The sequence below is a fragment of the Hypomesus transpacificus genome, chromosome 18, assembly GCF_021917145.1.
Source record: "Hypomesus transpacificus isolate Combined female chromosome 18, fHypTra1, whole genome shotgun sequence".
Classification (NCBI taxonomy): Eukaryota; Metazoa; Chordata; class Actinopteri; order Osmeriformes; family Osmeridae; genus Hypomesus; species Hypomesus transpacificus.
The window spans coordinates 13983816-14272173 of NC_061077.1; the positions used below are offsets into that span (position 1 = coordinate 13983816).

The 288358-nt window shown below is 42.1% G+C and overlaps 5 protein-coding genes and 1 long non-coding RNA gene across 18 annotated transcripts; 3 read left to right on the forward strand and 3 right to left on the reverse strand.

Moving 5' to 3' along the window:
• Nucleotides 1-4778: 4778 nt before the first annotated feature.
• LOC124480713 lies at nt 4779-6354 on the forward strand. The gene is made up of 2 exons (XR_006957571.1): nt 4779-5133; nt 6266-6354. It is a non-coding gene; the product is annotated as an uncharacterized LOC124480713 (long non-coding RNA).
• Nucleotides 6355-40957: 34603 nt separating this feature from the next.
• On the forward strand, nt 40958-208599 carry LOC124480674 (leucine-rich repeat-containing G-protein coupled receptor 6). Of its 5 annotated transcripts, none has more exons than XM_047040210.1 (18): nt 40958-41508; nt 113402-113473; nt 143525-143596; nt 155417-155488; nt 163001-163216; nt 163675-163746; nt 198323-198391; nt 198736-198807; nt 198946-199017; nt 199455-199523; nt 200301-200372; nt 200937-201002; nt 201164-201235; nt 201374-201445; nt 203376-203501; nt 204774-204928; nt 205899-205979; nt 206306-208599. In XM_047040210.1, exons 1-18 carry the CDS (start codon nt 41282-41284, stop codon nt 207526-207528), a joined length of 2880 nt encoding a protein of 959 aa, XP_046896166.1. In that variant the 5' UTR covers nt 40958-41281; the 3' UTR covers nt 207529-208599. The 5 variants fall into 5 exon arrangements, with proteins under 5 accessions (XP_046896166.1, XP_046896169.1, XP_046896167.1 ...); XM_047040213.1 differs by lacking the exon at nt 40958-41508 and adding an exon at nt 113014-113103; XM_047040211.1 differs by lacking the exon at nt 40958-41508 and adding an exon at nt 113059-113148.
• A 1586-nt stretch (nt 208600-210185) lies between these two features.
• Nucleotides 210186-223053, reverse strand: ube2t (ubiquitin-conjugating enzyme E2T (putative)). 6 transcript variants are annotated; one of them, XM_047040268.1, is made up of 9 exons: nt 220563-220649; nt 218406-218662; nt 216273-216783; nt 215779-215893; nt 215612-215681; nt 215386-215491; nt 214995-215093; nt 214826-214909; nt 210186-210524 (listed from the first exon to the last, which is right to left on the reverse strand). In XM_047040268.1, the coding sequence occupies exons 4-9, from the start codon at nt 215885-215887 to the stop codon at nt 210399-210401; spliced, it is 594 nt and encodes a 197-aa protein (XP_046896224.1). In that variant the 5' UTR covers nt 215888-215893; nt 216273-216783; nt 218406-218662; nt 220563-220649; the 3' UTR covers nt 210186-210398. The 6 variants fall into 6 exon arrangements, with proteins under 6 accessions (XP_046896224.1, XP_046896220.1, XP_046896221.1 ...); XM_047040264.1 differs by having other exon boundaries at nt 215779-215921; XM_047040265.1 differs by lacking the exon at nt 220563-220649 and adding an exon at nt 222983-223022 and having other exon boundaries at nt 215779-216783.
• Nucleotides 220719-227667, forward strand: etv7 (ETS variant transcription factor 7). Of its 2 annotated transcripts, none has more exons than XM_047040235.1 (9): nt 220719-220832; nt 221129-221282; nt 221466-221630; nt 222163-222354; nt 222914-223027; nt 223149-223283; nt 223423-223565; nt 223644-223744; nt 226785-227667. In XM_047040235.1, the coding sequence occupies exons 1-9, from the start codon at nt 220800-220802 to the stop codon at nt 226981-226983; spliced, it is 1236 nt and encodes a 411-aa protein (XP_046896191.1). In that variant the 5' UTR covers nt 220719-220799; the 3' UTR covers nt 226984-227667. The 2 variants fall into 2 exon arrangements, with proteins under 2 accessions (XP_046896191.1, XP_046896192.1); XM_047040236.1 differs by having other exon boundaries at nt 223185-223283.
• A 4954-nt stretch (nt 227668-232621) lies between these two features.
• znf335 (zinc finger protein 335) lies at nt 232622-270205 on the reverse strand. 3 transcript variants are annotated; one of them, XM_047040207.1, is made up of 28 exons: nt 268772-270205; nt 267209-267406; nt 266574-266847; nt 266320-266397; nt 265096-266175; nt 264623-264790; nt 261283-261450; nt 260768-261038; nt 260367-260541; nt 257500-257612; nt 257174-257192; nt 256942-257079; nt 256591-256667; nt 256343-256503; nt 255613-255833; nt 255076-255172; nt 254866-254954; nt 253848-254110; nt 251503-251635; nt 250322-250525; nt 249438-249580; nt 248781-248920; nt 248595-248695; nt 235221-235307; nt 235013-235096; nt 234802-234861; nt 233855-233960; nt 232622-233360 (listed from the first exon to the last, which is right to left on the reverse strand). In XM_047040207.1, the coding sequence occupies exons 2-28, from the start codon at nt 267404-267406 to the stop codon at nt 233245-233247; spliced, it is 4764 nt and encodes a 1587-aa protein (XP_046896163.1). In that variant the 5' UTR covers nt 268772-270205; the 3' UTR covers nt 232622-233244. The 3 variants fall into 3 exon arrangements, with proteins under 3 accessions (XP_046896163.1, XP_046896164.1, XP_046896162.1); XM_047040208.1 differs by having other exon boundaries at nt 256942-257058; nt 260367-260544; XM_047040206.1 differs by having other exon boundaries at nt 260367-260544.
• Nucleotides 270206-274964: 4759 nt separating this feature from the next.
• mmp9 (matrix metallopeptidase 9) lies at nt 274965-279937 on the reverse strand. The gene is made up of 13 exons (XM_047040217.1): nt 279636-279937; nt 279207-279445; nt 278766-278914; nt 278370-278498; nt 277920-278093; nt 277522-277695; nt 277251-277424; nt 276766-276921; nt 276446-276638; nt 276223-276353; nt 275970-276120; nt 275771-275868; nt 274965-275656 (listed from the first exon to the last, which is right to left on the reverse strand). The coding sequence occupies exons 1-13, from the start codon at nt 279768-279770 to the stop codon at nt 275532-275534; spliced, it is 2028 nt and encodes a 675-aa protein (XP_046896173.1). The 5' UTR covers nt 279771-279937; the 3' UTR covers nt 274965-275531.
• Between the last annotated feature and the right edge of the window lie 8421 nt (nt 279938-288358).

Here is a 288358-nt window from a genome sequence, read left to right on the forward strand (position 1 = left end):
TTGCAACAACTACCGAAGTTAGAAAAACTACAACACCACACCGGATCTAGCTAGACCGGAAACAAAACAACAGGCACGCCACACACTTGTTTGGCTTGCGATCCGGCTAAAGCGTAGTAGCAGAGCCCGTTTACGGATATGAGACATTCTCTGGTAGTAGGTTAACTTTACGTTTTGAGTGGATGGCGAGCGCGAGACGCCGAAATGGATGCCAATAAGATTCTGAATGGAAAGTTTACTTTTAAAAAGTTGCCAAATGGTTCCATTGACAAGACCAAAGTGATCTGTGTGTTTTGTCGTTGTAAAATGAGCTATCATTGCAGCACGTCCAGTCTGAAATACCACTTGATGGCCAAGCACACAGATGATGCAAATTCTCCGCCCCCTCGTCAAAGCCAGGCGATTGCAATGTTGTTTTCATTAACAAAAAATATTTGCACGAAGCAATCCGAACCACTTTTCCATGTTGATAAGAGCATTAAAATTTGAAAAAAAGAATGGGACAAAAAGAAATCAAGGGACATTTAGAATAGATAGAAATAGAAATGTGCGATTAATTGTGATTAATCGCGAGTTAACTATGACATTAATGCGATTAATCGCGATTAAATATTTTAATCGTTTGACAGCACTAATCTTAACATATGATTATTATCTGGCGGGACTTTTAATTTGCAATGACAAGTAACCAACCATTTATTTATAGGTGGATTTCAGTCTTAAACCTGAGCGGCAGTAATGTGCCAGAATTATGTCTTGCCTACCAAAAACTCAGAAAAAGTTTTAGATTTTAAGCGGGGGGTCATCGTTGAATAACAGCTGCCAATAAATCAAAATAAGAAGAAGACCTGTCGGTAAACCACATTTCAAGAAGTCTCTGGAGATTCCGGGCTACATTTGTTACGCCGGGTCTTATTTAGCTAATAGCTACTGAAAGGTGTGTGTAGACTTGATTTGCTCCTGAAAAGTGTGAGTAGACTTGATTCACACACTATGTTAAAACAGTTTTTGCTGTAGTAAGCTACAACGTTTTCCCCGTGTTTCCATGATGGTTCAGGCAGGAGGACTCAGTATATTATTTAGCCTACTGATTTACTTTACTTCACAGGGTACAATACATGATTGTAATACCGTATTTCTTCAAATAAACGCCGCAGCGTTTATTAATAAAAAAAAAAATTGGTGCAGTGTTTATTCGAGGGTGGCGTTAATTTGAGGGCAGTGTTTAATTAGTAAGAGAGATTTTGTGAATTGTAACTGCAGTGCAACCATAGACAATGTCGTTGCTGGCATTGTGACAAATGAATCATGCCGCTAAAACACAGGTTTCATTTACTACCGCTGACCTCCTTGTCTATTCTTTGTTTGTCTATGAGTGCAGCAACTCCATTTCTTGTCTATTAGGTGTGCGTTGGTAGAACAACTGTCTCGAGTATTCTACATTGTGTAGAAATCTGAAGCAGCTTGCTGAAACATTTATACACGTTAGCTTTCAAACAGAAAGCTGTGCAGAAAGTTATGTGCATGTGTAATAAATACTGGGGTTGAATTTAACCAATTAAATAACCAGACATCCCAACCTGCAGAGACTCATTTCAGGGAGGTGGCTTCCCCCCCCTCCCGGGACGCAAACCGGACGCATGATGTACCCCCTCAACCAGCACGTACACCCAATGCCCCCCCCCCCCCCACCCCCCTATCAGAACGCACAATATGCACCCGTCTCTACCGGAAATTACCATTCTCTCGCTTGCTCTAAATACTAAATCCCCGATTTCCGGGAGATCATATAGCATTTGCGGGCATCAGGGAGCCGCTATTGAAATGCGGGAGACTTGGGATGTCTGAATAACCGTTTTGTTTGGTCAAGGAACGTGTCAATCAAGGGCAATAGCAAAATTGCACTGTTGTAATTGGTTTTCGGTTTATTTTGGTAGGGCGGAAGTTACGCCCTGGTCGACTAGCATTGTACAGTTTTCCTTTTTTTTGTCTTGTCGTGGACATTTTTGAGAGAATCAATCGTTTAAGCTGAAGTCGGGTGAAGTACAGAGTTAATGTTTATTTGACATAGATGTAAACATAATAACGTTACCAACATAACATCATCAGCACACAAACATGAGACAATAACACAAAGACGATTCCATACTGCTCCATCTAGCATTCTAGAATGGAACCGGGAGAATCCAGCCCACCAGCACTACTCAGCTGATGGCCCTGAACCCCCCAGAACATTCTTCAACAGACCATTTTATAGATACGACAGTTCTCAAAAGTCATTGGTCCATCCTACAGACATGAAGCTATACCAAACCTCTTCTGTCATTGGTTAAATCCTTAGAACAATACAGTTGAATCCACATGGTCTTCAGACCAACTGTCTCTTCCCCCCAGGTGACAAGAACTCTTTCAGTTCACCCAGACTTCACATCTCCTAGACTTCATGACTCCTAGTTAGGTGTTATAAAACTACAGGTGCCATCTCTACCAAATGAGTTGAATCAACATTCATTGTATCAAGCTTCTTAACCAACTGTAAACTTCTCCTAAAACACATTCATTGACACTTTAGCTACCTTAAAAGGTCCTGTTGGTTGAGACACAATACATGTTCTAAGAAAATCTGAGCCCATAGGATAGTTAAAGAACCTTTCAATTTTTGAGAAAACTTTGAATACTACATAAATTCCTTCCACAGATTGAGTGATGTTATGTAAAACACAGATATCTCTGCCTATAGCAAAAACATTATCGCCTGTGGAAACTTTCACTGTCCATTCTTTAGTATGTAGCTCTCTGTGCTGTGCTTCAGCTTGAAGGCCATCAGGAACAGGTCCAACATAATGTTGCCTTCTTAGACCCTCACGACAACCAATGCTGCAGATCTTTTGAACCTCTGATAACCTTCGTTCTACCTGAGCAAGAGGAAATTCAGGCTTTCTAACACACCTCTTCAGTTTATGAAGGTAATTTTCAAATGGAAAAGCAGAGATAGTGTCCAAACAACCATGCACATCTGCATCTGCAGACAGGTGGACCAAGGAATGGACATTATACACTAAGGCATCTCTGCCGTACAGCTCCCCAAAATGACTAACAAATGTGGAGAGCAGTGTGTTTGCATATGTACTATACATATGGACTAGCTGTGGACTGACAAGGATGGAAATACCTGTAGATAACAACATAAAGTTGTTATATAAATTACTGTCTAAATATGGTTCCAGAACAACAGGGCCTGTATACAAGAGAAATTGTCTGAACTCTGTAGCTTTCCAACTATCTAATTCTCGAAGGGATTGTGGTTTCCTTGCAAACTCTGCTGGTATATACCTACGCATCTGAGTTAGACTTTCTGAAATCCTGTCAACAAGACTAGAGGACAAACGAAACATCAGAGGGCCCCTCAGCCAAATGTTTAGCAATCGTCGCATTACACCTAAACATGCAAGGTGCATGTAATCAAGTGGAAACCGAGTTACCATACCAACATCTAAATTAGAAAATCCATGAGGTCCTTCATGGTGATGATCCTCATCAGCTCTCTCTGAAAATGATGAGTCAGTCCGTAACATGTATTTATTTAAAGGGTAAGTCATTCGTCTGTTAATGTAAACACCTGGCTGGGAACATTTATCACATCCGTGATATCCATTGTGAGCCTTTGTGTTTTTTACAAATGCCCTAGCAGGTGTATCACACACAACAGAAACCAGTTCAAGGAACACTTTTTTCCCACTGAAATCAAAACCTCTCTGTAGCTGTTGTAACTCACATGTGAAGTCTCGCAAAAATTCTTCAGCTGGATAAGGTTTTTTACTGCCACAAAAAATGTCTATGACAACAGGTTCCTTCATTGGAACACTTAACAGAAGTCCTAAAATAGGCCAAAACTGAATATTTGTGCTTTTAAACAGTGGTAACCCATCAATATTAATCTGCAGCTTGAATTTAAAGCCATCAGCAACATTGCGTATATGTTGAGATAAGGTGTTACGAAGCGCTGCCAAGATACCTGTATAATGATACAACCCACCACATTTTTCTTGTATTTTGTAATTAATTTCTGTTTTGAGGACAGTCCTAGCATCTTTTGGCAGTTCTGGGTGGTACACCCTCAACAGGGTAAGGAGGGCTGTGAGCGCGACCAAAGAAATACTGAACTGTACAGCCCAATTGGCTAAGCTGTCCAAAAGGCTCACAGGCTCTTCATCAGTGTCATCATCAGACTCTGAAACCATTTCTTCTCCCCCCCATTCTATGTCTGTGTGATGGTCATCTGAATTGTCATCCTCCACTTGAGGAGTAACGCTAGAGTCACAATCATGGTTGCCATCGCTGTCATTGGTGTTGTCACATGGGTCTGCCCTGTTTTCTACCGCCTGTTCTGTTAAATGAGAGTCGTCTGCAATGTCATGGAGTCGATTTTCTAATGCAAAGCGTGCCCTCCGCCTGACTCCGGAGTCTGTTAATGGAGGTTGCCTCCTTTTCATCTTCTCTCTAAAATAGATTCTGACAGAAATACATGTTTTAGGGTCCATCTGGGGTTTAACCCCAGCCCTCTACTGATCTTTATTTATTTATTTTCCACTGTATATGTGTGTGTATCAGACATTTATCTGAATAACAACAAAGTTAATACAAAAAAAACAAGTTAACACTTTTTACTCCTTATACCCATAAATATTGTAACACATTGTATGTTTGTGTGTTTGACTCACCTTCCTGTTGTGCTGAAGACGTGATGTGTGACTCCTTTCTGTTACAGTATTCCAGATAAACCTCAAACTGAAAGAACATTTTTTACATGATTAAGATTATTATTGTTTTAACAAATGAATACGATCAGATATTATTTCTCAGATCAGAATCAACTAATTAAATGCCGTTTCAAATTATATGGTGAAATAATAAAATACAATGGAAAGTGCATGATTTTTGATTGGCCGATTGACTCTGAAAACTAGCTATTCACAAGCGACAACTTGCTTCTGAATGGTCATTTCAAGTAATTGACAGTTGCCGTTGCCAATGCTCATCCATATCCTGTCTGGCTAAAGATCCTACTGTAGGACTGTAGAGCTACAAATGAGCAACGGACAGCGACGTTGAAGAGAACTGTTCAACATCGAGGTAAGCGTGATAATATAATAATATAAATAACATGTGCAACAAGTCATATTTAATTAAAATGATGGAACACAGTGTATTTGTTACGTTTGTGTCGTAGCTCGCTAACTATGGCATATCTGGCTAATGTTCCGTTAGTAGGACCGAGCTACAGTAGACAAAGCTAGAGCTAACAGTACATTAGTAGCTCGAGCTAGCACTATAGCTACTGGTTTATTTTATAGCAGTTCTTCCAGTCGTGGTTTTACAATAGCTTTTAAAATTGTAGAATGGACAAACCAATCGGTAATTACTATGTATATATACATATAACAAGTTGGTAGCTACAGGTCTATCCATAAAGAGGCATGCCCGGCCAGTAGAAATAGCGTTAGCTTAGCTCTAACAATTTAACAGAGCACACCACTGGATCGTATTCGATGTAGCTATATTGCTAGCGCCATCTAGCTACAGCAGCTAGTATACGCACTGTATAATGAGATGTACACTTACATTAAGTCATTTTTAGTTACAATAATATTATAAACTTCTATCTACTTACTCAACGTTACTTTTCAAAAGCTGGTACTGTATCGTTAGACCACCTAGTTTGCTGGTGTCCTCTAACTGCCACAAATAACGGCTTGTGTCCGAATGTTTAGCCACAAATTCACGAGACAGCCGTCTCGTGCGATCAGCTTGCCCCTTGTTGATTATAACTGGACAAAAACATTTACAGTACTTGTTTGTACCGGTTTAACGTTGTTTTTATATACAGTTTGGGATGTAAAGTAATATACGAGGTCTATCGGTATACTGCAAAAGTAAATGCTTAACTGATAGTTGCCATGCACTTCTAAAAGTCTAACAGGAAATGTCAAATTATGTCAAAAATACCTTTAAGTCATGAGTTAGCTCGGCTATTTAACCAACTAAAGACCTCCTTAATTACCAGAGTAGGCCTGTTGGATTACTCCTCCTCTTCTAATGTTATGTTCTGATTGCCAGTGGGTTGTTGTTTATGGTGACTCTTATTTAGCATGTAATGGGCAAATATTTAACATGGTTCTGTAGCAAGATGAGTTTAATTTTCTTGGCTGTTTCTGTAAGAGCATCTGCTAAATGACTAAATGTACTTACTACTTTTATTTTCCAGTGAGCAGAGCGTTGAAGATTCTTCCTGGTGATCTGCTGCCCATCATCAACAGTGTTGGGGACTTCTGTGTGCTTCTTCTCACTTCCTGCTATAACAACCATTCTCCATTCCACAAATATAGCTGTTGTTTCTACTCATTTGTCAATTGTGTACAGCAATCAAGTGCCAAGAGGGTGTGGGTTTTCATTCAAACAACCACTATACCAGCTGATTTTACAATTGAATTGCTGCTCTTTATTAAACGGGAGCCACAAAGTGAAATCAGATGGTGTAGTCGTGCTTGGTTACGTAAATGTTTTTCAAAGTTATGTAAATGTTTTTTTAGCACGGTAGGCAATTTGGTGACAACCTGGCTGGTGTGTCACTGACTATCCAATGTTATCAATCCATATAGCCTCCCTATTATAATTGCACATCCTCATTACAATTTCCAGAGGGCTTCTCTCATAAGCTCCGCTAAGGATATCCCTCCTGGAATATGCACATTCATGTTTGTTAGTTCAGACTGTCAATAAATCTGCCATCTTACAAGTTTAATGCAGTTGACTGGCTTGATATTGCACAGGTTTTGCATCCCTTATGTAAGAGCCATTTTCATTGGTTTATATTTCGCATCAATTTGCACACACCGCAACACTCATGGGAATGTAAAAATGTTTGTTGATGGAGCTTGATGGACACATGTACTTGCATGTTCAATGGAAGAACATTGTGATCAATAAAGGGCCATCAAAACACGGACAACAAGGAGTCTGTAATTTCAACTGCCAGCTACGGAGCGGCGTAAGGTAGAAGAAAGCGCGTCAGGTAGTTATAGGCATAGACAGTTTTAAGTCTGTATAGCAGCCCCTAAGTGGCCTTAAGTTGTAGTCTTGGCCATTATACATAAACTGACTTTTTAATCACACATTGTGGTGCTCATTTGTGTGTTATTGTTTGTTTAACCACCTACATGTGGCTGCACCGAGTTTGCCAACCGTGGTTTCTGATGTTGTATTATGGGGTAGAATGGTGTATAATTGGCCTTGTGTATATCAGGGTGAAGGCAATGAATGCAGGTAGGCCTATGAGTGTGACCATTGACATTGTCTTACAATACAAAGTGTAGCACACAATGAGGGTTAAGGAAAATGTTCCGATGACACAGGTTATTACTGGATAAGAGTCGGCTAAATGACAATGTTATTAACGTAGGTAGACTATTAAATATGCAAGCTGTCTTTTAAACACTCGATGTCCAATACTTTTCATGTCTGGGAATGTGTGAAAGGTGTTTGAAACTCGATTAAAGGGGCAATTGACTGCAAAACCGATTTTACCTCGTCATTGTTGAAAAACGACAGTTCGGAGGGTAAACTGAACATACCGTGAATATCAAAGTCCATTGACACCTCTTTCCTATTCAAATCTCAAAAAGAAAAAATTTGGCTGTAAAACGCTAGCTTTTCAACAAAGCCATCGGTCCTACGTAGGACCGGTGATCGCCCTCTTATTGGCTCTGGTCTGTATCTTTGTCACGCCCCAGAATTTACATCCAGACCAGCCCGAGGTAGCGTCTATCTCCGATACTAGTTTAGCTGCGCGCTGCTCTGTGTAGGCTACTTATAAGGAATTACAAAGAAGAACGTTTTGAATTATAACAAGGATAATAAAAATGGACCACGGTCGTAAATGCTGTGTTCCAGGCTGTACAGGGAAGGCTAACACTCACAGTCTTCCCAAGGAGCCAAACATTCAACAGGCATAGCTGCTGTTGTCCATGAGAAGATCCCGGCGAAGTTCGACACTCAATCATTTATTTGCTCTGAACATTTCACCCAAGACAGTTTTGACAACCTTGGACAATTTCAAGCAGGACATGTTAGGAAGCTGAACCTGGAAAGAGGTGCTGTTCCAACCGTATGCTCATTGCAACCGCAAGCTATAAGGACAGTATGATGTTGTGCTAACAGTTATTAGCAATGCTAACGTTTCCTGTATAGCATACCAGGTAGAATGCTAAATACGTTTCTACACACATCAAATGACTCTAGCTAGACTAGCTGTAGTCGGCATTAGAAGGGAAGCTTCCGAAAAATAGCCAGAAAACGAACTGCAGTCTGTCTTATTGCTAACGCCTGTCTAGGTAATCTATTTGAAAGAACTGGAGAAAGGCAGGTTCTAGATACAGGATACGTTAGCATTGCTACTAACTGTTACTAGTAACACCTAGACTGTAGGCATGTAAACAAGTTTGGCTTGCTAGTTAACGCAAGAGCATAGAATGTGTGATAATTTAGCCTAGTTTTTGGCAATGGGGCTAACGTTGATTCATGTTCCTGACTGTGTTTCATTCAAATAAATAACCTGTGTAATGAAAATCTACAATTCACGATGCACGTTTGTCCAGATCTTTGTCATGTTATTTTACAGCAAGATATCTAGAGCTAGCTTAGCTAGCTAACTGAAGCTGAGTAGAATCACGATATGGTTTGGTTGCTAAGCTGTAGCCTAACGTTCCACCCACCTAAGTCAATCCAGTTTGCTTCAACAACAGAAGTGGAAACAAGTAATGTTATCATTTCAAATGATATATAGTCAATCTTTTGAAAACAGTGTTGTGTAGACACAATAGATTTATTTGCACGTTTTTATTTCAAGTCTCCAACTTCGGTGTTTCAGCGAGTGCTGCTGTTGGCCGTGTTGCGTTTTTGCTCCCAGCTTCACTCCTTGATAACCAACCAATCAGCGCGCAGCTCATCTAAATATTAATGAGCATACCATAAAAGGAGAAAAGCTAGTGTTTTTTCCCGGGAACATTTAAGAGGGTCTGTCAGAGGGCATGGAACAGCACCCGGGCCATTTTCAACCCAACCAATGTTACATACCCTATTCGGAGACCTTAAGGAACAGTGTGAAATACCCCAAAAAAACAGTCAATTGCCCCTTTAAGACGTCGTCAATGACGAAAATAGACTGAGCAAATTTGAGTGTAAAATTAATGATAGAGAAATGTCCGAATCCATTCCAAAAACGGGCCAGTTCCGTAAAATGATACTTAGAATGTAGCATTTGTATCAGATCTGGAACGGATCCGCAAAACGGATGCGACTGTTACGCGGATCTGCCGGAACTCAGCCAGATCCGGCGCAGAATCAGCTGCTATAGTATCTGGGCGTTCACAAGAGAAGCTGGACGGTTAGCTCTCGTGGTGCGTCAACTTGGGAAACCAGTACAAGCTAGCTAAACGTAGCTTCGATGCCTGGTGTATAAGCTAGCTAAACCGAGCTTCTATGTTTGTGTAAGGCCAGCCTCTATCGGAAGCGGTTAACAGTCCTTACCTCAGTTGAAGTTACGAGCACCATTCAGTGGGTACCGTGTTCCTGCCTAGCCATAGTCCCGCTGTATTTGTGACTGTGGCTGGTGATATCGTCAGTTTAGGCTAGAACAGAACTTGAAGATCTCCTACACACTGAGGACAACGCTGGACCCGTGTGCCCTAGAACAGGCGTTACACTTGAATTTGGCATATGGGTTCTGCTAGCCGCGGCTCCCTGTCGCACCCAACGGAGACACCGTCTTCTGAGACACTATTCTTCAAAAGAATGTACTTGCGTTCTCAGCGTTCTTCGGATTGATAAACAGCCATGATGTTATTGACAACTATGCTAATGATAGCTGTGTAATTTGACAAAATAACTGGCATGATTGCTTAGTGACTCCCAGCCAGTCTGACCCACACATGGGGAAAAATACAATAGTGTTTTATCAAGCGTTTAGCAAGAAGTGCTAGCCAGTCAGAGGATCATGAGATCCATGTCATGCTAGCCATTAATTTAGCTGGATTACAAACTATTGCGTCTCCATTGGATTGAACGGAATAACACTATCTAGCTAAGTGAAAAGCCGGAGCAAGTTTACAAATTAGCTGTTTATTTTTTTAAATAGGCAAATATTCAGAAACTATACTGACCATTTTTACCTTTTTATTCAGATGCTGATTACAGGTACCGTTTACCTAAAATAAGAAAAGTAAAACACAGGCTGTTTATCAACCCACGTTTTTTTCCATTCTTGTGTCCTTGGGAAATTGTTTGAAGTCATCTTTCATTTCCCAAGTACGGTTCCAATCCAAAAAACACAAGTCAACGAGGCTGTTTATCAATCCGAAGAACGCTAAGAATGTACTTGCGTTCTTGAGAAGAACATTCTTGCCAACGGTTTTGCAGCGAGGACGGAGAACGATTTGAGATGCTTGTGTTCTTGTAATGATTTATGGGAAATCAGATGCATTTTCGCTGACCAAGTCACCATCCATGCATCCTCGGTAAAAGGGGCGGATCAAGAACATTTCTGGGTATTTTTGGCGTTCTTGGTGACTTGTGTTCTTTGGATTGGCAGGGCCGGATTAAGACAATGGACTTTAGGGGCTGCAGCCCCGGGCCTCGCCACCAGGGGGGCCTCAGGTTGCCCGATGTCGAGTGAGTCAACGGCACCGCGCATAACATTAGAAAAATTCTGAGTGAAAACAAAAATAATGTGCGAAAATGTCCGGTCAAGGAAAGCAGAGAGTGTGGCTAAAATCCGCGATGGGACTAAACTCGAATAGCTTCGCCAACTTTTTATAGTACAAAATCGTTGTCAATCAAAAGGAGATGCAGTCTTTCAACACACCCTCCAATCGTCAAGCAGAAGCCCAGCGTCCAGGCCAACCCACTCCTCCATTCACTCCCAAAGACGCTGAGCGTCCAGAGAAGAATAAAATGGAAGGGAAAAAGATGCCAGGAGGAACTAAAAAAAGCCAGGTAAAAAAAGAAAGATCTGTCACTTCATAAATCTAGGTTCCTGCAAGGATGGGAACGATATGTTTTCTCAAAGCCCTGAATCTTTCAGGTAAACATTTGGGTTGTAATTTCCGGAAAATATAGCTAAGAATATGACTCTAACGTAATGTTCATATTAGGCTAGGCTACATAAAGCTAAAAAAAAAAATTTGCACTGAAATGTATGTAAAAATTTCCGCTCGCGCGCCGTGCGCGCTCGCATTAATGTGAAGTTCCAATTTAACCTCACATCAAAACCTTGACTAGGTAGACTATTAGGTTCGGGTTAAGCACCAAATGTAAATCCGTTTTTTAATATTTTAGGGGAAGCTGAGCTTCCATTAGCCTGACGTTGTCATACTCATAATTCTAGTCAGAATATGAGTCTGAACACTCTCCGTTGGGCTTTGACTACAGGGCGTGTTTCAAACGAGCCTGGAGAACAAATGCCTCTTCACTCAATTGGATAGATCTACAACCAATCAGAGCAACAGAGTATGTGACGTATGTTAAGCACCGCATAGTTGTTGTCAACAGAACTAAACTACAAGCAGACTTGAAGTATGCTTGAAGAATGAATACAAACGATTTTTGCCGGTGTTGTAAAATTAATTTAAGGGAAGGGGGAGTATTTGTTCACACGGTCAACCTTTTTGAGCGAAACAATAAAGGGCAATGCATATACGAACAAGTTCTCCATTTAGGATTACAACTCCACAAAAGAAAAGGAGAAACCACAATGGCCACTGGGTTTTCATTGTGTCCCATCTTCTTCGCGACCATCGGGGCCAGCTGATAAATTAAACTTTTACCGAATCCCTTAGGAAGGACGGCAAAAACATATTTTCCATCGACAAATGCCTTGATTGCGTCTCTCTGTTCCTCTTTCAAAATTAATGCGCTGTCGATGTCTTCTAAAACAGACTCGATGGCAGAATCATAACATCACAGATCTCCAGCGGTAGCCATGTTTGTTCAAAACGAATTCAACTAAGCGCTCTTTTGTGACGTGGGTGATTACGTTACTGTTGATCATCTGTCCATCACCGTATAAAGCCCGCCCTGGCAATTTCATTGGTTCGCCCAGATTCTGGTTTTCTGTAGTTGGTCCCCAATACGAGACCCTCCAGACCCAACTTCCCGACCAAATTTTTTTGGGGCGGGGAGAAGTTGGGCTGGCAGCCAGGCTAAGCTTCCATTGCAATCTTAAAGAAATCGCCACTGCACCCAACACTTTTTCCGCTTTTGAGTTCCATTTTCACTTTATCTCAGCCTACTACCTTGAACGGACCACCTAGCTACATAAACACATTCCCGAATTCAACGGCGGCATCATTATTTTGATCAGCGTAGTAGTAACCGGCGTAGTGCAAGCGTAGGGTTTGGGTTCGGTGGGAAAAAATGTAAGGTTTGGCCTAAACCGAATCCCGTCCAAAAGCCCAATATTCAACCGAATCCTGGATTCGGTGCATCCCTACTCAATAGAGCATGCATACTGCACCAACTTCTTTCTTTTCTTTCAACTTGTTCTCTACTTTGAAGAGCTCATTGATGAGTTTGCATTGAGAAAGAGCAGAAAACTGAGCTTTTAGTATCACTGATGTGATGATGGTGAGTCACATGTTTAAACTGATCATATTTATAGAGTGGCTCTGTGGACCTTAAAGCTGATGTGTCAGTGCGCGTGGGTTGGTGTGCGTGTCATGATGTGCGTTGGGGCGATATAGGGGCCTCATCCTGGTAATTAGCCCCAGGCCTCAAAATGTCTTAATCCGGCCCTGTGGATTGGAACCGTACTTGGGCAATGAAAGATGACGTCAAATGAGTTTGCAAGAACGGAAAAAAATTTGGATTGATAAATGTCCCAAGAATGCCAAAAATACCCAGGGCTGATTTTGCCAAAAGCATCGTAAGCCTAAATTGGTTGTCGAGTTCATCGTATGATGGATCTTAGCTGTACGGGCCGTTTCCCGAAACCATCGTAGCTAAAGCACTTGAAAATCCTCGTAGATTAACGAGAGCTCTAGACCAGTCGTAGATCGGTAAATTCATCGTAGCACGAGACTCAGTGGAGACACACGTAGGCAAACCATGAAAACTACATTAGACTAATGCTAAAAGTTACTTCAGATGGAAAATAAGATTATTTTGGTCCTCTTTTTACACCAGTTATGCTGGAACTGGGATATTTGTTTGTGAACCATACAAGTTTAAGTGCCGAAAAAATATCAGAATCCGGTTTATTCTGAAGTAAATTTAGGTTACACAAACTAATTTGATTTGGTGGGTTTGGCGCATGCAATGAAGGTATTTTAAAAACAATGTCAGTCTTATTCAAAATACTATAAAATTGAAATATGCCTGTTGTAATGTGCAATAGTAACTAGAAATATATTAACGTAACGCTTTTACAAGTACAATAACACAACAACAATTGAACATTGAAGATGTTTATTTGAATTATAGGGCTGGTAGCACAACAAGCCTGGTGGATGAAGAGGCTGGTGGCAGAGCCAAGCCTGATGTTAGGAGATGGTGGCGCCAAGGAAATGGAAAGACTCCACAGGGTTGACTGGGAAGTCACACAGGGTGAAGGGGCCAGGAGGGAGTGAAAACTACTACTAATACAAAAATCCTGCACCGCAGACTTGTCCCCTCTGGTTGTGGGGATTTGGATGTGGTCTGGGATGTGGCAAAGTAATGCAGTTGTGACAGCCTGCACAGATCTTGACACTGGGGCCTTGGAGAGCCCATGTCCATCTCCAATAACCTCCAGAAAACTGCCAGTGGCATAGAACCTTAACACTTCCAGTAGTTGGGTTGCAGGGGTCAGTGCAAAGGGCCTCCTTGTTAGCCTCTGGTCTGCTTGTATGTGGTTCAGGAGCATCATGATGTCATGATGTCATCTGACATATCTTACACTCATAATGACTATAATTGATCAACCATCAATTAAAGTAAAGTAGAGTTGATCAGAAACAATGATTCCATGTTGAAGACATGGGGTATTCATTACTTATGTGTTTGTCATTTGTGCCCAATATGTGAGAATTATGAGATTGCAAACATGGTATTGGAAAGCTGTTGGCCTATGCAAGATTGTAGAAATAGTCATCACTAGAAAATAAGACAGTAAATATGTTGGATCTATTTAAGCTGCTAGCTGGGACATGCCATGTGTGATACCATTTATATGCATGGTTTTCAACCTTGTAGTTCAATCAAGTAGTAAATATAGGACTCATATATATATATATATATATGAGTCCTATATTTACTTATATATATATATATATGAGTGTCTGTGTAGCCTCTCGTGGCATCACAATATATATATATATATATACGAGAGGCTACACAGCCCTCAGCGGGACGGCTCAAAATAGTGCGAGGACACCGGGGTTGAACGAAAACAAGGGGTTTATTACTGATCCTCAGAATTAACAAAAACTTTCAACTCTTGCATATGATGACAGAAAAACGTATACCGCTTCTTCCTTCTGCAGGAATCCTTCTCCTCACCCCACACCGCTTAACTGTGGCTCTCCCTCTTTAACCGAACCCTTTCGGTCATTAGGGTCTGATCAGTCCCAGGTGTGCGGGAATGCCCCGCTTTGAGGGAGGGATGGAGCTCTCGACTCCCCCAGCAGAGGGAGCTATAGCTGCTCAGGGCTGCAGCCACCTCCGGGGAATGTAGCACCCCTCCAGGACCCAGCCTCTCGTGACGTCACAATATATATATATATATATATTTGCCTATGGAAAGTGGAGTACCAAGAAGAGTTAAAAACCAAGGCACAAGTAATTTGAGAAATAGTTGTTTTATGGGAGTTTGTTCTCCCTGCTCGTGCTCCTCACATGGATCTATAAGGTGAAAAAACATGTAAGGATTGGACAGGCAACACTGAATATATGATACAATACACACCTACCAATACACACCTATAAACCGGTATCATTGTTACCCTTCTTTTCAAAAACAATTGAACGTGCTGTATCTAACCAACTGTCAAACTTTCTCTCTCAGAACAACCTGCTTGACCCCAACCAATCGGGCTTCAAGACTGGCCACTCCACAGAGACTTCTCTCCTTTCAGTCACCACTGCCCTCCAGTCTGCCAGAGCGGCCTCCAGGTCATCCGTCATCATTCTGCTGGACCTTTCTGCCGCGTTTAATACGGTTAACCACCAGATCCTGCTCTCCAGACTTTCTGCGATGGGCATCAGTGGCACTGCACTCCCATGGATCTCATCCTACCTGTCGGGAAGATTCTACCAGTTCTCCTGGGGAGGCAAATTGTCAGGCCCTCGCCAGCTCTCCACTGGTGTCCCACAGGGCTCCGTCCTTGGACCCCTCCTCTTCTCTCTGTAAACCACCTCACTTGGACCAATCATCACCTCCCATGGATTCTCCTACCACTGCTACGCTGATGACACTCAGCTGTACCTGTTGTTCCCCCCGACCGATCTGGGGATCTCAGCTAGGATTGAGGCCTGCCTCACAGACATCTCCGCCTGGATGACCGAGCACCACCTCCAGCTGAACCTCGCCAAAACAGAACTTCTCATCATCCCGGCCAAACCCTCCATCTCCCACGATCTGTCAATCCCCCTGGGATCTGCGACGGTGACCCCTTCATCCTCTGCCAGGAACCTTGGGGTTACCATGGATGACGAGCCCTCCCTCACGGCCCACATTGCTGCGGTCTCCCGGTCATGTAGATTCACCATCTACAACATCCGGAAGATCAGGAGATACCTGTCTGAGCACTCCACCCAGCTGCTAGTCCAAGCACTGGTCCTCTCCAAGTTGGACTACTGCTACTCGCTGCTCGCCGGTCTCCCAGCATGTGCAACCCGCCCTCTTTAGAGGATTCAGAATGCAGCGGCCCGTCTGGTCTACAATCTACCCAGACGCTCCCATGTTACCCCGCTCCTCATCTCTCTCTACTGGCTATCCATCAACGCCCGTATCAGATTCAAGACCCTGGTACTGACCTTCCGAGCAGTGAACGGGACTGCACCCGACAATATCAAGTCTTTCCTGCAGCCTTACACCCCCACCCGTCACCTACGGTCTTCTTCAGACAACCGCCTGGTGGTCCCACCGCTCAAGACTGCCCGGTCCCAACACAAGCTCTTCTCCTGCCTGGCCCCCCAATGGTGGAACCAGCTCCCAACCTCCATCAGGGACACTGACTGTCTCCCCACCCTTCAAGAAAAGGCTTAAGACGCACTTGTTCCGGGAGTAAAACGGCACTTAGGAACGCTTGATTGGACCTGATGTTTCCTCCAGGATCACAATGACTCTTATTGAGAGACTTGAGAGCTCTTGTAGGTTAGTTATAACAAAGTTAACTCTTGAACTCTTGTACTCGCTGTGAAATATTTTACTGTTGATTGTTCTTCTACAGGTACAGTCTTGCACTTTTTGGGGTTCATGTTGTTTATTTTTTACTTGTATAACTGCATGCTCTTATGGGTCTTCCCTTCGGCACTTGTTTAGTTGTTCACAATGTATGCTTCATGTTTTGGCTGCTTGCAATGTTTGGGACTACCTCTTTGTTATGATCAGTGACCTATGCTCTTTTGTAAAGCTCTCTCTTGGAAGTCGCTTTGGATAAAAGCGTCTGCTAAAATGCATAAATGTAACTCATCCTTTACGTAATTCAAATAAACTTTGTATGCTTAGGCTATAAGGTAACCTAAATTTGACCTTTTTGATTGGGCAGAAGAATAGGCACAGAAATGGAGGGCCTTGTGAACTTAATTTCTTCAAACAAGAGCTTCCTCACCTCAATTTGGAGACAAGCCCACTTAATTTCCAAGACCTCTTATTGGTATTTAGCATCTTGTGTCGCTGTTGCAGGGTCATAACACCGGTGCAAAACTCGGATGCAGCATAGTTTGCACGTTCACCTTATTGTCTTCGCCTTCATGTAGCATCATAAAATGTCATTGAAAAGTACTCAAATAAGTCGCCTACAATAAATGTAAAGTTTTCTGTAGCGACAGAAAATATTTTTGTGTACCGTAATTTGTCAAATATTTTGGTTAACGTTTTAATTTTAAAGTCTTAAAGTTGCGTCAGAAGAATCATATTTCAGTACAATGGACAGCGTCTTGTTAAGTGCAACTTAAGAAACACGTACGATGGTTCTCCTTACGAGCATTTAGTTATTTTGATCGTAAAGAACCCTCGTAACAGCTGCGATCCATCGTTATTGGGAAACGCAGCCCAGAAGTGTTCTGGATGTGCCCATACCCCCACCGCAGCCCAGAAGTGTTCTTGATGTGCCCAGACCCCCACCCCTCGGCTTGAGGCATCGACCCCGGTGAATGTTGGTGGTATTGTATTTCCGTTTAGGTACCAGGGGCGGACTGGCCATCGGGGATACCGGGAGAATCCCAGGTGGGCCGACGGGGTTGGGATGGTCCAAAATACCGGCCCACTTCCATTACCAACCGGCCCGCTGACATTGCCAGCATCTCATATTATTTCGCATGTCGCAGCTTGAATACGTATAAATTGCTCTAAGACCTTTTGTAGCCTAGAATCAATGACTGACCTGAGTGGGCCGGTCTGACAGTGTAACTCCCGGGCCACTTTTTCCCCCCAGTCCGTCCCTGTTAGGTACCCGACTCATCCGGTCAATTTTATTCTATTAACTCCAGTCAACATATCCAAAACTATTTCCCACAATAATTTTTGTTCTATTCTCGAACTTGGCTCATATTTCTATCTTTTTCATAGCAAAAATTAGGTTTGAAACCAATCCGAAATGTAAGCACCCCATTTATTTGCTTACGTCAAGAAAAGTTGCCTGGAAATGTGCTTGTGGATACGAATAGGGCACAAGCACATAAGGAAACATTAGCCGATAGCTGATTTACCTGGGCTGAATGAGCACAAAGAGAAAGGGCTTGATAATCTACAGTTGCCTGCCCTGCTGTAGCCAGTTTGACAAATGGTTGCACACATACACAACGGTTGTTTATACAGTTTATTTCCGTTATTTGAAAGCAGATTCTGTAATGAATGTTCATGGCATGACAAACGAAATTATCGCCTAATATAGGCCTAATTAGTGATATTGGGGCATGTCAAGGTGTCATTATTGACATGTTCTTCTGGAGCAAAGACGAAAATGAATAAATCATGTCTGATAACCACAATATTGTTATGGTTATGCAACATTGTCAGTTAACACCACAATGATGACATTAACCTTAAGCGAAAGGGGTCCCATTATCGTCCACCTAGCTCTCGATGCTCGTTAGAAATGTTACCAAAATGTTGTTATATTACAAATTAAAAACGTTATGTCACAGCATTGTACTTTTAATATATATACACACCTATATTATAACATTCCGGTTTTGAAATCCAATCAGGATATGCTTAGAAATGTTAATTTCCTGATTTTAGCAGTTAGCCAGGGGGTCCCACTATCGTCCACCCAACCACTTTCAATGGAGAAATGTCAGTTTGACGCTGCAGAAGGTAGATGCTACACATACGGATTGAGAGAGTATTTACATACTCAAATCTCAAAAAGCTGTATTTTGGTGTGCTGCAATATAAGATGTGTACATATCGATGAGTTACTTTCTTTTGTTGCTGCTGCTGCATATCTTCTTTGAGAAATTAACGGAAGAAACGGTTTTGGACGATAATGGGGCCCCGAATGTTGGAGAGTTAGAGTGGACGATAATGGGGCCGCTCACTCTAGATGAGTGAGTTCTAAATATTACGACGCTTCCACCAGAGTGAGTTATTTTTTCAAAGCGAAAGCTAGCTAGCTTTAGTTAGCTTCCGTTACCTAGCAACCTAGCATAATATTGGTTGCAATGCTACTACCTGGTAGTGTTACTTGTTAGCCTCCTAATTGTAAATTTTGAAGCCATACTATAGCGTTTGTCATATAGTTTTTATCTATCGGAAAATAGTCGGTTGGAATGATCAGAATCACACATGTGTGACGGTACTCTGTGGGGCCCGCTTTCAAACGATCACATATATGTGACGCTACTAATTAACGGGTTAACAATAACAGTAAGCTAGTACACTCACCATCATTATAATGGTAACATATACATATATATACTATATATATATATAAGCCTATTTAACATAGCTTTCTTTGGCAAGCTAGAACAAGAAAGGAGCCAGCAAGGCGACTCACTGTTCTGAGCATGACCGAACAAGCCGTAACTGGAAAGATGGCGCTGTCAGTTTTGCGCTCTTGCTTGCCTCACTACGCCACTGAGCACTTTCCATAGAACTGAATAGGGACGCCATCTTTAAAGAGCAGAATTTCTGTGTCTACTGTATATAAGTCTATGGATCCGCCCCATTTAATTATGATGCATAGGTTGGTGTCTTGGCCAGCGAGAACGCACCTGATTTACCAGAAGTAATTGCAAGATAATAGCCAAGAACACACGCATCTCAAATCGTTCTCCGTCCTCTCGGTGTTGTAAGACTGGGCCTCATTCACCAAATGTTCTTACAAACAAATTTGTTCTCAAACCCCACTTACGCAGTTTTCATGAAGATTCTGGCATTCACTAATGTATTCTTATTTGGGATTTGTTCTTAGGTAAGAACAGAATTTACACACACCCAAGAGCACTCCTACGCACAATTGAGAGCTGACATGTTTGCGCAATATAAGTAGTTATACCTTTCTCGTCCGTTCTAATTTAAAATTGAATATTTCTCTCCTTTATAATTTTCCAACTAATGATTTTCATCATTTTACAAAAATGTTTGGTTTGTTTCAATAAATACACACATATATTTCTGCTCATTTGTAGAGCACTTGGAATTTCCATTGTGTGCTAGGCCTATATAAATACAGTATTTTACAATCGCTATGACAGTTTTTTCAATACCTTTAACAAGTTTCCTAAACTCTTATAACTGTGAGCACAACATCTGTCTGTGTAGGCTTTACAATTAACACATTTCTTGTTGCTTTGACACAAAATGCATAGAGTAAATACACATTTTAAATGCTTGAACTTCTTTTACAGCTCAACCAAGACCAAAACAATCGATTTTTACTGCCCAATTCTTTTTTTTCTTTTTTTTTTCAGAATTAGAATGGGATTTATTCGCCATGAAAGTTTGCACAGACAAGGAATTTGCTTTGGCAGGAAGGTGCATACAGTAAACATATAGGAATTTTAAATTTGAATATGTGGTCTAACTATACTAAGGATACATAAACTAGCAATACTAAGTGGAATACAATTAAAATAAAATATACAATAAGTAAAATATAAGTTGCCAATTTACAATATAAAATACAATATAAAATACAAATATTACAGGAATTGAGTGTAGTGCAAAATGTAAATAGTTTTTAAAGACATTCAGTCAGTGTGAGCTTTGGCCTTGTTGAGGAGGCCAACAGCGGAAGGGAAGAAACTGTTTGTATGGCGTGAGGTTTTGGTCCTGATGGACCGCAGCCTTCTGCCAGAGGGGAGTGACTGAAACAGGGAATGTCCAGGGTGGGAGGAGTCAGCCAAAATCTTCTTCGCCCGTCTCAGGGTCCTCGAGGTGTGCAGGTCCTCGAGGGAAGGCAGATTGCAGCCAATCACCTTCTCTGCAGTGCGGATGATACGCTGCAGCCTGCTCTTGTCCTTGGCAGTGGCAGCAGCGTACCAGGTGGTGATGGAGGAGGTGAGGATGGACTCAATGATGGCTGTGTAGAAGTGCACCATCATTGTCTTTGGCAGGTTGAATTTCTTCAGCTGCCGCAGGAAGTACATCCTCTGTTGTGCTTTCTTGGTGAGGGAGCTAATGTTCAGTTCCCACTTGAGGTCCTGGGAGAGGATAGTGCCCAGGAAGCGGAAGGACTCCACAGTGTTGACTGGGGAGTCACACAGGGTGATGGGGGTGAGTGGGGCTGTGTTCTTCCTGAAGTCCACAACCATTTCCACTATCTTGAGAGCATTGAGCTCTAGGTTGTTCTGGCTGCACCAGGTCACCAGGTTGTCTGCTTCCCACCTATAATCAGACTCGTCTCCACCAGAGATGAGCCCAATGAGGGTGGTGTCGTCTGCAAACTTCAGGAGTTTCACGGACGGATGACTGGAGGTGCAGCTGTTGTTGTACAAGGAGAAGAGTAGAGGAGAAAGGATGCAGCCCTGGGGAGATCCAGTGCTGATGGACCGGGAATCAGAGACTTGTGTTCCCAGCTTACGCACTGCTTCCTGTCAGACAGGAAGTCTGTGATCCACCTGCAAGTGGAATCAGGCACGTTCAGCTGGGAGAGCTTGTCCTGAAGCAGAGCGGGGATGATGGTATTAAAGGCAGAGCTGAAGTCCACATACAGGATCCTGGCGTAGGATGCTGGGGAGTCCAGGTGCTGTAGGGTGAAGTGGAGGGCCATATTAACTGCATCGTCCACAGACCTGTTGGCTCTGTAGGCAAACTCCAGTAGAGGGTCTGTGATGGCTTTAAGGTGTGCCAGCACCAGGCGCTCAAAATACTTCATTACCACTGTAGTGAGGTCAGCAAGACCACACAGAGCCAACATCTTGCCACACCTGAAGAGTGATTCAATCACATCAGACAAACCTAATCAGCCTTTGTGACACCCTCAGTATGCTGATTACCCACCAAATGTTGATGCAAAGGAACCATAGAAATGGGGGGGGGGGGACCTCCCCAATCTCAGCCCTCCTGCTAGCTTGCAAGCTTCAAAGGGCCTGCTTGAGACAACACGTCTCCAGAAACCATTTGCATCCGTTTTGGCGGCAGTTGAACAAAGAACATACCTTAATCAGAACTTTTGAGGAAAGTTCTTCAGACTTCACCTTTACCACGAGAGTACAAGGTGGAGAATTATGAGAGGGATATTTGTGTCATGTTTGTTACTTTGTTTTAATGCTGTGTTCACTGAAATCTTGATTCTAGTAACTAATCCTTCTTCCTGAAAGATAACCACGTCATTCTTGGTATCTACACAAAGCTCTCATAATAAAACAACCATTCAACTATATTTTGTAACTGTACCAAGATGTCCAGAACAATATTTGAATGATCTTTTGAACCAGTCAGAGACCAGATCACACCTTTGGTAGGTGTGAAGGAAGGAGGGGAGAGTTGACAACCCAGCTTCCCCCAATCAACGTCTGACCCAGACAGGTCCTCCCTCGAACTCTGAACTGTATAAATATCTGAGATGACCATTAATCTCGGACTCCAGCGAAACCAACCATGGCATGAACGCCATCGGGATTGGCGTTCCAAAGGACGTCCCCAAGCTTCTCCTGAGATTCAACTTTATAGTGATCGCGACACTATCTGGACGTTTCAACAGAATAACCCAAAACGCAATTATCATTGCGACTTGACTGAGATCACGCAGATTCAGCCACACGACCTTGCAGCGCAGCCGTGCTTTCACTTCCGATTCTTCAAATGGACCTTTGGCGCAAACCGCCCTCAACCTCATTGATCAACCCCTGATCAAACGTAACTATGGCTAACGCTCTTTCCTCCCAGACATGGCATTGGCGTGAGCTCTGTTTATGATTTGTAAGGATGTAATCACTGACTTACCATTTCTGTCTTTCTTTAAGTTAGTCCATTTCATTCTGTTCATTGAAACCAATAACTCATATCAAACCCATAATCTAACTTGTTCATAAGATCTGTTTACCTTACTTGAATAAATTCATTGTAAAGATATTTTGACGTGCGTGTTCACTGATGCTACATTTGGCTCTACACTTAGAACGAATTCATTCCTAAGGATGAGACTGATTATTACATGTTAAATATAGGATTCCCTAATGTCCTAAACCAATATTAGGGTGGTGCCCCGAACTTTATGATAAATTAAGTATTTCTATTTTAACACGACGAGACCCCGCGACACCACAGAGGTCAGGGCGACGGGTCTTTAGTCATTATGTCCAGTTGGCCTTGGATTTTTGGGCACAGGGATGATGGTGGAGGACTTGAGACAGGCTGGCACATGGCATGTCTCCAGGGAGGTGTTGAAGATGTAGGTAAACACCGGAGACAGCTGGTCAGCGCAGTTCTTGAGGGTGGCTGGAGAGACAGAGTCCGGCCCAGCTGCTTTGCGGGGGTTCTGTCTCTTGAACAGTTTGTTCACTTCTCTCTCCTGAATGGAGAGGGTCGTCACTGTAGAGGGGGGGAGGGGGGAGGCCTCACGGGTGGAAAGGAGTTGTACAGGACTGTCCAATTGTCTTTCAAAACGACAGTAGAACTCGTTCAGGTCGTTGGCCAGACGAGAGTCGTTAGTGGAGTGGGGGGCTCTGGGCTTGAAGTTGGTGATCTGCCTGAGCCCACTTTAGACAGAAGCAGAGTCGTTAGCAGAGAACTGGCGCTTCAGCCTCTCTGAGTACAGTCGTTTAGCCTCTCTCACCGCCTTGCTAAACCTGTTCTTCGACTCCTTGAAACTGTCCCTGTCCCCACTCCTAAACGCGGCCTCTTTGTCCAGCCTCAGCCTTCTGAGTTTAGCTGTAAACCAGGGTTTGTCGTTGTTGTAGCTCACCCTGGTGCGTGTTGGCATACAGCAGTCCTCACAGAAGCTGATGTATGATGTCACAGCCTCTGTGAGCTTATCCAGACTATTGGAGGCAGTCATGAACATATCCCAGTCAGTAGAGTCCAAGCACGACCGCAGTTCCTCCATAGCCTCACTGGTCCACTGTTTCGATGTCCTCACAGCAGGCTTGCAGCGCTTAAGCTTCTGCCTGTATGCAGGAATCAGGTGAACCATGGCGTGGTCTAAGTGACCCAGTGCTGCTCGGGAAACCGCATGGTATGCTTTACTGATTGTAGAGTAGCAGTGATCCAAAGTGTTCCCTTCTCTGGTAGGCATTTGATGAGTTGTCTGTATTTGGGGAGTTCTTGAGTGAGATTGCCTTTGTTAAAGTCGCCTAGCACAATAACCAAGGAATCCGGATTTTCATGCTCCACGCACAACTTACCAATGCTTTCACACTGTCAGCAAAACAGAAAACATCATGTTTAAAACCTAAATTATTGGCTAACGTCAAAGTGAACAGGTGTTTATATTGTGAATTGAAACAGAAATATATCCCCTGTATTTTATTCCATTGCTACTGAGAAACAGCTGAAGTTATACAAATATTGTACATCACATCTGATTTCCAACTAGGAAACACTCAGGTGTTGAGGTTCTTTCAATTGCATGACCATATGGTATAGACAGTAAAGACGACCTCTTTGGGCTGATCTGGTGTGGAAAAAGAACAATATAGAGCAACACAAGAAAGTGAGAATACAGTAATGCCTGCACAAGGGAGAGGAAGACAAGTAGCAGGACAAGGGAGAGGAGTGGGACAAGGGACAGGGAAACAAGTACGAGGACAAGGGAGAGGAAGATAAGTACCAGGACAAGGGAGAGGAGTGGGACAAGGGCAAGGGAGAGGAATACAAGTACCAGGACAAGGGAAAGGAAGACAAGTACCAGGCCAAGGGAGAGGAGTGGGACAAGGGAGAGTTAGAATGTGTGGTGGCGCTCAGAGAAGGACCAGAGCTAGGGTAATACAGTAAATGGAAGCTATATTGCATATTTCTTGTCCTGTTGCAAATGAAGCCTTTACTGCAGCAATTATGTTGTGTCTTCTTCTTTTTCAATACAGTATGCATTGGTTTTATTTACTGCTTTGTATCCACAACTGACGCTATTAAATATGATGTGTCGTTTGTTGCTAACTTCTTGCAGCTGTACCTCCACTTCAGAATTATTATTAAGTTTTTCTGTCTTTTGTCCAGGCCTTTACCGTCTTTACCACGTTGTTTTGAAATTTCTCTGAGTGTGCACATGGCCCTGCCATATCATGCCCTTTTATGGGAATTAATGGGGTGTTTACCTATGCTAAATAGGAGCAACGGGGCACGAGCTTTCAACTAAATATTGGGATTCATCATTCTAAGAACACACCTGCGAACAATTCTGCTGTTTAAGAACACTTCATGAATCACACATAGATTTTTCTTAGGAACTTTCTTAAGAACAAATTTAAGAAATAACTTAGGAAGATATTGGTGAATGAGGCCCATTGCTTTTAGCATTCTTCGGATTGATAAACAGCCACAGTGTGAAGTTTTGTGAAGTTTTTCCATCTCTCCTAGCATCTCGCAATGACTTGTGGGATATTAGATGCGTTCTCGCTGGCCAAGTCACCCGATGCTTCCTCGATAAAAGGGGTGGATCAAGAACACATTCGTGTATTTTAGGCGTTCTTGCATTTGTGTTCTTTGGATTGTAACAGTTTTGGGGCAATAATAGATGACGTCAAACAAGTTTGTAAGGACACAAGAACTTTACTTTTTTTTTCTATAAACTTTCTTTATAAGCCTTTTCTAAAGGCTTCCAACGCACCAGTAACACATTTTGACTAATTAGTAAGGGTAGAAAGCGAAAGAAGGGATTGATGTGCCTCAACCTGAAAAAAAGAGGAAGGAGAAGGAAGTAGAGGACTGAAGAAGGTAGGCAGCATTTCGGCCTCCCTTTCACTTTATTTGTTTTGTGTCCCTAGTGTTTTGTTTTGTTTGTCCCTAGTGTTTTGTTTGTCCCCCCCCCCCCAATTATTGTGTCGCAGAGCTGTTTGTAGGGTAGAGTTGCTGTGTCTAGGGTAGAGTCTTTAGATGATTGCAGTGCCCCCTTCTATTCACTAGTGTTGCTTTCCTAGTTATTTCTCTCCACTAGGAGATCACTGCAGTTGTAATGCCCGTCTTGACCACTAGTAATACAGTGTCTTTGTAGTGCCATTTGTTGTAGTGTTTTTCTGTGGGGGTACTGCCTTCTACACTAGACTCCGGGCCTCAGTACTGTGGGGTGATTGGTGAGGACTGCCCTACAGGGAAGACTGAAGATACATGTACATTTTATTACTAAACTATATTTTTGTATATTGACCTCTCTGTGTCTTCTGTGTTGCCTTATGCTAGGATCCAAACCCTGCATGGGGGGGAGAAAGGTTCACTGTAACTGTGACATTAGCTTGGTGTAAGCCAGACTTTATTGTACACCTAGGTATCTAGATGCAATGTGGTGATGCAAATAACGCAAATAGGTGGCTGGTGGGTGCCACTGAAACGGTTAACATTTTTTGTGACACTACACATACTTTGGTTCTGAACAATACACCTCCCTCATTTCAACTTCATAAAGTTCTACCGGTTCTCTAGATATTTGAGCCATATACTCAAAGACAAATGCACAGAGATTCCTGGATTTTCAGTTAGAAAATCTTAACAGTTGCATATTGTATAGCATGGTGTATCCATTGCTAATACAATTTGAAGCTTTTTTTCTTGCATTGGAAAAGGGTAATAAGAAGAAAAACTGACGTGCAATGCACCTACAAATGAATGCACAATTATTTTTTGGAGTTGCACTTGCACAAGTTCGGGAGAAGAATATCGCACCTCCAATCAAGTCATCCGCATTAACCCATTAACGGAAGTATGCAATCGCACCTCAAACTCCCCTTTCTCCAATTAGAAATTTCCACATGTCCTCCTCTATTCCTCCGTCTTTGCGCTCGGATATTTGTCACCCTCCCGCCCCCCCCTTTCCTCTGCTTCTTCCATCTCTGCTTGTGCTGTTGCTTGGCCGTGACCCTCAAGGACTCTCCCACCACTACCCAAGTTCATGCCTGGACGCTAGGTTCTGTTCTGCAAGCAGCCTCCTCCATATCAGCCTCGGCTCTGCTACCAGCTCCATCATTCTAATAAACATCCTAAACGTTCAATTGATGGTGTGTTATCGCACCCGTGAACACATGAAATTTGTTAGAAAGCATTGTACACTAAAGTTTTGCCATTATGCAATGTTACATTTTTTTTCAGTCGCTAACAAGCATTTGTCCAAACAGTTGTCACATTTTCAAAACTCTAAACAATTAGCACAGCATCAGTCTTTTTTGGCCATACAATTCACATATTTCATGTCTTTTTCACACAATATGCAGTCAGTGAACACATTTCCACAACGCTTGTATTTTCTTAATAGACGAGCTATACCTCCCAACAAAATAATGGATTGTTAATACACAACATCCCACAATGGCAAAAACAATTATCCAAACCTTAGATACAGTATAAAAACATCTGCTTCTGTAATGATATTACGTTTTTTTTACAGTCGCTAGGACACATTTCTCAAATTTTGGTCACTTTTTCAAAACTCTTCACACAGTAAGCACAACAGAAGTATATGTGGGCTAAACTGTAGATCATTTATCATTGTTTTGGTACAAAATGCATTCAATGACTACATCTTTCAAATTACATTTATTCTTTTCTCACTTCGACACAACAACTGCCAAAACTCTATGTACCGACAGGCCAATTTGCAATTGCTTACATACTGTTTTCAAAACTGTTAAACTTCTGTTCAAAACAATAACATAATACAAAACTGAATAAGATAGAAATGTGCTACATATCTACAGTCATATTGTAATGAAATATATTTCGAATCAAAATGCTAATTAAATGCTATAAAATGATCCCTACGGAAGGGTTGTGCTAGGTGAGGAAAGCGATGCAGAGAGAAGAAATCAGCCAACATTTGTATGGGACAATGTAGCATTTCACCACTCCCGTGTAGTCACCGAGTGGTTTGCAGCCCATCCCAGAATGGTGTCACTTTTCTTCCCACCTTACTCTCCATTCCTCAACCCCATAGAATCATTATTTTCCTCATGGAGGTGGAAGGTTTACTGTATGACCACCATCCACATGATCAAATGTCCCTCCTGGACGCAATGAATGCTGGATGCCTGGACATTGTCAGGGATGGATCAGGCATCCAGAAGATTCTTTCCTAGGTGTATTGCCCTAGATTACATAAGATGTGATGTGGATGAGAACCTAAGGCAAAAGCAGAAGATTACAGTAGCATTCCTATTGTATCTGTATCAGTGGATGGTGTGTATACAAATTCTTGTATTCTGGATTTAGTGAAAAAAAAGAAAGATATACAACATATTGAAGCATACTGCATCATGTCTGATTCATTCCAGCAACATGTATTGCAGTGAATTCTAAACAGTAGAGAGGTGTCCTCATTTTACATGAGAAAACATTGTATTTTAGGTCATTGTTTTGTGGGTGACAAAGAATGTTTGTTGGCTGTCAACCGTTGCTAGTGTTATGCAAGAATGAGTTGATTTGAGACATGTATGAAGTGATTTGGTTGTTTTAATGCATTTTGAATGTGAAATTAACTGCTGTGCAAGGTGAAAGTTGGTTAGGAGAACCAAAAACAGAAACAGAAAAATACAAACACTGTCATGGTTGGACGAGGAAGAGCAAGGGGCCCAGGGAGATTCGAGCAGGCCCAGTGAGAGATGGAGGGAGAGGTGCAGAAGCAGTGAGAGATGCAGAATGGGGTGCAGGTGCAGTGAGAGGAGCAGTGAGAGAGGCAGTGAGAGGAGCAATGAGAGGAGCAGGGCTGAGGAGAAGAACAGGCCCAAGGAGAGGGCAAGGTAGAGGTGTAAGAATGCGTGGTGGTGGCATTCCAAGGGCTGCAAGAACAGTAGTCAGTGATGAACTTCGTGCCACTATCATTGACCATGTAATCAACCACGGTCTTTCACTAAGAGAGGCTGGTGAAAGAGTGCAACCCAAGTTGAGGCGGTCAACGGTTTCCTCCATTGTACGCATCTTTCAACAAACCAATATTTTGTTCACTGTAAGCATTACTGTAAAACGTTTTCTGTTCTATTACTGTATACTGTGTTTCTACTGTACTTCCTTTAGTAAACAGTAAGAAGAAAACAAACAGATTAGCTTTTTACTGAAATGTGTTTGAATGTGAACATTATTGTACATGTGGACATACAGTTCCCAACCAAGAAATGTGTAAAAGGTGGATTGCATGTTTTGCATGCAAATACATGAAACATAAGTCTATGCAGTTTTTATAATGTCAACAATAGCCAGTATTTTGAAACCTGGTGTACTTTGATTGACTGCATGTACCTTGTGAAGTGAATTATTTGACAGAATAATTTCATTTTGAGTCAGATTTCCAGTGTTTTGGTAAAATCAGTGTATGCAGAGAAACATGTGTTCTGTCTTGAATTAGAGAGTCAGTATATATTTAACAAAACACGTTTTTGAGAAGAAAATTATCAATTTGGCACATTGTGTTTTGTAAGTGTCAGTCTGTGTTAAGAGTTTAGAACAAGTATCCGAAGTATGGGTAAGCGCTTCTTAGCGATTGAAAAAAACTATCTATTTTCCTGACAATAGCTGTTGTGAATTGGATTAAATATACTGATCATTTGCATAATTTATTTTGCGTGTGGGTGCTTGTGCGTGTCCCTTACATTATACTGTATATGAGTCAGAAGAAATGGGTAACGGTCTAACTGATGATCAGGAAACTTGCTTTGTTTGAAGACAAAGGTTCAGGACTAGTAGGACACACACCTACAGGTCATGTCCAGGTGTTGTTGCTTTACAGTTAGTGCCCAGCCCCTTGGATTATAAGGGCCTTCTTTGTATGCAAATCATCGGTCCACATGCAGGTGGATGGGGAATTCCCTTATCATGTAAACACAAAAGACACATTATAACCCCCCTTCAATTAATTCCAACAACTGGTCTGTATGTGTCTGTGTCAACTGAAACACTCACCTACGTTGTGAGCACGTCTTGACAAGTGATTGGATTGCAGGCAGCGTTTGAATGGATGGGGAAAAATTGTCGAAGTTCACTACCGGGCCTACAAACAACCAACATCAAACAAAGTCACATTTATTGAGTGGACCAAGGCTGCCCCAACCAAGCTTTGACTTTGCGATTATTGTGTCGTCCAAGGTGTGTGTATATGTGTGTGTGAAACTGCACCTGCAGTAGCAGGTGTGTGAGTGTAGTGTAGTTCCCAGTGTGGGTGTGTGTGGTAGTGTGTTACTGCAGCTGTGTGAGTGTGGTGTTGTGCATATTGTGGGTGGGTGTGGTAGTGTGTTACTGCAGGTGTGTGAGTGGTGTAGTGCACAGTGTGGGTGTGTGTGGTAGTGGGTTACAGCAGGTGTGTGAGTTTGGTGTAGTGCATAGTGTGGGTGTGTATGACACTCTGCTAGGTTGACGGGTAGGTGTGATAGGGGGAGTGGGCTAGATGAGTCAGGGTTCCAGAGTAGTGACACCCAGGGTGAAATGAAGAGAGTTCTGTGGCCACTGGAGTTGAGCCAAAAAACGGTATGCTTTATGCAAAGTCTGAGGGCAGGGGGACATACAAATTGGCAATACTCCCATGGACAGAAACACACAAAACAAGTAACGATATATCTATATATATATCTCTAGCTAACTATTTGTTTTTCTGTCAGACAAACACATAGTTAGATAGAGAGAGAGATATAGAGGGAGGGAATGTGACAGAGAGGAGAGAGAGAAGTACCCTCCACTTCTCTATCAATCAACCTGCACAAGAAAACCCAGTGCTGGTTTGCAGGGCTTGGTTTGAGTGAGTTCTGACGGTTACATCAAAACAAGCGTCACATTGAGTCTGGTGCTGCCTTAACCAAGCATTGACTTAGACTTAATCAGACATATTAGAATAGGCTTTTATTGAATTAGGGTTAGGGTTAGAAATTGAACTGTTAGGTGTTGCTATTATGCACAGGCATAACACCAAATATACAGCAAAATATACATGTATGTTATAAAAAGGAAACAAAAATACACTTCAAATAGAAAGTTGTTAGCAGTAGTCCTTGAAATGCCTAGCAAGTGAAAAACATAACCATGGTGTGCGACATTCCTTGAAAGTGTTTGTGCGAGTAAGTCTGTCAGTCTGTAAATTTGTGTGTGGGCACCGGAGTCCTGAACATGGACTATAGGTACTGTTTATTAATAAACACACACACCTGGAGCATCTATACATGGCTCTTCCCAGGATAATGTGGGAATGATGAAGATAAGAGATGGAGATAAGAGATGGGATTGGGAGTCAGAGAGGACAGTATTCCCACGGGACCCAGACCCTGGGATCAATAAACATAGCTCATAAAACACACAGACACAAGCACACATATACACTGGTGTTTGTCAGGTCAGGGAATAAAGCTGACCATAAGATTGAGCACAAATCATATTATTTTACTGGTTGAGAAAGATAAGAAACTTTATCAGAAACAGAGGGGAAGAAGGGAGAGATAATGAGGAGAGAGTGAAAAAGAGACAAAGGGCACTGCTTTTGAGATTTACGAGTCGTCAAATATTGCTCTGTGTATCTTTATGGGTGGTTGATTTCTTTCAGAATATTTGAGAAAACAAAACAACACGTGAATTATTTTCACCATCGAAGGCATCCTGTCAAAGCTTCCCCTACAAAGTTGAGGTAGAACAATAATTACTGAATACTGATTGAAGTCTGGAATCTATTTGTATGCCTGTGTGTGTGTGTGTGTGTGAGAGAACTAGTGGGTGGGTCACACCTTTGTATTACAGCTGTTTAGCATCAGGTAAGAGAAGACAATGGTCTCTCTCTTTTCAATCGACGCCCACCACTGAAACATGCACAGCTATTGATACCCACTGTCTATTGTGTTCTACTGTATGCAATGTATTTAAAAATATGATCAACATGCCCTGGGTAGACAGTGGTCCAACACAATTTGCAAATACTGCAATTCCATCAGAACAGAAAGCCTGGGAAATTATGCAAAACTCAAATTATTTTGGATACTTAAAGACCAAGAAGCACTGTTCAAGTGAGGAAGGATGTTCTGTTTACCAATGAGAAAATGCCAAAAATGTTAACATTTGTTTTTATTCCAAATAGCTCTTTGTGTATCAGAGAAGGGTTTTTTTGTAGTGCTTTTTGCACCTTAAGCAGTGGTGTCCATCATGGTCTTGAGTGTATGTTCACAGTAGGGTTTTCACTGTGCTTTTGTCCATCATAGCCATGATGATCTATGTGTGTGTGTGTGTTCAAGGACAGGATTTTTACTGTGCTTTTTACACCTTTGGCAGGGTTGTCCATCGCAGTTGTGTGTGTATTCATTGTTCTACCGTCCAGTGTGTCAGTGGTTGGGAAGTTGCTCTTATTCTATTTCCTCTTTCCATTCCAATGCAAGGCAATGTGTCTGTGAGAAGGGAACAAACTTCTTTATAATAAACTTTCTTGGTGGCCAGAAACATGACCGCATGGTCATTCACAGATTCCCATAGACAGACCTGTAATGGTTACGGGACGTAATTTCACTGGTGGTGACAAAATCCCGTAATTTGGGTGTGCACGTGTGTGTATGTCTTCGTGAGATATGAAATAAATACGGTGGCCCACCTGCGCACAACACAACAACATTAGCAAAGCAAACAAAAGTTGAAAACACAACAACATTAACACATAACACAACAACATTAACAAAAACTAAACATTTATAAAAACGCTGCATATCAAAAAACAATCAATTACTTACAACACCACAACATTAAGTGACAACACAACAGCATTGGTTCACACCACCAACATCAGCCGAGAACACAACAGCATTAGCCGAGAACACAGCAGCATTAGCTGAGAACACTGCAGCATTAGCCGAGAACACTGCAGCATTAGCCGAGAACACAGCAGCATTAGCCGAGAACACCGCGGCATTGGCCCAAAACACAACAACATTTGCAGCTGCTCTCGTCTCGGTTCTCGTCTCGTGTTCTCGGCTGATGTTGGTGGTGTGAACCAATGCTGTTGTTTTGTCACTTAATGTTGTGGTGTTGTAAGTAGTTGATTGTTTTTTTAAATGCAGTGTTTTCACAAATGTTTTGTTTTTGTTAATGTCGGTGTGTTGTGTGTTTTCAACTTGTGTTTGCTTCGCTAATTTTGTTGTGTTGTGCCCGGGTGGGCCACCGTAAATAAAAGTACCTTACTTGTAAGTCAGGCTGGACACCGATTTGGGCGATTAGTCCTGGATTGCAGATGGCATTAGGGAGTCAGATGGCTGAGCGGTGAGGGAGTCAGATGGCTGAGCGGTGAGGGAGTCAGATGGCTGAGCGGTGAGGGAGTCAGATGGCTGAGCGTTGAGGGAGTCAGATGGCTGAGCGGTGAGGGAGTCAGATGGCTGAGCGGTGAGGGAGTCAGATGGCTGAGCGGTGAGGGAGTCAGATGGCTGAGCGGTGAGGGAGTCGGGCTAGAAATCAGAAGGTTGCCGGATCGATTCCCTGCTGTATCAGATGACGTTGCGTCCTTGGGCAAGGCACTTCACCCTACTTACCTCGGGGTGAATGTTCCTGTACTTACTGTAAGTCGCTCTGGATAAGAGCGTCTGCTAAATGTAAATTAGCTGTAATCCCAAATGGGTTTGATGGGTTTCATTCAGGTTTCTATGGATGCCAACTTCTTCCACAGGAAACCTAACCATGTATATGTGTACCTCACTTTGTGCATGGATGTGTTCTCATGCTGAAACTGAAAAATATATACAATAAAATATCAATCATGAACTACATTATATTTTGTGTAGTTTAAATTGACATCACATATGATATAGTGTAATATTAAATTACATCATATCATACCAGGTCAGATTTTTTTACATTATACCTTAGCCTGTGATGGTAAATAACTTAGAAGAATGGGTAAACTACTATTGGTGAACAATCAATGTGCACTCGCTTCCTTTTTTGACTGGAATGTTATACTGCCACCATGTTGTCAGACAGGAACTGCTGGGTTTCATTCATTGGCCATGACCCAGGCATTATATTACATGTTCACAAGGTGGTGCTGTTAGACAGGGTTAAACTATTAAGAATCCCACCATAGCCATGTGTATGATCATGTATGAGGATTGCAGCAAGTAATATAGTTATAAGTCTCAAATGTTGGCAGTTGTTTTCTGTCCAAATCTAATTAAATCTCACTACACCAAAGGTTTTTTTTTTTTTTCTCAGAATCCACAGGAACTGGAACCACACCAGAACCCATTCAGGTCCACTTTCAGGACTCTCAGCATTGTGTGTATTGCTCCAGTTTAGTCAAGAACGGTAGGTGAGCAGGGTCCAATCAACTTTGTTCACTTCATTCCAAAGGTAGCTAATTGCTGTGCCAGTACGGCGTTATAAAAAATAGAATCAAGCTCTTCTCCTTCTCTTTTTTTTGTGGTTGGATGCAGATGGGGACCTGTCTCTGCATTAGTCAACATATTTCATCATATTAAGGCTCGTATATCTCATAAATAATCAGGAAAAATAAGCCGTGCTCACACAAATGTAGGCACACATGCTGGCATGCAACTTCTTTATAATAAACGTTTGTGTACATATTTTTACAAATACGTACACAAAAAAACACAACACACACAAAGGAATCTATTTGGGACGTGCACAGGAATTTTGAAGGGCAGTTGCTCTGGAATTCTGAAGGGCAGTTGCTCTGGCCTGAAAACAGGGCACCCCCCCCCCCAACAAGGAAGTTAACGTTTGTCAATCGAGACATCCCAGACCCTCTGTACAAATGAAATGTAAGAGGGTCTGGTTAGGACCAGGCTACCCCCCCCCCCTCCAAAAAAAGAGAGAATTGCCTGCCTACTAATGATAATGATTCATGTCATGCATTACTTCCATCATTTATTCTTCTCGTTAAAACAAAATATTATAAACTAACCATCAGCAGACATGTAGCTTAGTTTTCCTACCAAAAAGTTAGCATGTGATAACGGACTGGTTGTCTGTTAGGCAAGCTAGCCGTCTGATTATTTAGGCTAAACGTGGCAAACTGAGCCTGGATTTATGAAGATTTTAATTGATTTCATAAAACTTGATGATGATCGTTCATTTGTTATACATTTCTACAACTTAAAACTCACCTTTTCTGACCACGTCAAAGCAGTTTTTTATCGACACATAATAAAACAACCATGACCGTCTCTTAAGTGCAAGAAAATGCAGGCTCAGGTGGCGGTCGCTTGCATTTACCTCAGAGTAAACAGAGTAGGGGGCATACCCCCTCCCCCTTGTGACTTCCACTCTCGTAGCCCATAGGCTTATCGATTGGAAGTGAATAACGCTACTTTATGAAATGTTTCGGGTGGCGATTTTTAAAATCTACGTCTACATGAAATTCTGTAGCAGTTTAAATTCACTATCATTTATTTATTTTCCTCGGAGGGGCACTTTGACTCGAGGAGGGCAAAAGGGCAGTTGCCCGGGCAACCTTAGCCATAGCCTTTGCACGTCCCTGGTTAACAGATTTGACAGCAGCCAAATGAGAGGTGTAAACAACACACAACACCTTGGGCTCACAATACTGTAGCCAAGAAGAGTTGTTGAAGAGTAAGTTTAGTCATTCCAACACCACAACATGAAGCAGTTGTGGTGAAACGTACAGTCAGTACGTTTCCATGATGGTATCAATTTGAATCTAGCTTTATTACGATAGTGCTAATTTGTGGGGCAACTGCTATTATCCTAATATACATGGCAGTGAATAAACCGAATCATTGGCCGAAAGCATGTCATATCCCAGTACGATACGTGGTGCTGTTGTCATTACAACTAGTGGTGATACAGCCCTTTCCGCTTGACCTCTTCACCACTACCAACAACAACAACATTTCGTGTTGAGACGGCGAATGGAGAGCAAGGTGAAGCTACGTCCCTCTACATTTCGTGCATGATGACCATAGGAGTACTGCGATTGCAAACGGCGCTATTGGTGCTATTGGCTCGCGTTGTTTGTTTGTTTCTGCCGGGCCGGCTCCCGGCAGCGACAACTTATCGTCTTCTTCGACTTCCAGGTCACGACCTGGGAGGGAGGGCGGCGGGATCTCAAGAATGCGCAAAGACGCAGAGTCCAGTTCATAGTCCAATTCACCGTTTACAAGCATGCGATGTCCGAATTATTAACCGACTCGGATTGAGTAATATCGGGGTGTCGATCGGATCGTTGTCGGACCGCAATTATTTGAACAAAGGTGTTTACAAGAAATGGATAATTCTATTTCAGTCCAAATAAGCCAGTAATTCGAATCCATGTAAACACAGTGAGTGAATGTTAACGTGAAAACAAATATGCTAAGTCATGTGCCAGCTGAACAACAGTGCTAATAAAGTGCTGATTCACGAGACTGCACAGGAAGACCACAAACTTTGAACTCCCCTTTGTTCTTTGACTTAATCCCCTTTCCCTCACTCCCTCTCTTTCATCCACTCATCCCCTTTACTCTTAGATGGAGAGAGGAAAGAAGGAGTTTAGAGGTAAGTAAGACAGGACATAGAGAGAGAGGTTTTCAGGTGGCTTCATATGAAAAGCACAAACACACACCTATGCTACCCTGTGCTGTCGCCCACTCCATTTCACCAACTTCCTCTGGGTATACCTGAGTGGACCTTATATGTGCACGTTCATGCACATATAAAAAAAAACATTTACTGTCCCTCTCTTTAGGGTTTATATAGGGTATGTATGTGTGCGTGTGGTGTCCTTCCCATCCATGTAGAGCCCATGTGAATACTCTCAGGTAAAGTGGGTGGTGTCAGGTAGCTGCTTGCCTTTGTGTCGTCAAGGCTGCCGTTACTTGGATAGTGTTTACAGCCCAGTAGAAGGCGAGAGGGGGTCGGGTGGGGGGACCAATCCTTTGATCCCGATTGTTTGATCCTGCTTGTTTGTGTAAAAAGGTGTGCATGTGTGTGTGCCAGATAGTCAGTAAATGTTTGTATTTTTATGTGTACTGTATTTGTATATGTGTCTGTTTGTGTGTGTGTGAGAGACAGAGAGAGAGAGAGTGCAGGCACTTCATCCAATACAGCTGACAGGAGTCGAGAAATCCAAACCCTGGAGCAGGTGCTACACCACAGCCAAGGAGAAAATGTGTGTGTGTTAGTGAGTTATAAATCATGCTTGTCTGGACCTCTCGACCAAAGATATTCCCATGCCTGGTAACTTCTCTGCACATTGCATCAATGTGCTGTGCTCTTCTACTTGACTCAATCTCACATCCCTCTCTTTCAATTGCTCTTGTCCCTGTTTGTTGTAAGGTGTTTGTGTGTGTGTTTGTGCAGACAGAGAGGAGACCAGGCATGCCAGTTCTTCACAGTAAGTGTGTTTAAGGGCTTCCCTAGGGCCGGCCAATTAAAGAGCATTTAAACATGATGACAGAGCACCGTGTCAGGGAGGGGTAAGGACTTGCAGGTGTATACAGTATGTATGTGTGTGCTAGTGTGTGTGAAAAACATAAGTGAGTGATAGTGCGACATTGTGCAGGTCTGAGGTTGTGTGAGCGTGTCATTGTGTGTGTGCGCAAATGAGGGAGACAGAGAGGAAATACTAATGCAAGGATTGTGTTCACACACTAGCACAACACTGTCACACACGGAACAGACAAACCATGGCTTACAACAGACAGAGGAGCAGAGAAAGACATTCCAGGGAGAGAGAGAGATGAATCAAGAGGGAATAGAGAGAGGGAGAAAGTTAAAGAGGGATGGTCACTGAAAGAGTTTTTGTGGAAAAATATAAAGGCCTCTCAGAAAAGAAAACATACGGGCCAGGGAATGTTAATTAATTAATGAGAAACAATTCAGCCTGCAAGGCCTGTACAGAAAACGGTGAAGAGTGAGACAGAGAGAGATAGATTTTGATGTAGAGTGCTAGTTAGATTGGCATTGTTGCAAGGATCTTCCAGGGCCAGCGTTGGTACCTCTCCAGATATTGAACTAAAAAACACACACATCTACCGCAGTAATGACCATGCATTGTATCAATTGTCTTAAGAAGTAGATACAGTTTGTTTTATAGATAGATATTTGTTTGTCTTTGTTTCTCTGGGTGTGCTAAAATGTCATTTAAGTAAGGAATAATGCCCGACGAGGTATCCAATATTAACTAATTACTAACCGAGAGTGAGGTCATGCCGGATAATATCAAACTGAGGCTTGAACGTATTGACCGAGCGATAGCGAGGTTGGCAAGGCAAAGCCAAGGTTAGTAAGTTGTTTATTATATGGCATTTTTAGCTCTTTTCATTTGGTAAATGAAAGTAAATGCTAGGCTAATTGTAGCTAGCTCTCAAGTCTTCTCACGGTGTGTTTCAGGTGATGCCTAGCAACCAATTACTTTTGATAGAAAGCGGACAACACGGTTCTGCTAAAATGGCTTTAATTCCAACACAAATAACGTGTTGTCCGCAATTTCTTTGTCGCTGTTGATATCTTCGGTATCGTCTGGATAGTAAAACTCAGCTGACTCCTCGATATCGCTCATTTTGAAGATGTCAGAGGAGGGCAATAATAATCTGTATCAGACCGCAGACCGGCGATGAGGTCAATACGCGGCTGGCATGACTACCCATTAGCCAATCAGAGCGCTCGTACTGTGGTTGCCATATAATAGACCAATTATTTGTTTGTAAACATTTGGGATGCGCGCGCTGAGTGGTGGCAGAAAACCGGGAAAGGATAGCATTTAAAATGGCAAAAGGACCATACGGATCATACAAATATCTTTTTAAAGTTAGATTAAAAAGGCCAAAAAGGTCGAGGAGGACAGCCTTTAAGAGAGAAAGCTATTCCCCATTGATCTGTCGCATCAGAATTTTGATTTGGATCACGAAAGTCTTGAAATTTGAGTAAGAATGTTGCCTGGTAGACCGCATAGTCGGGCGGCAGCAATGTCATGTCACAAAGTTCATAATTTTACAGTTTTGCAGTCAATTCTACATCTAAAATGTCGAGCAGGGCAGCTTTGCTGGGAATTGGGAATTCTGCTTTTAGCCAGCTGGTCCGATTATTTTTGCGATTTGTTTAAAACTGGCAATCTGAGTGAGACTGCGACCCGTTTTGATGTTAGCATCAGTCAGACTGGGGTCGTTCACTGGCAGTGTGCGCAATGTTGTATTTCACTCCATTCTACACCAGAAACGTCTGGGAGGACTGCCTATTGTAGATACGAGCCTGCTGAAGATAGCCAGCATCTCGGATTTCTTTAACCGAGCCTGTTTCATTAGTCATTTGCCTGAGAAAGCGACATCCGTTAGCCAGGCTAGTTTTTCCCGATCACTTGGTCAGGCTATTTAAAGGTATCGGGGTCAAGTGACTTGGCCATAGACAAGTGAAACGTGAATGTACTTGTCCAGAGGACAAGTGCCTCAAAAAGTTAATGTCAAGCCCTGCAATCCAGTGACCAGAGATATATGATGACCTGATCGACACTCCAAGTGTAATAGACCCGGGAGAAATTCGTCTTTTGAAACCGACATACGCATTTGAGCCTGCTTGACAGTCGTGTGACGTAGGGTGGTAATTGGTCTATAACGGTGCGTTCACACTGCAGTGACGCGATGCGAGCGACAACGTGTTTTCCATTTTTTATGCAGCCAGGCGAATCGCTTGCGTGGTGCAATGTGGGTAGCGACGCTGTCCCCAAATAAAGTCATGATTTTTAAGAAGAAAATAATCTGCCATGTGTAGAGTTGCGGCTACTGTTGTGTTGGCCGCAGCCTGTCTGAAGTAGATTGAGTAGTCTAGCGAGGTGAATAGCGAATGGGATATGAGATGAGCGGTTACATGATAATGACATAATACATTCAGAAAACTAAAATTGTTCAAAGAGGTTAAAATAAATATTGAAGCCATTCATTTTTGTAAATACAAGTTAGCTAGTTAAAGTCTTTCAAAATTGTAAATGGAGGCTTTGACTCTGTCCCTGTTGTTATGGTTACTTATGTCAGACACTTTGTGTAGCCAGCGCAATCATTTAGAACGATGAAAAGACAGTTTTGCTGCAATGACGTAGTAGCTGTCCGTTATCACCCGATAATGGATACCCCTGCAGCCAATCAGAATTGAGTATTCACCCAGACCATGGTATAATTTAAATTAATTAAGGGTAGACTTAATGGTAAATAGAACACGATGGAGTGAGGATGAGGGAGAGGGAACAAGAGTGAGATAAGAGAGAATCCACTTTAGTTTTTCATTATCTTCAACTGTAACTTAGATCTGACAATGTATTTTTGCCTGTCAGAAGCAGCTGACGCTCCTCAACTTATCTGCACCTCTCTCTCAGGACAGCAGTGTTTGTGTTTATAATGTGACATAGGTGATAACTGTGGTCTGGTCACTCAGTTTGCGTGTGTGTGGTCATGCTCTCTAGAAACTTGAGTAAACTGAAAACTGGCTTTTGGTTTTGGTGGAGCAGAAGGTGTTATAGTGTCACTGCAACTTTTCCCTCTACACACACAAGCACACACACATCCACAGAGACATACACATTTGTGCACACGCACACACACTCTTCACAAACAAACACACACTCAATCACACTCACGTACCCACTGCTCTAATGTCCTTCTCAGGTTCCCCCCTGTTCTGTCACTACTTTGTCACACACTTGTCTGTCCCTTCACACCCTCTTTTCCCCCTCTCAAGCAATTTTCATTTTCTTTCTTGTTTTCCTATTGCTCTATTTCTCAACTCTCCATGCAAGTTCATTCATAAAGTCCAAGCCCTGGAGAGTCTGGCTCACCCCACTTGACTGTGACTTCTTTCCTCCTTTCTTCCCTCTGTATCTCTCTCTCTATCCTGAAAGACAGGGAGTTGACATTTGGGCTGGGAGAGAACAAGAGAGAGAGAGACAAAGGAAGGAAAGAGAAAAAAACTGACTGGGCAAGATAAAGAGAGGAGAGACAGAAAGAGAGATGCAGAGCAAAACATAAAGATGGAAAGAGAGAGAGACTTTTGTATACCCCTCCCACTATCTGGGATGCTCTAGCCCATCCCTAAATGGGGGACCAATGAAAACCACCCGTTCTGGGCTCATGCACTCCCTCTACCATAGGTAAAGAGGGAGAGAGGGAGGAAGGAAGTTTGTGTATGTGTGTTCGTGTGTGTGTGTGTGAAAAACTGAGAGAGAGAAAGAGAGAGAGCCGGAGACAAGAGAAGGAGGCACACTGGGTGGAAAGGGAGAGGAAAGAGAGAAAACAGCGAGGAGGAATTTACAACAAGCTAACCCGTGGCAAGTCATTAGTAACTGGACTGGGGGAGAAAGAGAGAGAGAGAGTTTAGAAATATAGGTATGAGGCTTGAGAGAGTGTGAACAACTGACAGGTACAGATAAAAGTGAAATAGACTGAGACAGACAGAGCGGGTGAGGAAGAAAAGTGGAAAAGAGGGAGACTAGGACCAGAAGCTGGTGTCTTTTTAAACACAGATAGACAGACAGACAGACAGACAGATACCATGTTGCCCATCTTCCTCATCCTTTACACCACTGGGGGTGTGTGGGGGTCCAGCCGAATGATGGGGGGTTACAGCCGGGGGAAGGAGCGGCCCTCAACCAGAGCAGGGGTGGGACTGTGCCCCTCTGCATGCCAGTGCGAGGAGGATGACATCTTTGTACTGGTGGACTGCTCTGAGATGGGACTATCTGCTGTTCCCTCCACCCTGAGCCCACTGACCACCTACCTGTAAGTATACACTTCTACTGCAGTCACAACACATCTTTAAACTCTCGCGCTCACTTGTAGTTCAGTTTAAATTAATTACATCTTTATTTGTCCTTCAAGGACCATTATAAACAGAACAGTGCAAATGCGCACACTGTCTAATTGTTAGGTTTGACACAGAAAATTATGTACTTAATGAGCTCTGGTGAGTGTGTCAGTGTGTGTGTGTGTGTGTGTGTGTGTGTGTGTGTGTGTGTTTTTCTGTGTATGTGAATTACCTGTACATTCATCTATGTGCATGTGCATGCCAGAGCTTCAGAGTTCAAAACACTGTCGATTCCACTGATACACAGCATGGCTGAGTATTAACCCACTATTGCCAAATGTAGATATCATATCAGTGACATCAATATCACATCAATGTCATGTAAATATATCATTTGAAACATGACATAAAGATAACCAAAAATGTTCACTGCTTCATCTGAACTTCAGCACATGCAGAACAAACACTGGATTTTGTTTACCCATGACAATCAAAACAGCCAGCTCTGTCCAATTTCAGTGCAGAGATGGAGAGCCAGACATGCTAAGCAGTACAGTTAACTGGCCTGGGTTAACATTGTGGCTTCAGGACAAGCTGCTGTGTGGAGTTTGGCCACTAGGGGTGCACCAAGCACAACATCAGGCCAATTGTAGCGAAGGCGTGAAATAGACCGGGAATCTGTACAGTAGCTTGCGTGCAGGATATTCAAACATATAAAGTATGTTTGTTGTTGTTGTTGATTTCATGGATTCTGATATCAAGAGTTATTCCCTCTTATCAAACAGACACAGATCTTTGTCTCAGTATCACACCTACCCCTTCTTTTGTGGAATGCTTGTTGTGACATTTACCCTCCAAAGCATGTACACACAGTAAATACCATAGCAATACACCTCTCTCTCTTTCTCTCTTTCTCTTATACATACACAGACACAAACACACACACTGTGATCGCTGTCCCACGGATACCTCTTTTGCTGTAACTGGACCCTGAGAGGGCCAAAACGGAAACTTCTGGTTTCAAATCAAACCTGAAACACATTTGAAAGTCGATGAAACACTGTCCCCTCATTCCTGCTTAGTCCCTTCTCCAGGAGCTGGGAGGGTGAGAAGACACTGTGAAATTCACACTGTGTGGGAACACTGACAGTGTTCACACATTCAGAGACAAACACAGATACACAGTGGTGAGTGGTGACAGCTCAGTGTACAGCCGTGGCTAAAAGTATTGGGAACGACATACATTTTGTGTTAAAATGACTGCTAACATAATTTCAGTAAGTCATATCATCAGCACAGGGGAAAGTGTGAACTAGTTCTAGCCAGGTGAAAACACTATCATTCTGATTGGATTTTAGGAGCAGATTGACTGCTGTAAAAGAGGGGACTATTTGCATTTATTGAACAATTTCGCCCCCAAAAAGCTTACAAAAATATGAAATGCGCCTTATTGTATTCCAGTATTCTATAGAAACATGAGAAAACATTTTCCTCCATACTTAACCAGCAAACTAAGCAAAACACAAGCTTTGTCATTGCCAAAACCTATGGCCACGATGGTATGTGTGTTGCACCAGGAATACACCTTGTGTATCTTTTAGGTTCCAGATTAAACCATTAAACGATTAGCAGGTGAATGTGGTGACAATGCCTGACTTAGATATCTCCACTGACAGCAACATTCTCTTAAAAACACACTCCCATGCATTCAAATACACACAAATACGCACACACACACACAAACAGGAGTAATTGTTCACTTCCTCATTTCCAACAGTGAAGCCAAGTGAGTGAAGCCTGATTTAGAAACATCCCTCTGTTAAGTAAACAAACAGTAGGACCAACCGCTTACACACACACACATTCACACAACACACACACACAGGGTAAATCAGGATGAAGTATAGATTGTCTGATAGAGCCCTCCCTGAATGCTACAGTGACAAACTTTATGGGGCACACACACTCACAAGCACACACACACATTGGCACGCGCAGACACACATGCACATAAAGAGCAGGGTTTCACCCCAGTATAAACCATTAAATAGAATCAGAATCAGAAGGGATTTTATTCGCCATGAATGTTTGCACAAACAAGGAATTTACTTTGGCAGGGAAGTGCATACATTAAACATGTAAGAATATTGAAACTTAAATATGTGGATTAATTATACAAAAGGAGCAAAGTCTAGCTAATACCAAGGGGGGGGGTCTAGCTAATAGTAAGGGGAATAGAAAATAAAATATAAAATATAGGTAGCCATAATTTGCAATCTAACCAAAAAATGTTGATGTTACTGTCACTGGGAGAAATGATTACAAATAAATAAACAGACTGAAAAAGGACCCAGAATTTCAATATTCAGTTGTCTAGAAAGTGACACACTCATAGATACTCGAGGATCATAGATAAACTCAGAGCTTACTGACTGTCCAACTCCAACACATTGGCACACTGACTGGCCAAATCAGCTGCTGATTCTCATTCCAATTCTGATTGTAAGTTTGTCTCTCTTTCTGAACCTCTAAATAAAGAATTTCAGGGTCCTTATTTTGTCATTTCTGCTACTGACAATATGAATGAAGGTTTACTTTCAGAGCTTTAGATTTTTTTTTATACAGAATGCACACCTTGACACCATAGAATTCCACTCAGGATCCACTTGACAGGAGGCGCTCAGAGCGACTCCTCACAAAATACTCTGCTGAGATTTATGACAATAATCGTTTCCGTAGGCAACACATGAAATGAGCTGGCCCACAAAAGGCTTTGAAAAGACCTTCGCTTTGATATCAGATAAGAGAGAAAAGATGGAGCCCAAGGGTATGTGTGTGTATGTGTGTATTGATGTGTGTGTGCTTAAACAGAGAACACAGCCTGTAGCTCTTGTCGTATCCTGTTTAATTCCTACCTGTGCAAGACAGCTCCCCTCTTAAAAAAACCAAGATGCATTACATTAGCCTTGCAGCTGGCTTTTCTGCCCTATGGATGGTTTCTAACATTATAAGCATCTCTTGCTCTAGCTAGTCTAACATAATCGAGTTCTTCTTTTGAATTTTTAAAATAATTATATTGTGGCTTTTTTTCATGACTACAAAGTGTGTGGGCAATCTGTATAGTATTTTGGGGGGAAATGAGGGACGAGTGATGGGAACCCTTCCTTATTTATGTTAGAAAGGACTTGACGGGAGGATAGAAAACGGGCCTCTTTGTGAAGAGGTGTGGAGAGCTGTCAGTCAGCAAAATCCTCTGTGTGCGTCTATGTCTGTTACAGCACACAATCCTCTGTGTGCTGTATGTTACTGGGCTGAATTATTTTAAGTATATGGGTATGTATGTTATATGTCTAGGCTTACTCTGTGTGTGTGTGCCTGCAGTGATTAGTTGTGTGTGGTAGTGGTTAGCGTGGCTTTAACCTCACGGTAAATTGGCCAGGGGGAGGAAACCACAGGTAGCGTATTACCAGATAGAGGAAAGCCAAAGGGGGGGGGGTAGGCATCCAGACCACCCAGATTGTAGAGGGAGATATGGTATAGGCAGCTTGGTCTACCCTCTAGTGCCATTGCAAACAGAGAGAGGGGGAAAGCGACAGAAGTGAGGACAAATGAATACAAAGACGGCTTTTATGAAAAAACATGCAAAATCAAATTCACACACACAAACACAGCATCTGGACATCAGACCTCTGTGTAAAGTGATTTGCCTGCGTGGTCATTTACCCATTATGTTGGTGGAACGATTCCTATCATGGGTAACCTAGATCCCACTGTAAACATCTGACATGTGAGAAAGGACCGTGGGGGGGGGGGGAAGAAAGGAAAAGTAGAGAGAGAGGAAGAGAGAGAGAAAGGAAGAGTAAGGGAGGGAGGGAAGAAAGGAGGAAAGACATGGCCAGAAAAAAAGAGAACAAGGCAAGAAAGTGGAGATAGAGAGGCTGTCTGAACCGTATGGATTTTTGTGTCCTGTTGTGAGTCTGTGTTTGTGTGTCTGTGTGTGAGAGAGAGTGAGTGTTCTCAAATGGGGGGGGGGGGGGGGGGTCTAACATCAGCCATCAGTCCCAAATATCAACGTCCTGGCTCCAAACAGCTATAGCAGCCCCTCTCCTCTTCCCCACTCCTTCTCTCCCCCCGCCCTCTGTCCATTCCTCTTTAAGACACCCACCTTCTTCTCAGCGTTTCCCAATCACCCCGTTGACAACCAAAGCCACTCTGACAGCAATGGCCACCTAGTCTCCTCCAGCTGGAGCTCCTACAGCGTAAATAACGCACACTGAAATTATTAAATGAGCACACCGTTCAGCTCAGGAACATAGAGGTTGTCAATGGCAGGGAGGGAGATTGGGGAGGATGGCAGGTTTTCTGGCTCGGAGCCAGATAATTGTCCATGGAGATCAGAGCTAAGAGAGAGAAACACACCTGTAATTACAGAGAGACAAAGTAGGAAAGAGAGAAATTCGCTGTCATTTATCCATGTAATGTGTTCAATCTCAATATCCACGCCATTAAAACCAAGTGAATTGAATTGAGCTGAGATGAGAAAGCTAAACCCTTTAAATACCCTGACAGCAGATTTCTTCATCTTCTAAACTCTAGTATAAGAGATTGATCCTGGAGACCATGAAGGAACCATCTAATTTCTGTGCCCCCAAATGTATGCATCCAAATCTGGTCTAATCTGTGGACATCTAAAGCACTGTGACATTGCAAACAGGGCTATACAAATACATTGGACTTGATTTTGATCCTAAATCTGACAACATGGACCCAAGCTGACCTGTTTTTCCCCACTCCCCCACTGCACTTTGGCAACACACACACACACAGGCACAAAAAAGCTTCAAACATTCCAACCCCCAATAGTAAGATATTTCTGAGGGGCGGGGGTGTGTACTCCGATGGTTTGCGGTTTCCTGAAACCGACCTGGGAGTCTTTTTAAACGACACTCAGGGACAGCTGCTAGGTAAGGGTGGATGAGCGACAATAGTGACAATGGCTAGTCCCACCGGAGAGGAGGAGAGGGAGACCGAGAGAGACAGAGAGAGAGTGGGAAAGAGAAGGGTAGAGTGAGAGAGATGGAGAGAAAGGAAGCTGGAAGGGAGAGAGATCTGGAAGGGGGGTAGGGAGAGAGAGGATGAAAGAAAGGCAAAGTAGACACAAAGACTATAGTGTGCTACTGCATATCCTGTCCCTTAGAAAAGAGAAATCACAACCCGCAATCTGTGTGGGAGGGTTTATGAGTATTTGTGTTACTGTGTGTGTGTATATGTACAGTATATGAAGGTTTTTAGATTAGTGTCTATGAGTGTCTCTCATATATCTGTTATAAGTGTATTAGTGTGTATTAATATAATTATAATTAGAGTGTGTATTTAAGTCTTTAAACACCATTTTGACCGTAAATGTCTGTGCTTGTTTATGTAGATGTGAGCCAGCAGCACATAATACTCCAAGGATAAACGTATGCTCGAAGCAATGAAGAGAGTATTGAGGCAGTTTTAAAGCAGATGTGTGTCTGGGGAATACAATGTGTATGACACATGATGACATGGGTGTGTATGGAATGTGCAGGGTGTGACGTGTGTGTGTGTGATGAGCCGAGTGGGTTGGTGCCACTGGGTAAGAGAATGCCGTGTGGCTCACATGACCCGGATTCCGCTTCTGCCCTGTCCCATCCCTGGGAATCCATGGGAATGTGTGTGGGTATGTGTGTGTACACACCAGTTCACTCTCCATCCCTCTACAAAGATTGCTTTGTCCGGTCATGGCGTAAGTGTCCCTCCCTGCCCCAGAGTGTGTGTGTGTACATGTGTGCATATCTGTATTTTAAAGTTTTCCATTATTGATTTAACAACTAGAAGTGAATATAAGATTTTTAATTGCTCTAGTAGTAAGCTATTGCTAACTTACCCTAACTGGGTGTGAAATCCATCTCTTTCTCTATGTGTGCATGTGTATGTGTGTGTTTCTTTGATCCTGCGCCAGGCTTGGTGAGTAAATCGGTTAATATGGGGTTGGCAGTGTGTAGGTGATGACGAGTCTGAGCTAATGATACTTAATGCCTTCTCCAATTGATGCGCACACACACACACACACACACACACACACACACATACACACACACACACACACACACACACACACACACACACACACATACATACACACAGCAGCACATCCCTACAGGTACACTGAGTCTCCACTATGCACACAGACACAGACACACAGGTAATAATACCGGTACTTAATGCCCTACCCAATCCTCCTCCCTACCATCAAAGACTCTGTCTGAGCCCAGTACAGCTTTTCTAGCAGGGATTAGACCCACTGAATAGTCTGCTGGAACAAAGCAGTGATCACACACAAACTTGCGCAGACACACTCAAAGTTACCATCACTACCAAGCTACCAGCTACCGTTTTCTTTTAAATCAAGAGAGAGATAGACAGAGCAGAAAGGTTTAAACAAACTACAGGTAGCATCTTTTAAACCCAAAGGTCGAACAGCACACACACTTATAAGCATCTATGATCACTATAAGGCTCTGAAGGAGAAAGTTGATTCTACAGGTGGTTATTGGATCAGCAGGCTGTGCCACTGTAGAGAGTTTGGAGTTGAAATCTCCCAACCTGAGATCCCTTTTATATCTGGAATGAAGGAGCTACAGCAAATCTGGGAGACTTTAACTAGCTTTTACTATCATGGCAGCTGGCCAACTTCTAATCCTTCTTATTCAGGTCGACCAGTTTCATATGTGTTTCGTGTTACTGGATATGGTTCCCTTGAGGCACTGATCTCGAGTAAGTTGTGGGATATTGATGAAGAAAATTACGTCACCCTGCTGAAAATGATGGAGATGGGTTACATTTATGGAACTATCTAATTGAAAAGTGAATGTCTCAATTATTCCTTATATTATACTCTAAGTTGTATTATGGGAAATGTGATGCTAAGCTCTGACTGAGTAAAAACAATAGAGGTGTGAAACGTTGGTTTTAGCAAAGGAAGATAGGGGATTACCACTCTAAGGAATGCAGAGGCCTAGCCGTAAATTAGAACGTACACATAGGGCCAAGCTGCAGGAAAACTCCTCCAAACCAAGTCTGAAACTGTCACCCAGGTCAGGCCTAGGTCTGTGTCAAGGGGTTTTCTATGTTTGTAAAGCACAAGCATCCCATACCAACTAGAAGAAAGTCTAAGATATGTGTGCACCCAACACGAGCCTGGACATGGTCAGATTTATGTAAGGACAGAGATGCCAACGTGACACAACTTCTGTAATCAGAAACCCTAGTATAGGGGCTAATTGGGTGACGAAGCGTAGAAATGGTCATCAACAGAAAGGTACCAATAATGTGAGGATGCATAATGTATCTGTGACCAACAGTGTTGTACCAATAGCAAAAAATGACACAAATAATAGGCAGAAAATACAGTATGTAAGAGGACGTTTTGAGAGAACTTGCCAGTCTGCTCTTGGGAGCTTACTCACTTGGATACCTTTTTTACCCTGTGTTGGAATAAACCTTTGCATCAATACTCTGAGTTTCAGTGCATCTGTTGGGACTTAACCTGATTTTTGACTGGTTTGGACTTAAAATAATTTTCAACGTTGGGACTTAGCCTGATTTTTGACGGGTCAACACTTAGAATAATTTTCAACCTTTGGACTTAGTTTATTTTTGACTTGTACGGACTTAGGATTTTCCTCACTTCGACACTCTGATTTATTTTCACTATACACGGGAACTGGAATAATTATTTACGACAATATCTACGGTCATGGCTAGGGTGGTGTGTAAGGGTTGGGTAAACTGCTTCTGGGTCTGTTTGACAGAGTACCCTCCCAGAAAGAAGAAATCAAGTTTGACAGGTGTCTGTGGAGTTCCCTCCTCATTATTTGCATCAATTTCTGCTATTTCTGCTGCTTTCCATTTCTAGCTGACCTACAGAGGGGGAAATGAGTATAATATTAAATCTGTCTATATATTTGACCAGGAAACAATACAATTCCTATCTTGACTACAGTCGACTCAGGGCAGTTGTAGAAACTTAAAGTAGGTGTGTTACTGTAATTTATAAATATTTGAGAATCATTGTATTTTACAATTGTATAATGGAGAAAGGCCAACAAGTGTGCAGGCACAACTTTAAATGTGAAGCTGCAGTAAATATATGTCTGAGCATGGAATTGGGCATGTTGGGCCCAGAAAAACACAAAAAACGAGTTTTTATTTCCAGCTTTTATTTAAATTTGTGCCATTTAATGTTACATGTACTCTAAAAGGAAAGCAAAGAACAAACAACCAACTGGTCATGGAAATTACTTTGTATTCTGAAATTGTTCCCATCAAAGTTGCCACCTTTTGCAGATATACCTGCAAAACACACTTCTGGCATTCTTGACATAATGGAAATCTGATATTGTTTGGAAAGTTCATCCTTCTGCACAGTTAGTCCCAAACCGTTTCAATGGAGTTTGAGTCATAAGACTGTGCTGACCTTTTCATGATACTGGCTGTTTTTTATCCTTCTGAGGTAGTTCTGTTTAACACTTTTTATTGGTGTTTTAGGGGTAAGCAATACAATTGTGAGTCAGATGGCTAAGCGGTTAGGAAATCGGACTAGTAATCTGAAGGTTGCCAGATCGATTCCCGGCCGTGGAAAATTACGTTGTGTCCCTGGGGCGAGGCACTTCACCCTACTTGCCTCGGGGGGAATGTCCCTGTACTTACTGTAAGTCGCTCTGGATAAGAGTGTTGGCTAAATGTAATGTAAAATTTTAATTATACAATTTATACATCACAAATCTAGTGGTTATATCCCTATCCACAATAAGACCCACCCACCCCCAGCCAGCCTACCCCATGCAGCAGTAGTAAATACAGTAAGAGAGAATTTAGAATATATATATATATATATATCAAGTTTCAAGTTTATTATAATTTACTCATAAACAGCATTAATCAGTAATGAAATTCTTTGTGCTCAATGTCCGTTCAATTTAGAGAATAAATAAATTAAATACTTGAGAATGGAGAAAAAGGGTAGGAAAAATTGAAAAATAAAAATAAAAATTGGAGTGCAAAAAGATATTTCAAGGACAGTTCAGCATCCTGATGGCATGTGGGTAAAAACTATTCCTGTATCTGCTGGTACGGGACCTTATGCTCTTGTATCGCCTTCCAGAAGGCAGGAGGGAGAAAAGACTGTGGCAGGGATGACTGGGGTCAGAAATGATTCGCTTGGCCTTCCTCCTGCAGCGCTGGCTGTAAAGGTCCTGAATGGATGGCAATGCAGTCCTTGTAATACGCTGTGCCGATTTTACCACTCTTTGTAGTGTCTTCCTGTCCTGGGCAGTGCTGTTGCCAAACCATGTTGTAATTCCACCAGTCAGTATGCTCTCAATGGTGCAGCGGTAAAAATTGGTCAGTACAGTGCAGTCCATGCCAAATTTCCGCAGTCGCCGCAGAAAAAAGAGCCTCTGTTTCGCTGTCCTTGTAACCACACCGATATGGTGTGTCCAGCTCAGATCCTCGCTGATATTGATTCCAAGAAATCTGAAACTTTTGACTCTCTCCACAGCCGTGCCCCCGATGTGAATGGGTGCATGTTCTCCCTGCAGTCCACTATCAACTCCTTGGTTTTTGCTACATTAAGCAGCAGGCTGTTATCCTGACACCAAGATGTCATTGTTGCCACCTCTGCTCTGTAGGCAGACTCATCACCATTCTTGATGCAGCCGATAATGGTGGTGTCATCAGCAAACTTAGTGATGGTGTTGGAGCTGTTAGTGGTTGCACAATCATAGGTGAACGGGGAGTACAACAGTGGACTTAACACACAACCCTGTGGGGCACCAGTGCTGAGTGTTAGACTGGTTGAGGTGATGTTACCTAGCCGTACTGCCTGTGGCCTGTCTGTCAGGAAGTTCAATATCCAGCTGCACATGGAGGGACTGATGTTCAGGTCCTGTAGTTTCATGATGAGCCTGGATGGTACTATGGTGTTGAAGGCGGAGCTGAAGTCGATGAAGAGCATCCGCACGTACGTGTTGTTCTGATCCAGGTGAGAGAGAGCAGTGTTCAAGGCCAAAGCTACAGCATCCTCTGTAGACCTGTTCGGCCTATATGCAAACTGGAGTGGGTCTAATGCAGGTGACAGGCAGGATGTAATGCGGTCTTTGACTAACCTCTCAAAGCATTTCATCACAACAGAGGTGAGTGCGACAGGGCGGTAATCATTGAGACAGCTCACTGATGGTTTCTTAGGGACTGGGATGATGGTGGCCCTCTTGAAGCTATTGGGGACGACAGACTGGGACAGGGAGAGGTTAAAGATGTCACTGAACACCTCTGCCAGTTCAGGAGCACAAGCCTTGAGAACACGGCCAGGGATGTTGTCAGGTCCTGGAGCTTTATGCACATTCACTCTCCTGAAAGACTTGCACACATCAGTCACAGATACCTGGAGAGGGCAGCTGTCTTGCTCCAGCAGTACCTCTGACCTGGTGTGGGACTCAAATCGAGCATAAAAGGTGTTCAGCTCTTCTGCAAGAGAAACAGAGACCTCTGCTTGATGGCTGTTTCCTTTATAATCAGTGATAGTCTTCAACCCACTCCACATGTCTCTGGTGTTGGATCCTGTGTAATAAGACTCCACTTTCTCCCTGTACTGTCTCTTTGCCAGCTTGATGGTTTTTCTGAGTTCACATCGGGCTATTTTGTACTCACATGGGTCTCCAGAATGATAGGCTGCTGTACGGGCTTTGAGTGCTGAAGACACTTCTCCATTCACCCATGGCTTCTGGTTTGGAAAAGTTCTGACGTTCATTCGCTGTACAACGTCATACACATATATATATATATGTACATAAATATATCTGTACATAAATATATAAATATACATAAATATATATAGAAAATATTATTAAATAGTATTACAATACAAGTACATACAACAATGCTGAAAAACAAATCAGAAAAGTAACAAAAAAGGGAGAGGGGAGGGGATCTTTCTCTTGTAGTGGCCTTTGTATGCTCTCATAGTACGACAAAAAAAAGGTCCAGGTTCTCTCAAGGCTCTGTATGGAACCTTTCAGAGTATATCTGATTTTCTCCAGTTTCAAGAAAAGACATGGTGTCTTTCTTGAAAGACAAGCAGAGAGGTGAAAGCTATGACAACATGGGCCCTGCCCTTAAGAAAACGAGTTTCGTCAGTAAAGCCAAAAATGGCACATAATGGGTTTGGAGGGATGACCACACCAAACGTTGTAGAGTAAGCATGAAAGATGTCTGCCCAAAATGTTCTGAGGAGAGGGTAGGACCAGACAGAGGTGTCAAAAGTATTCACATTCATTACTCAAGTAGAAGTATAGATACTAGGGTTTAAAAATACTTTTGTAGAAGTTGAAGTATCAACTCAAGATTTTTACTCAAGTAAAAGTATAAAAGTACTCAAAACTACTTAAAGTATACAAGTAAAAGTAGTACTGTAAAAATGCCATTAAGGATAAAAGCTTAAAGGTCGAATTATACTTCTCCGACTCCGTTCCGGACAGACGCACGCACGGAATAGGACGGATTGGTTGAATTTATACTACTCCGACCGCCCTGCGTGCTAAAGGCAATTCGCCGCCAGAACAGTAGATGGCGCTGCACTGCGATGTTAGCTAGGTTATCGAAAAGTCAGAGCAAATTTACAAATGAGCCGTTTCATCAATAAAATAAGCACATTTTCAGCAACTACACTGCCCATTTGTCGTTACATTTAAATTCAGATGCTGATTTACATTTACACTGTTTAGCTGAAATATGAATTGAAAAAACGTACAACAATGGCGGTCAAATTATTCTGTTCTCTTGTTGGTCATGGCAACCCCGCCCCGCCCCTGACACAAGCGGTTCTTAATACGGACCAATCACAGTCAAGGGGTATCCGTAAAATGACGGACGGATAGGAAAATCAGGAGGTGCACGTAGAGCTCTCCAAGGGGTTCGGAATGGGCACAGAGAGGGAGTTCCTTGACGGAGAGGGCGTTCCCTGTGTGCGTGTCCGTAAAAAACGCAGAAGTATAAATTGGCCGCGCCACAGGGACCTATAATGTACGACCCCACCTCCGCAAAAGACAATTTTTCTAAAGGCCATAATGTATGGAAGCAAATCGTGACCAAAATTCAAGAAATGCATTTTCATTTTAAGAATGTGGCTGCATTATTTGACTCATAAATGAAATTAGTAATCAATCATCCTATTTGCATTTTAATTTTCATCTTTAAGACTGCTCATTCTTTCACTTAATTAAAATGAAAACGAAAAAGTAATTTGAAATTTAATTTTCAAAATATGCCGCAGCAAATAGATACCAAAATTCAATTTGAAATGTAAAATTTGAAAATGAAAATGCATTTCCAGAAATGCATTTTCATTTTAAGAACATGGCTGCAAAATCGTGACCACAATTCAAATTCAAATGCATTTCTGGAAATGCATTTTCATTTTCAGAACGTGGCTGCAAAATCGTGACCACAATTCAAATTCAAATGCATTTCTGGAAATGCATTTTCATTTTCAGAACGTGGCTGCAAAATCGTGACCACAATTCAAATTCATTTCCAGAAATGCATTTTCATTTTAAGAATGTGGCTGCATTATTTGACTCATAAATAAAATTAGTAATCAATCATCCTATTTGCATTTGCATTTTCTTCCTCAAGACTGCACATGTTATCAATAGGGTCCAATTGCAGTGCTCCCTCCTCAGGCCCCTCTAAACCGGAACTCTCTCCTCAGGCCCCTTTTTTCATGTGTATCCGAGGTATTAGCGCCACCGCTGGTCGGAGGATACTGTAGGCTATTTATATTAATAGGCTAACTTACATTGAACTTCGGTTTTAGCATAAGTCAATACTGTTTAACATAGCGGAAATTAGCATTGCGGCTAGCGTTACGTATTGCTAACATTACGAACATGATCACTGTTCTGCCCCTGGCAAGCATAGAAAATAGGTTTGGCAGTTTAGCGCCATCTAGTGGTCATATTATCACATTATTTCATTTGCAGCAGCTACAGCTGGCTCGTGTTGTTGTTTATTGTTTCCAGGGCAACAAGAGCCGGCTCTGAAATAATTCATTTTTTAACGTAGATAATACAAACAACACTACTCTCTTAATCTGAAATCAATATCTATCCTTGTATTTATGTTAAATGTTGCTTCATCAATGACCACCTCAATCAAGATGTGTAATAATAGTACTACACGCATATTCCATATTCCAATAACGTAGCTAGGATTACGGTACAGTGTTCATGGGAAACTTAGTGCTAGGCTACTGCAGGGGGATAAATTAACAATAACCATGCCGAGAAAATAGCCTTATGTATCGTTCATGAAATGCCTTATGTATCACCGGCCAAACTGGCTAGCGAGTTTTTATTATGAAAATGAAATTTAGCCCGCATTTGGCAGGTCGGCGGGTGTTAATTTAGAACCTTGTACGTAACGCTAGCCGCAATGCTAGCTAATTTCCGCTAAACACTATTGACTTATGCTAAAACCGAAGTTCAATGTAAGTTAGCCTATTAATATATATAGCCTACACAGTATCCTCCGACCAGCGGTGGCGCTAATACCTCGGATACACATGAAAAAAGGGACCTGAGGAGAGAGTTCCGGCTTCAGGGGCCTGAGGAGAGAGTTCCGGTTTAGAGGGGCCTGAGGAGGGAGCACTGCATTTGGACCCTTCTCCATGTTATGCCATAATCAAAAAGAAAACAGAGTGGATATTGCATTTTCATTTTCATGTTCTGCCCGCAAAGAACTTAGCCTGGCTGCCAGCCCAACTTCTCCCCGCCCAAAATAAATTTGTTCGGGAAATTGGGTCTGGAGGGTCTCGTATTGGGGACCAACTACAGAAAACCAGAATCTGGGCGAACCAATGAAATTGCCAGGGCGGGCTTTATACGATGATGGACAGATGATCAACAGTAACGTAATCACCCACGTCACAAAAGAGCGCTTAAGTTGAATTCGTTTTGAACAAACATGGCTACCGCTGGAGATCTGGGATGTTGTGATTCTGCCATCGAGTCTGTTTTAGAAGACATCGACAGCGCATTAATTTTGAAAGAGGAACAGAGAGACGCAATCAAGGCATTTGTCGATGGAAAATATGTTTTTGCCGTCCTTCCTACGGGATTCGGTAAAAGTTTAATTTATCAGCTGGCCCCGATGGAGTTGTAATCCTAAACGGAGAACTTCGTATATGCATTGCCCTTTATTGTTTCGCTCAAAAAGGTTGACCGTGTGAACAAGTACTCTCCCTACCCTTAAATTAATTTTACAACACCGGCAAAACTCGTTTGTATTCATTCTTCAAGCATAGCCTACTTCAAGGCTGCTTGTAGTTTAGTTCTGTTGACAACAACTATGCGGTGCTTAACATACGTCACATACTCTGTTGCTCTGATTGGTTGTAGATCTATCCAATTGAGCGAAGAGGCATTTGTTTTCCAGGCTCGTTTGAAACACGCCCTGTAGTCAAAGCCCAACGGAGAGTTCTCAGACTCATATTCTGACTAGAATTATGAGTATGACAACGTCAGGCTACAAAGAACTGCCCATAATTCGAAAACGAAAATGCATTCTGAGCGGGGGAGCAGAGTGACGTCAGTAGCCGCTCTTCTTCAGCTCCCTGCTGATCGAGCTACCCATCTTTTTCGCTAGGGGGCGGTGTGCACATACGCATTGCATTACATGGCGAATGTGCCGGGAAATTGATTGAATTGGCGGGTCTTTAGAGGACGCATCGCAGATCATGGCGCTCCCTCAAATTGTGCAGACACTGATAGAATTAGCTGAGCTGGTAGAAACTAATAATATATCTGAGTCTGATGCCTGTGACCGAGTAGAACAAGTCACAGAGAGCTTGGCTGCATACTCTGCCGTCACAGACGTACACATTAATGAGGTTGCCATAGTAAACCTCTTCAGTCCTGGAACGGCTGGATGCTGTGGAGCCTCAAATGGGAAGGGGACGACCAACCGTCCACATTCCGTTCGAGTCCATCGAAAACTATTTATTAAATGGTTTAAAAATAAAGGACATAACGGAGCTGTTCGGCGTAAGCCACCAGACCATCCGTCGGAGGATGGAAAGCAACGGATTTATGGAGCTAGAAAGCTGACAAAAGTATCTAAATTTGAATATGAAATATCTGAAATATTTGTGTCGAATTTCATAAAACTTAAATATTTTGCTGTTGAATATATAATATAAGAATTATTTGTATGCCGAATTTAATAAAACAGAATTATTTTGATCCAAAAATACACATTTCTAAAATTCAGATTGCAGGAATTCAGATTCTTGATATTTAGATTCTTGAAATTCAGATTCTTGAAATTCAGATTTCTGAAATTCAGATTTCTGACATTCAAATTCAGATTGCGGAAATTCAGATTTTGTCTGAGGCCAAAGGTGAAACAGCTTGCTTTCACAGGGAAAAGTAGACGATTTCAGAATGACCGAACTTTACCTCAGAACAAAAGCTAAGTTGCTCGTTGGAGGAACAGTATGGAGCAAGTGCTTATGAAACTTGTAATAACTTCTCCTTTGCCAAGATCAGCAGTCACTGTTACCAAGTGAGTCAAAACAGAAAAAGTGCATTCTTTAGATGTATTCAGAACTTCGCCGCGACCACAACGAACATTGATTTATTTTGTGTGATGCCAGATGTTAGCATCGGTGCTGCTCTTCTGGAACGGCTCACCTCCAATTCTTTAAACAAATCCTGACTCAAGCTAAATCATAAAGGAGGCAGCATTTCAGAATCAGAAAGTGTTTTAATCGCCATGAAAGTTTGCACAGACAAGGAATTTATTTTGGCAGGAAGGTATATACATTCAACATATAGGAATCTTAATCTCACTCTTGAATACTGCCCCCATCAGTTCCAGAAGAGGCGCAGCACCGATGCTAACATCTGGCATCGGCGCTTACGGTGCTTCAAAAAAATGGGCATTGTCGGTGTTTTGTTATTTTAGCATCGAAAGGTATCGTAAGTATCGGTTCTCGTGACATCCCTAGTGGCAACGTTATTTTCCGACGTTGCCAGTCCGTAACCGCAACCTCCTAGCAACGTAATTTTCTGACGTTGCCAGTCCGTAACCGCGACGTTGTCGCAACGTTATTTTCCGACTTTGCCAGTCCGTAACCGCGACCTCCTAGCAACGTTGTTTTGTGACGTTGCCAGTCCGTAACTGCGACCTCCTAGCAACGTAACCTATATTTCATATGCAGACCTCATTTGCCCAGAAGGCTACTTGTTTTGGTAAAATAGATAGCCAACGTTAGGAGGAATATGTTTGTGTGATGTGTAGCCTGACTCAAGCTAAATCATAAAGGAGGCAGCATTTCAGAATCAGAAAGTGTTTTAATCGCCATGAAAGTTTGCACAGACAAGGAATTTATTTTGGCAGGAAGGTATATACATTCAACATATAGGAATCTTAAATATGTGTTCTACCTATCCTAAAGGGGAGTCAGATGGCTGTTAAATCAGAAGGTTGCCAAATGATGTGTCCTTGGGCAAGGCACTTCACCTTACTTTCCTCCGGGGAATGTCCCTGTACTTACTGTAAGTTGCTCTGGATAAGAGCGTCTGCTAAAATGACAATGCACAAAGTATGCATGTAACATTTAAAATAAAAACTAAAATGGCCAAAATATATACATATGTGATAAAAAGTGCCACTGCAAAACAAACACTGCAAAGAAAAAACACTGCAAAACAAACACTGCAAAACAAAAGTGCCAAACAAACAAAGTGCAAAAAATGAATTAAAATCTTCTTCTAGTCCCCGCTACAAGTCCTGTCTGTTGGCCCTGACAACCCTGTTCTATTAACATAATCGCAAGTGTGAAAAGGGGCTATACAAGTCATAAAACAAATCTAAAATAATATACATCATCAAAAAAATATTATGTGATTCTAGATGTGTCATAGCCATGTGAAAGATTGGATATGGAAGCTGCAATCATGATTCATTCACCTGGCTTGTTTTGAATGGGCTGCCGGGGTGTTTGAGTGTTTCATCTATGAGCTCCACAGCTTTCTCTCCCAGTCCCGTCTTCCACTTCATCACAGCGTCTGGAATTAGAAGTCATGAACTTATCGTCAGCACCAATGTGAACGTTGAATGTGTGTAAGCCATAGTTTATGGGATCTCCAAACACTTACCACTCTCTTTCGCAACTCCAGCACCCTAAGGCGCTCCTCAAGGTCTTGGAGTTCAGCCTGTGTTTGGGCCACCTGTAGGTCCATCACTGGCACCTCTTCAGTGTGTCTGCCCTGTGGTCGCCTGAACAGGAGAGTGCTAAGGAAGAATTCGAGTGGCACTGTGTAGATCTGAATAGTCAAGGAATATGGTTTCAAATACAATTTATTTAGATAATGCAATTACATATGATTTAAACAAACTACTTTGTGATCAGTCTCAACGAAGGGTGTGCTAGCCACAAATCGTTCGCAAGAGTGATCCCGAACATCCAAAGATCACAACCTCATATACACTTCAGATCAAATGGCATTCTATAAGGTTAATCAATCAATGTAACCAACTCTGTGATTGGCCCACTCGAATTGGTGACAGTTTGAAACAATACATCTCCCTAGCAATTGTTTCACTGTTCTTTGATGGGGCATATCTCCCCAAACCAATAGATAGTAAAGCAGTAGGAGTTGACCAGCCAAATGGTCAACTGTCCTTTGTGTGACCATCTTCAAACAAGAATTTAATTAACATCACCTATGAAGCAGGAAGGGTCAGAGCAGCTTGATCCATTTATCTACCTTCCCCCAGGTCACAAGAACAATACAGCTGAACCCTCATTGTCCTTAGACCAACTGACTCTTCCCCTCAGGTGTAAAAACTCTTTCAGGTCACCCAGACTTCATGTCTCCAAATGGTATCTCTACCAAATGGAGTTAAATCAACAGTCATTGTATAAAGCTTCTTAAATCTATCTTAAAACTTCTCTTAAAGCACATTTATTGTACATATGACTAAAATTTCCTCTACAAGAGCCTCTCGCTGGTTCTCTTCCAATGTCTCCATCTTCCGGAGCATAACCTGTAATGTGTCTGTAATTAAGGACCAGTAAAACAAGTTTACAAGAGTTTGCATGATTGGCATACACTGTGGTTCTTCTAGATTAGCTATAACATTGATGTACATAACAAATGTTACCTTGATTGGTCTTTGCCCAAGATGGTACAGCTGAATGGGGTATACAAAGCATTAGTAAGACAACATTTGTTGTTTTGACAAATATGTTTCCCCCCACGATCAGAACAACTTAAGTATGCCTTACAATTAGGTATGCCTTACAATGAGTTGGCAATGGTTTGAGTATTTTTTTGAGTGTCTTATATTTGCACTTGCCTGGCTACCGGCTGTTTTCCGGGGCCCCCTATGGATTCTCCTCCACCAGACCAGAGTTGACACCTAGGGGTATGGCATCTGGTGATGCAAACGTTTCAAGTCATGCTTTTGCTTCAAAGCATAGCCTTTAGGGTTGCCATGGCTCATACAACTATTGTCACTGTTATAAACGGTCATTCATTACTTTACCATAATTTTCAAGGGACACAGTGCTTGTGATGGTGGTCGGATCACCTGTACAGAAATGAAAGTGGAATGTAGTTTATGTACATGGTATTAGTATATTGATATTGATATTGGAGTAGCATCGCACATATGCGATCGTTCGAAAGCAGGGCCCCACAGCATAGCGTCGCACATGTGTGATTCTTAACATTCCAACCGACTATTTTCCGATGGGCAAAGACTATATGATAAACACTACAGTATGGCTTCAAAATGTACAATTAGTAGGCTAACAAGTAACACTAGCAAGTAGTAGCATTGGTACGAGTATCTTAGGTTGCTAGGTAACGGAAGCTAATTAAAGCTACATAGCTTCCGTTTTGGAAGAATAACTCTCTCTGGTGAAAGTGTCGGAAATATTTAGAACTCACGCATCTAAAGGTTAAAACAAATAAACGTATCCAAAAACAGATGTCATGTACAAATTGGAAGAATTAGTGACATGATACTTTTACAGACGCCATTGCTGTGCATGCCATGACCGACTGTGAACGTGATCAGCCACGCGCTAGCTCCAGTCTTTGAAAATTAAGGGCTAAATAAACTATTTTGGGACAAGGTTTTCCAACAGTTCTGAACGTTTATTTTCACTGATTCTTTTGAGGGTGATTTGTGAGACGCTAAACTTTGATAACATATATGCATTTTCAGTATTTCAACATAACTTTCTGGAGGGTTTAACCTAGCTAGCGAAATCCTAACGTCAACAATGTGAATCTGATATAACGCTAGCACATAAACAACTCAATTTCAAACCTATATGCCCCATCCAATTTCTGAAAATATGTTTATATATTTAAAACTATTTCTGTAAAGAAACTCACCTTTGAAGTAACTTATTTCCAGGTAAAATCCATTGTGTGAAAGACGGTGGGACCCCTGCAAAATCTGTTAAGGAAGCCCAGTTTCAGCTATGCGTTGAAATGGGCATGTGCAAAGTTGTTGCTCAGGGGCCGACTGAGGGGCAGGTTTGCTGAGGAAGAATTGTAATATTCTGTGATGACTTGTCTTTGAAAATTAAACTCTTAAGAGTCGCTTACCTTTTGGTCACGTTTAACAATTTTGTATTACAAAACTATTGGAGCACAAATTTGCATTGTGTGTCATACAGCTTTGGTGTGCTATACAAATAATGTTTGCTTAATCATGTTACTCATCACACATTGATTGCTTTTGCACATGATTATAGTAAATAATGAAAGAATAAATGATATTCCTTTTTTTAAATTAAAGCTATGTGTCTGCATGTGAGAAAATTATTGACCAATGACATGCTGGGGCTGAGCAGCACAAGACCTACATGCATTGTCTACATTTATATATATAAACCACTATATTGCACTCGAGATCCGTTGTCCTGCGACCAAAGAGCGACTTAACGGCAACTCAATGGTACCAAAATTAATGTATCCAGCCGACCAAGGTACAACGTCACGGCAACGTTGTCCACGGGACCAAAAATAACGTATCCAACTGACCAAGGTACAACGTCACGGCAACGTTGTCCATGGGACCCCAAAATAACGTAACCAGCCGACCAAGGGACAACGTCGCGGCGACGTTGCCCATGGGACCAACTGGCAACATTCCCTTTATAACGTTGCTACGACGTTGCCACGACGTCATGTGCTAGCTGGGTAATTGTACAACAATAAGCAATTAATATTGTATATAATTCCATATTAACTTGGAACACTTACAGATGATGCCGTCTTAAGGCTACAAATATATTGGAGATACAGGATTACTGAACTAAAATAATACTCTCACTCGCAGCTGGAAGATGACTTAATGACTTTCTCACTGAAAAGCTACTTTGTCTAAAACAACTTGAGGTTGCATCAACTTAACCTCTAGAGGGCGCATGGACATTTAGCAGGTCCGTGACACTCCCCGTCTGGCATCATGGGGTGCCACAACTAACCTAACCTTCTGGAAACAAGAGGAGGATGACCTCTGAGATAGGTCTCGAGAAGATCTTCACAGTTTGCTGCCGTACTACTCTAACCTCGACTTTCCGGACCGTTCCATCCTTGCTGGGAAGAGTCTTTACAGTGATCCCCATTGGCCATTCAGTCCTTTTTGCTTGGCTGTCCTTCATGAGGACAATGTCACCTTCTTTGAGGTTAGGCCTTTTGGTTTGCCATTTCTGACGACTTTGTAGGGTGCTTAAGTACTCCATACGCCACCTGGCCCAAAATGGGTTGGCTAAGGCCTGAACTCTCTTCCACAAACTCACCAAGTGGAGAAGCAGGAGTGCAGATTTTCTGAGTCAAGAGCATGGAGGGAGTTAAGATTAGGGGTGACTCCGGGTCAGATGAGACAGGAACCAAAGGCCTTGCGTTCACAATGGCGGTGACCTCAGCCATCTGTGAGTGAGATGAGAATGTCCAACCTGGAGGAGCATAGAATCTAAGATGCGGCGAGCTATCCCGAATAATACGTTCCCAAGCACCTCCCATGTGGGAAGAGTGCGGGGGATTGAACATCTATGTACATTTCTGGCTTGAGAGGTAGTTTTCTACACTTGTCTGGCTAGAGTTTGGAAGATCCAGCTTCAACTACTTGCTTGCTCCAACAAAGTTCGTTCCACAGTCTGAGCGCAACTGCTTTGTCTCTGATTGAAAATAATCTCCTTAGCGAATTGATGAAACTGGAAGAGCTCATTGATTCGATGACTTCAATGTGAATGGCTCTGGTACACATACATGTGAATAACACTGTCCATCTTTTGCTGTTGGCCTGGCCGCCTCTCGTGCGACGTGCGGTTACCTCCCAAGGTCCGAAAGACGTCGAGACCCACATAGGAGAAAGGAGGGTCTGCTTGCAGACGTTCGGCAGGTAAATCTGCCATCTGTTGCTGTTCTATTCTTCCTCGAAGTTTCCGACAAGTGACACATTTGTGGATAATGCCACTGATGCACCTTTTTGCTCCAACTATCCACAAACCGATTGATCTGATGGCACCTTCAGTAAGGTGTCGTCCTTGGTGCTTCACCTTTTCATGATGGTGACGGGTAAGTAAGGTTGAAATATGGTGACGGCTTGGGATAATAAGGGGGTTTATTTCGTTCTTCTGAAGCTTGACTGAGTTAAACGTCCTCCTACTCGCAGTAAACCTCTGTTGTCGATGATTGGCCGAAGCTTGAAGAGGGGACTGTTTGTTGGAAGGTCTCAATTCGCCTTGATGCATTTGAACTCTTTTGATTAGACTTTGTGTTGAACACTTCGGATGACTGCATGTTTGGCTTTGGTAAGTTCTTCCTCTGTGAGACCTTTCTTACAGCTGTGCCAGCCAATACAGCTACTGCCTTCCCGTGGGTGAGTGAAACATTGGGCTAGATGGAGAAGAGGAGCTATTGGCTTTGTAAGCGATCTCCAGTAAGAGTAACGCTCAAATCACTTTGACATTGTCTGAGTCTCGGAGACCTGGGTTGTAAGAGTTGTTACCTTGGAATGGATCTCGGCGTCGGACTCGGTCAACAAGGTCATACAGTGCTTCGTCTTTGGAGACTGATGTTTCGGGTTTAAATAGGAAGGGTGGTCCAGACAGCCATGTAGTACGAGCTAAGCCTACTGCTGGTACGGACCGTGAACCGTGGTCTGCTGGGTTGTGCTCTGTAGGAACATATCCCCATCGTTCTGGTTGGGTAGACTGCCTTATGCGCTGCACACGGTTGTTCATATACACGTAGAACCGGCTTGTCTGATTGTGTATGTAGCCTAATACTACTTTGCTGTCCGTGTAGAATCTGATTAAATCTAGTTTCAAGTCCATTTCTTCTACAATGAGTTCTGCAACCTCCACAGCCAACACTGCCGCACATAACTCCAGTCTGGGTTTTATGAGCTCGGGCTGTGGGGCTAGTTTTGCCTTACCAATATAGACCTTTGTTTGTCTATAACTGTTTGTCTGTAACTGTGGTTCATTGTGCTGCTGCCTGTCTTGGCCAGGTCACCTTTGAAACATAGATTTTTCATCTCAATAGGTTTTTTCCTGGTTAAATAAAGGTTAAATAAAAATTACAGAGGATAAAGCCTACCTCACTGAGACCCTCCAGATCTGTAAGCTTCAGATAGCCAACTGCAGCTATTGCTTTGACTGAGGCGTCTGAGAAGACATAGAGTTCTGCGTATCGAGCTTGTGAGGAGGAGAAGGATGTATAGGTGCGTGGAATGTGCAACCTTTTCAGTTCCTGTAGCAAAGCTTGTCCTTCTTCTCCACTCTTCGTGCTTGTCATCTGGGATAGGCGTGTCTCAACCTGTGGCTTGAGAAGAGAGCTCCCTGAGAATCAATCTTCCTTGAATAGTTACTGGGGCTAGGAACCCCATGGGGTCGAACAGACTATCCACTGTTGAAAGCACGCCCCGGCATGTGAAAGGCTTACAGTTTTCAGGAACATGGAACGTGAATGTATCCAACATGATGTTTCAGCTCACTCCCAGGCTGCGCTGAACAGGGAAATCATCCACTGACAGATCAAGATCTTTGATGTCCTTAGCTCGATCATCTGCAGGAAAGGAATCCATTACTTCTATTTTCTTTGAGGCTATCTTGTGGAGTCTAAGATTGGAGAGGGCCAACATTCCTTGTGCACTTTTCCGGAGGTCGATGGCTTCGGACTCCGTGGGGAATGACTTTAGAGCATTGTCCACATAAAAATCTCTCTCTATAAACTGTCTTGCGTCACTGCCAAAGTTTGTTTCTTTGTCTCTTGCTGCCCTCCGCAATCCGAAGATGGCTACGGCCGGAGATGGGCTGTTTCCAAAGACATGGACTCTCATACGGTAGTCGACTACTTAATTGTCGAGGTTGTTGTCGCGAAACCACAAGAAGCGTAGGAAGTGTCTGCTATCTTCTTTCACTACAAAACAGTGAAACATTTGTTGTATGTATGCCGTGATGGCGACCGGTTCCTTTCTGAACCTGAGGAGTACTCCTTATAGGCTGTTGTTGAGGTCTGGCCCAGAAAGCAGTACATCGTTCAGTGAGACACCATCAAACTGTGCACTGGAGTCAAACACTACATGGATCTGTCCAGGCTTCTGGGGATGGTAAACTCCAAACGTGGGAAGATACCAACATTCTTTGCCCTCTTTGAGTGTTGGTGCCAGCTCTGCATGGTTGTTGTCGAGTATCTTTTGCATGAACTCCACAAAGTGTGTCTTCATTTCTGGTTTCTTCTCTAGAATGCGCTGGAGGGTCCTAAACCTGCTGGAGGCATACTCTCTGTGGTTAGGAAGTGTTCTTCTTGGGCTGCGAAATGGTAGTGGGGCGACCCAGCTATTGCTGCTATCCTTGGAGAATTCTTCTTCCATAATCTTCAGGGAGGTCGTGTCCTCGATGGATGGTGCAAGCTGATTGTCGTTCTTGGTTTGGCAGAAGACTGTTTGCCCCAAGTTTTCTTCTTTCTGTTTTGGTGAAGACCTTTGTGTAGGAAGCCATAGGGAAGAGCAGATGTACTTGTTTTTACCACTGATGTTCTCTTTTACTCTTAAATGGTTCTCACATGGGCTCAGATGACTTGGTCCATTCTCCAAGATGCATGTCTTCATAGCACTCGCTGTAGTTGGCTCGTGAGCACTGCCAAGGCAAAAATCACCTACGATGACCCACCCTAGATCCAGCTTTTGAGCATATGCAGAATTGTGGGGTCCGTTAAACTGCTTACGCACTTTGTGGACACGCAGCATGTCCCTCCCTAACAAAAGAAGGATGTCTGAGTCGGGGTCTAAGGGTGGTATTTCATCAGCAATGACCCTCAAGTGACTGTGTTGGTAAGCGGTAAGTTGGCTTCTACCTAAGTATCTGGCTAGGTCAAATGTGGCATTGTTGTTACCTAAAGTGTCATATCTGTATAGTGATCTAACGTCATCTGGAGGACTCCTATGCATTTTAGTGTCCCTTCTGCTGTTGTGAAGAGGAGAGCTGGGGCGCTGTGTGTCTCTCCTGTAGGCTGACCTGTCGTCATGGAGAGGAGAGCTGGGACGTTGTGTGTCTCTTCTGTAGGCTGACCTTTCGTCGTAGAAAGGGGAGCTGGCACGCTGTGTGTGTCTCCTGTAGGCCGACCTGTCGTTGTGTAGAGGAGAGCTGGGACGTTGTGTCTCTCCTGTAGGCCGACCTGTCGTCGTGGAGAGGAGAGCTGGCACGCTGTGTGTCTCTCCTGTAGGCCGACCTGTAATGTCCTCACCAAACGTTGCTCCTAGAGAACGTATGTCTGGCTATACAGCGAGCTAAACACTCCCTCAATCATCCTTCCAAGGAACGAGCATGTTTCGAATTGGCAGGTTTAATAGAGAGAAATTGTAAAACTGTAACATAGAAATACAAAGCCACGGTAAGTTTATTCACCCTTACGTCATAATATAACAGGATTAAACAAGACGACATGTACAACATACATGTAATAGCTGGTGACAGTAAAGTAGCCTAACTAAACCGAATGGAATTAGCATGCTAAATCACTAGCAAAAGTGCTAACCACCTGGCGATCTCTATACAGAGCTAATTGTACAAAAATAAGCAAATAATATTGTATATAATTGCACATTAACTTGGAACACTTACAGATGATGCCGTCTTCAGGCTACAAATATATTGGAGATACAGGATTACAGAATTAAAATAATACTCGCAGCTTGAAGATGACTTAACGACTTTTTCCTCACTGAAAAAGCTACTTTGTCTAAAACAACTTGAAGTAGCATCAACTTAACCTCTAGAGGACGCATGGAAATTTAGCAGGTCTGTGACACACAATCAAATTCACTCTATTCGCATGGCGCAATTTTTCTGGATAGGTAATCTTTGGGTGAGGTTTTTTTTGAACTATGACAAGATGGAATGAAAACAAGCCAAACTGAAATTGGAGTAACGAGGCTATTTTTAAAATGTAAGGACTAGAAAGTACAGATAATTGCGTGAAAATGTAAGGAGTAGAAAGTTGTCTGAAAAATTATTACTTCAGTAAAGTATAGATACCCAAAATGTTCTACTTAAGTAAGGTAACAAAGTATTAGTACTTCGTTACTTGACAACTCTGGGACCAGAACATATGTATGTGATCAGCTGGTTGACTTATACAGCGGGAACAAGAGAGGTCAACATCAGGGTAAATCTTGGCAAGTTTAGCCCTGGTCTAGTGGACTCTCAGGAGGATTTTAAATTGGATTAAGCTATGTCTAGCGCATGGGGACGATGTGAATATTAAATTTAGCGCAGCCTCCCACTGATCCTCTCTCATTACTTCCCTTAGGTCTTCTTCCCAAAGTGTTCTAGTGTCTTGCAGTGACTGGGGGGGAAGATGTTGCCGATTTGATGAGAGGACTGAGATTAAGGCCGAATCCCAATACTCCCCCTTACCCCTTACCCCTTCCCCTTACCCCTTCCCCTTAGTTTTGCGCGTTCCCGTGAGAGCTAGTGGTGTCCCAATACTCTTTTGGAGCAAGGGGAAGGGCTAAGACTAAGGGGTATACACCCCTTAAAACCAAGTAAGTTCGGGAGCTTACTTGAAACCTAGGGCTATGTGAAAACTGCGCGACCGGCAACAATAGCGACCAAATCATCCAGAGAGTCCGATAAATGTTATATTATCGGCTTAATTAATTGCTAAAAAAATTATGACAGTCTTGTTTTGTGTTATATACAGTCATGAACATATATATTTGCAACCATTTTCCTAATTGAAACGTTTCTAAAAATTGCTAGTTTGGTACGGTAATGTTACAGTTCTGAATTGCACAACAGTCCCGCATTTCTTTGACTAGCATGTCTACAGTTCTAAGTAAAGTCCATTAGCAGCGAATTTTGTTTAATATCAGTGCATAACGCTTCTTGCTTTGGAGATATCGATACGTGCTAGATGACGTACCTGTAACCAAGTGGCGTCCCATTTCCTAGGGCTATGTAGCCCTTAACCCTTACCCCTTCCCCTTGGCCCTCGAAAGTAAGTTAAGGGGAAGGGGTAAGGGGGAGTATTGGGATTCGGCCTAAGCCTTTACGGTGTGGAGACGAAAGAGAGAACATTGTCAATTGCGTTATCTGATAGTATATTTTGAAAGGATGCAATGTTTTTCTGCACAAAATGTCTTACCTGGAGATATCAAAAAAAGTGTGATTTTGGCAGTTCAAACGTCTCAGAGAGTTGTGCAAATAATCCAAATTTGCCCTGATGAAACGGCCAAGTGTGGAAGTAATGCCTTTTGTCATCCAGATTTTCAAAGCTAAGTCCAAGGTAGAGGGTCGGGAGTTGTGATTATTGTCAAGTGGGGAGTGAATTGACATTGTAGATTGGTTGAAATGTATTTTAAACTGTGACCAGATTCTAACTGAGTTGAGGACAACTGGGTTGGAGAAAAGTCGAGTTTGTGGGGTTGGAGGGGACGGAGCGCGCAAGACAGAGCACAGATGGACCGGGCCGCTTGTGCACTCAAGATGAATTCAGGCCTTACTGCTGTCAGGTTGATAGTCCTCCATCCAGTACAACATTTTCTGGATATTACAGGCCCAATAATAATACATAGAATTGGGCAAAGTCAAGCCAGCAAGCCCTTAGGGTCTTTAAAGCGATTGCCTTTTAATTCTATCAGATTTACCATTCCAGATGAAGGCTGCTATGCATTGGTCCCAATTTAATTTATTTTTCTTTCTTTTAAACTTTTTCCTAATCATGGTTTAGAAGAGGTAAAGAAATGTTGGTAACACAATCATTTTAACTAGGTTAACCCGACCGACTAGGGAGAGTGGCAGGTTGGACCATCTCACCATATCTTGTTTACACTTTTCAAAGAGCACCCCAAAGTTCTTTATAAATAGCAGTGAAAAAGTGGGCGTGATTCCTACTCCAAGGTATTTAAATCCCTTCTACTTTGAATGGGAAATGTGATGGGGAAATTTGAGAGGCAGCTTGATTGAGAGGGAACATTTCAGTCTTCTGGAGATTAATTTTGTCGCCAGATGTTTTCCCAAACTGATTTAGAGTATTGATAATTGAGGGAACTGCAGTTATAGGGGTTAAATGTATATAATAGCAAGTCATCTGCATAAAGGGATAACTTGTGAGCAAGTCCACTTCGAACTATGCCTGGGAATTCATCAGATTGCTTAAGGGCAATGGCTAACGGCTCTATTGCAATGGCGAAGAGGAGGGGAGACGGCGGGTGCCTCTACCCAGGGAAAAATATTCAGACTGATGACCGTTGGTAACTACTGCGGCTAAGGGTTGGGCATATACAAGTTTTATCCAGGACATAAAAGCCTCAGCAAATCCAAATTGCTTGAGCTCTGAAAACATTTAGTTCCATTCAACTCGATCGAACGCCTTTTTCGGCGTCAAGCGAAATCACCATTTCGGGAACAGGGGCTCAAGGGGAATACACAATGCTTAGGAGTCTTCTCAAGTTTGAGCTAAAGTGTCTATTTAAAATAAAACCAGTTTGATCTGTGGATATTATTTGCGGTAGTAACTTCTCCAGTCTAGCGGTTAGGATTTTAGACAGAATTTTATAATCGCCATTCAGTAAAGGGATAAGGCAGTACTAAAGACCCAGCGCACTGCAGTGGGTCTTTACGTTTTTTAGTGTAAAGTGTAATAGCAGCTTGTCGTTTGGTTGGTGGAAGCTCTTCAGATGACAAGGACTCATTAAACATAGATGGAAGGAGTCGGGATAGTGCAGGTGCAAATGTTTTATAGAAGTCAAAGGTAAAGCCATTTGGCCCAGGTGTTTTATTGCATTTTAAAGATTGAATAGCTTCTAAGATTTCAGTTTTTGAGATCTCTCCCCCAAGTGGTGAATTGTGCTCCAAAGGGATAGAGGGAAATGTAAGTTTATCAAAGAAGCTTTCAACTTTTGGTGAGTTTTCATTCTGTTCAGAGTGTCATGCCCGGCTCACAGGCATGCCAAATAAATAGTCACGCAGGGTTTAACAACAAACAGTATGATTTTATTTAGCAACTAGGGTTATACTACCAGGCCAGACTATAGTGCAATGAGGCAGTCAGTGAGCCAGTACGGTTGCCGGGTATGTACGCAAGCTAGGGCAGTAGGTGGAATGTTGCATCTCAGTAGGTACGGAGCGATGAGCATGGCGCGAGGCGGGCGCTAGGGAGCAAGGTTTCCGCGCCACCTCTTTCTCTCCCTGAATCTTCCATGAAATCCGTGGGCGGCGCTCTTATAGTAGCAGACCCAGGTGTTCCCAATAACGAATGAGCTGGCCACACCTGCGGGACATCTGTAATACAAAGACACCAACAAAGACAAGTAGCTCTCCCAGCAAGCAGAAGAGGCTGGGTCGTCACAAGAGCTATATAGGTCACTGTGGAATTGTTTAAAGACATTGTTAATCCCCGAATGGTTGGTCACAATCTCACCATTTTGACCATGAACCTTAGGTATGAGGCGAGAGGAGGCGGATTGGCGGGCTTGTTGGGCTAACAGTTTGCCAGCCTTATCACCTGATTCATAAATATTATAATGCGACTTGGTGATTCGATAAGTGGCTTTGTCTGTGGTCACAGTGTATCGTATTCTGTCTGCAAGCGCAGCATTTCTTTATAAAGACTTGGAGAGTGGAACAAAGCGTATTTTTTGTCAATATCAGCTAAGGCTTGGGAGATGGTCTCAAGGTTAGCCATTGTTGTTTTTTTTAATTCTGGAGGAATACTCAATTATCTGCCCTCTTAAGAACGCTTTAAGCACCTCCCATATGGTTGAGTGGGACACCTCTGGGGTAGTGTTAATCTCTATAAAGAAATTAATCCGGGAGGAGATGTGATTTACAAACTCTTCATCAGCCAATAGAAGTGGTTTGAGCCTCAAATGGCAGGAGGGTCTGAAGCAATTGGGTAAGCTCCGTTGAAAGGATAGAGCGCCATGGTCGGAGACAGAAATGGTGTGATATTGGCAAGAGTCTGCACTCCCGACCAACCTGTTATCTAACAGGTTAGTCAATACGAAAGTAGTCTATACGGGTGTAAACATGATGTACACTGGAGAAGAAAGAGAAGCCTTTTTTATTGGGATATATAAATCTCCCAATGTCTGAAAAACCAGATTGTGCACAAAAACCATTGATGATCTTGGCTGATTTGATTTGGTTAGAGCCTGAGGTCTAGTTGAGGATCTGTCTAGTGTGGAGTTGAGCACACAGTTAAAATCACCTCCTATTATCAGCTTTTAATTGTTATGGGCAGGTATGGCAGAAAATAGTTTTGTAAAAAAGGTGTGGTCATCAAAATTTGGTGCACAAACATTGACAAGAATTACAGGAAGATAGCAATCACCTCTTCTGCTTGAAATGCGATCTTTGTATATAAGGATTGTGGCCCCTCTGGCTTTGACGTTAAATTGTGAGTGGTAAAGTTGTCCAACCCATTTTCTTTTAAGATAACTGACAGCATCAGTTTTTAAATGAGTTTCCTGTATAAATGCAATATCTGGCTATAGCTGCTGGAGATAGGATACTATTTTCTGTATTTTCACTGGGTAATTTAGTCCTTTTGCATTAAGTGAAACACACTGTATGGAACGGGTGTTAACTCTAGATGTCATTTTGTCTAGCACAGGAAATTAGGTTTGAGATCAATTGACCATTCCCGAAACTCCTCCCTAGAATGGCCCTCGTCCAATCGTACCTTAGCAACCGCTACTAAGAGAAGAAGGTCCGTCAAGCTTTGACTCAGAAGCAACATGGTTAAACGGTGTGCCTACGGGACGTGTTGATCTGACATTAGATATCCCAAAAGTTTAGAGGGAGGTGTGGTATTTTTTCCATTTGCAAAGCCGAAGACTCAAGAGGGAAGGTGCCGGCGGTGGTAAAACAGTGTGGGAGACCCCACTCCCAACTTAATTTAGAGAACATCACCAAACACACTTAGTATATGTCTGCTCCAAGGAAGTTTGCGTTAAGCTGCTAGCGAACAATATCTAAGATGTTAGTTGAGAGAACATCCCCAAACAGTTATGATTCATGTAACCTAGTATTATGACCACTACTAGTGCATAACTAGTCACTCCAACAAATGTGTTAATGTTAAAATCAAAATTGTAATGTTAATGTCTGTAAAATTGCAAGCTGAGTTACCTCAGCCAACGAATGCCAGCAAGTTACCAGGAGCTTAAAATACTGTAGCAATGTTGAACAAAACGTCCCAACAAGCCATTATAAACTTATTTTATTTTAATCTTCGTAGAATTTTGTGAGTGCTCAAGTTCAAGTCTTTAATTTGTCAGGTACACAGAACAACACAAGGTTAGACTGGGCACTGAAATTCTTAAGACAACGCAAGCACCTGGCATAACGTAACACATAAGTACACGGAACATAATTTACATCTATGCTGAGCTTAAATAAGTGAAACTTCCTAAATAGCAATAAATAATCGACTATACTAACCCTAATACTAAAACTTCCTAAATTACAGATAACAATAAATAGTACGCTATACTAACCCTAAATGCACATAAAACCTGTTTCAACCCTATAACCTATTCTAACCTAAGTGGAGTACAGTGCAATAGTCCAGATTTGCAGGTCAGTGACTAGTCAATGACTATACAGGAGCCTGGTGGCGAGGTACAGTGAGGTACAGTAGTGCAATGTTACTGATAGTGCAACCAGTAGCTGAAAGTGACAGAGTATAAGTGACTAGTGTGCAGTAAATCAATGTACATATGAGTGTCCATTCAGAAGCCTGATGGCCCTTGGGTAGAAACTGTTGTCCAGTCTGCGTGTTCGCGACCGGATGCTGCGGTAACGCCTACCAGAAGGCAACGGGGTAGAGAGAGTGAAGGATGGGTGGGAACCGTCTCTTAGAATCCTACCGGCTTTCCTTAGGCAACGTGTGGCGACCTATTCCTGAGTATCCCAACCCTGTGCTTGCTGTTGTAGCGTGGTTTGCACGTTTAAGATTAGCAATACTTAATTTGTAATAAAGTATAGTAGTTCTTGGGGGCACCACCTCTGATTTGTGAAAGGGACAGAGGAAACCTTTATTTAATAATATTGAATAATAGCACTCCTAATAATCAGTCTAATCTTAAGTAGTGAATTCTATGAAAGTAGAGCAGATCATATAACGTGAGAGATGTGCAAGGATTATACACAAGGATTTATTTAAGAGAATGTAATTATAGTGAACACATACCAGTTACGTTATGGGTTAATTGGCTAAAGCAGTACAGTAGGCCTGAATTCGAATGAGAGCGCACCACACAATGGCTGCGTAGAGCGCGTTTGGAGGGGGAGGGGAGAGAGAGTGAGGAAGAGGTAGAGAGGAAGAGGCCTCTATAGTAACAATGGACGATCAATGGCAACTGACCTAACGATGGTTAGGTTAAATCATTTGTAAAATAGGTTAGAGAGTGTCCACCCCCGGTTAATCCTACGAACAAGCGGCGGTGATTGTACGTTTGGGGGTTTTATACTCCAAAGAACAGGGGTTTATCCATGTGAAGGTGACCTCTCTCATTGGTCATTTGCTCCCTACCTGGGTGTCGTCCTGAGATCTGCCCAGGGGGTGAAGTGGCTTTTAGCTTTGAGTTCCGTTATCTCAAATGTCAATGGAATGCTTAAAGGGGCGTTTGATTGCAAAACCAATTTTACCTTGTCATAGTTGAATAGCGACAGTGTGGGGGGTAAAATGAACATACAGTGAATATCAAAGTCCATTGACACCTCTTTCCTATGCAAATCTCAAAATGAAAAAAATTGGCTGTAAAAAACGCTAGCTTTTCAAAAAAGCCACCGGAGTGACGTAGGACGGGGGACCGCCCTTTTGGCTCTGGTCTGTATCTTTGTCACGCCCCAAATTTACATCCAGACCATCCCACTCACTGGTGTTCCTGCCCAGTCCGAGGTAGCGAAGATCTCCGATGCTAGTTTAGCTGCGCGCTGCTCTGTAGGCTGCTTCTAATTAATAACAAGGACCACGGTCGTAAATGCTGTGTTCCAGGCTGTACAGGGAAGGCTAACACTTATAGTCTTCCCAAGGACCCAAACATTCGACAGGCATGGCTGCTGTTTGTCTATGAGAAGATCCCCCTAACCCTAACCCTCGACACGCAATTATACATTTGCTCAGAACATTTCACCCAAGACAGTTTTGTCAACCTTGGACAATTTCAAGCAGGATTTGCTAAGAAGCTCAGTGTTTCCCACACATAGACTAATGTTTGGCGGTGCACCACAGAATCAACACCGGCCGCCACACATTGCGTTTCGTAAAACATTTTTTTTATCGCTATTTAGGTTAAAACACGCAGCGTATTCGTTCAGCTGCATTTTCTTTCCCCTGCTCTCCCTCCGTCTCTCTGTCACTCATGCGTCTTTCTCACATATGCACACAGTCACAACGTCAGCACACGTTAGCAACAATGCATACATATGCCGTTTTAGTAAGACCGACAGCTATATCGGCGAGCCTTCAGCATTAGTGCCGTAGCTAAAAGTCGAGGAAAGTTGAGGCTACTTTTCGCTAGGTACCTTACTCACATTTACATTTAGCCATTTAGCAGACGCTCTTATCCAGAGCGACTTACAGTACTCGAAGTTTCCCCTTCGTTCTTTTGGTGAGAAGTCTCAAGAGCTAGCTGTGAAGGTGTGAATCATTTTGGATTAATATTTAATGTAACAAATTATTAACAAATTAACTGTGTAACGAATTATTAACGAAGGAATTATTACGACCCAAAAAATTGTAAATCTACAATTCACGATGCATGTTTGTCCAGATCTTTGTCAGGTTATTTTTTTGCAAGATATCTAGACCTACAACAGCTACAGTAGCTAACTGAAGCCGAGTAGTAGTTTGGTTGCTACGCTGTAGCCTAACGTTCTACCCACCTAAATCAATCCAGTTTGCTTCGACAACAGAAGTAGAAAACAACTAACGTTATCATTTCAAATGAAATGTATTCAATCTGTTGAAAACAGTGTTGTGTAGACACAATAGATTTATTTGCGCGTTTTTATTTCAAGTCTACACCTTCCGTGTTTCAGTGAGTGCTGCTGTTAGCCATATTGCGTTTTTGCTCTCAGCTTCACTCGTTGAAAACCAAATAATCGGCGCGCAGCTCACCTAAATATTAATGAGCATACCATAAAGGGAGAAAAGCTAGTGTTTTTTCCCGGGAACATTTCAGTTGGCATAGAACAGCACCCGGGCCATTTTCAACCCAACCAATGTTACATACCCTATTCAGAGACCTTAAGGAACAGTGGGAAATACCCCCAAAAAACTGTCAATAGTCCCTTTAAACTTCAGAATATAACAATACAACGTTCATAACTGTTTTTGTAAGTATGATACAATTATTTTGATACCAAGATTGACCGATGATCAAACATCAATTAAACAACGTTCTAGGTAAATTAGAAAAACACACATTATAACACATCGACTACTGTCATTCAATTAGTGTCCATGAGCCATGTAGTCCTTGAGAATGTTTGTAAATCCACACAAGAAAGTTGTTCCTTATAAATCCCTTTGTCTGATACTGTGGGACCGTGTGGCCTCTGCTCCTGACCCCATGTTGGGCCAGGAGCTTTGAAGCTCCTTTTCTGGGAGATAAGGACAAAAGGGGAAAAGACCCTTCCCTTGTCGGGGGTAGGAGAAAGGTGTGATGTTACCATGCTTTGTCTGTTGACTCTCTGCTACATATCCCCCTGCTGGCAACGTCCGATGACTCGACGTCGTTGGGCTCTTGGCACGTAAGAAGAGCAGAGAAAAGACAAACACGACAGTACAATAGCATTTCTACTGGACACATTGGCATGAGTGGACTCTAAACAATGTAGTGATCAATGGGGCTAACTTCGGTCTTATTAATACGTTTCTCTAGGTTAAGGGTCTATGCCTAAAAATAAAAGAAAAGAAAGAAAAAGGAAAGAAGAAAGAAAGGAAAAAAATTGAAATAAAACAATAAAAGTGGGAGTGGGCTTTGACTTCCTGGAGTCATAGTCGTATTTGTCAGGGGCCAGGGTAGTTTGCTCATGAGGCATTGTAACATATTATTGTCATGTTGGGTTTCTGGTACCGATTAATTTATTTTTGGTAAATTGGTGGAGCCATATTTGTCTTGTGACGGTATTTGCCTATTGTTTTGGTTTAAGGGAAGGTTTGTTTTGTGAACTTTGAGGCACTTGGTCAAGGCACCTGTTGTGCACTTGTTTCATCAGCAGTTCGACAAAGTCAGGTTGCTGGTATAAAGCCAGGCCTCTTTGCATGGCTTGTTGTCCGCGAGTAGTGGTGGTTTCTTCCGGCGGTTGTGCCACCTTGTCACAGCTGGGATGCTTATCGGCCATAGTAGGTCTTCCTACTTTCTGCGCTCTCATCCAGTTGGCATCATGTGACTTCTTTTGGACCTGTGATGCTTCTCGTCGCAGGTGGGTTTCTGATGACCGACGGTCATGGCGTTGTGCTGATTCTCTTCGAACCTTGTGTCTCGATGAGTGAGTGGCGTAGCTCTGGGGCGGTCTGGAGTGGCCATCTAATCCATGGGTTGGGTCTCCTTCTGAGAGATGTGGATCAGACGTGGGATGTCCCCCCCCTCCACTATGAAGACTGTGTTCTGGACTTCAGGGTGAGGCAGTGGATAGGGCTTCTTGACGTTGGTCCATATCTGGTTTCGTTTGAAGTCAATGAGGGGTTCCAGTTTGTTGAGTAGATCGTGTCCAATCAGCAGTTTTTCGGTCTCAAGCGGAGAGACATGGATGGGGTGGATTAGGGACATTTCTCCGATGCTTCAAGTAGAGTGTCTCTGACTGGAGCTTTGTTTTGGGTGAAGCCTGTGATGTTGAATTCACTATCTTCACTTCTAATCCATCTTCTGTTTGACCTGGCTATTCCTTTTAGCTGAGCGGCCAAGGTGGGTGCAATCAGGCAGATTTCTGCACCCGTGTCCAGCAATCCTTCGCAGGGCACTTCATCTTCAAGTGTGACGGGGACATAGCTTCGGTGAGCTCTTACATTTAGTCATTTTAGATTTAGTCATTTAGCAGACGCTCTTATCCAGAGCGACTTACAGTACAGGGACATTCCCCCCGAGACAAGTAGGGTGAAGTGCCCAAGGACACAACATCATTTGACACAGCGGGGAATCGATCCGGTAACCTTCTGAGTACTAGCCCGACTCCCTCACCGCTCAGCCATCTGACTCCCCTACTAGCTGACTTCCTACTAGCTCTTCCTTTTCTGGAAAGCTCACCCAGAAATGTGTGTAACTGTGGCGCTTGTTTGTGTGATGTTGTTTCTGGAGGTTGTCTTCTTGTGGGTTTGTGGTGTATTTGGGTCATCTTTCCTTTTTCCCATCCAATGAGGGGCACTTGAGGTGCGTTATTCGTGTTTGGGCCTTCTAGTCATGTTGAGTCTGACGGATCCTTTTTGTTTGCTTCATCCAATTTTCTTAGTATGTCACTAATGTTTTTCTTCATGATTTCCATGTCCTCATCATGTTTATCTTCTTTTTGTTGGTACTGTTGCCGTTTGTTTGTATAGTTTCTTGCCTGATGGGGGTGCTGTTCGTAGCCATAGTTGTTGTGGGGTTGTCTGTTGTAATTGTTTTGATATTGTTTGGGTCTTGTTGAGTGGTCTTGTGCATTAGAGGAGTGTTGCTTGTAGGCAGGTCTGGGTTCGTAGGGTCTCTGGAATTCTCTTCCTTCTAGTTGTAGGTGTGAATCTGATTCCACCGCATAGACATTTGGTTCCTGAGGTCGGTTGTTGGTCGCCCAGGATTTATATGCCATGTCCCTTATCTGCAGAGCCGTCATGGTGTCCTGGTCCGCGAAGGTCATCATGAAGGGTCGTATGGCTTGGGAGAGGTTGTATATAAACATTGACTTGAATATGGGAGTTCTTTTCCTCTGGGTTGGTTTTCTGTTGTAAAGAAAGCTTTCCGGAACCTCTCATAGAATAATTTCGGGTTTTCGTTTGCTTTTTGTCTTGTGTGCATGGCGGCAGTGCAGCCAGAGCTTTTAGTTTCTGAGTGCCAGCCTTGAGAGTACGGCAAGCCATGTCATAGCTGTCGCGTTCTCTTTCTGGTTGCCTGTCAAGCAGGGCTCTGATTGAGCTGGAAGAGGTGTTCCTCAGCAAGTACAGCTTGTCTGCGTCTATAGCTGTCGGCAGGCGTTTCAGATTATAGTTTAGTTGGTCCAGATACATTTCAATGCTCTGAGTGGGATTTTCTGTATCGAACCTTTCAATGTGCCTGCTTACTTTTGAGAGCAGATCTAGGGATACTGCTGGTTTTGATTCTTGCAACAGCCTTGCGTTCTGCTGATGTGTTGAGCGTGAGTGTTCATCATCATCCCATCTGTCTGGGGCTGTGCTTTCAGCTTGGCATCGGGATTGGTTTGGAGAATATATATCCGTATATGGTCTTCTTGCTTCATATTTGGAGTGGAGGGGTGGTTCAGGTGAGTGCCGCTGTCTTGGGTTCTGGTTTCCTGAATGCCGATGTACCTGTCTGTCGTCTCTCCTCCACCTCCAGTCAGTGTTTGGGTCATCTGTGGGCTGGGTTTTGGCGTTCGCTGTGTTTAGCTCATGGATGGTAGATATTAGTTTCCTATTTGTTTCAAACAACTCGTCCTTCATTGTCTCACGGGCCGCTGTGATGTGTGTGAGATCTTGGTTCAGGGGTCGGATTTTTGTATAGAGAGTTGTTTTCTTCTTTTAAGTCTTCGTAGTGTGATACTTTTTCATTCATTTCATTCAATACTTTCGCTGTGTTTGTGAGTAGTGATGCCGAGTCCTTGTTGCTTTTCTGAACCCCCTCCATTACTTCTTTCAGGTTTTCCAGTTCTTCAGCTAGTTCCTCGTTCTCCCACTGCAGTGTCTCCTGCAATTCTATTTCCTTTTATTTTTCCTTGAGGGCATCTTTGAGGGTGATTTATTTTTGTGTTAGCTGTGTCTTAGCCCTTTTTTCGCTTAGAGGGCATCTTTGAGGGTCATTTCCTGTCGTATTAGCTGTGTTTCCTGTTCTGTCAGCTGTGTTGTGGCTTTATCCAGTTCCTCCCGGTGCCCTTGTTCTTACCCTATCATGATGAGAGCGTCCCTGAAGGTTGATACTTGTTGTAGTAGCTGTGCTTTAGCTTTATCCAGTTGTTCAACTAGACCTCTGGTTTCCTGCTCCAGTTGTTCTCGTTGGTACAGTTCTCTTTCTTTGGCTTTGAGGGCATCTTTGAGGGTTGATACCTGTTGCATTAGCTGTGCTCTAGCTGTATCCTGTTCCTGAGCTAGCAGCTGGCTTCCTGTTCCACTTTTCTCGTCGGTCCTGTTCTGTTTCTCTCGCCTTGAGTGCCTCCTTGAGGGTTATCTCCTGTTGTATTAGCTGTGTTTCCTGTTCCATTAGCTGTCATTTAGCTCTCTCCAGTTCTCCAGCCAGGTCGCTTGCTTCTTGTTCCAATTGTTCCCGGCGCTGTCGTTCACTTTCTGTCGCTTTGAAAGCCTCTTCTTGATCTCGAAGAGCTTGTGCCCATTGTGTTTTGACATCCGCAATCGATAACCTGAGTTGTGAAGCATAGCTGGACCGAGGCTGGATATGCATTTGATGGTTTGGGAGTTGCTCAAGGTTTGGCCCACATTTTCTGCGACCACTTCCAGGGTTTTCCTGGCGATCTCTTCAAATGGTAGACCGGTCAGAGTTTCCACATATTTTGGGTTTTCTTTGTCGGATAGGTAAACCATCAGTCTCTCAGCTTCCGTGAGGTGATACAAGTTTAGTTAACTAAGGATTGGTTTGGCCACTAGTGGTTATTAACACAATGCTATTGTGATAAGTTTGTTAGGAACTTTAGTTTTGTAGTGTTTTTTTTTTGTTGTAAAAACGAATTTAAAAAAATCTATAATATTTAAATTCAAATCAGGAATTAATATTCAATGATTAACAATCCCAAACTGAAATTAATATTCAAAATTAAAATTTATATTAAAGTCACAATCTGAGATCAAATCTACTTATAGTGAACCAAATTGCTGCTGCATCTATAATGTAGCTTTAAATTGGGCAAGGGGTTTACATTAATGTCGAATTGAATGTAAAACAGTAAAGCTTCTTTTCGAAAGGCTAGGTTTATCAATTTAAGAATTGTTTAACAATTTATGGCAGTACAGGCTGCGTTGTTTGGCTACTTCCAAACCAAAGTCCTTTTGGACTGATCGCAGATAGAGTGGGCAAACAAAAAATAATACACTTTACCTTTAATTATTATTTAGTGACTGTTTTAAAGTTGGATACTGATGACCGGTAAATAGAATTACAGTTCAGTATGGTCAACAGCGCCGATATTCTGACAACTTCCACTTTAAAGTGCGCGGAATGAAAATCAAATTACTAGTGGTGTCGTTCGTGAACGATTCGTTCATTTTGAACAAATCCTTACAAGGACTCGGGAGTAACGAGTCCTCTCAAGTCCTTTTCACGTGACCTGCATAGGCTCTGTAGCTAGAGGAAACGAACGATTCGTTCATTTCCCGACTCGGCCTTTCTACGAGTCTTTGGATAATTTTTCACGTGACCCACATTGTATTTTTCAGTAGAGGAAACAGTTTCCTTATTCCCTTTCACGTGGCTGCTGTTTTAGTAAGACATGAATGATATTCGCTCAAGTCATCATACTGACTGGTTTTGTTACTTTCACTTTACATTTACACTTTTAGTTGAGTGCAGTGTAATTGTTTGCCGTGATAATTAAATGCTAGTGTGATAATAAATGACCAAATCATACAAACTGTCCCCCGTTAAAATGAACGAATGACTCGAAAAACGATTTGCTTACTGAACGAGATTCAAAGAACCGAATCAGTAAAATGAACCGAACATCCCATCACCACAAATTACAGGTTTTGTTGACGAAGAGTAACTATTTCCGGTTTACCAACAATAAAAGTCCTTAAATAAGCATCTTCTCCTGTCTCAATAATAATTTTACTGTTACTTTACTGATTCTAGAAAGTTTAGTGTTTACGTTAATGTTGAATTACATGCAAAACAAAGTGAATCAATTACCAATTGTTTAACAATATCGAAGTATTTAGCTTAGTAGAGAACTGCTTAGTCTCTTTCAAAATAAAAGTCCTTTAGGACTAACCCGCTAATGTCTGTTTTTTAACTAGACATGGAACAACTTATCAGTTGCTTGGTTAATTTGCTTAACCCAAAATAGTAAACACTACTAAGTTACACCTTTTAGAAGCGTGTATGGTACCAATATAAGTAGTGGTTATGACTTGTTAAAAAGGTTCTTATGCCTTCTCTTGGAAGCGCTGCCTTCAGGTTTACTAAAAGAAATGAGACGTGTCGCCATTTCACTGCGAACCTCTGCTCAATTCTAGCTCAGAACTAGATAACTACCATAAACATTCAGTTGTCACGACAAACCAATTCGATCAGTACACAGCACAGTATTCAAACAGTGTTTAAAACTGTAGCTATCTGGGGAATAGTTAAATACAACGGAACATTATTTTATCCAAAAGGGTGGGAGGGTGGGTTCTGTTTCAGACGGAAAATGTATCTCAGGTTATAAATCGCTCATTTCAATCTGTTTCAAAGCATCACACGGGGCACCAGTATGTAGCGGGGTTTCCTCATGTTAAAATAGAAATACTTAATTTTATCATAACGTTTCGGGGCACCACCCTAATATTGGTTTAGGACATTAGGGAATCCTATATTTAACATGTAATAATCAGTCTCATCTTTAGGAATACATTTGTTCTAAGTGTAGAGCCAATCGTAACATCAGTGAACACGCACGTCAAAATATCTTTACAATGAATGTATTCAAGTAAGGTAAAAAGATCTTATGAACAAGTTAGATTACGGGTTTGATATGAGTTTTTGGTTTCAATGAACAGAATGAAATGGTCAAACTTAAAGAAAGACAGAAATGGTAAGTCAATGATTACATCCTTACAAATCATAAACAGAGCTCATGCCAATGCCATGTCGGGGGGGAAAGAGCGTTAGCCATAGTTACGTTTGATCGATGAGGTTGAAGGCGCTTCGCGCCAAAGTTGAAGAATCTTAAGTCAAAGCGCGGCTGCGCTGCATGTAACTGAGTCTGCGGGATCTCTAATATTGCGTTTAAGGATCTGCTGTTGAAACGACCAGATAGTGACGCGGCCACTATAAAGTTGAATCTCAGGAGAAGCTGGGCGACGTCCTTTGGAACGCCAATCCTGATGGCGTGCATGCCATGGTTGGTTTCGCTGGAGTCCGAGATTGATGGTCATCTCAGATATTTATACAGTTATACAGTTCTACTTATACAGTAGAGTTCGAGGGAGGACCTGTCTGGGGTCAGACGTTGATTGGGGAAAGCTGGGTTGTCAACTCCCCTCTCCTTCCTTCACACCTACCAAAGGTGTGATCTGGTCTCTGCCTGGTTCATAAGATTGTTCAAATATTGTTCTGGACATCTTGGTGCAGTTACAAAATATAGTTGAATGATTGTTTTATTATGAGAGCTTTGTGTAGATACCAAGAATGACATGGTTATCTTTCAGGATGAAGGAGTAGTTACTAGAATCAAGATTTCAGTGAACACAACATTAAAACAAAGTGACAAACATGACACATATCTCTCTTATAATTATCCACCTTGTACTCTCGTGGTAAAGGTGAAGTCTGAAGAACTTTCCTCAAAAGTTCAGATTAATATGTTCCTTGTTCAAATTGCCGCCAAAACGTATAGCAAATGTGCTGGAGACGTGTTGTCTCAAGCGTGCCCTTTGAAGCTTGCAAGCTAGCAGGAGTGCTGAGATTGGGAAGGCCCCCCCCCAATTCTATGGTTCCTTTGCATTGGCGTTTGGTGGGTAATCAGCATACTGAGGGTGTCACAAGGGCTGATTAGGTTTGTCTGATGTGATTGAATCACTCTTCAGGTGTGGCAAGATGTTGGCTCTGTGTGGTTTTGCTGACCCTCACTACATTGTTCAAGTACCTGGGGCCTGTACTACGAATCAAGATCAACATGCTCTAGATTACTTTCAGTTACCCGGCTACGCGAAGCCTAACAATCGCAGTCACGATACTGCGGTACTACGACGGCAGTTATCAACTCTCTAACTCAACCCAGATCTTTCCAATCTAGAGACGTGCGCGTTCACATAATGGGGCGGTGTTTGCATCGTATGTCCAATCGCAAACATGGACAAAACAAGAGCCGCATATTTCACGCAGGAGGAGCAGACAATAATCTTACAAACTTCACTCCTCCTGCGTGAAATGTTGTAATACAAGCATATCAGGAATACAGACATATAATACAGGAAAAATTCAACTAAGTCGCTGCTGCCAAGCTGGCAGAAAATAGCATACGCTGTAAATGCGTAAGCTAGGCCCACATGACTTATTGAAGATGTGACCATAATTACACGGGTGCATTCCACAACGTTAACAATTCCACAACACAACTATTGTTGCTGTACTATTTTGGTTGCAACCCTGCAGTGGCAAACGATTGTGGGAGCAAATGCAAAATAAATATAAAACCATAATTCAAAACGGTAAGTAGCAGTAGACAATACTTGCACATATTTGAAGACCAACAAGTACAAGGCTGAATTGCCTGAATTAGTCACTTTTGTAGGATATTGTATAGCTACATAAGACCTATAGAACAATGAAATTGCCTGCAGCCAACAGGAAGAAAAATTAGGCAACTGGTGGCAGCAGGTTGGAAGCCCAGGCATATGTATGTTTCAAGTAATCTATGTGACCATGTTCATTCAACAATTATTGATGAATATTGTAGGAGTGAAATGTATTACTGTTCTCTGCAGTGACAGGAAATATAGTGGTGTTGCTGCCACCACCCACTGTTGTCCCACTGTGCCATACAGAGGTAACAGTGAAACTAATAGTCATACGCCAGTATGTATGTTCATTTCTGTTCATTTTGGGGGTACACTTTTGAGTTTTATTTACCACTTGCAACACAGATGGTGAGAGTGTGTGAACGTGTGGCTGTGATTGAAGTGTCTGTAATGACTTACTAATGGTGGTGGTTTCAACATAAGACACAAGTCCTTAAAGTGCTCATTTCAAATATGACTCAATTGATTACATTTCTATGGTGTTAAACTCAGCAGGAAGAGGAACTTCTTCCTCCCCCTGAGCCTAGGGCCTCCACTTTAAGGCCCAGACAAAGACACAAGGTATAAGCAATGAACCACAGTAGTCAAATGGACACCTTTAACTTTCTCCAAGTGTGCCTTGCAAAGGGACAATGTTCTTAATTTGTTTCAGGTTGGAGCAGACAATGTGAGGGCCCTGTATAAAATAACCCTGGAGCTTGATTATAAGAGGCTTTTAATTAAAAAAACAAGGCTGGAGACAGAAAAACTGGAATATATGAGAAGAGATAGTACATGACTGAATGAATGACACTAAACTTAGTTACACTGACATATTTTTCCTGTTCCTAGGGGAGGGAGAACACATGAGGATGTATTTGTTAAACTTTTGTCTACGTTTTGATCTTTTTATACCTTTTTGTGGCTTTTTGTTGTGCCTTTTGAATCTTTTGTGGGGGTTTTCACCACTTCTCTCTTTCAATGTCCTATTTATTATTTTTGAAAAATGCCATAAAAGTGAATGAAACATCAAAATTCAATGAAAGTAGTGAAATGATCATTTATGTATCACTTGTGAAGAGCTTTGTACAGATACCCATTGTTCTTTTTGGTTTGAAAGGTTTTGGTTGAAAGAAACCCCAATTTCTGATATGGAAATGATTAGAAAATGGGTCAAAGCAACCCAAGGACAAAAGGGTTAAGGGGAGACACCCCAGTGAATAGGGATAACATATCAACATGAAACCTCCCAAGTTGATAACTAATAGTAGGTCAAATAATGTTTTCATTACTAGTTTCCTGTAAATGTAGGCCTATGTTTAAAAGAGCAAATTATTAAGTGGTAAAATATGATATTCTTTGTATACATTTCCAGAACGGAAATCAGAACATGGAGTGAAAAACCTTGTTTCATTTTGTCAACATATTAGAGTCCAAAGTTTTTACAAAGGGCACTTTGGATAGCCTATCTATTTTTCATCACTCCGCATCACCCACACTATAAAACTACCCATAGCGAAATAACGAAACGCTAGTCTGTGGGACTGAGTGCACAGCTTCAATGCGTCAAATTGGCAACATACGGCTCAAGAAGCTGGCAATATACGTAATTCCCTCTGTTAAGAATCTATATCTTTCAGAAAGATACTCATGAGGGAATGCGAAAGGGTTTTGTTGGTCTCTAAATGTTCTGGCTCTTCTGAGCGCACCTCTCACTATCCGCGCACCAAGCTGCACAGGATCTACTATGAACGGTGACGACATTATCGTCAAGATTGAGTTAATGGGCGGGGTTTTTATACCGGTTGATCTCTGATCTCCAACTTATCCTGCTCCCGACCAGGTTAGCCGTTCAGCATGTGTTACCATGGCGATCTACCCCGGTAACAAGTGATCCACCGTCGTAGTACAGAAAACCCTGGGTTGAATCTGAAGTTACCTCTCTAACGCCAAATCTTGATTCGTAGTACAGGCCCCTGGCCAGACAAGGCTACTTGAGACCTGTATGCTTTGGCTTCGATTTCTGTTTCCCCTTCGTTGCTAATTTTTATATTTTGAATATATCCTTCTACTGCATGTTGCAGTCCCTTCTGTCTGGATCTGGAAGATATCGCAGAGGTATTACTCAAAAAATCCTCACTCACACTGACAGCTATAGACTAATTATTTGTGTGTAAACATTCGGGATGCGCTCGCAATGTGGTTGCAGAAAACCGGGAAAGGATAGTATTTTAAATGGCAAAAATACCACAGATTATACAAACAGTTAGATTTAAAAAGACCAAAAAGGTCGAGGAGAACAGCCTTTAAGAGAGAAAGCGATTACCCATTGATCTGTCGCATCAGAATTTTTATTTGGGTCACGAAAGTCTGGAAATTTGAGTGAGAATGTCGCCCGGTGCAGACCGCATAGTCGAGCGGCAACCATGTCTTCACGTTATGTCACAAAGTTAATAATTTTACAGTTTTACAGACAATTCTACATTTAAAAAGTCGAGCAGGGCAGCTTTCAAGAGATATTGGAATTCTGCTTTTAGCCAGCTGGTCCGATTATTTTCCTGATTTGTTTAAACTGGCAATGTGAGTGAGACTGCGTCCCCGTTACACTGTTTTGACGTTAGCCTCAGTCAGACTCGCTCACTGGCAGTGTGCACAATGTTGTATTTCACTCCATTCTGCAACAGAAATGTCAGGGAGAACTGCCTAATGTAGATATGAGCCTGATGAAGATAGCCAGCTTCTCGGATTTCTTTAACCGAGCCTGTTTCATTCGTCATTTGCCTGAGAAAGCGACCTCCGTTAGCCAGGCTATTTTGCCCGATCACTCGACGACCAACGAGTTGAAGACGGAGACAGGAACTGGGTGGCGACGGGGAGGTGGAGGGTCGCGCACTTGATAGCCTGGAGAAACATTGTTGAAGTTGCCCGAGCGCAGGGAGAGGTCTTGCCTGACTGAACTTGCGCTATGCTTCATTTGTCCAAAGGCCAGAGCCTCAAAAAGTTAATATCAAGCCCTGCAATTCAGTGGCTAGAGATATATGATGACCTGATCGACACTCCAAGTGTAATAGACCGGGGAGAAGTTTGTCTTTTGCAACCGACATGCGCAGTTGAGCCTGCTTGACAGTTGTGTGACGTAGGGTGATAATTGGTCTATAGCGCTTATCCCAAGCCCCCACCCCTCGCCTCTCGGCTTGAGGCAACAGCCCCGGTGGATGTAGGTGGTATTGCATCTTCGATTTTCTTCCCGACTCGTCCGGTCGTTTTTATTCTTTTAACTCCAGTCAACATATCTAAAACTATCTCCCCAATAATTTTTGTTCGATTCTCGAACCTGGCTCATACTACTAGCTTTTTCATAGAATAATTTTTCCAGATTTTTGCTAAATTTGAAACCAAACCGAAATGGGTAAACTAGCAGCCCATTTGTTTGCTTATGTCAAGAAAAGTTACCTGGAAACGTGTTCGCGGATACGAACAGGGGACGAGCACAAAAGGGAACATCAGCAAATCGCTGATTTACCTGAGCTGAATGAGAACAAGGAGAAAGGGCTTGATAATCTACAGTTGCCTGCCTTTATTGTAGCAAGTTTTACAAATGGTTGCACACATACATGAAGGTTGTTTGTAGAGTTTATGTCCGTTACTTTAAAGCAGATTTAACCATTTTCTCAAGAGCAACTGCACGGGTTCAAGTGACGACACAGCTATTTCATGATTGGCCAGACTCACACACGACAACTTTGACTAACGGAACTAATTATTCTGACACCTTCAGTTTTGCCAATGCTCAAATCCGGACCAAACAGTTTAATTGAATAAAAACATTTATGGAAGAAAGGGTTTTACTACGCCTCTTTACTAACGGAAATACTACGTTTAATTATAAATAACGTAAAGGAAGCAAACAGCGCTTAATCGGCCGTGACTGACGTCAACGCAGCAAACCACGAGAAGCTGAAATGTCCGACTTCACAGAGCCGTTTTCAACTCCTCCCCGACTGCAAGCGGCTACTCTCGCCGGTTGTTTCATGCAGCCGCTGTCCACGTCGAACGCACCTAATGTCTAATATAGGGAGAACCATAGTATATATATAAATACTAGATGTCTTACGGCGGAGTCTAGGACGTCCGCACATGGCGGCCATCTTGCTACAGTGAACACGCTCACCCATAACATTGGGTTGGTGCTATGTACTTTTTAAAGAACCATAATTTGCTAAATTTCAAACGATTTTTTAACGGTTTGTTTTGTTATCAACGTCAGAAATGTAGCTATGCCACTACATGCGTATTCATAATTATGTAATAAATAAAAAAATAGAATAGAAGTATGCAGTGGCATAACTACATCTCTGACGATAACAAACCAAACCGTTTAAAAAATCGGTTGAAAATTTATCAAGTTATGGTTATTTAAAAAGTACATGTAGCACCAACTAAATGTTATGGGTGAGCGAGTTCACTAGCAAGATGGCCACCATGTGCGGACATTCGACTCCGTTGGCCGGCAACGCGGACGAGACATCTAGTGTTTATAAATGGCTGTTTATCAATCCGAAGAACGCTAAGAACGCAAGTACAATCTTTTGAAGAACGTTCTTGCAAGTGTCCTTGCGAGAATGGTCTTGCAAGTCCGCAAGGACTTCTGGGAAATCAGAAGCGTTCTCGCTGGCCAAGTCACCATCCGATGCATCCTCAATAAAAGGGGCGGATCAGGAACATTTCCGGGTATTTTTGGCATTCTTGGTGACTTGTGTTCTTTGGAATGAAACCATACTTGGGCAACGAAAGATGACGTCCAACGTGTTCGCAAGAACACAAGAACGGAAAAAAACGTGGATTGATAAACGGCCTATATCTATGGGGAGAACTGCCACTCTCGAGAAACTTCCGGGTTCTGAACTGGTTGCAGTTCCACTCAAGTTCCATATGAGGGAGCTAACGGTTGAGTGCAGAATGAATGGAGGTCTATGGAGCTATACCCCTCAAAATCCACTTTTCTCTGGATATAATTTTTTGTCTAGTAATTTGAATTCTGAATTTGAAAGGGGAGGCCATCCAGATTTTTACCTGAGCGTCAGGGCTGGCCCAAGCCTTTATGGGACCTTAAGCAGAATTTTTTTGGGGGGCCCTCAGCGTCGTCAATTTTTCTTAATTACCGTAATTCTTTGATTAAATTTATTACACATCATTTTTCCATTGTTTTTGATGTGCCGTTTATTCAAGGGCGGCGTTTATTTGAGGGCAACGTTTAATCAAAGAAATACGGTATTCTAGGCTAGCTGCGCTAGCATGCTATAGCGGGTTAGTTCGCCACATGAAATGTTCTTAGATAGTTTGAACAGTACGGTCTTCTAAATCACCCATTAAGCAACGAGCAAATGTCATCGTTAGTTACTAGTCACTAGCTAACTCTATCTCATGTGCTTTTTATTAACGCTGATTTGCAAGGAATGCAAAAACAGCTATATAACGAAAACACCTAGACTACCTAAGCTTCTGTACAGCCTGTAAACTAGTTTAGCTTCCTAATGCAAGAGCACATGCTTCTCCAGTTCTTTCAATAAATAATCTAGACAGGCATTAGCAATAGGCTGTATTCGTTTTCTGGCAATTTTTTCGTAATCTTCCCTTCTAATGCAGCCTAACAGCTGACCTCTAGCTAGCTAGAGTAATTTGCTAAGTAAGGTATGTTGATGTGATATTTGAAAACGTATTCAGCCAACAGTGGATCTGCTGTTTCTGTTAAGTCAGGTTGCCATCTGTGAAAGTCCCTGGATCTAGCCAGAGAACCCCAGACCATCACGCTTCCTCCTCCATATTTGACATTCCTTTCGCCTACCAATGGCGTACAAAGACCTTGGGTAATGAACCAGATATGTAACAACTCGAATAATCTGTCCATAAGAACATCCAGTTTTCAGTAGTCCACATAGCAAATATCAGTGTTCACACCAGGATTGTTTTTGTTCTGTAAGTCCATCTAATGCAAGTGGACTTATTGAAGTTTGCTATGCACTTACATTTCACATTTACATTTATTCATTTAGCGAAAGTTTTTATCCAAAGCGACTTAAAAGAAAGAACTTTACAAAAAGTGCCCCATACATTGTGAAAAGCATGGGTAGAACAAGAAAAGCATAAACAACATGATCCTCGAAAGTGCTAGAGTGTACCTGGAGGAAAGCAAGCAACAGTAATATAATTCACAGGGAGTAAAAGTAGTTAAATCAGTTACAACTAACCAAAAAGTGCAACAAGTCCCTCAATAGGTATCATTGTGTTCCCGGAGGACATCTGAGCACTTGTTGTGTTTTTGAGGCCCAAGCAAGGCTCTTTTTCTTATTTATCCATCTTAGCTATGCTGCTATAGGCTATACGTAGCTACATTTTTTACTGCCACTCAAACCTGCAGCTTGAAGTCTTCTCTTCACAATAAAAACGGCAACTTGTTTGCTCAGACCAGTGTTGAGTTGTGCTTGAAGCTCCAGCGCCTTCAAATCTTCAGCTATTAAAACCGTTCAGCTATCAAAAAACTCAGCAGTTTCAGGCTATGACTGCTATGACTTTTCAGCTTTGTACCTCTTATGCTTGAATTAATATAAATCAATATTCATCAATTTGTTTACATGGTTTTCCAATGGATTATTTTTTCAAATCCTCTCAATCCTCTTAAACATCTTAAACTTTCAAATCCTTCTTCTTCATCAATCCTTCAGCTACAGCCACCATTTAAACTTTAAAATGTTGACAAAACCCTAAACTATAAACAAAAAAATCTGCTTTTTGATATCTATTCCCAAAAAAATTCCATCACTGATTATTAGGTTCCTCCGGTAGGAGGGAACCTATTGTTATTGTTGGTATTCTTATTATTATTATTAGGTTCCTCCGGTAGGAGGGAACCTATTGTTATTGTTGGTATTCTTCTTATTATTATTTTTCTTCTCCTTGCGCCCCAATATCTCAAAAAGTCCCTTGTCATAAATTTTATGAGGGCGCCACAGGCCACGCCCAAAAGTCCAATTATCAAAGTGATTGCATTTCCACCCCATTGCTTTAATTCTTCTGAAACTTGGAATGCATGCCTCATTTTTCATGGGGAACAAAAAAGCCTCAAAGACCCATAAGGTCTGCCATGATGGATTTTCCCGTACAGTGATAATTTTGGAAAACCTTCAAAATTCCTCTTCTCTTGAACCAAAAGTCTAATTGACTTGAAATTTGGTACAGATATGTATCATTGACGTATTGAGAAATGTTACTTAAGGCAATTGAATCAAGTACAAAATGGCAAGGGGTGTATTTATGTAAATGTCCACATTGCCTCAATATGTTTGTGTCACTAAATCAAATGTATTTTTGAAGGATGGTTCAAACCTAATAGGCTTTAAGGTGACATGCCTCTGAAGTACCATGCAAAGTTTTACCTTGATATGTCAAAATATGACTGAATTACAGCTGTTTGAACTTGGACCAAATCTGACAATGCTCGCCATTGGAGAAACAGCTTTTTTGATTATCTTTATTGAACTTTGTGTATTCCATGCCTGGGAATGGCTCAATTGGCTGAGATGTTGTGCTGGTAAGCAAAGGGTTGTAGGTTCAAAACCAATCAGAGTTATAGTTTTTTATTTTTTCATACTGACAAAACGGTTTCTAGTCTTCAGATAAATCCTCCGGTTGTAAAACATAGCAATGCGTGTTTATTTGAGCCCATCACAGCACTCCAATCATCTGTTTAGCGAGACTGTGTAAACCACTGCAAAACAAGTCAGGTTCACCACAGTAGCTAGCTACTTGTAGTCTACGCACGGTAGAGATAACGCTAATGGTTATTTCTAATGAAGTAAATTGATTGTTCAGGTGGATTCCTTGTCTGTTGCACAAATTCATTTCAGTAACCTAAGCCAGGACACATCCCCACTGATGCTAGGCATGGTTTGAAATTCCCTTCCATGACAAGTTATGGCACTCCAAAAAAACTTAAAAAAACTATAAGTAAGTTATTCTTTACAGCAGCAACCCAGTCATCCCGTTGTCCCATTTTCATAGGAAATGTACAAGCAGTTTCAACTTTGGCTGAATCTAACAACGCTTACCACAGGAGAAACAGCTTACTTTTTAATACAGTTACTGAACATGACACTATTCAACACTGAGAATAGCTCATTGGGCTGGGATGGTGACCTGTAAAGTATAAGGTAGTAGGTTGGAATCCAGCCATTATCTTTTGGCCTGTCATCATTTTGATTATCTTTTTAGTTCAATAGGATGACATCATTCTGAAATACCATGCACAATTTCATGCAATTTCACCTTGAAATGTCAACCGTTTCTTAACCTTTGTCCCAAAGCTGACCAAAGCTAATACTCTGCCCTTTCTATTCATACGATCTCAACAGTTGGTGTGTAGCAGAGAGGATAGAGAGACTGACTTGTAACCTTATGCTCATGAGTTCAAATCCCCATTCAGCCTGTTGTTGGCCAAACATGAAGTAGTTTTGCTCTTTTGTTGTCCAACTCTCGATCTTCTAAAGTGTACATGTTTATAATATTTTGCGGAGGAACCTGCATCGCTGCTTGCAGCTATATTGTTTAATATGTTTTTCAAACCGTTTCTGAGATTTACATGGGTGTGTACGTGAAAGCCTAAAGTGGAGGGGAGCTTCAAAATCAGTTTCAAAAAGTATTTCTAGTTTGCCAGCATTGCCACAATTTTCCTTTTCATGCTTAGTTTTTGGATCAATAGATAACTAATTTTGTGCTGGTCGTAGACAGTTGTCTGTGGAATCCAAAAGACTTACACATTTGTTCAGAGCCCCACGAAAGCGAGACAAAGTCCAACTCTCGCCCCATAGAGTCCAATGCAAATCTGGTGACAAATTCATCAGAAAAAGCAAAAACAACCAGATTTAGAAACTGCCGGTAGAGTCGTATTTCTGACCGCACAGACATATAAAGGACATATCTGGTTTCGGCAGAGTCTTGGGTCTCGGAAAATATCCTTATTTTTTGGATTGGACGTATAGTTTTGCGTCTAGGTTAACTTGATTGAGGTGTGGATTCTAGCTAAATTTATTTTATTCTCTGCCCTCAGCGCATTAGCAGCCATAGCTGCACCATCACTGTGGCAACCACACAAACACGCGCCAGTCTCTTACACAGGTGATTGGTATTAGCTGATTAGTGGAGACACAAGACAAGCTATTCAGTCAACTCATTAAAAGACTAATGCTGGGGACACACTATACGATTTGTTTAATCTTATAAGATTTTCAAACTATGAGAGACCACAAACATGAGGATTTAAACGTTTTGCTCCTACAGTGTGTGGTCACTCTTAACACACCTCACACCAAGGGAACATCTGATAAAATAATCTGCGGAACCATCAAGATAATCGGGACATATGTTACCTAGGATTGTCGAAGGGCCGAAATCGGTCCGATTATCCTGTGGTGTGTCCCCAGCATTAGAGCACCACAACACAACTACTACCACTACTGATACTGCTATATCTTATGCCACTACTACAACTACTAATTCTGCAGATGCTGCTAATATAACTACTATGCTAATGGTACTGTTTTGTTCTACTACGCCACTGAGTGCGTTCACTTGACTATGAGAAACCCGATAGCCATTATGGGTTTATGCCAATAATACGATTAGCCTACTCCGTTTACATGTGTAATTAGTTATGCGATTACTCAAACACGTCTACATGATTCTTTTTATTAATCGTTGTATGCTCCACGGACAAAACTTGCACCATCATCCTTCTGCAAAAAAGTGTCGCCATGTCTTCCTGTATGTTGTATGTTTCATTCAATCAACACATTAAATTCTACTAAGAAAGCCGAGTAAACGCACTCAATGATCTGAGTCTGCTACTGATATTACTATCCCAACTAATTTCAGCTGTTAAAACTATAATATTCTTGTTACAACTAGCTAGCCTACTTTTTCTGTTTAACAGTTCAACTTTCAGCTTCTCCCGCATTGTAGGCTATTTAAGCTCTTAGCTTTGTTAGATGATGCAGTTCAGCTTCCACACTGCCTCTTGAAATTCAACTTTTTCTTCGATTGCTTCACAACGTTCAAACTTATGCTCCCGCATTGTATTTAAGCACTTAGCTTTGTTAGATGATGCAGTTCAGCTACCACACTGCCTCTTTAGAGTGAGTCACAATTTATTTTTATTAATTTCAGCTTGCAGCTATTTTCTCCTTTCTGTATTTTCAGCCATTTAAAAAAAATAATTTCAGATTTCAGCATTCCAACGCATTTTCAGCAGGAAATGCCTTTTCTATTTCAACTTATTGTTCAGCATTCTCACAATTGCTTTTCAACTTATCAGTTCTTCCGCCGTGTTTTGGCCTTTAACTAGTCCTGCATACTTTCACCGATTCCTACAATTTTGGTATCAAAACGTTCTTCTTCAGGAGATGTTGGCTATGACTATTGGTATTTCTCACTTTTATACTTTTTCAAGAATTAAGGTTCTTGTGCAAATTATTCTCCCATTGAAAGTAATGGTAAATCCTTTCAAATCATTACAAAGATTCCACCTCTTTCAAACTTGACTACTTCAGCATACTTTCAGCTAGAGACACCATTCAACCTTTCAAATGTTCACAAGACATTCAGCTATTCCCAAATGATTCAGCGTTTTCAAAAATTCAGCCAATTTGGAATTGTTTGGAATTTGTTTCAAATACATGAACAATTTTGGTTAAATTATAGTTTTGCGTCTAGGTTAACGTGTTTGAGGTGTGGATTCCAGCTAAATGTGTTATTCTCTCTGCCCAGCTCGTTAGCAATCACAGCTGCGCCATCACCGTGGCAACCAAACAGACACGCACCATGAAAGCAGAATTGGGTAACGTTTTGGAAACTGCCAAAAGAGTTATATTTCTGACCGCACAGACACATACAGGATATCAGTGGTTTTGGCAGGGTCTTGGCTCTCGGAAAATATCCTTATTTTTTTTATTAGACGTACAGTTTTGCGTCTAGGTTAACTTGTTTGAGGTGTGGATGCTAGGTAAATGTTTGTTATTCTCTTATAATCAAGCTAGCGCGATGGCTCTCTATAACTAAAAACGGTTCGACTTTTTCTTCCACTATCGACCAAATTGGCCAAACAAGGTATGTACATTGAGCTTAAAGTATACATAATCTAGCTAGATCGTTTTTTAGCAAGTTTCACAGAAATCTGCAAAAATCGAGGCTCGACTGTCATAGCTGACTGTCACGAACAGCCAAACCAGGGCTGGGGTAAGTGTTTGCTGCAGCTGGCGTTAATCCTACGAACAAACGTTTCGTAACTGGAAAGTTTTTACTTTTAATTGACGATATTGAACACAGATGTAAAGTAACTTGTCTTTACTCTAAATATCTTCTCAGTTTTCAATTTGAAGCAGTAAATCTAATACAGTAGGAATTCTCCCACGATATCCGCCCGCTCCACTTCGACAAACATGTTTTCTCAGTCAACCATATATTAGACAAGCTAATTTTCGAGCACTTTCAATACAAGATACAGGGCATGTTAGAGTTGATAAATCTATACACAATTGTGTGGGCAATGTAGAACAGCAGACAGATTTGAATTATGATCTTTTGTTTTAAAGTTATGGCCATTCTAGTGACGAGTGCTCACAAGGCTAGCTACAACTGTCATCATAGCTGCCATAGAACGGCGAAAGTAGCTACGTCTATCGTTCGTTACCTACAAACAAATGCTTCCTAACAGTATTTACTTTTTATTGGCGATAATGACAACAGAGGTTAAGGAACTTGTCTTTAATCAAAAGATCGTCTCCGTTTTCAATTTTAAGCAGTATCTACCTTACTGTGGGAAATCTCCCATTGCATCCTCTCTCTAGCTTCTTCGGCTAAAGTCAGATGGACGACGATGACGATGCATGCGTTATTCACGCCTACGGTGTTAATACAGTCTGTACAAATACCACTTTGACACACTTGCAAGAAATGATCCGCTGGTTAGATGTAGCATGATCTTATTTATCACCCACAATAGTTCAGGTTTTTAAGTGTCTAAACAGGACTGGGTGTTCTAGGTTTGCTGACAATGACCAACCGTTGCCACGTTACAAGAAACAAGGAAACCAATCCGATTCGCCAATGCTCTTCGTCACTATATTTAAGAGCTAGAAACACTGTTCAACTGTTTTTACATCTTTCAATTATGAATACTTTTCAGAAAAGGAATGGGTTTTATTCGCCAAGAAACTTACATTTAGTCATTTTAGCAGACGCTCTTATCCAGAGCGACTTACAGTAAGTACAGGGACATAGGGTGAAGTGCCTTGCCCAGGACACAACGTCATTTGGCACGGCGGGGAATCGATCCGGCAACCTTCTGATTACTAGCCCAACTCCCTCACCGCTCAGCCATCTGACTCCCAACTTCAAACAGACGTAGAAGTAGAAGTGCATCATCATTGTCTTTGCCAAGTTGAATTTCTTCAGCTGCAGTAGGAAGTACATCCTCTGTTGTGCTTTCTTGGTGAGGGAGCTGATGTTTAGTTCCCAATCGCGGAAGGACTCAGTGTTGACTGGGGTTGCACAGGGTAAAGGGGGTGACTGTCTTAAGAGCATTGAGCTCTAACATAACGCTTTAACAATTATGAAATTAAATAAGATACCCTTTTCCTTTCACTATTTTTTCTCCTTTGTCAACCGTAAGAAGATATTGCAATGCATAACAATGACAGATATACCTTTAACACTGTCTCAACATTCTGGTTTCAAAGCAACACTTTTTTCACCTAACTGGTATGCAATATACTCTTCATCACTATATTTGCTCATTTTTCTAACTTCAAACTTTTTTCTGTTTCTCAGTCTTTCATTCTTTAATACTTTTAACCCTTTTAATTGTATGAAAATAAAGAAGATGCTCTTTTCATCACTGTTTTTTCAAAATTTTCAACAGTAAGAAAATATTGCAATGCATAACAATGACAGATATACTTTTTACACTGTCTCACCATTTTGGTTTCAAAGTAACACTTTTTTTTCACCGTCATACTGCTGACATACTTTTGTCTGCTATGATATGGATAACTGTTATGCAATATACATCTTAGTTACTATATTTGTCAATTTTTCTAACTCCAAACTTCTTTCTGTTACTCAGTCGTTCATTCTTTAATACTTTTAATGCTTAAACATGTATGAAAGTCAGTAAGATACTGTTTTCATAACTCTTTTTTTCTCCTTTTTCAACAGTAAGAAATTATTGCAATGCCTAACAGTGACAGACATACTTTTAACGCTTTTTCGCCATTTTGTTTTTAAAGCACATACCTCTTTTACTAAACCTTCACCAGTCATCTTTTCAACTGTTCTCAGTAAACACACACATTTTCTTCAGGAAATGTACCTTTCTAGTTCTAGTTATTATCAGGGCTCTCAAGTTTTGAAGACAGGCAAGAGTGACATTCTCCCCCCCCCCCCCCCCCCCCCTGTCAGGGGGTCAAAATTAATTAATTACTTTTTACCTGACATCTTTGAAAGGCAGCAATGATTAATGCATCCATGGCCAGGATATAATAAAACATGACATTATTTTAAAAGTCGGATATCGGACTTATTAACATCCCAAGCGCCGCTGTCAGGCCAAATACTGTCCTACCTGAGGTCACAATGCCATTCTGAAGCAAGGCCGTCGCTATGCCAACCTTAAATTCCTGAGATAGTTACGCGTGCTAGCAGGAAACTGTCATGGTTGCTATACTGGTTACTAGGTAAGAAGTTTAGTATTTAGGCTTATTTAAACCAGTTTATTCTACTCTACGAGTTAAATTTTTCACTCTTTCGATAGCTAGTGCTAGCTAGCTCGTTGTTTACGTCGGAAAAATTACAGATTTAGCATCAATCAGGGTTTTTCTGGGCCAAAATGGGTCTTCAGTGCTTCAAAAAATATATATATATGTATATACGTATTCTTTTTTTCTTATTTTTTCTAATCAATGTATTTATTCCCAGGTGTTTTACATCCCCCCCACACACACACACACATATGTTCGTCCTATTTCCCCTAAAGCAATAAAGTTAGGCTACTTAAAGACACCATACACTCATAAAGTATGTTCTAAATGGCATAAATGCTGCCAATTAATAATTGACATAACAACTTATTGTAAAAGGTCAGTAGCCAAGCCTATTGATTAAGGTAGGCCACTCTGAAGCATGTACACTGCTTGCTTCATTTGATCTTGATAGGCTAAGCATTCTGAAGCAAATATTAACAATAAACCCACTTTTCATTAATTAAAACTACTTCAGCATAATAATGCACCTAAAATACAAACCTGAGCAAGAGCAGCAATCGCCATCGAATCAACAGACGTGCAATTTAGCTAGCAGGGGAAGAATACAAACAACAATAATCACCAGTTAACTTGATTTAAATGTGCAAGAACTATAGACTTATACAACAACAGATTTAAATGAACTTACAACATAAGTTATACGACTTACAGTTCTCAAGGACGCACACACGCAATCTCAACTGCGGTGTGAAGAGCGCAATTCTCCGACATGCACTCTAACAATCACTGCTGGTAGACTCTCAAAAATGTTGTACAGCCTGATTTCTGATACCGTGGCGGCAGAACTTTAGCCATAGAAGAAACACTGCATTATATATTATCATTCTAGGTTAAGAATACCAATGGAGGCTGCGTTGGAAATCGTAAATCAAACTTTTGTCAGCATTTTTAGTTGAAATTTCATTTGCATTTGTACAGGTGTATTCGTGCCCGTCGGGCTGGCCCTCGCAGCGGAACGACAGTTTAGTGGCCACTCTGTCCATTCGCGCACCTCACAGTTGCATATTGATCAGACAAGAAGACACGCTTATCAACTCGATTACTATTGATCAAAACAGAACGTGGGTTTGGCTGTAGCCTACTTGAAACATACTATTGAGAACATATTCGCTGACATGCATTGCACGCGTGATTTCTAAAATGTTGTAGGCCTACAGATAGATTTCTGATATCGTGGTCGCAGAAATTTTGTTCATCACGCATGAATTTTTTTTTTTTTCTTATTTTCTTCATTGCTGACTTTTTTTTTGCCTTGGTCGCTCGGGATTTGTCATTGGCGCTCGGGAAAACAGCTTTGGGGCGCGCCAACATTTTCTCTATACAGGAAAAACCCTGTCAATTTTAACAAACCGGGAAGGCAACACGCATAGTATTCTACCTGCGCGTTGCTGTCTAAGGAATGTCGAACGAGTGAAAACTTTCAATCTTGGAGTAGAATAAACTGGTGTAAACAAGCCTAAATACAAAACTTCATACCTAGTAACTAGTAGAGCAACTGTCAGGCCAAATAGTGTCCTAGGGCCAAATACTGTTCTACTTTAACTTAACAATGCCGTTCCGAAGCAAGGACTCGTTCGTCGCTATGCCAACCTTAAATTCTTGAGATAATTACGCGTGCTAGCAGGAAAATGTCATGGTTGCTCTACTTGTTACTAGGTATGAAGTTTTACATTTAGGCTTGTAGCACGCGTGGCGTCAGGTAGGACAGTATTTGGCCCTAGGACACAATTTGGCCTGACACTGCCACTACCAACTACGCCAACGAATAGCTATATATCCAATGTTGCGGGTGGCTTCTTATTTACCTGAGGAGTGAGTTTCACCGATACACACCGGCTACATCTATGAACTACTTGTTCTGAGCCGGTGTTGTCAGTGAACAGGCTGTAAAACTGTTGGTTAAGAGACTCGTGAAAAACTGATGCTAATTATCTGGGAAACATTTTTCAACAGCTGTCAAGTTGTCATTATTTGTGTGAAACAAGTTGTGAATTTGTTGTAACATTAAAACAGGAGATCATGACTGTGCTCAAAGTGATACTCGAGCTTCAGCGGTTTGCTTTGTAGGTGAACAAAACTTTCGGAAGACGTCGCAGAATCACGAAAAATTACAGGATATGCTTTTTTCCCATTGGTTGTTGCATTAAATCTTAACCAGATACAATGGTGCTATTTTACGATTGGCTATTGTATAGACCCTTTCTTTTTTTTGATTGGCTGATAAGTGGCAGGCTCCACTAAGAACTCCAGGGGAGACGCGCTTGACTGCCGGTTCCACAGTGAGAGTGGGGCGGCCAGAGGAATTTTGGTTGGGTGCTGCGGCATATTAAATGTATTATAAATATATATTTTTCTGCGTGAGAAATATAATGTGTGGCGGGAGGGCGTGACTAAAGACCAAAATGAGTGACTGTCACTCTCAATGCGTGACACTTGAGAGCCCTGTATTATTCTTTTTGCCCCCCTAAAACTTTGTCAATATTTGGACTACATACACAATGCCTGTGTCAAAATGTTTGTCTTGGCCTCGATTGAGTTGCTTGTATTGGAATTTACGTTCCGTTGCACAGTTTAGAAGGTTACAACGTTTTTGTGGCAATAAAGTGCCTTTATTCGACGAAGGGTAATCTGTGCTAGCTACGTCACCACGTCAAAACACGTTAGCAACGACGAATGGATACAACGTGATAGAGACGTTCTAGCGTGCAAATTGGAGCTTGGATTACGAGTGAAAAATCCCACCCCCAAAAAATCCCAACCATTTGGCTTTGTTGAGAAAGCGATTTTGAGTGGAACTGCAATCTCTGATTTTTGATTTAGGTCGTCAAAGTCTTTGTAATTTGAGTGAGTGCGGGTCGCCCGTGAGACCGCCTAGTCTTTTAGGCGGCAGCCATGCTAGAAAGCGTCATAGTAGTATTTTCGTAGCTAATTTTATACTTCAATTTTACACGAAAAAACAGAGAGGGAAATTTTATGACAAAATGACTATTGTAAAGACAGCCAAGTGGTGAGATTTTAATGTAGGTTGCTGTAAAACTTTGATTTGTTTGTTACGTGAGAGCCCCGTCAGCCTCCATTGATGATTGTGGCAGCAACAACAGTGTTGACACAGTCGACCTGCGTCTGATGAGTATTTTCTTAATTCATACCAGGGTCAATTATACATCCAAATGGAGAGCAGTGTTTTAAAGATATGGCGATTGTGAAGACAGCCAGCGGGCCAGCATATTTTTGTTATTTGTGTAAAACTTGGAATTTGAGTGAGACCGCGTCTTGTTTTGACGTTAGCAAAGCAGACTCGGCTCGCCCACTGCCACTGGCAGTGTGTAGTAGTAGGCTACAGTACTGTCTTCAATGCCACAGCTATGGCTAAACTTTATTATGTCTTATTACACGGCTGTTCTTAATGCTGTAGAATGCTCCATTCACTTGAATGGGGCTTCCCTCTCATATTTGACCGTTGCTATGCATATTTGACCGCTGTCAAGGGTGGCCTTTTTGCCTCGGATTCATGTCTTTCGTAGCACTCCGCAATTAGTCCGGTAACTTTTCAACCCCAGCGTACTCTGTTGCTTAGCGACGTCAGCTGATTTGAAGCCTAAAGAATGTTCAAAGTCTATGAAGTTCAACATCTTTGGTGAACTATTTCGAATGGTAACAAATACATCATAAAAAGACACACTGTGTTAAGTAATTTTTGTTGGCAAGTAGCCGTGTAATAAGCGGGATAATGTATAGAACGCCGGTCATTATTGGAAAATAAGCTCCGACAGGGCAAACAGCACCCCGAAGCGAGTGTTGCAAAAACGAAAGCACGCAAACCAAAAACGCAGCAGTACATAAACAGGTTGCAAAAACGAAAGCACGCAAAACAAAAATGCTGCATCCAGTTTTCACAACGGAAGTTTTCCAGGCCTCTAGAGGGAGAACCAAGTGGAACATCTTGATTTTCGGCCCCAGGGAGCGAGAGAGAAAGAGAGAGCATATGAAAAGTTTGGACCAACATCGAAGTAAGTCTTCTGAAAAACTGTCAAAGAGGAGGGGCACATTTAAAAATGAATACTAATCTTTTTATGTCACCTCTTTACTTCAATTTTGGTCCTATTCATAACAAACTTCTCATCTGCCCTCTCTGGTTCTAAAATCACGCTCTTCTACTTAGCGCTCGCACTGGCCTGGAGCACTTCCGTTGTGTTATCTGGATGCAGCGTTTTTCTGTTTGTATTTGTTTTTGGGATTTGGTGTTTTCGTTTTTGCAGCGCGTTTCTATATTTGCAGCGTGTTTATGTATTTGCTTGTGTTGTGTGTATTTGCAGTGCGTTTCTATATTTGCAGTGCGTTTGCTGAATGCTGCGCATTTTTGGTCAAATACATGTTTTCATAATTTGCTTGTGTATTGTCAATTTACTTGTACTTTGTCTATTTGTAGCGTGTTTGCACATGTTGGCCACCGTAAATATCCCTTACAAAAGAAACATTCTCATTCTCATTGCAAACAATCAGTGAAGTGTGACAGCAGCTAGCTTGCCTCGAGCAAACTGCTTTTTAATTAGCCACGTCCCCCTAAATTAATATCTAACTTATTTACGTTTTGGAGGGCTTATTTTCAGTTAGCAGAGGGTACTATTTGAATCGCAATTCCATCTGAAATACTGCCAGAGACAAGTTGTTACAGTAGCTTGATTCAAAGGGGGTTTCTTGTTTCAAAGGATGTTCTTAATGAATTATGCAATATGAGTAGGCTAAATGCTTGAAAATATCACTAGATGGGAAAACGGACCCACCTGCAACCGACGCAAGCAAGCACACCCTACAATTTCCCCAGAATTGGTACCCTCTCTAGTTGCCTTTGTCTCTCTATTGTTATTACTTCAAACAGTACAATACTGTCCAAGTAATGCTTCAAAGGGTGTAGTAAAAACAAATCAACAAGGTAATGGTACTGATAGATTCGATTCGAATTCGATTCTTCCAATTTGATCCAATTCTTACCAACCGTCTCTGGAGGAGGGGACCCCTTTCTGAATTGCTCCTCCCAAGGTTTCTTCAATTTTTTCTCCTGTTGGGAGTTTTTCTGGGAGTTTTTCCTTGTCTTCTTTGAGGGTTTAGGTTGGTTGAGGGGCAGTTCTATGGGCGTATGTAAAGCCCCCTGTGACATGCTTGCGTGTAAAAAGGGCTATACAAATACATTTGATTTGATTTTACTTCCATTACTGCTAAACAGCTACAAGATGTAAACCCATTACTTGAACTACTTAATTTCAAGGAAAACTGGAAAGATCTTGGTGTTTTAAAATGTTTGTCCAGGAGTGTAGATGCTATGCTTATTCAGTTATATACAGTACCAGTCAAAGGCTTGGACACATGGGATGGGAAAATGTGTCCAAACTTTTGACTGGTACTGTACGTGATGTGAACCACGTGATACTTTGCCAACCTGTGTTTTGCTTGTGTGTGTGTGTGTGTGTGCATGTGTATCTGTACGTGTATCTATGTGTGTGTGTGTGTGTGTATATGTGTATATGTGTATGAAATATAAAAAGAACAAATAGTATGTTATAGTGAAATGTACATAACTGTTACTACATGTATGCATGTCACTACGGTACATGTACATTGGTTGTTCATATGTTGTCATTGCTTATATGTTTATGTTATTTACATTTTCGTTGTTTATATGTTTATATTGTTTACATGTTTATAGGTTGTTTACAAGTGTATTTGTTCATATGTTTTACATTATTTTAAATATACAGTACCAGTCAAAAGTGTGGACACACTGGTACTGTATGTCAATTGGTTTTCATTATTTATTCATTAATGTATTATCTCTATGTCAGGATAGCTGTGGATTAATAAAGCGTTATCTTATCAGAAGGTTTGTCCTCATTGAGACATTTTGTCCAAGCCCGACGATGTGGTGTGTCCACATGTGTCAGAGACAGAGGGACATTGTGTGTAGCCCCAAGTGTCTCTTCCTGTTGAAGAGCATAAGTGGTTGACCTTTCATCTTTCCCTCTTCCATCTCATGACAGAGTTTGAGTGTGTGGGAGGACAAGAGGGCGGACATAGATGTACAGCAACCTTGCTGTGTACTGTATGTGTTTGAGCATGTGTGTATGAGAAGTGTTTATAAATTCTTGTTTGTATTTGCATGCCTTCTTTTGCGTGTTGTGTGTACAACTGTGTATGCAAGTGTTTATACATTTAGTCATTTACATTTACATTTAGTCATTTAGTATTTATACATTAGTATGTATTAGTATTTAACATCAGTGTTTATACATTAAGTGTCTGTATGTGTGTCTGTGTGTGTGTGACTCCACATGAATGAGTCCCAGAAGGAGTGAAGATGTTTCCCATGACATTGTTTCAGACTAAACAGGCACCCTTCCCCTACCAGACATCCGCCTGTCATTCTCTCTTCAAACACATTAGGAAACCCACACACAGTCACAAAACACGGGAACACAAAAATCAGGGGCGTCTCTCCTCTTCTCTCTGTACCTACGCTTTTTCCCTTCCTCTCTGTCTCTTTCCTTTCTTTGTAGCCTTGCCCCCTCTGTGACTCTCCCCTGTCCAGGTGAAAGACCTCTCGCTCTCCCTCTCTTTGTGGCAGTGAAAGAAAGGAAGAAAAAATAAGGGAGGGAGAGATAAAGAGAAGAAAGGCCTAGAACCCCTCCCAGGAAGTCTGGGAGTGTGTGACAGAGAAAAAATTGTCAAGAGGGGTATTGTATTCTCCTCAGACATTGTGTATGTGAATTATGTGTGAGTGTGTGTTTGCGTGCATGTGTGCTGTTGTGTTTGGGAGAAGGAGTTAAATACTGAAATAGTCTATTCACAGGCAACCAAACACATTTTCAGACCTCACACACACATGTGCATCCCCAGACACACTCTGACATCTACACACACCACACACACACACTCACTTCTCTGATGCACTGGCTGTAACATTGGCTACCAGAATCGTTGTGTGGAATAATCTTGGCCTTACAAGCGTAACGGGTATGTAACGGACGTGGTCTTGCGAGCTCCGTCAGAGGTATCTGGCCAATGTTCACCCCCATGGGGAGTCAACCCTGCCACCTCTCGACTTCCAAGCGCAACCACTACCAACTACGCCAAAGAAAAGCGAGCTATTCGTTGACGCGGGTGGCCCCTTACATACCTGAGGAGTGAGTTTCACCAGTTCACACCGGTTACACAAGCATAGCTCACTTAAGCTGGAGACTTTACTGCAGCTGGGAGAGGCAGGTCAGGGTGTGGCCCTCCTGATGTTTTGGTCCCCAGGGAAGACCAAGCTTAGCCTCTTCTAAGTTCCATTATGGAAGACGTCATTAGTAATGTTCTATAGGAAAGGACAGCTTCAAAGGGCTCAGAGTTTACCTTGTATTGTTTGCTGTGTATCAGGTAAGTCAGCACCAGGGGCCTCATGTATAAAGGATTGCGCAGCTTTCATACCAGAAGATGGGGTACGGCCAAAATTCGAAAAGTACCTACGCACAGAAATATTCACATGTATAAAACCGGTCGTACGCCAGGTCCTGCGCACCTTTCCTTTATAAATCACAATCAACGTGAGATTGACCGCACGTGAACGAGCCACTGACCCCGCCTTGCCTCCTCCCATAAATTAATATGCAGATGGGCTATAAATGCGCTCCTGAGGTCATTTCGTTGTCTGAATTACCGTACTTCTTCAAATGAACGCCGCCCTCGAAGAAACGCCGCACCAAAAATGAACGTTAAACACTGCAGCGTTTATTTGAAGAAATACGGTGACTGTGAGATCGAGGTTCTGACAACAGAGGTGGAGGCGAGAAAATGTGTCCTGTTTGGCAGAATGGCAGAAATTAAGAAGAAATGGTCCGATATAAAACTTTAAATGAAGAAACGAGTGGTGGCGCATCGTAACAGCATGGCAGCTATAGGGTTAGCGTGACATGCATTTCCTGAGTGATTTTGTCGTTCGTTTGACAGCCTCAAGTTTAACAGAAGTTATTAAGTGGTGGCGGGATAAACAGAAGGCTATATAGCATTTTCCGTTTGGGGTTTTGGCTTTTTGATGTGATCATCCACATTAATGATCAAACTTGTATTTTTATGTTTTTTGAATAGTCAACGTCATAAACGTACAAGTGGAAACTTTATTTTGTATTGTTGGTGAGTCTCTGCACTTTTCAGTTAGAATTCGCCATGTTACAGAGCCAGACAAGACTTTGCGGACGGTCAGCACATTCTCACGTCTGCTCAAAAGTTTCCGTGACTGCCTGCACATTCTCACGTCAAGTAAATCTTTATACATCACAAAGTGTGCGTGAAAACCAGCGTACGCAAGCTTTTTGTGCGTACGCAACGTCAGGGCAGATGCTACGAAATGTGTCCTCTTCTCAGCCATCCTGACAATGTGATGTAATGCGATGTCGCACAAACACACACAGTGATGCTGCCCCCCCTGCTGTTTGTGTGTATATATGTATGTATGTGTGTGTGTGTGTGTTAGGGAGGTACAGTATAAGTGATGTGGTTAGTTGTTTTGTCACACCCTATCACTAGAAGTCAAGTCCATTCAGATTCAACTACAAATGGGATGGGGGCACACTCACACTAGTATACTCTGCAATTGTGCCTTCCTTCATGATTGTGTTGTTCCCCCTCACCATGGAAACAATTTTAGAGTCAAATATCACACAAAAACACAACCTGACCGACGACAATAACTGACCCACACACATACACACACACACACACACACTACCTGACTCACTTTTCGGAGAAGACCCGCGCCTTCATGCATCGTCAAGTGTCTGCACACAAAAACACAAAACAAAAAGTAAAAAACGAAAAAACAAATACTTTGGAATGTGCCTGACTACAATCACATTCTGTTTCTATACTTTATGTATCAACACATTATTATTGACAAGGTACTTGGACAACATAATGCATTATCACACAAAACAAACATTTTATGCACATTGTCTCTGAGGCCAATGAAGTGAAAAGCCTTATGATGCTGTCATCTGTACAATGCTCGAGACACAGAGATAATAGCTGTTGTCATCATAATGGTTCCAGTCCTATGAGGCCAACATAGCAGTGTGGAAGGATAGCTAGCCAGGCAGGGGGATGAAAGCATACCTGTGTTGGAGGAAATCACTGAAATAGCCATGGGCCTAAGGAGGTGGCACCTGATCTCTGTGTGTATGTATTTGTGTGTGTGTGTATGACGGTGTCTGTTCAGGTGGGCTGCCCTGACACGCCCCTCTTCCTTTTCAATTCTTCCCTGCAGCGTCAAGCGCCAAGTTGTTGCCCCATTGCGCACACACACACACGCACATATGCACATACGTAAAAGACATGCAAGCACATGAACATCTTAAATAACTCCCAGAGATTACTGGTGTGTTTGCAAACCACTTAGCAGAGGTTTGGAGAAAGGCCACGGGAGACAGAAAGAAAGACTGAAAGAAAGAAAAGCAGAGAAACGTTACAAAATTAAAACAGAAAGGGGCAGAGCAGACTGTGTTTGTTGAGGGATGAACATGGCTCTTAGGTTTAGCTGTAATAGAGAAAGAGAGAGAGAGAGAGGGGGGGGGAGAGAGAGGAGAGAAAGAGAGAGCGGGCGAAAGAGAGAGAGAGACTGTGTGTGTATGAGTTTTGCGTGCACAGTGAGTGTGTTCTCCCTCGACCAGTGGACAGAACCTTTAGCTCATCAGTCAACATCTGTCTGAGGCAGCAGAGAGATCTGAGGGGACTGGTGTGTGTGTGTGTGTGTGATGATTGACAGGTCTAGTGTCACAGCAAGGACAGTGGGGCTGTTCAGATGAACATAGTGATACTGCGATGGCAGATATATCACGTCTTATCTCTCATGTTTTCTCCCCCAAAAACACGTAGCTAAAGTCTTGCAGTATAAGATGTAGGTTGTATTAAACGTTTTGGGGCCTTTATTTATAGAGATGTTGGAGAGCAAGACAGGAAAACTGTGAGAGAAAGAGGAGAAGACATGCAGGGAATGGCCCCAGTCAGAATAAAACTTGGTTTCTTATATCAAGGCCTCAGTCCTTGTGGTGTGCTGCGTTACCCAGTGAGCCACCCCAGGTTGTGTGAAACTTGAAAAGCATAAAGAATCTTTGTCATTTTGACTTTTGCATTTGTCACACACACAAGGCCATTTTGGAGGGTCTTTATATCAGGAAACAACAAGGAGGAGCTAAAGACTGTGCAGATGAGGGAGCTGAGGATAAGGATCAGGGAAGGAAAAATAGTCTACAGGACGAAGATGGAGGACCAGCTGCAGCAGAACAACATCAGCAGGGTCTGGAAGGGCCTGAAGACAATGTCTGGATACAAGGGGCCCAACCAACAGCCTGTGGGGAACCAGAAGTGGGTGAATGACCGGAACTTATTTTTCAAGAGGTTTGTTAAAAGCCACACCCTTCCCTCCCCATCCAGTCCTCTCTGATGCTGCAACCCCTCAACTCCTCATACACCACACTCCAAGAACCGCGTCCCACCCCCCCTCCAACAACTATCGGCACTCAGCCCCTATCCCCTAACTTGTTCCTCACAACTGACCAGGTGAGGAACGAACTGAGAAGGATCAAGGTGAGAAAGGCCATGGGTCCAGACGGCATCAGCTCAAGGCTCCTCAGGTCCAGCGCAGACCAGCTGTAGTGGAGCACGTCTTCAACTTGAGCTTGAAGTTGGGGAGAGTACCACAGCTGTGGAAAACATCCTGCGTGGTACCAGTCCCAAAGACCCCGCGACCCAAGGACTTCAACAGCTTCAGACCGGTGGTGTTAACATCCCACCTGATGAAGACGCTAGAGAGGCTGGTCTTTGTACATCTCTGGACCCCCTTCAGTTCGCCTACCAATCTGGCATCGGGTTGGATGACGCTGTCATCTACCTGCTACACATACAGTGCCCTCCAAAAGTATTGGAACAGTGAGGCGAATTCCTTTATTTTTGCTGTAGACTGAAAACATTTGGGCTTGACATCAAATAATGAACGTGAGACCAGAGATCAACGTTTCAGCTTTTATTTCCAGGTATTTACATCAGGATCTGATGCACAACTAAGAAAATATCACATTTTGTTTGAATCCACCCATTTGTCATGTGAGCAAAAGTATTGGAACAGATATACTTAAAACATATTTAAGTGAATAAGACTTAATATTTAGTTGCAAATCCTTTGCTTTCAATAACTGCAGCAAGTCTGTGACCCATTGACGTCACCAAACTTTTGCATTCTTCCTTTTTGATGCTTTCCCAGGCTTTCACTGCAGCCTCTTTCAGTTGTTGTTTGTTTTGTGGGGTTCCTCCCTTCAGTCTCCTCTTAAGCAGGTAAAATGCATGCTCTATAGGGTTTAAGTCTGGAGATTGACTTGGCCAGTCTAATACCTTCCATTTCTTGCCCCTGATGAACTCCTTTGTTGTTTTGGCAGTGTGTTTTGGGTCGTTATCTTGCTGCATGATGAAGGCTCTGCCAATCAGTTTGGTTGCATCTTTCCTTAAATTGGCAGACAAAATGTTTCTGTAGACTTCCAAGTTCATTTTGCTGCTGCCATCATGTGTTACATCCTCAATGAAGATTAATGAGCCCGTCCTAGAAGCCATGCAAGCCCAAGCCATGACATTACCTCCACCGTGTTTCACAGATGAGCTTGTGTGTTTGGGATCATGAGCAGTTCCTTTCTTTCTCCAAACTTTAGCCTTTCCATCACTTTGGTAAAAGTTAATCTTTGTCTCATCAGTCCATAAAACTTTGTCCCAGAATTTTTGAGGTTCATCTCTGTACTTTTTGGCAAATTCCAGCCTGGCCTTCCTATTCTTCTTGCTAATGAGTGGTTTGCATCTTCTGGTGTAGCCCTTGTACTTTTGTTCATGAAGTCTTCTGCGAACAGTAGATAGTGATACCTTCACTCCTGCCATCCGGAGGTTGTTGCTGATCTCACTAACAGTTGTTTTAGGGTCTTTCTTTACAGCTCTCACAATGTTTCTGTCATCAACTGCTGATGTTTTCCTTGGTCTACCTGTTCGACGTCTGTTACTTAGTACACCAGTAGTTTTCTTCTTCTTCAGGACATTCCAAATGGTTGTACTGGCTATGGCCAATGTTTCTGCAATGGCTCTGATTGATTTTCCATCTTCTCTAAGACTCACAATTGCTTGTTTTTCACCCAAAGACAGCGCTCCGGTTTTCATGTTGTTTTCACCTCTGAATACAGTCTGCATAGACAAAACCTATCTTACCCAATCTGAACCTGAGTGTAGACATTCAGTGGTATTTATTGATTGAATAATGTATGTAATAGGACACACCTGGGCAACAAAACACACCTGTCAGTCATATGTTCCAATACTTTTGCTCACGTGACAAATGGGTGGGTTCGAACAAAAAGGTGATATTTTCTAATTTGTGCATCAGATCCTGATGTAAATACCTGGAAATAAAAGCTGAAACGTTGATCTCTGGTTTCACATTCATCGTTTGATGTCAAGCCCAAATGTTTTCAGTCTACAGCAAAAATAAAGGAATTGGCCTCACTGTTCCAATACTTTTGGAGGGCACTGTATGCCTTTCTCATCTGGAAAAGGCTGGAAGCACCGTGAGAATCATGTTTTTTTATTTCTCCAGTGCCTTTAACACCATCCAGCCTTTACTTCTGAGGGACAAGCTGGAGCAGACCGGAGTCAACCACCACCTCACTGCATGGATCTTGGACTACCTGACCAGCCTTCCACAGTATGTGCCGGAGTGTGAGTCCGACCTGGTGTGCTGCAGCACGGGGGCCCCACAAGGAACTGTTCTTGCTCTATTTCTGTTCACCATCTACACCTCGGACTTCAGATACAACTCTGCTAACTGCCACCTGCCACCTTTCTCTGATGCTGTCAATTACCAATCCCCCCCTTTACCAACCATCACTGCTCATTGTATTGTAGGTATTTGCGAAACGCTCATGGGCCTGAACCAAATGCCTGCAAACAACACCATTGCTCTACCTTTGGATTTCCATGGCAACGAGTACGTTTAGACCAGAGGTCTTCAACCCTGGTCCTCAGGGCCCACTGTACTTGATGTTTTACATGTTTCATTGCTCTAATACACCTGGTTCAAATGAATGTTATCAGGCATATTCATTTGAATCTGGTATTTTGTAGCAGAGATACATCTATGACATGCAGGACAGTGGGCCCTGAAGACCGGGATTAAAGACCACTGCTTTAGAATATAGCTGTGTGTTCTTCTTAATCTAAATAATTTGAAGTGTAGTCTAGTGCTCTTTGCACACCTGTAACGTAACCATCTGGGGATGTTGACCACTTTAACCAAGTGAGGGAGCTAGGCTCATAGAACAAACACACGTTTTCGTGCAGAGGGAGCTGTCCCATGTGATGTTGTGAGAGCAGGCCAGAGACAAGCACCATATTTGTAGCCTCAGTGGAAAACAATAGAGATCATAGTGCACACACACACTCACACTGCAAGAAACTATTGGACTACTGGACCGATAATGACACACACACACACACATGCACAAGCATACACACACAAGAGCATGTTCATACACACAACAGCACACACACCAACACACAGTCAAACACAGCGTTTAGACACAAACACATAACACACACTCATGCACACACCAGAGATGCCTATAAAAAGAAGATAAACCTCAAACTCTGAATGTAGAAGTTTCAGCCATTGTATCACCCACTAATGTTCTTTAATTTTTTTTATTCTGGCGTTTATTTGCGCCGAAAATACCTCCCGTCACCACAAAGGCCCCTGACGCAATGCACATGTGGTGCTCATCAATCATAATCATCTTTTACGAAAGCCACAGCTGTTATTTGATTTTAAAAACAAGGCCTGTGTCACCCTGCTCTCCAATAATATGTCAGGTTGTCAGTGGAGGCCTTGGGACAGCAGATCCAGGAATATCTCTCTCTATCTCCCTTCCTCCCTCTCTCGTCTCTCTGCCTTCCTCCCTCTCTCCATTTTTGCTCCTTTTCTGTTTCTATCGACCTCTCTGTCTCTCTGCCTGCCCTTCTGTATATCTCCCTCTCTTTTTCTCCTTCTCTCTTTCTTGGTACCAAAACCCTTTTTGGAGTGCACATCCAATCTGTGCTTCAACGTTTCCCCTCCATGACTCACTCCTCCTGCCGTTTTTATTTTTCAACACTTTCTCCACGTGTTTATTCTGTCTGAACGCAGCTTTGCCGTACACGACCTGACCCAAAGCCTGTTTCTGAAACTTCAGTCAGAAACCCAGACCAGGAGGACTTAAACATTGACAGGCTATTCACACGTTCTCCAAGTCTCTCAAGAGTGTGTGTGAGAGGGCTGTGTCGAACCCTGTGAGAGAGTGTGTGAGTGGGGTGTGTGTGAAATCAACTGGTGTGTGTGTGTTAGGGCTACGTGTGCTAAGTCACCCAATCAGCTGGTGTTCCTGTGTACACACCTTTCATCCCAATTAGCATGTCAGCCAATTTACATCATCAGTACACCAGAGTCCACTCTCATCCGTTTGAGACTTAAGCATAAACATATGCCTGCAAATCAAAACTGACATCATGCAGGGCTAGCTTATCAAGCCTGTTCATGGGAACCTCCCCAAACATCCAGCCAGCCAGCATCTACAACAGCAGACCGGGCCAGTTCTGTAGGTGTCTGGGGTCACCCTATTCCCCTCAGAGGGCCTGACAAACCAACAAACATCACTAGGTCAAAACTCCCAGCAGGGAAGGGTTCCTGAGTGCTGAGTTTACGTTTGCTATCCCGGTGGTCCAGCTTTCTGAGCTACGGCTCGTCAGACATAAATACACGGGGGATCGCGTTCGCTCACAGGCTCACACGTCACAGCGGAGAACACGGGGAACACAAACGCCAATGCGTTACATCACACATTACTCAAGCTCAGGAAAACAGCAACACACACAAGCAGCTAGAAACACACACACGCACATACACTGGTTATTCAGAATACAACCCACACTTTGTGAGGATGTGTGGAGCTAATCCCCAAGAAGAGCAACCATAAGAGAGGGGTGAGGTACCATGCTCTTTCTCCTCGCTGTGTCTGTGAGAGATGACCTGACATGACTGAGACCATGAGGTCATATCATGTATTTTCAAACAGGCATTACTATCACCAGTGTTGTGTATGTGTGTGTATTTGTCTATGTGTGTCTCTGTGTGTGTGTATGCTGTACCTCTCCCTCTTCAACCAAAAAGCAGCTGAATCAACAACCCTCTCATGACAGAGTGTATGTGTCATAGCATTAGTAAAAGGTGTGTGTCTATATTGCAGCTCTCTATTAAAGAGAGAGGGGTTGTGAAAGAGACAGAGATTGTGGAAAAGAGAGAGGTTGCAAGAGAGCGGTTGAGTAAAAGAGAGAGAGATTGAGGGTTAAATCAAAGGAGAAGGTAGGTGAAACATCTGGAAAAGAGAAAGGAGCAGGGACCAAGGAGGTTATTGCAACTGCCCAACAATGATTCATTGTTTAATGTTCTCCCTGCTTCCTTCCCTCTCTCCCTTCTCTACTGACCCTTCTTACCTATCCTCCCTCATTCTCTTCTCTCTCGCTATCTCTCTCTCACACACACACTTGGTTGTCTTTTCATTCATGAAAACTTAAAAGAAACCTCTCACTCTCTACTCGCTCACATAATTGCTTGTTAATCAAATTATATGTACTTAAAGCTTTCTCTCCCTCTCTTTCAGTGACCTGAGCATGAACAACATCAGTGAAATTCAGCCCAGAGCCTTCCACAGACTGCATCTGCTAACCGAACTGTGAGTCGCAATACTCACTCAAACAAAATTACCATAATTTATATGTGACAAGAAGTTGTGTGAGACACAAGCAGCAATATTGCTAGCCGGAGAAAATGCAGAGGAAGAGGAGGACAGGAATGATAGGTGATCTCATAATTCTTGTCAAGTAAGGTTTATCACGTTACATTTTTTATCTCTCTGAACCCTGTCTTAACTGGACTACTGTATATACACCACCGGTGAAAGGTTTTAGAACAACTCAATTTTTCCAGTTTGAATGTGCCAACGTGTTCTAAAATTAAAACATCAGTCAAGACACTCACATATTGATTAGCCATTTATTGCAATGGAAATACATTTATCTTTGACGGAGTCGTTCTATCCAAGGGTCAGGCTCTTAGGAGGAGCAATTTACTGAGGGATGGTTGGTAATGCAGATTATTATTATATTTTTGCAACAGTAAAATAGATTTCACAGATAAATGTTCAGTGAAGTCACTGTCAGAGTTTGCATTGTTCTGCAGCTGATGCAGATAGACAGTATAGAGGAAGGTGGAAGCAATTGCCATACAGCAACACATAGCAACACAATGATGGGAAAATGTGTCCAAACTTTTGACTAAATGCATACAGTATTTACGTCCACTAAAGGGGAAGGCCCAGACCTTAAATTAGAAACATGTAGTGATTGTGGAACTGATGTCAACAGATGACATGATATGCTGCACCAGTGCCATGCTTAAATAGCTTTGCCAATTTCACAAATAAACAATTGGAGCTGAAAATAAATTGAATAGTTTTTTTCCACTCATTTACTGTAAGTAGCCTTTTGCAGATGTGACAGCCAAACACACTTATGCATGGAAAGGTGTATAAAAAAAAATTTGAATCTTGATCTGCATTTTAAATGAAGGAAAGTCCTACACTTCTACGTGTTGTAATGGTCTCACCATATTACTTCTAGACAGTGTTGGGAATAACGGGTTACAAAGTAACTCCATTACTTTTGGCGGTAACTAGTAACGTAATTAATTTTTTCAATTAAATAACAGTTACATTATTGAAATATAAATGGGCTCGTTACTCGTAATTTTTTTTCTTTCATGAATTCTCCAATTTCCTGTTTTTAAGTAAGGGATAATGCCCGAAGAGGTGTCCAATATCACCTGATAATGGACTACGCGGAGGCGTGAACCGTCCGACGCACAGCGGTGTCCATTATTAGGTGATTTTGGACACCTCGAAAGGCATTATCCCGCTTATACCATGGTCACTTTTCAACGATTTTTTTTACAAACATTAATTTATGTTTTTAGGCGTTTTGCAAAAGAAATTTAACGTTTTTTAACCTTAGCCAACTCTGATATTTTATAATCCGTTCAGCTCGTAGAACCAACACCGGCTTTCCCTTGGCTGAGCTATTAGCCCGAAAGATAACGTTATGATAGCAATATTCAAAGGCAATAACATTGTGTATGGTTGACAAACCATATATCGTTGGAAAGCCTGATTCGTTACCTTTACAACGAGGTACAACTTGTAAGGATCGTGCATTCGTGGAATGAGCAACACAGCTAACCGTGTGGGTAGCGGCCCAAAGAAATGTGCCAATCTCCTTCACATGGGTCTTGACCTTGATCTTTAGCCAGGCCCAGCTCCATTTGCACCTCAGCCCTGAGTCAAGCTGTGCTATATAAATTGAATCCTTCTCTTTAAGCTCGCTCATTCTGGACAAAACAATTGTCAATATTTTACGTGCTGGACCAGGGTTACTTTTTCATGATCATGAACATTCGTTAAGGCTAAGTCCGACTGCATTAAATCAACGTTAAATGATCCGCCAGAGCAGGGGCCTCATGTATAAAGGATTGCCAGCTGTCATACCAGAAGATGGCGTACGGCCAAAACTCGAAAAGTACCTACGCGAGAAAATGTGTCCTGCTTAGCGGCCTGTCATCAGGTATTAGCGACTAAATAAAGTCGGCGGAGTGGAAAACTGTCACTATTTGCGCCCTTTCTTGTTTTTAACCTATATCACTTTGAGATTTAGCTAAATATAAAGTGCATTACAAATAAAACTTGAGAGGGTACAATTTCGTTGTAGGGTCTGCTTGCTTGCTTGGTTGCAGGGGTCCGTATTTAAATTACATTTTACAACTGATATTTCTGTATATTTTGTATAAAATTGCATAGCTTACTAATTATATATAAAGATTACATAGATTTAAAAGCATATTTTTTTCTGCTCATTTACAACTCAAAATACTAAGAATGAAGGGTAGAATGTTGTCTAAATAGTTGTCTTCTCATTTCCCCTGCAAGAGGGTATGGTACGGTGGCCCTGAAGTGCAACACACAACGGCAAATAGCAAAACACAACTGCAAATAGCAAAACACAACGGCAAATAGTAAAACACAACGGCGAATAGAAAAACACAACGGCAAATAGTAAAACACAACGGCGAATAGTAAAACACAACGGCAAATAGAAATACACAACGGCGAATAGGAAAACGCAACGGCAAATAGTAGGGAGGACAAACGTTCTGCTCTCAATGTAATCACAACGGAGAGTTCCAAGCGTCAACAAATGCCAAACTGAACTTATTGCTCATTTAACATTATGATAAAAAACACAATTGTGATATTTAATGTACAGTACGATGTACGCTGATATTATCAGTACATTTACTTTCGAAAACAGTAGTCAATTTTCGTTTGATGACTGAGTTGTTAGCGTAATTAGCCTCTGTAACGACATATACGATAGCGGTCTGTGATACATCCGTTTTCAATCGTTAAAATGATAAACATGCCTCACATATCGATGAACCTTTTATGATTTATTATGACATTATATTACTAGTAAACAATTCATGGGTACAATTGTCCTTATATACCTGTAGTTTTAAACCAGTGTAGCTCACTGTAATGCTGTACGCGACGCGGTTTAGAAAAACTTGGAATTCTACTGCTGTTTAGGAAGCCAAACGGCGACAGTAAAATCTCGGCACTCCCCTTACAAAAATCAAAATTCCCAGATGAGTTTTTCAATTGGTGAATCAACCTGTCACTCAAATTAGAGCCAATCCCTGTGTGAATACCATCCCGTATGTGGCAGAGGTTTTCCCATTTTAAGAGGTCTGTAAATGGCTGAGAGCACTTTGAGCCATTGCCTACTAACCTGAACTTCAATGCCACAGCCTCAATTTGATGTCATTGTGTTCATGAAGGTCTCCTCTACAGGACTGTGAAAACCGCAAACATTTCCCAGCTGGGGGATTTTTTATAATCAAGCTTATGTCCTAGGAGTGCCCCTGTTTAAGAGCTACATTTTGAGTGCTAACAAACTCCCCATCGCTCTACCCAGCCAGTTACTAGCTTGCCACGAGCATTCTTCTCCCTGCTTCACTAACAAAATATGGACAGATGTGCCTTGTTTTCGCTCATTTAATCCGATCGCCCTTAAAATCGGTTAACATATACTGGAAACGTACATCTACGAATCTGTGGTCTCAAATATCCATAAAGATTAACATTTTTTAATTCCAGCGCGTTCAAACAGTCCCCTCAGTAAAGGTTGGCTAGCAATTTACAGCAGCAGCCTGGCCCAGACAGGTGGGGGGAGGGGCGCAAAGGGCAGACTTAATAGTGGTATTTTGTTCCAACTCATTTTTTAGACAACTCATTCATTTGTAGCAGATAAACATCTAAAAACATTCGAGCTAGTAGGCCCGAAAACTAGGATTGATCCAATGCCTGTGCGAATACCGTCCCGAATGTGGCACTGGCGTTTTAACAGTTTAAGACGTCTGTAATTAGCCGAGTGGTCTTTACACCCTTGGCTACTAACCTGAACTTTAATGCCACAACCTTAACTTGATGTCAATCTGTTCAGAAAAATGTCCTCTACAGGACTGTGAAACCGCTAAAATCTTCCAGTTGGGACATTTGAGATATTTGAGTTTAAGTCCGATGAGTGCCTGCAACCATTCACTGCAACGCTTCATGGAACTCGACTCGGAATCTGAGCTTAAGGGACGCTTGACAAAAAAAGACAACATTTGGCGTGTCAAGCATTTTAGAATTGTTAATGTGATGTGTTCCCTTCGTATTTAAGACGAAATACTTCACAAGCAAGAGGTTTGTTAATGTAACTGTATACATATCTCACTCATATTGGCTAATCAGCTAACATGTTAAAGTAGTTTACATCCAAAGTCGCTGTTGTAAAACTAGCCTCTTTTTCACAAACTGCTGATTAACGGAAGGAGCTTCAAGGTAAAATTCAAAACCTTTAAAAACGTCTACATTTAGAAAATATTGTTGATATTATTGTGCACACGTATTTTAATATCGTAAATATGTCATTTAATTCCATAATTTCACCAGGAATAACTAATAAAAACGTATTTCAGGAAAAACGCTCAAACGGGTTTGTCCTCCCTACAAATAGGAAAACGCAACGGCAAATAGGAAAACGCTACGGAAAATAGGAAAACGCAACGGCAAATAGGAAAACACAACGGCATTAACTTCTGACGGAAAAGGTAGGGCCTATCTAGCAGAAGACAGACCCTCCTGGTTGGACAGACAGACTGTCTGTCTTTTAACAGGAAGAAGCGGTGAAAAACACGTTTGAATGGTTTTCGACGGGACAGATAGCAGCAACTATCTCGATTTACTGACATTTTCGGAATACTAAAACATAATATCAATTGGTTACTGGTGTGTTGCATCATGTATATGTCTCATACTTTATTAACAGTCATGTATTACATGATTAATCTATAACAATAGGCAGCCATATTGTGAAGCAGAGCTAGAAATGGCTATGCTAGCTGCGTACTGTAGCCTAATGATTGAGGACTATTGTTCTACTGAACATTTAACTTTCGACTGTTGAAGTAAATGGGACTTGTTAAACACGTTTTTTTATTCATCAGCCCACTTACAATTTACCACGTTAACAACGTGTTATGTTCTCTGTACTTGTATGCAGTGATGGGCAAGCTACTTGATATGTGTTGCTCTCGTAGGTTAGTTATAACGAAGTTAAGTCTTATACTCGCTGTGAAATATTTTACTGTTGATTGTTCTTCTACGGGTACAGTCCTGCACTTTTTGTGGTTCATGTTGTTTTAATTTGTTTGTATAACTGCATGCTTTTTTTCACAATGTATGCTTCATGTTTTGGCTGCTTGCAAGGTTTGGGACTACCTTGTTGTTATGATCAGTGACCTATGCTCTTTTGTAAAGCTCTCTCTTGGAAGTCGCTTTGGATAAAAGCATCTGCTAAATGGATAAATGTAAATGTGTAGTGAGCTAAGCTACTAGCTACTCAACAATACATTCAGCGTTACTACACAGAAGCTGTCATAGAAATTAAGCAAGCTAAGTTACAAAAATCAGTCAAAAGTAGCTTGATACATTACTTTCAGTTAAACAAACTGCATGCCAAGTCATTACAATTTTAGTGATCAACACAACTGTCAGCCAGATAAAGGCTAACATGTGTTAAGATATATTTATGGAACAATAGCCAAATCCAAAATGCTAATGACAATTGCTGTTATCTAGTCAGACTTGCCGCGCAGCCACTGTGTGAGTGGAGATGAGACGATCATAGCCCTCGCTGTACTCAGTTCTAGTGAGATCGGTTGTAACGTGAACTGCAGAACGGGATATGTGAGATGCTTTCCCCGTGCTTGGCTTTTCAGATGTGTCCAGGAGAAATTAGCTTTCGAGGACGCTACTGCGCTACTAGATCAATAAAAGAGCTTAGCTACTGAAAAGTTACTTAGTTTTTATAATTAGCGACGTTACAGCCAAGCTACTGACAAATGTAGTTAAACTAGTAGCGTCGCTAAGTAGCGAAGCTACTGCCCATCACTGCTTATTTTATGCCAGGTTGCTTTGCTTCTTGTCCTAAGACTTTCCGTGCCCAGTCGGACCCTGTGTTGTTCTGTGCACCTGACAATAAAAGACTTGAACATTTATATTTGTAGTATCCTACTTGATGCAAGTTGAATCTAATCTAGATAGCAATCACACCAGCAACTGCTCAATTTAAAACAAGGAGTTTGGTAAATAGAACAGAATATACAAGGCAACCAATTGCATTCATTAAAACATTTTATTATACAATATGTCCAGTGAGAGGGTCATTGTCTTTAGTGTGTGGACCTGAAATTTCTGCCGAGCGTTGAGAGCTAGATAGACTATAGGAACCCTTGATCTGCAATTAATTGTTGCTAGCTCTAATCACTAACTACGCTAATAGAGGGTTTTCACCGACGCGTCATCAAACCGGTGGTCGCCATCTTGGAGGCACTCCGCATCACAACAAAGCACTGGCACTGAAGTATACCCCGAACGTCGTCAAGGAAAATTGTGAATTATTGCCGTGTTTCAGGTTGTACAAATAGGACAGTTTGTGAAAAACATTTGGTACATTATCGACTTCCAAAAGTTATTAAAAACCAGGGAAAGGAATGCCAGAGATTGTCAGAGGAAAGGAGGCGCTTGTGGTTGGCAAAGCTCAACCAAGATCTACGAGGGGAAAATCTGGACAACATACGGATTTCTTGTCAGGTTTTGAGAAATGTTTATTTCAGCGGCTCATGACACATTTTCTATTGTAATGATAATATTTTTAATAGTAAATAGAAAAACAATTACTGCTTTTATTATTTTTACTGTGCGCTTATTTAACCGTAAAGCTGACATTGACATAATATAATTCATATAAAACTACTGCATGTGTATGGGTTCGCAAGAAAACCAGGTAGCTTTAGTTAACAATAACGGGATATCCAACTGAAGGCAGAATCACCAGGTCGTCACGGATCCAAGTAGAGGGAGCTAACTGGTAGGGATCTGCACCGCCAATAAATCCTAATTTCTCAAAATATCGACCCCTTTTCTTGTGGTCCAATTCCTTCCCTATATGCCTTTGGATCTTGGACGCGTTTTGATGACAATTTCGGTCGTTTAGACATGGCTATAGTTGTACCAAAGAGTATAGAATATACGTTCTTTGGTTGTACTCCGTTCAGTTGTTTACACCGAGTGCCTCCAATATGGCCGCGCATCCGGGTTACAACCCAGAACGTGACGTCGGTGAAAACCCTCTATAGGAGAAGACTAACTTTGTACGCCAACAAACACCGATAACTAGAACTAATTTGACAAACGTGACTTCAAGTGCTTATACTCATCCTGATGTTGTGATTAGTTGAGAACATATCAACTATCACTTGTATGTAGCCTATGCCTTGCATCAAAATTATTCTTAAAAATAGTGAAAGTATTTTCGAGGGATTCATGTTTTCAAAATAGGCGTTCTCCTTCCTGTTATAAGAGAGACAGTCCGTCTGTCCAATCAGGAGGGTCCATCTTCTGCTAGATAGGCCCTACCTTTTCCGTCAGAAGTTAATGTCTTTGTGTTTTCCTATTTGTCGTTGTGTTTTCTTATTTGCCGTTGCGTTTTCCTATTCGCCGTTGTGTTTTCCTATTCGCCGTTGTGTTTTCCTATTTGCCGTTGTGTTTTACTATTTGCCGTTGTGTTTTGCTATTTGCCTGTGTTTTGCTATTTGTCGTTGTGTTTTGCTCTTTGCCGTTGTGTTTTGCTATTTGCCGTTGTGTGTTGCACTTCAGGGCCACTGTAGTATGGTGATCAGCAACCTCATTTGAATCAAAACGAATACATTTGGCTGACCGGTGTAAAAATTGACCTAATTTCTATGACTCAAACGTCATTGGAAGTTTTTCCCTTCTCGTGATATTTCAGGCATTTAGCCTACTCATATTGCATTCATTCATTAATAAAGAACCCCCTTTGAAGCTTATATTAACAACGTTACCAGCAGTAACTATCTCAGATGGAATCGCGATTCAAATAGTACCATCTGCTAACTGAAAAGTAAATTGTAGGCTACTATACTACTAGACTGTTTTGGTAGCGATTGCGTTGGTTGAATTCGATTTAACGTTACTTCCGTTTTACGGTCTAAGCTGAAATGAATTATTTTCATGAACAGATTGACCAAGTTTAGGCTGTGGCAATGGAGTTCAGATTAGTAGTCACTAGTCAGATAGTTTCACCTATTGAAAAACTTTTGATTTAAGTAAGGGTAGTGTCGAACATGTGCCGCCGTTTGACTTCCTACTGTACGTACTGTAAACAGCTGTGGAGATGGTTTTCTTTAGCTACTAGACTAGGCTTTTTTATTTTTTAAGTATACTTAGTATAAAACGTATACTATTATCATGTTCCTTAAAGTATACTAGCAGTGTACTTATTTATATACTATTTTTGTATTAAGTAAACTGAATTGGCCCACTTTTTAGGTCATTTAGTACAATTTAAAGTACACTTATAGTTTATTTCAATTTTGAATACTGCAAAGTAGCCTGTGTAGTGCACTTTCAGTTCATCAAGTATACTTCTTAAAGTACTTCAAAGTATACCTTGCAGTGTTTCCCACAGATTAGAAATCTAGTTGTGGCGGGGAGGGGGGTGGGGGTCGTCAGGCCGGGGGGGGGGGTCGTAATAATTCCATCGTTAATAATTCGTTACACAGTTAATTTGTTAATAATTTGTTACATTAAATATTAATCCTAGATGATTCACACCTTCACAAAATTAACAACAACTAATATATCATTTATGCATTATGCATGTAGCCACGCTAGTGCTAAACAACTATTTAACTGGTCGGCTCCAGGACGCCGGGTAAGTAGCTAGCTCCTGAGACTTCTCACCAAAAGAACGAAGGGGAACCTTCGAGTAAGGTACCTAGCGAAAAGTAGCCTCAACTTTCCTCGACTTTTAGCTACGGCACTAATGATATAGCTTTCAGTCTTACTAGAACGGCGAATGTATGCATTGTTGCTAACGTGTGCTGACGTTGTGACTGTGCATATGTGAGAAAGACGCATGAGTGACAGAGAGACGGAGGGAGAGCAGGGGAAAGGAAATGCAGCTGAACGAATACGCTACGTGTTTTAACCTAAATAGCGATAAAAAAATGTTTCACGAAACGCAATGTGTGGCGGCCGGTGTTGATTCTGTGGCGCACCGCCACAAATTAGTCTATGTGTGGGAAACACTGCCTTGGAATACTTTAAAGTAACCTGTGTAGTGTACTTTCAGTTCATCAAGTATACTTCCTAAAGACCCTCAAGGTATACTTTACAAAACTTTCAAGTGCACTTTCATTTAATGTAAGTACTTCAGGAAGTAAACATCTAAATTCAGTTTTACTTTTTCCATTAATACTCCAATTGATAATTATAAGTATAAGATTATAGGGCTTCAGAATGTTTTGGCAGTGATTAAGGTTACTAGCCTGAGGTTGTCATACTCATAATTCTAGTCAGAATATGAGTCTGATAACTCTCCGTTGGGCTTTGACTACAGGGCGTGTTTCAAACGAGCCTGGAAAACAAATGCCTCTTCACTCAATTGGATAGATCTACAACCAATCAGAGCAACAGAGTATGTGACGTATGTTAAGCACCGCATAGTTGTTGTCAACGGAACTAAACTACAAGCAGACTTGAAGTATGCTTGAAGAATGAATACAAACGATTTTTGCCGGTGTTGTAAAATTAATTTAAGGGTAGGGAGAGTACTTGTTCACACGGTCAACCTTTTTGAGCGAAACAATAAAGGGCAATGCATATACGAACAAGTTCTCCGTTTAGGATTACAACTCCATCGGGGCCAGCTGATAAATTAAACTTTTACCGAATCCGTAGGAAGGACGGCAAAAACATATTTTCCATCGATAAATGCCTTGATTGCGTCTCCCTGTTCCTCTTTCAAAATTAATGCGCTGTCGATGTCTTCTAAAACAGACTCGATGGCAGAATCATAACGTCCCAGATCTCCAGCGGTAGCCATGTTTGTTCAAAACGAATTCAACTTAAGCGCTCTTTTGTGACGTCGGTGATTACGTTACTGTTGATCATCTGTCCATCATCGTATAAAGCCCGCCCTGGCAATTTAATTGGTTCGCCCAGATTCTGGTTTTCTGTAGTTGGTCCCCAATACGAGACCCTCCAGACCCAACTTCCCGACCAAATTTTTTTGGGGCGGGGAGAAGTTGGGCTGGCAGCCAGGCTATAAGGTTACAGCTTCAATACCAAAAACGATTCAATGTGCAAAGCATAATAGATTTTCATAGACTTAAATAATTAGAATGAGATGGATCTAAAAAAAGTTACCTGTAATGTAATGTTAATGTACTTTAAAAACAATTGGGCTGTTTTTGCTGAATAAAATAATACAAAATAAAAATAATAGAAAACGTACATCCTACTCCAGAAGAAATGTATACCTGTTTCTAAGCATACTTCTTAGAAGTATATCAAAAGTGAACAATTTTCAAAGCATACTTAAAAGTACATCAAAAGTGAACTATTTTATAAGTATACTTCTTACAAAAGTGAACTATTTTCAAAGCATACTTAAAAGTATATCAAAAGTGAACTATTTTCTAAGGATACTTCCTAAAAGTATATCAAAAGTGAACTAAAAGTGTACCATCTATATTTTAGTATACTTATAGTATACTCTAATATACTTCTTTTTTGTAAGGGACAGTACAGCGTTGTAGTGAGCTACACTGGTTTGAAACCACAGGTAAAGATCATTTCACCAACAAATCGTTAACTTGTAATCTAATGTCATAATGAATCCTACAACGAAAATGTATTTGTGAGGAATGTTTATTTTAACGATTGAAAACAGATGCATCATAGACCGCTGTAGCAGAGAATGTCTAATAAAGGGAGAACTCCCACTCTCGGGAAACCTCTGGGTTCTGAACTGGTTGCAGTTCCACTCAAGTTCCATATGAGGGCGCTAACAGTCGAGTGCAGAATGAATGGAGGTCTGTGGAGCTATACCCCTCAAAATCCATTTTTCTCAGGATATAATTTTTTGTCCAGTAATTTGAATTCTGAATTCGAAAGGGGAGGCAAAAAAAATACCCACCGCTGGGTGTTGGATTTTTTAAAAGTCGCCTTTCCGTTCTAAAAAGCCTTTGAAAATGTATTTGACGTCATACACATCGTACGACCAGAGCTACTGCTTGACAGCAAGCTCTGGTTACTTCCACTTTTTTCTCGAGTCATCGACAACACAGCTGACAGGTTAGGCTCTCCCTGTCAATACACATGCTAGAAAGAGTTTTGGCATGCTAATGTTGTTGCTAATGTTGTTGCTAATGTTGCTAATGCTCTGAAATTCTGGTTCTGCTTCGGATGCCATCAAGCGGGATCTCTGGTCCTTGTCAGTCCTTCACTAACCAATCAGCATTCATTAGCAGAATGCTAGCGTGTTATGGGCAACAACGACTTACCCTGTAAGAAATCGAAAGGACATAAGTACTCGTTCATTCAACTTTTGACCTGTAATCCATGTTGAACATGCAAAAACTAAAATTAAATCTGAGATTTATCAACGACTATCAGACGAAAGAGACAAATTTAGCCGTTTAGCTCCATAGACTCCCATTCATTTTGCACTCGACCGCGATCACTCCCAGTGGAACTCTGGTGGAACTGCAACAAAATTGGGTACAATGGGGCTTAATAGGAAGTGGGCAGGCTCTCCTTAAACAGGCTCTGCTACTGTTTCCGAAAGTAGATGTAACTACTTCCTTATATCAGCTTATATTGTACATTAAACTTCACAATTGTGTTTCATATCACAAAGTAAAATGAGTAAATAGTTATCGCCCTGGCCTCTTTGCTTGTGGCTTTTCTGCAGCTGCCTTGCAGTAAAGCAGTTGGCCTAGCTATCTCCCAGATGTTAACAAGCTGCTAAACTAATGTTCTGCTTGAGGTAGTCACGCGAAATTTCGTGATGTTAGTGACGACAGTAGCGTCAGTGACTGTGGCTAGCAAGTTAGCCACCGTTTGCTTCACTTTTGCCACAAAAACGTAATTAAAACCTAAACTGTGCAACGGAACATAAATCCCAATAGAACCAACGCAATTGTGACCAAGACGAACCTTTTGACATCGACGTTGTGTATGTAGTCCAAATATTGACTGATCCTTAGGGGCGCGAAAATAAACAATAATAATAATAAAAATTGCTGCAAGCAGCGATGTGGGTTCCTCCGCAAAATGGCAAAATATTATAAAAATGTACATTGTAGAAGGTCAAAAGTTGGACAACAAGAGAGCAAAACTACTTCATGTTTGGCAAACCACAAGTTCAAGTCTTTTGTTTTTCAGGTACACAGAACAACACAAGGTCAGACTGGGCACTGAAATTCTTAAGACAAGACAACGCAAGCACCTGGCATAACATAACATATAAGTACACAGAACATAATTTGCATCTATAACAACAGGCTGAATGGGGATTTGAACTCATGAGCATAAGGTTACAAGTCAGTCTCTCTATCCTCTCTGCTACACACCAACTGTTGAGATTGTATGAATTAGGGCTGTCCCCGACTAAGATTTATTTTGGTCGACCAAGACTCGACTAAAACGTCTGAAAATCGACAAATAGAAATTTGAAAAACTTTTTTCTAGAAAAAATAAAGTACAAACATGTTCCCGATCTGACTCAATGGCTGCTGGACTTTGCAGATTCAGCCGCTAATAGCCTACTACTAATAAGACTCGTATCACCAGTCCTGGGGCCTATTCCATAAAGGCCGCTCAAAAAAGCTAGACTTAAAGTCCTAAACCAGACTTGAATAAGTTTAATTAGTCAAGCGGGGCTTAAGCGGTTCCATAAAGGCCAATTTCAGATCACGCAGTCCTACTAATTCAAGTCAGATTTATGTAGTCAAGCTAATTGCGCGTGCACCCTATTTTTTAACAGCCCGAGAAGTAAAACATGGATCATAAAATCCACCAAAGCAAAAGCAATGCACACGGCCACATGACTTCTTCCAGAAAGAACGTCCCCTTTAAATTGTGTACAATGACAGCTTCTTCATCCACCGCTTCAATCAAAGTAAAATGACACGCCATGATTGACGTCATGAACGATAAGACCTTCGTTGATTAATTACCCTCTAAACTAATCTAAATTGACTTTTTTGACATCGTTTAAAATAAATAGCCTACTATTAAAACATTATCCAGTAGCCTAGTGCTAACTTTTTAACATGGGTTTTGTGTCGGGGAAATGGAGGGCGGATTTAGGTTTGTTTTGCAATTGTAGGCTACTGTTAACAATTATATTGCTATGATAATTATACTCGGATAATTTAGATTGAGATGTAGGCCTATGCCTGATGCCTAAACATTTGAAATCACAAACTAACATCCATACATTTAACGGCTATGGTGCGTAGCCTATCAAAGCATTGTTCATCATTGTTTAATGCATTAGGCTAAATGTTGTAGCCTATGTAGACTATTTACGTTGATTTTCTATCAATGTTGAACTGATGAGAATAAGAAAATGAGAATATACGTGGTAAATCATCGTCTTCCCGTTGGGTCAGTGTTACAGGGACGTCTGGTTAAGCACCAAGTCACGCTAAGCCTGACAGTTAGTCTGACCCTGACCAGACTAGTTTCGTAGCCTAAGTTTCCATAGTAACCGAGTTCGAACTACGTTGAGCTAGCTTTATGGAACCGAATGAACAAGAAATGAGTCCGACTAATTTACATAAGTCTGGCTTAATCGGTAAACTCGCTTTATGGAACAGGCCTCTGTTGTAACCGAATGCTGATGGTATTTAGTATCTCTTACAATGTACTACAAATTAAAAATATTATTTGTTTAACATGCAAATCATCAGCGCGCGCTTATCACTGCCTGAAAACTTGCAGCATGCAAACTTACCTAGAAACTGAGTGGGGAACGGTGCAACAGAAAAAGATTATGTTGTCTTGGCCGGAGAAGATAATGTTATTCGATTTGGATGTGATTCTTATAATAGGCATATTCATTTTTCAACCCAGCGCGTTAGCATGAGCGAAGTAGGGCTAGGCCAACTTACGTTTTTCAGGTGATAGGCTACATCATATTTAACGTAAAACTATGAAAAATAAACCGTTGTTGGCAGTTTGCATTCAACGTTTTTTGAGTCACCCGGCACTTTGTAAATGTACTTTAATGAAATGCTGCCACACCACAGATTTCTTTGCCATTTTGAATAATAACACCGACAAAGTAGGCTATGGCAGAGTTTGTAGTTCGGCAATCAATTGTGCTCGTGCCTAGTGCAAAATACCAAACCAAAACAAAGCTCAGATTAACGAAAGGGAAAACAGTAACACGTTTTCTTTTAATTTATATATTTTTAGAGTTGCTTTATTTGTAAAAAATAATATAATCTACAATTTTTGTTGAACATTTCGTTAATTCAGCAATGATGACACAAGCGGGAATCAGATCTCACACTGCCATACGGCAGCTCGACTAAAAAATCTTAGTCGATCAAGAGCATATCGACCAGAAAATCGACTAGTCGACTGAGTGGGGACAGCCCTAGTATGAATAGAAAGGGCATAGTATTACCTTTGGTCAGCTTTGGGACAAAGGTTAAGAAACGGTTGGCAATTCAAAGTGAAATTGCATGCAATTGTGCATGGTATTTCAGAATGATGTCATCCTGTTTAACGAAACAGATAATCAAAATGATGACAGGCCAAAATATAATGGCTGCATTCCAACCTACGACCTTATACTTTACAGGTCACCATCCCAGCCCATTGAGCTATTCTCAGTGTTGAATAGTCTCATGTTCAGTAACTGTATTAAAAAGTAAGCTGTTTCTCCGTGGTAAGCGTTGTTAGATTCAGCCAAAGTTGAAACTGCGTGTACATTTCCTATAAAAATGGAACAAAGGGATGACTGGGTTGCTGCTGTAAAGAATAACTTACTTATAGTTTTTTTAAAAGGTTGTTTGGAGTGCCATAATTTGTCATGAAAGGGAATTTCAAATCATGCCTAGCATCAGTGGGGATGTGTCCTGGCTTAGGTTACTGAAATGAATTTGTGCAACAGACAAGGGATCCACCTGAACAATCAATTTACTTCATTAGAGATAACCATTAACGTTATCTCTACCATGGGTAGACTACAAGTACATGTACATTTAGTCATTTTAGCAGACGCTCTTATCCAGAGCGACTTACAGTAAGTACAGGGATATTCTCCCCGAGGCAAGTAGGATGAGGTGCCTTGCCCAAGGACACAAAGTCATTTGGCACGGGCGAATATCGAACCAACAACCTTCTGATTAAAAGCCCGACTCCCTAACGGCTCGCCCATCTGACCTCCAGTAGCTAGTTACTGTGGTAAACCTGGCTTGTTTTGCAGTGGTTTACACAGTCTCGCTAAACAGATGATTGGAGGGTTGTGATTGGCTCAAATAAACACGTAGTGCTATGTTTTACAACCGGAGGATTTATCGGAAGACTAGAAACCGTTTTGTCAGAATAAAAAATAAAAAACTATGCCTCTGACTGGTTTTGAACCTACAACCCTTTGCTTACCAGCACAACATCTCAGCCAATTGAGCAATTCCCAGGCATGGAATACACAAAGTTCAATAACTGGATAATAAAAAAAGCTGTTTCTCCAATGGCGAGCATTGTCCGATCTGGTCCAAGTTCAAACAGCTGTTATTTAGTCGTATTTTGACATATCAAGGTAAAACTTTGCATGGTACTTCAAAGGCATGTCACCTTAAAGCCTATTAGGTTTGAACCATCCTTCAAAAATACATTTGATTTAGTGGCACAAACATATTGAGGCAATGTGGACATTTACATAAATACACCCCTTTCAGCCATTTTGTACTTGATTCCATTGCCTTAAGTAACATTGTTAAATACGTCAATGATACATATCTGTACCAAATTTGAAGGTTTTCGAAAATTATCACCGTACAGGAAAATCCATCATGGCGGACCTTATGGGTCCTTGAGGCTTTTTTGTTTCTCGTTAAAAAAAATGAGGCATGCACACCAAGTTTCAGAAGAATTGGAGCAATGGGGTGGAAATGCCATCACTTTGAAAATTTGACTTTTGGGCGTGGCCTGTGGTGCCCCCTATGGTCCGATGTGGCCATTATTTGGTGTGGGGGTACCCACTTGGATGTAATATCAATATGCCAAATTAGAAAATGTATGACAAGGGACTTTTTGAGATATTGGAGCGCAAGGAGAAGAATAAATTTAAATAAGAAGAATAAGAATACCAACAATAACAATAGGTTCCCTCCTACCGGAGAAACCCTAATAATACCAACAATAACAATAGGTTCCCTCCTACCGGAGGAACCCTAATAATATATAGGATGTGAGATAACAATGGTTGTGCCCTTCCCGAAGGCAAGTAACACCCAATCATCATTATTATTATAGGGCCATAAATGCTGTGGGTTCAGTGAACCCGACCATGGCAGAAATTAAGAAGAAAAGGTCCGATGTAAAACCTTAAATGAAGAAACGAGTGGTGGCGCATCGTAACAGCATGGCAGCTATAGGGTTAGCGTGACATGCAGAGCGTCTGCTAAATGTAAATGTAAATATAGCATTTCCCGTTTGGGGTTTTGGCATTTTGATGTTATCATCCGCATTAATGATCAAACTTAAATTTTTATGTTTTTTGAACATTCAACTTCATTACTGTAGTATTTGAAACTTTATTCTGTAATATTTGGTGAGTTTCGGCACTTTTCAGTTCGAATTTGCCACGTTACAGAGCCAGACAAGACTTAACGTACGGTCCGCATATTCTCACGTCTGCTCAAAAGTTTCCGTGACGGTCCGCACATTCTCACGTCAAGTAAATCTTTATACATCACAAAGTGTGCGTGAAAACCAGCGTACGCAAGCTTTTTGTGCGTACGCAACGTTTATACATGAGGCCCCAGGTGTTTCGATCACTCATTAAACCAGACACCACTTGGTCTTGTTTCATTTTGTGTTCGTTTTCATTTCGCTCAAATCTTACAACAATATATAGATTAAAAATCAGATAACAATACTAATGCAGTGGAGGAGATAGCCAATTGCCAAAAATCCTTCACATTGATTTAGCTCTAACATTGTAGGTAGGCTACAACACATTTCGCTGATCTTACGTTAGCTGGCAAGCTGACTAACCGTAAAGCTGACTACTGTAGCCTTTTCAAAGAAGACGCTGCAGTTCACTTGATTGTGATTGGCCAAATGACTCGACTGACGTGTCACCAAAGATGCTTTATTGTGAAGACGACCGCTGTAGGTTTTTGAAACTCCCGTTTATGGGAAATTGTACCCCCCCCCCCCAATAAAAACTCTCCGGATCTGCACGCTTCACGTGGATGACATATTTTTTCTCATTCAAAATTGATATTTTTACTGAAAAGTGACAAGTTTGCAGGTATGCATATGGCCTACTAGTACTAGGCTACAGTATGGCTGCAGCCTGTGGAGCGAGTTGAATAGCAAATGGATGTGAGATGACCGCATCAGAGTTGACATATTCTCCAAACAGTGATTATAATTTGACAGTATGTTTAACAACAAGACTAGCCAGCTATCAAGCCATGTCATTGTCCCCTAATAAAATCTAGATTTTTAAGAAGAAAATAATCGGCCATGTGTAGAGTTTCGGTTACTGTCGTGTTGGCCGCAGCCTGTCTGAAGTAGATTGACTAGCGAAGTGAATAGCGAATGGTGAGATGAGTGGTTACGTGACACTGTCTGACACAGTAGCCTACATTCAGAAAAGTAACATTTTTCAAATAGGTTAAAATAAATATTGAAGTCACTCATTGTTGTAAATACAAGTTAGTTTGTTAAAGTCTTTCAAAATTGTAAATGGAGGCTTTGACTCTGTCCCTGTTGTTATGGTTACTTATTTCAGACACTTTGAGAAGGCTCATATATGTACCCAGCGCAGTAATTTCGAACGGTGAAAAGACAGTTTTGCTACAATGACGTAGTAGGTGTCCGTTATCACCCGATAATGGACACCCCTGCAGCCAATCAGAATCGAGTATTCACCCAGACCATGGTATAATCAGAGCCTGTTAAAGGAACTTAAAGGAACTTAACTTAAACAACTTTACGGCGACGCAGTGTATGAATGAATCAATCCGCATTTTAGACTAGCCCACACAATGGCCGACAGTTTGGACCATGCAAGCTTTTTGTCATGGAAATATCAACATTATTTTTCCCTTGTCCAGATCAAGGATAAAAATATACTGGTTAGTTGTAGTTTGTGTGCAGGTGCGAAAACCTTATCCACTGCAAAGAAAAGTAATCATAATCTTCACAAGCACCTGGTAAAACAACACGCTTCTACAAAGCTAATCGCAAAAGAACCCAGTGCTAGCTCAGCTGATCAAGCTTTCGGAGCCACTTCATCAAAATAACCGAGGCTTGATTTAAACAGAAGTATTTCCAGTCTGTAAGCCAGGCAGAACTAAACAGACTGATTGCCAGGTATGTTGTCAAGACATGCAACCTATTTCAACAGTTGTGTCCGTTGCCTTCAGGCAACTAATTAGCAAAATTAAATGATATAACATTTTACAGTTGCCTTCAGGGTTGTCAACTTCCTCAACCCCAAATGAGGGGCACTTTCTATGCACCTGCGCCAACAGCTGACTAACAATAAAGGAAATCGCAAGGTTTCATCAGCCATAACATAAACCTACTCATTTCAGTGTAATGTTTCAGTGTTGTTTTCATGAAATAGCATTAGACTCTAACCATATGCCACAGACACTGAAAAGCTTAAGGGCTAAATCAACTATTGTCACCAACAAGCAACGTGTCCTATAGCAACGTTTGCGTGAGTTTTGGCATGTTTACAGTAGCCTATTATTGGCCGGCGAGGCTGTTATTGGAATACGGGACTGGAGCTGTCCCTGACCGGACAAATCCAAATCACCCATAATTCGGGATGTCCCTGACAATTCGGGACGGTTGGCAACCCTAGTTGTCTTACCCTACAATGTGCTACTGCAATACTAAACTATTATAACCATCTGTGTGCATTAATTTGATAATAGAAGCAGGGAATTAAAAGTAACGCAAACGTTACTTTCCCTTGTAACTAAGTACTTTTCTATGCAGTAACTAGTAAAGTAATGCAGTTACTTCTGAAATAAGTAACTAATAACTGTAACTAATTACAAATTTTTGGTAACGTTCCCAACACTGCTTCTAGAGTACAGTACGATACTGTCCCAAAAACATTTAATTTGGTCTGTCAGTAATCAACAAAAGTTGCAACACCTGTAGGAATTGTGAAACTTTAAAGGCTTAATTGACTTCCATTGCTGGATAAAAGCAGTACGATGTGAATCCATTACTTCATTTGAAAAGTGAAAATTCATTTTTGTACAACTTAAATTGTCAGTTTTACTGAAAGACCTTTCTCAAAACAAAAACATTTGTACAACCTATGTGAACACACTCTTAGTGTATATACTGTATAATCACACACAACCACTTGCAAGAATGCAACACATACAGTACACACACAACGCAAGAGACTTCTTAAACAATAAAGTTATAGTCAAATAAACTTACAAACACCATGAGGTCAAGAATGGCTACAGAGAAAATACATAAAGAATACAGATACAGTTCGGAGGATGTGCACTTGCTGATCTAGAAATATGTTTTTATTGGTATAACCCTTTTTACAAGCTTCTTCACAAAATGCCCCAATAACCAACCCAAACCTTCAGAGAAGACATGAAAAAGTCTCAGAGAGAGATCTAATGGAATAACCAGGATTTATACCATTACGGTGTGAGATGTTGAAGTGGTGTATCTCTGTGTGTGTCTCTGTGTGTGAGAGAGTGAGAGAGAGCTGTTTGTTTTTACTAAATCCAGGATGAGAGGAACCAACTCAATGCCTGTCACTGTCTTAATACCCAGATATGCCCTGAGGGAGCTCTGTGTGTGTGTGTGTGTGTGTGTGTGTGTGTGTGTGTGTGTGTGTGTGTGTGGTGGTGAACTGACCTGCACCTGGAGCTTTCTCTGCTAATGCCTGTAGCCAGCCGGGCACTGGCTGTGTGTGTGTGTGTGTCTGTCAGGGTGGGGTCGGGGGGGGGGGGGGGGGGGGGGGGGGGGGGGGAGTGGGCGGGGTTGATCAGTCTGCTGTTTTCACTGCTAATACATGTAGCTACTGGCTGCGAGGCATAAGGGCTGTGAGATGACTGCAGACAAGTACTGTACGCTTTAATAACAGTGGTTACATGACTCATGACCCTTATGGCAGGGCGAGAGAGGGCCATCATGAATGAGTGTTAGGTATATCACACAGAATGTATACAGAAAAGGGTAATCTTCATTGAAGGCGCAACGGGCTGTAAAGAGAAGCTAGAAAAATTGAGCTGCAATGTAAACTAACAGCTGTATCCACATCAACGCAGAGCATAGCATATCTACACATACCCATCGGTTAGGGATTGGTCTCTCTTCTTCTGGCATTTAATCTTATATTCTCTCATCTACTCCTGTCATTTGCTCTCCTCTCCTGTTACCCTTCCACCCCACCTCACTCAAAGCTCTCTGATGTCATGCCACACAGTATATGGTCAAGTTTCTTTGCAACTCATCCAGGGAGAATGTCCCTGCTGTAAAAAACATATTTACGACCCGTGCTTCTGATTGCTCTCGGAGACAGAAAGAGAGAGGGGAGAAGGAGGATGATGAGTTGTAAAATGAATAAAATCTTACCTCAGATCTTTTTATGTATTCACTGTTCATTTGCGTGTATGTTTGTGTGTTTGTGTATGGGGTTATAGTAAACACCTTGTAAATATGCCAAATAATTGTCTTGTCTTATAAAATCAAAGCCCGGTTATGTGCTCTTGCGCACACGCACGCACGCACTACACACACACACACACACACCCTCCAGGGGGGGCCTTCTAACAGGCTCCATGGGCAGAGTTGAAAGGCAAGGCAAGACATGTTGTCGCTGGCACAGATTCAATGTTCCCTTCTCTCCTCTTATGATTACCCCCCTCCATACTGTGTACCAGGTATCAGTCTCACCAGGGTAAACATACCTTTGGTGTAGCATATCATTAATGTTTATAATGACATGTAAGTGTGCATCATCCATCCCTCCAGGTCTCGCTCAATCCCTCTCATCTGTCTAAATTCTCTCACTCTATCCCACCTCTCTTTTCTATCCCTCCCCATCTCCATTGATGCCAAGAGACCTTTTTTATGTCTTGATGGTTCAACAGGTGTGTCGTATCAACACACTCATACATAGCGCACCCACACATACACGCATGCAAATACACATACACAAGTGGAGATAAAAACAAAGATAAGCAAGGGAGAGGAGGAAGGAGAGAGGGAGGAGAAGGGGAAGTACACAGTGGAGGTGGAGGAGAGTGATAAAAGAGGAGGGGGAGGCAGGCTAGGTGTCTGCATATTGATGAGAGGGCACAAAGTACTGCTCTCCCGCCTTTGTGTCTGCCAACTCTATTTTGATCTGCCGAGACTCAGAGGAAGCAGCTAACCGGTCTGTGGCTGACACCCTATAACCCCCCCTCTTACTTTACCACCCACACAGCCTCCTTCGGCCCCTCGCCAACTAGCACCGCACCCTACTAGTCTTTGGCTGAGGTCCACACATACAAGTGGATTCACTTGTACCTCATCCCCCCCCCCCCCCCCCCCCCCCCGTCAACCTTTCAAATATTTTTAAAAGGTAACATTTATTTTCCTCATCACTTGCACTTACTCATTCTAGAAAGTAATTCAAGGGCAGTCTTCCACAGTGTTAAGTAGCCTGCAAGCTGTAGCCAAACATTTAGCTGTTGAAAGCTGGTTGCTTGTAGGTTTGTTGAGTTTCACAGCCATACTATATACTAAAGCATAATGGGTGTGTTCATATTTCATTTAACAACGCTAAATAATATAGCAACTTTTTCTTAATAAAAGATAGCTATAAAGTGTTTACTAACTGTTAAGTCTTTTGTGTGACCTAATCTAAAGTGCAAACTCTCTGTACCTTTATTATGCATTTATTGATAATCTGTCACTCCCTTCTGGCTGGCCATGCCTGAAGCTGCTGCACTAGTCCCAAATAAACACAACACATGACTTTAGTAAAATAAAACAACAACAAAATACAATTTTGAACATAATATTATTTTGCCATGGTTTGATGAAACCATTTGTAATTGAACAGGCTGTAATTAAAAGATAATATAATTGTTACAGTACGCAGTACTCACTAACACTATCAGAAACATGATGCAAGCAATATTACTCTCATTCAGACTCATCATAAATCTATCATCAACCATACATGTAAGTACAAGTTTGTAAAAAGAAGTCAGTGTTCTGATTCAAAAACTGCAAGTTCAAAGCAAATTGAAACATCAGGTTCAAATTACCCTCTGCATGTCACTTTATATAAAAGTTCTGCTAAAGGAATTTATTATTATTTAATATTTTCCCTACAGTAATTCTTTCAGTAGGTAACAATATTCTGCTGTGATAAATATTTAGTTTAACATGGTTTTCCCACTTAAAAACAAAACAACGTTGATTATGGAATAGAAATAGCCAACATCTACTCCTTGAAAAATTCTGGATCCATGGAAATTTCAATACGCAAACATAACAGACCTTGCCCACCATCGCTGCTTGCCTAGGATGGCCAGTGAAAGAGCAGGGTTATTATTAGGTTAGAGGCTTGGCAAATTGGATAGAGGAATCATTGGAGAGATCCAGCCATACATTAACTGAAAGGACCATTGCAGACACACTGTCCCTCCAGATTTGTTGGCATGTCAGCACAATATCGATACAAAAATTCCAACCATTTCAGTACGATTGGGATTTTTTTGTGGATAGCAGAAGGAAGAAAGAAGGTCTGGTTTAAGTCCAATAATTGCAAAATCTACCATGTCTGCTGTCAAACCTTTCATTACTATGCAAATGCCAACTGATAAATATGCAAATGTGTGTAGTCATTTTAACGGATTATCCAAACAATATATGGTATCTAACAGTACAGTGGGCACACATGCGAAACATGCTTTTCAATGTTGTATTTTTTAAAGATAAATAAATAAAATCCTATATTTAAATTTTTAAAAAATTATGATCATCTGCCAACCTTGATGAGATTCATTCTGAAAACAGTAAATTGAGAAAGAGTGAATCTGTCATACAAGTTTCGGCTTCAGCTGTTTGGCATCCTGATACACATTGGCCTCCTTATCATTTAAATGCAACACCCTCTTCGTCTGAAGCTCCTACGCACACCAGGCATTTTTTTACTGCTGTTCCAAACTCTCATATCCTCTTCCATCAGATGTTTAAGACTTAAGCCTCAGACGCTTCCAAATGGGACTGAGTGGAGGTTGAGAAAGAGAGAGGGTAGAGTGGAAGACTTCCAAGAGAGAGACTGAGAGACTGAGAGAGAAAGAGCGAGAAAGGTTCAAACTACGCTGGTTTCATGGACAGATAAGATTGTCTGGGGATAGTGTTGACTGTGACATGGGGGTGGACACAGAGGAAGAGTTATTGCTGGTTGCTGTGAAATACAGGTATGGTAAATAGCCTCATGGTATACTGTATGTACAGTGCCCTCCAAAAGTATTGGAACAGTGAGGCGAATTCCTTTATTTTTGCTGTAGACTGAAAACATTTGGGCTTGACATCAAATAATGAACGTGAGACCAGAGATCAACGTTTCAGCTTTTATTTCCAGGTATTTACATCAGGATCTGATGCACAACTAAGAAAATATCACATTTTGTTTGAATCCACCCATTTGTCATGTGATCAAAAGTATTGGAACAGATATACTTAAAACATATTTAAGTGAATAAGACTTAATATTTAGTTGCAAATCCTTTGCTTTCAATAACTGCAGCAAGTCTGTGACCCATTGACGTCACCAAACTTTTGCATTCTTCCTTTTTGATGCTTTCCCAGGCTTTCACTGCAGCCTCTTTCAGTTGTTGTTTGTTTTGTGGGGTTCCTCCCTTCAGTCTCCTCTTAAGCAGGTAAAATGCATGCTCTATAGGGTTTAAGTCTGGAGATTGACTTGGCCAGTCTAATACCTTCCATTTCTTGCCCCTGATGAACTCCTTTGTTGTTTTGGCAGTGTGTTTTGGGTCGTTATCTTGCTGCATGATGAAGGCTCTGCCAATCAGTTTGGTTGCATCTTTCCTTAAATTGGCAGACAAAATGTTTCTGTAGACTTCCGAGTTCATTTTGCTGCTGCCATCATGTGTTACATCCTCAATGAAGATTAATGAGCCCGTCCCAGAAGAAGCCATGCAAGCCCAAGCCATGACATTACCTCCACCGTGTTTCACAGATGAGCTTGTGTGTTTGGGATCATGAGCAGTTCCTTTCTTTCTCCAAACTTTAGCCTTTCCATCACTTTGGTAAAAGTTAATCTTTGTCTCATCAGTCCATAAAACTTTGTCCCAGAATTTTTGAGGTTCATCTCTGTACTTTTTGGCAAATTCCAGCCTGGCCTTCCTATTCTTCTTGCTAATGAGTGGTTTGCATCTTCTGGTGTAGCCCTTGTACTTTTGTTCATGAAGTCTTCTGCGAACAGTAGATAGTGATACCTTCACTCCTGCCATCTGGAGGTTGTTGCTGATCTCACTAACAGTTGTTTTAGGGTCTTTCTTTACAGCTCTCACAATGTTTCTGTCATCAACTGCTGATGTTTTCCTTGGTCTACCTGTTCGACGTCTGTTACTTAGTACACCAGTAGTTTTCTTCTTCTTCAGGACATTCCAAATGGTTGTACTGGCTATGGCCAATGTTTCTGCAATGGCTCTGATTGATTTTCCATCTTCTCTAAGACTCACAATTGCTTGTTTTTCACCCAAAGACAGCGCTTTGGTTTTCATGTTGTTTTCACCTCTGAATACAGTCTGCATAGACAAAACCTATCTTACCCAATCTGAACCTGAGTGTAGACATTCAGTGGTATTTATTGATTGAATAATGTATGTAATAGGACACACCTGGGCAACAAAACACACCTGTCAGTCACATGTTCCAATACTTTTGCTCACGTGACAAATGGGTGGGTTCGAACAAAAACGTGATATTTTCTAATTTGTGCATCAGATCCTGATGTAAATACCTGGAAATAAAAGCTGAAACGTTGATCTCTGGTTTCACATTCATCGTTTGATGTCAAGCCCAAATGTTTTCAGTCTACAGCAAAAATAAAGGAATTGGCCTCACTGTTCCAATACTTTTGGAGGGCACTGTATGTTTTTACGTGGGACACTGACACTGATGCACGCATGCACCCACACAAAACAAACGTGTGTACAGTAACACACACAATGTATATATGTTTGAGGGGCTACAGCAGAGTAAAGGTCTATATTACTCCTCCTTCTAGCTCAGAATATCTGCAAATACTTTGACATACATTCCTCAATACCAAAGTATTTCTCTAAACCAAAGTATTGAGGAATTCATACAAACACACATACAAACAGAATGTACACCCCCCCTTAAAGAAAACTGCCACAAACACCCCCACCCACAAACAGTTTCTCCCTCACACACATCCTTCCCTCTCCTATCTGCCAGATAAGGCCCTATCTCTCCTTCATGTATTTCATCATCCAGGTGAAGCAGCATACCCCTATACGTACTGTACTAGTGTCCAACTGTGCACCAGATAAAGCTAAAAGCCTGTTTAGATCCTTATTTCAGGTATTAATTTACTTCAGTAAATAGTTAGATTAGATGTAATTGACATTTTCCACAACAAGTGGACCTCATTTGCCTATAAACATATAACCCGAGTAGGGCAGAGGTGAGTAGAGCATTACATAGCACAGCAGATACAGTAATCCCTAGTATCCTAGTAGTCAAAAACAGTACAGTTCAGAACAGTCAAACACAGTAGCTGACAAACCCATTTACCAAACACAAACTGGTGAAAAAGAGTGGTACATTCCATAGATATAGAAAGGTAGATAGGCCATTTGTTGCTGCTTTATGTTGCTGCCAGGCATCTGTGTGTCTGGTATATTGAAGCGATCAAGATCCTCCAGTAAACATTTACAATGTGTATGGAGAGATGCAAACAAAATCAACAAAATCTACTTGCTACTCACAATCATTCCGAACCAATATTCATGTTTGTTGTGATTTTGTATTTATTACAAGTTTGACAGCACTAATATGATATAATAATATCTCAGTTACAGAATGTATTAGTACAACGCAACAAAATCCACAACATATAAGTGCAACATCAAACACTCTAATAGGTGCAGTCTAATGCCAGACGGTGGAATAACAGGATCATCAAAACAATGTGAAGGGGAGCAATTTGCAGGTATCACAAGAAGCAACAAACTACTAAGTGCAACTATCGGGGTCCTTACACTGAACAAAAGAGTAGTTAGTTGAGTTAAAGCTTGAAGAGGAGCATCTTGAGACCATGGTGGAAGGACCGGAGGGACGGAGTGTGTAGTTGAGCGATGAGGTCATTCCACTACTGTGAAGCATGGAAGGAGAAGTACCGCATGTTGGGAGTACGAGGACCCCTCTCTCTTTGTGCAAGGGTCACAAGCCAACCCCATGTTGCGGAGTGGAATGCCTCAATCGGTACATACAGATGTGGGTAAGCGGGGCCTGTCCTGTTGGTAGCAGCGTAGGCAAGTGTCAGGGATTTGTGCCTGATTCCCGATGAGCGAATCAGGCACAAATAGTTGGTAGTTGTGTGTGACTTGGGGAGCTTTGAAAAATGGGAAGGCAGCTGCTTTCTGGATGATCTGCAGAGTGCGTATGACACACGTTGGTAGGTTGGGTAGGAGGGAGTCACAGTAATAAAGACAAGAGGTTACTGTGGCTCACAAGAGCAGCTGGGGGTAGTCTGTCAGAAATAGGCAGATCCTCTTTTTGTTGCAGGTCTAACCAACTAAGGTCTAAGAAACAGACCTGCAGGGAGCAGGTCTGTTTCTTAAATCCAGGTTGTCATTGACGATGAAGCCTAGGTTTCTTGCCAAACAAAAGACTGCCACAGAGATGTTGTCAGTAGTGACGGAGAGCTCTTGCCTCAGAGGATCTGGCAGGGACGAAGACGAAGAATAGCTCTGTCTTAAGATTCAGTTTCAGGTAGTGGGAGGACATGTGTGAGGAGATGTCAGCCAGACATGCCAAGATTATTTTGTTGGCTTGTGGGACAGAGAGTGGGAAGAAGAGAAACAGCTGAGTGTCATCAGTGTAGCAATGGTTAAAGAGAAGCCATGTACTTGACGACCAAACCAAGTGATCTGATAGATGGGGAAGAGAAGGATCCCAGCACAGATCCCTGCGGGACTCCCATAGTGAGAGGGCGATGTGGTTAAGCAGATCCTCCTCAGCGGACTTGGAAAGTCCTACTAACTAGGAAGGACCTGAACCAGGAGTGCCCATTCATGCCCATTTCAGCCAATGTGGAGATGAGAAGCTGGTGAAGTGTCGAAGGCTGCAGATAGGTTGAAGAGGATCAGCACGGACAAGAGATCAGAAGCTCTAGCTCTGTTGAGGGCCTCCGTCACTGCCAGTAGAGCTGTCTCTGTTGAGTGTCCAGCTTTGAAGCCAGATTGATGAGGTTGGTAAGCCAAGTTGGTAAGCCAGATTGTAAACCAAGTTGTTCCTGGTTAGGAAGGGGGAAAGCTGGTTAAGAGCAGAACATTCCAGACTTTGGGAATGGAATGCTAGGAGGGACACCGGACAAAAGTTGTTGATGTCAGGCGGGTCCAAGGTCAGCTTCATCAGCAGAGTGGGCCTTTAGTCATCTTTAAATCTGAGGGGACAATACCAGCAGTTAGGGAGGTGTTGATGATGGAGTAAAGTTGAGGGAGGATGTCACCATATAAAGGCCAGAGAAGGGTAAAGGGGATGGGATCCAGAGTGTATGATATTGCATGGTGTGCTGTAATGAGTCTTTCCTATTCCGAAACTCCAAGTGTCTGGAAGGAGACGAGATGGTCGCTGGGCACACTCAACAGCAGATGTTTGCACATGCAAATTCTTGCACTGAATTGACTCTATATATTCTCACCCACCAATGTTAGGAACCAGCAAACAAAGTCAAATAAAGGAATAATTTAATTCGACTTTAATGCGATTTTGGCTCAAAATGAGCCAGCAAATGAAGAAAAGCTGTGTTGGCGGACTGGCACAGAGACAAGGGTCGTATTTCTGTGTTCACTTTAAGGTCTGTGACAACCCAGATTGATATGGATGGTTGGATGGTGTTTTTGTGCATGTGTGTGGACACCTTTTCTGCTGTGTGTGTGTGTAGGTGTAATCATATGGTGTGCTTCTTTTCTCTAGTTGTATGTGTGTGTCCCCACATGAGAATGTTTTTGTATGTGTCGGGAAATGTGTATGGTTGTGTGTGTATGTGTGTGTGTAGATGCGTATGTGGTTGTATGAATGTGTTTCTTTGCTTGAACTCTAAAGCAGATATCGTACTGAAGGCAGGACCCCAGAAGACTCTATTGAGAACTTTATGTAATACTCCCTGGTGAGCAGCCCGTAGAATGGAATTAGACCTTCATTGATGTAACAGACTTCCTTGCATCCCTGGGAGACAACGAGACAAAAGGTATTTACGAGCCCAAAAAATACAGATAGAGAAAAAACTTTGAACCAAAGCAGAAGCTGAATCCCTTGGCTCCAATGGCAAACGGATTTGTAGAGCACTCAAACTTCTGTGCTTATGTAAAGTTGAATGCGAGAGGTGGAGTTGAATAAGAGCCGCCATGCAGTCCGACGAATTGAGACATCACGTGGCGTGGTCTAGTTTGACCCATTCTGACTGAGGTTTCACAAAGCATGACTTAACAGCCACTCAATGGCTTGGCGGAGAATTGAACCGTAGACCACTGGGTGTGTATGTGTGTGTGTGTATGTATTTTCGCCTGCTTTTTTGTGTGTTCTTCTGTACTCCCTGATCTGTCTGTGTGTGTCTGCGTGTGTGTGTGTAAGCACAAAAGAGAACAAGAACAGAATCTTAGTGTGAGTTTGGTAGGCGTGTGTGTGTGTGTGTGGGGGGGGGGGGGGTAGCGTTGCACCACACACACACACACACGCCTACCAAACTACCAAAACCAGACAAGAGTATCAGATGTCAGACCTCCCATCCATGGGCCGCCATGGCCGCTGTCTGCCAGGACCTCTTGGTTGTTGGCTTTGTGAGAGGCAGGCTTTGGTGGAGACAAGTGAGCAGCTTGTGTGCCACATCCAGACTGATGTCATTCAGCTCAACGCAGTGCTTGACATTGGCTTGACACTGCCAGGCACATTTCACCTGCATAGCCTGGAGCTATGGGACACTATTTATTTATTTTTTGGCCAGAGCAGTGTGTGCTTGTGTATGCTTTTACGTAGTGTGTGCGCTAGAACTGGGTCGTCTGAAATAGTGAAGACCAGGTCTTTGTTTAAAACTGTGCTTCCAGCTTGTGACCTTGAGAGTTACTAATTTGGACAGTGTTATTTATGTAGGACATCTTATACACACACACAAATGACCATTAGGTGGTTTGTTTAATAAACACTCTGATTGGATTGCTAGAATGTGAGTGTGTGGTGTGTGTGGTGCAAACACGCACCTCAGAGACCAAAGGTGAGGCCCCTCAAAGTCACTCTGCAACCAGTAATAGACACGCACACACACATGCATAGACAGACACACACACATTTAAACAGACGAAGGCATATTTTCCTCTCCTGCACATACATTGACCTAATCTCAGTCTCATTCAATCCACAGTCCACTCAGTCATTCCTGCTCTCTGTAGGCTGGGTTTGGGTAGAGTTTGAGGGCTTGCTGTGGGCCAACATCAACCATGTTGAGAAGGGATAGAATATTTCTTGCACATTGCCTTGACTCTAACCCCTGTAAAAGGAATGAGAAGATTACATCATTGTGGAATTGTGATCCAGCAACTCAGAGCTAAACATGTCCCGTAAGACAAAGCAGACACTGAGGTCATAACTTGTGATTTTAGATTTATTTTCTCTCTTTCTTTCTCTGCATCTCTCTCTCTCATTCTCCCCTTTCCTTCCTACTGTTCTCTCTCTCTCTCTCTCACATAGGCGCATCTCTGGAAACCAGCTGAGGTATATCTCTGGCCACGCCCTCCAGGGTCTTCACAACCTCAAAGTCCTGTGAGTAACGTACCCCGCTAACCCCCTATCTTCCTCTGATGGGCTGATCCTTCAGCACTTCCTGCCCCTGGTGGGCTGTTCCATTTTGACCACGTGGCAGTGGTATGGTAGCCTGGCTGCCAGCCCAACTTCTCCCCGCCCCCAAAAAAATTTGGTCGGGAAGTTGGGTCTGGAGGGTCTCGTATTGGGGACCAACTACAGAAAACCAGAATCTGGGCGAACCAATGAAATTGCCAGGGCGGGCTTTATACGATGATGGACAGATGATCAACAATAACGTAATCACCCACGTCACAAAAGAGTGCCTAAGTTGAGTTTGTTTTGAACAAACATGGCTACCGCTGGAGATCTGGGATGTTATGATTCTGCCATCGAGTCTGTTTTAGAAGACATCGACAGCGCATTAATTTTGAAAGAGGAACAGAGAGACGCAATCAAGGCATTTGTCGATGGAAAATATGTTTTTGCCGTCCTTCCTACGGGATTCGGTAAAAGTTTAATTTATCAGCTGGCCCCGATGGTCGCGAAGAAGATGGGACACAATGAAAACCCAGTGGCCATTGTGGTTTCTCCTTTTCTTTTGTGGAGTTGTAATCCTAAACGGAGAACTTGTTCTTCTTTATTGTTTCGCTCAAAAAGGTTACCGTGTGAACAAGTACCTCCCCCTACCCTTAAATTAATTTTACAACACCGGCAAAAATAGTTTGTATTCATTCTTCAAGCATACTTCAAGTCTGCTTGTAGTTTAGTTCTGTTGACAACAACTATGCGGTGCTTAACATACGTCACATACTCTGTTGCTCTGATTGGTTGTAGATCTATCCAATTGAGCGAAAAGGCATTTGTTTTCCAGGCTCGTTTGAAACACGCCCTGTAGTCAAAGCTCAACGGAGGGTTCTCAGACTCATATTCTGACTAGAATTATGAGTATGACAACGTCAGGCTAGTGGTATGGTGGCCCTGAAGTGCAAATCACACCCACTAATGAGTGCATCCCCCAAATGAAAACACTCCCCCCAAATATGAATCAACTTCCCCCAAATAGGATGAGGTGCTCACCTCCACCCAATACAAAGACAAACGGGAAACCACATTACATTAACTCAAAAACACATTACATTAACTCAAAACGGAAAGGGTTGGTACTACACTTCGTCGCTGATTGGATGCAGTAGGCTAACTAACAAGAAATACGAAATTGATCGACAGAAGTACAAAATGCAATAGCCTGACAGAGTTACGTGCACCAGGACATTTATTTGTCTATCGAAGAATGTAGTAAATAGTAGGCTACTTATGCAAAAGTATAAATTGCGTGTTAAATGTAAAACTCGATAGCCAAACAACTATCCTGGTCCACGTAAGTCTGTCATTGTGGCATCCCTTACAAAAAAGAAGTATATTAAAGTATACTATAAGTATACTAAAATATGGATAGTACACTTTTAGTTCACTTTTAGTATACTTTTAAGAAGCATACTTAGAAAATAGTTAACTTTTGATGTACTTTTAAGTATGGTTTGAAAATAGTTCACTTTTACTTCTAAGAAGTATGCTTAGAAACTGGTATACATTTCTTGTGGAGTAGGAGTCCAAATAATTTTTAAGTACATTTACAGGTAACATCTCCATTTTAGATCCATCTCATTCTAATTATTAATGTCTATGAAAATCTATTATGCATTGCACATTGAATCTTTTTTGGTATTGAAGCTGTAACCTTAATCACTGCCAAAACATTCTGAAGCCCTATAATTTCATACTAATAATTATCAATTGGAGTATTAATGGAAAAAAACGAAAAAGCTATTTGAGAAAGAAGCAGACAGAAGGGTTACATTATGCATTTGAAGGTTATAATGTCAAACTGACTGAAGAACGAAAAACGACGTGAAAATATAGCTGCAAGCAGCGATGCGGGTTCCTCCGCAAAATGGCAAAATATTATAAACATGTACACTGTAGAAGATCGAGACTTGGACAACAATAGAGCAAAACTACTTCATGTTTGGCCAACAACAATAGGCTGAACGGGGATTAGAACTCATGAGCATAAGGTCACAAGTCAGTCTCTCTATCCTCTCTGCTATACACCAACTGCTGAAATATTACGAACAGAAAGGGCAGAGTATTAGCCTTTCATAGGATATTGAAAGTCTTCTTGAGTCGATCTCTTTCCAGAATCTCAGGCAATGCACAATTAACAGTCGTCATGTGGTCAGCTGGGCTGGGCTGGGCAGAGCTCATGTTCAGCTGCTTGCGAGAATAAGTTGTGAGAGTACAGTTGTGATACCTGTCTGAGCACTCCACCCAGCTGCTAGTCCAAGCACTGGTCCTCTCCAAGTTGGACTACTGCAACTCGCTGCTCGCTGGTCTCCCAGCATGTGCAACCCGCCCTCTTCAGAAGATTCAGAACGCAGCGGCCCGCCTGGTCTACAATCTACCCAGACGCTCCCATGTTACCCCGCTCCTCATCTCTCTCCACTGGCTACCCATCAACGCCCGTATCAGATTCAAGACCCTGGTACTGACCTTCCGAGCAGTGAACGGGACTGCACCCGTCTACATCAAGTCTCTCCTGCAACCTTACACCCCCACCTACACCTACGGTCTTCTTCAGACAACCGCCTGGTGGTCCCACCGCTCAAGACTGCCCGGTCCCAACACAAGCTCTTCTCCTGCCTGGCCCCCCAATGGTGGAACCAGCTCCCCACCTCTATCAGGGACACTGACTGTCTCCCCACCTTCAAGAAAAGGCTCAAGACGCACTTGTTCCGGGAGTACAACGGCACTTAAGAATGCTTGGCTGGACTTGTTAGTTTCCTCCAGGATCACAATGACTCTTATTGAGTGACTTGTTGCTCTTTTAGGTTAGATATAATTAAGTTAAGTCTTGTACTCGCTGTGAAATATTTTACTGTTGATTGTTCTTCTACAGGTACAGTCCTGCACTTTTGTGGTTCATGTTGTTTAATTTGTAACTTGTATAACTGCATGCTCTTATGGGTCTTCCCTTTGGCACTTGTTTAGCTTTTCACAATGTATGCTTCATGTTTTGGCTACTTGCAATGTTTGGGACTATCCCGTTGTTATGATCAGTGACCTATGCTCTTTTGTAAGCTCTCTCTTGGAAGTCGCTTTGGATAATAGCGTCTGCTAAATGAATAAATGAAAATGTAATGTAAATGTACAGCAGCCGACTCTCTGCTCCCATTTAAATACACAACATCCACAATCAGGGTGACCAACAAGATTATATTAACTAACAAACAATAACATTACAAACATCTAACTGAACGAACACAACAACTGAAATCCCTCGCATGGCTGTTGTAACCGAACTATTTTGCACAAGTCTTTGCGTTTTTGGACATGCCGTACTGCATGCTGGGTACCCAAGTGGCTGACGCTGATTATCTAGCTGTGCACCGACTGCGTGATATGAGTATTAGTTTTTGGTCAGCTTGGGACAAAGGTTAAGAAACGGTTGACATTTCAAAGTGAAATTGCATGAAATTGCGCGTGGTATTTCAGAATGATGTCTGCCTGTTTAACTAAACAAGTAATCAAAATTATGACAGGCCAAAAGAATACAAAAAAAAAAAAATCGCGAATACAAGCGGCCGAAATGAGCTTTCTCCGTAGGGTGTCCGGGCTCTCCCTTAGAGATAGGGTGAGAAGCTCGGTCATCCGGGAGGGGCTCAGAGTAGAACCGCTGCTCCTCCGCGTCGAGAGGAGCCAGCTGAGGTGGCTCGGGCATCTGATTAGGATGCCTCCTGGACGCCTCCCTGGTGAGGTGTTCCGGGCACGTCCCACTGGGAAGAGGCCCCGGGGAAGACCCAGGACACGCTGGAGGGACTATGTCTCTCAGCTGGCCTGGGAACGCCTTGGGGTCCCCCAGGAAGAGCTGGCGGAAGTGGCCGGGGGGAGGGAAGTCTGGGCCTCCCTGCTTAGGTCGCTGCCCCCGCGACCCGATCCCCGGACAAGCGGCAGATGACGACGACGATGACAGGCCAAAAGACTTTGCCTAGTTTCAAACCTGTGACCTTGCACTTTGCAGGACAAGGTTTCAACCCATTGAGCTACCTGCAAGACTGAGAAATTAAGGTCAGTTTCTGTATAAAAAAAGAAAGCTGTTTCTCCTGCAGCATGGATTGCTTGATTCGGCCAAAGTTTAGACAGCTGTAATTCAATGATCTTTTGACATATCAAGGTGAAATTGCGCATGGTACTTCAGAACTATGTCATCCTGTTTAACTAAACAGATATTCAAATTTAAGACGGGCTAAATGACTGTGGCTGGATTCGATCCTACGGCCTTATACTTTGCAGGTCGCCGTCCCAGCCCAGTGAGCTAATTTCAGTGTTGAATATATTTACGTTCAGTTACTGTTTAAAAAAAGTACGCTGTTTCTCCTGTGGTAAGCGAAAGTTGAAACAGCTGTAATTCAGTCATATTTTGACATATCAAGGTAAAACTTTGCATGGTACTTCAGAGGCATGTCACCTTAAAGCCTATTAGGTTTGAACCATCCTTCAAAAATACATTTGATTTAGTGACACCCACATATTGAGGCAATGTGGACATTTACACAAATACACCCCTTTCAGCCATTTTGTACTTGATTCAATTGCCTTAAGTAACATTTCTCAATACGTCAATGATACATATCTGTACCAAATTTCAAGTCAATTAGACCTTTGGTTCAAGAGAAAAGGAATTTTGAAGGTTTTCCAAAATTATCACTCTACAGGAAAATCCATCATGGCGGACCTTATGGGTCTTTGAGGCTTTTTTGTTTCTCATGAAAAATGAGGCATGCACACCAAGTTTCAGAAGAATTGGAGCAATGGGGTGGAAATGCAATCACTTTGAAAATTGGAATTTTGGGCGTGGCCTGTGGCGCCCCCTATGGTCCGATGTGGCCCATATTTGGTGTGGGGGTACCCACTTGGATGTAGTATCAATGTGCCAAATTAGAAAATGTATGACAAGGGACTTTTTGAGATATTGGGGCGCAAGGAGAAGAAAAATAATAAGAATAAGAATACCAACAATAACAATAGGTTCCCTCCTACCGGAGGAACCTAATAATAAGAAGAAGAATACCAACAATAACAATAGGTTCCCTCCTACCGGAGGAACCTAATAATACCAACAATTACAATAGGGTCTTCCTGACGGAGGAACCCTAATAATGAAGATAGTGTGGCTCAGTGGCTAGTCAATTCCCATGATGCAAGGCGGTAAATAGTGTTAACATTTGCTGATAAGTTTGCCGTTTGTTCGAAATACAAATGTAACTTCTAGAATTTCGTTTTTTAAATGTGTCTGCTTAGAATGTAGTGTTTTGTTGCGTGGTAATTGTCATTGTTGTGCTGGTTTACCACCATGAGTTAAATGACTGTTACATTTCATAAGAACAGCTGGATTCCTATAATGTTAACGTTAATGCAGTGAACAACTTCTTTCAGCTGAGAATCATTAGTGAATTGCTCCGAGGGCCCCGTTCTCATCAAGAGACCTAAACATCTGAGGCGTTTGAGGGGCCCCTAAACATTTTAATACATTAGTAAGTAATAGTAAAATTACATTTTGAAGATGTACTTACATTAAATGAAAGTGCACTTGAAAGTATCGCAAAGTATACTTTGAGGGTCTTTAGGAAGTATACTTGATGAACTGAAAGTGCACTACACAGATTACTTTAGAGTATTCCAAAGTATACTTTGAAGTACTTGAGGAAGTATACTCGATGAACTGAAAGTGCACTACACAGGCTTCTTTGCAGTATTCAAAAGTAAACCTTGAAATACACTATAAGTGTACTTTAAAGTGTACTAATTGACCTAAAAAGTGGGCCAATTCAGTTTACTTAGTACAAAAAAACTATATAAATAAGTACAATGCTAGTATACTTTAAGTAACATGATAATAGTATACTTTTTATACTAAGTATACTTGCAAAATAAACTTTAAGTACACTTCTTTTTTGTAAGGGATTTCGTTCTTCTGTCGTGGACAATTAGTTTTTTCTTCTGAAAAGTTACTTCCTTCAACAGCATTTTTAGCGTGCGCATATGCTACTTATTTTAATATTGTGAAACGTTAACAGCATATCTAAGATTATTTCATAGGAATGACCCTGATGAAAATAAAGAGTAGCTTTAGTGCAAGTCATGACTCTGAATTGTTAACACAAATGTTTCTTCTTTCGTTCCAACTAAAACGATCAAGTTCATGATAATGACAGAGTTACGTGGACCAGGATAGTTGTTTGGCTATTGATGTTTACGTTTTACACGCAATTTATGCTTTTGCATAAGTAGCCTACTATTTGCTACATGCTTCGATACCCAAATAAATGTCCTGGTACACGTAACTCTGTCAGGCTATTGCATTTTGTATTTCTGTCAATTAATTTCTTATTTCTTGTTAGTTACTGCATCCATTCAGCGACGAAGTTAGTACCAGTAACAACCATTTCCGTTTTGAGTTAATGTAATGTCGTTTCCCAATTGGGGTAGCGTACCTTTGTATTGGGGGGAGGTAAGCACGTCATCTTATTCGGGGGGAGTGTTTTCATTTGGGGAATGCTTTCATGTTAGTGGGTGTGATTTACATTTATGCAGTTAGCAGACGCTTTTATCCAAAGCAACTTTCAAGAGAGAGCTTTACAAAAGAGCATAGGTCACTGATCATAACCAGTGTTGGGGGTAACGAGTTACAAAGTAACAGATTACAGTAACGATATTACTATTATAGGTAACAAAGTAAAGTAACGAATTACACTAAAAATGGAATTGGTAACAACACTACTTTACTAGACCTCAGGAACATGCTTTTCTGCGCTACCCAAGCCATTTTTGCCGGTCCGAAAAGTTCTCTTTTAGTGGCGCTTGCATGCTTGCCTGTGTGCTTGCTTGCATGGGCACCGTTGCCACAGAGACCGATTTGAGTGATTTGAGTGACGTAGCTGCTGGTGCGTAGACATTAGGCACGTACGAAATGGGCTGACTTCATGCAGCGCCGCAGCCGGCTGCAGACGGCTGCCTTGAATCTGAGAATGCCATTGGCTGCTTCAAGTCAACCGGGCTGCAAGCGGCTGCAGACGACGCCGGCAGGTTAGGGTTCGTTCAAGTGAATGGCTGAGTTTTATATGCCATTTTGTTTTACACGTTTACAATTACGATACACTATGTGTAAAGGCAAAGAGATGCCCTCTATTGATAATTGAAAAATAAAGTGATGAAAGGGCCATGATGTTTGTCCATGTAGATTTATGGTAAATCTACAAAGTAACTAGTAACTTGTAACTAGTTACTTTTTCTGAGTAACTACCCCAACACTGATCATAACAACGAGGTAGCCCCAAACATTGCAAGCAGCCAAAACATGAAGCATACATTGTGAAAAAACAAAGTGACAAAGGGAATCCATAACCATAAGAGCATGCAGTTAAACAAGTTACAATTAAACAACATGACAACTCAAAAAGTGCAAGTACAATTAAACAACATGAAACCCAAAAAGTGCAAGAGTGTACCTGTAGAATAACAATCAACAGTAAAATATTTCACAGCGAGTACAAAAGTTTAAATCCGTTATAACTAACCAACAAAAGAAACAAGTCTCTCAATAGGAGACATTGTGTACCTGGAGGAAACTAACATCAGGTACAGCCAACCCTTACGGAAAGAAAATATATATACCAATATATGATTTGAAATACATTTTAATATATTGTAATATATTATTTTCCATTACATTGACCAATATATAATGTATGGAAATACATGGTATAATATATTGATGATAAATATATTGCTAATATATTATAAACTATTATATATATTCATGTAATATATTGCAATATATTGCAGAATACAGCAATGATTGCCGTTTTCCATATATTGCAATATATGGAACATTAATATATAATATATGTGGTTATATATCCCAAAATATATGCAATTTATATTCCACTTTATATGGGAACATGTATGGGTAATATATCTAAAGATATAGTGTCACATATGCGCTTTATATATGGTAGAATTTATTTTAAATATATGTAAAATTATATGGAAAGATATATTGTACAATGCATGTGTATATAAATGATAACATGCCCATACAATGTACAGACATATATGGTGATATTTACATTTAGTCCTTTAGCAGACGATCTTATCCAGAGTGACTTACAGGTAAGTTACAGTAAGTACAGGGGCAAGTAGGGTGAATTGCCTTCCCCAAGGAAACAGCTTCATTTTTGCGGTTCCGGGAATCGAACCGGCAACCTTCTGATTAATAGCCTGATTCCCTAACCGCTCAGCCATCTAGAAGGTATTCTAAGAAGGTTGTCAACGGCAGTATTGCGAATGGAATCCCGATTCAAACAGTACCACCTGCTAACTGAAAATGTGCCCCCAAAAACATAAATACCGTAAGATTGACATTTATTTAGGGGGAAATGGCCAATTCAAAAGAAGTTTGCTGGAAGCGATCATTGTCATTATATATTTTAAATATTTTTCCACATAATTTTAACTATATTAAAAATGTATTCCACAATATATTGAACACATATCTGTACATTTATTTCATGTATATCTTTCCATATAATTAGGATTCCCCCGTCAGGAATAGGCTTTGAGGTGACTTCCGCCTGAAGTACCCTGCAAAGTTTCACCTTAATATGTGAAAATATGACTGAATTTGAGCTGTTTGAGCTTGGACCAAATGTGACTATGATTACCATAGGAGAAACATCTTATTTTATTATTCAGTAACTGAACACTGCATAATCTAGATATTGGAATGTCTCAATAAGATGAGAGGTTGTGCTGGTAAATGAAGGGTTCCAGGTTCAACTCCAGACATAGGCATTTTTTTTTTTTTTACAAAACCGTTTTTGGTTTTCTGGGTAATCCCGGTGTAACTATCTATTATGTCAATTTTACAATAGGAGGAATTTTGAAGGAGGAATTCGCCATTGCTGCTTGCAGCTATATTTTTTTACATATAATTCAAATATATTCTACCATATATTAAACATACATGTGACACTATATCTTTACATATATTACCAATACATTTTCCCATATAAATCGGAATACATTATGGTAGTATTTATAGATATAAAATTGCATATATTTTGGGATATATAAACACATATTATATATTCATGTTGAATATGTTGCAATATATGAAAAAACGGCAATCATTGCTGTATTCTGCAATATATTGCAATATATTACATGAATATATATTATAGTTTATAATATATTAGTTATATATTTATCATCAATATATTATCCCATGTATTTCCGTACAATATAAATATTACATCCCATATATGGACATATATTGCCTAATATATCACATGATATTTTCCATTATACTGCAATATATTTTCCTTCCGTAAGGGAAGCGTTCCTAAGTACCGTTGTACTCCTGGAACAAGTGTGTCTTGAGCCTTTTCTTGAAGGTGGGGAGATAGTCAGTGTCCCTGATGGAGGAGGGGGAGCTGATTCCACCATTGGGGGGCCAGACAGTAAAAGAGCTTGTGTTGGGATCGGGCGCTCTTGAGCGGTGGGACCACCAGGCAGTTGTCAGAAGAAGACCGTAGGTGGCGGGTGGGGCTGGAGGAGAGACTTGATGTAGTCAGGTGCAGTCCCGTTCACCGCTCGGAAGATCAGTACCGGAGTCTTGAATCTGATACGGGCCGTGATGGGAAGCCAGTGGAGGGAGATGAGGAGTGGGGTAACATGGGAGCGTCTGGGTAGATTGAAGACCAGACGGGACGCCGCATTCTGAATCCTGTTGAGAGGGTGGGTTGCGCAGGCTGGGAGACCGGCGGGTTGCACTTCACGGCCACCGTACCGGGGTGTGCTTTGTGTCTGCACAGAATAAAATGCATAGCACACGCATCATTAAGCACAGTTAAAGTTTATGAGGTAGTGGAGAACTGCCCAGCTGAACGTTTCTTCAGCTCTCACCCCCCAGTTGCCTGAACATACACTTATACACACAGGCTCACAGGTGTTAAGCAGCCATTTAAAGAACTCCCACCCTCACTCACACACACCACCCACAGAGATTAGAGAAAGTGACAAAATGTCTCTTACCTACCATTGTGAAGTCCCTCACCAACACCCCATAACGCTAAGCCTGTTCTTGGTTTTCAAACTCATAGAAGAACAGTCTACATATGTTATTATCCTACTGAGCATGGAAATCAGTGATCAATCATGGCCTATAAAATGAAAATATAATACAGTCTGTTTTCTGGATCAGCCATCAAGCCTTTTCAGTTTAAACATTCTCAAATTCATAGGAAGGAGTACTGCATTAAAAAGGAGAAATCACCCAATGGGATAAACTTTGTAATAAAGATCTTTTATAAGGCTATGATAGACCATTGTATTCAATATTTTCTGTGAACAAAAAATGATTCCAACATTTGTAATCATTATTACATGCTTAAGCAATTATAGAATAATATTGTATGACCTCACACAGGTATTTATAAACAATAGCAAATAATTAACTTGCCATACTGATCTGTAAGTTATACTGGATATATAGATAAATACTATTATTATAATAAAACATTTAATTAAATTATAAATGAAAGAAAATAATAATGTTGTAAATGTGGTAAATCCTGGTCTAGCTGGCCTACTAGTGGACCAGATCTGCTGGTCTACTAGGACCGGGTCTACAGGTCTGGCTAGCTTGGCAGGAGACAAGGTTTTGACCTGTACACAAACAAACTTGGAGACACACACACACAATTTTGTGCAAGTACACAGACACACACATACACACACGCTCCTCTCAGCTGAATAATTTCCTTCCTCAATATATCACAGTTCCTTTGTGTCAGATTCAAACAGACCGGTGACCTCCAGCAGGGTAGCAGCAGGGTCCCTGTAGACGCACACAAGGAACCACACACACACACATAACATGAGCATGGGTTTCCTGTGACTCCTTGCTGGGGTTTGCTTTGAAATATGACCACAGTCAGAATCAAATGTATTTATCATGTCATGTCATCATTTCCATAGAGGAATAACACACCCACAGACACTTTAATAATAATAAAAAGTCTGGAATAATAAACTCACAGAGGTAAAGCCAGGCTTACATGTGATGGTGTTCATGACTCTTCAGGCTCCCTGACACTGGATTTCCTAGACTAACACACACACATTTGGCATGGGCACACACACACACTGAACGACACCATGATACAGACCTGGGCTCTGAGGGACCACTCAGCAGACAGTATTGCTCCAACTCAGATGTCAGAGACGACTGGGCAGAGAGCAGAAAAAGAGAGAGGGAAGGGTCTTTGAAGGGGTTGGACAGAGAGAGTGAGAGGGGGTCAAAGACAGAGAGGGTTAGAGAAAGAGGGTCGGGGGGGAGGGGTACAACATTGTTTTCTCTCCACTTCCTCCTGACTTTCTTCTCCATTCTTCTGAGACTTACATCAGCAGCCCACCCATGGAGTCCCCCCCCCCCTCTCTCACTTTCTGTCTCTCTACATTTCCCTCTATTCCTCATACTCTCTGTTTCTCTTCGAGTTCTCTCTCACACACAGACACATGCTACCTTTTCCCATGTCTGGTTCCTGCCATTGAACCAACTGAGGGGAATATTAATGTTTGTCTGCTATGCTTGACACACAGAAACATAGCTGCACACACACACACACACACAGAGACACATCCGGTTCAGTCAGAAAACACACATACACACAAACTTTCTTTGGCTGGAAAATAATATGCTATGTGTTTGTACTGCAGGATGCTGCAAAACAACCAGTTAGAGAGATTGCCTGAAGATGCACCATGGGACCTACCCAACCTCCTGTCCTTGTGAGTAGTGTGTCCTGAAACACACACACACACACACGCACACTCATGATAAAAAGAGAAATGGTTCCTCTTGTGTTGCTGACACCATCTGGAAGCCATGAGGAGAGGGCAGACACTGCCGGCCAGGGAAAGCATCTCCAATGAGCTGTGAAACAACCCCATTTTCCATCAATTACCCCTCTCCTCTCTTTCGCTCTTCCCCTTCTCCTCTTCTTCAATCTCCCACCCATACTGCAATCCCCCAGGCTAATAAGGGTTTCTGGGGGCCTAATTGTATTATCAGAAGGGTCAGTGTGTGTGTGTGTGCGTGTGTGCGGAGAGTCCATGTGTCTGGACTACCTCGTCTGCCCTTTCCCCTTCTCGCAATTTCGTAACACACACTCTCCAGATCCTTCTTTTCCAAATTAATAATTCCCCAGTAAACATCTGTATGGCAATTTCCTTCACCTCGCAGACACAAACACACACAGTTACACACAGTCGTGTTTCCTTCTTCTCCCGCTGCCTGTGTTTTCACAGAGGCCGGGAGGGCATGTGTAATCCCTCTGCCACCAACAGCGTCGGTGAAAAGACTTTGGTGAAAACCAGGCCTGCTCCTCCCCAATCCAGCTACTGAGCCTGCACTCACACACTCAACTGTGGCTCTGTGGTCAGGCCCTCCCTGAGGCACTGTGTGTGTGTGTGTGTCTGTGTGTATGTGTGTGTAAGCCACACAGGGTGTGTGTGAAGCATCTAGTGCAGTAGTGTAGGAGTGCTTGTAGTTAGTGCATGCTGCATGCTGCCCTCTGCTTGCAACTCTCTGCTTTCAGCTACCGCCGCTGGCTAGCTCCCTTATAGGGGGTGAAAAGAGGAGCCGAGAGTGTAAGTCTCCTCTCCCAGTACAGCCTCTCCACCACCAAGACTCCTGCGGTGCCTCCTCGCGGCCACACATGGTAACTGGGTACCCCACGGTCCCAGCCTAAACTGCAGGGGATCTCGGAGCAGCAGTGGGCCCCAGAGATTTGGTGTGCAGGCCCACCATAAGGTGGACACGCCCTGGCACCCATCAACCACTGCCCCAGCTATGGGTAAATAGCCCCACTGCCTTGTAGGTTAGCCTCTCGAGGCAAGGCTAAGGGAGCAGACCCCGACAGAAAAGCAATGCGCTGGCGGTGCGCAATAGGCAGGCCTAAATAGAGCCAGGACCCGGCAGCCTCCTGCAGCCTGGATGGGGAACTGGTCATCCTGGGTTCACCCATGCCACCAGATTTACCTCACCATGGCTGAAGATAGTGCTACTGGGGATAGCGTGCCTCCAACGGCACTCTAAATAATCTCTTTGCGCAGGTATCCACCTCTGACCACGGTGTATACTCTCTGGACCCACATGTGGTTGAAGACTGGTGGCGTTGGAGCAACTGGCGATGGGAGCAGGTTTGAATAGACTGGGAGCTTCTAGTCAGAACCCTGCACGTCAGCGGCACAGGGTATTGGTCGCTCTTAGCTGGGACTGAGTGGCAGCTGATCTCGGCAGCACCCTGTGTGACTGAGCAGCCTTATTTAGGGACCACACTGCTCACCTCAAACTGAGGAGGGGCCTAAAAAAGGTGGCCTAAAAAATGCCCACTTATCTCAAGAAATCCCAAAACCTAAAACTGGCTTGATACGCACTTGATAAGTGTTTCCTTCTCAATTCTCCTGGGCTGAATCTCGGCATTTTGGCTGACGTTTAAAAATAGAGCCGTTATGTGAGGTGAGAAGCTCATTTACATTTTGCCTCAGACCAATGCGTTCTATTTGAAATTCCACGGGTTTTCGTCGGAATTCTGCGCCCGCGTATTCCGTTTGGGCCTGGGTATTGGTCAGGCCAACTCAAATGGCATGAGACTACTTACTCTCTGCTCTGAGCACAACCTAACCATAACCAACACTATCTTCCAGCAAAATACCAAATATAAAACATCATGGATGCACCCACGCTCTAAACATTGGCACCTGATTGACTATGTCATCGTGAGACGTTGGGACATCAAAGGCGTTCACATGTGCGGGGCCATGAGAGGTGCAGAATGCTGGACAAACCACCGGATGATTATGGCCAAAGTCCAAATGAGCGTACGTCCCCCACGCAGAACATAGGTCCAGTGGGAGACGCTTAGACTGCACCCATCTGGAAGATACCAGCACAAGAATTGAGTTTTGATGCTCCCTGGCTGAAACACTTGAAAAGCTAGAGCTCTTTTTTAGTGGAGAGAATTCCACAGACCAGCAGTGGACCACTATTAGCTCAGCCCTTCATGAAGCAGCAGCCAGCTCAATCAGCTATAAGACCAAGAACCACTAGGACTGGTTTGACAATAACTCAGACACTATCCGTAACTCGCTGAACGCCATGCACAAAGCACACCAGGCAACCCTGAAAAAACCCTCATCGAGCACCGTCAGACAGCAATTGCAGAGAGCAAGGCGTGACAATGCAAAACAAGTGGTGGACAGAGAAGGCACAGGAAATCCAGCCTTTCGCTGATAGAAATGATATGCATAACTTTTACAATGCAGTCAAATATATCTATGGCCCATCAAACCATTGCATTACACCCCTGAAAACAGCAGATGGGCTCAGACTCCTAAAAGATCAGAGCAGTGTACTGGAGAGGAGGGCTGAACATTTTAATACCCTGATTCATCAGGACTCTGAAGCAGATCACACCATCCTGGATGAACTGCCGGAACTTCCACCAATTGACAACCTTAACCAGCCCCCGACCTTCCTGGAGGTTCTGTCAGCCATCCACTCCCTGAAGAACAACAAGTCTCCGGGCAATATCCCAGCAAAACTGCTTAAACAGGGTGGTTACCTCTGTACAAGAGCGCTACATCAACACATCATTAAAGTATGGGCTGATGAAAACATCCCACAGCAATGGAGAGATGCCAAAATTGTCACCATATACAAGAACAAAGGTGACAAGACCATATGTGGCAACCACAGGGGTATATCACTCCTTGCTGTTGCTGATAAGGCCAAGGTGTTGCTGCAGAGGCTACTCAACAACATCACAGAGTCATTGCTCCCAGAATCACAGTGTGGCTTTAGAAAGAACAGGAGTCGATCAACATAGTTTTCACAGCCAGGCAACTTCAGGAAAAGTGCAAGGAGCAACATCAAGACCTGTTTATGGCTTTTGTCGACCTCTCCAAAGCCTTCGACACTGTGCAGAGAGACTTACTGTGGGACATCTTGCCCCGGTTTGGAGGCCCTAGCAAGTTTGTCAACATCCTCCGTCAGTTTCATGATGGTATGAATACTAGGGTGATGGTAGGAAGAAAAGAGTCTGCCTCCTTCCCTGTGTGCACAAGGGTCATGCAGAGGTGTGCACTAGCACCAGTGCTCTTTAACATCTTCCTCCTATGCGTCATCCAACTTCTCCATAGGGAAATTGATGACAACAGTGGGGTGACAGTAGTCTATAGGCTAGATGGCAATCTCTTCAACATCAGCTGCAAGCTACCACCAAGCTGCACTGAGTGAGGGTCCTTGAGCTGCAGTATGCAGATGACTGTGCTCTTGTGGCTCACACTCCTCAAGACCTCCAGGCTGTCCTGGATGCAGCTGTGAAGGCTTACAGCAGGATGGGGCTGACTATCAACATCACCAAAACAGAGGTAGTCTGTCAATGGAGCACCAACATCCCATCCACTCCACCAATTTTCAGCATCACTGATAAACATCTGTCTGTAGTACCATCATTCAAATACCTGGGGAGCATCTTTTCTGAGGACAATAACATCGACAATGAGGTCCAAAACAGAATCCAACAAGCATCAGCTGCCTTTGGAGACTCAGGCGCCGGGTCAATGGCGCAGTTTACGCTGCGTGTGTTTTTGCGAGTTCGGTAATAGCGCCCGCTATGCTTCCTCATTTTGTGTAGTATTTATGAAACCTGACACTCATCAGGCAATCAGCGCATATACTTCGTACATTAGCGTAATTAGCACGCTTTTAAAAGAGCTAACAATGGGCCCGTTTGTATCTGTAATGGATCTTCCTACGGGAAAAAGAAAGCGCAAGCTTAAATTTAGCGACGTGCATGAAGTAACAGCAAACCTGAACATATTACAGGGCAGATCATTTATATTTACATGTAATCATTTAGCAGACGTTTTTATCCAAAGCCACTTCCAAGAGAGAGCTTTACAAAAGTGCATAGGTCAATGATCATAAACAACGAGATAGCCCCAAAAACATTGCGGGTAACCAAAACATGAAGCATAGAAAACATGAAGAACATCCACACCCTTGGAAGAAGCGCTTTAAAGACCAAATAAAAACAGCGCTGAAAAGGTGTAAAATCAGACCTGGGGTCCTGGAGGGCTTGGCTGCTGACCGTAACACCTGGCATCAGATGTGCCAAGACGAAAGCACTGGAGGAGACAGGACAGCCAGGAGACAGGAAATAAGGCATAAAAGAAACACAACCACGGTTGCCAGTAGCACCACTATTACATACACATGTCCCATTTGTGATAAAATCTGTGGATCCAGGATAGGACTATACAGCCACCAGAGAATTCACCGTTGAGTCAGAAGTGGACGTCAACTACAAGCATGTGTGTGGTATCCTCCCCAGCAAATAGAGAGGCTGACTGAGTTGATCACACACACATACACACGCACACATCGACACATATCATGTCATTAGTGTAACAATAAACCCAATGTAGGTTGATTGTGGAAGATGGCAAAGTATATGAGTGAAGTTTGTCAGAGCATCATAGAGACACAAGACACCAGTGAAAGAGAGGGAAAAATAGAAAGAGAGGGAAAAATAGAGAACCAAATAAAACAAAGACTGTGTGTCTGTGGGCATGTTTAGATGACCGTCAAATATGACAAAAGATATTTGATAAAATCGTGATCAATTTAATTTGATAATCATATAAACCTTCTCAGTGTGATACCCAATGAGTGTTTCCTGAGCATCCAGAAAAAGTCTCACTAGCGAGGTCTGCTAGATCGTTTCAGACCTTCTCGGGTCCAAATGAAACCCCCTCTTTGATGTGACTTTATTGGCTCCTATGGAACTTTCTCAGTTCCGTCTGGAACCTTCCCCGGGTTTTGGCAGCTCGGCACCCGGAGCAATGGTGTTATTAGACACTGGATAAAGGCAGCGGAAGGCAGGGTTCCTGTACAGCAGGTCTGCAGGTGGCCACGTCGCATAGAACCAGAAGGGTCCGAGAGTGAGTTGTAGCTGACGCTTGTGTGTGTCATAGTCCTCCCCTCTTGGGCCAAATTCAAAGTTTCAAAACCTACTTTGATGATTGCGTTTGTTTGGGGAGGGATGAGGGGTGAGGAGGACAGGATGGGAGTAGGTGTAGGGAAAAGAGTGTCTGTGCTGTATATGTGTGTTAGTGTGTGTGTGTGAGATGCAGAAGTTGACAGCAAGTGGACTGAATCAAAGAGTAAGGAGGAATAAATAAACAAAACTTTTGAGGAAAGAAAGGAGCGAGGCAGTAGAAAGAGGCAAACAGGCAGAGTAAGCAAGGCAGACAGGGGGAGAGATGAATAACTGAGTGTGAAAAGCCACAGAAAGATGAATTCCGGTGAGGGAAGTGGACCCTGTCCTGTGTCTCCTTGAGAGATTATACATCATCACACCATGGAGTGTGTGTGATGGAGATTCAAATGAGGCTGGTGCCATGTACAAATTGTCTAAGGAGTGTGCATAATTGGGATGGGCATTGCAGTAGTGTGTGTGTTTTTGGGGGGTTTGAAAGATACAGATAAAAAATACAGATACAAACTTTATTCCCACACAACAATGTTGGTGGTATTCTTTTTTCATAGGTAGCTCAGTCCAGTAAGGAGGGTAAGGAAGGATGGGGATAGGAAAAAAATTAAAATAGAAAAAGTCCAGGTCAGCTTTGGGAGTTCAGGAGTCTGACAGCAGAGGGGAAGAAGCTGTTATTGAGGCGCGTCGTTCCAGCTCGCATAGATCTGTAGCGTCTTTCAGAAGGCAGAAGTTACGATAGGGCCGCTTTCTGAACCTGACGATGGTGGACCTGATCGGAGGGGCGTTGCTGTCTACGGACACTCTTTGAATTTCCAGGTGTGTCCAGTCTTTGTGTTGTTGTCTCTCTTTCGCGTTTCACTCTCACTCCAGCTGTGGTAGCTCTTCTGTGCCTTCTTATCTCCACAGGAATATTGAGCAGGGGCGCGCTCGCAGCCTTGCATCTTAGGATCGTCTCTCTAGAGTAACGCAGCATTATTCAAATAGACGCTTCACCTTGAAAAATGCAAAAATAATCTAAACGATCTATACTGATCAAACTCGTTGACAACTAAAACCAAAGGTATCAGATGATATAAGTTCACAGTCCCACAAATTACTACAGTCATGTTAAGGAAAAAAACGATGAAAAACAATGAAAATAGCGAAAAATGCAAAAAAAAAAAGAAGTTAAGGAGTGACTGTAACAGGCTGCCATCCAGGCGCCTCCAAGGAGGAGGATATGGAAAAAGGGAGGGAAGTCAAATGTGTCAGATGAAAGGAGCTTCAGTGTATGTTGAGTTGAGTGTCAGTGTATGTTGACACTGGGGTAACATTTATCTAAGCAGGGAAAAAATCAAGGTTGTTTATGGGGGGAGGAGAAGAAAGGGAGGGAGGCAGGATGAGAATGAGAGAGAGACTGAGAGAAAAACACCATAAGAAAGAGATAGAGACACAAAGACAGAAAGAAAGCATTAGAAAATGCATGCTCCATGGTCCTCAGAGCATACTCTGGAAATGAAAGGCTCCTCAAGGAACCAGAAATATCCTCCAGGAACAAGACTTGTAAATGTTTTTGAGGGTAGACTTCATGTGTGTTTCTGTGTGTGTGTCCCTTCCCCATACGTCTATGTGTAAATCATGTCAAGGAGCCTTCAGAGAAGCGACAGTCAGCATAATGCAAGATGAAAAAATGGAGGGGATTAAAATATTCCTTCCTTCTCCTGATGACTGCTAGTCCTGTAAACTAAGGCGCCACTCAGGCAAGACACAAGCTCACTGTTAAGCAATTACAATATGGACACTTGATTCTAGACATCACACAAATGTTAATGTCTTGTCACTCCTAACTCTCTAACTCTGAAAAGCTCTTTCTGCTAAATATAATCAGCTCCCCAACCTCGGCTCATTTCCCCTCCTTCCCATCCTCCTATCCCCTCCCTCCTGTCCCACACCTCTCTCCCCACTTCTCTCACCTACCCTCCCTTCACTCCACCACTCCCCTCCTTCTCTACTCCACTCCCCTCCACCACTTCCTCTTCCCTCCTTACTCCACTCCCCTCCCTCCCCTCCATTCCTCCCCTCTACCACTCCTCGCCCCTACCATCTTTCTCCTACCTCCCTCCCTCCCTACCCTCCCCACCCCTCCCCTCCACTACTCCTCTCCCCTCCCCTCTCTTTCCACCCTCCCTCGCTCCCATTCCTGTCCCCCCCCCACTACTCTGTCCTCCCCACACCACCCTTCCCCTCCTGTCCCCTCCAGGAGACTGGATGCCAACCTGCTGTCGGCAGTCCCCCCAGAGGCGTTCCGCGGCGTGCGCTCCCTCAGGCACCTGTGGCTGGACGACAACTCCCTGAGGGAGATCCCCGTGGGGGCGCTGGATGCCCTGCCCTCCCTCCAGGCCATGACCCTGGCCCTCAACAAGATCACGCACATCCCCGACTACGCCTTCACCAACCTGACCGCCCTCGTTGTGCTGTAAGAACGTGTAGCTTTGGGTGTGTGTGTGGATGTGAATGTGTACTTGTGCTGGTGAAACTTGACAGTAATTTCAGTGTGCTTGTGATTGTGTTTATGCTATTGCATATGTAAGAGGATAACATTTACATTTAGTCATTTAGCAGAAGTTCTTATCCAGAGCGACTTACAGTAAGTACAGACATTTCCCCGAGGCAAGTAGGGTGAAGTGCCTTGCCCAAGGACACAACGTCATTTGGCATGGCTAGGTATCAAACCAACAACATTCTGATTACCAACCCATTCCCTAACCGCTCAGCCACCTGATTCCCTGGATAAATGTCTTGTGTTTTGTGATTCAATAGGGACACACAAATGTGATTCATTGTGTGTCGGTAACTTCACCAGTAATATTGCTGTTGTCTTGGCATGGGGTAAGCTGCATGGTAATTGTTTTCAATGCCTCCCCATCTCCACAGACATCTCCATCACAACCAGATCCAAGGTTTGGGCCAGAGGTGCTTTGAGGGCCTAAGCAGTCTGGAAACACTGTGAGTATCACACACACACCAAAAACACACGCGCACACACACACACACACACACATAGACACACACACACATACACTCACACACTCCAATACTTTCTTTACTAACGGTAAATGACAACCTAGTATGTTTCCCCCAATACACAGCATTTATCATATTGAGAGGCTATCATGATGGTAACAGCAAATCAGTGAGCTGGCTGACAAGACATCTGTATAACCCGGGCCTAAACTGACAAGGAGTTATATAAATGAATTATAAAAAACAATATAAACAACATTTATAGACATTTTTGTAGTGTTTTATAATGTATAAGTTCGGATAAAAGTAGCTTTGTTTGATTTTATAAACCTGGTAATGCTGCCCATGGGAATGCTTAATTTATGCACTTAAAACTGCAAATTAATATTTAACATAACTAAATCACAATGATGATGAAAAGAAAAATATGAAAAAATAAGAGCCTGAATGCACAGACATCAAAGGAAAAGTAGCGAGGGAGAGAAGCCAGGAGAAAATTCCCAACAAATGATCAGGTTTCATAACGGGGGCTGTCAATCACACTAAGGCAGGCGTCAATTCAAGGTCAATTGATGGTCATCTCCATGCCAGCTCAATTCCTTTGTAGGATTATTATTGTTTTGTGTTTTGAAGCCGTGTTTTTAAGACCCTAATATCTATTTTGTAAGACAGACCTGTCTAGAGACAAAGTTTTCAAATGCTTTGAAAAAAATAAAGGATGGCCTGTGACTTTTAGACTACGTTCCAGTCCAAAGGAAATATGCAAAGTTTTGAACACGTCAGTAAGCCATAATGGGGACACCTCGTAAGTAGCCTTAATAGCAGCTATGGTCCTGCCTTTGCTGTGTGTACGTGTGTGCGTGTTTGTATGTGTGTGTGCCATATTCACGGTGGTCTGTTGAACACCGCATTTTTGACACATGTTGTTTAACAGCCTGCTGAAGTGTAAAAAATGACGTCTTACCCCTTTTTTTTTTTTACAAGTGTGTGTGTATGTGTGTGCTTGTGTGTGTCGGCCCAGCTTAACACTATTTAAAAGCCATTATCCATGCTGGGAATTGTGAGGGATCAGAGTGAGTCTGGTGAGAGATAGAGAGATGCAGGGACGGACTGGGAGTAAAAATAGGCCCTGGACTTTGATCCAGACCGGCCCACCAGAACCGGTCCCGTACAAGCCACCACAGCGAGCCCCCTAATAATGCATGCAAATTCTGTGCCTGATGTGATGCTAGTTAGGGATATGCTGATTTGAGCGAAAAATAGTTTTTGGAGCTTTATATAAAACAAACGAACATAGCCGTTTTTTCAATTGATAAAAACATTGTCGGTAACACTTTATGATAAGTCAATGCTTTTCGGCATTTACAAAGTGTTAACTAATAGTTAGTTAATCCTTTATAAAACTTTTTGAAACATTAACAATACATTATTAAATAGTTAATAAGCTTATTATTAAACACTATGTTGATCATTAATAAACACTGTTAAATCAGAATCAGAAGGAATCAGAAGGGATTTTATTCGCCATGAATGTTTGCACAAACAAGGAATTGACTTTGGCAGGGAGGTGCATACATTAAACATAAAGGAATATTGAAACTTAAATATGTGGACTAACTATATAAAAAATTATGGATTTTATTCATATAACAATTCATAAGGTGTTTGATAACAGCATTATCATACTTTATCAGACAGCTTGTAAATATATTTGCAAACCAGTAGTTTAAATGGTGTTAGTGGTACATGAGCTGGTAAAGAAAGCATTAGCATACGGTGAACAAACCATTTACGTTACCTTTACAAAGCATGAGTAAATAACTAACAACACATTTACTTATGTCTTTAATTAATGTACGCCAAGTCGAATACATGATGTACACTAATACTTAGATATCTTAACAACTATTTTATATTATTAATGCCCCCCCCCCCCGTTGAAATGAATGAATGACTCGAAAAAAGATTAGTTCATTTTGCTGAACGAGATTCAAAGAACCGAATCAGCAAAATTATCCGAACTTCCCATCACTACTGATTACCCGATGAACTGCAGGTTTGGTAAATACGATGTACAGCGTGCACTTTCTGCGGGTTGGCCATGGCATTGATAAAGCTACGTTTGCAAATGTTAAGTATTGGGGACGACATACATTATGTGTTTGCAAAGCTTGCTGGGATTGCTAACATAATCCCAGTGGGCAATTGATGTTGAAAATACATCAAATTTAGATAAAACATCGACGTCAAAAACTGGTCAAATATGCAAATCAAACTGATGCCAAAAACTTGATGTCCATTTCACATCCACACACTGATGTTGAAAATACATCAAATTTAAACTAATTTTAGACATGCCCCATGCCCCTCAAACACCGCTGATTTTGCGTGATTTGACGAGAACGGGACCTTTGCCTATTGACGCTGTAGATTAATAGCTGAAAGAAGCTAATTACTGCGCAGGGGCTAATTCAGTGACAATCCAGCTCTTCTTATAAAATGTAACAGTCATTTAACGCATGGTTACAATGGTAAACCAGCACAACATGACAATTACCACGCAACAAAATACTACATAAAGCAGACACAAAAAAAATACTCTATTTACCGCCTTGCATCATGGGAATTGACCAGCCAATGAGCCAATAGTATGTACCTGCAGAGCTGGAGAGCCGAAGAGCTGCAGCAGAGCGTGTTAAGGAGAGCCTGTCCACTCCCTATTAAGCCCCATTGTACCGAATTTTGTTGCAGTTCTACCAGAGTTCCACTGGGGGTAATCGCGAGCGAGTGCATGCTGAATGGGAGTCTATGGAGCTAAACGGCTTAATTTGTCTCTTTTGCCTGATTGTCGTTGAGAAATCTCAGATTTGATTTAGTTTTTGCATGTTCAACATGGATTATAGGTCGAAAGTTGAATGAACGGGTACTTATGTCCTTTCGAATTCCTACAGGATGAGTCGTTGTTGCCCATAACACGCTAACATTCTGCTAATGAATGCTGATTGGTTAGTGAAGGACTGCCTATGACCAGAGATCCCGCTTGATGGTATCCGAAGCAGAATCAGAGTCAGAGCATTAGCAACAACATTAGCATGTGCATTAACAGGGAGAGCCTAACCTGTCATCTGTGTTGTCGATGCCTCGAGAGAAAAAAGGAAGAGACCAGAGCTTGCCGTAAAGCAGTATCTCTGGTCGTACCATGTGTATGACGTCATTAACATTTTAAAAGGCTTTTTAGAACAGAAAGGCAACCTTAAAAAAAATTCCCCTTTCGAATTCAGAATTCAAAAGACAAAAACATTTTGACAAAAAAAAAAAATCTGAGAAAAGTGGATTTTCACAGGTATCCACCTGTTTCTCCAGCAACCAATGGGTGCTGAACTACTTCCGCTTTCCGGTTTTGTGTTTCCTGTTCAGCGTCTAACCTCTACTATCGTACCATGATATCGACAGAGAAGGCAACATTACATTGATTTGAATACCATGTGTTTAATTAAATGTTGTTAACATGAGCTCAGGTTACACTTGTGCCGTTGTTGGTTGCCATAACAATTCAAGAAAATTTAAGATTTTCGTTGGAAACGTCTTGCTTCAAACATCAACAACTTCGCAGAAATCGTCCGTGTCCATCGCCCTATGTTTTGCATTCTATGCCAAGGAATAAGGAACGCAAAACAGAGTGGCTTGCAGCTTTGAAACTAAAACACCCTCCAAAGAAAGTGTATGTTTGCTCTTTCCATTTCTTAAAAAAAAGCCAATTGAACTGTATCCTGATCCGGAGCTTTATCTGGGCTACGCAATAATGCAATAATGGCATCACTAGCACTATCAATATTGCTATTATTAATGTTAATAGTAGGTGGATAAATAAAGACAGTAAGCATGAACATATTAAATTACAAGTGTAAAAGTACATTTTGTCAAGTGCTGTGCAGATGTAGTATTATATTTTTACCTTCCACAGAATAGCTGCTGCATGGCTACATGACTTCCCTAACCCGGCTGCCAACTGTCTTAATGTATTGTAGCTAATGTATTGTAACTTGTTTAACTACATGCTCTTATGGTTCTTTGGCACTTATTTTGGTTTTCACAATATGTGCTTCATGGTTTGGCTACCCGCAATGTTTTTGGGGCTATTCTGTTGTTATTATCAGTAACCAATGCACTTTGTAAAGGTCTCTCTTGGAAGTCGCTTTGGACGAAAGCGTCTGCTAAATGAGTAAATGTCAATGACTCCACTTTACCTCAGCGTTACCCATGCTGTATGTTTAGCTTCATTGACACTCTGACTGGGCTCTACTGCTGCCTTCAAAAATATAAAGCTGCTGTGTTTCTTCAACAATAGCCTACTGTAGGCTACCTATTTTGTTACTATGCAAGTAAGTATATGCTTCTGTGCTTGTGTAATTACGGAACTCGTCGCCATCAACACCTTCAGAAAATAAAAGGTAATTAACAACGTCGATGTAGCTAACATTGGGTCATTGCTTCATGTCCTCTAGCCACTCTGTCAGACGGGATGGATGAGGAACTGTTACGGTACTGTCGTCACGACTTGTTAAAACGTCCATGGTGTGTATCCACCTCAGTTTTTTGTCCATTTGTGCTTCATCCATGGAGAAACACCGGCTTTTACAGCAAACAAGATAGCAATCTACGAGCAATCAAACGTACACAAGCTTCGAACCGGAAAACGATAACCGGCTTCCGGTTGAAACCCGCTATGAATCATGGGTAAATTCACTAACCAGGAAAAAGGTGGATAGCTCCATAGACCTCCATTCATTCTGCACTCGCTCATTAGTGCCCTCATATGAAAAGAGAGTGGCAGTTCTCCCCATATTAGACATTTTCTGGCTGCAGTTTCAGGACTGCAGTTTCAGGACCAGTTCTAGGACCCTTGTTATCTGACAGTACCACCTAGCGAATTGCATGACGAAATATACTATTTAGTGTCACTAGATCGCAACAAGATAGGCTATTTGAATGGTTGGAGAGAGGCAAGAAACCAGAAAACTGGGGAATTTGATTGTTCAGATATGGATATATTTAAAATATACATACAATAATAAACAATAACAATCGCAGGATCACATCCATCCACCCCTCCACCAAATACACCTGCATCGCTCCATCCAACTCTTCATCATTCCCTCAACCCCATCAACCACTCTTGAGTGCAACATTTTGAAGGATTTCTAGATTTTCGCGACCACCAAAAGACCAAAAAGAGTGCGACCAAAGCAGTATTATTCCATTACATTCAAGCAACAAGTCTTCAACTTGGTTGTTAACAGTTATAAGCCCAATGTTTGGCTATCAGTGTAGCTCATTGGTAAAAGTAGCTAATGTGAATCCCGTGTGGTTATGTATAAAACCACTCATTGTGAAATAATTGACAGCAAAGTTGAAGTTAACTAGCTAACGTTAACTTTATTGTCCAATTCAAGACTCCAGAATTGTTATTACTCTGTAGCTGTAAAGCAATCGCCATTAGTATCCATGACAACCGGAGGACTATGGGTTTACTTTATACGTGTGAACTAGCTTGCAGAAAATAACTATTTCGTATTATATCAAATAGTTTGCTTGCTGTACCAGTTAACCCACTGTAAAAGCTTCTATCTACTTTAGCTAATTCAGAAAGCTAGTCAACAGCTCTCTCAATCATCTAGCTCTGACAACTTTTTTTCTGTCAAAGTTTTGTCTGAGAATTACAGAGGCTTTTCTGACGGCGTATTTTTTTACGGCATTTTGTCTGAGAATTACAGAGGTTTTTCTGACGCCGTTTGGTTTGCCAAACTTTTGTCTGAGAATGACAATTTTTTTCGACTATGTTTTTCTGAGGCTGAAGCCGTTTCGCCTCAGTTTGATGACTTTTGGTCTGAGACCTGACGCCTTTTTGTTTCAGTCTGACACTTGAGTCTGAGATCTGAGGATGTCCTAAAATGAACACCGTACTACAGAATTCAGAACCCTGAGTGACACTGACGCCGATAAAAGGTTGTCGTTGCCATTGTTGCCGACACCAGCCAAGCAGCCACGACTTGACTTTCAACAGCAGGTTACCAAAGCAGAGATAAACAGGCTTGTAGCAGCATTCATAGTAGAGGAAATGTTGCCATTTAAAGTTTTAAGCATTATTGGGTGTGCTTTGCCTTTGGCAAGGGCACAACCATTGTTATCTCACATATATATTATTATTGTGAGAATGCTGTTAAGCATTCTCACTATTGCTTTTCAACTTCTCAGTTCTTCCGCCGTTTTTTGGCCTTTAACTAGTCCTGCATACTTTCACCGATTCCTACAATTTTTGTATCAAAACGTTCAGCTCCTTCAGGAGATGATGGATGTGACTTCTGGTATTTCTCACTTTTATACTTTTTAAAGAATTAAGGTTTTTTTGTGCAAATTATTCTCCCATTAAAAGTAATGGTAAATCCTTTGAAATCATTAAAAAGCTTCCTCCTCTTTCAAACTTAACTACTCCAGCATACTTTCAGCTAGAGACATCATTCAGACTTTAAAATGTTCACAAGACATTCAGCTATTCCCAAATGATTAATCTTTTTCAAATCTTCAGCCAATTTTGATTCATGACAGTTTTAAATAGATGAAAAATGTAGCTCCTTCTTTTATGATTTTTATGATTGAGCAGCCAGCAGAGTGGCACACTGCTGGCTGCTCTTTTTCTGATATTCAACTAAATTGTCAAACAAATTCCTCTGACGTTCAAATAGTTTAACTTACAGAAACAAGTTATACCTTAAAATGTAGGAAAACTTGTCCTCTTTCAGCCAATGTAACTACTAAAGAGCTCACATTTACAGATTTTCAGCTTTGAGCCTTGAAGCGAGAGCAGCCTTTCAAATTCTCTCACTAACATCAATGGAGAGGTGGGTAAAATTCGTCAGAGAATTTTGAAAGTGACCGCACAGACATATAAAGGACATGTCTGGTTTCGGGAGAGTCTTGGGTCTCGGAAAATATCCTAATGTTTTGGATTGGACGTATAGTTTTGCGTCTAGGTTAACTTGTTTGAGGTGTGGATGCTAGCTAAATGTGTCATTCTCTCTGCCCAGCTCGTTAGCGAGTACAGCTGCTCCATTGCCGTGGCAACCAAACAGACACGCACCATGAAAGCAGAATTGGGTAACGTTTTGGAAACTGCAAAAAGACTTGTATTTATCAGCTTTGAGCCTTGAAGCGAGAGCAGCCTTTCAAATTCTCTCACTAACATCAATGGAGAGGTGGGTAAAATTCGTCAGAGAATTTTGAAAGTGACCGCACAGACACATAAAGGATATCAATGGTTTCGGCAGAGTCTTGGGTCTCGGAATATATACTTATTTTTGGGATTGGATGTACAGTTTTGCGTCTGGGTTAACTTGTTTGAGGTGTGGATTCTAGCTACATTTCTCATAATCGAGCTAGCGCGATGGCTCTCCATAAGTAAAACGGTTCGACTTTTTTTCCACAATCGACCAAACAAGATATGTACATTGAGCTTAAAGTGTACATAATCTAGCTAGAGCGTTTTTATTTTAGCAAGTTTTACAGAAATCTGCAAAAATCGAGGCTCACTGTCATAGCTGACCGTCACGAACAGCCAAACCAGGCCTTGGGTTGGGTAAGTGTTTGCTGCACGGCTGGCGTTAATCCTAAGAACAAACGCTAAGTAACTGGAAAACTTTTACTGTTATTTGATGATATTGTACACGTATGTAAAGTAACTTCTCTTTAAATATCTTCTCCGTTTTCAATTTGAAGTTGTACATCTAGCTTATGTAGGAAATCTTCCATTGCCTCTCTAGCTTCACGCCTTTGGTTATTATTCAAGCCTACGGTGTTAATACATACCACTTTGACACACTTGCAAGAAATGATCCGCTGCATAGATGTATCATGATCTTGTTATTTACGTATAAAAAACTCACCAGGGACAACGACAACATCGTCAACCCTGCACTATAAATTATTATTTTGATGTCATCTTAAAGTGTCTGAACAGGACTGGGTGTGCAGTTGCGAATGATTAGTTTCTCCTCCGTCTTGAACCTGAAACCTAGATTCTAGGTTAGAAATGTTGCCAGTCTGTTGCCAATGACCAACGGTTGCTACCTTTTTCCAGCAAGTTCAAGTCATTCCAGTGTTGTCCTTTTACCTTCAAATTTGTTCAACCCAGACTTCAGCAACTGGAGCCGAGTGCACCAGCTGGGCGTACGCCTGGACGTACGCTACGTCCGACGTAGAATTGAAAGTTACGACTAACTTAAAGTTACGACTAGTGCACCAGTTAGACTTAAGCCCTTTATGTGCTGCACCTGGGTGTACATTTTACGCCTAGTGGGGAGCAGGCGTAAATTGGAAAATCGGACCAATATCCTATCCATGGTAGCCTAATTAGGGCTAACACTAGTTTGATCGCACATGCAGCGCGTCTTGTTAATAGGCAACATGGGGGCATTAAGGCGAGAAAGTTGTCCGTGGTAGCAGAAATCCACTGTTCATTTTGTTGATGATCGATTTCCAGCTGATTGTTTCTGTTTGTTTGTGTTGATATTATTATACATTTCCCTGTGAACACGCTTCTATTCTCAGTATACAAACTATATGTTTTCTAATTTCTCTATCAGTAAAATGTATTTTCCTTTCCTTTTGTTTTTCTTTATCCATGGCTTGTTTTGAAAGAAGATCGGATAGGCTCAGAGCATGTCTAATAAGCCCGTGGACTGGCTCTGATAGGCTCTTAAATGTGTTGCTTGGCAACGATCGACGCTTTCGCATTTTCACAAGGACGCGCATCTTAAGACCAGACGTAGCTACGACCTTGGTCTGTCAAGCTTGGTGCACTTGTTGTAAATTCAAATCAAGTCGGACGTAGCTAAGACCGACGTAAGAGTTAAGACCAACTTTTTTACGCACAGCTGGTGCACTCGGCTCCAGGTTTTCAGCTCAATTTTCACATTTTCCTGCAGCTCATTTTTCAGAAATATTCCCCTTTTTGTTTAGCATTTTTTTTTCTGCCTTCATCTAGCTCCAGGTCCTTTCAAAAATACCTTTCACTGCAGTACCTTCCAACTGCCAGTACTTTTGCATTTTTCTTCTCTTTTCTGTACTTTTCTGCCTTCATCTTGCTGCAGGTCCTTTATAACATACATTTCAGGCCTTTTGAAACTCCAGCAAATAATCTTCTGCTACATTTTCAAATTTTTATGCATTGTTCCTCTTCTTTATGTTTTTGTTTCACTTTTTTTTTAGCATTTTTCTTCTCTTTTCTGTAGTTTTAAGCCTTCGTCCAGCTCCAGCCACTATTTAAAATACCTTTTGGGCGCTTTGAAGCTTCAGCTTATAACTTTCTACAAAATGTTCAGCTTTTTTAGCATGGTCAGCTATCCCCATTCAGGTTTTCAGCATTTTCACTGCTGTTTTCGCAGGAACAGCCTTTTCTAGTTGTGAGAATGCTGTTAAGCATTCTCACTATTGTTTTCCTGTTTCTCTTTATTATTGTTGGAATGCTGCTTCAGCATTCCAAGTATTGTTCTTTGAATCTTTATTCAACTTCTTCTATTTCTTCTGCGCAACCTTTCAGCGCCTTCAAATCTTCAGCTATTAAAACCGTTCAGCTATGAAAAAAATCAGCAGTTTCATGCCATGGGCGCTATGACTTTTCAGCTTTGTACATCTTATGGTTGAATTAATATAAATCAATATTCATAATATTTTTAACATTGGTTTCCAATGGAGTTTTCTTTCAAATCCTTTCAAACTTCTTAAAACTTCTTAAACTTCCAAATCCTCCTTCTTCCTCAATCTCTCAGCTAGAGCCACCATTTAAACTTTAAAACGTTGACAAAACCCTAAACTATTTTTACATAATTCAGCTTTTTGATATCTATTCAACTTTTTTTTATATCACTGATTATGTTTTGTGACTTTTTCAAACCGTTTCTGAGATTTACATGGGTGTTTACGAGAAAGCCCTGAGTTCAGACTGAATCGCTTTGAGCGGAGGGGAGCTTCGGATGTCGTTGAAAACATATTTCTAGTTTGCCACCATTGCCACAATTTTCGCTCTTCATGCTTCGTTTTTGGATCAATAGATAGCTAATTTTGTGCTGGTTGTAGACAGTTGTCTGTAGAATCTAAAAGACTTAAACATTTGTTCAGAGCCCCACGAAAGCGAGACAAAGTCCACCTCTCGCCCCATAGAGTCCAATTCAAATGTGGTGACAAATTCGTCACAGAAAATAAAAAATAACAAGATTTATAAACTGCCGTTATAGTCGTATTTCTGAACGCACAGACATATAAAGGACATCTCTGGTTTCGGCAGAGTCTTGGGTCTCGGAAAATATCTTTATTTTTTGGATTGGACTAATGGTTTTGCGTCTACGTTAACTTGTTTGAGGTGTGGATTCTAGCTAAATTTCTGGTATTCTCTGCCCTCAGCGCATTAGCAGCCACAGCTGCACCATCACCGTGGCAACCACACAAACAAGCGCCAATCTCTTACACAGGTGATTGGTATTAGCTGATTAGTGGAGACACAAGACAAGCGATTCAGTGAACTCGTCTCATTAAAAGACTAAGAGCACCACAACACAACTACTACCACTACTGATACTGCTATATCTTATGCCACACTACAACTACTAATTCTAAAGATGCTGCTAATATCTCTTTTGCTAACTACTATGCTACTGTTTTGTTCTACTACGCCACTGAGTGCGTTCACTTGACCATGAGAAATCCGATAGCAATTGTCAGTTTATGCCAATAATACAATTACTCCGTTTACATGTGTAATTAGTAATGTGATTACTCAAACACGTCTACATGATTCTTTTTATTAATCCTTGTATGGTCCACGGACAAACGTGCACCATCATCCTTCTGCAACAAAGTGTCGCCGTGTCTTCCTGTATCAGCCCTACTACTGCATGTTTCATTCAATCAAAACATTGAATCCTACAAAGAAAGACGAGTAAACGCACTCAATGATAGGCTACATCTGCTACTGATATTACTATCCCAACTATAATTTCAGCTGTTAAAACTATAATATTCTTGTTACAACTATAGCCTACTTCTTCTTCTGTTTAACAGTTAAACTTTCAGCTTCTCCCGCATTGTAGGCAATTTAAGCTCTTATAGCTTTGTTGATGCAGTTCAGGTTCCACACTGCCTCTTGAAATTCAACTATTTATTCGATTGCTTCACAACGTTCAAACGTATTCTCCCGCATAGTTTTTAAGCACTGAGCTTCGTTAGATGATGCAGTTCAGCTTCCACACTCCCTCTTTTATGTAAGTCATACATTTGTTAAATTAATTTCAGCTTGAGGGTCATTTCTCATTTCTGTATTTTCAGCCATTAAAAATAAATAAATTCAGATTTCAGCATTCCAACGCATTTTCAGCAGGAAATGCATGTTCTAGTTATTATTATTGTGAGAATGCTGTTAAGCATTCTCACTATTGCTTTTCAACTTCTCAGTTCTTCCGCCGTTTTTTGGCCTTTAACTAGTCCTGCATACTTTCACCGATTCTTACAATTTTGGTATCAAAACGTTCAGCTCCTTCAGGAAGGAGCTCCTTCAGGCTCTTTTAAAGAATTAAAGTTTTTGTGCAAATTATTCTCCCATTGAAAGTAATGGTAAATCCTTTCAAATCATTAAAAAGCTTCCTCCTCTTTCAAACTTAACTACTTCAGCATACTTTCAGCTAGAGACACCATTCAGCCTTTAAAATGTTCACAAGACATTCAGGTATTCCCAAATAATTCAGCTCTTTCAAATATATTCAGCCAATTTTGAATTGTGACAGTTTGAAATACATGAAAAATGTAGCTCCTTCTTGATTTTTATGATTGAGCGCTGGCTGCTCTTTTTCTGATATTCAACTAAATTGTCAAACAAATTCCTCTGACGTTCATATAGTTTAACTTACAGAAACAAGTTTTACCTTAAAATGTAGGAAAACTTGTCCTCTTTCAGCCAATTTAACTACTAAAGAGCTCACATTTATAGATTTTCAGTTTTGAGCCTTGAAGCGAGAGCAGCCTTTCAAATTCTCTCACTAACTTCATTGGAGAGGTGGGTAAAATTCGTCAGAGAATTTCGAAAGTAGACGTGTTCTTAAACTGCAGGTAGAGTCGTATTTCTGTCCGCACAGACATATAAAGGACATCTCTGGTTTCGGCAGAGTCTTGGGTCTCGGAAAATATCCTCATTTTTTGGATTGGACGTATAGTTTTGCGTCTAGGTTAACTTGTTTGAGGTGTGGATTCCAGCTAAATGTGATTTTTCTCTCTGCCCAGCTCGTTAGCGATCACAGCTGCGCCATCACCGTGGTAACCAAACAGACACGCACCATGAAAGCAGAATTGGGTGACGTTTTGGAAACTGCCAAAAGAGTTGTACTTCTGACCGCACAGACACATAAAGGATATCAATGGTTTCGGCAGAGTCTGGGGTTTCGGAAAATATCCTTATTTTTGGGATTGGATGTACAGTTTTGCGTCTGGGTTAACTTGTTTGAGGTGTGGATTCTAGCTACATTTCTCATAATCGAGCTAGCGCGATGGCTCTCCATAACTAAAAACGGTTCGACTTTTTTTCCACAATCGACCAAACAAGATATGTACATTGAGCTTAAAGTGTACATAATCTAGCTAGATCGTTTTTATTTTAGCAAGTTTTACAGAAATCTGCAAAAATCGAGGCTCACTGTCATAGCTGACCGTCACGAACAGCCAAACCAGGCCTTGGGTAAGTGTTTGCTGCACTGCTGGCGTTAATCCTACGAACAAACGCTAAGTAACTGGAAAACCTTTACTGTTATTTGATGATATTGAACACATATGTAAAGTAACTTGTCTTTTCTCTATATATCTTCTCCGTTTTCAATTTGAAGTTGTACATCTAGCTTATGTAGATGTCCATTGCATCCTCTCTAGCTTCACGCCTTTGGTTATTATTCAAGCCTACGGTGTTAATACATACCACTTTGACACACTTGCAAGAAATGATCCGCTGCATAGATGTATCATGATCTTGTTATTTACGTATAAAAAACTCACCAGGGACAACGACAACATCGTCAACCCTGCACTATAAATTATTATTTTGATGTCATCTTAAAGTGTCTGAACAGGACAGGGTGTGCAGTTACGCATGATTAGTTTCTCCTCTGTCTTGAACCTGAAACCTAGATTCTAGGTTAGAAATGTTGCCAGTCTGTTGCCAATGACCAACAGTTGCTACCTTTTCCCAGCAAGTTCAAGTCATTCCAGTGTTGTCCTTTTACAGGGTTGCCAGGTCTGTGTGACAAAACCAGCCCAATGGCCAATCAAAACCAGCCCAAAACCAGCCCAATATCTGAACTCAAAATATGCCCCTGCCAAACCATATACACTTCTTTCAAAGTCCAACAGCATTGCTATCATTGCCAAATGTATTGTAATATCTACAAAGTAACACCAAATGTTTAGTATGCCAGCATTAAAAGCGGTTTTCAGGAGGTTTTCTCAGGAGACTGAGAGCATTAGGCACGTGTGCACACATACAGTGCGTGTGTGTATGTGGGCATGCCCAATGTCCATGTGTGTATGTGCTGATCTGGAGTCACCTTGGTAGGATTTGGGCATAAATAGCTCTCTCTTGGAAGTCGCTTTGGATAAAAGCGTCTGCTAAATGCATAAATGTAAATGTAAATAAATGATTTCATTTAAAATAGATTTTTGTTTAAAGATTTTCATGTAATTTGCATGCAAAATAGGTCTACCCGAACCAGCGGACAAAAAATTCAACCCGCGGCAACACTTCAAAAGTAGCCCAATTGTAGCGACCACCAGAATGTCGCTGAGAGGCTAAATAAGGGAGATTCACTTGAGTGACGCGCTGCCAACAATTTCAATGTCCGCTCTGGAAGTTACGTTCTTCTGTTTATTTATAGGCAGATACATATATTTCTTAAACAGGACAGCAGATAGAAAAGTGCAAGTGCTTCTCTGCAAAGTGGCGATATTAAAATACATGCAATTCTTCCAGTAAAAGTATTAGTTAATCCAAAATTCCAATAGTCAGCATATTTAGCGGTCAACAAAAAATGTGCTCTCCCTACTCACCCCCTTGCCATACTACCACAGGTGCCCAGGTGCATATATTCATTCACTAATTCCTATGCCAATACCCACGTGGCTTGCATACACGCCCACCAGAGACCAAAATAAAAGCACCAAAGCACAGACCAATTCAACCATGACATATGGCCGCTATATTCCAGCCCCTAATTATTACCAACCATAGTTGTAATAATTAACATTACATAGCACTATAACATCAAAGTCATGCAATACACATAAGTATTCTTGTGTGTTCCAAGAGGCAGCTGGCTCTTCTTTCTTCAAAGGGTGTAAGTACAGTCTGGGCCAGAGGTTCAAGCACATAGCCCATCGGAGTGATCTTTACCATCACTCTCTGTCCAGTAAGTTGGTGGGTCAGTCGTCAAACAAACAAACAAACAAACAAGCAAGCAAGAGTTCTTCAGGCTTCCGCCTCTTGTAGAAGACAGACCTTAGTTATTGGCCTGTCCAGCTGGTTTGTCTTTGTCTTGATAAGCAGCCTTCGTACAAGACCTCTTCTGTCTGGGAACGTTTGGATGACCTTTCCCATTATCCAGGAATTACGAGGTGCTGTCTCATCCACAATGAGGACTATGTCCCCCACCGTGAAGTTGCGCTTCTTGTCACACCACTTTTGCCGTTCCTGCAACTGTGGTAGATACTCCTGGACCCACCGCTTCCAAAATAAATCTGACATGTACTGGACTTGCTTCCAGCGGCGGCGAGCATAGATGTCATTTTTATGGAACTCCCCTGGTGGTAGGAATGGAGAGGATTTCAACAGCAACAGATGGTTAGGGGTCAGTGCTTCCAAATCATTAGGATCAGAAGATGCCTTAGTAAGTGGGCGGCCATTTATGATTGATTCTATTTCACAGACAATGGTATAGAAACCTTCTTCATCAAGATTCTGTGACCTCACTGTAGAATTAAATACTTTGCGTACTGACCTTATAAGTCTTTCCCATGCTCCCCCATGGTGCGAACCTGTAGGGGGGTTGAAGACCCACTTGATGTTTTTCTGTAAAAGCATATCATTGATACGGCCCTGATTCCAACCTTCAATAGCTTGCCTGAGCTCACGCTCTGCTCCAATAAAGTTTGTCCCATTATCAGAACGCAGTTCCTGAACTTGGCCACGCCTCGCTATAAAGCGTCGTAATGCGTGGATAAATGAATCAGTATCCAAAGAGGACGCTACTTCAATATGGATGGCTCGTATGGTCAGACAGGTAAATATTACTCCATATCTCTTTACCAAGCTCCTCCGGCTCTTGACTTCAAAGGATTCGAAGTAATCCACTCCTACCCAGGTGAATGGTGCTTCGTCTGGACAGACCCTATCCGCAGGCAGATCAGCCATCTGTTGGGACCCTGGCACTGCTTGCAATCTGCGACAGACAACACACTTGGACAAGATACTTCTTATAGCTGTAGAAGCGCCTGTAACCCAAAACTTCTGACGCAACCTTGCCAACATATAATTGCGCCCACCATGGCCCACTTCTTCGTGTATGTATCTAAGAAGTATGCTCGAGATATGGAGGTCTTTAGCTAGTATGATGGGATGCTTTGCCTCTTCCGGCATAGCAGCCTTACTTAATCGTCCACCAATTCTTATAATGCCATCTTCCAGCACAGGAGAAAGTTTAAAGGTGGAACTGTTCTCACTAACGCACATACCGCTCTGCAATTTATCAAGTTCATCGGGGAACCTTGCTCTTTGGCAAAACTTAAATATTTCCATCTCAGCGTTTTTTAGCTCATCCATGCTCAGTAGATCACTTAATGTATGTACTTTAGTCATTCCTGCTTCTTGTTTTGTGAAAGGCCCCTGGTGTTCACTTGGGCTTACTTGCTTCCTCTTACAAAGTGACCTGAGAAGACCTTTAAGCCTAAGGATCCATGGCACAGACTTTCTCAATCGAGTCCAGGAGGAGAAATTATTGATTAAACGAGAGGTAGCATCTTCCTGCTCTGAGCAATGCACAGCATTCACTAAAACACTGACCTTGACCTCTGGATCATCTGGTAGGAGTTTACTTTGATCTGGGTTCACGGGCCAGTCCTGTTCAGGATGCAGAAGATACTCGGGTCCTGACAGCCATGTAATATTCTTAATGAACACATCTACACGTAATCCTCTAGATGCTGAATCTGCTGGATTGCTAGTGGTATTCACATACCTCCACTGAGATACCTGAGATACTTTGAGAATTTCAGAAACTCGGTTGGCAACAAACGTACGAAATCTTGACGTCTCATTCTTGACGTCTCATTCTTGATGTATTTTAGCACAGTTGTACTATCGCACCAAAATACTGATGGCTGAAGCTGCATATGCAACTCCCTTTTCCAGAATGTGTCCATACGGCTTGCCATTGTAGCAGCAATAAGTTCCATGCGTGGTATAGAAACAGACTTCAATGGTGCTACCCTGGATTTACCCATGACAAAGGCACTGTGTACCTCTGAATGTGCATTATGCGAAAGAAGGTAAGTCACCACACCATAGCCATCCTCGCATGCATCTGAAAAATGATGTAAGCGTGCCATGATGACTTCTCCAAAGTCTGGTGGTTTCAGGCATCTTGTGGCTTGGAATTGTTCCAACTGACTGAGTTCTTCCAGCCACTGTGTCCATTCCTTTGACTCTAATGGTGGAATAGGATCATCCCAACCAAGTTCTTTCCTACATAGCTGTTGCAGAATAATCTTAGCAGTAAGGACAACAGGACTCAGGATTCCTAGAGGATCATAAATTGAACTCACAACTGAGAGGATACCTCTTCTGGTTATAGGTTTTTCTGGGACCACTATCTTAAACTTGAAAGCATCAGATTGAATGCACCATTGTACCCCTAACACTCTCTCCACAGGAAGTATGTCATGGCTCAAACTTAAGTTCTTCATATCTTTTGCCCTTTGCTCTTCTGGTATTGCCTCAATCACAGCACGTCGATTGCTCATCCATTTGGTCAATTTGAAGCCGCCTTTAGAGCATATGGACAAGAGGTCATGATAAAGTTTCACAGCTTTCTCATCAGTTGCCGTTCCTGCTAGACAGTCATCCACATAAAAACAATGTGATAATTTCTCGATTGTTTCCTGGCTGAATTGCTCTGCATGATCCTCTGCACATTTTCTCAAGGCAAAATTAGCACAACTAGGTGACGAAGTTGCACCAAAAAGATGTACCTTCATTCTGAAGTCCACCAATTCTTGTGCCATGTCCCCATTTGGCCACCAGAGGAACCTCAACAGATCCATGTCTTCAGGAGGCACCCTGACCTGATAAAACATGGACTCTATATCTGCCAGGATCACCACTGGTTCCTTCCTGAACCTGGTCATGACTCCAACTAGTGAGCTAGTGAGATCGGGTCCCTGCAGAAGCTCAGCGTTCAAAGACCTTGACTGGAAAGTTGCCCCACAGTCGAACACGACACGGAGTGTTCTCTTCTAGGGGTGGTATACACTGTGGTGTGGTATATACCACAATCTTTTATCACCGCGGGCCAGTTCTTCCGAGGGGACTTGTTCTGCATATCCCTTGGAGATAATGTTGTGCATAAATGCTGTATATTGCTGTTTGAAAGATGTGTCTTTAAAGAATCGTCGCCGCAGATTTACAGTGCGTTGTTCTGCAACCTTTCTGTTGTTTGGCATACTCAGTTGACTGTTTCTCAAAGGCAAAGCGATCTGGTAGTGGCCATCAAAAAGCTGGGCAGAATCTGTGACCAACTTCATAAAGTTTTGATCTTCCCTTGACAGACTAGGTTGTTCATCCTGGCCGCATTCTGGGAAATCCATTTTAAATTGCTGCTGCCAAAGGTTGTCAAGATTCAACACAGAGATCCTATTAACTGTTAACGGTGTCAAGTTCTTCACCATCGTCTCCCCCAAGTGGTCCATTGACAGTCCATCCCAGAAGGGGTCTTGATTGCATAAGGTCCATTATCCACGCTGCGAACTACTTCCAATGGCTCCAGGACCTTTGGCACATTTGTTCCTATCAGCAGTTCGACTCTTGAGTCAATTTCTGGCAGATGTATGTGTCTCAAGTGGGGCCATCTCAGAAGATCTCTTTGATGTGGAATGTTGTCTCGATTGACGGGCATGCTTTGTTGTGTGTACGTACTGGGCAACTGACAGAACTGTTCATCATCCAGACCTGCCACTTCTAGAACGGTGACCACGTAGCTGTTCACCACCTTTTCTTGACCCATAGTACATAAAAGGATACGGGTCTTCTTTCCTGAGAGTTATGCATCAAATTCTCTGTACAAAACACAGCAGTGCTGCCTTGATCAAGGAAAGCATAAGTAATCACAGTCTTATTGCTTTTACTAGACTTAATGTGCACTGGCACTATGGGAAGCTTACATTCATGATCACCAGCCCCAGTGAGACCACTAGACACAAAAGCTTTATCCACTGCAGTACCTAGCTCTTGTTCGGTTTCAGGTTCTGTCTGCCTTCCCCTCGATGGAATAGGAAGTAGTGTGGGGTGTCTTAAATCACACACTTGACAAGACAGGCGCTTTCTACAGTCCCTGCCGATGTGTCCTTCACATAAACAGGCAAAGCAAACACCATTTTCCATTAGGAACTTAATCTTTTCCCTGTGAGTCTTTCTCCTCAGCTGGTGGCATGACTCAAGTGTATGTTCAGCTTCACAATACAAACAGAATTTCGTTGGTAAGATACGTTCTGGTATATATTCCATTGTTTCTGTGTTAATGTCCCTAGTATTCATGGTTGTAGCAAAACTACTTCTGTTGGGTCTCTGTATGGGCATTGAGGCAGTTCCAGTTAGATTTTTACTTGGTGGAGTATCTTGAATATTCCCAAAAACAGGGTCTGTTAGAATTCGTACTTGTTTTTCAATGAAGTCTACGATGTCACTGAATGTAGCTCTTCCCTGACGTCTCTCCTGTATCTCACATGCAACGGTTCTCCAGCGATCCCTTAGCCTGTATGGCAGCTTCTTTATGATTGCAATCATATTCGCAGGCATGTCCAGTTCATACATATACTGCACGTCATTCATAATATTACAGGAACCTCTGAGGAAGAGACTGTAATCTTGTAGTACTTTGACATCATCTGGCTTAATTGGAGTCCAAGACAGAGCTTTCTCCATATATGCGGCCGCAATCCTTTGCTCATTGCCGAAATGTTTCCGTAGCAAGGCCTTCGCTTGAGCGTAGCCCTCCTCGGGCTCAACATGCAGGCAACTTCTCACAAGTGCTCTTGGGTGCCCTCTAGTGTATTGTTCAAGGAAGTACAAACAATCACCGTAGTTATTAGACTTGCTTTCAATGCCACTCTCAAAGGCCCTCATAAAAGAGTGAAAATGCAATGGATCACCCTCGAAAACCTGTATATCTCTTTTAGGCAAAGATGACAGCTGCTGTTGTTGCATCAAAAGAGTTGTTATTTCATTCTGCTTCTTCATGACGTCAAAAACGTTACTTGGTTCATTATGAATGGAGGGTCCTTTAATGGTTTTCCCATGTTGAGAGTGATTTGAATGAAGATTGGGCTTGCATGCACGGTCCTCTGAGGTAAAGTGCTGGATCTGAGTGTGAATGGCCAATCCCACTTTAGGTCTTGTGACAGGATCGCCACCGGTATCTAGCACAATCCTTTTAGGTAGTTCAATTGACTGAGGAATAAATGGGGCGGCATTAGCATTGAATTTCTTTGAATTTTCTTGAGCTTTGCTGAAGTATGAATTCATGCCATTTGATTGTTTCGTTGCAGTGCTTCTAGCACCAGTCAAGCTTGCAGACCTCAACACACTCACTTTAGCCATATGTGCTGCAATGTTCTCATCCAGCTTAAGCTTCTCTTTACGTTTCCGTATTTGCTCTTCTTCCTCCTCCAGTGCATGTTTGTCCTGCATAAGGTTTTGTTGCGCCATTAATGCTGCCAGGTCAGCTTCAGCCTTAATGCGGGCAGAAGAGATGCTTGATACAGAAGAGTATGTAGAGGTTCTACTTGGAGCATTTGATATGCTGTCAGTTGATATGCAGTGTCTTGCGGATCTCCCTGCATTGCAAGGTCTTTTGCTGATAGCTGTGGATGACAAACATTCTCTTGGTTTTCCGACATGGTACATTGTGCCATCTCCTGAGATGAAGCTTTCATTCCAAAGTCGGGAAAATGTGCACAATTATTTTCAATGTTGGCGGCGCAATCATTTTCAACAGTCTTCATAGTCTGACCATTTTCAATAGAAACAGAGTTTATTTCACCAAGGGGGACTTCAATTTCATTTAACCACTGTGTCACAGAACCTTTGAATGTATCGCTATATTTTATAATACTCGAGAACCAGTCATTTTGTGTGGCTTTTTGATCATCAGGTAACAACGGTAATAGTGCTTCATGTAACTCAAGGGCAGAATCATAATGTTGTAAAAGAGCATGCAGCCTGAAGTTCACCTGTTGTGCATTTTGATTTTGTTTCATTAGTTCTTCCGTAGCAGGAATCAAACTTTTGATTTTATTTACATGTGTTTTACACTCCTTTTGAAGCCTTTCAATTTTGCCGATCAAAGCCTTTCCAGTGAGTTTGACTTCCCGTTTAGGTAAAGAGTCGAGGACATCATTTACGGTTTCGTTTTCGTCACTCATATTGTATAGCAGTTCAACAGTCAATAACCTAAGTTCAACAATTCATTATAGCCTTCTCAACGGTCAATGTATCCAATTTAGAGAAGTTTTCACGAGCAGCAGACAGCGTTCCCAAAGAGAACACGCTCCAAACAATCACAGCTGCGTTCTATCCAATTATAAATGCATGTGCACAGGCCTACCAGTCTGGAGTTCGCTTGGCGAAGTCTTCTGGCTTTCACGATCAGTCCGAGGTGATTCCAAGTGTCTTCGTTCAGTCACATCCACATCATGTCTGGCATTGGCTAGGCCAACGCGGATCCACTTTTTTGTTGACAAATGTAGCGACCACCAGAATGTCGCTGAGAGGCTAAATAAGCGAGATTGACTTGAGTGACGCGCTGCCAACAATTTCAATGTCCGCTCTGGAAGTTACGTTCTTCTGTTTATTTATAGGCAGATACATATATTTCTTAAACAGGACAGCAGATAGAAAAGTGCAAGTGCTTCTGTGCAAAGTGGCGATATTAAAATACATGCAATTCTTCCAGTAAAAGTTTTAGTTAATCCAAAATTCCAATAGTCAGCATATTTAGTGGTCAACAAAAAATGTGCTCTCCCTACTCACCCCCTTGCCATACTACCACAGGTGCCCAGGTGCATATATTCATTCACTAATTCCTATGCCAATACCTACGTGGCTTGCATACACGCCCACCGGAGACCAAAATAAAAGCACCAAAGCACAGACCAATTCAACCATGACATATGGCCGCTATACCAATTCCGCGGGAAAACCGTGGACCTGGCAACACTGTCCTTTTACCTTCAAATTCGTTCAACCCAGACTTCAGCAACTGGAGCCGAGTGCACCAGCTGGGCGTACGCCTGGACGTACGCTACGTCCGACGTAGAATTGAAAGTTACGACTAACTTAAAGTTACGACTAGTGCACCAGTTAGACTTAAGCCCTTTATGTGCTGCACCTGGTGTACATTTTACGCCTAGTGGGGAGCAGGCGTAAGTTGGAAAATCGGACCAATATCCTATCCATAGTAGCCTAATTAGGGCTAACACTAGTTTGATCGCACCTGCAGCGCGTCTTGTTAATAGGCAACATGGAAAGGGCATTAAGGCGAGAAAGTTGTCCGTGGTAGCAGAAATCCACTGTTTATTTTGTTGTTGATCGATTTCCAGCTGATTGTTTGTTTGTGTTGATATTATTATACATTTCCCCGTGAACACGCTTCTATTCTCAGTATACAAACAATATGTTTTCTAATTTCTCAATCAGTAAAATGTATTTTCCTTTTCTTTTGTTTTTCTGGCTTGTTTTGAAGGGAGATAGGCTAGCTATAAAGTGCGCTTCGGATAGGCTCAGAGAATGTCCGTGGACTGGCTCTGATAGGCTCTTAAATGTGTTGCTTGGCAACGACCAACGCTTTCGCATTTTCACAAGGACGCGCATCTTAAGACCAGACGTAGCTACGACCTTAGTCTGTCAAGCTTGGTGCACTTGGTGTAAATTCAAATCAAAAAGTAGGATGTAGCTAAGACCGACGTAAGAGTTAAGACCAACTTTTTTACGCCCAGCTGGTGCACTCGGCTCCAGGTTTTCTGCTCGATTTTCACATTTTCCTGCAGCTCATCTTTCTGAAATGTTCCCATTTTTGTTTAGCATTTTTCTTCTTCTTGTCTACTGTTTTCTGCCTTCATCTTGCTCCAGGTCCTTTCAAAAATACCTTTCACAGCAGTATCTTCCAACTGCCAGTACTTTTGCATTTTTTTCCTCTTTTCTGCCTTGCTGCAGGTCCTTTTTAACATACATTTCAGGCCTTTTGAAACTCCAGCAAATAATTTTCTGCTAAATTTTCACATTTGTATGCATTGTTTCTCTTCTTTCTGATTGTTTTTAGTTTTTGTTTAGCATTTTTCCTATATTTTCGGTAGTTTTATGCCTTCGTCCAGCTCCAGCCCCTATTTAAAATAACTTTCGGGCACTTTGAAGCTTCAGCGTATAACTTTCTACTAAATTTTCACTATTTTCAGCTTTTTTAGTATGGTCAGCTATCTCCGGTTCAGGTTTTCAGCATTCTCACTGCTGTTTCGCAGGAACAGCCTTTTCTAGTTATATCAACTTCTTAGTTCTTCCGCCGTTTCGCAGGAACAGCCTTTTCTAGTTATATCAACTTCTTAGTTCCGCCGTTTTTGGCCTTTAACTAGTTCTGCATACTTTCACCGATTCCTACAATTTTTGTATCAAAACGTTCAGCTCCTTCAGGAGATGATGGCTATGACTTGTGGTATTTCTCACTTTTATACTTTTGAAAGAATTAAGGTTTTTGTGCAAATTATTGTCCCATTAAAAGTAATGGTAAATCCTTTCAAATCATTAAAAAGATTCCTCCTCTTTCAAACGTAACTGCTTCAGCATACTTTCAGCTAGAGACACCATTCAAACTTTAAAATGTTCACAAGACATTCAGCTATTCCCAAATGATTCAACTTTTTCAAATATTCAGCCAATTTTGAATCATGACAGATTTAAATACATTAAAAAATGTAGCTCCTTCTTGATTTTTATGGTTGAGCAGCCAGCAAAGTGGCACACTCTGCTGGCTGCTCTTTTTCTGATATTCAACTAAATTGTCAAACAAATTCCTCTGACGTTCATATAGTTTAACTTACAGAAACAAGTTTTACCTTAAAATGTAGGAAAACTTGTCCTCTTTCAGCCAATGTAACTACTAAAGAGCTCACATTTATAGATTTTCAGCTTTGAGCCTTGAAGCGAGAGCAGCCTTTCAAATTCACTCACTAACTTCAATGGAAAGGTGGGTAAAATTCGTCAGAGAATTTCGAAAGTAGACGTGTTTTTAAACTGCTGGTAGAGTCGTATTTCTGACCGCACAGACATATAAAGGACATGTCTGGTTTCGGCAGAGTCTTGGGTCTCGGAAAATATCCTCATTTTTTGGATTGGACGTATAGTTTTGCGTCTAGGTTAACTTGTTTGAGGTGTGGATTCCAGCTAAATGTGTTTTTTCTCTCTGCCCAGCTCGTTAGCGATCACAGCTGCGCCATCACCGTGGCAACCAAACAGACACGCACCATGAAAGCAGAATTGGGTGACGTTTTGGAAACTGCCAAAAGAGTTGTACTTCTGACCGCACAGACACATAAAGGATATCAATGGTTTCGGCAGAGTCTTATGGAGGACTAAAAGTGCCACAATGAATTAAATAAATACACCAGTAAATAAATAAATACACCATTAAGTAATTACTTAAATGTGTCTTTAATTAATTAAAATAGACATTAAATACATAAATGTGTTCTTAAATGTGTCATGAATTAATTAAATACCAACTCATTTCATGTTTGTATATATAATTATTTCACTATTTAAGTATTTAATGCTACATTTCATGCTACATTTCATGCTACATCTCATGCTACATTTCATGCTACATGGCATGCTACATTTCACAACGAGTTGTGTTGCAGTGCTTCATTAATTGTGTTAATCTGTCAAACTCGCTCATCAAAGTCAGTTAGGTGGGGCTAGCGCGAATCTAGTCTGATCCATTACTTTGATCTGAAGTAGAGTGCCTAGATAGTGACAATGGAGGATCTCCGTGAAGTTTCTAGGGAGTTGGTGAGAGAAATGTTAGATTTAGCAGAGGATGTGGAAGCAGGATCTGCTGACCCAGAGCGTGTAGCCAGTAAAAGGTATCTGCTGTGATGGAGCGGCAGGTATCGTCTGTGACTGAGCCGCCGGAGCCGGAGGATTTCTGGTCAGAGCTTCCTCTATCAAATGTGCTGCTTCTCTAAGCAGCTCTGGATATTTTCGCAATTTTATCCTGCACCTCAAATGGCATGGGGGCTAGCAGGATTGAGTCTTCCCCTTGTATCAAACCCTTTCCTGCCGGACCATTCAAATATGGGAAATAAAATTCCCATGGTTCCCGCCTTAATATCTTTGCCGTCCAATCACCGATTGTATTTCTGAAAACTGCCAGATACTCATGACAACTTAAGCTCAAAGCACATATCATTGGTTAAGGGGTTACTAGGTCCCCATCCCACTGACTTTGATGGGCGAGTTTGACAGATAACACAATTAATGAAGCACTGCAACACAACTCGTTGTGAAATGTAGCATGAAATGTATCATGAAATGTATCATGAAATGTATCATGAAATGTAGCATGAAATACTTAAATAGTGAAATAATTCTATATAAAAACATTAAATGAAATGGTATTTAAATAATTCATGACAAATTTAAGAACACATTTATGTATTTAATGTCTATTTTAATTAATTAATGACACATTTAAGTAATTATTTAATGGTGTATTTATTTATTTAATGGTGTATTTATTTAATTCATGGTGGCACTTTTGATCCTCCATAGAGTCTTGGGTCTCGGAAAATATCCTTATTTTTGGGATTGGATGTACAGTTTTGCGTCTAGGTTAACTTGTTTGAGATGTGGATGCTAGGTAAATTTTTGTTATTCTCTTATAATCGAGCTAGCGCGATGGCTCTCCATAACTAAAAACTGTTTGACTTTTTGTTCCACTATCGACCAAATTGGCCAAACAAGGTATGTACATTGATCTTAAAGTGTACATAATCTAGCTAGATCGTTTTCATTTTAGCAAGTTTCACAGCAATCTGCAAAAATCGAGGCTCAAGACAGTCATAGCTGACCATCACGAACGAGCCGTGGCTGGGGTAAGTGTTTGCTGCAGCTGGCGTTAATCCTACCTTTAAAATGCTTCGTAACTGAGGAGTATATTTACTTTTTATTGGCGATATTGACAACAGAGGTTAAGGAACTTGTCCTTAATCAAAAGATGGTCTCCGTTTTCAATTTGAAGGAGTTGATGTAGCTTATGTAGGAAATATTCCATTGCATCCTCTCTGTAGCTTCACGCCTTCGGTTATTATTCAAGCCTACAGTGCGGTGTTAATACATACCACTTTGACACACTTGCAAGAAATGATCCGCTGGTTAGATGTAGCATGATCTTATTATTTACGTATAAAAAAAATCACCAGGGACAACGACAACATCGGCAACCCTGCACTAGTTATTATTATGATGTCATCTTAAATTAAGTGTCTGAACAGGACTGGGTGTGCAGGCACGCATGATTAGTTTCTCCTCCGTTTGAAACTGAAACCTAGATTCTGGGTTAGAAATGTTGCCAATGTGACCAACGGTTGCTACGTTACAAGAAACAAGGAACCAATCCGATTGGCCAACGCTCTTCACTGTTCCACTGTCCTTCCACAAGTACTTTCCAGCTCTGAAAAGAGTTCCAGAAACTACATTTCTGCAAATTTTTCCCTCTTCTCAACGTATTTAGCATCTTTAGGTGACTTCATTTTATAAGCATGAAAAATAATTCAAAATATGAACATCATTCATCTCCCATCTCCTTCTTTAAACCTTCAACTTTTTCTGCTCGGACTTATAACTTTTTTTCAGCCATTTAATCAATTCTGCCTTTTTTCCAGCAAGTTCAAGTCATTCCAGTGTTGTCCTTTTACCTTCATATCCGTTCAACCCAGACTTCAGCAACTGGTTTTCTGCTCAATTTTCAAATGTTCCTGCCACTCATCTTTCTGAATTTTTCCCCTTTTTGTTTTATTTCATTTTTCTTCTTCTTCTTTTCTTCTGTTTTTTGCCTTCATGTTACTCCAGGTCCTTTCAAAAATACATTTCATAGCAGTATCTTCCAACTGCCAGTACTTTTGCATTTTTTTCCTTCTTTTCTGCCTTCATCTTGCTGCAGGTCTTTTCTAACATACATTTCAGGAGTGGGTTGCACCAACTAGTCTTTGCTAAGACTGTCTTAAGTCCTAAGTCAGTCTTAGTTAAGAACGGTCTTAGGCCCATATCTAACGCCTGTTGCACCAACTGAATTTACGACCAGTCTTAACTAAGACTGGTGGTAACATGCGCGTTCATGAAAGTGCCCGTGGAATTCTAGAATGGAACGTGCGTTGCCATGATACCCATACATTTTTACCATGATGATACCAGGGATGCCAGACGCCTGGCGGAAACGCTGCTTGACAGCGATTGCCTCGGCCTTGTTAGGCAAGTTGACATAATGCGGTAGGCGGCGACTCAGTGCCAGCGAGACCCTACGAATAACTCTACGAGCTGTAGATTTATGCACGCCGATCATGTCCCCCATGGTGTTTTGAAATGCACCGTTTGCATAAAACCTCAGTGCAATTAAAAGCTGTAACGTTGGCGTCAGGGCAGCATTTCGGTCTGCCTGAAAGCGCAAATCGTCGGACAGTTCGTCCATTAGAGAAAAAATCTCAACCCTACTGAAACGAAACCTCTGAAATAACTCCTCATCATTGTACATATCCAGCGGGTTAGTTCTGTCTCGCACTACTCTCTCACGTCTTAAAGCGCGTTCATTATACAATCTATAAATTAGACGCGCCATTGTTATAGGCTACTTGTTGTTTTAGCTGCACTCAACGGTTTTGTGAAAATTAGCCTACTATAGAAACCAACACAGAAAACGTTCTGTTTTAACATAAGACTCCTCTCCACAGGGCGTAACATTTAGGACTAGACTTAGGGAAAAAGCAGCTTAAGTCAGCGTGGTGCAACAGGCGCAACATAATTTTAGACATAGAACGTTGCGTTTCGCCAGTCTTAGCTTAAGACTGGTCTTAAATCCTGTTGGTGCAACCCGCTCCAGGCCTTTTGAAACTCCAGCAAATATTTTTTTGCTAAATGTTCAAATTTGTATGCATTGTTTCTCTTCTATCTGATTTTTTTTCACGTTGTTTTGCATTTTTTCTGTAGTTTTATGCCTTCGTCCTGCTCCAGCCCCTATTTAAAATACCTTTCGGTCACTTTGAAGCTTCAGCTTATAACTTTCTGAAAAATTTCACAATTTTCTTATTGATTTTTCTCTTTTTTAGCATGTTCAGCTATCCCCATTCAGGTTTCCAGCATTCTCACTGCTGTTTCGCAGGAACAGCCTTTTCTAGTTATTTATTTATTTTCCCACCCCTAAAACTTTGTCAATATTTGGACTACATGGGCAACCTAGGTGTCAAAAGTTTCGTCTTGGTAGCAATTGAGTTGCTTGTATTGGGATTTACGTTCCGTTGCACAGTTTAGTAAAAATTACGTTTTTGTGGCGAAAAGTGAAGCTAACGGTGGCTAACTTGCTAGCCACAGTCACTAACGTCACTAACGTCATGAAAAGTCGTGTGACCATCTCAAAACTCGCGTGACCATCTCTAGCAGAACATTAGTTTAGCAGCTCGTTAACTTCTGGGAGATGGCTAAGCTAACTTCTTTACAGCAAGGCAGCTGCAGAAACGCCACAAGCAAACAGGCCTGGGTGATAACTATTTGCTCATTTTACTTTGTGATATGACACACAATTGTGATGTGTAATGCACAATATAAGGTAATATTATTAAGGAAGTACATCTACTTTCGGAAACAGTAGTAGTCTACAATTTCACTGAAGCATTAGCATCATGACATTAGCCTCTGCAGGGTTTTTCCTGGGTCAAAATGGGTCTTCGGTGCTAAAAAAAAATAATATATGTATATATATATTCTTTGTTTTTCTTATTTCGAATCAATATATTTATTCCCAAGTGTTTTGCACCCCCCCCCCCCCCACACACACACACACACACACACATATTTTCGTCCTATTTCCCCTAAAGCAATAAAGTTATAAAGTATGTTCTAAATGGCATAAATGCTGCCAATTAATAATTGACGTAACAACTTATTGTAAATGGTCAGTGGCCTAGCCTATCGATTAAGGTAGGCCACTCTGAAGCATGTACACTGCCTGCTTCATTTGATCTTGATAGGCTAACCATTCTGTAGCAAATATTAACAATAAACCCACTTTTTATTAATTAAAACTACTTCAGCATAATAATGCACCTGAAATACAGACCTGAGAAAGGGCAGCAACCCTATCAAATTAACAGACAATAACAGACAATATGTGCAAAAGCAGATGCTATTGCAGGGGAAGAATACAAACAACGAAAATCACCAGTTAACTTGATTTAAATTTGCAAGAACTATAGACTTATAGAATAACGGGCTTAAGAACTGACAACATAAGTTATACGATTTACAGTTCTCAAGGATGCACACACGGAATCTCAACTGCGGTGTGAAGCGCGTGTCCGTGCTATTCTCTGACATGCACTCTAACAATCACTGTTGATAGGCTATACGGACTAAACCTTTGTACAGCCTGATTTCTAATACCGTGACGGCAGAAATTTAGCCATAGAGGAAACACTGCACTGTATGTTATCATTCCAGGTTAAGAATACCAATGGAGGCTGCGTTTGAAATCGTAAATCAAACTTTTGTCAGCATTTTGAGTGTAAATGTAATTAGCATTTGTAGGCTACAGGTGTACTATTCGTCGGGCTGGCCCTCGCAGCGGAACGACAGTTTAGTGGCCGCTCTGTCCATTCGCGCACCTCACAGTTGCGTATTGATCAGACAAAAAGACAGTTTTTCAACTGGATTATTATTGCTCTAAACAGAATGAGGGTTTGGCTGTAGCCTACTTGAAACATACTATTGAGAACATATTCGCTGACATGCATTGCACGCGTGATGAACACAGGTTTTTTCTTTTCTTTATTGCTGACTTTTTTTGCCTTTGGCGCTCGGGATTTGTCATTGGCGCTTGGGAAAACGGCTTTGACGCGCGCCAACATTTTCTCTATGTAGGAAAAACCCTGCTCTGTTGCCCGGGCCACACATACTACTGCGGTCTATGATGCATCTATTTTCAATTGTTAAAATAAACATTCCTCACAAAAACGTTTTCGTTGTAGGATTTATTAGGACATTAAATTACAACTAAACGATTTGTTGGTGAAATTATCATTACCTGTGGTTTCAAACCAGTGTAGCTCACTGCAACGCTGTACTGTAGCCTAGTCTAGAAGACTAGCTAAAAATACATTTCCACAGCTGTTAACAGTTCGTAGGATGTCAAACGGCGGCACATGTTCGACACTACCCTTTACTTCAATCAAAAGTCTTTCAATAGGTGAACCTGTCTGACTAGTGACTACTAACCTGAACTCCATTGCCACAGCTAAATATGATAGCTCTATAGCTACTACGCTGATATTATTAGATTGGATTAAGAGTGAAAAATACCACCCCTCAAAAATCCCAACCATTTGGCTTTGTTGAGAAAGCGATTTTGAGTGGAACTGCCATCTCGGATTTTTGATTTAGGTCGTGAAAGTCTTTGTAATTTGAACGAGTGCGGGTCGCCCGTGAGACCGCCTAGTATTTTAGGCGGCAGCCTTGCTAGAAAGCGTCATAGTAGCTAGTATTTTCGTAATTTTATAGTTCAATTTTACACGAAAAAACTGAAAGAGGGAAATATTATGACGATATGACTATTGTGAAGACAGCCAGCTGGTGAGATTTTAATGTAGGTTGCTGTAAAAACGTTGATTTGTTTGCTACGTGAGAGCCTCTAGTCAGCCTCCATTGACGATTTCCGGCAGCAACAACAGTGTTGTCGACGAGTGTTCGACAACACTGTTGTCGATCTGCGTCTGATGAGTATTTTCTTAATTTTGTACCAGGGTCAATTCTACATCCAAAATGGAGAGCAGTGTTTTAAAGATATGGCGATTGTGAAGAAAGCCAGCGGCAGCATTTTTTTGTTATTTGTGTAAAACTTGGAATTTGAGTGAGACCGCGTCTTGTTTTGACGTTACAGACTCGGCTCGCCCTCTGGCAGTGTGTAGTAGTAGGCTACAGTCCGTTTGGACCCCTCCTAATTTGCGATCAAAATATTAGTGCATGACTGGTCTACCAGTCCAGCAATCTTTCCATTTCTTCACAATCAAATCCGTTCCACTTTATCAGTAGGGAGAATACCCATATAGAATTCCACTCCACGTTTTCTAGAAAAACAGCGTCACGCACGCAGATTCAACTCCCATATTCTTTGATCGACGCATCGCGCTTGTAGCTAGCACTTCAGACATGACTGTTCCACAGACGAGATGGACATAAGGTAGGTTTTTTCGACGAAGAGGAAAGTAAGTCAAAGTTGCCCAGTTTTCCCTTCAGTGGCCAAAGCACCCTTATGAGACATTCTCTGACTATAATAGCGTTAGTTAAGTCACAAAGATCCTTCTGCAAACATTATGATTATTGCTAGCTAGATAAACAAGCTTTTTACCTACATCTAGCACTAGGCTATACCATACTTTATTTACCCATTACAAGTGGAACAGTATTTGTTGATTTCTTAATCTGGGTCTGAAATATGTTGTGCTTTTGGCCGTGTTCAGACTTAGGCGTCTGTTTCAGGCAGAAAGAGATGACAAAGATGTTTTTTCCAAGTAGCTACAAAATAAATTGCTGGTGTTTTTTTTATTGCCACAACAACCGTGAGCTAATCAGGAGTTAACCTTAGCTAACATGCTAGTTTGTCTAGTTTGTCTAACATTGTCTTCCAATTTAAATAAGGTTGCTCAACTTGTAATTTTGAGAACTTGCAGAATTTTATTGTTACATGTTAGTCTGTAACATGAAGGCAAAACTGATTCAACCATTGTTAAACCACTATTAGTATGCTGCCCATGCATAATAAATTCGGTATTGGTAAATGGAGTAGGCTATATGGCTGATACTTTTTTGGGCTGTGCCATTTAGGCACCGGCCGCCACATATTGCGTTTCGTAAAACATTTTTTTTTATCGCTATTTAGGTTAAAACACGCAGCGTATTCGTTCAGCTGCATTTCCTTTCCCCTGCTCTCCCTCCGTCTCTCTGTCACTCATGCGTCTTTCTCACATAAGCACAGTCACAACGTCAGCACACGTTAGCAACAATGCATACATATGCCGTTCTAGTAAGACCGACAGCTATATCAGGCTCAGCGAGCCTTCAGCATTAGTGCCGTAGCTAAAAGTCGAGGAAAGTTGAGGCTACTTTTCGCTAGGTACCTTACTCACATTTACATTTAGTCATTTAGCAGACGCTCTTATCCAGAGCGACTTACAGTACTCGAAGTTTCCCCTTTGTTCTTTTGGTGAGAAGTCTCAAGAGCTAGCTTACCCGGCGTCATGGAGCCGACCAGTTAAATAGTTGTTTAGCACTAGCGTTGCTACATGCATAATGCAGAAATGATATGTTAGTTGTTGTTAATTTTGTGAAGGTGTGAATCATTTTGGATTAATATTTAATGTAACAAATTATTAACAAATTAACTGTGTAACGAATTATTAACGAAGGAATTATTACGACCCCCCCCCCCCCCCCCCCCCCCCCCCCCCCCCCCCCCCCGTCTGACGACCCCAACCCCTCCCCGCCACAATTAGATTTCTAATCTGTGGAAAAGACTACAGGTTTGAACACAAATTTGATCATTTCTGAACTGTCCAGTCATGCTTTAGGGAGATGCTTTTTTTTATGTAGCCTACATAATTATTAGGCTACTAAACCTATACCAATTCTGAATTGTATATGCTGATAACATGATTTACATCTCAGAAATCTTCATATGAAAAATCTACATTAAGCTTATTATTATTATCCATTGCTTATTGGGAAGTTTAGTTTTCAAAATATTTTAATGTCCAGCCCCTCAGTGTATGTATTACAACTAAGGTAAATTGTTGTGGTAAATGCACCAGAATGCAGGAAATTGCATCTACATCTTTAAAACAATTCTAGGTGAACAACCCCCAGACCCCCCGCATAATGTGTCCCCCCCACTCTCGAAATGCTGCTGACGCCCATGGCTACAGTACTGTCTTCAATGCCACACATTGCCACAGCTATGGCTTTATTATGTCTATGGCTGTTCTTTAATGCTGCAGAATGCTCCAATTACTTGAATGGGGCATCCCAACGTTCTGCGGTGAACAATTTTCTCATATTTGACCGTTGCTATGCACATTTGACCGCTGTCAAGAGAAGTGGCCTTTACATTATCCCTTACAAAAGAAACGTTCTCATTTCCGGCGCTTTCAAACAATCAGTGAAGTGTGGATAGCAACAGCAGCTAGCTTGCCTCTAGCAAACTGCTTTTGAATTAGCCATGTACCCCTAAATTAATATCGAACTTATTTACGTTTTGGGGGGCTTATTTTCAGTTAGCAGACGGTACTATTTGAATCGCAATTCCATCTGAAATACTGCTAGTGACAACGTTACAGTAGCTTGTTTCAAAGGGGGTTCCTTGTTTCAAAGGGTGTTCTTAATGAATTATGCAATATGAGTAGGCTAAATGCTTGAAAATATCACTAGAAGGGAAAACGGACCCACCTGCAACCGACGCAAGTAAGCACACCCTACAATTTCCCCAGAAATTGTACCCTCTCTAGTTTTATTTTGAGACATTTTGCTCACTGCCAGTAGCCTTCTGTAGCCTTGTTCTGCTTGACAACTTTTAGTTTGATGTTCACAATTTTTTTGTCAGCTTATTAAAAAGCATAAAAGAGAGATCTTGTGTATGTCCTCATTAAAATAAGAATTTGAGTTGATTTAGGCATTTATATGATATTTCTTATTTGGCAAGTGCCTCTCAGGTGATGTTACGGAGTAATCCAAACGTAATATAACTAGTAGTGTAACTAGTTACTTTCAGCAGTGATTAATCTAGTAAAGTAAAGCATTACTTAAAAAAAAGTAACAAGTAATATATTATTTTTTTTGAGTAACTACCCCAACACTGATCAGCACATTTACATTTAGTCATTTAGCAGACGCGCTTATCCAGAGCGACTTACAGGGACATTCCCCCCGAGGCAAGTAGGGTGAAGTGCCTTGCACAAGGACACAACGTCATTTGGCACGGCGGGGAACCGATCCGGCAACCTTCTGATTACTAGCCCGACTCCCTCACCGCTCAGCCATCTGACTCCCCCCAAGCACAGGGGAAAGTGTGAACTAGTTCTAGCCAGGTGAAATCACTGGATTTTAAGAGCAGACTGACCGCTGTAAAAGAGGGGACTATTTGCATATATTGAGAAATTTCACCCCAAAAAAGCTTAAAAATATATGAAATGTGCCTTATTGTATTCCAGTATTTTATAGAAACGTGAAAACATTTCCTCAAATACTGAACCAGCAAACTTTGCAAAACACAACATTTGTCATTGCCAATACTTATGGCCACGACTATACATGAGGGCCTGCGTGTTTAAGGGTTTGGGGCTGCTTGTGATTCTGTAGATCAGATAACAAGTTTCGCTTGGCATGCGGAGGATGTTGAAACGAGGGGTTAATCTGGCCATGTCCCTTCAGTTATGAATCATGTGGCCAATGGATGCATTCTCTGTGTGTGGGTGCAAGCATACGTGCGTGCTTGATTGTGAAAATCATTCTTGTTCACGTTATCTAAGTTCACCAACCACACGTTATCTAAGTTCACTGTTGGGGTGGCACCTGCACCGTGTGCTTTTTTGCTCCAGTAAGAGGCCAATAAGGACAGACCGTAATAATAGGCCGATCTGAGAAGCAAAGGTTACGGGTTACATTAAGACTTAACTCAGCTACAACTCACTAGAGCTGTTAATGTCTCAAAGGAGACACACACGCACATATATACCCACACACGACCACTAAAGACACGTTTGACCCTGAGTTTCATCAGAGCTAAGCATGGAAGATTTCCTACTCCATCCATCTGATGTACTCATCAGGGCTAATATCTCTGTCTCTCAATCTTTCCCTCTCTTTCTTTCTTCCTGCTCTGTCCCTCTCCATTATCTCCAGGGACTTGAACTACAACAATCTCCAGGAGTTTCCTGTGGCCATCAGGACCCTTACCAAGCTGCAGGAACTGTACGTCAAAACAAACACACACACAACCTGCTTGACATGACTATCATACTTGCGTTATTGCCAGTAATCCTGCTAAATGATTTTAATGTGGCACTCGGATACAATCTCGCACCCTAAACAGGTGCTCCCTCCGGCATCATCATACACACACACACACACAAACCCCTCACCATCAGCAGATGTTCTGTACTTTGAATGTCTACGTGTTCTCATATATCTTAAAATGCTTGTCTGTTGTTCAATAACTGCTGCTTCATATGACACGTAACACTTACAGACACACACCCTCCCCTTCTCTCACACACACACCCACACACATCTAACGTTGTATGTTGGTGTTTCAGGGGTTTTCACAACAACAACATCCAAGCTATCCCTGAGAGAGCCTTTGTGGGTAACCCCCAGCTACAGACCATGTGAGTCCACCTACCCAGCCCCCCCTCCCACACACACAAACACACACACACACACCAAGCGCAGAAACACTTCACCAAACTCCAGCAACAATCCCACTGTTATCTCACATCCAACCATGAATCCATCTCATGTTCCAGACACTTCTATGAGAACCCAATCCAGTTTGTGGGCAGATCTGCTTTCCAGTTCCTTCCCAAGCTGCACACGCTGTGAGTCTGAGAAAAGGTTGAACACAAGGTTCAAATCTGACAGGGGAGGAAGGAAGGAGGAGGGTAGCTAAATAGAGAAAAAGAGAGACATAGAGAAAGAACAAAAGAAAGAAAGAAAGACATGGCTTGCTTCATACTTTATAAATCAAGTTTATTGCTTATCGTCAGTTGGAGTTTACAGGACAGCTGAACTGATGTGGTGTTAATGTGGTGCGGTGATCGGTGGTGATCCAAATGTGTGTGTCCTAAAGTAAGAATGTGTTTGGTGATGTGTGTATGTGTGTGTGTGAGTTATGATGTCTAAGGAGACAGTCAGGGTAGCCAGAACAGTGTTGATGTTGGTAGATAACTTTGGGGGAATGTAATGTAAGAATATACTTTTTTAGTGTGTAAGTATATGTGTCTCCTCTAACAAGCTGTCCTCTGAATTAATGCAGCTCCCTGAACGGAGCGACACAAATACGAGAGTTCCCCGACCTGAAAGGAACCACCAGCCTGGAAATACTGTAAGTCTCTCTCTCACTCATTTTCTCACACACACTCTCTCACACACAAACACACACACCAAACATTAATTACCAAACACTCACTCTCTGTTCCTAATGATGCAAGCTTTTCATAGAGAGAGGTTGGTACAGAAAGACTGTACAAAAATTAACTTGTGTAGGAGTATTAATGATTGAAAGATAGAGGAGTAGGAGAAGGATGAGGTGGTGTGGAGGAGTAGAGAAAGAAAAACATGGAAGAGAAGAAGGACCACGAAGAGGAGAAGGTGGAGGAGGAGGAGAAGAGAATGAAGAGGTGGAAAAAGAGGACCAAGAGGAGGAGAAAAGATGTAGGAGAGGAGAATATGCGGGGCTAAGGTGGTGGAGGAACAGTAGGCAAGGAGAAAGGAGGAGGTGGTGGAGGAGAAAGGGTGTCAGTGTCAGAAGGGGCCAGTGAACAGAGCTGTGCCAGTCCCATACCAGCCTACTGAGCCCCCTGTCTGATGGGATTAGTGTCACAGGGCAGGGAAATCCTCTCGCCTGCCTGCTCTCGAACAACGCTTACACAACCCCCTCCTCCTCTCTCTCTCTCTCTCTCTCTCTCTCTCTCTCTCTCTCTCTCTCTCTCTCTCTCTCCCCCTCCCCCCTCCCTCCCTCCCTCCCTCCCTCCCTCCCTCCCTCCCTCCCTCCCTCCCTCCCTCCCTCCCTCCCTCTCTCTCTCTCTCTCTCTCTCTCTCTCTCTCTCTCTCTCTCTCTCTCTCTCTCTCTCTCTCTCTCTCTCTCTCTCTCTCTCACTAGGACATTGACCAGAGCGGGTCTCTCTGCTCTCCCTCAGGGCCTGTGTCAACAGCTGCCTCATCTCAGAGTGTTGTGAGTATACAACTCACACACACGGCACAGACAAAATAGGCTATTTGAAGGCATGGGCACACATACGGTGCATATGCCCGCATGGGAAATGCACATCCACACAGTCACAAGTTTCCTGCACACACAGCTTTAGTACCAAATGTACCCCTTAAAACATCCATCTCACTTGCAGACACGACTGCTTTCATGTCCACACAGACATACAGTAAATACCCATGCATTTATGCATGCTTTATGCTGTACATCATCATTTCACTTTTGGTCTACAAATGCCCACCAGTTCTCATATCCTACCACTTCGACTTGCCCTCTCCCGAGTGCTCTGCACCAAAGGGAACAGATTGGTGAGCTTGTATCATGTGTCATTGTGTCACTTTTCAGGATCATTTCCTCCTCATGTGCCCACTCCTGAGATTAAACTCACACGATGACCACCTTTTTATAAACACTTTCAGCCAGCTACACCACTGAAAAGTTTGATGCCGTGGGTGTGCAGTGTTTGTACTGAGGAGTAAGTTTAAGCAAATTCAACTTGCATGTGTGTGTGTGTGTGCTTGCTTGCAGGGAGCTGTCTCGTAACCAGATTGAGGAACTGCTCGGCTTCTACCATTGCTCAGTGCTACAGGAGATGTAGGTTCACACAAACATGCTCAAACACAGTAACTGCCAAATTCTGACTGACTTTTACCCTGAAATTGTGCAGAAATTAGCTAATATAAACTTCAAATGTATCCTCCCTGTACTTTTTCAACTGGAATGTATGCGTTTGTTGTGTGTGCTGGTATGTTCAGAGGTCTGCAGCACAACCAACTCAGGAGGATCGAGATTAATACATTCCAGCAACTCAGCTCTCTAAGGGTTCTGTGAGTAAACACCTATCAAAGGCTGGAGCTGCAGAATACAGTACTGACACCTAGTGGTGATAAAATGTTGACACAGTTTGTGTGTGTGTGTGTGTGTCTGTGTGTGCGTGCATGCGTGTGTGTGCGTATATTTCTCAGGGACCTGAGCTGTAACAGCATTGAGTGGATCCACCCAGAAGCATTCACTTCCCTTCACTCATTGATCAAGCTGTGAGTGACCACAGCACAAACTGTATCCATTCCCTATCATCATGTCCTCAGACACTGTCAGGATTATCTTTTAGGGCCCTATTTAAACTATCTGAAACACAATTATCAAACACGAAACGCAAGGAACTTTGTGGGTGGAACTCGGGCGCTGTTGCTATTATACTGGCGGGATAAATCACTTTTGCGCCCAACGCGAATATAAAATGGGTTGGTCTCAAGTAGGCACCGGTAGGGGAAACTGGGTATGGTTGTAACACGGGGAGAGTTGTAACACTACCAATTCCACAATTCAGGGATAAAATAGGAGTCATGTGACAGTTTCAGTTTCCTCAGGCTTCCTTTACAATCCCACATGGAGGTTTTCGAGTCTGTGTTGCTATCTCTCCTGAAACTACAGCAGAAAATGTAATTTCTGAGGTAAGAAAGTAAAAAAATAAAAAATAAAAGATAATAATTTGTTTAGTACTTCTACTGTTGTAGATAATGTATGAGTTATATCAGGTAAAACTGTAATTTCTCTAGTAAAGAATGGTGTGTTAACCTCCTGCTAATTTCAAAGCACCATGCTAATACAGGTAGCGAAACAATGGGTAACAGTGGCGGGGATGGTGTAACACATGTTTTGAAAGTGTTACAACCAAAGGATTGTTGGTTGTTTGTATATTTTCAGAAGAGGAAGATTTGTGTGTCGTCTGCATGGAACCATTTAGAATTCAAGACCCAAAGAAGTGTGGGTGAAGTGTGTTTTATGTAGCTTTTGGGCCCACCAGGCATGCACTCCAGGCCTGACCAATTTCATTTGTCACCATTGTGACTCTGATTAACAATGCATTTTTTAAAAAATCTGTGGAATGTGGGTAAATGTTTGTTAATTTGCTCTCTCTCACACACACACACACACACACACACACACACACACACACCAAGACACACACCCATATGAATGTGCACATAAGGATATGCATACACAAACGCACGAGTGCATGCACAAACACACATAATATGCACATACACTCCCCATATTCACACATATTTTATTGTTGCAGCCATTCATTTAAAATAAAACTGTTGTGGTGGCATATCACTTGTTTTTTGTGCATTTTGTCTACCTGTTACAACTTACCCCAGTATGTGTTACACCCTACCCCAGTAGTGGGGTTGGTTGTAACAAAGGACCACCTTGTATTTGTCATCATCTCACAAGTCATATAGTTGAAGACATTTCAATTGTTGCCATTTGTAGTAGACAAATATGGGTACTTTGCCTGAAAGTTTCAGACGTGTAGCAAAAAAAAAGGTAGTTTTAGGTGCTGAAGAAAAAAGGGATGCAACCATACCCAGTCTCCCCTACATTACTCATAGGTGTGGTTTGAGCGTAACGTGCAAGCAACCAATCAGAGCGTCATCTCACATTGCTTTTAAAAGCTGGCGCGCTTGTTCCATGGCGGATTGCTATTATAATGGCGGATTTGCAAGGCGCACACCAGGAGCAGTTCCCCGCCGAGAAGACCAACGTTTTTGTCAGGGCTGTAAAAGACAGAGAAGTGAAATTGTATGTGGATGGGAGAAACCCACCCAAATTAGCTTAGGGAAGGTTTGCGCCGGAACACGCCTCCTCTTTTCACTGAACCAAACAAACTTGATTTGTCTGTGTATACATAAACTAAGTTAAATGTGTTAGTACTGTCCTTGCTACTTTTAGGAAACAGGAGGTATTGAGGTTGTTTCTAATTTGTGAGCCACAAATACTCATAAGCTCTCTCACTTTCCCATATTGTGCTTTTCTTTTTCGGTCTCTTTTGTTCTCGTCTGTCTGTCTATATGCCTCTGACTTCTCTCACTCCACTCATCCTTGTTCATCTTTCTCTCCCTCTGTCTCTTATATGTTGCTCCTCTGTCCCCCCCTTCACTCTGCCTCTCGCACTCCTAGGGACCTGACGGAGAACCATCTGAGCACGATGCCGGTGGGGGGTCTGGGGGGACTCACTCACCTCAAACTAAGGGGGAACGTGGAGCTGTATGAGGCATTCAACCCCGACCACTTCCCCCGCATGAGGTGAGACACACAACCAGACACAACAAACATTCAATTCATGAGTGAAAGATGGGTAGAGCTCATGCCAACATTTGGAGTAGAGTGTTGAGAAGAGTACAATACAGTAGACTAGAGCAGAGTAGACTAGACTGGACTAGAGTCAAATCAAGTAGCACATAATATACACTGTAGTTTGCAACACCAAATCCGACAATAGCCAAGATGAGCGAGTATGTGGCTGGCTGGCAGAGGCTGGAAAACCCAACCGTTCCAGCTGACATTCGGAGCCTGATCATGGCTTCACAAACAGGGGAGAGTAGTTCCTGGAGCCCTTTAATGTCCTGGGAGTGAAGCACAAGATGTTGAACTTGATCACGAGTAGAAATAGCATCATGAGGGAAGGATAGATAATAACCCTGTAGCTCACGTGTAGCATTACCAGATGTGCTGTCAGTTGAGTCTATTTTGAGCCTTTCTCATTAGGTTACCATGTCTCTGCAGCCAATAGCCGGCAGGTATGACATGTCATTTCAGGTGCGGTCTGAACTTACCTCTTCATCATCCTTAAGGAAATGGAGCCAAGTTGTTGATCGTCTGCGTTAATCTATGGGTAGAATGGGTATAGCTGCAAGCCATATTGGTTAAGCTCCAGCACACAGTTGTCTCTGCTAGCGAGCGCCTTTCCTTCAGCGCCGGTAGCAGACCTTTGGGCGCCTCAAGGACAAGACTCAAAAACATAATATTCTGCCAAGACGATAATTTTCAAATGTCTGTTTCCAATTGGAGACAGGTGACCACCCAACCTTCCCACCCCGCTAACCCAAGGCCATATCAACATGAGCCATATCTCCCAATCGGATCTCTCATTGGTGTGCACAAGCATTGAACTTCTCAAATACATGCAGACGCCTGAAACAGCCGAGGGGTGTGGTGGCACGGGGCCACAGAGACTGACAGCTTAGTTGTTGTTATTAGAGTCAACTGATGCCAGTTATTTATTTGTATTTGTCACAGGCTTACTGACATACTGTAGAAACTGTGGGCACACAGTGTATGTAATAAAAAAAAAATCGGCATTTAACCTTTCGTTCAGTCACAACCTTTAATGAGTTTCAAAAGTTGGAAAGACAGTCAATAACCATCTATCTACAAAGATGGATAAATATTTTTTTTGTTTTCAAGGTGTCCCAGTTTTTAGGATGTTTTGACATGTCAATTGAAATTACAGCATATTTACACAAAAATACATTTCTCTGAGTGTAAAGGTTGCCCCTATCACTCTTTCTCTCCTAGGGTGATTGAGATGCCGTATGCCTATCAGTGCTGTGTCTACGGGTCATGTGACAGCTATAAGTCATCCAGCCAATGGGACACAGAACTGGGCAACGAGGAGGAGGAGTTGCACAAGAGGACAGTGGCCTTATACCCTATTCATGCGGACACACACTGTAAGCACAACAACACAATAACTACATACAGTCGTGCACCAAGTGAGACACAATATTTGGTTGATGCATTTATGTTCGTGTGACCCTATGCAAATGCAGGTAAACAAATAAGTACATGTACAAACGATCAAACGCACACATATATTTTATATACAGTATAAAGACGAATAATATAGCCAGTCTCTACTCTGCGCCAAAGATCCCTGGGTTATGTTTTTGTCTGTTGGTATTGGGTAAATTGAAAAACATGTTGGGCCTTCCTGAAACCACAGCAAACTGCCAGTTCACTCTCTCTCAAACACACACACACAAACACACCTTTGTTCCCTCTGCTCACACCTACGTACTGTGGGATACCACATTAGATCATGTTGTAGACTAACAGAATAACACAGCACAAAGACAGTTACCGTGAATAAAAGCAGATTAAAACCCCAAACCCAAGGTTTCTTCACAAAGATAATAACTAGAATAGAGAAGTCTGATACAAACACTGCTCCACCTCAGAGACAAATAAAAACAGGCCCATAAAAACAGGTACATGCCATCATAACATTTAGAATAATAAATTAAAAAAACAAATACCATTACTGTACATTTGAACATTTACGTTTCATTCATTTCAAGTCTTTTATCAAGTTCAAGTCTTTTATTTGTCAGGTACACAGAACAACACAAGGTTAGACTGGGCACTGAAATTCTTAAGACAAGACAACGCAAGCACCTGGCATAACATAACATATAAGTTCACGGAACACAATTTACATCAATGCTGAGCTTAAATAAGTGAAACTTCCTAAATATACAGAGAGCAATAAATATTGACTATACTAACCCTAATACTAAAACTGTATACTAAAAAAATACTAAAAAATACTAAACCCAAATACTAAAAACCTAATACTCAAATAAAGGACTTGGAAGGATGTATTTTGAGGCTCTAATCTCTATCTCTGCTGGTGTGTTGTAGATGACCTTGACCTAGAGGAGTTCCAGCAGGAGTTAGAGGAGGCCAAACTGCAGACTAGTGTCCAGTGTACACCTATCCCAGGTAAGAGGATGATGTAGTAAATAACTGAAGTGGATCTGGACTTGCAATGGTATCCACTTTTCTTTGAGGTGCACTTTTCATTGAAGAGACTATCTTAAAGTGATACCTGAAATAAAAGAGAGGATCTTGAGTCAGATGTCAGTATCAGCGTGAACTATTGGATTGTGATGAACAGTGTGCGTGTTATTAAAGTTGTATGCTTTTGCCCTTCTTCTCTCTGTCCCTATCACTCCATTGGTGTCTCTCTTTATCGTTCTCTGTCTCTCACTCTCTCTAACCCGGCTCCTCTCTCTTTGATTCCTCCTTTCTCTGCCTCTTCCCCTCAGGTCCATTCCGTCCTTGTGATTCTCTGCTAGGCAGCTGGCTGGTGCGTGTAGGCCTGTGGTCCATCTCCCTGGTGTCTCTCCTGGGAAACGCTCTCCTGCTCCTGTCTCTCTTCGGCTCAGCGGGCTACCTATCCCCCCTCCGCTTCACCGTGGCCTGCATGGGGGCATCCAACCTCCTGACAGGCGTGTGCACCTGCACACTGGCCCTGGTCGATGCCCTGACCCTGGGTGAGTTTGGTCGTCACGGCGCCCGCTGGGAAGGCGGGCCCGGTTGCCAGGCGACAGGCTGGGTGTGGGTGTTTGCGTCCGAGGCCAGCGTGCTGCTGCTGACCCTGGCTGCCTTGCAGTGCGGCGTGAGCGTCACGTGCGCACGCGCCTGCCGCAAGTCTCCCTCTCTGGGCGTGCGCACGTGCACGCTATTCTGCCTCACCCTCTCTCTTGTGCTGGCGTCCCTCCCCCTGGCTGGCGTGGGAGAGTACGGCTCCTCCCCCCTGTGTTTGCCCTCCCCCCTGCCCCCCCCAGCCACTCGCCCCACAGCCGCACTGGGCTTTCCTCTGGCCCTCATCATGATGAACACCTTGTGTCTGCTGATAGTGACCGGCTCCTACATCCGCCTCTACTGGGAGCTGCTGAGGGGGGAGTGTGAGGGTCTGTGGGACTGTGCCATGATCAAACACGTGGCTTGGCTGATCTTCACCAACGGCCTGCTCTACATACCTGTGGCCTTCCTTTCCCTCTGCTCCCTGCTGGGTCTACTCCCTCTGGGCGAGGAGGTGCTCAAATCAGTCCTCCTGCTCCTCCAACCTCTCCCTTCTTGCCTCAACCCCCTCCTCTTCCTCCTCTTCACTCGTGACCAAACCCAGTTCCTGCTGTGGCCCCACCCCAAGGTACGCTTGCAGCTGCGCCGTGACTGCACCCTCGACTCGCTGGTCTCCATGGAGACCGAAAAGAGTTCATGCTCCAACTCGTCCACCCAGTCTCTCACCGAGGGTGATGCACTCTATGCCAGGGGCTCCGGCCAGCTGGAGCCAAACAGATTTTCCCACTGCTCGTCCACTTCCTCCTCCTCGTCGGTGCCTCTCATCCCCTACCAGACGCCCATTGTGCGCGACAGAGAGAGGAACACAGAAGGAGGCGCTGTGAAAGATGACAGTTTCCTGAAGATGAGTAAACATGAGACAAAGCACCGGCATTGTATCACAGTGCTTACCCTCCCTCACTGACCTGTCACCCCTGAACGACTGGTTGAGCAGCTGGCTGGCTATCTGGTGTTATGGCTAACTGGCTGGGACCCTATGGAATTGGAGCATCAAATAACAACAGCAAAGACTATATGGGTCCCATACAAACAGGGGCCACAGAAACTGTGAGTGAATACGCCACTCACTAATTGTCCCTAACAGTGCAGTCCAAAGTACCTTTAATAGTCCATTGAGGGAGAAGACCCAAATGAATCGAAACTCAAAGTCAAGACATCTGGAAAACTGATCAAATGAGGAATTCAAAGATGCAGACAAGTCTGTTTAGTAAAGCACAAATTAGAGCCAGGTACTCTGCAGTGTAGAAAAGACCACCTAAACCAAGACCAAATCACTCATGACCAAGACAAGAGTATGGTGACTAATACAAGACCAAGACTTTGAGACTTTGAGACCATGGCAGGGCGAGGCCGAGTCAGGTCCAAGGCTGGATAATTTTATTATCGTGGCACTGAAATAACATAAATACCGTATTTTTCTGAAAATACGCCACATTTTCTATAAACCGCACCCCACCACAATGGGAGCTTTGTGTTTGTAAATCTGAGTATAAACCGCACTGGAATATATGCCGGGAACAATGATACCAATGCACGAGTATAGGCGATTTTACAGCATGCCGTTGCAACACACTTTGAAAACGAAAGTGCGTAATGTATGTTTTCAATTACCCGGGAATGAACTAATATTTACCTTTAGTCGCGTAAGTTCTAAATATTTCCGACGGTCCCCAAAGCTTAAGTTAATTTTCCGAAACGGTAGCTAGCTAGCTTTAGTTAGCTTCCGGGCTAAGTTAGCTAGCATAATACTCGTAGCAATGCTACTACTATGCTAGTGTTACTTGTTAGCCTTCTCATTAATAGCTACATTTTGAAGCCTGTTTTGTTATAAAAACATTATATAAGCCGCTTTGAAATATAAGCCTCACCACCACAAGAATTTTTTTAAATCGAGGTATAAACCGCGGCTTTATTTCCGAAAAATACTGTAATCTTAGCGTGTAATAGGCTCTGTGCACGATCGTACTGACAAACTTCCGCTGTAGCCGCATTAGGGCAAATCGGCTTCCGGTTTACTGGAGACCATCACCCGAGTGTCCAAAATACTCAGCTTTAGTATATGTCTCCAAGCCTTGCCTAAAGTATGCGTCAGTGACGTCCATCGCATAGTAAATGCTTTTTCCCCTGCTCCAACAAGCAAGCGGGACAACGGATTCAAACTATACATATCCAATTATCTGCACAACTATGAGGGTAAGTAGTTTAATGTGGTGTTCCGGTCGGTGGAAGCTAGTTAGCGTTGTGTTCATTTTTTGTGTAATATAGAAGCTTGTTTTTCTTTATTTGAAACGCTAACTGTCCGTTTTTATGTATTATCATTTGCATTTCTGCCCCTCTCAGTTTCTAATAAAAATCAGGACACAGGGGAAGTCGTGGTCAGGGCATTGTCAACTAGCCGACCGGAACACCACATTAAACTACTTACCCTCATAGTCGTGCAGATAATTGGATATGTACAGTTTGAATCCCTTGTCCCGCTTGCTTGTTGGAGCAGGGGAAAAAGCATTTACGATGCAATGGACGTCACTGACGCTTACTTTAGGCAGGGCTTGGAGACATCTACTAAAGCTGAGCATTTTGGACACTCGGCTGATGGTCTCCAGTAAACCGGAAGCCGATTTGCCCTAATGCGGCTACAGCGGAAGTTAGTCAGTACGATTGTGCACAGAGCCTATTTAGCGTTAATATCAACAAATTGGTAGCGGTATGAGCTGAAATTAGCGAACGTTGATGTAACATAATAGGTGTCTTCGACTTCATGCAGCACCGGTGGCGCCGACAGTCGGCTGCAGCCGGCTGCCTTGAAGCTGAAAATGCCATTGGCTGCTTCGAGTCAGCCGGGCTGCAGGCGGCTCAGGCGACGCCGGTGCTGCATGAAGTCGAACACACCTATTATTTGCTGCATAGTTTTATGTGGCCTGTCTTGTCACTGCATCACAAGCAATTCCTTGATTCCGAGACTACAAAACACAAAGCAAAGCAAAATTGGTAGCAGTCTAAATCTTCCCTCAGAGAACTTAAGTCTTTAGGGCTCTAAGTTTGAGTGACGTTCTCTTCCAAAAAGCTGTGTAGAAACTGGGTTGTCAGGTTTTTTTGGCCCTTGGACAGTTCTAGTGACTTCTATAGAAGCAATGCTGTACAGCCAGATCAATTTGTCTTATAGACTGAATGGGATGTAGCTTGGGTACTTTTACAGACTTATAGAATAGCTAATGTACATACAATGTAACTACCTCTGAACTAACATGTTAATGTTTCATTATATCGCATTGTTATGTCTCCTTGTTTTATGATGTTAACATAATTATATGATTACATTTCAGAAAATAAACCCCTTTAGTTTGTAAAAACAGACTTGATATTTTGGATGTACATAATGGTTAAAATTGAAAAAAGATTGTTTGAATAAAGTGAATAGCGTAATTTGTTATGTTAGTAAAGATGATTTATCTGTATGATATGGATTTCCTACTTACAACCATGTGACAGCGCAAGCACTGATATATGGTATGCTCTGCAGAATGTCAAATGAGCCTTCACAAATGAGCAATGAATGCACTGTTAAAGGCAAATATATTTATTTTTCTTTGTTTCAATTTCCATATAAGAAGGAACATAGCTAAGAAAGGTAATTAAAAGTGTCCATGTATACATCTGTGAATACATCTTGAGAACAATTGAACACAAAGACAAACCAGAAGAATCCATACCCAAACGAAACAGTTTCAAACAAGAAAAGAAAAAGATGATCCAGTGAGGTGTGACCTGCTACATCTACACACACACTCTCTTGGGTTCCTGAGGCCCCACCCCAGGCTGCTCCTGCCCACTCGGGGTGTCTCTCTTCCGGGACAGCGTCTTCTCTTCCTCTTTGCCCGCCTCCTTTGACTCTACTACTCCCTGCACACAAACACATGGACCTGTATCAAATTCTGTGTCAAAGTCAAAATCCACTGATGAATTAAGTTGAACTTAAAGATCCGATGGCATGCTGTTTTTGGATGCTTTTATATAGGCCTTAGTGGTGCCCTAATACTGTATCTGAAGTCTCTTTCACGAAATTCAGCCTTGGTGCAGAATTACAGCCACTATGAGCAGTCCCACAATGAGCTTTCCTCAGGATGTGCTGTTTCTGTAGCTTTAAATGCTGTGAGGAAAAAAGAGGCGGGGCTAACTCATGTTTCAGTCGTTTTTATGCCATGATGTCTCTCGAGGAAAAACCAATAACGCGCTCGCACGGTCGTAGCTCATTTTCTCATTGGTGGGCCAAATTCTCTGTGCGGGCAAAGCAGAGAAAGGGGAGGCAACCTTCCCTCTTATGACTAGGGATGGGGATTGTACATTTTTATCGATATTAATACAATTTCGAGACTGCTTAACAATCTGAGTCTTATCGATACCACTATCGATACTGTTCTGGGGTGAGCTTGAGCTAAACACCATCTAAATGAATACATTTGGCAAATGTTAAACATATAGCAGCACCCACACAACCCACGTCACACTTTACAAGATTACTGAACAACATTTACAACAATGACTGTGCTCGTAAATAATTTCAATTTTTTATATATTTTTTCCGGTTCTTGCACGCATCAAATTTTAGGGGCATATTTGAGTGAAATAGTTGCACTGTAGAGCCCTGGCTCTTATTGTTGAGGCTTGTTATTGTCAACGATGGATACTTGCTACAAAGTTGGGTGCGTTGACTGCGCTCACCATGCATACCTTGGGTGGAGGAGGAGGATTGTTCTGCAACGGCAGCTGGAGTTGGCACCGTTGCTTCTCAAAGACAAGAGAATGTACTGCATTTTACCTTTAGCTAATGCACAACGTTGAGGTGCTTAGTCATTGCAGTAGTGTCCCCCCCCCTTACAAGAAATAATCTTCGAACATATATTACACGTCGCGTCGTCCTTATCTTTGGCTTTATTAAAATGTAGCCAAGCCCTCAGCCATCGTAGCTAGCAATTTGAGAAATGAAGCGAAGTAGGGCGTGAGCCAATTAAATTATTTTTCTTTTAGTTTAAAGGCGGTTGGAAGGCCATTCAATTGACAAATTTTATTAGACAATCGATGTATATTTGTGCACCAGTGATTTGATTTCAATTACATGAGATGTCTCGAGACATAAGTTACATTATATGACCTAGTCTCGATAGCGGTATTGATAAGCTCGGACCTTATTGATGAGGGTTCGTACGGTCATGGAAAACCTGGAAAAGTCATGGAATTTTAAAATGGTTATTTCCAGGCCTGGAAAAGTGCTTGAAAAAAATTAAATCCCAAAAGTTTTGGAAAAGTCATGGAAAGTTGTTACAATCATATTTTCATGTTGTTCATTTACGCTGAGTTTTAAATAATTCACATGTGTTTAAAAGAAATACGTTAAAAATATAAGCAGGCATACGCTCTCATACTAACTGAAAAGTTAGATGGCCATAGCAACAGTAACTCAGAGAAGCGCGAGAGATAATTCAAAATGCCAGGAAAGTGTAGCTTTAACGATGCTTGGCTACAAATGGAAAGATGCATTAAACAGACAAAGACCCGGGACGAGCAAAATGTCAGTTGTGTGGTGGAAAATCATTCGACATTTCAAACATGGGAGAGGCGGCATTAACTAGCCATTCCAAAGGTAGCAAACATCAGAGCGCTGCTGCTAGCAAAGCTACAGCAGCCCGGTGATGGGTGCTGCTACAAAGCTACAGCAGCACCCATCACCGGCTTTCTCACCACAGCGAGATCCACTGCTACGCCTAGCAGCAGGGGTCGATAACCGATGCTGTGACAAAAAATGTCCTAACTGCGGAGGTAATGTGGGCTGAAGGGGCTTATTTTCCCGACTATGACTGGCGTTCTATACATTATGCCGCTTATTACACGGTTACTTGCCAAAAAATTACTTAACAGTGTGTCTTTTTACAATTTATTTGTTACCGTTTGTAGTGTTGATCAGCAGAAAAATAGTTCGACGTTGAACTTCATAGACGTTGAACATTCTTTAGGCTTCAAATCAGCTGACGTCGCTAGGCAACGGAGTACGCTGGGGTTGAAAAGTTACCGGACTGCTTGCGGAGTGCTACAACAGATGTGAATCCGAGGCAAAAAGGCCACTTCCCTTGACAGCGGCCAAATATGCATAGCAAAGTTCAAATGTAAAAAAATTGTTCACCGCAAAACGTTGGGAAGCCCCATTTAAGTGAATGGAGCATTCCACAGTATTACGAACAGCCGTGTAATACAACTTTTTAACGTGTACACCAAGATTTCACAAAAAGTTTGGTCATAGAAATTTGGTTTAAAGTCATTGAAAAGGCATGGAAAAATCATGGAAATCCGTTGGTCAAAATGTGTATGAACCCTGATTGATATTCAGGTTTTAAGAAATTTGGAACCGGGTCCTTAAAGAACCGGGTATCAATCCCCATCCCTTCTTATGACGACATAAGGAGAAGATTTTGAAAACCGAGCGTTTGAGCTTTCTTTTTCTCAAAGGTGGAGAAGAATACCCAGGGCTTGGTTTACACCTATCAACATTTCTAGCCACTGCGGGACCAAAGGCAGGCTAGGAAAACTCATATTAATGTTAAATAACCTCCTAAAGTGAAATGTTCATGTCATAGGACCTTTAAATTAGCCTGGTCGTAACCAGACCCTTGTACGTTTCATTTGTACAGAGGGTCTGGGATCTCTCCATTGACAAGTGTTAACTTCCTTGAAGGCGGGTACTCTGTTGAAGTTTAAAACTATTGGATCAGAGCCACTCTGATCTGCCATAACTAGGGCTGCAACTAACGATTATTTAAATCTATTAATCTATCGATTCTTTTTCCGATTAATCGATGAATCGGATAAAAAAACAAAAAAGCATTCATTTCCAACCCTTTATTCAAAAACAGAACTGACAGTGCAAAATAATCTTCAGAATGTGCACAAACAGGCACACAGTTTTGAAAAAGTTATTAATATTAGCGTGGATTTAATGCTATTTTCCAAGATGAGCAATTTATTTGAGTTTTGTTTAAAACTTTATTGAAAATTGAAAGGTTGTGGAAATAGGCCAGACTTTATTAGAATAATCTGGTGTATATTTAAGATTTTTTGACACCATTTTGAAAAACGTTAAGATTTGCTATTTTCAAAGATTAGGGATTTTCTATCATTTTATTTGAAACTTTATTGAAAATGTAAAGGCTGTGGACGTATACCAGGCATTGTTAAGATACTCTGGTGTCTGTTTGAGGTTTTATATTCCTTAAAATATTATAAAAGTCTAAATTTTTCAAAATGGTATGGGTAGTTTTCACCCGGTCCCTAACGCGATGCTGCAAAGTAGCGTCTTCCGATTGTGAGACAAATGTTGAATATGAAACTAACTTCACCTTGGTCAATAAACACACCTTTTCTATGTATTTAGTGTGAAATGCTCCCACACCTTGGATGACTTGGGTCGTATTGATTTCTCTGCCTCCGCCAGGTGATTCAGAACAACGTTACTCGACAACGTCTCTCCGATAGCCTTTCCTATACGTCCGCTCCACGCTCAACTAGTAGCCTAATAGTCGAGCGACACAACAAATCGATAATGAAATTCGTTGCCAACGTTTTTTATAATCGATTTTAATCGATTTGATCGATTCGTTGTTGCAACCCTAGCCATAACCAATCGCTAGCGTTCGCCTTAGCCAACTCCTTTAACACTACTATAACGGAGCTAGCTGCCGTAGCTGGAAAATCTAACTTTTCCCGAAAAGGGCCACAACATCATGGCCACCAACAAAACTTAGCAAAGATTGTTCTTGCTTCGGCTTTAACTTTTGGATGTTTGGCAGCGTTGCCACAACGGACCGAATAGCTTCGCTTGCATCTTTCTCCGCCGCCATTAATGAACTACAACTCAAACTGGCGCACAACATCGACGTCATCGTTCTCAGCCACTCCCTCTATTCGCTGATTGGCCCTACAAAAAAAATATTTAATTAACCGACTTAGGTGCCGAAATCCCAGACCTAGTACAGAAACGAAATCAAAATTGAGCGGAAGTACGTAGGAGGTCAGAGCCAGTTTAACTTAAAATCACACCTGGGCAGCATGGGAAATTCTTAATGGAGACACAGCACCCTCTTGTGCTTGGAAGGTGCCAATAGCTTAGACTAGTGCGGTTGTATTGAAGTTATTTAGGGGTCTGGATTTCTTACCATGTTTTTTTGCATGGCGTGTTTCTGTGTCCATTTCCTGGCCTTATCCAGGTAAAGCTGCTTGTTGTACTTGAACTCAGACGACTACAAGTAAAATACAAAAAGAGTCACTGGATAGTTTTTGGTGAAAACACAACCAAAAAACACTGTATATATGTGGGTGTTTTACTATATCGGCCATGAGGGGATCATCTGGGTTGGGTTCTGCCATCAGCAGCTGAAGAGAAGTGAGGACCGTCGGGATGTTGAGGGAAGGCTTCCACGCTCCCTGCATGAGAATGTTTAAGGAAGATTTTATACAAACATTTACACAGACAATAGAACAATCAGCACCCTACAAACACGTGTTTAAAAGACCCTGAGTATACAAGTGGGTCTGGCTTTGATGAGTAAGGAACAAGTATGTTTGTGGCAACTGAGCCTGCATTGGGGGACTTAAAACCATCTGCCAGAGGGGAGGAGCTGGTACTCAGTTTGAGTGGGACCAGCTGACAACTCCATGTCTCCTTTACCTACAATGGTCGACACAAATAAAACCATAGACGAGAACATTCCAGTACCTTGGGTGGTAGCTTGAGGGCGTCATGGCAGATGCGTCCAGCATTGTCAATGTTGGGGTGGTATATAGGTGTTAGGTACCGGATTTGGGGAGGCTCAAATGGATACCTAAAGTGGAGGTAGATGATGATGCCATCTGCTAGATCATTCAACATGAAATGTTTACACTTTATCACAGAGTGTGAGAATTCACGTTTACAGTGCATTGATGCAACAAGGACAACCTACCTTTCGGGGACCTTGATCTCCAATAAGAAGACACCTCCTTCAAATGGAGTTCCCGACCCACCTATTATCTCTACCAAAGGAAGGTGCGAATTTCAGTAGGAGGGAGTCCTTTATCTCCTTGCTCAGATGATTAGGCAGTGTGCCGTGCATGTTCACATTTCACTTACGCGCCCGGAGATCGTCCATCTGTCCCTCTGCCTGCCAGCACGTTATCCCTGGTGGAGGTTCGGTGGTTAGTAGCTGGAGCTCGCGCTTCAGACGAGAAATCTTCTGCATCCTTGTCTGGTTTCTCCGTGAAAAGTGTATAAACCTTTTTGATTACGCAACACAATAAACGTTCACACAAAACGAATATGATGTGTTTTGCCACCCACGAAAGAATGTAATTTTGTAATGGCTAACTAAACCTGGAAAACAATACTGCTAATGCTACTTCAATTAACGTTAGCAAGCTTGCTCAAATCTTTGAAGCAGGTACCAGTAGCATATAGCACCAGCAAACATTACTTTCTGTTTGCAAGTCATCTCTTGTATCTCACGGGCCTATTATTATTGACACATATTAGCGTACTCATTGGGTTCATAAAACCAGGGCTTAGCGTTATCTATAAAGTTTTAGCCTATCGTTTCCAAACAAACTATACACACATAGCGCACTCACAGCTTCGAATTTCCCACGTTGTACGTCAGCTGAACTCGACCCTTAGCGCTGCATTATGGGTGTGGTAGTTTTACCAGCAAAAATGAATGAACGATCGAACCTAAACGGCAAGAGTTCAGATTTCCCACCTAAAAAAATCCAGATTTATACTACAGCAACATTCCGTTTTTAATTCAGTAAGTAAGCGTCATCATTTCCCTGATTTTTTTTCAACAATCTGAATAAGCTATGCCTCTATTATCAGTTCCATTTGATTAATAGTCTACATTGCATTTGATTGATTAGTCGTTACAAAATACTTGTGAAATCTCTCATTTTCAGGCAGTGGCATTATATATGGCTTCAAAGATGATGTCACGGTCCTTAAGGTACTTCATCCACACATCAGAGAACCCAGAGTCCCTCAGAGCCTCCATGTATGCTTCCAGATGCCAGTTCTCCCCTGGTAACACCTACTTAGATGCCAACTGTACCACCCTGTTCAGCCTTAGCGTGGTAACCATAAGCCCACCTGAAGTAGTAGGAAAGAAGACATGGAGAAAGAAAGCATGCCAGGGGTCACTATACACTTAGAAATATGATGAGTTATTTGTTGAGTCTCAAAAGTTTAGATGGCGAACATAGCTGGGCTGTACATTTACATTTACATTTATTCATTTAGCAGACGCTTTTGTCCAAAGCGACTTCCAAGAGAGAGCTTCACAAAGTGCATAGGTCACTGATAATAACAACAAGATAGCCCCACAGCATTGCGGGTAGTCAAAAACAAGAAGTACATATTGTGGACAACCAAAAAATAGTGCTAAAGGGAAGAAACCATAAGAGCATGTAGTTAAACAAGTTAAAATTACACAACATTGATCTCTAAGTGCAGGTGTACCTGTAGGAAAGCAATAAAAATAGGATTAACTAAAAAAAGAAGAATACAACAGTTTAAATCAGCTACCACTAACCAACAAGAGCAACAGTCTAAGCAAGAGTCATTGTGAACCTTGAGGAAACTAGCGTTGGATTCAGCAAACCATTCCTAAGTACCATTGTACTCCCGGAACAAGTGCGTCTTGAGCCTTCTCTTGAAGGTGGAGAGACAGTCCGTGTCTCTGATGGTGGTGGGGAGTTGATTCCACCACTGGGGTGCCAGGCAGGAGAAGAGCTTGTGCTGGGACCAGGCGGTCTTGAGAGGTGGGACCACCAGGCGGTTGTCTGAAGAAGACCGTAGGTGGCGGGTGGGGGTGTAAGGCTGCAGGAGAGACTTGATGTAGTCGGGCGCAGTTCCATTCACTGCTCGGAAGGTCAGTACCAGGGTCTTGAATCTGATGCGGGCCGTTATGGGTAGCCAGTGGAGGGAGATGAGGAGCGGGGTAACGTGGGAGCGTCTGGGTAGATTGTAGACCAGACGGGCCGCTGCGTTCTGAATTCTCTGAAGAGGGCGGGTTGCGCATGATGGGAGACCGGCGAGCAGCGAGTTGCAGTAGTCCAACTTGGAGAGGACAAGTGCTTGGACAAGCAGCTGGGTGGAGTGCTCAGACAGGTATCTCCTGATCTTCCGGATGTTGTAGAGGGTGAATCTACACGACCGGGAGACCGCAGCAATGTGGGCCGTGAGGGAGAGCTCGTTGTCCATGGTCACCCCAAGGTTCCTGGCAGAGGATGAGGGGGTCACCGTCGCAGATCCCAGGGTGATTGAGAAGTCATGGGAGATGGAGGGTTTGGCCGGGATGATGAGAGTAGACTGTAGAGTTGGACCATGACATACCTGGTTTCATCACCCTATGGATTTCTGAGGTACCTTTCCTCAGGTCTGGCCAGAAGTAGTAGCAGTTACAGTTGAACACTCTTTCCACACTACTGTCTGCCAGGGGCATGGTCTCCACAACCCATTGATGCAGAATCACCTTCCCACAAGCCAGCTGCTCCTTCGACAGCTCTCTTGCTATCTACTGGGGACGGGAGTGGAAGGAGATCAGGTCTCTTGTCTATTCACATATGCAGTGTTTCCTCTTTCAATCTTACAAGTTGTAAAAGCCAGTCATACTCCTACACAACATTTTAATTTGTATTAAATGTCACAAAGGAGGATGATCCTCCCCTTCCTCCCCTGACAAGCATTCACTGACACACATTATATGTCACCTGGTGCATGTACTGAGAATAGTCCACTCCTACGAGTTTGCCAGTGGGTCGTGTGAGCAGTTGGGCTGCAGACTATAGACCCAATCCCGATCTGTGTCCCAGCTCCAGAACTGTATCACCGGGCTGAATCCCACACAGCTGCACCGTGTTCTCCTCCAGGATCCGGTTATGCAACTTTAGAAACTTGGTGACCAACCACCCTGCAAGTGAGCGTGTCGGACGACCCAATTCCTGTGATATTCTCTTTGCATACATCCCTACAGAAAAAGGTAGTCGAGAGAAAGTCATTTTCCTACTAATCATTTACATTTTCTGAATGCATTGTTTGATTTAACATTTCACTCAAATAGTGCATAAAGATAGTACATTTCAACGCTGTACCAGGGAGCTACAGTAGTGTACAGGTAAAGTTGAGTGCGCAGGGTGGAGACAGCGAGACAATGTGAGCAATTGTGCAGCACCGAGCAAGAATTTGTGAGAGAGCCTCTATCTAATAATGCCAGTAATCTCTGTTTGTGTGAGTGTTTGTGTGTCCCACTTTAGTTTCCTACAATTATCTGGAGAACTGGGTACTGCAAAGTTTGAAATGTTTCAGGTGTCCTCTTTATAATCCAAGAGTGTAGATTATAACCGGATTGACGTTGTTCGGATCAGCATTTCGATTTTTTTAATCCTCATCTTTCATGTGCCTCCATGGGCATCATGGGAACTCATCTCAGCCCCATCACTCTGATTGGTATGAGCCCCTTCACTCTGATTGGTTCTCTGTTCATCCCTCGCACCATAAACTTTACTAGGGTGCACTAGGAGGTTGTCTCAGAGGCTGTATGATAACTTCAGTGATTTTTTTTTTTTTTATGAACTAATGCGATTAACAAAGGCATTCACAATGAAATGAAACTAAGCTCTTAACACAACGTAGATCGTAGTAAGGAACATAGGACAATTCAGTTTCAGATTCAGGCATTGTTAGAATAATCTGGTGTCAATTTGAGTTTTTTTAATCCAATTTTGAATATATAATTGAGTTTAGAGCAGTTTTAATGCAATTCTCTGAGATGAGCATTTTTTGTACAGGGAGTGGAAGTAGGCCAGGCATTATTTGAATAATCTGGTGTCAGTTAGAGTTGTTATATGCCTAGAAATATTATAAGAGACATCCTTTTTCAAAATGGTAAGGGTAGTTTTAACCCGGTCCCTAACGCAACTCCGCAAACTGGCCGAATGTCCAATTTTGAAAATGAAACTAACTTCACCTCGTCGATATACACGTTAACTTTACACAGAAACGTTGGATGTTGTTGCAGCACTGTTTGTGTAGCATAAACGTATCCTATAAAATGTTACGGACACGACCTCAGAAAAGGTCCCTTTTTAGCTGAATCTTCTGTCCAATGTAGCCTATCTGCTCTCTAGGAACGTCAAACCAAAACAATTTTCCATAAAAAGTGATAGTTAAATGTTTTATTATAAGACGAACAGTTAATAAATAGCAACACCCTACAACCATGTTTGGTGTTATACCCCTAGCCCTAGCCTTCTGTTTTAGCTGCAGTAGGGCCTACTCTTATTAATATAAAGACTAACTCAACAACAAAATCTAGCCAGCAAGCGCTACATTTATAACCTTTGAAAAAAAGCGAATCTTATCAGTGATCGTTGAGTTGAGAGTAACTAACCGTATCTACATGCAGTTGTGAAGTATGCTTACATGAAACTGTGACATTGGAGTCTGTTCTAAAAGAAAACCAAAAGATTAAGAAAATTTAGCTTAGAACTTATTGAAACCTACTGAACACGCGATGAGGGTGTAGCCTCAAGCACAATTTTTTTTTTTACAAATACCAATTTTTGTATTTGTATATGTATATGTATTTTTGTATAAATACAAACATTTGTATTTGTAGTCTGTCCTTCGAAATTGGACTTGATTGCAAACTTCATTTCCTTGTAAAGGCGGAGCCAAGCAACGCGCAGCTGGACGCGCACACGCGCGCAGCACTGATAGAAACTTCAGTGCTGAAAATGGTATAACTCAATTGTAACATCAGTCAGTTTGAATATGTTTGAAGTTAATGCACTACAGAAATGATTACAGGTTCACTTAGACTTATATAGGGTCAACCATTTTTTAAGAGAGTATTAAACGTAACTAACCTCTTCCTTTGTCTTTTTGTTACATGCAGTCATTGAACCTTATGGATATGTTCCCTTTCGTTTTCATTTCCCGGAAGGATATGAAAAGCCCTGTGAGGATGTCGATCTTTTTGTAATTTGTCGTGGCGACTTAAGTGTGAGGCTATCATTTTTTTTTTATCATACTATATTTGTCTGTAGGCCTATTTGGAGAAACGTCGTGGTAGTTACCCTTTCCAATCCAGAACAGGTAACATAATGGGAGACGTTTTCCAGTCACCTTCGATCAAGGTAAGGTCCAATAATTAGAACGGGGAAGTCTGCTTTTTTGCGTGTTTTTTTAGTATTCTGAATGCCCACATTAAGCAATTTTTGCACGTACTTGAATAAAACAACGGAAAAAAAGGAAATTGAACTTTAAACGATTATTTTAGGTATAAAAGCACATTTTGCACAAAATGTTGTGTTATGTGCAACATGCACACGTCTTTTTTACTGGATACATCTACTATACTATGTTTCATATGACTAAGTGATCGTGTGCATCCACTAAAGATATACAATTAATGTGTGTTGTTTCTTTCTAGCAAGAAAACAGGGGAACCAATGACTTGCCCGTAACCACACCAATGCCTGGCAGGGCAATCCTACTTCCTCCTGTAATGTGCCCAACCGCCCCTGACCTGCCTGCTGTTTGCCACCCTACTCAGGAAGACCTGTGGCAACTACCCGGACGGCTACGTGAGTGGCCCTACGACAACACACACACAAACACTTATTATGCCTAATTTATGAACAAACAGCCCTTTCGATTGAAAATGTACATGTATTGACCCTTCATTTGAATTTCTCCCATCTCCAAAGCATTATGCCTTTCATTGCTATTGTGGTTGAACTGGGTCAAATGCTGTGTGCATTCCTCAGGTATAAACCCCTCTCTGTGGGATAAGGAGGATGTGGCACACTGGCTGCACTGGGCCCAGAAGGAATACGCTCTGCGGCGACCAGAGAGAGGACACTTTGAGATGAACGGACGGGCGCTGTGTCTGCTCACTAAGGAGGACTTCAGACGACGCTGCCCTAGTTCAGGTATGAGAGTGTTTACAAATATGACGTGAGTTCATGTGAGTGAGGAAAGAAGTGAATACAAAGACAGATAGAGATATATGTGCAGATGTTCATGAGATGATATCATCTTATTTCATTATTATTATCAGTAGTTTTTCTGTTTATTGTATTATAGTTTGATAGTTTGTTGGCACTAGGGGCACTTCACTCAGGTAGTTTTAGTAAGGTCGGTAATTGGGGTTAGTTATGAAGCTTGCGGTAGGACGGATGTTTTCTTTTTACCAAAACGAGAGAAAGCCAGAACAAGAAAGTCACAGGGAGCATTGGCATGACTTGGTTGTTGCTTGAATGGATTAAGCCTACCCAAATATCCAGTTTGTAAAGTGAACTTTCTTTTCTCTGCGTACAGCATTTCTTGATGCTGCATCAGTGGCCTTTTATGGACTTAAAAACTTGTGATTTGAGTCAACAGAACGCCACAACATCATCTTTATATCTCAACGCAGTTTTTGTATGTGTTTATGTTCACTGTGTAAACTCTCTTTACTCATAGGCGATGTGCTGTATGAGCTTCTACAGTGTGTGAAGCAGCAGAGAAGAGGTGTGGTCTCTGCCCCCCTAAAACCTTCCCATGGCCACCTCCTGCCAAACCCTCCCAGTCACATCCAACAACCACCTATCAGCCAACAGGACCTTCATTACAAAATCCAGGGGCCTCCACATACAGGTTCAATTGAGGCCACAGGTGAGTCTGTATGGCTATCTTATGTGTATTTGTGGAAAAAACAGTGCCCAACTAATTATACCAAGCACAGATAGATCAAACATACAGTGGTAACATTGATAAGACAGTTTCACTAAACAAAAGAGTGCAGGTAGGCAAGTGGTTTTGGTTGCTGAGCTGCCATCCATCCAAATGATGTTTAAAAAAAGATACTGATACTTTTACAATGTCAGTATTACACTTCCTGTAGCCCAACCTGCCATATACATACTTCATCAAGCAAACCTGGTGTTTTCAGTGAAGCAAGTTAGAGAGTGGGAGGATTGCCAGTAGGTGTGGTTTACCTGGAAACATCCATTAACCTGCCTCTCACCAGACCAGGGAAACTAGCCTGTTCTGATCTGTGGTTAGACAACTTCCTAAAACATAACGTTTTCACACAGCATTGCATTTTCTTCCAGCAAAAAATATTGCTCAATAATTCATTGGATAATTGTCTGGACATGCTGTAGAAAATGTACATTCCCTTTCAACACTCTACCCCTCCGCCACTCCTCCTTCTCCCCTCCCCCCGTTTCAGGTTGTACCACAAGTGCCTTGTTTACATGTCCCTCTGTGACCATCTCCAACATCAGCAAGCATTACTCACCCCACTACGCACATCTGGATACACATCCACAGCACACACACGCTGGTGAGTCACAGTACAACCCCCCCCCCCCCCCCCCCCCCCCCCCCCCCCCCCCCCCCCCCCCCCCCCCCCCCCCCCCTTGGTTATTGACGTCAGACTTCTTGATACATCCTGTTGTGATCAGTGTCCGTACCTGTTCCTGTGTTGTCCCAACACCAAGCCCAGGCTCCTCCCACAGTTCTTAGCAGAAGGGAGGAGCCTCTCAACCTGTCCAATCGGGAGAGAACACCGCCCCGCGAGGCTAACGGCAGGATCCCAGGTAGATGGAGATCATTAACTCAAAAGATTTGGTAGCTTTTGACTGTGAATGTATGGAAGTAGATTACATAAGTTACATACGACACAAGCTCAGTCATAGTCTTTTTTTTTGTGTGTGTGTGCATGCATGTTTCTAATAGAGTGCAGATTGCTGTGGGACTATGTGTACCAACTGTTATCTGACCAGCGCTACCAGGACTTTATCCGCTGGGAGGACCATGACAGGCTGGTGTTCAGGGTGGTTGACCCCAATGGACTGGCACGACTCTGGGGCAATCACAAAGTGAGTAGAGGGTCTGTCTGGTTCTTAGATGGAATGGATTGAGGAATAAATGAAATGTATAATCACAGCTCTTTCCAGAACCGAGCCAATATGACCTATGAGAAGATGTCCCGCGCACTGCGGCACTACTACAAGCTCAACATCATCAAGAAGGAGCCGGGACAGAAACTGCTCTTCAGGTAGCATGTACAATGCATCCGGAAAGTATTCACAGCGCTTCACTTTTTCCACATTCTGTATGTTACAGCCTTATTCCAAAATTGATTCTATTCTGGACATAATTAACCACAATGACAAAAGTTTGTTTAATATTTAATAGATTTGCAAAAATTAAGGACGAAAATTCACAGCCTTTGCTGAAGCACCTTTGGCAGCAATTAAAGCTTCAAGTCTTTTTGAGTATGATGCTTGGCACACCCATTTTTGGGGAGTTTCTACCATTCTTTTTTGCAGGCCCTCTCAAGCTCCATCAGGTTGGATTGGGAGCATTGGTGCACAGCTATTTTTAGATCTCTCCAGAGATGTTCAATTGGGTTCAAGTCTGGACCACTCAAGGACAATCACAGAGCCGTCCCAAAGCCACTCCTTTGTTATCTTGTGTGCTTTAGGTTGTTGCCCTGTCCGTCCGTCCGTCATCTGCCGCTTGTCCGGGGATCGGGTCGCGGGGGCAGCGACCTAAGCAGGGAGGCCCAGACTTCCCTCCCCCCGGCCACTTCCACCAGCTCTTCCTGGGGGACCCCGAGGCGTTCCCAGGCCAGCCGAGAGACATAGTCCCTCCAGCGTGTCCTGGGTCTTCCCCGGGGCCTCTTCCCAGTGGGACGTGCCCGGAACACCTCACCAGGGAGGCGTCCAGGAGGCATCCTAATCAGATGCCCGAGCCACCTCAGCTGGCTCCTCTCGACGCGGAGGAGCAGCGGTTCTACTCTGAGCCCCTCCCGGATGACCGAGCTTCTCACCCTATCTCTAAGGGAGAGCCCGGACACCCTGCGGAGAAAGCTAATTTCGGCCGCTTGTATTCGCGATCTCGTTCTTTCGGTCACTAACCATAGTTCGTGACCATAGGTGAGGGTAGGAACGTAGATCGACTGGTAAATAGAGAGCTTCGCCTTTTGACTCAGCTCCTTCTTTACCACGACGGACCGATGCAGAGCCCGCATCACTGCGGACGCCGCACCGATCCGCCTGTCGACCTCGCGCTCCATTCTTCCCTCACTCGTGAACAAGACCCAGAGATACTTGAACTCCTCCGCTTGGTTCAGGATCTCCTCCCCGACCCGGAGATGGCACTCCACCCTTTTCCGGTCGATTACCATGGCCTCAGATTTGGAGGTGCTGATTCGCATCCCAGCCGCTTCACATTCGGTTGCGAACCGCTCCAGTGAGAGCTGAAGGTCACGGCCCGATGAAGCCAACAGGACCACATCATCCGCAAAAAGCAGCGACCCGATCCTGAGGTCACCAAACCGGACCCCCTCAACACCCTGGCTGCGCCTAGAAATTCTGTCCATAAAGGTAATGAACAGAATCGGTGACATAGGGCAGCCCTGGCGGAGTCCAACCCTCACCGGAAACAAGTTCGACTTGCTACCGGCAATGCGGACCAAACTCTGGCACCGGTCGTACAGGGACCGGACAGCCCCGATCAGGAAATCCGGTACCCCGTACTCTCGGAGCACCCCCCACATGGGCCCCCGAGGGACACGGTCGAACGCCTTTTCCAAATCCACAAAACATGTGTAGACTGGTTGGGCGAACTCCCATGTACCCTCCAGGACTCCGCGGAGGGTATAAAGCTGGTCCACTGTTCCACGGCCAGGACGAAAACCACATTGCTCCTCCTGAATCCGAGGTTCGACAATCCGACGGACCCTCCTCTCCAGGACCCCTGAATAGACTTTCCCAGGGAGGCTGAGGTTGTTGCCCTGTAGGAAGATAAACCTTCGCCCCAGTCTGATTTCCAGAGTGGAGCCTCTGGAGCAGGTTCTCATCAAGGATGTCTCTGTACATTTCTGCATTTATCTTTCCCTCGATCCTGACTCGTCTCCCAGTTCCCGACACTGAAAAACATCCCCACAGCATGGTGCTGCCACCACCACGCTTCACTGTAGGGATGGTATTGGCCAGGGCATGGTTTCCTCCAGACATGACGCTTGGCATTCAGGCCAAAGAGTTCAATATTTGTTTCATCAGACCAGAAAATTTTGTTTCTCATGGTCTGAGAGTCCTTCTGGTGCCTTTGGCAAACTCCAGGTGGGCTTTCATGTGCTCTTTATTGAGGAGTGACTTTCGTCTGGCCACTAATAAAGGCCTGATTGGTGGAGTGCAGCAGAGATGGTTGTTCTTCTGGAAGGTTTTCCTCTCTTCACAGAGCAACACTGGAGCTCTGTCAGAATAACCATCAGATTCTTAGTCACCTCCCTGACTAAAGGCCATTGCACACTGAGTCCGAAATTCATATTCGAAATGTTCGCACGTTAAAAAATAAATACGACCTCACGTTATGTCAATCGCGCTTACACACTGCCTCTGAAACTTTCGTCCGTAACAAAAAAAAGTTTGGTTCGGGTTCAATTTTCTGCGTTTTTGCATCCTTAGCCAGCATTTTGATAGTTTTTTTTAAAATTCAGAGCCACCGAATGTTGAGGCTAGTGATTGCGAAAAAACGCATACGAAAATTTCGCACTCAGTGTGCAAGGGCCTTAAGGCTCTTCTCCTACAATCGCTCAACTCTAGGAAGAGTCCTGGTGGTTCTTCCATTTATGGATTATGGAGGCCACTGTGCTCGATTGGACCTTCAATGATGCAGACATTTTTCTCCACCCTCCCCCAGATCTGTGCCGCGATGCAATCCTGTCTCAGAGGTCTGCAGACAATTCATTGGACTTAATGGCTTGATTTGTGCACTGACATGCACTGTCAACTGTGCAACCTTATATAAACAGGTGTTCCTTTCCAAATCATGTCCAATCAACTGAATTTACCACAGGTGGACTCGAAAAATCTCAAAGATGATCAGTGGAAACAGGATGCACCTGAGCTCAATTTCGAGGGTTATGGCAAGGCTGTGAATACTTATGTACATGTCATTTTCTTGTTTTTTATTTTTAATTGATTTGTGAAAATTAAATTATTTTTTGAATTTTTAGGAAAAATTAAAAAGTGCTGTGAATACTTTCAGGATGCGCTGTGTACACACACTTTCCTTGACCCATTCTGCAGGTTTCTCAAGACTCCCCAGGAGATCAGGAGACACAGAGGTGACCGTCTGGATTCCACCGAGTCCCCGGAACACACACCATCTCTGAACGGAGCCTCGCCAGTACACACACCAGAACACATCTCTTCCAGACACTACATCATGCATGGTCTCGAAGTGTCCCCTGAGCCCTTGTCCCCCCAGTCTGACCCGGAGGCTTAGCGAAGACAACTCCTGTCACAGAAATGACTACATACAATGTACTGCACTATAAGCAAGCTTTGCTTTTTCTGCTAAACTAGTCATCGGTGCTGACTTACCTGATGAAACTTCAACAGAACACTACAACACTAACATTGAGGAAAGGATCAAACTGTCAATGCCATACCAACTCACTGGTGTTTCACTTTAAACCTGCTTACATTATTGTGACTTACACCAAGTCTCAAGGTTATTTTCAACAAAATGTATTACGTGAAGTAGAAACCACTTTACTTTCATCTCCTCAGATAAACACAGAAAGCATGATCAGTTGGATCACTGCTTAAACCACAGGTGGCCATTGAAATTAGATGTTTAGGTCAGTGCTTTCACCTGATGAATACATATACACAATGTATTCTTAGTGTGTGAGAGATATGGACAGTGCTTTCTGATATTTGAGGATTTGTATTTTTTGAATTTATACTGTTTCACTTTGATGACTTAAGATTACAAGCCAAGATTCATTGCTTAATCCTTCAATGTTTAAAACAATGTTCAATACTCTTCCTTATTTAGAAAATACTGAAATGAAAATCACTTTCCAATTTTCTAACATCCTAAAGTGTAATTACTATGATTTATGTGTTTAAATTAAGTTTGTGGCTACAGAACATATTTTATAAAGCTGCAATACCAACTGCATATCATCCCATTTGCTTCCTTATTTCATGAGATAAACCTAAACTGTGGGGTAGTTTCTGGAAGTTCCCATATTTGGACCTTTAATAATATTAACCCAAAGGACTTGGTAAATAATAATGAAGGCAGTGTTGGGTGTAACGCGTTGCAATGTAACTTAATTCAATAATTAATTCAATTGAATAAGTAACGCGTTAAGTTACTCGTTACCTAAGAAAAGTAGTCTGACTACTGCGACGCGTTACGTTGCGACGCGTTACGTTGCGACGCGTTACGTTGCGACGCGTTACGTTGCGACGCGTTACGTTGCGACGCGTTACGTTGCGACGCGTTACGTTGCGACGCGTTACGTAACAGTAGTCAGACTACTTTTCTTAGGTAACGAGTTACTTAACGCGTTACTTATTCAATTGAATTAATCCGTTACTAGTTCCTTGTTCAAACAAGTAACGCGTTACTTAAACCCGTAAGACCCGCCTGGTGGTCCCACCGCTTAAGACCGCCCGGTCCCAACACAAGCTCTTCTCCTGCCTGGCCCCCCAGTGGTGGAATCATCTCCCCACCTCCATCAGAGACACAGACTGTCTCTCCACCTTCAAGAGAAGGCTCAAGACGCACTTGTTCCGGGAGTACAACGATACTTAGGAATGGTTTGTTGAACCCAACGCTAGTTTCCTCAAGGATCACAATGACTCTTGCTTAGACTGTTGCTCTTGTTGGTTAGTGGTAACTGATTTAAACTGTTGTATTATATCTAATCCTATTTTTATTGCTTTCCTACAGGTACACTTGCACTTAGAGATTCATGTTGTGTAATTGTAATTTGCTTACATGCTTACATGCTCTTATGGTTTCTTCCCTTTAGCACTTATTTTTGGTTGTTTACAATGTGTACTTCTGTTTTTGGCTACCTGCAATGCTTTGGGGCTATCTTGTTGTTATTATCAGTGACCTATGCACTTTGTAAAGCTCTCTCTTGGAAGTCGCTTTGGATAAAAGCGTCTGCTAAATGAATAAATGTAAATGTAATGTAAGACCCCTTGTTGTAATATTACAACGTCACCTTTAGCTCTCCAAAGATTCATTTTTTTTGGTTGAAAGATCACATATTCATAGACATTGGGTCTTATTGTATTGCCTTGCAATGCCATTGGACACTTAATGTGTATGTAGATCTGGCTATAAGGCCATGAACTCAGTCCACCAGCCAACTTTTCTGGAAGCGAATCTCGTTGTTTAATTTGACTGGATATATCAACATTGAAGTAAGTAAATTCCATGAAATAATTTTTTGGGTGATTGTTAGAATATGTAGTTCATGCAAATACTAAGTTACTGTGGAATGTATGCATCACATTTGATTTTCAGCTTGTTCCGCTTTGTTGTAATTTTACAACGTTGGGTCAAAATGGTAGCTAAAATAGCACCTTGCACTCTACATGGAGACATTACACTTCTCGAATGATCAGATACAGAATACATACTTACAGAAATATAATGTATTTGATGATTCACACTTTACAAATGGGTTATTTGTTATAATTTTCAGTTTAGACCAGATTTGAAGATTTCTAAATCACTGTTATTTCCATGTTAGCAGTGAAATATAGTCAACAGTTTTTTTAAATCTGAACTTTGCTTGTTTGCCCAAATATTTGCTTGTTGCACATTACATTTACATTTATGCATTTAGCAGACGCTTTTATCCAAAGCGACTTCCAAGAGAGAGCTTTACTAAAGAGCATAGGTCACTGATCATAACAACGAGGAGTCCCAAACATTGCAAGCAGCAAAAACATGAAGCATACATTGAAAAAAAAACTAAACAAGTGCCAAAGGGGAAGACCAATAAGAGCATTTAGTTATAAAAGTTACAAATTAAAAAGAACATGAACCACAAAAAGTGCAGGACTGTACCTGTAGAAGAACAATGAGCAGTAAAGCAGATACTGGAATGCGGAGTCAGATGGCTGAGCGGTGAGGGAGTCGGGCTAGTAATCAGAAGGTTGCCGGATCGGTTCCCCGCTGTGCCAAATGACGTTGGGCAAGGCACTTCACCTTACTTGCCTCGGGGGGAATGTCCCTGTACTTACTGTAAGTCGCTCTGGATAAGAGCGTCTGCTAAATTACTAAATGTAAATGCTTTGGAGGATGGTTGTTTAGGGACAAGAGTAAATATTTTGGAATGTGGAGGTTGCAACAATGCATTGTTCTGGGACAGGTGTGAATGGTCTGCAATATGGGGATGTCTGGGGGGTTGTATCTTCCTTTTAGAATGTTAAGTAGAAAGCACATTAGGCTAGCCAGACTGTATTGAGTGCCTTCAGTGGAATGTACTGCATGAATAAGATTAATTTGCATTGGAATTAGGTATACTTGAAAATACACTAACTATTATTTCCATTTCAGAATGACACTAGCAAGGAGAGTTTACTTCAGTATGCATGATGTCATTGATGCTATCCAAAATGGAGAATGTGATGTTGACATGGAATCAGACACCAGTGATTCAAGTGATGGGGAGGTGGTTGAAAATGTTGAGGAAGTGGAAAAAGAGAATCAGAGACCCACTGATTGTCCAACTAATGATGATGGTAAGGACTAACCCAAGCCAACCAAACCCCAACATATGTGCTGTCAAGTGGTATGACAACAGGGCAGTCACACTTGTGTCATCCTTTGCTGGTATTGATCCTGTGCTAAAGATTCAACGCTGGAACAAAGCCACCAAATCCTATATTGAAGTTGAGAGACCTCATATTGTGGGTGCATACAACAAATACATGGGCGATGTGGATTTGTTGGACTCATTTGGACCCAAATACAAGTTCCTCATGAAATTGCGTCGCTGATACAGTTACATCTTCTGGTACACTTATCATTGCTGTGATCAACGCTTGTCTCCTATACAAACGGGACTGCAAGGCTCTCAATATTCCCAAGAAAAAGATGATGAACAGGAGACAACTGGCTTCCTCTCTCATCCTGACAAACACAGCTGTCAACACACCAAGGAGAGGGCGGCCATCTTCAGCCAGTGGGAGCCCTTTGACGTCGATAACTGTGACACCTCAAAGACCTGTGACTGCTAAGAAGAGACCATCCTCAGGTAATGGGGGTCCACCAAATGGGGTTCCAGCCAAGAGGGCATGTGAACCACCAACGGATGTGCGCAGGGACATGGTCGCACATTTCCGGTGAAGACAACAAGAGGACGTTGCAGACAAGGCATAAAGGGATATTCTAATATGCTCTGCAGAAAGTGCAATCTCCGTCTCTGCTTTTCAGAAGAAAGGAACTACTTTTGGGACTACCATTACACGTGAACAATGGACCCCGGGGTCTTTGAAGTTTTCATTCTGTTTTGATAATATTTATCTAGTTTATTTTTATTTTTTTAAATTCTGATTAATCTAAATATGACTGTTAGGTGATAGTGCTATGTAAGCAATCCATACTCAAAATTAACCATTAGTTGTTTTGTGTATTTGTTCTGACAGTATGAGAGCAAATGCTGAAATTCTGCAACAAACTAGGCCCAACGTTGCATTATTACAACGTTTCCCTAAAAACGTACAAAAACATATATTTTTTATAAATCCTTAATTATCTTCATCTGAAGACTCTTACAACATCTGACCTAAAAAAATATGTATTAATTATTTTTATGTTTGGGTCTTACAGGATAAATTATTTTTTTTAGTCGCGAGCCCTGAGCATGTAGCTAAAAGTCTAGCAAGGTTGAGGATACTTTTCGCTAGGTACCTACGAAAACGTCTGCTAGACAGGTGGGTTCCCATTCGTTCTTTTGGTGAGCAGTCTCACGAGCCCAATTTCCCCGGCGTCATGGAGCCAGCTTAATAGTTATTTAACTTTCATGTAGGCTACAGTAAGGTTGCCAACCGTCCACAATTGTCCGGGACATCCCGAATTATGGGTGATTTAGATTTGTCCCGTCAGGGACAGCTCCAGCCCCGTATTCCAATCACAGCCTCACCGGACAATAGGCTAATAGGCTACTGTAAACGCGCAAAAACTCACGCAAACGTTGCTATGAGACACGGTTGTTGCTTGTTGGTGACAGTTTGTGTGAACTGGCCACTGGTGAGGTGAGCATTATTGTGTGTCAAAAGGAGAAACTTGTAATAATTGTCTATTACTATGAACAACACATCCAAGCGAGTAGCTATTAGTGGTTTGCCAAAATTACACAGAAATTACAACCCGTTCTCATTCCCAAGTCGTCAAATACCGACGCTTTGTCACGGGTTGGAAATTAATAGGTTTATGGCTAATGAAAGCTTGCGATATCCGTTCTTGTTAGTCAGCTGTTGGTGCGCGCGCATGTGCGTGTGCGCACCTGGAAGAAAGCGTCCCTCATTTGGGGTTAGGTTTGCCAACCGTCCCGATTTGTCCGGGACATCCCGATTTATGGGTGATTTTGATTTGTCCTGTCCGGGACAGCTCCAGTCCCGTTTTTCAATCACAGCCTCGCCGGCCAGTATTCATATTCAGTGAACTGCGAACAGGTGCGCGTGTCAGAAGGGAGCGCGAGTGCATTTGAAATATTAACGCAAAGGGCCTTGCATCACCAGTGCAGACCACCATCAGAAGCTGAAAGCACTCCTGGCCTCGGCGATTTACCTGACTGAATTTGGTGAATGATGGTTTCATAAATTTTTTATATTTTCTGGTATATCTAAGTTAAGTTACCCAGGAGCTCTGTTGACATAGACTTAGCTAACGTTAGCTACAACTTGATTCATTGAGTCATTGAACACATGAGGAGAGAACGCAACGTTAGCCAGCTAGCTAATTTTCCTAAAGTAACGCAAAAGTAACCTAACGCCTTACTCTCTACAGCAAGTAACTAAGTAACGTAACTAGTTACTTTACAAGGAATGCAACTAGTAACTGTAATTAGTTACTTTTAAAAATAACGTTACCCAACACTGAATGAAAGTGAAAGAGTTTATACAGTCTTTGTTAATAATTTGGTATCATCTTGGAGCTTATTTAGCATTGTTTTCATTGGCTAACAAAGTCAAACAAACCTTATATTTTCCATAATTCAAACAGAATCTGTACAAACGATTAGGTTCATAATCATTCACAACACTTAACTCTCAGACAGTAAAATCCAAACAGCTCTTTACGACAGGCAAATCTATTCTTACATATCATTGAAAATAAACAATTTGTTTTGGAGAATTCTCTTATTTCAAAGTACTTCAGTCCATTTGAAGCAATGCGTCTAAATCTAAAACATGATTTCAGCCATCTAATTTCCAAAGAGGTCCAGGCATGTGCCAATAGGTTGATTTAAGTACAGAGTAGTCCAACCTAGTCGGCCTGAAAACTTTAATGCACAGGCCCTATGATTAGATTAGGACGACACAGGTGCGATATTTAGGATTTACAAATGCTCTCAATAATATGTTTGAGAATTCCGTCAGAAAAGATAAGGACTTTCCATTTTGTAGCTACGAGTCCCAGCCTAAGCAGTCCAAGGCCACAGATCCTATGTTGGAGCTCATCTGTCCATTCTCCATGATTGAAGGCCACCAACGGTACACAGCTTCACTCGTCAGTGAAGTGGATGACGTCGTACTGGATTCCTTGCTGCTGCAGCTGCTGCAGTTGTTCTGGTGTGGCCTCCGTGTAAACTGTCTGGGTCTGGCTCATGGCTGCGTCTGCTACACACACAACCCCGGAGAGAGTGAGAAAAGGACACATGAAATTTGAAGAACACTTAGTTCAACTTTAAGTTTTTGTTTTTGTTTTGCACCTTTTGAGACATTCCAGATAGCCTAAACCAACAGGAGAGCAAGCCAACCTAATGCAAAAAACGCTTATCACACTTTTTGCAATGACTGATGCAAACGTATTATGCACCATATTAGACAACTTAAATGAAAGTTGATAATTTGAGGTCATGTTCATTCTTTACACCCTTATCAACCTTTGACAAGGAATCACAGATTTGAGTTCAAATTGAGTTGAGTTTCATCTATCGAATAGTAGTCATACAAAGACGAGAAAGTTGTGAGAGCTATAACCTTAAACTGTTGTAATAGTGACTGTATGGAGTAAATAAATCACAAACTGAGTCCTCATAGTTCTAGAACAGGAGGGAGTCGTGACTGTTCTTCTTTGTTCTAGAAAAGCAAGGAAGAGTGACAGCTCTAACCTGACACTGCAGAATGGGCCGCAGTCTCCAGGTCCTCAGGGCTGACTATCTGCTGCTCAGAGCTGATGGGTAAATAACGAATCTGTCCATCATGGCTCAGGGCAATCTATACACACAGACACACACACACAGGGATTGTAGGCACTAAACATTAGTCATGGCACTACACACGTTACAGCCAAAAGCACCAATGCCTTGCCTGTGAAACACATATTGCCAATGCACATTTCAGGCCTTCATGATGATGTAGCTTCCAGCGGGGCTTGGAGCATGACAGAGTAGCGCAACTTGGTTCAATAGATTTTCGACATACGGCCATAGAGTATATCGACTGAATTTACATGTAATGTTCATCTATGAATATGGATTGATTTAACGATTGCGTTCACAAGGTTTCCCACAGATTAGAAAGCAATTTGTGGCGGGGGGTTGTTTCATGTCAGACCAAGTGGAGGGGGTCGGGGGGAGTTAAAAATAATTCCTTTGTTAATACTTTGTTACACAGAACTTTATTATATTAAATATTAATCCTAAATGCTTCACACCTTCACAAAATCAACAAACAAACAAACAATTTCTGCATATGCAGGTAGCAACGCTAGTACTAAATAACTATTTAACTAGTCGGCTCCATGACACCGGGTAAGTAGCTAGGGCTCCTGAGAAAGCTCACCAAAAGAACGAAGGGGAACGGCGTATGTATGCATCGTTGCTAACGTGTGCGGATGTTGTGACTGTGTGTGTGTATGTGAGAGAGACGCGTGAGGGACATAGAGACGGAGGAAGAGCAGGGAAAGGGAATGCAGCTTAACGAATACGCTGCGTGTTTTAGCCTAAAGAGATTCTTTTTTACAAACCGCAATATGTGGCGGCCGGTGGTGACTCTGTGGTGCACCGCAACTAATTAATCTATTTGTGGGAAACACTGCGTTTGTGTGCCAGCTCACCTGCTGTTCCTGGAGGAAGGTACCATCATGCTCATACTGGATAATCTGTCCATCTGGCATCTGTTGAGATAAAAATACATCCTTTCATCACAAACTATTTTACTATGGTCCACCATAGACTAGACGTCATTTGGCCCACTTTTGTAACCTTCACAATAATGATTGGCGATATGCACTTCCCTCCCTCGTCACTTCCCCTCACCCCACCCACCTGTATGTGGTTGCCGTCTGCCACCACTACATACTCCTGTGGGATCAAGTGCTGGACTCCGTCTTGAGAAATGATGTACTGGACCTGGCCGTGGTGCATAAAAGAAAAAAAGTTATAACACGGTTACGTGAAAGTGACACAGGTAGAGGATTGTTCCAACTGTTCTATCCCAGACTGGTCACGTCTCTCCTGAGTGAAAGTGTCGTACCTCCGTCACCTGGTTGTCTCCCGTCATGAGGTGCTGTATGGTCTGGCCGTCCACAGTGGTTATCTGCTGGATGTAGCTGCCCTCCTCCTGCAATTCAACGTACGTCAGCACATGATGTACACTGTCCATCAAACTTAAACGAACTACAGGCAGTATCTCAAACTGTTTCCACGTTCCAGTGCCATCTTTACAGTACACACTTTCACTGTGGTTTAGATCTGGGGTGTCAAACGCTGGCCCGCGGGCCAGTAACGCAGTGGTGGGCTGTCAGGGCCAGCAAGCCCTTTTCAGCTGGCTTCAACACTATCAGAAAGTTATCTTTAGCCTAGAAAACTTACAGTAAAGAATACACGTTATTTCCATCACGGTCTCCTGTCCGATCATTACTTAGTTGTATGAGTATTGAGTGTGCTACACAACAAAATTGGCGACGAGGATGAGATGTTCTCACGTTTGTGTTGATTATTTTCTGGAAAAGTCTGAGTAAAAAATAAATAAATTCACGAAGAAAACGAGGAGGTAGCTAGTGATGAATGAAGCTAGCAAGCCTCCAACGGCTTGTCAGCGAGAGTGAAAAAGGACAGTGAGTAAAAGTGAGACGATGGCTGCACTGATTGGCAATATAGGACAATTTGAGGAATCTGTGGCACAATGGAGTTCATACACAGAACGTTTTGAGTACTTTGTGTTAGCCAATGGAATCGCAGCAGATGTGGTTGTGCCAACGTTTGACTGTCATGGGAGGAAAAACTTTCAATCTACTGCGCAGCCTAGTAACACCTGAAAAACCTGGTGACAGAGGTTATGATGAAATAGTGGCTATCTTAAAAGCACATTATTCTCACAAACCACTTATCATTGCTGAGAGATTCAGATTCCACAAGAGAAATCAAGAGGAGGGGGAGTCAATCTCACAGTTTGTGGCTGTACTGAAACAGTTATATGAACACTTTGAATTTGGACATTTTCTAAATGACACTATACTTGATAGGTTAGTGTGTGGCATGCGCAGTGGGGCAATTCAGAAACGCGTTTTGACTGAGAGTAACTTAACTTTGCAAAACGCAATAGAACGAGTATGAGTACTTCAATGGAAATGGCAAACAAAGATGCACAGCAGCTAAGTACATCAACCCAAGTATATAAGGTGTCTACGGATTTCAGACACAAAACTGTAGGTGGTAAGCCATGCTATCGCTGTGGGAAAACAGGTCACCAAGCAGAGGAGTGTTGGTGCAAAGACCTAGACTGCAGAAGTTGTGGCTAAGGTCACATTGAGTGTGTGTGTAAAAACAAAAAGGGACAGTCAACCAGAAATACTGAACAAAGGAAAAGTAATTTCAGGAAGTACAAAAAGGGAGTGCACAAACTGGATCACACAGAAGAAAACCAAAGTGACACCCCATCTGAAGGGGAAGAGTCTTTGCATTTGTTGTCTTTTTCAGATGATGGGCATGGATGCTGGGTTACACCGCTACTGGACGGAAAGGCAGTACGGATGCAAGTGGACACAGGAGCAGCTGTATCCTTAGTGTTTGAGGTTGTAAACAAAGAGAAACTACATCACCTTACGCCACGGCCAACGAAGATCACCCTGAAAACGTACACTGGTGAGACTGTACCAGTGAGAGGTATCGTGACTGTCACAGTGAAGCTCAACAAACAGAAGGTAAAGCTACCACTCAACATTGTGAAGGGCAGTCAGCCAGCTTTGCTAGGACGCACGTGGCTGGAAAAGATCAAATTAAACTGGCAGGAAATTCATATGGTTGCAAAAGTTGAGGACATAAACCTACAAGGAATATTGAAAAAACATGCTGAAGTGTTCAAGGGAGAACTTGGAAGTATGAAGGACATAAAAGTTAAATTGACAGTGAAACCTAACAGCAAGCCCAAATGTTTCAAAGCCAGGCCCGTCTCATACGCCAAAAAGCCAAAAGTTGAAGCTGAACTAAACAAACTGGTCAAGAGTGAAGTACTGGACCCAGTAAGTGTTAGTGAATGGGCTACACCAGCAATCCTACCATGCAGAATATATTGGCCATATGAAACACCAAAATGAAAAAAATTGCATGTTTGGGGCCACCCACGTGGCCAGAATTGTGGCAAATGCAACCATGCCCATAAAAAATAATTTCATTAGTTTTGATGAGGTGTACAGGTGAGTACTATACTATGCAAAGGAAAAGTAATATTGTTTCTCTGAACAAAGGAGCACATAGGGATGATTGACAGCTATCACTCACCCCATTTCTGCTTTGTAGAACTTTTGAGCCCTCCTTACCTGTGCATACATCGCATGCTTCAGCGCTGTAGAGAATCTCACCTCTTCCTCTTTCTCTTCCATGTCACTATACTGTATCTAAACTCACATTACCCTTTTAGGGGGTGTCTGCGGACATCACTGACACACAGTAGCCTACCCCTCTCGGCAATTAGGCACCCCTTTAGGCATTGGCCAGCTACCAAGCCAGACATGCTTAGTATCAACGCTCCATTTAAAACATGCTTTTTAGCGCTCCCTATCAAGCACTGAATTCGTGAATTTGAAATTGTGTTTTGCAAATTAAATGTAGTATGTCTGGTCTATGCATTGTATATAATTGAGTCTAATGCATTTAATGGATTTGTGTATGACTGTTGCACCAACTGGACATGTTATATTAACATATACATTCGTTCCAGATGTGCAGTAGTCAATAATGGGATGTGGGACCAGGTGAGGGTCGACCATGGAAAGGAGTTTTACCTGTGCCTGTACCATACCTGTCAACACTCCAGTTTTACCCGGGAGTCTCCCGTATTTCACACCTATCTCCCGCCCCCCTCCCGTTTTTTTATTTCTCCCGTGAAACTCCTGTAATCTGTATGGCCCAAACCTTGTTATATTAATAATCACATCAATATATTGTTCCAAGGTTGTCCAGTTGCCAGATCTTGTATGAAACGCATCCTACTCACATAATACATTTACAATTTTCAACCCATTTGTGACCTCAACCTGGCAACCTACAACCCAGTTGCGCTGTTGATATCTGCGCAGGTAGACGGGAGAATTTGAATAGTAGACGGGGGAATTGGCAGAAATGGCATTAAAATTCTCAGGTTACGGCGAAGAAAAAGTAAATATGCCTGCAAATTTGTGTAACGCAGCACAATAAATCACAATGGCACAGTCCCGCTGCGGAGGCATTCAAGGGCACGCCGATTTCGAGCTTTATTTCAATTATTCGAGCTCTGTCTCTGACACCCCCCCCCCCCCCCCTTTCTGAAGTGTCCCGGATTTAACTACTCAAATGTTGACAGGTATGGCCTGTATATGCAGGAAATCCCCCGAAAAACAATGAAGCCTTGCAGCCATCTTGTACTCTAGATGCGCCTGCACCTCCAGGTTTCCACCAGAATTGCACGATCAAAATATTACAATAACGAAACAATCAAAAACTTCATTTTCCCGTTTTTCAGTTTTGGTTTTGAAACAAAAACCGCTACAGAACTAGTGATTTCTGTTGATCTTTTCCCGTTTTCCGTTCTGGTTTAAAACTGAAAAAACAATTTACAAGTTTTTTTTTCGGTTTTTCCGATTTGGTTTTGAAACGGAAAAATGAAAGAACGAAGGGTACACGGATAAGCTAGCAATGCAGCAGTTGTGTTCCTTATCTGACAAGGTGACACGACTCCATCTGAAATGCACGTAGCTAACGTGAAATTAATACAGTTAATCGCACTATAGCGATTTCACTATGTTGGCAGGGTGCACAAACACTAAACTTGCTGCATTTGCATAGCTAGCAAACAAACCGATGGAGCAAACATTAGCTAGCAGCTATTCCATTTGGCGTTGTCAAAAGATGGAAACTTTGCTATTGTCAATTTAATCCAAGATCAGCACGGATATTGCAGTTATTCAAAATCCATTTGCCATGGTTAGCTAGCGATACTGAACAGAACTATTAAAGCAATATAGTATGAGTGCGAGTGGGGTTGGTAAGGGATATACCACGGGTGGTGTTCGGCCGTAGCCACGAGGCCTGAGGCCATCCGTATTGTACTATATTGCTTTTATAAAACAATTTTACAGTCAACCAATTAACATTTAAACACAGCTATTGATAAAAAATTTTATATTTTTGTTCCTCCGCAACGAAAAAACAGTTCCTGTGTCAACATCAGCCGAGCTACAGTATTAGCCCAAAAGCTAACGTTATGCTAACAATATTCAAAGGCGAAAACATTGTGTACGGTTGACAAACAGTAAATATAATTTTACAGTATGTTTGAGAAGAAGATTTACTAGCTAAGCAGCCATGTCACTATCCCAAAATCAATATCGATAATATATATATACAATAAGATTGTCACGGACAATATCGGCCATATACTAGTACTAGGCTACAGTACGGCCACAGCCTGTGGAGCGAGTTGAATAGAAAATGGATGTGAGATGACCGCATCAACGTTGACATTTTCTCCAAACAGTAATTATAATTTGACAGTATGTTTAACAACAAGACTAGCCAGCTATCGAGCCATGTCATTGTCCCCAAATAAAATCTAGATTTTTAAGAAGAAAATAATCGGCCATCGGCTGCTACTACTGTCGTGTTGGCTGCAGCCTGTCTGCAGTAGATTGACTAGCGAGGTGAATAGCGAATGGGATGTGAGATGAGCGGTTACGTGACACTGACACACTACATTAAAAAAAGTAACATTTTTCTAATAGGTTAGAATAGATATTGAAGTCACTCATTGTTGTAAATACAAGTTAGCTTGTTAAAGTCTTTCAAAATTGTAAATAGAGGCTTTGACTCGTCCCCGTTGTTATCGTTACTTATTTGTATCAACGCAAATGTTTCATGCGGAGTGATTTATTATTGGAGTGAAAAGTCAGAGTTAGGTTGTTGTGGGATAATTCAACTCATGGAACGTCTCTCGTCCAATCAGAAACAGCTAAATAAGTAGATAAACCCAATTGTTTTATAATTAAGCAATAAGCCCCAAGAGGCCGTGTTTTGTGCTGATTTTAGAACAGGTAAGGGGAGTTGTTATGCTTTTCTAAAACTACTACTAAAAATATTTGATATGGTGTCATAAATAAAAACAATTAGAAACAAAATAGTTTAATAATAAACCGTCATTCTTCCGCCACTACAAAATACGTATAGTTCCTACATAAATCGTTGCCACGCGACAGCCAGATGGACACATTTGCCGTTCCTTACGGTGGGATAAAAGTCGATGCGCAGTAATATGGAATCTTAAAGAATGTTATGAGGACAACCTGTAAGGTTATGCTGGATTTTACAACGGCATGGAACGCGATATAAGCGCGATATAAGCGATATAAATAAAATTAGTATGGAAACAACCAGTTTTAGAAACTATATTCTACCATTGTCATAATCTTAAATGGTCTCGTTGCAAAAGCTAAATCGTCTCTAGGGACTTTGAAGCACCTGTGAGTCGATCTTGAGTAAACTGGCGATAGCAAAGATGATGGCAAATACCACACAAACGGAATTGGGGCTCGCTAGCTCTGCAAAGTCAGCTATTCTGGGAAGACAGCCAATTTAAAACCAAAACATGAATTATATTAATATGACAAAAGGTTGCAGTTTGCGTTGTGTAAAGGGTGAACATACAGCTGTCAATCCTTGTCAATGCAATCTGTTTCACCTTTACTAACTGTTTAGCTACCTGGTAGATTGAAGCCTATTCTAGAAGAATGATAATAAATGATAGAAGCTCATCTCCTACTGTAAATAACCTGCACATTGTGTGTGTGGCCAGCATGGTAGAAAAATTGCAGAAAAAAGAAAGATGGACATCAGATTATTTCAGGACACCAAAACGCAAAGAAAGAACCCTAGTGGCCTAATCTCAAAGACTAGTTGATCAAATGTTCATAAAAATGATGTGAAATGTGCTAATTGAATGTTTATAAATGATGCCATTAGGCAGAGGAGGCACCAGATGACAAACAGACAATAGAACTGCAGGTAGGCAGGAACAGACTGGCAGAGACAGGGGGTCTCAGGTAAGTTTGTTGAGTCTCTTGTTTGGCAACATGACGGGTTCCCTTCTTTAGACTTGTAAAATAGGGACATCATTGGACAATGCCATGGATGCCCCCACTCTCTACTTAAACTGGTGACTGCACCAAGATTAGTTTGAGGCAATGGTATTGTTGTTGTGATTAATTGTGTAGTATTGGGTACTGGTAGTTAGGAAGATGGCAAACACCTTATGTCTTTACTAGGAGACAGACTGTGAGTCAGTGGTGTGGTAAAAGGGAAAGAGCCAGGTAGAGACTTTAGACGACAGTGTCATAGCCTTGGCAGGACCGGGGGTCAACCTTTTTGCCAGCAGCACCAGTATAGGAGACAATTGCACAGCACTGTGTAGTCACTTCAGTGGTGGCACAGAACCATATCAGCCACACCCACAATTTATAGAACCGCAGACTCTTGCCAACAAAGTGTTGACACTTCAAGAGAAATGGTTTTGCGATTTTCCCCGACTTTATGATGGTTCAATTGAGATTGTTTTAGATGAAACCGCACCATGCCCATTGTAATTACATAAAACTGCACCCATACAGTGTACAGTACATACTGGCCTTTCTTGGTATTGCTGGTTGTAAATACTGTACATAAAACTGCACCCATACAGTGTACAGTACATACTGGCCTTTCTTGGTATTGCTGGTTGTAAATACTGTACACCTGCATTCATACTTGACTGATAAAAAACACTACTATAACTACATTTGAACAAGTTGAGACAACCCTTCAGTTATTAATTATTAGTTATGTTATAATTATGGTTCCTCAATATACATTTAACATATTACAATGTAGGCTGTGTTACAGCAATCATTTTGGTGTCCCCCTCAGAAATTGCTCTTAAGAAAATGTCATATAATTGTCCCCCTCAAAGTTGATAGCAGATTTTCGCCACTTCCAAATTTCTCAAAACCCGAAGATCAATAAGGTCCGAGCTTATCCATACCGCTATCGAGACTAGGTAATATAATGTAACTGTAGGGCTGTTTTGGCAGCCCCTTTGTCACTGGTCACCCAGACACTCGTCTGGGACAGTTGTTGATTTGCATGAATGCTAAAATGACAATCACACCTTAATGACACCTCTGGAAAGGTTAAAAGTTGTGTTCTTGTAAATATCGTTCTAAACAGCTTTTACTGTCATGTTGGATATGCTTTTGTTTCTTATTTTATGTATTACATTCTAGTAATAATTTTAACACTGTAACATGTACATGTACAGGGTTTACAGAGTTTGTGCCTGCAGCAGACCAACATGTGTTTAACATATTCCCTTGTCTTGCAAGGGCACCACTTGGTCTACTGCAGCCTTGATTAATGATCCAATTTGAATTTGTATGCGTTAGACAACTTTTCAATCATGTGACCGGTGTCCCCATTTTAGTCATTTCGGCTACGCAGACGTGGAATCCGAAAAGTGCTTCCAAGTTTTTTCCTCTCCAACGTACGTTCACTGTGCAATAAAATGGACGAACTTCAGCTACTGATGGTGAAAAACAGAGACTTTCTTTCAGCTTTGGTTTTGTGCTTTACGGAGACATGGCTGTGCGATTTGATCCCGGACACCACCTTACATCTGGCAGGCTTTCAACTCATGAGAGCTGATCGGGACACTGCACTCTCTGGCAAAACCAGAGGCGGTGGTATTTGTTTTTACATCAAAAGTGTCTGGTGTGTAGATGTGACAGTGATTCTGCAACATTGTTCTCCGGATCTGGAATCATTTTTTATAATCTGTAAACCTTTTTACTCGCCACGAGAATTTGCGTCGCTCATTTTGGTCGGAGTTTACATGGCGCCGGGTCCACAGGTTAAAGAGGCCCAACGCACGCTCGCCGAACAGATTCTGAGTGTGGAGCGAGCAAACCCGGATTCCCTTGTTATTGTACTCGGCGACTTTAACAAAGGTAATCTCAGCCACAAACTCCCTAATTATAGACAATTCATCAAATGCCCAACCAGAGAAGAGAACCCTCTGGATCACTGCTACACTACAGTCAGTAGAACCTACCACGCCGTCCTTCGTGCAGCACTGGGCCACTCTGACCATACCATGGTCCATCTGATTCCTGCATACAGGAATTAAAGCTCTGTAAACCTGTTGTGAGGACATCAAAACAGTGGACCAGTGAGGCTATGGAGGATCTGCGGGCGTGCTTGGACTGTACTGACTGGGATATGTTCACAACTGCTACCAATAGTCTGGATGAACTCACTGAGGCTGTGACATCATACATCAGCTTCTGTGAGGACTGCTGTATACCAACACGCACCAGGGTGAGCTTCAACAACGACAAGCCCTGGTTCTCAGCAGAGCTGAGAAGGTTGAGGTCAGAGAAGGAGGAAGCTTTTAGGAGTGGAGATAGAGACAGATTCAAGGAGTCAAAGAACAGGTTTAGCAAGGCGGTGAGAGAGGCTAAACGACTGTACTCTGAGAAACTGAAGCGTCAGTTCTCTGCTAACGACTCTGCTTCTGTCTGGAGAGGGCTCAGGCAAATCACCAACTACAAGCCCAGAGCCCCCCACTCCACCAACGACTCCCGCCTGGCCAACAACCTGAACAAGTTCTACTGCAGATTTGAAAGACAATTGGAAAGTCCTGAACTACCCCTTCCCATCCAGGAGGCCTCCCCCCTCCCCCCTCTACTGTGACGACTCTCCATTCAGGAGGGGGAAATTAACAGACTTTTCAAGAGGCAGAACCCTCGCAAAGCAGCTGGGCCGGACTGTCTCTCCTGCCACCCTCAAGCACTGCGCTGACCAGCTGTCTCCTGTGTTCACAAACATCTTTAACACCTCCCTGGAGACATGCCATGTGCCAGTCTGTCTCAAGTCATCCACCATCATCCCTGTGCCCAAAAAGCCAAGGCCAACAGGACTTAATGACTACAGACCCGTCGCCCTGACCTCTGTGGTAATGAAGTCTTTTGAGCGCCTTGTGCTGGTACACCTCAAATCCATCACAGACCCCTTCCTGGACCCACTGCAGTTTGCCTACAGAGCCAACAGGTCGGTGGATGATGCCGTTAACATGGCCCTCCACGTCACCCTACAGCATCTGGACTCCCCAGCATCCTACGCCAGCATCCCGTTTGTGGACTTCAGCTCTGCCTTCAACACCATCATCCCCTCCAGGACAAGCTCTCCCAGCTGACCGTGCCCGACTCCACCTGCAGGTGGATCGCAGACTTCCTGTCTGACAGGAAGCAGTGCGTTAAGCTGGGAACACAAGTCTCTGACTCCCGGTCCATCAGCCCCGGATCTCCTCAGGGCTGCGTCCTTTCTCCTCTGCTCTTCTCCCTGTACACCAACAGCTGCACCTCAAATCTTCCGTCTGTCAAACTCTTGAAGTTTGCCGACGACACCACCCTCATTGTGCTCATCTCTGACAGGGACGAGTCTGAGTACAGGTGGGAAGCTGACAACCTGGTGACCTGGTGTAGCCAGAACAACTTAGAGCTCAATGCTCTTAAGACAGTAGAGATGGTTGTGGACTTCAGGAAGAACACAGCCCCACTCACCCCAATCACCCTGAGTGACTCCCCAGTCAGCACTGTGGAGTCCTTCCGCTTCCTGGGCACCATCCTCTCCCAGGACCTCAAGTGGGAACTGAACATCAGCTCCCTCACCAAAAAAGCACAACAGAGGATGTACTTCCTACGGCAGCTGAAGAAATTCAACCTGCCAAAGACAATGATGGTGCACTTCTACACAGCCATCATTGAGTCCATCCTCACTTCTTCTATCACCATCTGGTACGCTGATGCCACTGCCAAGGACAAGAGCAGACTGCGGCGTATCATCCGCACTGCTGTGAAGGTGATCGGCTGCAATCTGCCTTCCCTCGAGGATCTGCACACCTCGAGGTCCCTGAGGCGAGCGAGGAAGATTGTGGCCGACCCCTCCCGCCCTGGACTCCAGCTACTCCCCTCCGGCAGAAGGCTGCGGTCCATCAAGACCAAAACCTCACGCCACAAGAACAGTTTCTTCCCCTCCGCTGTTGGCCACTTTAACAAGGCCAAGGACTCACACTGACTTTAAATCACAATCTGCACAATGACATCCTGCACATTGCAATTTGCACTATTGTATCGTTCTCTTGCACTATCTGTATTTTTAGGTTAGATTGTAAATGATGGCTACTTATATTTTATATTTTATTCTCCTTAGTATTAGCTAGACCCCCCTTAGTATTAGCTAGAATTTGCTTCTTTTGTATAGTTAGTCCACATATTTAAGTTTCAATATTCCTATATGTTTAATGTATGCACCTCCCTGCCAAAGTAAATTCCTGGTTTGTGCAAACATTCATGGCAAATAAAATCCCTTCTGATTCTGACCTCAAAAGCCCCAAACCTGCCCCAAACCTGCATAACACCTGCTGTCCCCCGGAACTTCAAGGTGACCCCCGTAATCCACCAATGATGTCCTGACATTTCTTAGTCCGCTTCCTACAGTGTAGAGTCGCCACAATATGTTCGAAGATCATTTCTTGTAAGGGGGGGACCAGTACTGCAATGAATAAGCACCTCAACGTTGTGCATCAGCTAAAGGTAAGATTCGACTGTCTTCAAGAAGCAACGGTGCCAACTCCAGCTGCCGTTGCAGGACAAACCTCCTCCTCCACCCAAGGTATGCATGGTGAGAGCTGTCAGCGCACCCCAACTTCGTAGAAAGTATCCATCGTTGACAATAATAAGTAAGGGATGATGCCGGACGAGGTGTCCAATATCACCTGATGATGGACTATGCGGAGGCGTGAACTGTCCGACGCGCAGCAGTGTCCATTATCAAGTGATATTGGACACCTCGAAGGGCATTATCCCGCTTATACCACGGTCACTTGCCAACATTTTTTTTTACAAACATTAATTTATGTTTTCAGGCGTTTTGCTAAAGAAATCTAATGTTTTTTTAATGTTAGTCAACTCTGATTTTTATAGTCCGCTCAGCTCATAGAACCAACACCGGCTTTCCTTTGGCTGAGCTATTAGCCCGAAAGCTAATGTTATGCTAGCAAGATTCAGACGCAATAACATTGTGTACGGTTGACAAACAGTAAATTTTTACAGTATGTTTGACAAGAAGATTAGCTAGCTAACCAGCCATGTCACAGTCCCAAAATCAATATCAAGATTTTCACGAACAATATCTCCATATACTAGTACTAGGCTACAGTATGGCGGCAGCCTGTGTAGCGAGTTGAATCGCAAATGGATGTGAGATGACAGCATCAAAGTTGACATATTCTACAAACAGTGATTATAATTTGACAGTATGTTAAACAACAAGACTAGCCAGCTATCGAGCCATGTCATTGTCCCCAAATAAAATAAAGATTTTTAAGAAGAAAATAAATCGGCCATGTGAAGACTTGCTGCTACTGTTGTGTTGGCCTGTCTGCAGTAGATTGACTAGCGGGGTGAATAGCGAATGGGATGTGAGATGAGCGGTTACGTGAAACTGACACACTACATTCAAAAAAGTAAAATTGTTCTAATAGGTTAAAATAGATATTGAAGTCACTCATTGTTGTAAATACAAGTTAGCTTGTTAAAGTTTTTTCAAAATTGTAAATGGAGGCTTTGACTCCGTCACTGTTGTTATGGTTACTTATTTCAGATACTTTGTACAGGCTCCTGTGTAGCCAGCGGAATAATTTAGAACGGTGAAAAGACAGTTTCGCTGCAATGACACAGTAGGTGTCTGTTATCACCCGATAATGGACACCCCTGCAGCCAATCAGAATCGAGTATTCACCCAGACCATGGTATAAGCCTCAATAATAAGAGCCAGGGCTCTATAGTACAACTATTTCACTCGCATATGCGTGATGATGTGTGTATTTATCTTAGGAGTCTAACGGTACACATATTTGTACCAACAGTCAGATGAAGAATACATCTGAGTCAGCCACGTGTTTCTATTTTATGGAAACGTAGGTTTCCATAAAGTTGAGGTCAATCAGATGAAATTGGAGAAAACGCAGCAACATTTTCCCTCATCTGTCCATATTTTTGTGTCGGGAGTTTGAGAAATGCTTGCGGCAAGCCAGCTAGATAAAGCGAATGGCAGTTTGTCAACGCTCAAAATGTAAAAAGGGGGTACTCAGCGGACTTGAACTGAAATACTTAAAAAGTCCCAAATGGAAAATGTTATCCTTTTTTACAGTCATGTAGACCAGTGGTTTTTAATCCTGGTCCTCGGGACCCCCTGCCCTGCACGTTTTAGATATTTCCATGCTCCAACACACCTGATTCAAATTAATGGGCCTGACGACCCATTTATTTGAATCAGGTGTGTTTGAGGAGGGAAACTATGGAGGATTATAGGGGCCAAAACTAAATAAATAAATACTTGGATAAATAAATAATTATATAACACAAAGCTTAAATAAATGACACAAAATATATGAATGTTACATGTATTTGTGTGTATATATATATATGTGTTTACGTTTTCATGTGTTTACATTTATTTATTTATACTTACATTTATTTATACTTACATTTATTTATTTATCCTTACATTTATTTATTTATACTTACATTTATCCACGGTGAAACTTGCTGCAGCAAAATAAATCTGTCGTCCCCCCGTCACCAAGTCAGGGGGCGGGTCAAAGCCTCTGATTGGTGAATGAACAGTATTACACACCAGGCAGGCTCAACCAGTCGATCAAGCTCTTTCCAATCTAGAGGTATCCTCTATCGCCTCACTCTACAGCTGCTAGGGGTGTGCGACACTGCACGATGTGGTATAGATCCGATACCAAGGAGTATCGGAGTATTGCCAATACCGATACTTTTGGCTTAGAAAAGCAGTGGAGGGGCAAAGTGAGTGAGTTAACCCGCCCCCTCATTTGGTGACGTGGGACGACGGATTTATTTTGCTGCAGCAAGTTAAACCGTGGATAAATGTAAGTTTAAATAAATAAATGTAAGGATAAATAAATAAATGTAAGTATAAATAAATAAATGTAAACACATGAAAACGTAAACATATATATATATATATATATATATATATATATATATATATACACACACAAATACATGTAACATTTATATATTTTGTGTCATTTATTTAAGCTTTGTGTTATATAATTATTTATTTATCCAAGTATTTATTTATTTAGTTTTGGCCCCTATAATCCTCCATAGGAAACATCTAAAACGTGCAGGGCAGGGGGTCCCGAGGACCAGGATTGAGAACCACTGATGTAGACGAGTGCCCGTTGTACCAAACCAAGACCCCAAAACCACGGTACCTACTATTACATCTATAATGTATGTGTATATGTTCATACCTGGTCAGAAAGGGTCTGGTCCTGGGCTACTATGATGTGCTCCTGGCCCAAAGCCTGCTGCAGGCGTTCAGGATTGATCACTGCCTGGTTAGCCTGTAAGGCTGGGAGACACACACACACACACTACATGAAGAGCTTCTGTTTGAATGTATATTGTGTGTATGTGAGCATTCTAGCAAGCCTTACACTGCAGTGAGGCCAGGGCCTCTTCGTCACTGTTGACGATGATGGTGTGCTGGGGGGTGCAGGAGCGGGGCTTGCGTGTGGGGGGGTCCTGGCTGTGGAGGCGCTCCATGTGGAACTTGAGGTGGCCGTTACGGTTGAACCTGCCAGGTGTGTGAAAGAGAGACAGGCAACAAAGACAGATCAGGTAGGAAGGTTATTGATACCTGAAGGGAAACTGCACTGTTGGCAGCAGTGAAAAAGTAACAATATACTTCTCATGTATTTTTGGGGTTGGGTTTTCCTGTAAAACACTAGAACACGAGACAGGGAGTGTTGTACTCCTACAGAGGGTGATAAGGGGGGGGGGCATTTGGTTTCCACAAGATGGCATTTTGTGTATAGCTCTCATATAGAAACAGCATTCCATTTGGGTAAGCCCACCCTGGATAACCACCCCACATCATACCACATTTCCTACAAATCACAGATTCTGAAGATTACTGGAAAACATAAAAAATAAAAATAAACACTCGTATGTGGAATTCAGTATTTTGTGGTGACCTCTGCTACTATTAGAGTGCAAATCCCCTCCAGGGTTCGATGAAGTGCTCCTCTACCCAACCCTCTACTCTGCTCTGCTCCCCGTGGGCGCTCTCTAATGTCCTCCCCCCTCCCTACCTCTGTCCGCACAGCTCGCAGGAGAAGGGCTTCTCATTGGTGTGTGTCATCATGTGCCGCCGCAGGTCCTTCTTGTTCTTGGAGGCGAAGCTGCAGCTGGGGCACTTGTGAGGCCGCAGGTAGGCATGCAGCCCCATGTGAGTCTAATAATCATCATCATCACAATAATAATCATAATAATCATAGTAATAATAATAAATTGCTATTTGTCATGTGCCTTTCTTGCACTCAAAGTGCTAGAGTACAATATATTAAGTCTCATAACATACAACAACAGTAAGAACAATCACAATCAAATTAATTATAAAAAGGTAGGTTTTAAGCAGTTTTTTAAAGCAGTCCAAGAAAGGGGCATTCCTATTGCAAAAAGGTTGAGTAGCCAAGGCTACAGGTGAGTAGCCAAGCTTATAGGATCAATGCGAGTAAAGGCCCCACCACTCAGTTTTCAGTTTACAAAGAGGCTGAAAAGACAAGCTAAACGAGAATGGGAGGAAGTATACGGTGTTGCCAAAAGGGTAGGGGAGGCATGGGGGCATCAGTTCAGTCAGCTTTGCAAAAAAAACGGTGTGTACACTTACAGTACTGTGCAAAAGGAACCCAAGATTTGAAACAAATATTATCTTCAAATGTTCTTTTTTTTGTCTTCTGTATTTGTGCTGCAGTATAAAAGTGCAATGTTGAAAAAATCTTTGTTTAGTCTTTTAATTTTGTTATGTTTTAAAGCATTTTGCTTAACTTATTTCTTAAGACTTTTGCACAGTTCTGTATGTATCACATTTGATTTATTCCCTATTTATTTTGTATTGTGCGATATAGAAAATGTTTGCAAGTGTGTGTGTGTGTGTGTCTGGGCACCATAAGGGACGGCGTTGATTGAAACCCACCTTGACCTCAGGCCAGGACGAGGCTGTGAAGTCACAGTCAGGGCACTTGAAGGTCCCTGGGTCCAGGTGGGCCCTCTTGTGGTTCTCCATGTCGGAGCGTCCGTGGAAGGACTCCATGCAGATACGGCAGGAGAACCTCTTGGGGTTGAGGCTCTGCTGGGGGGAGCCCAGCGTGCAGGGAGAACCAGGGGCCTCACTGCTCAACTGTACCCAGGAACAGTACACAGGTTGGGGTCAGGAACTGGAGGGATTAACCCTGAGCTAACTAGTCAATGGATGACAGTCAATCACATAAGTGATTGACAGAGACAGTCAGAAAAAAGGCACCTTCTTGTGTGTAAAACAAAAATTGAACTCTGTATTTTGCGTTTTGTGTCACCTGTGTATTAGTATATACAATATATAGTATTTAGGTCAACGAGAAGAAAAGGTGTCACTGTCTCTCAAAACTGAGATGAACTTTTCAGATCTCTGTTTGGGAGTATTACGATAATACTGCACCAAGCATTCATGTCCTACTGCAGAAAGGCTTTTGTGATGCGTCCAAGCCACTATCTCCCAACACCTTCAAAGCAAGCTCACTACTATCTCCATATAGTAAGATGAGACAATCACTACCTGGGAGGGAAGGCGGCGGGATCTCAAGCATGCGCAAAGACGCAGAGTCCAGTTCATAGCCCAATTCACCGTTTACAAGCATGCAATGTCCGAATTAACTCGGGGTGACGATCAGATCGTAGTCGGACCGCAATTATTCGAACAAAGGTGTTTACAAGAAAGGGATGATTCTATTTCAGTCCAAATAAGCCAGTAATTCGAATCCATGTAACCGGTGACTAATATCATGACATGATTATTTTATTCACTGTCATGACACCATATACAAGTGTTCCATGTGTGATATAAAGACAATAGAATAGTTTGTCATAATCCCCCTTTTCGGCATAACTAAAACATTAGTTTTAATTTGGTTGAGTGTCGCCGCAAACATTTAGATGTCAGATTTCAAAGAGGGGTTGTTGGCCAAAATAGTTTAGGAAAACCCTCATTTTTGGAGATGATAATAACGTGTCTGATAATTCTGTCATGGATTCGGCACTGCTAGACAGCAAAACTACATTTTCGTAGCAAGAAAAGGGACTCACAATGAAGTTGTGTACTTAAGCTTGATATGGATTTACCTCCACCTGCTGTAGCTCCCCGTCCCCGAGCCCAGAGGTCAGGTAGTATTTGTCGCTGTGACCCTTGTGGTTGTCTGACCCCGACACGCCACTGTCCTCCGTGGCCTGGCTGGCTGGGGAGCTGCTCTCCACACTGTCAAGGACACAACACCAGGGTGAGAGGCAGGGCCACGTCTAACATTTACTATTAATGCAAAAACTGTATTTGAATATGAAAAATATGTTATAATTTGAAATTCTGAGGGACCCTGAACATCTACGGACACTAAAGGCCGATTTAAATCGTCCAGTTTCTCCGTTTTTCAAAAAACGCATGGGAACGCCCTCGTCTATGTGGAACTCTCCGAGGAGAGCCCTCGGAGAGCTCGACGTGCACCTCCTGAATTTCCTAATTATTCGTCGGAATTTCGGATAGTTACGGATGGCTGTGATACAGTTGGCTGTGATTGGTCCATATTAAGAACCGCTTGCGGTTGGAATGCAGGGGCGGGATTGCCGTGACCAACAAGACAAACAGAATCCTTTGACCGCCATTGCTGTACGTTTTTACAATTCATATTTCTGCTAAACAGTACATCAACAGTAAATCAACATCTGAATTAAAATGTGACGAGAAATGGGCAGTGTAGTTGCTGAAAATGTGCGTATTTTATTGAACAAACGGCTCATTTGTAAATTTGCTTAGACTCGATAACTTGGGTAAATTAACACTCAACGACTTCCATACAAAGACAGTTTCTCTAAGGTCGTCTTCCACAAAAAAAACTTTGCGCCACCTACTCTTCTGGCGGTGAATTGTTTTCAGCACCCACAGCCTACAGAGAAGCATAAACAAAGTCTATCCGTCCATATCAGTCAACCCGCCCATCCGTAAACGGAGTCGGAGTAGCATATTTCGTCCCCTAGAATCATCAATGCAGAATGAGATCGATATGCTCCAAGCAGCAGTCTTTTCGAAGTTTCGAGCTAGCAATCTCACAGCTGGTGGTAATTATTATTAAACTGGGATTCACAACAGCCTGTCAGAAACCAAAAGGGCCTGTGAGAGAAGAAAAAAAGTCTCAAAACAGACGAGAAAATGCTGATTGAGCAGCATGGCAGGTGCCCAGTACAAAAAGAGTCTTGGGTCCAAAATAACCCCATGACAAATAAACGAGTGATGAACCACTATATTCCAGGTGTGGTTGGTCGCTTTTTTCAAATATCAAACTAGGCTTCCAAAACAGTTCGGGAAAATTCCCGATGGGCCGAAGCACTTCTGGGCCGGAGAGCCACTTGCCTTATAATTTTAGAAAATACTGACGCCAGGTCCTGCGCACCTTTCCTTTATAAATCACAATCAACTTGAGATTGACCGCACGTGAACGAGCCACTGACCCGCCTTGCCTCCTCCCATAAATTAATATGCAGAAGGTCTATAAATGCGCTCCTGAGGTCATTTCGTTGTCTGAATTACCGTACTTCTTCGAATAAACGCCGCCCTCTAAGAAACGCCGCGCCAAAAATGAACGTTAAACGCCGCAGCGTTTATTTGAAGAAATACGGTGACTGTGAGATCGAGGTTCTGACAACAGAGGTGGAGGCGAGAAAATTGTGTCCTGTTTGGCGGCCCGTCATCAGGTATTAGTGACAAAAGAAAGTCGTCAGAGTGGAAAACTGTCACTATTAGCGCCCTTTCTTGTTTTTAACCTGCAGCACTTTGAGATTTAGATAAATGTAAAGTGCATTACAAATAAAATTATCATTATTATTATAGGGCCATTAATGCTGTGGGTTCAGAGAACCGGACCATGGCAGAAATTCAGAAGAAATGGTCTGATATAAAACTTTAAATGAAGAAACGAGTGGTGGCGCATCGTAAGAGCATGGTTTTGTCGTTCGTTTGACAGCCTCAAGTTTAACAGAAGTTATTAAGTGGTGGCGGTATAAACAGAAGGCTAAAAAGCATTTCCCGTTTTGGGTTTTGGCATTTTGATGTGATCATCCACATTAATGATCAAACTTTTATTTTTATGTTTTTTGAATAGTCAACGACATAAAAGTACTAGTGGAAACTTTATTTTGTAATGTTTGGTGAGTCTCGGCACTTTTCAGTTAGAATTCGCCATGTTACAGAGCCAGACAAGACTTTGCGGACGGTCCGCACATTCTCACGTCTGCTCAAAAGTTTCCGTGACGACCCGCACATTCTCACGTCAAGTAAATCTTTATATATATCACAAAGTGTGGGTGAAAACCAGCGTACGCAAGCTTTTGGTGCGTACGCAACGTTTATACATGAGGCCCCTGGGCCTATTCTTACTCCCACTCTGTCCCTGCATGGAGGTGCTGTATCTGGGTTGTACCTGTATCCGGGGCCGGTGCTGTGGATCTCTTCCGCCGCTTGTTCCACCACGCTGAAGTCCTCCGCCCCCTCGTACGCCTCGATGGCGATCTGCGCCAGCTCGCCCGTCTCCGCGCTGGCCGCCTCGTAGGCCTCCTGCACCACCGTCTCGCCGTTCTCCGATACATGGAAGGTCACAACCTTCTGGGGCTGGCCCGGCGCTGAGGCCAGGCCCGTCCAGGAGCCTGCCTCTAGGGCCCTTCCATCAGACTTCAACACTGCCACCTGGGGGTAACACATAAAAAAGTAAAGCAAAAATGCTTTAAGACATAATGAAATGGATAGACTCAAACATGTTCTCAACATTGCACTTTTATACTGCAGCACAAATGCAGAAGAAGAAAACAATAAATATTTAAGATGATTTTTGCTTTTTTTGATTTCTTTTTGCAGAGTACTGTACTTTCAAGGCCACAAAATGTTATAAAAAATAAAACAATTATTGAAGTTCACAGAGGAAGTAACCAAGTACTGGATGCAGCTTGACATGATGGCACTACACAGTTTGTCCATGTCTATGTTTTATTTGCAGTTACACACACACAAAGTAATATGTACGACTTGGTAATGGTTGCAAGATTTCTTCTTAATTTTTACTCTGAGACAAAAAAGGGCAGAATTTGGTTTCTATCTATTTACAGATTAATCTGAATATCCCACTGTCACTTTAAAATTCCAGCCTTTCAGAAAGACCATGTGTATTCATGATGCCATGGTAGCAGTGAAAAGTTATGGTTATAGTTTGTTAAAAGCCTCAAATATAATATAATAATATAATAATATATATATAATTTGTTATTATTAGATAGATTGGATCAACCTAGTCAAGGCATTACTGCTATATTACACTGTACCGGGTTAGTATAGCAATGGCCATATCTCTGTATGAGGTACTTAAACACCACGCGTCCATCCTCTCAGCCAACCCTTGTTTCGTGTGCAGAGCACTACCATAGAATGGGCTAGCCCATCCTACGTACCTGAAGGGAGTTTCCAACAAGCTCCCGCGCGTTGCTCATGTTCAACAGCAGGTCCAGGGCATTCTGGGCCGACAGGTCAGTGGACTCAGCTGAGGAGGGGACCAGAAGGGGGTGAGTTTGTTTAACCACCACTTTCTGAAGTGAAATGTGTCCTTTTTTTTTTTAGGAGGACTTGTATGTGAATCAAAGTTTGTATTTGCAAGGTTGTACCTTGTTCATAGATAATGGTGGTGTTTCCCAAGGCATCCTGGGTGACAGAGGCATTGTCCATGCCCTGCATAGCTTGTAGCGTATCAGGGTCCACCACCTAAACATCACACACACACAAAACACACCAGAGGCGGATGCCAGATTTAACTTAATTAACCACTATCATTCCAAAACGTTTGTTTATAAAAAAATAACTTAAATAAAACATTTAATACTTTATACAATGATGAACAATGGTTTCAGAATGATACAAACGTAGGCTACATAGCCTTTGTTTTACTTATATAGTAGCTTGTGATCTGTTTTGGCTGATCTTTCATTTCAATCATGGCATGTTATTTTATTTTGATAAGGTGGTGGATGGACCACCATTCACCAGGAAAGACTGGTTTACAGATCCGAGCTTGCATTCATAAATTTGCGTCAACCCTTTTTTTGACCGTCTCTGCATCTTTCCTCGGTCACCAACTGAAATGGCCGCAGCAGGGGAGCACATAGAGGCCTCGTGGGGCCAAAGGGTGACAGCGGAGGTCTTACGATTGCGTTGTGCAGGCCGTGCGTGTCGTCATGCTGCTGCTTGAGCTCCTCAATCTGCTGCAAGGTAAAGAAGGGGCGGCGGCGGCGGCGGACCGGCTCCTCGGGGTGGCTGGTGCTCCACTCCTCGAAGGCCTCTGCGTGGCGACACTGCACGTGCAGGCGCAGGTTCTTCCTGTGCCTCGTCATGAAGTGGCACATGTCGCAGGAGAATGGCTTCTCTCCTGGAGGAATGGACGGACACACAGAAAATGTGTGCAAACACACAGTTTAGGACTACACTTGCATGGGGCAGAGAATAAGATATAGATTCAATTCGAAAAAAATATTTTATTGTCTATCCCCATAGGGATGGAACAATAGAGGAGAACATTATTTTAGACAGAGCCTCAAACAAACAAGACAGAACATAGAGATAAAAAAATACTAGAAGTAAAAACCCACACAACTGTTGTAAGAGACCTATTAAATTACATTAATTTTATAATCCCATTTGAAATGTCAATAGCAATAGGGATAAAAGTCTTCTTGTATTGTCCTTTTTTCCCCCAGAGGTACCTTATATCGTCTGCTGGATGGAAGAACCTGAAACGAATCACGAACGGGGTGGAAAATGTCCATCGTAATAGCAGAGGCCCTTTTCCACTTCATGTTACATATCCACCCCCTAGATGTTATATATTCACATTTTACCAACACCGACCGAATGATAATGCTCTCTTCAAGAACTGACCTGTGTGCTTGATGGCCAGGTGGGACACCAGGAAGTCCTCTTTAGATGTGGAGTATTTACAGTAGTCACACTTGAAGGGCTTGTCGTTGGTGTGGGATAGCTGGTGATTAAGGAGCAGCTTCTTGTTGTCGCAGGTGTAGTCGCAAAACTCACATTTGAAACTTAAAAACGGGAAAAAGGAATTAGCATTTGGTCCTAAGTAAGGAGGGTGTACAAATATTTTAGAGAGACTAGTGTTAGAGACTGACCTACTGTCCCCTAGGGTTTGGATGTGGGTCAGAAGATGCACTTTGAAGGTGTAGCGCTTCTTGAAAGACTTTCCACACTAAGAAATCAAACACAAATGTTTTCTACCGACTGAATTGTGTACACAAACAAAGCTGGACAAAGATAGTTCGACCAAAGCAGACGCTGTTACTAGCACTTGGCTAGTTTGCTAAATAAAAGCATATTTAAATATGGTCTAATCAAATACATTTTTAAGAAATGTCACAAAGGGCTCCAAGTCCACTGTGATTTCAATAAGGACAGATAAGTTTGTTATTAGTCAGTCAGTGTCACATATGGTATTACTGTTTTGTATGCCTGGGCATCCCCACCTTGTCACACATGTGGGGTTTCTCAGTGCTGTGCGTCTTCATGTGCTGTGTGAGTCTTTTCTGCATGGGATAGACCCTGTGACACACCGGGCAGGCGAACTGGGACACCCTGGGACACTGAGATACATGCAAAGCAACCTGCTACAGCATGAAAACACATACGTAACAACCCACAGCTTGTGAAGAGGAGTGTATATTATTTCCAATGGAAATTTTGGACTAGTATTCTTACCAACTCCGTTTTTATTTTCCTGAGTGAAGGAGTAAAGGAAAAAAAAGATAATCAACATTAAGATTAGAGTGACAGGAGACCATTCAACACAATGTACTTTGAATTATAGTAATAATATAATACGTTTATAGCTATTATTTTTATTATAATTAATTATAGTACTGCTATTTTAATAGAGTTCAACTGATCAACAGTAAGATAGGTGGGGTTAGCATTACTGGGAAACTCATTGGTTCTACTGTGCCAGAAGAAAGTAATCAAGCCATTAAATAATTTTATTCAGTGTTTACACCCAGGGTGAAACTCGCTACTCAAGCTGCGCTTACTTGTCCTTGTTGTGTGTGGCAGAGTGTCGGATCACGTCCTTTCTGTACACGCTGCTGTAGTCGCACTCCTCACACTTGAAAGGCTTGTTGCCCTCGTGGTTGAACATGTGCTCCTGCAACACAGCACACAGCATCTTCAAAAAGCCCTCAGGCAGTGGTATTAGGGTTAGTGTTAGTAAGCCAGAAAAAGCCAAGTTTGGGGTTTGATTTAAAGGACAGTACAAAAGGTCCTTAAAAGGCTCAACAGGAGCTCTTATTATAGATTATAATAAGATTATTATAGACTATTATTTTATTGATATGTTGTTGACTGGAGCCTTGTCACAAACAATATTCAGATGATAGTTATTACATACGATAAATAAAGAGGTTGCTATTGACATATTACAGGCACACAATGCTAAGACAAAACCCGCAGGAATGGCAGAACTTGACTTAGCACCATCAGATTCCCTCTTCTCTTTACAGCAGGGCTCCAGACTAACTTTTTCCCTTGGTTGCACTGGTGCGCCTAACTTTTTTATTTAGGTGCACCTGCACAAAATGTAGGTTCACCCAAATGTTTCCTTGCGTCGCCACAATTTCAAGGTCACCTTTTTATCACGCTCCATATACATTCATATATATTATGGAAATGATCTTAAACAAGAATAAGGTGTAGATAAATATTGGTTTTATTTGAAGCACAATTAAACTGTATATAAAAAAACATATATATTGTAAGTGCTTCTGAGCTGCCAAACTAAAACATTGCAAGCAAAATAAAACTTTTCAAAATAGAAAGTGCTAATGACCTAACATTTCATGGCTCAAAGTCTTATAGCGGGTCCCCCCCTTGCTGCCCTTCAGATGGCCAACACCTGTAATTTGGCTTTCTTGCCCTTTGGCCTTGGCTAAACCAGCTTGCCACACTCTCCCTAGCATCAAAATCCTAGCTCCATGGGTTAGCTCCATGGCCCTGCTCCGTAACTCAGGGGTGGACAATTAATTTTGACAAGGTGCCACATGAGAAACTTGAAATGTGTTGGAGGGCCGCATCAACAATAACTTTAACTTAATTCTGCTCACTATTCATTTCCCCCCATTGTAAAAAGCTGTAAAGTATATATTTTGAATAGCTGCTACTGGTTATCAGAAGAATAAGGATATTCTGTAAATATTTATATAAATATTTTACATGTTGGTCAACTAGGAAAGACTATCGAAGTAACAGTAAAAAATAAAATAATCATTACATCAGTGTTTCATTTTATTTGTAACTAGTCAATCTTCACAAACACTGAAAAGTTGTATACATGCTGGCACGTGCCCCAGTCAAAAGGGTCTAACAACGCCCCTGATCATATGTCAAAAACTGGAAATACAGTCGTTAAGCTCCCGCGCAATTGCTACACTCTACGTCCTCGTTATCAGTCCAGACTTTTTTTATCAGTCCAGACAGTTTTTTTAATATGTGATCTACCGGCCACCAAATTTTCAGAGTTTTCGGGCTCCACCAATAGGCTAACAGTGTCTGAAGTTGTCATGCGCCATGATTCACTGTAAAGAACAATCGCATGCCAGGGTCATGATGAGATACTACATTAGCATTCATGAGGTGCTTTGCATTGACCATTTTATGGTTACAAATGGGCGTGTTCAGGGCGGAGTACAATGCTGATTCACGTACGCACACTTGTGGGTTGATTTTCTACTGGCGAATCAGCGAACAGAGGGAGTGGCTGAGAACGATGACGTTGATGTTGTGATGTAGTTCCGTAATGGCGGCGGAGAAAGATGCCAGTGAAGCCATTCGGTCCGTTGTGGCAACACTGCCAAATATCTATAAACTAAAACCGGAGCGAGAACAAGTTTTGCTGAGTTTTGTTGGTGGCCATGATGTTGTGGCCCTGTTCCCCACGGGGTTCGGGAACAGTTTGATTTTCCAGCTACGGCAGCTAGCTCTGTTACAGTAGTGGTGAAGGAATTGGCTAAGGCGAACGCTAGCGATTGGTTATGGCAGATCAGAGTGGCTCTGGGCAGATCCAATAGTTTTAAACTTCAACAGAGTACCCGCCTACAAGGAAGTCAACGCTTGTCAATGGAGCGAGGCCAGACTCTGTACGAATGAAATGTACGAGAGTCTGGTTAGGACCAGGCTAGCTGTTTTAGCAAGACGTGAATGATATTCGCTCAAGTCATCATACTGACTGGTATTGTTACTTTCACTTTACATTTACACTTACAGTACTAGTACTAGTACTAATTACTGTGTAATTGTTTGCCGTGATAATTAAATGCTAGTGTGATAATAAATGACCAAATCATACAAACTGTTATGATAGACTACATTATTTTAATGCAGTCATTTATTTTAAAATAGGTGGACGTCATGTACTAACCTACATGAGAATATGATGCGTGTTTGCAGTGGACGGATCGCCCCCCTCCCCCCCCCCCCGTTGAAATGAACGAATGACTCTTCGTTCATTTTACTGAACGAGATTCAAAGAACCGAATCAGTCAAATGATCCGAACATCCCATCACTAGCACGGAGCACTGTATGCATACAGGAATATCTGGACCACAGCCAATCAGAGGCAAAGACCCCATCTCTGTCTCTGATTAGTTTAGACCACGATATGATCCAACCATGAGTTCCGTCAAAGAAGAAACAAATGCTTAGTTCCTGAGAGGCAGCGGATGCGAGGAGGTTAGGTGCACCGGTGCTACCTAGGAAAAGAAATTGTACCCGTACAAATTTTGGTCGCACTCTAGAGCCCTGCTTTAAAGTGTGCTACCAAGGCAACAATACAGCACATAATGATCAAAGCACTTTGTGAACCTGGGTGACAACACGCACACACACAAACAAACACACACACACCTTGAGTGAGGACCAGCGCTTGCAGCGGTAGTTACACTGGAGGCACTTAAAGCGTTCAGGGTCGTTGCCCTCATGGGAGTCCACATGGAAGCGCAGGTCGTCCTGGGACATGAAGCGGGAGCCGCAGATCCAACAGTTGTGAGGCCTCACCAGTGGCTTGAGGGACTTACAGTACCTACTGGACACAGCCAGGGAGGACAGCACAAAAGTGGGACACTGAAAACATAAAACGTGTTTACAGTATGTATTGAAGATTTGTATTTATTAGTTCTTGGAAAGGACGCAAGTGGCTGGCTAACATTTCAGAGACCACCCTAATCTGCTACTTTGCACACCTAGTTTCAACAAAGAGCTCCTACCGAAACATAAACAAGAGTCTAAGCCAGGTGTAGGCCCCTTACTTGCGGTTCATGTACTTCTTGTACTTCTTACGGAGGAACCTCTTGGAGGGTCGCCCTCTCTTCCTGGGGAAGAACTCCTCCTCCAGCGGCATGTTGGAGGAAGGGTCTTTGTTCTCGGAGTCCGACTGGCTGATGCCCGCCTCTGCCTCATCTCCGCCGTTGGAAGGCACCGGTCTGTTTCCCATGCCGGATGAGCTGGCCTCCTCCGGCAAGCTGGGCTCTTCCGCTGCGCTAGTCTTAGGTCTCTTGGCTGGGCTCCCAGAAGCTGTCTCTGTGTTGACACACAACACACACAGACGCAGGGATGAGACACAAAAACTGTGTACCTGTGGGGAAATCCTTGGATATAAAAGGCTTCATGCTCAATCTCCCCATCTTAACACCTCATGTGAAATACACACACTCTAAACAAAGACAAACTCGAGAATAAAGGTGGCACTTGCGAAGTACATGACGTGGGTGTGTCTTGCCAGAGTGGAAGGGGGATGGGGGGAGGATTTTGTGGTGACACTCACCACCTCTGGTGCTGTAGCCCTCCTCAATGAGGCTGAACTTCCTGGGCCGGCCGGCCCGGCGCCGGGGGCGACCGTGGGAGGAGGAGGAGCAGGGAGGGGGGGGCTTCTGCAGAGGGACAGGCGGTCGGCCCCTGCAGTCCTCGTCTGCTGGGTTATAGTCACTGTCCTCTGCAGGGAAGACGAGAAAGAGAGAGAGAGAGAGAGAGAGAGAGAGAGAGAGAGAGAGAGAGAGAGAGAGAGAGTGAAGGAGAGAGAAAAGAGAGGGAAAAATACAAAAAATGAATCATCATAAAAAACGATACATTCACATACATTTGTGAATCAATCTGAATCGCTAGCATACTGTATCGCAATTAGGGCTGCAACTAACGATTATTTTAGTAATCGATTAATCTGTCGATTCTTTTTTCGATTAATCGATGAATCGGATTAAAAAAACAAAAAAACATTAATTTCCAACCCTTTTCAAAAACAGAACCGACAGTGCAAATTCACAGAGCAAAACATCTTCAGAATGTGCACAAAAAGGCACACAATTTTGAAAAAGTTATTAATATTAGCGTGGATTTAACGCTATTTTCAGAGATGAGCAATTTATTTGAGTTTTGTTTAACATTTTTGAAAATTGAAAGGTTGTGGAAGTAGGCCAGACTTTACGATTGCAACGATTAGTCAACGTTATCGACAACGTCGACAATAAAACAGTGTCGACAAATATTTCTGTTGTCGACAAATCGTTTGATCTCATAGGACCTATTTTTGCGGAGCTCTCGTCGGCGCGGCCATCTCTTAGGCGCACCGGATGTCGAGGTTAGAATAGGTTATTAGGGTTGAAACAGGTTTTATGTGCATTTAGGGTTAGTATAGTGTACTATTTATTGTTATCTGTAATTGAGGAAGTTTTGGTATTAGGGTTAGTATAGTCGATTATTTATTGCTATCTGTATATTTAAGAAGTTTCACTTATTTAAGCTCAGCATGTATTCCGTGTACTTATATGTTATGTTATGCCAGGTGCTTGCGTTGTCTTGTCTTAAGAATTTCAGTGCCCAGTCTAACCTTGTGTTGTTCTGTGTACCTGACAAATAAAAGACTTGAACTTGAACTGTTTTAAGTGCCTGCAATAACGTAATTTGACCAGTGCATCGCTGTAGCGCTAGACTAATGCAGCCCTCCCGTATGCTATCCAATAGAAGAAAACAGCGGTAAACATTCTAGGGTGCAAACGGGCCTGAAAGTCTTGTGTGGGAAAGTTTCACCAAAGATCCAACAAAAAATCCTGTAATATGTAATGTGTGCAAGGCGGAACTTGTTTTCCATGGTAGCACAACGTGCATGCATGAACATTTAAAACGAAAGCATCCCTGCACGAGAGGAGATGGAAACGGCAAGAGGTGAGTGTGCTCAAGCTGGATGGCTAGTTAGCTACACCAGTTGATAATAACAAATTACGCAGTATTTCACGGATACCAACACCGTAGCAACATGTCCACAGCAGCTAGACAGTTCAGTGTATACGACCATTGTAATGAGACAAACAAAAAGCCAGTCCAGAAATTATACTGTTACTCACTGTTTTTCATTGAACAGAACCCTGTTGTCTTACAAGAGATATGTTTACAATCCTCCTTTTTTCTGTCTGTAATACTACTGACTTATTTTTGTTTATTTATCTTTTAAATACTTTACAGCAACATAATTGAAACAATGCTTAGAGCGCATTTTTGATTTAGGTTGGACACAATTGGACAAAAAGAGATGTAATAGCCTGTTCAGTTGGCTCAAAGTGCAATACAAATATATTTTTCAAAAGCTGAAGTGATTTCTTGGTTTTATTTATTAGTTAGAATAAGTAAAACTCATTAGTCGACTAATCGATCTATTAATCGTTAGATTAGTCGATTATCAAAATAATCATTTGTTGCAGCCCTAGTGTATATGTATGATTTTTTGACAACATTTTGAACAAAGTTAAAGGTCACATGACATACTGTTTTTGGATAGGAATTAGTGGTCCCCTAATACTGTATCTGAAGTCTCTTTCCCAAAATTCAGCCTTGGTGCAGAATTATAGCCACCACGAGTAGTCCCACAATGAGCTTTCCTCAGAACGCGCTGTTTTTGTGTCTGTAGCTTTAAATACTAAATGAGGAGGAGAGGCGGCACCTTGAGCTAATGTTTACAGTGGATGTATCGCAATGACTCGTAGACCCGTTGCTGTAAGTTGCCTCAAATTTGCCCATTCTCATCTGATAACCCTGGTTTGCAGAGCTGCACACTCAGTCATTTCAATGTGGGGAAAGGCGGATATCGCGTGCGCCATAACACCAACAGCAGAACGTTATCCACATAACAACCAAGCGTACAACACTGCGTTACAGTGCAGCGGCTCCTTGTGACGTCAAAAGGAGCAGGTTTTCAAACGGAGCGTTTGAGCCTTCATTTTCCTTCATTACACCTATCGAAAGTTCTAGCCACTGGGGGACCAAAGGCAGGCTAGGGGACTCATATTAATGTTAAATAACCTCCTAAATTGAAGTTTTCATGTTATGTTACCTTTAAGATTTGCGAGGATTAAGCTATTTTCAAAGATCAGTGATTTTCTATCATTTTATTTGAAACTTAATTGAAAAAGTAAATGCTGTGGAAGTATACCAGACATTGTTAAGATACTCTGGTGTCTGTCTGAGGTTTTATATTCATAAAAATATTATAAAAGTCTAAATATTTCAAAATTGTATGTGTAGTTTTCACAAGGTCCCTGCTGCAAAGTAACGTCTTCCGAATGTGAGTTAAAATGTCGAATATGAAACTAACTTCACCCTGGTCAATTAACACACCTTCTCGACGTATTTAGTGTGAAATGCTCCCACACCTTGGATGACTTAGGTTGTACTGATTTCTCCGCCATGTGTTTCAGAACAATGTTACTCAACAACGTCTTTCCGATGGTCTTTCCTCTACCTCCGCGCTCAACTAAACTTTTTTTTTTTAATACTCAAACATCTCCGTGACTTATTGAGTGGTGTAATAATCGCGCGACACAACGAATCGATAATGACATTTGTTGCCAACGCTTTTAATAATTGATTTTAATCTACTTAACCGATTCGTTGTTGCAGCCCTAATCACAATTCAAATGTGAATCAAATTTTTCCCCCACCCCTACTAAACAAGGTGTATTACTATGGTATTCACTGTGTGTGCGCATGCTTTGGAGGGTGCCTGTCACATCAAGCATTGAGAAAGAAAGATTTGAGAAGAGAACGAGAATGTGCATGTGTAAATCAGGGAACGACTTGTGAACGGTCACCCTGTAGCCGTGCGATTCCAAACCGACCTTCCGGGTCGTCAATGGCCCCCGCGTCCACAATGTCGTCTTCCTCCTCCTCTGGTGCCGGGGGTTTCTGGTTCCTCTCCTCCTCTCCCTTCACCTCTGCCCGCCTCAGACGGGCCAGTTGCTCGCTCTTCCTGGGACGCCCGCGGCCGCGCTTCTTTGGGAAGTCACCTGGGACACACAGTGGCTCATCACCACAGAGCTTACTGCTATCTACACAGTGGTCAAATGCCTCTAAAATACGTTTGTTATAGCTGGGGTTAAATACATACATTCTGAATGAAGTAGACAGCCTTCAATCTCTAGCTACCTTTAAATACAGTCACCTCAAGTCTTTGAAGGCAGTTAAGACATAGAGGAGTGTCCATTTCATTTTGAACTTCCGATATCGGGTAGACTAAATGAATGGTACTGAAAGCATTTGACGATGTTCCCATCTAGCACTCGCCTCAGGTCTGCCGCGAAGCTGCTCTTACCTGCTGGTTTGAAGTGCCTGTCCCTCATATGGTTGATAAGCGTGTCCTTGGAGACGCTTTTGTAGGGACACATCTTGCACTTGAACTGCTGCACGATCACCACCTCCATCATCTCCTCAAGTTCAGCCAGGTTTGGCGCCCGCGTCCCGCTCCCCTCCTCCTCCTCCTCCACCGTCCCCTCCCCCGCCGCCACGCCTGATGCCCCCACCCCCCTGTCGTCCTCGTCCCCCCCTGACCTTGGCGCGGCGCCTGGCTCCGGAAGGGAGGAGTAGGTGCCGCTGCTGCTGATGTATGGCCCCGGCTGGCACTCGCCGCAAGCCACAGCCTCAGACAGCTCACAGGGGCCAGCGGTGTCGGCAAAGGGTTGGTCTGAGGAAGTGCCCTCGTCGGCGTAGAGGGAGCCCTCCGGCCCCTCGCTGGTCTCCAGGTAGCAGGAGTTCTGAGGCTGTCCAGAGTGCTGGGGCTGGTCTGGTTCTGCCTCCTCATCCTCCTCCTGGGGATGGTACTCGGAGTGTGAACAGCCAGGCTGCTCCGAGTCTGCATCCGCCCCGTGCTGTGCCCCATACTGGGCCCCGTACTGTCGGCTCTGAGAGTGGTCATCGCTACTGTCAATGTAGCGAGAGTTTTGCGGCCGCTCAGCCGACGGCAGGTAGCCCCTGTCGCTGCACTCCACCACGTAGCGCCGGCCGTGGTGGGAGGGGTTGGAGTCGGCACCACTGCACTCCACGTACCCCGGAAGGTCCTGGTCCGAGTTGTCCGCCCGGCCATACACCGGAAAACTGGACCGGGACCTGGTCTGATCGGGCTCCTCTCTGGACGATTCCATGTAGGAGGAAGACTCCCCGGTCTGGTCCGGCCCATCTCCACTGCACTCCACATACTGGGAGGAGTGCTGGGGCTGGTCAGGGTGGGCCGAGCTGTAGCCGGAGGGGCCTGGCTGGTCGTCGGAGTGGTCAGGCTCCACACCCCCCTGCAGGTCCCCCTGGTCATGGCAGGTGGAGGTGGGACCCTCTGACAGGGCCTCAATAGCGATGCGGCTGGACAAGGCCGAGGAGGACATGTGGGCCACCATAGGCGCCCCTGGGAAGAGGAGCGAGCCACATTTGTGAAACACAGAAAACCCTGCAGAGGTGTTGGTTCAAGATCTGATAACTGTGAGTTAGTTTATGATCATACATTATAATACAGGCTGGATGGATCAAGTCTATTGGGTTTCAGTCTCACCATCATCTGGTCCTTGTAGAATCAGGTACCGGTCTGATTCTGCACCCCCATCCTCAGCACTGGTAACTGCAATGCAACCTAGAAGATGTTTTTATGTTATCTCACACTATATTATCATACCGAAATACTTCCAACAAATCTCACTGGCAGGCTACAATGATGACCAACCAGAAAATGCAGTTCTCCATTCTTAAACATGAAAAGAGCTTACACGCAAATGTTCGAAAATACAGACATCCCTCTAGGACCCTCACCATTCATGATGTCGGGCCCAATGGTGGATTCAATGATTTTGTCGATGGCGGAACCCATGTCTGAGGAGGTGGAGGCCGTGGAGTCAGACACCATCATGCACCCGTCCGACACCGCGCTGGAGTGGACCAGCACCTGGGCTGACTCTGACACCAGGATGGACTGGGTTACCGTGGAGACGCTGGACACGCTGGTGGATTGGGCCACCGAGGAGGAGTCTGGGAGGTGGGCAGTGGCTCGGACGTCTGTGCTCGAGCTGGTCTCCGGGAGGAACACCTGCTAGTGGGTAGGGAGAAGAGACTCTGAACGTGTTCCAACTCAAACATATGGAAATTACTGTGAGCGTAACTGAACTAGAAAAATAAATCTCTAACTACAGAACACTGAAATATGTTTTTCTCCTATATTATTACATTAACACAGAATCTACTAAAGCTATGTAGATGTGTAATTATGTAGATAATATTGAAATGAAATAAGATTTAAATATATATATTATTGTTGGGCCTGGTTGCAAGTAAACATTTCATTGTTCTTTGTGTACATTTCACATGGAAACAACCTGAACTTGATAAGCAACCTTTAAACACAACTACTGAACGCTCCATTAGAGTAGACAAGTAGCATAGCTTCTTACCATGAGCCCCTCTGAGCTCTGCCCCACGTGGCAGTCAGACTCGGGGGCCGGTGTGCCATGGTGAGCCGAGGCGGCATCGCTGCTGTCTGCAGACATGGCCTCAGACGACTCCATGCCCATGCCACTCTCAGACGGCTCCTCCATCCCCGAGGGGCCCACATCGCTACTGCTCTCCACCTCAATCTCCTCAGAGTCCATCTACAGGTTACAGGTAAACTGTAGCTACAGGCTACATGTCTAAGTACAGGAACAGGATCGCCATCATGATGCTATGACTGATAACCAACGTCATAGCATGTTGTGACTGGGGAGTCAGGGACCCAGTTGCTGTGTACATTGTGATGTTGCCATTAATGTGATGGGAATAACATAACATTTTGCAAATCAGATCGGGTCCATATTGAACTGTGTTTCAATATGCAAGCAAGTATTGAATGGGGTAATGAGTGTCCTTGGAACAGAATGTCTGGGTAAGCTGTGTACCATAAAGTACCCAAACGTTGCCTTGAAAAAGTAACAAATGAAGAGTCAGCAGTTTTCTGATATAATGGCAGTTTAAGTAGAATCCATTGTGATGTCCTGCAAGACCTACTTTATATCTTCCACTTTATAGGTATGGGCAGGTCAGTGTTTCTGTTTACTGGCTGAGCTAGAGGGCTTTGTGAGGATGCTTTGGGTCAGGTCATAGACTTAAGATGATCAGAATATGAGGTCTGTTTACTTGAATTTGGCAAGGAAAATAAATAGACGGTTGTGAAACTGGCAGTAGCAGGATTGTGTAGGAAAATAAATAGGAATGTGTGTTGGGTCTATACTCGTTGAAACTATTGCATATGTATGGTATTATTTTGATTAACCAATATATTAACTGTTGGTGGTTGAATAGCAGTTAGCTTTATAACGACAAATGCTTGCTAACCAGCTAGGTCCCTGTGATGAAACGAGCAGTCAGAAAGAATAGAGCTAACTAGATTAAGTATTTGGCTAAACGCGCTAGAGTATTTTATCAGCTACTACAGTAGTGCCAGCACTAATCGTGGCAACAAGATGGCCAGTTAGTCTAGATAGTTACTAGTCGCTCGGCCACACCATGCAAAACCAAATGCTAATCTAGCTAGCACAAGCTAGCCTAGCTAATAGATAACTTGAAACCCGCACTGTCATATCGAAAGATTTCATAGGGCATTGTTGTCTTCTATCATACGGCATTTTAACCTCATGTCTAGTGGCGGAATACCAATATGCCACATAGCACTGAATGGTCATCGGTTATCGGTACGACGGACACAATTTATAACCGATCCGATCTCTCAGACTTACGTCTGCGTTAAGTATTTTACACGACCCCTCTGACAGTTTTGAAAGGGCCTAGGTGCCCTTCGTCCTGCCTGCTGAACACCGCCATTTGCCACTAGCACTTTTCCACTCAGGCAATCTGGAAGCTCTACTGAGGCAGAGGGACCTCGAGGGCCTCAGACACAACAGATCGCCCGACTTATCTCCCTGAAGAAAATGAAAGTAATTTTGACGTTGAACACGAGATTCCTTTGAATTCATTCTTACCGTGAATTCCGATTTGAAAACCGTAGATCTTAGTAGAAATCCCCAAAAGAATAAGGATATGTAAGCAATTGTAGTTGCTCTTCTATTCGGGCGCCATCAGTATCTCTTTGCTTCCTGTTCGACCAACCGGATCTTGTTTTAATATTTATATGTAACATGTAGTTGTATCTAGGACACAAAAATGCTGTTTGCAAATATTCCCAAGAAAGGTTGTTTGAATAACGTTTTTTCGAGTTCATTTAGTTCACGTTTTTGGTAACATATAGAACTATTGTTTTTAGAGGCAGACACATTACAGAATGTATTGCGCAGTAATATCCACAGCAAGGACTTGGGTGTTTTGGATCACCGCACAGTTCCGTAGTATGAAAACATCGCTAATATGCATTTTACAAGATGGAAGGTTGTTAAGCCTCGACACTATTAGGCCTAAAACATTTCACGTTGTCACATTGCGTAAGTGACATTGAGAGGATAAATGGGCAAAATTGATACATTTGAAAGGGATATGCAAGTATCTAGGTAGAACTAGGTGAGCCACTTGTTAGTCCATAAGGCTATACTGAACAACTCCTACAGTGAGACGAATAGGACATTGCAGCCGACTCGGCAATCGAACTGAGTATTGTATCTGCTGTATACAGTGGGTAAAATTGCAAAAACATTTGCCTGGGTTGATGAATAGCTGCCCCTGCATTTTACATGCTTATGGGAGGACGAAAAGAGGTCTAGCACCTTTCCTAATGCAGTCTAGAATTCCTCATGCTGCATGATAACATTGCAGGGTGAGGGTGTTGGTGTGATGTTGTGGGGTGCTTTGCTTTCATGGCACACACATTGCCCCTTCATGAAAGTGGAGTAACTTTTTAATACCACGCAACATCTGAGTATCTTTGCCAATAAAGTGCATCTCTTCATAGCAGCAGTGCATCCATCTGCTACTGTTTTTTAAAGCTGAATAATGTCTCATACCACAAGGCTAGAATTGGTCATGAATGGTGCTACAAACCCAGTCACCAGATTTCTACCCAATTGAGCACATATGGGATGATATTGAGCTATTTGAAGTAGAGATCCAGGACCATCCAACATCACACTGTGGGAAGCATTAGATTGATCATGGAACCAGCATCCATGTGGAATACTTTTTACATCTTGTTGAGTCGGTGCCTGTGGCGAAAGGAATTTACTCAATGTAATGGACCGAGGTGAAATCAGTTTCATATTCGAGATTCAACAGACATTCATATTCGTACCTCCGTTCAGGCGCCGCGTCATATTTAGGGACTAGGGTAAAAAAGTTGACAGTCCGAAGGTTTTTTAAATATTTTTGTCAAAATCCACCATACCAACTTCAAATGTGTTCCACATTCTTCTACTACTGACTGACCAATTTGTTCAAGCTTTGGTTTGGTGATAATGTTGATCATTGATTAACCCATAGCCAATAAATCAATTAAAACACCAATATTTCAGTATTTCCTCAATATCTTTGTCAAAAATTAACATAGAAACGTCAGACCTGTTTCACATTATTCTACTACTAGCAAACCAACTTGTCCAAGCTTTAGTTTGGTGATAAAGTCGATTATTGATTAACCTATATTGCCAATAAATCAAGAAAAACACCTATATTTCAGTGTTTCCTCAATATCTTTGTCAAAAATGAACATAAAAACTTCAGACCTGTTTCACATTATTCTACTACTAGCAGAACAACTTGTCCAAGCTTTGGTTTGGTGATAAAATTGATTGTTGATTAACCCATAGCCAATAAATCAACAAAAACACAAATATTTAAGTATTTCCTCAATATCTTTGTCAAAAATGACCATAGAAACTTCAGACCTGTTTCACATTATTTTACTACTAGCAGAACAACTTGTCCAAGCTTTGGTTTGGTGATAAAGTTGATTGTTGATTAACCCATAGCCAATAAATCAACAAGAACACCAATATTTCAGTGTTTCCTCAATATCTTTGTCATAAATGACCACAGAAACGTCAGACCTGTTTCACATTATTGTACTCCTAGCTGACCAAGTTGTCCAAGCTTTGGTTTGGTGATAAAATTGATTAATGATTAACCTATATTGCAATAAATCAAGAAAAACACAAATATTACAGTGTTTCCTCAATAACTTTGTCAAAAATGATCATAGAAACTTCAGACTTGTTTCACATTATTCTACTCATAGCAGACCAACCTGTCCAATCCTTGGTTAGTTGATGAAGTTGATTATTGATTAAACCATAGCCAATAAGTTAATAAAAACACAAATATTTCAGAATTTCCTCAATATCTTTGTAAAATATGAACATAGAACCTTCAGAACTGTTTCACATTCTGCTAGTACTAGCTGACCAAGTTGTCCAAGCTTTTTTTGTGTGATAAAGATGATAATTGATTAACCAGGGCCATAGCCAATAAAAACACCAATATTTCAGTATTTTTTGTCAAGTTTGCTGACGACACAACCATCGTGGGCCTCATCTCTGACAGTGACGAGTCAGCCTACAGAGAGGAGGTTGACACCCTGACATCATGGTGCCAGGACAATAACCTCTCTCTCAACATTAGCAAGACCAAGGAGATGATTGTGGACTATCGGAGGCGGCAGGAGGAGGAGCATGCACCCCTACTCATCAACGGATCTGAAGTGAAGAAGAGCAGCTGCTTCAAGTTCCTCGGGGTGAACATCAGCAACGACCTCACCTGGTCTGTTCACACGGACAAGGTGGTCAAAGCGGCCCGTAAACGCCTCTTCTTCCTGAGGAAACTGAAAAAGTTTGGTATGGACTCAGTCATCCTCACAAACTTTTACAGGTGCACTATAGAGAGCATTCTGACTGGTTGTACAGTGTGGTATGGGAGCTGCACAGAAAGGGACCGCAAGGCCCTACGAAGTGTGGTCCGTTCCGCTGAGTTCATCATCGGCAGGAAGCTCCCAGCCCTACAGGATACCTACCATACACAAGCTGGCAGGATTCTAAGAAACTGTTACCACCCATCCTTCAGTCTCTATACCCTGTTGCCTTTTGGCAGGCGTTACCGTAGCATCCGGTCGCGCACACGCAGACTGGACAACAGTTTCTACTCAAGGGCCATCAGGCTTCTGAATGGACACTGATATGGACATTGATTCACTGCACACTAGTCACTTATACACTGTCACTATCAGTAACATTGCACTACTGTACCTCACTGTACTTCGCCATCAGGCTCCTATATGGTCATTGACATAGACACTGATCTGCAATTTTGCACTACTGTACTGTACTCCACCTAGGTTAGAATAGTTTATAGGGTTGTAATAGGTATTAAGTGCATTTAGGGTTAGTATAGTGTATTATTTATTGTTATCTGTATATTTAGGAAGTTTTAGTATTCGGGTTAGTATAGTCGATTATTTATTGCAATCTGTATATTTGGGAAGTTTCCCTTATTTAAGCTCAGCATAGATGTAAATTATGTTCTGTGTACTTATATGTTATGTTTTGCCAAGTGCTTGCGTTGCCTTGTCTTAAGAATTTCAGTGCCCAGTGTGACCTTGTGATGTTCTGTGTACCTGACAAATAAAAGACTTGAACTTGTATTTCCTAAAAATACTGTATAAGTTTAAAGTTTCTATTTAAACAATAAGCCCCAAGAGGCCGTGGTTTACGCTGATTTTAGAACAGGTAAGGGGAGTTGTTAGGCACGACGCAAAGCGGAGTGCCGAAAACCCCCTTACCTGTTCTAAAATCAGCGTAAACCACGGACTCGCGGGGCTTATTGCTTTTCTAAAACTGTTACTACAAATATTTGATATGGTTTTATCAATAAAAACTATTAGAAACAAAATAGTTTAATGATAAACATTCATTCTTCCGCTACTACAAAGTATAGTTTCTACATAAATCGTTGCCACGCAACAGCCAGATGGACACCTTTGCCGTCTTTTTCAATTTGAAATATTCGATGCGCAGTAATCTGGAATGTTAAAGAATGTTATGAGGACAACCTGTGAGGTTATGCTGAAAACCGCGCAGAGATTTCTTTTTTTTAAATGCTCATGCGCCCCCCACGTGACATGAAAAAATGCCACCCCGGGCGGCTGCCCGGTCTGCCCGGTCTGCCCGGGCCTAAAACCGCCCCTGGCTATGGGTTAATCAATAATCAACTTCATCACAAATCCAAAGCTTGGACAACTTGGTCAGATAGTAGTAGAAGAATGCGCAACAAGTTTGAAGTTTTTATGTTCATTTTTGACAAAGATATTGATGAAATACTGAAATATGTGTTTTTATTGATTTATTGGCTATGGATTAATCAATAATCAACTTTATCACCAAACCAAAGCTTGGACAACTTGGTCAGATAGTAGTAGAAGAACGTGAAACAGGTCTGACGTTTCTGGAGTAATTTTTGACAAAGATATTGAGGAAATGCTGGAAAAAATTTGTTTTTCTTGATTTATTGGCTGTGGGTTAATCAATAATCATCTTTATCACCAAACCAAAGCTTGGACAACTTCTAGTATTAGAAGAATGTGAAACAGGTCTGAAGTTTCTGTGGTCATTTTTGACAAAGATATTGAGGAAATACTTGAAAATGTGTTTTTGTAGATTTATTGGCTATGGGTTAATCAATAATCAACTTTATCACCAAACCAAAGCTTGGACAACTTGGTCAGCTAGGATTAGAAGAATGTGAAACAAGTCCGAAGTGTCTATGTTCATTTTTGACAGAGATATTGAGAAAATACTGGAAAGTGTGTGTTATTATTGATTTATTGGCTATGGCTTAATCAATAATCAACTTTATCACCAAAACAAAGCTTGGACAACTTGGTCAGCTAGGAGTAGAAGAATGTGAAACAAGTCCGAAGTTTCTATGTTCATTTTTGACAGAGATATTGAGGAAATACTGGAAAGTGTGTGTTTTATTGATTTATTGGCTATGGGTAATCAATAATCAAATTTATCACCAAATCAAAGGTTGGACAACTTGATCAGATAGTATTAGAAGAATGTGAAACAGGTCTGAAGTTTCTGTGGTAATATTTGACAAAGATATTGAGGAAATACTTGAAAATTTGTGTTTCTATGGATCTATTGCTATGGCCCTGGTTAATCAATACTTGTCTGTATCACCAAACCAAAGCTTGGACAACTTGTTCAGATAGTAGTAGAAGAATGCAAAACAAGTTTGAAGTTTCTGTGTAAATTATTGACAAAGATATTGATGAAATACTGGAAAATGTGTTTTTATTGATTTATTGGCTATGGCTTAATCAATAATCAACATTATCACCAAACCAAAGCTTGGACAGATTGGTCAGTCAGTAGTAGAAGAATGTGCAACAAGTTTGAAGTTTGTATGGTCGATTTTGACAAAGATATTGAATAAACATTCGGACTGTCTACTCTTTTACCCCGGTCCCTAAATATGAAGCAGAGCCTGAACGGAGGTACGAATATGAATGTCTGTTGAATCTCGAATATGAAACTGATTTCACCTTGGTATGTAATGGATGTTCTTCACTATGTTAGTTACATTTACATTTATTCATTTAGCAGACGCTTTTATCCAAAGCGACTTCCAAGAGAGAGCTTTACAAAGTGCATAGGTCACTGATAATAACAACAAGATAGCCCCAAAGCATTGCAGGTAGCCAAAAACAGAAGTACACATTGTAAACAACCAAAAATAAGTGCTAAAGGGAAGAAACCATAAGAGCATGTAGTTAAGCAAATTACAATTACACAGCATGAATCTCTAAGTGCAAGTGTACCTGTAGGAAAGCAATAAAAATAGGATTAAATATAATACAACAGTTTAAATCAGCTACCACTAACCAACAAGAGCAACAGTCTAAGCAAGAGTAATTGTGATCCTTGAGGAAACTAGCGTTGGGTTCAACAAACCATTCCTAAGTACCGTTGTACTCCCGGAACAAGTGCGTCTTGAGCCTTCTCTTGAAGGTGGAGAGACAGCCTGTGTCTCTGATGGAGGTGGGGAGGTGATTCCACCACTGGGGGGCCAGGCAGGAGAAGATAGTTTGTTATGCATGTTTTTGTCTTTGTTGTGTATCTACGGTACATGCCATTTCAAGGCACCCACTGCTACAGGGCATATGCCACTTTACTTTTATGTTCAGCTAAAGATGGTTATTTCATACCTTATACATATACAGCACACAAAGTCAAATTATGAGTATTATTTGTTTATTAAAGTCTACTTTTATAGAAAATCTTATTGATTTTCATAAATTATTTCAGTGAAGGAGACATTCCACCAATGTCATCCAGTGCAAGTAATTGGCATCAAGCCCTTTGCAATAAAATAAAGACAATTACACAAAACATAACACACAGTCAAACACAAAAATAAAACGTATATTAAATCAATGTACACATTAAGTTAACACTGATACTCCTGCACCGGGCAGACAAAAAAATCATACCAGCAGAGCCCTGTATTGTAATCTGCTGGTGAATGTAACCAATCAATTGGTCAATGTTTCGCTAAACTAGACTGTAGAGCCCACTTATGAGCCTTTTCACAGATGATCATTGAGAGGGGGAAAATGTATGACAGTGTTGGGAACCTGGCTATTCTAACCATTGTTGAATCAGTTTGAATGATGGTGCGATCACTTATCACACAATCGTAAATTAAATCGTACCATAAATACTCAGAAATATCAGATTTTACGCCTTGTGATATTGGCAAATTTGAATTCTACTGATAGGGTCTTCAGACCTTGACCATGTTTCAGTTTCTAGAGCCGGAGGGGTCAAAACACTGCAGTAGGTCATACTTCACATAGCCAACACGGTCTACTTGTTTGTTAACATTCATCCGCCAGTAGAACCGTTCCCGGACGAAGTACATGTTTCCTTGAAAGAGAAAAAAAGAATGACCGCATGAGCAGAATGGACTTCAAATGTTCGTTGCATGATGCTAATATTGATATATTTATACATCATTAAGATCAATAAATTACTACTTACTCTTGTACAGGAAAACATCAGTGACATCACTGGGAACACCCCCAAAGACCACGTTTGTGACAGCCATTTTGTCAACCATCTGGTCCTTCACAACAAGTCTGTCAGCATAAAAAACATGGTTTATTAACCTCCATCTTTTGCACAACATCAGCAGATTTTGTTTTGTTTTGAATGTCTTTCCTCAGAGAGATGGACTGACCTCCAGTAGTTCTCCCCACTGAAGAGTAGGACCTTGTCCTTTCCTTTATGCAGCACTCCCTCCACTCTGCTAACACTCTTGGGCAGTCCCAGCTTATCAATGCCACGGGGACCCAACAAACTCTGACCAGTATACACCCAGAAACGGGTCCCTGTGGGTCAGCAAAAACTAGTTTAACAGGTAGGCTGATGATCTTTTCCCCTCCGGTTAAAAGCCATGTCTGATTGCATACAACGTATCTGACACATGTTACCTGAGAAGAAGTACATTTTCTTGTTAAGCTGGTCTTGAAAGGCAGCATCGACAACGGCAGGAAGTGCTGGCCACCTCTCGGAAAGGAAGAATGGTCCCTGGAGACCCTTATTCGACATTCTCCAGTACTGCCTGTTGGGCCAGCGTATAAATTGATTTTAAACCATACTGTTCTTCCTCTTTAAATTCAGGAGAGATGTCTTCACTTTGCTATTGTGGCTTACCCATCCTTGAAGAAATGCAGGTCTCCATCTATTTCTGTGATGGTGTCGAACTTGTCCACCTTGCAGGCATCTTTGGAAGGGTCGATAGGGGCTGGGGTAGTGGTGGTTGGTGCTGTGGTAGCGGGGGTATCGGGCTGCTTACTGGGGTCAGGGGTGGACTGAGGGGGTGTGGGATTAGGACCAGGTTTGGGCCCTATGGACAGATAAAAGGAATACAATCTGGTTTGTCATAACTAGGTGTTTACACTCATTCAGAAACACTACAAAGATGAGTACCATGCATGCTGTGTGATCGGGTCATGTTACAGCTGATGACATACCATACAGATACTGAATGCCCTCAATGTCATCCTTGTGCAGAGAGAACTTCTCCACATAGCTATACATGGGAAACATGAGGGCGTCTTGGATGTTGGAGTGATCAAGGCCCAGGGCATGTCCAAACTCGTGGGCCGCCACCAGAAAAAGACTGTACCCTGTGAAAGAACAGAATGAACTCTGATGAGAGAGGTCTATGACTGTTTGAGATGTCAAGAGGAGCTGGGATGAATTGCGTGTGTTTGGAACTTTTCTAGCTCTGATGGAGATGAGAGGGATGTTCTTGTGACCTGGCATGCAAGATCTACGCAGTAGCATAAAAAAATATATATACATATGTATGTATATATTTAAAGATATAAAAATAATAAAATCTACATCATAAAAAAAAGATTTTGAACAAAAAAACAAAAAAAGTATTGTAGTACTGCCTAAGAATGGGTGCGATTGTCTTATAGTTTGACATTGTGTGTCAGCTGTCACTCACCCCTGTCTGGGCAGAAGCCCCATTTCTTATCCTGATCATAGTCATTAGTGGTGGCGCACCACAATTTGCCATCTCCACGTCCCTCACTGGTACACGAGTAATACTTTTTTCCCAGGAACACGAAAGGGAAGCTACAAGGCTCTCCCTCAGAGTTTCCACCAATCACTGCCGTGTCTGTCACAAACCACAGGCACAACAACAATAAGGAACCAAGTCCCTGTGACAGCAGAGCACTGATTCAGGTTTTCTCTGAACCTGACAGGCCACTCACCTCGGCTTGGACAGAAGCCATATTTCTTGTCCATGTCAAAGTCGTTAGTGGTGGCACACCAGCGATACCCGTCGTTGCGTCCTTCCGTAGTGCAGCCGTTGTAGGTCTCCCCTAGGAAGATGAAGGGGAACACGCACTCTGCTCCGTTGGCATTCCCTCCAAACGTGTAAAGAACTGTGAGTGGGAAGAAAAGGGGTTAAGAATGGCTAAACAATGGGGATGTGAGCACTGAAAGATCTAATGGCAAATGGAATTTGTTTATCCCTTTTCCTTTTCTTTAACCAACATTTTGCTTCAATTCTTTGTCATTGTAGTTTGGGAATTTAAAGGAGTTTTAGGGAACATTCTTCCCAAAGCAAACATCCCCAGAACTTTAATGGTATATATTTCTGTCTTACGTTCACTGGGGCAGAAGCCATATTTTTTGTCGTTGTCATAGTCAGCAGTAGTGGCACACCAAGGCAAGTTGTCGGTGCGTCCCTCAGAGGTGCAGCTTGAGTAGGACTTGCCCTCAAACACAAAGGGGAAGTGGCACAGAGCGCCTTCTGCATTGCCATAGCGAGTCTTCACCACTGGAAATTGAACATCAATTAACATTGAACATTCTCAGTCAGCATAATGGCCACTAGAGGGAGACAGAGCTCCATATATTACTAATAACAGGTATCCATGGCAATATGTAACTTTAATCCTCTTGTTGTCTAATCCCCTTCAGATTTAAAAGCATAGCACGGGTGTAATACCCATTATTTCCCTACACTCCTATACATGTAGAACTAGGCAAAAAGTGATACTTTAGATAGTGGGACTTGGCCAATGGATGGGACTGCAACACTTCCTCTTCTTACCGGGTCCTGTGCCCAAGGTCCAGTACTCGTCATCATCAAAGTGGGCATCTCCCTGTACGCCCTCGCCAGGTGGGTAGGCGTGCGCCAAAAGACCGTCTTTTCCATCAAATGGGTAAGGGTCTCCGTGGTCTGGAAACACAACAATAACAATACCATTCACAAGATATCCAAAGTACAGACAGATTCCTATGAATGTTCTTTCATTTTAAAGGCTTACAATCACTGTATTGTAAAGATCAGTAATGTGTATGATTTCTTGTAATTTCGGGTTGTTTTTAGCATACAACATTAAAAAAAATTTGTTTTATTTTGACATGGTGACTGCCACAAAAAGACTAAATAGTTGGGATCCAATCCTGTCATATTCAATCTACCAATATTTGCAGAACCACTCACCTGCTCTCCCAAATGAGATCATAATGTCAGCGGTTCCATCATATAGGCGCGTGAATGTCAGAGGGGTGACATCACTCCACACCTTGAAGGCCCTAGCGAAGGCGTCGTCAATCAGAGACTCCTCCATGTCCGGGGAGTAGTTTAGGATTCTAAACAATAGGATGTGGTCAAACACCAACTTCTACAAATATGCAGGTTCACAAAGTCATGGCAGTCACACACTTTGTTACTGTTTATCTCTATCTCACATCTTCACTCCCTCCCCCTCTGCAGCGTTCATTAGTAAAAAAAAAAAAAATGTAATGCCAAAGTTAGCTACACAACAGTCATACAAATACAAGACAAATACGACAATGAAACAAAAATATTGTGCATCCTCTTAATCTACTAGCATTCAGTTTTTTCCCTATCTACACAATCTCTCTCTTTCTCTCTCTGTACCTGTATGTGACGTCATGATGGTCCCATTTGAGGTCGCCGGTGAACGTCTGGTAGCTGCGCACGTCAGGGACCCCACAGCGAGGATGCTTCATGGCAGCCATGGTGGGCTTGTCCAGCAGGCCTGTCTCCTCCAGACCCATCTGCCTCTGCATCTTCATCAGGGCCTTTGAGGAGGACCCTTGGAACTGTATTCCGCTACGCTGGAGTTCCTCCATGTAACCAAAACGCTTCAGGTAGCGCTGGAGGGTGGGAACCGGTCAAAGACAAAGAACATGAGTGGAACATGTCTAACATTACTCATTCACACCTCATGCAGAAGGATTTATATAATGAACAATTACTGCAATATCAAAACAGTTCCCCATTGTTATTCAGAGGACTCTTTTTCTCATCTCTGGAAAATCACTACAAATCACAAAATGTACTCACATCTGCTAGTTCCTCATCAGTCACGTTTTTGAGTATGTCTCCAGGGAAGGTGACAAACACAGAACTGAGTGGAAGGCACCATCCTCCTAAAGCATACGTCCCCAAAAGAAGGAGAGCTAACACTCTGGATCTCATGTTAAGACCAAGATCAGATTTACCAAGCACAAAAGAAGTTAGTGCTCAGAAGCTGGATGCTCAGTGAAACAGAAAAAATAAACAATTCACTGGGGGGATTCTCCTTGAAGGTCTGTTGAAATGAAGTCTGGAGTTTCTTGTTCAATTCTGCCGTGTTGCTGCTGTGGACTGTATTTATGCCATTCATGAAACCTTAGTCACTTCACCTCGCCCCTTTCTGTCACTTATCAGCCCTCCCCCATTGGCCAGGGTGGCATGTCTGGAGCTGAGCTGAGCAAGAGGTGGGAATTTCCAAAATATCAACATTCAACTACAAATATCGCAATGTGAATATATGGCTTGTTATTGATTCGTTGAAATGTCCAAACAAACATGCACCAAGCATGTTTCCGCAATTCTGAAATCATAAAGGCTAGTGTTAGATTTGATTTAATCTCCATGTAATATATTGTATACAAGTGACACTCACAATCAAATCTAAATGAACATAAATCCCCAATAAACTTTTCTGTACCTATTTGGAAATGTTTTGTCCCTATTTGTGGTGGCGCAATGACATTCATCCCAACGTTTTTTATTTGTGTGTTGTTTCAGCAGAATAGTTTGCACAAGACTAGAATGGTGTCATTAAAAGATAGCTTTAGAAGTTCCAACTAGTCCTTTTTTTGGACTAGACAGGACTCTCTCAACAGTGACATGCATCCTCTGTAGCCATATTCATAACTGAACAAATGGCCAGACATTTTAGATTATTCTTGGTGTAGGGAAGTTATATGGTGGGTTCCACTTTTGAGTGCTAAATAAAAACAAATATGAAATACTTCCTCTCCCCTTGATGTTGGACAATTGTGAAAAAGGGTCAAGACCATACTTTACTGAAGCACTTATCCCCCCCACCCACCCACAACCAACACCCACACACAACCAACAACCACACCCACGATTTGTCACTTAATCTTTTTTGTAATACCAGGCCACATTGGGTTCACTGGACTGAAATATATGATTGGGCTCACCAGTACACTATGGACGTTATACAGGACAGAATGAGGCACATTTGTAGACATTACACTATAAAGCAATAAATGTTCAAAATTGTGGGTTTAAATAAAACTCAGCTGTTTGCGGTCAATCATTTTAAGGAAGCAACATCTATCTCACCAACACAAATGACGCTCTTTGATTTGTGTAACTACATGACTAATCTCTTTTGTACCTTATTCTCTCGTCTTTTAAAACAACAGTATTTTCCCACCATTATTTGAATGCATTTCCTCTTATTTAATAACAGTACGTGTTTTCTCATGTCGTGTGTCACATGGTCAGCTACACAAAGTTTTAAAAGCTTGAAGGATCTTAATGAGCCTACAACTCCATCCAAGGACAAGGAAAGACCTTCACTGAATAGCCAACCCTGTTGTAAATCAATGACTGCATGAATACTAGACGCAACAACTGGAGAGTCTTAATAAGGTATTTTCATGTAAATATTTGTTATTGAGTGAGTGAGTGAGTGAGTGAGTGATGAGTGAGTCAGGTTATGTTAGTGTGGGTTGTGGTAGTTTTTTTCCTGAAATGATTACTCATTTTTTGGGCCAAACCACCAGCCATATTCTTCATAAGAGGGGCTTTTTTTTGACCTCACTGCTGACATCCCACTCTGCCCCCACATGCAGCCGAATTTGCTGAATATCTCCCCCACACCTGGAGCATGACACAACCCTTTAGCCCCTTCCCACACTAAAGGAACACGGAGACATACCAGGTCAAACCAGGACAAAGGGACAGGTGACAGGAAATAAGATAAGGACACAATAATGTTGTGGTTGTGGTCCCCTGTATTTGCAATGTAAGCATTCCTGTAATTATGGAAGTAGTTAGCTAAGCAAATCTGAGTAAAAATAAACATTCAAACACATCCTTTACTATCATGTGTAGCAGATGATGCAATACGTTGGGCTCAAATGGGAGAAAAGACACAATGCTGTTGCAGCTTGTGGTGATGATAACAATGCAGTAGTATGAGAGAGGTCTCATCAATGCTATGGCAGTGCCAGAAGTTTCTACACAAATAAAGAAAGATGCCATTGTAAGTTCAAAAGAGCAACAAACACAATGATTAGATGTATTTTCCTGAAATGTTGTGTGTTATTATGCATGTGTATAACATGTGTTCATTGCTGTTTCTTGATGTGAACGTAGACATGCCAAACTTGGCCAGCATATTGCAAACCTCTAGCTGAAGGAAGTACGCTGTAATGACCTGTCTTAATGCTGGGGATTTTCATTTCAGAAGTGTTCTTTCATCATCACCAGCTGTGGTTTAAAAACCTGTGGGTTTTTATGTCCGTAAATGACTCATTGATTGGCAATGGGATATGACAAATAATACCTAATGTGCTCATGTTTGCTGGCCAATGCCAAATATCACAATAGGGGCATACTGATGCAAAAGTCTAAGTGGCATATTGTTGTGAAGTGCACTTCAAACTCCGTCAATTTTTTCCTCAAAAACTACAACATACTGTGGTGTAGTGATATATTTGTTTTAAACTTACTGTAGGTGAATATGCAACAGTCAGCGAACTTACAGTGGGTAAACACTTACCCTACATATTTACTGGGAAGATAAATATACATTAACCCCCACTTGGCCCTCTAGCAATAAATACCCAGCAAATAATGTCTGTATAAATTCAAGGTCAAAAGAGGGTAACAAGTGCCATAAAAAGACGGAAATTAAAACCATTAAACCCTATTAAAAACAGATGGGACTCTGATTGCCAGCAAGCTAAAAAGTATGTTCATGTCGCACACTACAGCAGTTCAGTGGTGCAGTTAACGTACATCTACATTTTAAATGCGAACTTCTAGAAGAAATTAGACATCTTGCAAATGACCTAGTTCTATTTTGTAAAATCACTTTCGTACACATCGTATTTTGTAAATCAATGACTGCATGAATACTAGACGCAACAACTGGAGAGTCTTAATAAGGTATTTTCATGTAAATATTTGTTATTGAGTGAGTGAGTGAGTGAGTGAGTGATGAGTGAGTCAGGTTATGTTAGTGTGGGTTGTGGTAGTTTTTTTCCTGAAATGATTACTCATTTTTTGGGCCAAACCACCAGCCATATTCTTCATAAGAGGGGCTTTTTTTTGACCTCACTGCTGACATCCCACTCTGCCCCCACATGCAGCCGAATTTGCTGAATATCTCCCCCACACCTGGAGCATGACACAACCCTTTAGCCCCTTCCCACACTAAAGGAACACGGAGACATACCAGGTCAAACCAGGACAAAGGGACAGGTGACAGGAAATAAGATAAGGACACAATAATGTTGTGGTTGTGGTCCCCTGTATTTGCAATGTAAGCATTCCTGTAATTATGGAAGTAGTTAGCTAAGCAAATCTGAGTAAAAATAAACATTCAAACACATCCTTTACTATCATGTGTAGCAGATGATGCAATACGTTGGGCTCAAATGGGAGAAAAGACACAATGCTGTTGCAGCTTGTGGTGATGATAACAATGCAGTAGTATGAGAGAGGTCTCATCAATGCTATGGCAGTGCCAGAAGTTTCTACACAAATAAAGAAAGATGCCATTGTAAGTTCAAAAGAGCAACAAACACAATGATTAGATGTATTTTCCTGAAATGTTGTGTGTTATTATGCATGTGTATAACATGTGTTCATTGCTGTTTCTTGATGTGAACGTAGACATGCCAAACTTGGCCAGCATATTGCAAACCTCTAGCTGAAGGAAGTACGCTGTAATGACCTGTCTTAATGCTGGGGATTTTCATTTCAGAAGTGTTCTTTCATCATCACCAGCTGTGGTTTAAAAACCTGTGGGTTTTTATGTCCGTAAATGACTCATTGATTGGCAATGGGATATGACAAATAATACCTAATGTGCTCATGTTTGCTGGCCAATGCCAAATATCACAATAGGGGCATACTGATGCAAAAGTCTAAGTGGCATATTGTTGTGAAGTGCACTTCAAACTCCGTCAATTTTTTCCTCAAAAACTACAACATACTGTGGTGTAGTGATATATTTGTTTTAAACTTACTGTAGGTGAATATGCAACAGTCAGCGAACTTACAGTGGGTAAACACTTACCCTACATATTTACTGGGAAGATAAATATACATTAACCCCCACTTGGCCCTCTAGCAATAAATACCCAGCAAATAATGTCTGTATAAATTCAAGGTCAAAAGAGGGTAACAAGTGCCATAAAAAGACGGAAATTAAAACCATTAAACCCTATTAAAAACAGATGGGACTCTGATTGCCAGCAAGCTAAAAAGTATGTTCATGTCGCACACTACAGCAGTTCAGTGGTGCAGTTAACGTACATCTACATTTTAAATGCGAACTTCTAGAAGAAATTAGACATCTTGCAAATTACCTAGTTCTATTTTGTAAAATCACTTTCGTACACATCGTATTTTGTAAATCAATGACTGCATGAATACTAGACGCAACAACTGGAGAGTCTTAATAAGGTATTTTCATGTAAATATTTGTTATTGAGTGAGTGAGTGAGTGAGTGAGTGATGAGTGAGTCAGGTTATGTTAGTGTGGGTTGTGGTAGTTTTTTTCCTGAAATGATTACTCATTTTTTGGGCCAAACCACCAGCCATATTCTTCATAAGAGGGGCTTTTTTTTGACCTCACTGCTGACATCCCACTCTGCCCCCACATGCAGCCGAATTTGCTGAATATCTCCCCCACACCTGGAGCATGACACAACCCTTTAGCCCCTTCCCACACTAAAGGAACACGGAGACATACCAGGTCAAACCAGGACAAAGGGACAGGTGACAGGAAATAAGATAAGGACACAATAATGTTGTGGTTGTGGTCCCCTGTATTTGCAATGTAAGCATTCCTGTAATTATGGAAGTAGTTAGCTAAGCAAATCTGAGTAAAAATAAACATTCAAACACATCCTTTACTATCATGTGTAGCAGATGATGCAATACGTTGGGCTCAAATGGGAGAAAAGACACAATGCTGTTGCAGCTTGTGGTGATGATAACAATGCAGTAGTATGAGAGAGGTCTCATCAATGCTATGGCAGTGCCAGAAGTTTCTACACAAATAAAGAAAGATGCCATTGTAAGTTCAAAAGAGCAACAAACACAATGATTAGATGTATTTTCCTGAAATGTTGTGTGTTATTATGCATGTGTATAACATGTGTTCATTGCTGTTTCTTGATGTGAACGTAGACATGCCAAACTTGGCCAGCATATTGCAAACCTCTAGCTGAAGGAAGTACGCTGTAATGACCTGTCTTAATGCTGGGGATTTTCATTTCAGAAGTGTTCTTTCATCATCACCAGCTGTGGTTTAAAAACCTGTGGGTTTTTATGTCCGTAAATGACTCATTGATTGGCAATGGGATATGACAAATAATACCTAATGTGCTCATGTTTGCTGGCCAATGCCAAATATCACAATAGGGGCATACTGATGCAAAAGTCTAAGTGGCATATTGTTGTGAAGTGCACTTCAAACTCCGTCAATTTTTTCCTCAAAAACTACAACATACTGTGGTGTAGTGATATATTTGTTTTAAACTTACTGTAGGTGAATATGCAACAGTCAGCGAACTTACAGTGGGTAAACACTTACCCTACATATTTACTGGGAAGATAAATATACATTAACCCCCACTTGGCCCTCTAGCAATAAATACCCAGCAAATAATGTCTGTATAAATTCAAGGTCAAAAGAGGGTAACAAGTGCCATAAAAAGACGGAAATTAAAACCATTAAACCCTATTAAAAACAGATGGGACTCTGATTGCCAGCAAGCTAAAAAGTATGTTCATGTCGCACACTACAGCAGTTCAGTGGTGCAGTTAACGTACATCTACATTTTAAATGCGAACTTCTAGAAGAAATTAGACATCTTGCAAATGACCTAGTTCTATTTTGTAAAATCACATGCCATTCTTACAAGCTGTTTATAATTCAGTAATACTAAAGGGAGTTACATGCTATGTTGGCTATTACGGGCTATGTTGAGCAATGACCAATACAAACTGCAACATCCTACTGCATGTGCGTGGGAACAACCCACAGATCTTATGTTTCTCATCCTGGCAGCCTGTGTCTTTGTCTGACATATTTTTCTTATCCAGAAACAATCCTATGGGCATTTCTGTGAAACTTCAAAGAAGCCCAGGGCCTCTTGAAAGACATCTGCCACCCATTTCAACTGGCGTCAAATGCTTTAATGAATCTGTCTCCAAGGACACATTTCTGTTTATTGCATTGGATTTATTCAATCCTTTTCCGGAAACATCCCGGAGGCAACCATCCCTGAAAAATGAGATATATTTTGTTTGGCTGGGTGCCCAAAACGGCTGCCACTCCTACCAGTGTGCTGTAACAGGCCATATGTTGTAAACTGAGGTGAGGCAGAGTGCCACCACAACATTAGACTGATGTCGCGGTCTTCACATGGCCGATATAACACCGTCTGACTGGGTCTGATTAGGGCAACTAGCTATATCCAATGAGGGTGCTCCTCTCAGGCCTTGCATCCTACTATGATTTCCTGTGATGACTAAATGTTCACTGAAATTGTTAAAGCTGTAATGGGCAGAATGAGAAAACAAATTCAAATATGAAAAATAGCTCCCCCAGTTCTTGTCTGAAAGTCTGTGCTTTCCTCCAGCTCGAGTTTGATTGACAGTGGTTTTACAAAATAAGACAAGGAAGGCACCCCTCGCCAATTGGTTGGAACAGGATTGCTGGAACGTAATTGGCTGGATAGTAGCGGCATGCCCCAAATAATATACAGAAATGGATATTCCACTGGGACTAAGCTGTCTGTTCCTAAACAACTCTCAGAGGGCCTCATTAGCTTCCACAACATATTTATAGGGGACACAACTATATTTACAAAAACAAACCTACCCATTGTATCTTTGAGAAAAGGTAGAGGAGGAGAAAACATTTCAAAAGCCTGATCAAAATTAGCAGCATGGTGCTGTTGAAGATGGCATTTGAAGTTCAACCACATTTGTAGGTCAAAATACACTGCCTGGCCCGCCAAAAAGTCACCACCTGGATTGAACTAAGCAAATAAGTAAGAGCCTCCCATTGGATAAATTACTGCATGGGTGATTATGTTTAAGCTGGTGAGAAGTTATTTATCCCTAACTGATGCAATGTGTTGCTTCTCATTTCTTAAACAACCATGTCGAAGGACACATCCTGTGAATGTGGAAAAGATGGGTCAAATAATTGGCATGCATCAAGCAAAGAAAACATCTAGGAGATTGCTGAAACTACTCAAATTGGGATAAGAGTTGTCCGGATTGGACTGGATTGAGTCCAGATTTACCCTGTTCCAGAGTGATGGGCGCATCAGCGTAAGAAGAGAGGCACCTGAAGTGATCCACCTATCATGCCTTGTGCCTACCCTACAGGCCTTTGGGGGAAGTGCTATGATCTGGGGTTGAGAGTGGTTCAGGGAGCATGAGACATAATTTTCACACATGGATTGGCCACCACAGAGTCCAGACCTTAGCCCCATTGAGAATCTTTGGGATGTGCTGGACAAGACTTTGTGCAGTGGTCAGAGTCTCCCATCATTAATACAAGATCTTGGCGAAAGATTAATGCAGCTCTGGACAGAAATAAATGTTGTGACATTTCAGAAGCTTATCAAAATGATGCCACAGCGAATGCGTCCCATAATCAAAGCTAAAGGTGGTCCAACCAAATATCAGTGTGTGACTTTTTTTGGGCCAGGCAGTGTATGTTTGTTGTGGATGATGCTCTGCAGGAGTAATCTGCTTGTGAAGTCAGTCTATAGCTCATAAGGGTCAGGCTTGCCATCTTCCAAAGCTAACCTTGTTTCCCCCAGTGTTTACAATTTGGCACTTTCCCTGTACTACGACTCATGACCCTTGGTCCTTAATTGTGACATGGCCTGTTTGGTTTACAAACTGCCTTGTTAAAGCAGACTGTTTATGTGTTATGGGTTGTTTTTAGGAAGGCCAGAATCACTTCCTGTCTCTCTCAGAGACTCCAGACTTATGTGTTTTGCTGGCCTTGCAGCCCCCTTTCTCTTTAGAAGTTTTCAAGCTGACTTGTACGTTGTGGACACCGGTTTGTTGACACAGGTCAGCCTGTCTTTTATGTGGCAGGGAATTTTACCCCTTCATTGTGTCATGGTACTTTACCAATGGCTTGCCTTAGGAATCCATGTTTTGCAGTTGTTTTGGAAATATTTTCAAATTTTTTCCCTATTAATGTGTTATGTAAGTTTTCTCTCACTGCCAAAAAAGCTTTGGTCTCCTTTTTTAGTTTTCCTCTTTTTTGGGTTAATCATCTCCTTTATCATTCTTGTTATTGCCACCATGACAATTATCCCAATTATTTTAGCAAGAATAATAAGCAAACAGTGATTGCAAGTTTATTGTCACTAAATATTCCCAAACCTCATTAAAGTTCTGCTTAAGTGCCAATATTTGAGGCAAAGGAAGATCCTATACTGAAATCAGAACAAAACTACACATCCCATGTTTAAATGTTTTTCTTCCTGGGT

What these genes read in the sequence shown, in the direction of transcription:
- LOC124480674 (XM_047040210.1), top strand. Translation starts at nt 41,282, where the DNA reads ATGTTGCCCATCTTCCTCATCCTTTACACCACTGGGGGTGTGTGGGGG. An exon ending in AACCCCCAGCTACAGACCAT is followed by an intron (nt 198,808 to 198,945) that starts GTGAGTCCACCT and finishes CTCATGTTCCAG; the next exon opens with ACACTTCTATGAGAACCCAA. An exon ending in GACCACTTCCCCCGCATGAG is followed by an intron (nt 203,502 to 204,773) that starts GTGAGACACACA and finishes TTTCTCTCCTAG; the next exon opens with GGTGATTGAGATGCCGTATG.
- ube2t (XM_047040263.1), bottom strand. Translation starts at nt 220,595, where the DNA reads ATGACTGCATGTAACAAAAAGACAAAGGAAGAG. An exon ending in CCCTCAAGCTACCACCCAAG is followed by an intron (nt 215,094 to 215,385) that starts GTACTGGAATGT and finishes ATTCTCATGCAG; the next exon opens with GGAGCGTGGAAGCCTTCCCT. An exon ending in ATCCCCTCATGGCCGATATA is followed by an intron (nt 214,910 to 214,994) that starts GTAAAACACCCA and finishes TTTTACTTGTAG; the next exon opens with TCGTCTGAGTTCAAGTACAA.
- etv7 (XM_047040235.1), top strand. Translation starts at nt 220,800, where the DNA reads ATGGGAGACGTTTTCCAGTCACCTTCGATCAAG. An exon ending in ACGACGCTGCCCTAGTTCAG is followed by an intron (nt 221,631 to 222,162) that starts GTATGAGAGTGT and finishes CTTTACTCATAG; the next exon opens with GCGATGTGCTGTATGAGCTT. An exon ending in GGCTAACGGCAGGATCCCAG is followed by an intron (nt 223,284 to 223,422) that starts GTAGATGGAGAT and finishes TGTTTCTAATAG; the next exon opens with AGTGCAGATTGCTGTGGGAC.
- znf335 (XM_047040206.1), bottom strand. Translation starts at nt 267,406, where the DNA reads ATGGACTCTGAGGAGATTGAGGTGGAGAGCAGTAGCGATGTGGGCCCC. An exon ending in GGGCTACAGCACCAGAGGTG is followed by an intron (nt 261,039 to 261,282) that starts GTGAGTGTCACC and finishes GTGTCAACACAG; the next exon opens with AGACAGCTTCTGGGAGCCCA. An exon ending in CCTGGCCATCAAGCACACAG is followed by an intron (nt 255,834 to 256,342) that starts GTCAGTTCTTGA and finishes CCATTCCTCCAG; the next exon opens with GAGAGAAGCCATTCTCCTGC.
- mmp9 (XM_047040217.1), bottom strand. Translation starts at nt 279,770, where the DNA reads ATGAGATCCAGAGTGTTAGCTCTCCTTCTTTTGGGGACGTATGCTTTA. An exon ending in GATCTCATTTGGGAGAGCAG is followed by an intron (nt 278,499 to 278,765) that starts GTGAGTGGTTCT and finishes TTGTGTTTCCAG; the next exon opens with ACCACGGAGACCCTTACCCA. An exon ending in CTGCATTTCTTCAAGGATGG is followed by an intron (nt 276,354 to 276,445) that starts GTAAGCCACAAT and finishes CTGGCCCAACAG; the next exon opens with GCAGTACTGGAGAATGTCGA.